This window comes from Nicotiana sylvestris, chromosome 8, assembly GCF_000393655.2.
Source record: "Nicotiana sylvestris chromosome 8, ASM39365v2, whole genome shotgun sequence".
Lineage (NCBI taxonomy): Eukaryota > Viridiplantae > Streptophyta > Magnoliopsida > Solanales > Solanaceae > Nicotiana > Nicotiana sylvestris.
In genome coordinates this window covers 51,731,060-52,019,417 of record NC_091064.1, presented here as the reverse complement: position 1 = coordinate 52,019,417, position 288,358 = coordinate 51,731,060, and the positions used below count along the sequence as shown (strand labels likewise).

At 38.7% G+C, this 288,358-nt stretch overlaps 2 protein-coding genes across 2 annotated transcripts; both read right to left on the bottom strand.

Moving 5' to 3' along the window:
• Window positions 1-2,123: 2,123 nt before the first annotated feature.
• LOC104228527 (uncharacterized) lies at window positions 2,124-2,492 on the bottom strand. The gene has a single exon (XM_009781009.2). The coding sequence runs from the start codon at window positions 2,490-2,492 to the stop codon at window positions 2,124-2,126; it is 369 nt and encodes a 122-aa protein (XP_009779311.2).
• Window positions 2,493-67,770: 65,278 nt separating this feature from the next.
• LOC138875022 (uncharacterized) lies at window positions 67,771-68,604 on the bottom strand. Its single transcript, XM_070153828.1, has 2 exons — window positions 68,313-68,604; window positions 67,771-68,249 (listed from the first exon to the last, which is right to left on the bottom strand). Exons 1-2 carry the CDS (start codon window positions 68,602-68,604, stop codon window positions 67,771-67,773), a joined length of 771 nt encoding a protein of 256 aa, XP_070009929.1.
• Between the last annotated feature and the right edge of the window lie 219,754 nt (window positions 68,605-288,358).

Here is a 288,358-nt window from a genome sequence, read left to right as displayed (position 1 = left end):
GGGAGAGCTTGATATTGCAGAGTGCGTCTCCACTTGTTGGGAGATCCTTGCACTGAAATGTAAAGTAATCTCAGCTTGGGAGTGATTCACTAAATCATAATCATATTTGAAGGTGCGTGAGCAAAACATTAAAACATTGAATATAATAGCAAATGAAATGAAAGCAATCCCAGGAGCTACTCTTGACCGCGAAGCTAAATTATGATGACTATCAATTAGTAGAACATCAGTGAAGAGGTTTGCAATTATCTATTCTAGCATTTGTTACGACGGAGCAACGATCATAATTGCTTTGTTGGCAAAGTTTGCAATTTTCTATATACAAGGCTCCGGTTAGCGAAGCCAGCCTTTAAGTTGTACAGGGTGCACCGGTCAATTGAGCTGACTGTTTGCTATATACATGACTTCAATCGGTGAAGCCGACAAATTATTTGTACAAGTGCTCCGATTAGTTGAGGAGACGTTTTGCTATGTGCAGGACTTCAATTGGTGAAGCCGACCATTCGTTTTTTAGAAAACATTATGAAAATACTTTGTTTTTAAGGCAAATGTCGTTGTTTCAGATTATGATATGTTACAAAAGGTTCTTTACATGTGAGTGTATCCTCTTGAAAGCTTTATCCCATTGATGTTAATCTTCCGTGATGTTTCTGACAAACATGGCTGCTTGCTGTCTCGATTGTGTCCTAATTTGAACTAATGCATTACAAGGCTTTTCCTAAGGTTATGTTTGAACCCTTTTAGGTTTCCTACGTATCCAAAATAGAGTTAGGTTTGAACATAGTTCATGGATTGTGATAAAATGGGATGAAGATGACCGAGCCTGACTCAGACATCCTACATATCCAAATGGAGTCGGGTCAAAGCATAGTTCGATTACAAAAGATGAAATATAATGAGATTAAGAATAAAAATGGCCGCGTCTACCTCAGACAACCTAGGTATCCAAATAGAATCAAGCCGGAACGTAGTTCAATTACAAAAGATGAATGAACCTGGTGAGGATCGCCCACATATTCTTTTATGTGGAAATCAATTCGGTGTAGTTCCTGAGCAATATAAAAAGTGATATTTGGTATTTCTATTACAAGAGAAAAGGGGGAGAAACTGAACCCTACATGGGGTGCCTACGTATCTCTCCATGGAAAGTCAGATTGAACATAGTTTTGGTACATCAAAACCTAACTCTATCTGTGTTCAGACATAATATCTCTTGATTGCGTCTGAGTTGATAGGCTTCATGTGGCTCTTCCATCAATTTTTTCCAAGTTTAGAGCTCCACCCGATAGTGCTCAGTGAACCTCATAAGGACCTTACTAGTTTGGTGCAAACATTCCCTTGGCTTCTTTTTGGTGGGAAGAGAGTTTCTTTAAAACCAATACCCCGATGCGAACTAGCGAGGCTTGAATCTCTTTTTAAATGCACTGGCCATCTTGTTTTGATATAGCTGACCATGAGTTGTTCCTGTCTGACCCGTATCCATTTAGTGTCATCTAATTTTGCTTCATGAATGACCTTTAAAGATGGTATTTCAACCTCTGCGGGTATCACAACTTTAGTACCATATACCAACATGTATGGTGTTGCCCCAATGGATGTTCGCATGGTGGTCCTACAACCCAGTAAGGCGAAGGTAGTTTCTCATGCCATTGCAAGTGACTGTCTACTTTCTTTCGTAGAATTTTCTTGATATTCTTGTTGGCTGCCTTAACTGCCCCATTCATTTGTGGTCTGTAGGCTGTGGAATTGCGGTGGATAATTCTGAATTTGTCATAGATTTCTCTCATGAGGTCTTTGTTGAGCTTAACGTTATTATTAATGATGATGGACTCCAGTATCATGTGAATCTAGCACTGGTGACACTTCTGCATGTAGTGGATACCGTCACTTTCCATAGCCATCCAAAAATATCTGGCTCTCAAGATCTTTTTGGCTAATATGAACCCATTCATGTGGAGTCCGCACGTTCTACCATGTATCTCCTCTAATAGTCTGGTTGGATTAGTGGCGTCTACACATGTCAACAAACCTAAGACTAGGTTCGTCTTGTACAAGACTTCCCTATTGAGGAAAAAGTGGCTTGCCAGTCTCTTGAGGGCTCTCTTTTGAGCATTAGTAGCATTCTATGTGTATTCTCTGGTTGCAAGGAATTTCTCGATGTCGTGATACCATGGTTTACCATCTGGTTCTTCATATACATGGAAGGAATAGGCATGTTGATCCCTGATCTCTACCTTAATAGGGTCGATGTAGTTCTTGTCTAGATGTTGGATCATAGATGATAGGGTTGCAAGGTCATCAGAGAACTCGTTATGAATCCTGGAGACGTTCTTAAACTCTATTTTTGTGAACTTCTTGCATAGATCCTTCATGCAGTGCAGGAACATAAGTATCTTGACATTCTTGGTGGACCATTCCCCTTGGAATTGGTGTATCAATAGATCAGAATCTCTCATGACCAGAAGTTCTTTGACATTCATGTCGACTGCCATTCTGATTCCAAGGATGTTCCTTTCGTATTTAGCCATATTATTGGTACAAGGGAACCTTATCGTTTCCGATGCTGGATAGTGCTATCCAGATTCCGAAATTAGGACTGCCCCAATTTTGACTCCTTTGAAGTTTGTTGCTCCATCGAAAAACATTCTCCTTCCCGGGTACGATTCTGCAATATCTTCTCTAGAAAAAAATAGTTCTTCATTGGGAAAATATGTAGTAAGTGGCTCGTAATCCCCATCCACCATATTGTTTGCGAGGTGGTTGGCTAAAGCTTGTCTTTTGATAGCCTTCTAAGTTATGTACACAATGTCAAATTCGCTGAGGAGAATTTGTCATTTAGCTAGCTTTCCGGTAGGCATTGTCTTCTAGAAGATGTACTTGAGCGGGTCGGGCAAAGATATCATACGTGTAGTGTATGCTGGCATGTAATGCCTTAGTTTCTGGGCAATCCAAGTCAGAGCACAATAGGTGCATTCTATTAAAGTATACTTGGCCTTGCATGGTGTGAACTTCTTACTTAAGTGGCAGATGACCTTCTCCTTTTCTCCCAGTTTTGTCATGCTGTCCCAACACATAGCCGAAGGCGTTATCCAAGACTAACAAATATATTAACAATGGCTTCCAAATTTTGGGGGGAACAACTAACATTGGTGGGTTTGAGAGATATTCCTTGATTCTGTTGAAGGCTTTCTATCACTCTTCTGCCCTTTTTGTGGCATCATCTTTCTTCAAAATTTGAAAATGGGTTAACAGATTACTGTGGACTAGGCTACGAAACGACTGAAACTCATGACATCTTTCTTGCTCTTCGGTGGTGATAATTCTTGAATGACCTTGATTTTTGATGGGTCAAGTTCTATTCCCTTCTTGTTTACGATGAAGCCCAAGCTTTCTAGAGGGGACTCCGAACACACACTTTGCTAGGTTCAACTTCAAACCGTACCTTCCCAAGCATTCTAATAATTTCCTCAAATCATCCAAGTGCTCAGAACTCTTTCGATACTTTATGATGATATCATTCACATACACTTCAATATCCTTATGAATCATGTCGTAGAAGTGGGTCATCATGGCCTTCATGTAGGTGACGCCGACAGTTTTGAGACCGAACGTCATGACTCTATAACAATAAACACCCAAGGTATGGTGAATGATGTCTTCTCTACATCTTTATCGTGCATCATGATTTGGTGGTCCCCAGTGAAACAATCCAACAAATGACTGCAGTTTGTGCTGTGCGTAGTTGTCGATGAGGATATGAATTTTTCGCAGAGGGAAATCATCCTTTGGGCTGGCTTCGTTGAGATCTCAGTAGTCCACACATATTTTGATCTTTGCCTATTTCTTGGGTACTGGGACGATGTTTGGCAACCATATTGGGTAATTGTTGACCCTTACCACATTCTCTTATATCTATTTAGTCACTTCTTTCTTTATCCTTAGACTTAAATCAGGTTTGAATTTCTTGGGTTTCTGCTTAACCGGCGGTCTGGTAGGATCGGTGCGCAGTCGATGCGAGACAATGTCAGTACTTAAGCATGGAATGTCATCATAGGACCATGCGAACACATCGATGTACTGTTAGAGGAGCTCAATCATCTTTTCCTTTTGCTCGGCTTCTAGAAGAATGGTGATTGTGGTTTCTTTTACATCTTCTTCACTTCCAAGATTGACCAATTCCGTCTATTTGAGATTGGGCTTTTTCTAACTTTCCAACTACTCAATCTCCAGTGAGAGACGGTCGGGCATCACACTCTTCATAATTTGGGTCATTGCGATCAACGATTTCGTTACATGTCATAATTGTAGAATGTGGGTTTTCAATAGTTTGATCACTGAAAAGAAAAGCTAAGTATGAATAAAGCGATAAATAAGGTTACAATATTTTAGGAACGTCTTAAGATTTCAAAAGAGGCAAATGACAAAAAGGTACAGACTTGGTGCAGACCTCAATTGACCGTGCACTTTTCAAAAGAAAACCTTTACAGTTCCATACTACCAAGACTCCTGGCGAACCAAAGATGGACTGGCGGTCCAATTCCGCAGCTTTCCCCTGGTTCGACATCCCTGCTAGTCCGTATCTTTATGTTAGTCCCTTCATAACATTCTTTAATTATATTGATGAACAACTCTTCCATCCTGTTGATGATATCATCTTTGGGTACTGAACTCCGTCCCAGACATGCAACATTCTCTGGTACAAAAACCTTTTTCTCAAAGCTAACGGTACGAGCTTTCACTTTCGGAGGCTAGTATCCTATGCGGACCTTTCCTTTCTTCCCATTATGTTACATTGGCTCTATGATTCTGGCCGACCTAGCTCCCAACATTGTTCCTATCCTGTATCCATATTTTATCATCTCCATATTGGATCTATACGGTGATTGCATTCCAAAGTTTTCTTCAGTCTCTTCTATCTCGGTAGTGTTCATGATTTCCACTGCATGGAAAGCAACTATGTCTAGCCCCTCACTGAACAAAACTACATATTCTGAATAAGTAGAGTTACCCTACTCGCTATGAACCACGATCTTCTGACATCCCCACTCAAATTTCATACATTGGTGCAAAGTGGATGGCACGACCCCTGCCATATGTATGCAGGGCCTGCCCAACAGCAAGTTGTAGAAAGAGGAGATGTCCATCACTAGAAACAATATCAGAAATTTGACCGGCCCGATCAACAAGGCCAAAAAAATTTCTCCAATAACATCCTTTTATGAACCTTGAAAGGCCTTCACCCTCACCTAACTTTTCTTGACTTCCCTCAAATGAATTTATAACTCCTGTAGAGTAAACAACAAACAAATGTTGACTCCTGACTCTCCATCGACCAACACTCGGGACACCACTTTGTTCCTACATTTGACAGTGATATGAAGATCTTTGTTGTGACTTGAGCCTTCAACAGAAAGTTCGTCTCTTCTGAAAGTTATCATGTTTGCTTCGATCATTTTTCCAATTGTAGCAGCTAGCGCTTTACTAGTGGTGTTACTTGGTACACTTAACCCACTTAGTACTTTCAACAGGGAGTCCCTATGATGATCGAAACACATTAATAGATCCATGATTGATATATGTGCTGGACGTTTTCTTCAGCTGCTCCTCCATAGAATACTCTTTGCTTGACATTCTCTTCAAAAACTGAACGGCTTCTAGGTCTATCATGTTCATCCTTTTAAATTGTTATCTTCCAAATTTTCACTCGATTGAAATCTTCAAGAGCGTAGCATCTCCCAGACCTAGTCATACCATGGGTTGCGGCAGAGTCTGTCATTTTGGCCTTTCCTTTTTGCTGGTATGTCCATGGGACAATTTTGTACTCCCGACCTTTCTCGTCTTTTGTAGCAATGACAAGTTGTGGCTGATAGGTTTGAGCAGTCAATGTAGGTCTCACTTGTAGTGTAATCATTGGAGCCCTTTAAGGAGGGACCCTGGTAGTTTTGCATTTTATATAGTAACAATCGTTCCCCTTAGGTCATACTCTTCGTCTAATGTGATCATGTTAACTCCATGGTTTCGATGATTTGGGTGAATTACGATTCACATTGGGCGGCGCCGGAGTGCACTAAATGGCTTCTCTTTTGATCACCATTTCAATCTCATTTTTCATATTAAAACAGTCTTCAGTATCATGTCCAGGTACATTAGAATTGTACATGCACCTTTTAGTGGCATCAAAATACATGAAGGGGTATTCAAGAACCCTTCCTTCAACTGGATGTATCAATACTGCTCTTCTCAATCTCTCGAACAATTGGGCTAGAGGCTTAGCAATTAGGGTATAATTTCTAGGACCCTTCTCTTCAAAGTTGGCACGAGGTAATGGTGCATAGCAGGTCAGTTTTGGTGAGTAGTGGTTTGAACATGAGCATATGGTCATTATAGGTTTTGCTTGTTGTTGGCTCAAGGAGGTTGTATTGTGGTTCAGGGTGGTAATATGGCTGGGTGTTATTGACTAGAGCGTATGTGGGTGGTGAATGATTATTTGGCGAATAAGAAGTGCTTCCGTGCTGTGAGTTGGATTGGTAGTAAGGGATGACTGGTGATACCTCCTTTTTTTTTTGTACCGATTGACCATGATTGGATGGTCTTGCTGGACACTTGCAATGCTGCCATGAATTGTACTTTACTTGATTTTATTCCCTCTTCTAAGAAATCTCCCTCATCTTACGTGCATATTCTTGGAATGACCCGGATGGTTTTTTCTACAGGTTTACTAATGAGAATAGATCGGGAGTGATCTCTATGTTGAATCGAAAATGATTCATGAAGTCCTCCGTCATCTCTTGCCAAGTTCTCCAATTTCGCAGATCTTCTCGAGTGTACCGGGTGAGTGATTCTCCCATCGAACTTCTTAGAAATAACTTCATTCCTAGCTTCTCGTTCCTCTTCACTCTGACTAACTTCTCACAATATGCCATCAAATGGGCGTGAGGATCACCCGTCCCATCTAAGATATCGAACTTTGGGTGTTTATACCTTGTTGGCATATCCACATCTGGTTGAATACACAGATCCTAGTAGTTTAAACTTTCACCTCCTCGGGCAACTTAGAGGCCCTACATTTGCCTTCCATTTCGGTGTATTTATCAATCTCATAAGGCACCCTGAGCGTGAAAGACATTGTAAAGGTAGGTTTAGAAATGGCATCTACAGGGGGAACATACTGCTCATGGGGGGCGACATGTGCCATAGGTATATGCTAGTTAGTGGTAAAAGTGACTCCATCACAATGAGGGGTATGAGTTGCATTGGTAGTAATAGGCGGGATTTGTGGTGTTTGAACGTATTGTGGTACACAGGGAGTGTGGATAAGGGGATTTGATGGGTTAGCTGGGATCACCAGAGATATGACTTCAGTGGTAGGAGCTAAAGTTGGGGTGTTCATGGTTTGGCATGATGTGGATGGAAAACGGCTAGGGAGTAAATCCAAAGAAGGGAATCGAGGTGGTTGAGGGAGTGTTGTCACGACCAGCTGTGCCAGTTCCCTGATATGTTGTACCTCCTCCTTTAGAGACTCCATTTCTTGGGCCATTCTGTCCACGTGTTCATCATTCCTGGTGTCGTCTTTTTCCCTCTGAACACCTGGACTGTCGGCTATGACAAGAGGATGTTCAGTTGGGTTTTTCGCGGCTGACATCTTTCCCATTGACCATAATTTTTATGGTGGTTTCACCTATTTTTGTCGACACTAACCAACTTTCTTTTCATGGGTAATAATAAAGTAAAAGAAATAAGAAGAAAGAAAAGAAAAAGGAGCAAGAGTTAGTTTCTTCATTTATACAAGCAAGAAATCACACAGAGAAATCAATTCATCCATTAAGGAGGTAGGCCTAAATCGCAGATATTTGACAATAATTTAGACTTGTCACTTTTAGATCCGAAGCAATTTGTTTTTATTGATAATTTGGACTGATGCAAGTGGGAGCAATGATTCCATTACTATTTTATAGAATTGCATGGGCTTGGACAATTAGCCCTTTTGGAAAGTAAAGAAAAAAACTAGGGAAAAAGATATAAAGCAGGAAATAAAGGGAAATCAACCAACTTTAATAACCATCCCCTGAGTCGTTTCCCATATCCTCCTATTCTTCTGGATCCTCTTCCGGATCCTCCTTCGGGTCTTCCATAAATTCCTCCTCGTCATTATTGAACTCAGACTCCTCCTATGGATCTTCTTTTGGCTCATTGCTAGACTCTATTTGGATGCACTCTACTAACCGGTCATCATTTTCAGTAGGTGGCAACATATGATCAATGGATCCTAAAACCACCTGACGGTGCATTGAAGTGGTTACAAGATAATGTGGCAGAATCTCACGGTATATCTGCAAAGTAGACACCACGTCCTCTAACTAGGCTATACCCTCTCTACTTGGTTGGGCCAATTCTTCTTCCTCGTTGATCCAGACATTTTACTCAGGAGTACACCACGAGTTTTGACCCACATGCATTGTGAACAGGTCGTTCCACTTTTCTTGGAGCCTTCTTATACTGGGGATTGGAATATGCCCATTGTACTCATCCTCGTATAGCACTATCCTTGTCCATAGAGGCACATCTTGGATCATCCCGAACTGTCTAAAGACCCGCAAGGATGAGTATGGTTGAATACCTTCAAGTCCGATCAGCTTAATGAAGTATTTCTAAGGAGTTTTTAAGATTTCCATTCCACCTAACTAGGATAGCTTCCAGTTTATCCATTCCCTACTCAGGTTTGTCAACATTTCCCTCCACTTTTCTTGCCCATGTGGGGAGACCCAATGTCTCATTCGCTGCAGATCATGTTGTTTAAAGAAATCATACCCTCGTCCACATGTGGACAAAGTCCTTAACATCTTAGCTAACACTATTCGCTCCAAAGTAGCTTGAAGATTGCCACAAAAGGTCGCTAGAACCATAGGTAATATGTTGATGTTGATCAGACCCTTTCGCTGGGGGAAGACCAATAGCCCCATTAGTGCCATTGAGAAAGTGATAGGCCTGAGACTCTCCCACGTCGCTTGGTCACATTGAATTTCTCCTGAACACCAATCATAGATTTCATGTGCCCAAATCTGTTGAACAACTAGTTGAGGATCACCCATCCATCCACAATACTACATGCCTAAAGAATCCAAGAACCGGTAACCAGGCATAGTAACTAGCAATATTGACTTCCTTTTATTGAACGACAACTCCGTGAAACTTGTGACTACTTCCAATGTCCGTACTAATGGCAAATTTGAACACCGCCTTAGCCAGATTCCAAAATTCTATCAACAAGCGAGTGAGCACCTGTTTGCTTGGATGTTCACCAATGTAGTTAATGCCCCCAGGTGCGTCCGAAGCTCATCTCCGTGTTCCCGACGAATATTCTTCTACCCCTATTTCAATTTATCTGGTGCTCCCATTACCATGCTAATCTCAGGGATGTTTCGATTGATTTCCATTCTTCTGAGGTGGGTAAAAGACAGATATTTGGTAAGTGTTTGCTTCGGATATTTAAGTGTCCTATCAAGTTTGTTTGTCTTTCCACATAAGTCATGTCGTTGGGTGCATGATCCGTTAACATTAAGGTGGCTTTCCTAATTATGCCTCGGTGCCAAGAACCAACTCACCTAAGGTTTATACAGTACGACCTATTTTACTAGAGTAGAGTGTTTTCTAGTTTTGAATTGAACAGCAGGCTGCAAGAAGTTATGTCAGTTGACCTGACAAAGCCATTCTCGAAAACTAGAGAGTTTTGAAAATAAGGTCCTAAGGGGTGTAAAAGACAACCCTCGTGTGCCATTGTGTATGATAGTGTACGGCCAAAACGTAAGATCCCATACAAGTTTACCTAAATACTCGGAATTATGGACGAATCTGCGGTCCATTATGTGGGCGCACATTAATTTCGTAGGCCGCACACCGATCATAGGTTCAGAAAATCATTGGAGGGAGGTTATGCTGTGCATTATGCGGCTGCAGAACATGTCTATAGACCGCTTAATGGCCGCAGAGTGGGGCAGACCAGCCTAGTTCCGGAGGTCCATTTAGAGGACCGCAGAATATATGTGACCGCAGATCCCGTTTTGGACCTTTATTTTTGGGTTTTTATAACCTGACCCCTTCTCATAAAACACTACTAGGGGTCATTCTAGTAAGATAAAACTACGTTTTAGATAGAGAGAGGAAGGTGCTCTAGTGTGAGAAGAGGACTTTAAGCCATTGTCATCAATCTTTTGGCCAAATCTTGGAAGATAAACAAGGAAAACTTTGTAAGTCTTCATCCTAGAGGTAAGAGTCTACACGCTAACTTTTAATTTTGAAATTTAACTAGAAATGGGCAATTAGTAAGTCGATTCTTGGGTGTGGGAGTTGTTTATTTTGGATGCATGTGTTAAAAAATGGTGTAGGAAGGCTGTGAACTAAAAATAGTAAAGAATGGGTTGTGGGATGATGGAATCCTCTTTAAAGAGTATTGAAACCTTAATGCACACTTAGTGATTGATAAAATGCTCACATGATCTAGAATCATGATCATCTTCCTAATTTTGGTTCAATTTGTTATATGTCTAAAATAGATTGAAATTGCTAAGAATTTCGGAATATTTTAGAGTTTAAGGAAGCTCAATTGAGGTATGTTGGCTAAACCCCTTTTCTTAGAATTGAATTCCGTGATGCTCATGTAAGTTATGTAAGTACCGAACTAATCATTAAAAAATTGTCCATTCCGAATATGCTTATGCTGAAATATATATATTCAATATGTATTCCAATGCTTTTACTTTATTATCTTATCATTTGAGGATGTGTTCGAAGTATGCGATGTGTGTTAAATATATTAAGACTTCAAGTTCAGTTCGAATGAAAGTTGTTATGCTAAATTGTGTGAAAAGTCTCTATGTGCCTAAGATTCTAAATTGCTTACATGTGTTTTTCAAGTCTTGAATAGAAAGCATTGTTGTTGTTGATGGTGATAATGATGTTTGAATGTGTAAAAAGAACTCGAATTATGAGATACGACCAAGTGTCAAGAATGATATTATAATTGTGGCCACTAGTGCCAATGAATTGAAGAAATGTGAAAGAAGTACAAAGTGAGATGATTGATAGAAAAGGGTAATGTCTCGAGCGAGACGGCCTAGACGATTGGACCGTGATCAGACGCCATGCCGCACATATGGTGATGATTGTGTTGGAAAATGTAAATAAAAATGTGATTGTGGTTGATGTCGCAAATGAGGTGGCCTAGCCAATCGGGCCATGATCGGATTCTGTGTGAAAGTATGGTGGTATTATGAATGATGGTATGACGGTACTAAAGATCACACAACCTAAAAACATGAAAATTTACTTGACAACTTATGTGGTTATTAACTTGATGTTTAAGTATTTTTTGAGGCTTCTATTGATTTCATGATTTTTCCTCCTTGTATTATTATATTGAGATGGTGTTTAGTTATACATACTAGTACTATTCGACGGTACAAACTTCTTTTTTGCCAGGGACGCTGCATCTTTAATAAATGTAGGTGATTCCATAGCAGGCAACATTGATCAGTGATAACAATACATCCTCCTCCCAGTAGACTTGGTGGGCCCCACTTCATTCTGAGGTCATGTATCTTTTGTTTCTTATATTGTCACGTTTTGAGGTATAGCCAGAGCCTTGTCACCGGCACTATCATTGCACTCTTCTGTATCTATTAGAGTCTCCGTAGAAATAATGTAGGTTATATATGGGCGCTGGGAAAGTCAAACGAGTTATGTTGTGTTTGAATCATTTATTCCACTTCAAACTATGAAAAATATGTGTATTTTGAGACTTTAAAATTATGTACTAATGGAAATGATTTGGTATTGTATACATGATCTCCATATTTCTTAATTAATGAGAATATGTATTCTCTTCGTTCGTGAGTGCGTTTGGGTAGAAAGTATCTAACAGGCTTGATCGATCGGGTTTACTCGATTGAGCTCTAGTTGCACTCCCGGAGTTTGGGGCGTTACAAAAGACTTGATAGGAAGAAATATGACTATTGTGCATATAAAACAATAACAGATAAAAGTGTAGCAGCAGTAAGCATGATAGTAAGCACAAAGAGCAACTAAAGCAGGTAAGCATGTAATTGCAATTTTATCTACAATCAAAGCAATGTACAAATAAATCTAGATTCCAAATTAGTTGAAGTCTGCTAAGGCCAGAACCTAAGTGTGAAATCCCCAGTATAGTCGCCATGTTGTTGCCCCCTATTTTGCACTGGTCTAAACAAGATTCAATTTATAGTTTCTCTATTGTTGATAAAAGATATTCGCCACCTTATATTTTAAGGTATACTAGGGTACCTATTTACTTACTAAGTCATACTCTTTATTGATCTACTAACCGGTGAGATTATGTGTAAGTGTTCTTGTTCTTCTAAGAGGAAGGTATTAGGCACCCCTTAAAATATATCTGAGGTAGCTCTATAGGACATAGAATAATTTTAAGGGGTCAGTTATTTATACTATTTCTTAATTATTATTAAAGATTACGACTTACTGTATATCTAAGGGAGAGTATAAAAAGGGATGTGAGATTTAAGAGGGTGTGGATTTATAAAGGAGTTTAAAGATATGTTGGTGGATTAAAATAGTTTTGAAATATGTATATAGATGGTCTATTTGTAAAGCATGTGAAAAGGGTTATAAAACACTTGGCATTAGAAGATGGATGTATGCATAATTATATGAGATGTTTGTAAAAGTGAGCATAAGATATACCTCGATTTTAAAGATTTGAAGAAAAGATCACTTTCATTGACATTTGAGGCGATAGTACTTCACATGTTATGAAAATTCTGATTTGCCTCTGATAGTAAAGCTTGCGATTCAGATCTGATTTATTTTTTAAAATTGGGCTGCTATTTTTTTGCTAAGTTCTGGGTTTTAAAATCTTTTAACAAAAAGGGAAGGTTAATGAAAACATAATATGGTATAAACAAATATAATTAGCGAAATGTTAATTAGTTAAAAACTAATTATTTTTAAATCCTATAGTATTTGAGGCTTGCCTATGTTTCATATGACATTAAAGCATAAAGAAAAATATGTGATCTAATATATGAGTGTTATATACATGATAACAAAGATGCGAAAAAGCAATAAGGCAGTAGATAAAAGGTAATGAAGTAGTAAACTAGATTAACAGAGCAATAGACTATAACAAAGGGAACTGAGGGAAAGAGGACTAGACTCTAGCAATTGGGCCTTAAGAAGGCAAGCCCAACAATAAAGAGATGCGAACTCAGCAGGACCAAATGGATGTACATGCCCAGAAGAAAAAGAAAGTCCATACACACATGCTATATATATTTAACATATTCAGCCATGTACAAAATATATAAACAAACGACTGGAACAAATCATGTTAAAATATCAATACTCTAACACTATGAGAAAATATACTAATATGATGGTTATACATGACAAATAATGTCACGACCTAAACTGATGGGCCGCAACGAGCACCCGATGCCATACTCGGCCCCAACGTACCACTCTGTAACTGTGAACTCTGGAGGGATAACCCTTAACTTAGGCTGATGAGGCCATACTCTAAATTAAGTTAAAATATCACCTCATTCATCTTAGAGGTAAACATACCCAAAAGCTCATATTTATATATATAATTGTGTAGGTTGATGAGGCCTCCATGAAAGTCTACTAATAGACCAAAATATACAGGACTCATCTGCAAGCCTCTAAAGATAACTGAACTGTATCATGATCGGGCCAGGGCCTCGATCTACCTATCAAACCTGTATATATAAAATAGCCTCCAAGGAATATACCTGTAAGCACGTGATTTTTGCCCTATATGAGAATTACTCCCAAAAAATTCAAAAATAAAATAATTTTCCTTGGTGTGCAATTTTGTGATATTTTGAATAATTATTTGTATTTGTTTGTGCATGTTTATTTGCTAAATTAATAAAAAATACAAAAGTATATCGCATTTCGCATGTAGGATTTAATTATATAATTGTTAGTAACTAAGTTTGTTTTACAAAGAAAAAAAATTACAAAAATAGGCATCGTTTGCATTTTTTGCATTTAATGTCCAAATATACAATTTTATGCTTAATTATTACTTAATTGTGCGTTAATTGTTATTTGGAGTTAATTTGCGCTTTTATAACTTAATTTAGTTCTTAATAATGGTTTAAGTATTTTTATAATTTAGTTTTAAAAAAATAAAAGAAGAAAAGAGAGCGAAAATATAAAGAAAGTCGGAATTGGGCCTCTTCTTCGATTTCAAGCCACAGGCCCAAAAAATGGCCCAATCTTCCCAAACGACCCAGTCCATAACCCAACTCCCCCTCTTCATTTTCATTTTTTCATTTTTACAAAAAACAAAAAAAAAACAAAGCAAAAAAAGAAGAAAACCCTACACTTCCCATCCGCCCCCCCTCTTCTTCTTCCTCTCTTTCTTCTCCTACCCCAAGCTCCTCCCATGGCAGCCCTTCCCCTCATACCCCTGCCCCCCTCACGTCAACACACACACAACACAGCCACCCTCACCCCCACGACATCCCATCGCCGTCATGGCTGCGTTTTTCAAGTTCGTCGAGCAACTTCTCCTCCACCATTGCTGCCCGTAGTTGCTTCTCCTGCTGCTGTTGCATTTTCTTCTTCTACTGTTGTTGCCCGCTGCTGCATCGTCTGCTTCTTCTACTGCTGCTGCTCGTCGAGCAGCTGATTCGAAACCACTACTGCGTTTTGCTGCTGCCCGCTGCTGCTACTGGAACTGCTACTGTAGCTGCTGCGTCATCTTCAAACGACGCCAAACGACCATCTTCTTCGATCGTCGTTTCGATCCGGTTAGTGGGTTTAAGATTTGGGTTTAACATTCTTGTTTTGTTTATCGTTGAATTAATTTTTTTAGTTTGTTCATGTGTTTTGTTGGTTTAATTTTCAGATTCAAATGAAAATTTAATTAATTGTTTTTCAGTTTATTTCATGTTAATTTTATTTATTTTTGTAAAAAGGAATTGTTAGTTTAGTTTTAATATAGAAAGGTATTAGTTTAAATCGTTCAAATCCGTTGTTTGTTGTTAATATAGATTTAGTTCGTGTTCATCTTGTTTGAAGTTCGTTTTTAACTTAGTAATTTAATGTGAAGTTATGTTTTGGTTTTAATTTTTGGATCAAGCATCTTTGTTATAAGTTTGTTGGATTTAATTTAAGAAAGATTAGTTGATTATTTGAAGATTAGTGATTTGAATATGTTTATTTGTTTTGTTTAAGTTTAATTCGAAGTTTGAACAAAGTTTGTTTGTTATTGTTATTGAATATTTTCATTCATGTTCATACTTTGTTTGGTTGATCTTGAATCCGAAATTTGTATAGTTTGATTTCTTGTTTATCATTTATGATTATTTCTTGAATTTGTCTCATAATCTTGTTTAAGTTTAGTATAGGAATTGTTGGTTGTAATGTTGTTAGGGTTGATTTTAAGTTCAATATTATTGAATTTAGAAATCTGAATATACTTGTTTGTTGTTGTTGTTGTTGAATCGGAAAATAGGTTTGTTTGTTGCTAAAATATTGTTCAATTAAATTTTAGTTGTTCTTTGTTGTTCAATTTGTGTTCATGTGATTTGTTGTTGAAATATTGAAGAAATCATGTTCATGTGATTCGTTGTTTGAACATTGTTAGAAATTGATCATATTGTCTATATTTTGGTTAAGTTTGATTAATTGATTTGTTATAGCTGATGGGGTAATTTGGTAAATCGCAGTACGTTTGGGGGTAAAATAGTAATTGCAATAAGGTCGGAGGGGTAGTTTAGGAATTGTACATTTTTGTAATTTTTTATGTGAAGCATGGGTGACAAAATGAAATGGGGTGGGTTGTGATATAGTTATTTAATATAAAGGGGGGACAAGACAAATTTTAGTGTGAGGGAATCTTGTATTTGTTTATGTTAGGCATGGGGGACAAAGTATAATGGGGTGGTGTGATATATTTATTTAATGTAATGGGGATGAGTGGGAAGATAATGAGTTTGGTAGAGAAAGGGATTGATTTTAATTGATTAAAGGGTTGGGATTATATATAGGAAGTCTTGAAAGACACATGAAAAGATGGAGGGGAAGAAGAGAAAAAACGAAATCTGAAAAAAAGAACAGATAGACAGAACAGAAAAACACATACAGATAGAGAAAAAAGAGAGGAAAAAATCTGACAGAAAGAGAATAAGTGAGCAAAAAAAAGGTTGAACATTTAAGAGAGAGAAAATTCCGAAAAAATATTTAAACTTTCAAATAAAAAAAAACCAAAAAAATATTCTGCTTTCTTGCATTGTTTGAAATTAACATTAATTGTTGTTGTGTCATCAAAGCTTGAAGTTTTTGTTTTGGGATTAATACTCCACCGGTATGCAAAATCTGTTCATGGGTTGTTACTGTTGCTGGATTGTTGCTGCTGTGCTGTATTGTTATTATTGTTGTTGATTCTCATCTTCATTTTCTTTTGCTTCCAATATCAGGTACACAACTGACACGCTGGTTATTGTAATCCGAAATATGAAGCATGAATACGAAAAAATGAAGAGTTGAAATTCTGAATTATATTTAATTATATTCTGAATTTTATTTGTATGTATAAATTATTTAGCTTGCAAAAATCAGAATCATGTAGATATTTAATACATATAGTGGAACATTCGACGATAGCTTAACAAATGAACTATCTACATCTATTGCCTAAAAATAAATAAATGGTGTAGTAATTCCGTCGAGTCAAAAATCAAACGAATAGGCCATCTAGTAGGAAGTTGGTAGAAATATTGTTTAGTTAAATAATATTAGTTAATTTCAGCATGTAAATGGTCTAGGATTAAAATTAGAATTGCTATGTTTTTTTTTAATTTGACAAACTGAGAACATGCCTAGTATAATGTAACTAGGTAATAACATGTAAATAAATTAAGATATTTCTCCTTTATTTTGTAGAGACAAATTTCAATAAAAAATGTAGGCATTTTAGGACTGTCCTTTTAAAAATAAAAATGAGATGAGCCTCGCCCAATAAAATGCACTAACTGCGGGGCCCTCAATAAATGTTTAATTGAGTATTTAGAATTCGGGATGGATTGTTTAGTGAATTCCACAGTCTTACCCATAAATAATAACACGCTAATCGCTTTAGGCATGATTTTAATAATAATACATTCTTAAACACGGGTCCGCATTTATGCGACCCAAATCCAAATCCCAAAACATTGAATAAAAACGTGTTCCGGATTGTGGGTGCATTTCATGTAACGCAGTCCAAAGACGTGTTTTAAGCGATGTTCATATTTCTTTTAAAAACAATAATAATAAAGCGGTTAAAAGATAAAATTTGCACATAAGTTCATATTTGTATAAAATCAGACAATCAAGCCGAATATAACAGTTGAGCGACCGTGCTAGAACCACGGAACTCGGGAATGCCTAACACCTTCTCCCGGGTTAACAGAATTCCTTATCCGGATTTCTGGTACGCAGACTGTAATATGGAGTCATTCTTTTCCTCGATTCGGGATTAAAATTGGTGACTTGGGACACCCTAAATCTCCCAAGTGGCGACTCTGAAATAAATAAACAAATCCCGTTTCGATTGTCCTTTAATTGTAAAAAACTTCCTACGTACCCTCGCGGGGGCGGAAAAAGGAGGTGTGACAGCTCTGGCGACTCTGCTGGGGATGATAATGGCTTTTTATTGGTAACCCAGAACCACTGGTTCGGGGTTAGAGATTCGAGCTTAGATAAATTGTTATATTTGGCTTTATCTGATTTTTACATGTTTGAGCCTAATGTGCTAAATGCTGCTTTTACCGCTTTGATATTATTTGACTGTATATATAAACTGTGCCGAACCCTTCTCTCTTCACCTCCGGGGATGTGCTTACTGGTTGAGACTCCCTATTCTGTTAGTGTTATACCCTGAAATAAGAAAGAGGTCGGACAAGTTACGAAGCCGGATGGCCTTTTGGTTCCCGGTAAGTTGCCCCCTCCTCGACTCGAGTTGTCCGCTCGGGTACACAGTCTAGTACACTGACCCAGGTTTTGAATATAGAATAACGTGACTTCATGCCGGATCCCTAGTAGGAACGCTTATTTGCATCACGTTGCATTTGACTTAGGGGACTCAACACAGGGGTTGGGTCCGTCTAGGACTAGCAACCTGAAATTAAAAGACCATTCTGATGCATCCTACTTGCTCTGTACATATATTTGTTTCGAACTTGCATGTTGACCGGTTTCTGTATCTCGGGAAGGTTGGAAAATTGAAGAAAAAAAAGCAAAGGGAAAAAGAATATATCAGTTAGGGAGTTAATTGATTATTTTAGAAAAAATCAATGACTAATTACTGGCGAAACTCTGCCGAAATTTTGAAAAAAAAAGGAAAAATATTTTATTTTGTTTTACTAAAAAATATAAAATAAAATAAAAGAGTCTTTTATTTTTTTGGAAAAATAAATTGTTTTATTGTTTGTTGAAAATGGAAAAAAAAATCGTTATTTTGTCTTTTTCAAAAATAGAAAAGGAAAATAGATTGTATTGCTAGGAAAAAATAAAAATGGAAAAGAGTCATGTTTTAAAATAGTTCGGTTAATTTGCCCGAACTACGCGGGTTTGATTCTCACCGGATGTGAGATACGTAGGCAACCCTCATCGGATCCAACCCCCCCTTTTGCTAAAAAAGCCAAAAACAAATAAAAAAAAACAAAAAAAACATGTCAAGATTTTTAATTTTGTCATAAATAAGTCGGGTGATGTCAATTTCCCCTTTTACAAAAAAAAAAATAATAGAAAAATATATAGGTCAAATTTCTAAGAAGTCGGGTGACGCTGTTTTATCAAGACATAGCCGAATGTTCCCGAAGGAGACGCCGGAAGGCTGACTTGCATAAACAGCCACTTTTGGGTCATATTTAAGATTTGGTCCAGTTGACCCACACAGCCTTAAAAATCTTCGTCCCCGAGACGTTGAAAGACCGTGTTTGCAACACCAGGTTTTTATTGTAATTTGAAAAGAAAAAAAAAGAGTCAGCGGTCAGGTGAATACTGTTTGGATTTTTAGTCAAAATAAGCCGAGCCAGCTTCGGTAGTGTCTTAAACCGTTCTTGCCGAAATAGCCTTAGAGTATTTTTCAGTTGTCGAAAGGCTATTTTCATAAAAGAATGGAAAAGTTTGTAAAGTATCATAAAATAATCCTCCCGGCCTCAAAATTCATGTGAAAGTTGGAAGGGGCGACGTTTGCAAAAACAACCATTTTGTTAAAATTAGCAAACGGAGGAAGGAAGCTGGCCTTTTTGTTTTGAGGTTATAAATCTTTTGACTAGAATATGTGGGTTGTTTGATTTTTGAGTTTGTTGGTCATCTTTCAAACCCTTAAACCCAGTTTGTTTTAACATGAAAATTGAAAAAAAAATGTTTAGTATTGTTTATCTTTTATTGGTCCGAACTACGCAAGGTCTGATTCATGCGGGGTCATGATACGTAGGCAATCTCCATAAGATTCTACCACAACAAAAAAAAATGAGAAAAAAATCGAAAAAATGAAAAATGGAAAAATAAAATCAAAAAAAAAGAAAAAAAAGGAAAAAGAAAATGAAAAAAAAGGAAAAGATGTTGTTAATAATGGGGACCGACTGAGTCCATTCTAACCTGTTTTTTTTTGAATCGCAAAGAAAGAAGGTGGTTGGTTTGTGGTAAGCCGGAAATACAAGACCCATAAGCATACTTTGCGGGGATCAGGCCTGATAACAGAAGCACTCGAATCCTATTGGGAATTGTTGACTAAGGATGATGATATCGAAGTTGAAAATGGTTTGGACAATACTGATGCAAAGCTCAGTGGCTAAAGATGCCAATTTTGATAAAATGGGAGGACGTTCCGTTCCTTGGTTAGCAAGAGAGAAGCTTGTGGTGGCTTATTTTGTTGTCATTTCTGTTGTCCGGATTATTCTTAGGGTTGTAATCCGAATATTGTCTTGTGTCAAACCTTCTTATCTTTCCATTTTGTCATATCAGTTTGTTTAAGTTTTGTCAAGGCTGTGTTAGGATTTTATTCTGCTTGTTTTGTTTGTTTTATTATTCAAACCATTTCGCCAGTAGTCTAATACAAAAGCCGGTCTTTTATTATTTCCAGTTTTCTTTTGATTAGTCCTTTTATCATTTTTATTCAAACGCCGATTCTAGTGACATGACATGCGCACACAGTTTGGGCCTAATCTTAAAAGTTAATCATTAAACCCTGGGAAGGGGATCAAAGCATTTAAAGGAAATAAAACGGTTTGAGATTATTTGAAGCCCGAGTCATGTGGAACTGGGGCAAGTAAAACATAAAGAAAACCGTTAAATGCAAGATTCGCCAAATTGGCATGAGGGTCGTGCATGAGAGTGAGAGTGTCGCCCAGCAGTGCTTTAGAAATGACAAATGAAAAAGCAAGTGTTTAACATAATTGTCAAGTCCAGCACCATCGGAAGAGACTATAAATCTATGTTCAATTGTGTTGTTTGCACTTGGCATGTTTTGAAGACTGGAATGACGAAGGCATTTTGTTCTGCTACCTAAACACTTTATCCTTCGTTACCCCTTTTGAGCCTTATTTATTTTCTTTCATACCCCTCGTTCGGAATCAATAGCAACGACTAGGAAATATGAGCCTGGAAGGTAAAAAAAATCAACAAAAAACGAAAAAAAGAAAAAAGAAAAATGATAAAAAAAAAGTCAGATGAAAAAAGAGGAATTGGGAACTACGATTGACCTGATTCCTCAAAGAGGATACGTAGGCGCTTCACGGCTCGGTCATAGTTTTGAAAAAATATAAATCAATCAAGTAAAATATCCCCAAGCAAGAAACTGGGGCAAAAGTTGCGTTTGTGGTAAATAAATCTAGTTCCGAAAGTTGTAACTAATAACCCAGAATTAATGCATTTTTGAGCCTTTAATACCCTTTTTTTTCTAGCCCTATCCAAAACCCACATTACGGTCCAAAGAAAGACCTTCTGACCAGTCTTCAAAAGATGCCAAGTCAGACAAATGAGAGTCTTACCGGCGAACATAACATTCTGTTCCACAGCAGAAAGGACTCTAATCTCCAGCAGAGAGAGTCATACCGGCAACACTCCAAATCCCCAGCTGGAAAGTGATACAAATGAGAGAGTCTTATCGGTGAAAATCTTCACGGACACCATAAGGCGATGAAAGCTGAGAGAAAAACCAAAATGAGAGAGACTTGATAGTGAAAACCCTTCGGGCACTACAAGTCGAATAAGATTGAGAATCAGATGGGGAATTGCCAATTGAAGATCTTGAAAGATGATTGACAGCGGAGGATAGGCCATATGTGCATGTCATGACCATTAGAGTCGGTATCTGCGTTTGATAGGTTTTTATTTATAGTTTCTTTTGTTAAAGAGTCATCTTTTTCCTTTGTCTTTTTATTCTGTTCCCTTTTATCTTTTCCTTTCATAGAAAAAATCCCCAGTAGAGTCTGTTTGGTCAGAACAAGTGAGAAATGACTTCAAAATAGGCCATCAGCTTTCCAAGATGAGATCTGACTAATACATCCAAGTGGTATAGTCAGCAAGGAACAAGCGCGAGGCCAGTGACAAGAAAGATATCTCCAGCAAAAGGAGATTGACAAAAGGACTGACGAGTGTCAAGAGGGATATCCTTGCCAAAAACCAAAGGTCATAAACCTCAAGGTCGAGACCCGTGGACAAAGCAAGGAGAGCAGTGAACATGATTTGGGAAATTCATGCGAGACTAAAAGGTCGGGAAAATGCAAGTTTCTGAGCCATGCCACGAAAGAAGAGGGATATCCCCAGCAGAAAGGGATTGTCCCCAACAAATAATATCATCCCCAACAAGTTGTGGAACACACAGCAAGGAAGGAGAAAGGGAAAACCATCCCAGTAGGAGTATCACAACCAACCACCACGTTTTAAACTAACAAATTTTGTTTGATTTAAAACAGGTAAAGAAAATGGCATTGATGCCAGAAATGCATGTCACAAGGGATATCATCAAAACTGGGGCAGAAAATTTTCCTTCCATTTAGAAAATTTTCTGGAAGTCAGGTACCCATTTGGGGAAGAATAAATATAACACCAGTTTCAAGGGAAGTGGTCTCTGAACTAGTATTGCCCCCAACATAATAAGTTTCAATGGAGGAAGTTGTTCCCCAGCAGACAGAACAAAGGGATGAATCTTGTGCTCAGAAAAGCAAAAGGCCAGTATTATTCCCAACAGCCTTTCGAAGAGTGAAGCACTAGTTCTGAAAGAATCAGAATCCCCCAGCAGTGTTATCCTCGACAGTGTTATCCACAACTGATAACATTTTATCCCCCAACAGGTAAGTAAATAATTCCCCAACAGTGTTATCCCCAACAGTCTCGAGGAGTCCAACACAAGTTTAGTGAAAATTGGTATCCTCGACGGTTCCTTTCGGGGAAAGGCAAAACGAGTCGTAAGGGAGGTAGTCTTCGAAGGAAGAAGCTATGTAAAAAAAAAAAAAAAAAAGAAAGAAAAAAAAGAACGAGAAAAAAGAAAAAGGGGGAAGTAGCTTGCAGAGGAATGAAACATCCTACTCAAAAGGAAGTAATTTTGGAAGGAGTAAGATAACATATTTACTCAGTAGAGTTATCCACAGCAGTGTTATCCCCAGTGGATCATCGAGATGTAGAAGCATCCTCGACAGAGTTTCGGGAAACCCAGAGTGGGTAAGGAAGAAAAGGAAAAGTCATCCCCATCAAAATAATCCCCAGCAGTTTTGAGGGAAGACAACACAAGTAAGTAAATAATTCAGGAAGAAGGAAATGGTTCACGCATAGGAGAGACATTTCCTCCTAAGTTGTTGTTGAATCAATATGAGAGGCATTTCCTCCTAAGTTTGTTTTTACCCTTAGGAGATGCATTTCCTCCTAAGTTTGCTTTAGTTTCACTCATAGGAGATGCATTTCCTCCTAAGTTTGTTTTTACCCATAGGAGAGGCATTTCCTCCTCAGTTTAGTTTTTACCCATAGGAGATGCATTTCCTCCTAAGTTTAGTTTGACCCATAGGAGATGCATTTCCTCCTAAGTTTGTTTTAGTTTCACCCATAGGAGATGCATTTCCTCCTAAGTTTGTTTCACCCATAGGAGAGGCATTTCCTCCTAAGTTTAGCTTCATTCATAGGAGATGCATTTCCTCCTAAGTTTAGTTTTTACCCATAGGAGACGCATTTCCTCCTAAGTTTAGTTTCACCCATAGGAGATGCATTTCCTCCTAAGTTTGTTTCACCCATAGGAGAAACTTTTCCTCCTAAGTTTAGCTTCATTCATAGGAGATGCATTTCCTCCTAAATTTAGTTTCACCCATAAGTTTGTTTTAGTTTCACCCATAGGAGAGGCATTTCCTCCTAAGTTGTTGTTAAAATCAGGAGTCCGCCTGGAGAATAGAGACATTCAATTTCAAATTTAGCAGTCAGGAGTCCGCCTGGAGAATAGAGACATTCAATTTCAAATTTAGCAATCAGGAGTCCGCCTGGAGAACGGAGACATACTTTTCAAGTTTGACGTCAGGAGTCCGCCTGAAGAACAGAGACATACATTTTAAATTTTAAAAGTCAGGAGTCCGCCTGGAGAATAGAGACATTCAATTTTAAATTTAGCAATCAGGTGTCCGCCTGGAGAACAGAGACATACTTTTCAAGTGTTGAAGTTGGGAGCCCGCCCAGATAACAGAGGCATACATTTCAGTCTTTTCATTTCAAGTGTTGAAGTTGGGAGCCCCCCATAGAACAGAGGCATACATTTCAATCTTTACATTTCAAGCATTTAAGTTGGGAGCCCGCCCAGATAACAGAGGCATACATTTCAGTCTTTTCATTTCAAGTGTTGAAGTTGGGAGCCCGCCCATAGAACAGAGGCATACATTTCAATCTTTACATTTCAAGAATTGAAGTTGGGAGCCCGCCCAGATAACAGAGGCATATATTTCAGTCTTTACATTTGAAGCATTGAAGTTGGGAGCCCGCCCAGATAACAGAGGCATACATTTCAGTCTTTACATTTCAAGCGTTGAAGTTGGGAGCCCGCCCAGATAACAGAGGAATACATTTCAGTCTTTACATTTCAAGTGTTGAAGTTGGGAGCCCGCCCATAGAACAGAGGCATACATTTCAGTTTTTTTATTCCAAGTGTTGAAGTTGGGAGCCCGCCCATAGAACAGAGGCATACATTTCAGTCTTTATATTTCAAGCGTTGAAGTTGGGAGCCCGCCCAGATAACAGAGGCATACATTTCAGTCTTTATATTTTCAATGGTTGAAGTTGGGAGCCCGCCCAGATAACAGAGGCATACATTTCAGTCTTTATATTTCGAGCATTGAAGTTGGGAGCCCGCCCAGATAACAGAGGCATACATTTCAGTCTTTATATTTCAAGCATTGAAGTTGGGATCCCGCCCATATAACAGAGGAATACATTTCAGTCTTTAATTTTCAAGTATTGAAGTTGGGAGCCCGCCCATACAACAGAGGCATACATTTCAAGATCAAGGCAGAGGACAATAAAACAAAGGGTTACAATAGGAATCCCCAGCAGGAAACAATAAAAATCCCCAGCACCGGAAAGCAGAAGGTTGCCAGAAGAGGTCTCAACACAAACTCAAGTGCATGTGTCAAAAGGAAGAAAAACACAGGAAAAAATGCAAGCAGACAAGAAAGCAAGGCAACAAGAACAAATTGCAGTCTAGCCTAGCTTCTTGTTTTCTTTTAAGCACGGTGTAACAAGGAGATCGGTAAGCAGTAGTAATAGCATGCAACAACAGTAACATTGCAGTCCCACGGTAGTCCCAGCTACCAAAACTTCCCGAACTACATTGACCTGATTCCTGTTTAGCCCAGGATATGTAGGAAACCTTTGAAGCAAAGGTTCGGTCAAATCTTTTTCAAAAAATGCTTCACACGGAGTACTCGGATGGGCAAAAATCGCTCGCTTTATCTTTGCACGAAAACCCTTCGTGTCTTCGGGCAAAGAGGGGCAGCTGTAAGCACGTGATTTTTGCCCTATATGAGAATTACTCCCAAAAAATTCAAAAATAAAATGATTTTTCTTTGGTGTGCAATTTTGTGATATTTTGAATAATTATTTGTATTTGTCTGTGCGTGTTTATTTGCTAAATTAATAAAAAATACAAAAATATGTCGCATTTTGCATGTAGGATTTAATTCTACAATTGTTAGTAATTAAATTTGTTTTACAAAAATTAAAAATTACAAAAATAGGCATCGTTTGCATTTTTAGCATTTAATGTCCAAATATACAATTTTATGCTTAATTATTACTTAATTGTGCGTTAATTGTTATTTGGAGTTAATTTGCGCTTTTATAACTTAATTTAGTTCTTAATAATAGTTTATGTATTTTTATAATTTAGTTTTAAAAAAATAAAAGAAGAAAAGAGAGCGAAAATATAAAGAAAGTCGGAATTGGGCCTCTTCTTCGATTTCAAGCCACAGGCCCAAAAAATGGCCCAATCTTCCCAAACGACCCAGTCCATTTCGAACTGGGTCGACCCAGTCCATAACACAACTCCCCCTCTTCATTTTCATTTTTTCATTTTTACAAAAAACAAAAAAAAAAAAACAAAGCAAAAAAAGAAGAAAACCCTACACTTCCCATCCGCCCCCCTCTTCTTCTTCCTCTCTTTCTTCTCCTACCCCAAGCTCCTCCCATGGAAGCCCTTCCCCTCATACCCCTGCCCCCCTCACGTCAACACACACACAACACAGCCACCCTCACCCCCACGACATCCCATCGCCGCCATGGCTGCGTTTTTCAAGTTCGTCGAGCAACTTCTCCTCCACCATTGCTGCCCGTAGTTGCTTCTCCTGCTGCTGTTGCATTTTCTTCTTCTATTGTTGCTGCCCACTGCTGCATCATCTGCTTCTTCTACTGCTGCTGCTCGTCGAGCAGCTGATTCGAAACCACCTCGCCGCCGCTGGACAGAAAACCAACGAGCAACATGAGGTGAAGAAGAAGAAGCAACAGTCTTGGAGACGTTGCTGTCCGCCACTGTTGCGTTTTGCTGCTGCCCACTACTGCGTTTTGCTGCTGCCCGCTGCTGCTCCTGGAACTTCTACTGTAGCTGCTGCGTCGTCTTCAAACGACGCCAAACGACCATCTTCTTCGATCGTCGTTTCGATCCGGTTAGTGGGTTTAAGATTTGGGTTTAACATTCTTGTTTTGTTCATCGTTGAATTAATTTTTTTAGTTTGTTCATGTGTTTTGTTGGTTTAATTTTCAGATTCAAATGAAAATTTAATTAATTGTTTTTCAGTTTATTTCATGTTAATTTTATTTATTTTTGTAAAAAGGAATTGTTAGTTTAGTTTTAATATAGAAAGGTATTAGTTTAAATCGTTCAAATCCGTTGTTTGTTGTTAATATAGATTTAGTTCGTGTTCATCTTGTTTGAAGTTCGTTTTTAATTTAGTAATTTAATGTGAAGTTATGTTTTGGTTTTAATTTTTGGATCAAGCATCTTTGTTATAAGTTTTGTTGGATTTAATTTAAGAAAGATTAGTTGATTATTTGAAGATTAGTGATTTGAATATGTTTATTTGTTTTGTTTAAGTTTAATTCGAAGTTTGAACAAAGTTTGTTTGTTATTGTTATTGAATATTTTCATTCATGTTCATACTTTGTTTGGTTGATCTTGAATCCGAAATTTGTATAGTTTGATTTCTTGTTTATCATTTATGATTATTTCTTGAATTTGTCTCATAATCTTGTTTAAGTTTAGTATAGGAATTGTTGGTTGTAATGTTGTTAGGGTTGATTTTAAGTTCAATATTATTGAATTTAGAAATCTGAATATACTTGTTTGTTGTTGTTGTTGTTGAATCGGAAAATAGGTTTGTTTGTTGCTAAAATATTGTTCAATTAAATTTTAGTTGTTCTTTGTTGTTCAATTTGTGTTCATGTGATTTGTTGTTGAAATATTGAAGAAATCATGTCCATGTGATTCGTTGTTTGAACATTGTTAGAAATTGATCATATTGTCTATATTTTGGTTAAGTTTGATTAATTAATTTGTTATAGCTGATGGGGTAATTTGGTAAATCGCAGTACGTTTGGGGGTAAAATAGTAATTGCAATAAGGTCGGAGGGGTAGTTTAGGAATTGTACATTTTTGTAATTTTTTATGTGAAGCATGGGTGACAAAATGAATTGGGGTGGGTTGTGATATAGTTATTTAATATAAAGGGGGGACAAGCCAAATTTTAGTGTGGGGGAATCTTGTATTTGTTTATGTTAGGAATGGGGGACAAAATATAATGGGGTGGTGTGATATATTTATTTAATATAATGGGGATGAGTGGGAAGATAATGGGTTTGGTAGAGAAAGGGATTGATTTTAATTGATTAAAGGGTTGGGATTATATATAGGAAGTCTTGAAAGACACATGAAAAGACGGAGGGGAAGAAGAGAAAAAACGAAATCTGAAAAAAAGAACAGATAGATAGAATAGAAAAACACATACAGATAGAGAAAAAAGAGAGGAAAAAATCTGACAGAAAGAGAATAAGAGAGAAAAAAAAGGCTGAACATTTAAGAGAGAGAAAATTCCGAAAAAATATTTAAACTTTCAAATAAAAAAAAACCAAAAAAATATTCTGCTTTCTTTCATTGTTTGAAATTAACATTAATTGTTGTTGTGTCATCAAAGCTTGAAGTTTTTGTTTTGGGATTAATACTCCACCGGTTTGCAAACTCTGTTCCTGGGTTGTTACTGTTGCTGGATTGTTGCTGCTGTGCTGTATTGTTATTACTGCTGTTGATTCTCATCTTCATTTTCTTTTGCTTCCAATATCAGGTACACAACTGACACGCTGGTTATTGTAATCCGAAATATGAAGCATGAATACGAAAAAATGAAGAGTTGAAATTCTGAATTATATTTAATTATATTCTGAATTTTATTTGTATGTATAAATTATTTAGCTTGCAAAAATCAGAATCATGTAGATATTTAATACATATAGTGGAACATTCGACGATAGCTTAACAAATGAACTATCTACATCTATTGCCTAAAAATAAATAAATGGTGTAGTAATTCCGTCAAGTCAAAAATCAAACGAATAGGCCATCTAGTAGGAAGTTGGTAGAAATATTGTTTAGTTAAATAATATTGGTTAATTTCAGCATGTAAATGGTCTAGGATTAAAATTAGAATTGCTATGTTTTTTTTTAATTTGACAAACTGAGAACATGCCTAGTATAATGTAACTAGGTAATAACATGTAAATAAATTAAGATATTTCTCCTTTATTTTGTAGAGACAAATTTCAATAAAAAATGTAGGCATTTTAGGACTGTCCTTTTAAAAATAAAAATGAGATGAGCCTCGCCCAATAAAATGCACTAATTGCGGGGCCCTCAATAAATGTTTAATTGAGTATTTAGAATTCGGGATGGATTGTTTAGTGAATTTCACAGTCTTACCCATAAATAATAACACGCTAATCACTTTAGGCATGATTTTAATAATAATACATTCTTAAACACGGGTGCGCATTTATGCGACCCAAATCCAAATCCCTAAAACATTGAATAAAAATACGTTCCGGATCGCGGGTGCATTTTATGTGACGCAATCCAAAGACATGTTTTTAAACGATGTTCACATTCTTGTAAAAATAATAATAACAATTATGAAAGCGGTAAAAAGATAAAATTTGCACATAAGTTCATATTTGTATAAAATCAGATAATCAAGCCGAATATAACAGTTGAGCGACCGTGCTAGAACCACGGAACTCGGGAATGCCTAACACCTTCTCCCGGGTTAACAGAATTCCTTATCCGGATTTCTGGTACGCAGACTGTAATATGGAGTCATTCTTTTCCTCGATTCGGGATTAAAATTGGTGACTTGGGACACCCTAAATCTCCCAAGTGGCGACTCTGAAATAAATAAACAAATCCCGTTTCGATTGTCCTTTAATTGGAAAAAACTCCCTACGTACCCTCGCGAGAGCAGAAAAAGGAGGTGTGACAATACCTGGTAACTCCGAGAAAGTGGAGCGTACCAACCAAGCTGATGTTTGACTCTGTCTACTAGGAAGATCTATCCAGTTGTCTATCAGGACCTGCAGGCATGAAATACAGTGCCCCCAACAAATGGGACGTCAGTACGAAATAATGTACCGAGTATGTAAGGCAACATAATAACTAAAAGCTGGAATTGAACTAATAATATAATAACTGAATGTAACTAAGAGTCAAAGATAATCTGAAGATATGCTTACCTGCTGATACTGACTCAACTCTCTCAATATAGTAAGTAAAATAGTCGTTCGACCCTATAAGGCTCGGTATATATATATCTGCTCTGTCGTAGTAGGCTCGCTTATAGGCGCTCGACCATACTAGGCTCTGTATCTCGACCATGTTGTGCTCACTCATAGGCGCTCAGCCACAGTAGGCTTGGCATATAACTTACCATCTGATCAGAGGTTGCCCAATAGGGGCCTGCCCATCGATTATAGCTTAATGGTAATAAAAATATTATAATACTGTATATATAGGCTCTCTACTCTCTTGAATGGACCAATATAATAAATACTCAATTGAATACGAAGTCCCGATTAGGGAGAATACTGTAACTTATTAGACTATGAAACGTACATAAATTCAGGAATATGAATTTCTTTTTATGCCTCGTTATCAAACTCGTGTAATTGCGAGATCATGCCAAAATGAAAGAAGGGCTTAGCCTTAACATACCTGTATGATCTCTTCCTTATTGCTCAACCAAGCTCAACACAAATTCTTACATCTACAATAAGTGAAATGATATTGCCATTAACACATAATGTGATACCATTATATTTGGCTAGTCGCATGGCTTAAGGAAATCGGGCAGCAATTCCCCTATTTTAATACATCCCAAAGACCAATAAGGGTCATCAATAGCCCAACAATAATAAATAGAACCAGCACTAGCAACAAGAACCATATAATCTAATGTGAGTTTCTCCGATTATCTTAACAATCATATTGAGCGGCAAGCTCATTTCTTTACTCATAACAAGATATAAACTGAATCCAACTCTTATTCCATAAATTAGTTTACAACCTTTAGAATGTCATACTTATATGTACCATATTATTTCTAGTTTAAAACCTCCACAAAATGCCTTCCAAAACAACCACATACGTCTAACACCTTAATTTTTATTGTCAATCACTTGTTTTTCATCTTTTCTTCTTCAATGAACTTAAGTAACACCTAGGAAAGCTCAAAAACAGTAGCCAAAATATTTTCAAATTATTTGTCACAATTTTGAGCCACCACAAACCATATTTTTAACCAAAAAATAGTTCATCCAAAAAGACAACCGTATTCCATGTTTCTTCAAGTGCATCTTATGGTTTTTCACTCAAACAACACAACCAACACAAGATTAACCATAGGAACAATCAAGAAGATATTATGCATACCTTGGAATGCAGTTAAAATTCGAAACCACATCCCAACTTAGCTCACAATAGCCCTCAATCACACCACATCATCATAGAAGTATATTCTTGTAGTCTTTAACACCTTTGATGAGGATTTGTGTTGATTTCTCTCGAGTTTAGTTCTTGGAACCTTGGACAAGTTATTGGAGAGTTTGAGAGTGTTTTTCAGTAGTTGATATCTGGATATTGATGAAATATAATGGATAAAGACAACTTATAAGCCCACCGCCTCAATTCTCCAAGGAGGTGGGTAAGCTGCCTTCTTGGCAGCTTGAGCAGTGCCACTTCAGACACTTGTATCTCTCTACTCCGATATCATATTGACAAACGGTTTATAGTTTTGGAATATAGATACACAAGGCTTTAATTTAATATAAAGATCTCCATCTAACTCTCAATACATTGGGAGAAAAGGGCATCACAACTTGGCCTATAAACCTGTCAGTTTCTCCGAAGTGCGGCAACATGACTTGGTGACCCTTACTTTAAAAATTCATACTTCTCTACCCCGAGATCGTATGAATAAATGGGTTTGACCATTGGAAACTAGGCCCCAAGACCTTCAGTTTTCTATGATATATGTTCCAAAATGACATCATATAGCTTACAAATTTAATTTCTCCAAATGACTCGTTACAAGGCAAATCTTAACCCGATTTTTCTGTAAGTTGAATCCAATTTTTCCAAAACATTATATTTTATGACCAAAGATAATATATAGTCATATTATGACTTTATACTCATTAAATCATGATTAACAGGTCTCGTATTCACTATACGTCACCTTAGAACGCACAATGTGTCACACCAAACTTGACGACTTTCGACAAAACTTATCTTCTTCAATTCCTTTAGCTTATAAGCCTTTCAACCATCTTGGTACTTGTTATTCATGATCTTAAATATTATTAACTTTCATGGTAATATGATTAACTTACTTTATAATTTTTTCAAAGATGATTTCATTTCTGAGCTTATATCAATTGATTTACGACATACTCTTATGTACGAAAACATGGGGTGTAACATCATTTCCGCCTTTGGAACATTCGTCCTTGAATGTTGACTGATGCGCTTATCATTTTCATACCCCACAACTGTTAGGAATATTTATATGTTGTCCTTGCCATCTAGCCAACTACTTTGTGAACAAATCCAAAGGCCAGGGAATTCCCTTCCATTTAGGCCTCTTTCTGACACCATGACTTTTAGTCGGAAACCTTACAATCTCGTAACTATTGCTATATTCTATCTTGTAACTATTGATACCACTTTTTCCTTATATGTGCGCCTATACGACTCTTCCCCCCACCCCCTAGCTTTTTCCTCCAGTTATTAGCCAATCTCTAGGCCTTACCTTGTAAACATATACATAGCTTGACAAAATGTCCCTCTGGGCATATATAGGTATACTGAAGTTTTTCGCTCGGTACTTTGATGAACTTACGAATATTGCTATACCTTACTTCATGGACCCGGTTATCCATCCATATGACTTTACCGCATCTAGGTAGGTCATATTGTAATTACTGAGGACTACCATAAAACTCCAGGTTATTCTCGTTGCTTATCCCATATGTATAAATATAAATCCTTTAATGTTTCCTCATTACTGTTCATCTTAAGAACGACGACCTAATCTCATCTTATACTTAGTGACTTTTGTCCATTCATTGTTGATTCACCTCAATATTGATATACAATTTACCACATATAACTTGAAACTTCTTACGTCACTATGGCCCATGTTGCATCGACAAAAATCTGGAGTAATTTCCATAACCGTATTTCATAGCATCCCAATGTGATTCACCTTATGTGGCTGTGTCAATCCCTGTACAATTCATGAAATCTCCCCTTTTTTTTCAAAATAATTACTCAACTAAAGGCCCAAATGTTATCCCTTATTTATCACAACTACATCCTCATTCTATTACTAGGGCAACATTCCATCTTTTCTAAATGCTACTAGTCTTAGACTCCTCTGAGTTCTTTTAGGCTATACCGAGCTTTCTATAGCTTACAGAAACCATCAGCTCTTTTGTTTTCCTAGGCTTAATTTCGAGGAAACACCCATTTCTCGTCACCTTCTTACTCGTTATTTCTTATCCTTACTCATGTCTTCCTAAAACCTGTCGCTTCACCATTCTTTAACTTGTGACCTATACATGTCTATCTGTACTACTCACAACCTTCCTTCAACTTGCTTGCAACATAGACTTCCTTGGTTTCTACTGTTCATGAGAGGGTTCGCAGGTTTATTAAGAGCCTTATTCCCAGCATCAGGTGGTGAGAATTGTTAGGAGGATTGAGGGTATGAATGCTAGGGAGAGAGAGGAGAGGGAGGCCAAGATGTCTCGAGAGTCGGGCCATTATTCTGGTGTCCGTGCCCCAATTGCAGGTCATCATGGTAGGGGTTATATGAGTCCCCTATTCATTCAACTCTTCTAGCAACCAGTGGTATTCTAGCTCCTCCTAAGCCTCAGGAGCCTTATTTTGCACCTCCGGTATCTAGCGCGCCTCCTGCGCGGGGTGCTTTTAGAGGTTAATCCAGCAGACCTGGCCCGAGCCAGTCACAACTACCACGTCCTCCCAGAGGTTGTTTTGAGTGTAGTGACACATGCCATCTCGTGAGAGATTGCCCTATACTTGGGAGGAGCGCGCCTCCATAAACTTCTCAGCCACAGCCCACCCCGCAGAGCTCTCAGGCTATGGTTACAACTCCAGTTGCTACCCCACATGCTCAGTCAGCTAGAGTTGGAGGTCGGGGAGGTAGAGGTTGTCCTAGAGGGGGAGGACAATCCCGATACTATGCCCTTCCTACCCGTACCGAGGCTATTGCCTCCGATTCTGTCATCACAGGTATTATACTGGTTTGTCATAGAGACGCATCGGTTATATTTGATCCAGGCTCTACTTACTCTTATGTGTCTTCTTATTTTGCTCCACATTTGGGTGTACCTTAGGATTCTTTGAGTTCCCCTATTTATGTTTCTACTTCTTTGGGAGGTTCTCTTGATGTGGACCGCATTTATTTGTCATGTTTGGTTGCTCTTAGTGGTTTTGAGACCAGAGCCGATTTATTCTTTCTTCGCATGGTAGACTTTGATATTATCTTGGGCATGGACTGGTTGTCACCCCATTATGCTATTCTTGATTGTCACACCAAACCCGTGATGCTGGCTATGCTAGGTGTACCGCGTATTGAGTGGAGGGGTACTTTAGATCACACTCCCAGTAGAGTTATTTCTTTTCTTAAGGCTCATGGTATGGTTGAGAAGTGGTGTGATGCGTGTTTAGCTTATGTGAGAGATGTCAGTATTGATACCCCTTCAGTTGATTCATTCCTAGTAGTACGGGATTTTCCCGATGTGTTTCCAGCTGATCTTCCAGGCATGACGCCTGATAGAGATATTGATTATGGCATTGATATATTGCCGGGCACTCAGCCCATTTCTATTCCTCACTATCGTATGGAACCTCCTGAGTTGAAGGATCAGTTACAGGAATTGTTTGATAAGGGTTTTATTCGGCCTAGTATATCACCTTGGGGTGCTCCTGTCTTGTTTGTGAAGAAAAAGGATGGTTCTATGTATATGTGTATTGATTATCGCTAGTTGAACAAGGTTACAATGAAGAACCATTATCCTTTGCCTCGTATTGATGATCTATTTGACTAACTTCAGGCACACAGGTGTTTTCTAAGATTGAATTGCGCTCAGGTTACCATCAGTTGAAGATTCAGAAGCTAGAAATCCCGAAGACTACTTTTAGGACTCGGTATGGTCTTTACGAGTTCCTTGTTATGTCATTTTGGATGATTATGCATTTGATGCACGGTGTTTTCCGGGCACATTTTGACTCATTCATCATTGTCTTTATTGATGATATTCTGGTGTATTCCCAGAGTCGTGAAGATCATGAGCAGCACCTGAGGACAGTGCTTCAGACCTTGAGAGAAAAGAAGTTATATGCTAAGTTCTCGAAATGTGAGTTTTGGTTGGATTTTGTGGCATTCTTCGGCCACATGGTGTCGAGTAAGGGCATTCAGGTTGATCCGAAGAAAATAGAGGCAGTGTAGAGTTGGCCTAGACCATCCTCAGCTATAAAGATCCACAGTTTTCTTGGCTTGACGGGTTATTACCGTCATTTTGTGGAGGGGTTTTCATCGATTGCAGCCACTATGACCAGATTGACCTAGAAGGGTGCTCCATTTCAGTGGACGGAAGAGTATGAGGTGAGCTTTCAGAAGCTCAAGACAGTTTTGACTACAACCCCAGTGTTGATATTGCCTAAAGGTTCGGGATCTTATACGGTCTATTGTGATGCCTCGAGGATTAGCTTTGGAGTAGTTTTGATGTACGACAGTAGGGTGATTGCCTACGCATCCAGACAGTTGAAGGTACATGAGAAGAACTACCGTGTTTATGATCTCAAGCTAGTTGCCATTGTTCACGCCCTGAAGATCTGGCGTCATTATTTGTACGGGGTACCTTATGAGATTTATACTGATTATTGGAGCTTGCAGCACCTGTTCAAGCAAAATGATCTAAATTTGCACCATAGGAGATGGTCAGAGTTGCTGAAGGACTGTGATATCACTATTTCATATCACCCGAACGAGGCCAATGTGGTGGTTGATGCCTTGAGTTGCCTTGCAGAGAGTTTGGGGAGTTTGGATTATTTACCAGTATCGGAGAGGCCTATGGCGATGGATGTTCAGGCCTTAGCCAGCTAGTTTGTGAGATTGGATCTTTCGGAGCCCAATCAGGTTCTAACTTGCGTGGTTTCTCGGTCTTCCTTATTTGATCGTACCAGGGAGCGTCAGCATGATGACCCTCATTTTCTTGTCCTCAAGGACAAGGTTCAACATGGTGATGCCAGAGATGTGACCATTGCTGATGATGGGGTATTAAGGATGCAGGGTCGGCTTTGTGTACCCAATGTCGATGGACTTCAGGAGTTGATTCTAGAGGAGGCCCATAGTTCACGGTATTCCATTCATCCGGGTGCTACGAAGATGTATCAGGATTTGAGACAACACTATTGGTAGAGGCGAATGAAGAAAGATATAGTTGGATTTGTAGCTCGGTGCCTCAACTGTCAGCAAGTGAAGTACGAGTGCCAGAGACCGTGTAGGTTGCTTCAGCAGATAGAGATTCTGGAGTGGAAGTGGGAGCGGATCCCCATGGACTTTGTAGTTGGTCTCCCACGGACATTGAGAAAGTTTGATGCTATTTGGGTGACTGTGGATCGGCTGACTAAGTCCACGCACTTCATTCATGTGTATACTACCTATTATTTAGAGCGTCCAGAGGAGCCTTATATCCGGGGGATTTTTTTTCTGCATGGTATTCCAGTTTCTATCATTTCAGATAGAGGAACTCAGTTTCCATCACGGTTCTAGAGGGTCGTTCGGCATGAGTTGGGTACTTAGATGGAATTGAGGACAATATTTCACCCTCAGACGAACGGATAGTCCGAGCGCACTATTCAGATCCTCGAGGATATGCTCCGTGCATCTGTAATTGAGTTTGGAGTGTCTTGGGATTAGTTCATGCCTTTGGCGGAGTTTGCCTACAACAATAGCTATCATTCCAGCATTCAGATGGCACCGTATGAGACATTATATGGTAGTCAATGTAGATCCCCGGTGGGTTGGTTTGAGCCGGGTGAGGCTAGATTATTGGGCACAGAGTTGGTTCAGGATGATTTAGAGAAGGTTACGGTGAGTCAGGATAGACTCTGTACAGCCCAGTCCAGACAGAAGAGCTATGCGGAACGGAAGGTTCATGATCTTTCTTATATGGTTGGAGAGCGAGTTCTACTTCGGGTATCACCTATGAAGGGCGTTATGAGATTTGGTAGGAAAGGGAAGTTGAGTCCGAGGATTATTGGCCCTTTTGAGATATTGAGGCGTGTTGGGGAGGTTGCTTATGAGCTTGCCTTACCTCCCAACTTGGTAGGATATCATCAGGTACTTCATGTTTCAATGCTTCGGAGGTATCACGATGATCTGTCGCACGTGTTGGATTTTAGTTCAGTCCAATTGGACAAGGATCTATCCTATGTTGAGGAGCCAGTGCCAATACTGGACAAGCAGGTTAAAAAGCTGAGGTCAAAGAACATTGCATCAGTGAAGGTTCAGTAGCGGGGTCAGGTGGTCGAGGAGGCAACTTGGGAGACCGAGCAGGACATGTGCAATCGTTACCCTCATCTTTTCACTACTTCAGGTATGTCTCTATGCTCGTTCGAGTACGAACAAATGTTTAACTGTGGGAGGATGTGATGACCCGGCCGGTCGTCTTAAGAATTAATTCCTTTATCCCCTATTAACTACTTTCCCCGTGTTTATTTCTGCTATTTTGATTTGTCGGGATGTTTGGTTTTGAGTTTTGGAGAGTTTTGGGACACTTAGTCCCTAAATGAGAGATTAAGTATTGGAAATTTGACTGTAGTTGGAACAGTGTAAAGACGGCCTCGAAATGGAATTCTGATGGTTCCGTTAGCTCCGATGGGTAATTTTGGGCTTAGGGGCGTGTTCAGATTGTGTTTTGGAGGTCCATAGCTAATTTAGGCTTGAAATGTCGAAAGTCAAATTTTTAAGTTTCTGGTTAGATAGTGAGATTTTGATCCGAGGGTCAAAATGGTATTCTGGAAGTTGGAGTAGCTCCGTAGTGTTAAATGTGACGTGTGTGCAAAATTTTAGGTCATTTGGACGAGGGTAGATAAACTTTTTGATCGAAAGCGTATCTTTAAAGTTTTGGAGTTCTTAGGCTTGAATTCGTGGTTGATTCGTCATTTTGATGTTGATTTAGGTGTTTTAAGGATTGGTATAAGTTTGGACAAGGGTATTAGACTTGTTCGTGCTTTTGGTTAAGGTCCTGTTGGCCTCGGGATAATTTCAGATAGTTGATGGAAGGATTTGGAGTTTGGAGTTGCAGCTGAATCTTTGATTGCTGTCATAACTGCATCTGCGGTTGAGAGGTCGCAGGTGCGACCCCCGCAGATGTGGAATGCAGCCATAGAAGTGGCAGATGAGGAAGGGGCCAAGAACCGCAGAAGCGGTATATGTACCACACCTGCGAGACCGCAGATGCGGATTCTGGGTCGTAGGTGCGGCAGAGAGGTTTTAAGTAAGGACCACAGAAGCGGTATCGCAGATGCAATGGATAGACCGCACATGCGGGATTGCTGGGAAGAACATATAAATAGATGCCTTCGCGAATTTGAGCTTTTCTTTCACCATTTTCATCCAAGAAGTGAGCTTTGGGGGCGGTTTTTGAGAGGAAATTCAAGGGAACTTCGAGAAGGTAGGATTCTTGGAACTTAAACTCGTTATTGAGGTGATTTTTATCATTATAAACATGAAAACTTAAGGAAAATTAGTGGTAATTTGGGCGTTAGGGCTTGACTAATTAGAGACCTTTGAGTGGTGATTTGAGGGATCATTTGAGGTCCGATTTTGGTACTTTTTGGATGACTGAACTCATGAGAGTGTGAGGATTCTGAAAATGTAACTTTTACCTTATTCCGAGACGTGGGCCGCGGGGTATATCTGGGTCATTTGGAGTTGAGTACCTGTGACAACAACGTGGTTTCGGATTGATTTAAGCTGGTTCGAGGTAATTGGCTTGCCTAACCTTATGTGGGGGACCTTCCCCTTAGAATTTGGTATATTTGGTAATTGGAAACCCTTGTACGTGAGGTGACGAGTGCGTACTTGAGCTAACTATTGAAAATTCGGTTTTCTTTAAGTAATTTCATGTGTTCCTTTTTCCTGTTTTATACTATTTGCAATTTAAGCATGTTGTTAGCTTAGAAAAAGAATGTTTAATTGACTTAATTGCTTATTTGCTTAAACTGCCTTAATTGCATTTTGTGAAGCATGTTAGGTTAGAATTACATGTTTACATGGTACGAAATTGAGCTTACTTGAGTATTCTTTGTGTTTTTGTTGTGTGTTATTATTATGGGACTACGGGACGACATCCTGAGGAGATTCCCTGTACGTATTTATGATTTAGCTGAGGTGCAGGATACCGAGAGATCCCTAGCACGTATATTAAGGATACCAAGAGATCCCTAGCACATATATTGAGGATACCAAGAGATCCTCGGGATACCAAGAGATCCCAAGCATATATTGAGAATACAAAGAGATCCTCAGGATATCAAGAGATCCCTGGCCTACATTGAGGGCACTAAGATATCCTCGGGATGCTAAGAGATCCCCAGTTATTATCCTTGTGATGAATGGTATCTCCTTGTGATTTTTTTTTGCCTCTGTTTCCGTTATTGAGTTCCTTATATTCATGTATGAAATTCTTATTCTTAGCTTTCAACTGTATTGCTTATCTTATTATGTCATACTGATTATTTTTATTTTATCTCTGTAGGGCCCTGACCTTCCTCGTCACTACCTGACCGAGGTAAGGCTTGGCACTTACTGAGTACTGTTGTGGTGTACTCATGCCCTTTCTGCGCATGTTTTTCATGTGCAGATCTAGGTACTTCGACTCAGTCCCATCACTCTTGAGACGAGGTGACTTCTCCAGAGACTTCGAGATATATCTGCCGCGTCCCCAGATCGAGTAGTTCCTTTCCATTCTCTCTTGTAGTGATAGCCCTTCTATCTTTTCTGTTGATGTAAACATTCCGGAGTTAGAGCATTTTTATTATATTCGTAGCTTGTGATTCATGGGTTTCCGGGTTTTGGGAAAATGTATTAGTTTTTGAGAGTTAATATTTTGTATGCCGAGCAGCACTCTTAAATGCTGTTTTATTACATTATTTCTATTTTAATTGTTTTCTTTCGCAAATTTGTTTATCTTCCGCATTTTAGGCTTACCTAGTCGTAGAGACTAGGTACCATCACGATGGTTCATGGAGGGCGAACTGGGGTCATGACAGGCGTCTTCTTACATAATCGATGACCCTTCAAGGCTTCCAGTGCCTATCTTTGTAGTACTCATATCTAGCGGTACTATTTTATAGTGCACCATCTGGGTGTCTCACAAGGAGATCTATTAGTGCATTTGCAATATCCTTTGAAAATTTCAACTAATGCAAACAATTCATACATCATTTTGGGTTACTCTAACCCCCAACTGGGTCCTGATATCCCGTCCTTCTCTTAAACCATATATGTTTGCTCCCATAGGGCATAACTAAGATCAATGTGGCCAATTGTACATACCTCTGTTACTGTTGAAGGTAACTCAAAATGCTTATATCTCTCTTCTTGAATTGTAGATAATGTTCATCTTTACTAACTGGGTACCTTGTACCCTTATTCACCTTGCTTCTTTTACTTTTTGAAACTTCTACCTTCTGAGTCTCTCGTTAATTTTCACCATATAGGTGGATAAATATTCATGCCTTAGGGCTCCTCAAAAAGAAGCTTACATGTCGTAGTACATACATTGATCTGCTGAAGACCTTACATTTAGTCATTATAAGCATCATGCAGAATCAAGTTCCTCTTACTCAACTCTTCAATAACTACATGCAATCCCTTACCAATCGTCCTTCTAAATGTAGGCATCGTTGTATTATGAATAAGATAGGGTTTAGGAAATTGAGTTCTTACAACTGAGCTCTACCACACGATCTAGAGTAAGAAGAAAGAGTGACAGTCCTAATTGCCCTGTAGCCTCCTACTTATAATTGTGGTGCACAACACACCCATAAATAAGGCTCTACTAGACACGACTTGTAGACTCCCTAGGACAGACTACTATGATACCACTTTTGTCACGATCTAAACTAATGGGCCGCGATGAGCACCCGATGCCATACTCGGCCCTGCTCATCGCGGCTCGAGCGTACCACTCTATAACTGTGAACTCTAGAGGGGTAACCCTTCACTTAGGCCGATGAGGCCATACTCTTAATCAACTTAAAATAACATTTATTTCATTTGAGGGTAAACCTACCCAAAAGCTCATATTTATATATATAATTGTTCAGGCTGATGAGGCCGCCATGAACGTCTACTGATAGACCAAAATATACAGGACTCATCTACAAACATCTAGAGATGACTGAACTGTATTATGATCGGGATAGGGCCTCGACTTGCCCATCAAACCTATATATATAAAATAGTCTCCACGGTATAGACTTGGTAACTCCAAGAAAGTGGAGCGTACCAACTAAGCTGATGTTTGACTCTGTCTACTAGGAAGATCTATCTAGCTGTCTATCAGGACCTGCAGGCATGAAATGCAGCGTCGCCCAGCAAAAGGGATGTTAGTATGAAATAATGTATCGAGTATCTAAGGCAACAAAATAACTGAAAGCTGGAACTGAAATGATAATATAATAACTAAATATAACTGAGAGTCAAAGATAATCTGAAGATATGTTTACCTGCAGATACTGACTCAACTCTCTTAATATAGTAAGTAAAATAGTTGTTCAACCCTATAAGGCTCGGTATATATATAACTGGTCTGCCGTAGTAGGCTCGCTCATAGGCACTCGACCATACTAGGCTCTGTATCTCCGCTATGTTGGGCTTGCTCATAGGCACTCGACCACAGTAGGCTCGGCATGTAACTTACCATCTGATCAAAGGTTGCCCAATAGGGGCCTGCCAATCGATGATAGCTCGATGGTAATAAAAATACTATAATACTGTATATAGGCTCTCTGCTCTCTTGACTGGAACAAGATAATACTCAATTGAATAAGAAGTCCCGATAAGGGAGAATATTGTAACTTATGAGACTAGGAAACATACATAAATTCAGGAATATGAATTTCTTTTTATGCCTCATTATCAAACTTGTGTAATTGCGAGATCATGCCAAAATAAAAGAAGGTCTTAGCGTTAACATACCTGTATGATCTCTTCCTTATTACTCAACAAAGCTAAACACAACTTCTTGCATTTACAACAAGTGAAATGATATTGCCGTTAACATATAATGTCGTACCATCGTATTTGGCAGTTGCATGACTTAAGAAAAATCCGGCAGCAACTCCCCTATTTTAATACATCCCAAATACCACTAAGGGTTATAAATATCCCAACAACAACAAATATAACCAACACTAGCAACAAGAACAATATAATCCAATGTGACTTTCTCCGATTATCTTAACAATCATATTGAGCGAAAAACTCATTTTTTTAGTCATAATAAGGTATAAACGGAATCCAACTCTTATTCCATAAATTAGTTTACAACCTTCAGAACATCATACTTATATGTACCATATTATTTCTAGTTTAAACCTCCACAAAATGCCTTCCAAATCAGCCCCATACGTCTAGCACCTTAATTTTTATCGTCAATCACTTGTTTTTAATCTTTTCTTCTTCAATCAACTTAATTAACACCTAGGAAAGCTTAAAACAGCAGCCACAATATTTTTGAATTATCTCTCACAATTTTAAGCCGCCACAAACCATATGTTTAACCACAAAATAGTCCACCCAAAAGGACAACCATATCCCATGTTCCTTCAAGTGCATCTTATGGTTTTTCACTCAAACAATACAACCAACACAAGATTAACCTTAGGCACAATCAAGAAGATCTTATACATACCTTGGACAGTATCTACAACTCTAAAACACATCCCATCTTAGCTCACAATAGCCCTCAATCATACTACAACATCATAGAAGTATATTCTTGTAGTCTTTAACACCTTTGATGAGGATTTGTGTTGATTTCTGTGGAGTTTAGTTCTTGGAACCTTGGACAAGTTATTGGAGAGTTTGAGAGTATTTTGTAATAGTTGATCTCTGGATATTGATGAAATATAATAGATAAAGACAACTTATAATCCCACCACCTCAATTCTCCAAGCAGGTGGGTAAGCTGCCTGCTTGACAACTTGAGCAGTGGCACTTCAGACACTTGTATCTCTCTACTCCGATATCATATTGACAAACGGTTTGCAGCGTTGGAAACTAGACACATAGGGATTTAATTCAATATAAAGATCTACATGTACCTCTAAATACATTAGGAGAAAACTGCATTGCAACTTGGCCTATAAACCCGCCAGTTTCTCCGAAGTGCGGCAACATGACTTGGTGACCCTTATTTTAAAATCCATATTTCTCTACCCCGATGTCGTATGAATAAATGGTTTTAAACATTGGAACTAGGTTAAAATAACTTCATATTTCTATGATATATGTCCCAAAATGACAACATAAAGCTTACAAATTTAATTTCTCAAAACGGCTTGTTACAAGCAAATCTTAAGTCGATTTTTCCGTAAGTTAAATTCATTTTTTCCAAAACATTATATTTTTTGTCCAAACATCATATATAGTCATATTATGACATTAAACTCATTCAATCATGATTAACGGGTCTCATATTCACTATACGTCACCTTAGAACGCACAGGGTGTAGCACCAAACTTGTCGACTTTCGACAAAACTAATCTTCTTTAATTCCTTTAGCTTCTAAGCCTTCCAACCATTTTGGTAATTGTTATTCATGATCTTAAATATTATTAAATTCTAAGGTAACATGATTAACTTACTTTATAAATTTTTTAAAGATGATTTCATTTCTGAGCTTATATCAATTGATTTACGAAGTATTCTTAAGTGCGAAAACATGGGGTGTAACAAATAATTTACATTAAAAACCTTTCATTGTCATTAAACACTAAACCCCTGATGAACCAAAAGTGTCAATGAATTAGAGGCTAAGGAGGGAGTTTTGCTCAAGGTCAATGCCCCCTTTTGAATCCCCGGATACTTCAAAGTTCCCAAGGGACTCAAGGCCCAAGGCAATGCTTGTGTCGGGGATAACAACCCAACCTAGAGTTAAACTCCACTCCCAAATACCCCTAAACACTAACGAATTATTTTTACCTATGGGTTTAAGTGCCAATGAGGCCTTTTGAATGTAAACTAACTACCATAATACCCATACCACTGAAGTATAGTTTCCCTTCTAACATAATAGTACACAAAGAATTCTACATTTTCTTATACCACATGAACAATCTACATGTTAGTTAAATTTAGAGGTTAGATCTTCGAGCACACATAAGAGAGAAACAAAAACATTATAGCATAATGTTAATGGTCTATAAATGGGGAAAACACATTCAAAGGGAAGGTAAAGAACTTCCGATTTCAGATGTGCAGCAACACAAGAAATACAGACACTCATGCCTTGGTAGATTTGTTATGAATTGATTAGGTTGCTACTAGTACATGCATGAATTAGACCAATACTTGGAACTTTTTAAGGGAATCAATAAAGGTTCATACCAAAAAAGTTACAACAAACGATATTTACCGAAACATGATCAACACTCTCATTATGACTACAGGTTCATTGATTTGAACATGGAATTCCTAAGGGGCTCAACAGGATCACATTCATAGAGTATTAACCTTTATTAAACTATTATGTTCAATCGGTAGCAATAGAAAATTTCTCATAGGATTGAAAATTAGATTCAATTTCAGAATAGCAAAAAAGAGAGGGCTAAGAATATCTTCGAAACTAAAGCATGTAATCAAACAAGGATACATGTAATATTCAGTTAGTTATACATAGACGGTTCAAGTGAGGTTGTATTCATATATAGACATCGGAGCTCTATATGTTATATAATCAAGTTATTCATGTCATGAAGGGAGGGAGTTATAGACAAAGGAAGAATTATACTAAAACAAGTTTAACTTAGGTGTATAACTTAAATTGTATATAGATATGACGTTATGAAACTCCGCATAAAATAATCATTTTGGATACAACAAGAATGAATGGGCCCTACTTTATGGAAAATATCTTAATGATAACTTGAAATAAGCTTCATAGAGTCGGCAGCGTCATAAAAGAGATTAAAAACAAGAAAGCACTACACCTTAATAGGTTTTTACCTAAACATGCAGCTGATGATTACATCCTAATATGAGACAACTAAATTCATTTTAACAACAACTGCCATTCACCTATAACAAACATGATTATGACTTGCCCTTTTTTTGTAAAAAAAGAGGACAACCTAATCTTAACAATTCTTATATAGTAGATCTATTGGTATTCATGAAAAGAAGAAAGTTAAACTCAAATAAGACCGTTTCAACAGATGCAACCTACAACTAGATAAAATCATGAGGATGACATAGTCATAACCCAGAAGTTACTTTCAAAGTTAGAAGATATAAGTATAGAGAAGGAAAGCATCTAAACACTTTGATTTTTCAAGCTGTAGTTAAATGGTGGATGATATGAACTTTTGAACTTTTCAGATTATCTCACTTAGGATTATCAACTAATAAACTCGACCACAAGACAAACAAAATGCAAGAAAACATTATGTAGAGGTAGAAATCATAGTAGAGCCATCAATGAAAGATTATGAAGATTAGTTAAGCATTAGCAGTCATTCAAGGCACATTGAGAGAAATTAACCATGCATGCTATCTAGACTAAGAAACGAAAGTCATTTGAGGTCACATAATTGCCCGATCAACATTGATTTAAGACTCAAAAGCATGACAAGAGATCACAAGTAGACAATATATTATCATAAACAAAAATAAACATTTCTATACTAGTTATAAGCATCATAAATGACTATAATTCACAGAAGACAACAAGCATATTCATAATATTCAGATAAGATGAGAAGAAGAGAAAGGTTAGAGGTATACTGACCTTTTAGAGGGAAACTGACCAAACGAGGGATTCTCTTAGATGCTTAAGACCCCGAAGCTTCAAGCTCGAAGCAGTGAAAGTATTCAGAAACGATAAAAATGAAATCAGTAAGAAAACCTAGGGTTTGAAATCTCAGAATTGCTCTTAGATGACTGTTCTTTTTGTCTAGTTAGTGATTATAGGTTGTGGTAGATGATTGTGTATATGTTGTTAGGTGAGAACATTAAAAGACCCTTTTATATTGCCATTAAGGCTCTAGGGTCTAAAACGGATTCAAAATGAGTGAAAAGTGCCGCATGGTAGATGATGATAGCCGGATTAAGTGAAATCAGAAAAAAAAACATAGTGGAAAATAGAGTCTAGTTTTCCTGAGCACGACGATCGACCATTTAAGGCTTTGACTAGCGGTTAAACCCTAATGTCCAGAGGTCAATGGTTTGACATCTGGACATCGAATCCTCATGATGAACTCTAAGGTGACTCCATGCTTGTCCCAATTTGACAAAACATGAAAGAAAATCAGAGATTTGATGTTGCATTTTTTAGTTTAGGGTTCAGAATTTGGCATTTTGAATTTTGAATGCTGAGATATGTGTTACATCCCATGTTTCCGTACGTGAGAGTACATCGTAAGCCAATTGATGTAAGCTCAGAAACGAGATTATTTTTGAAAGTATATAACGTAAGTTCATCATGTTATCTTGGAAGTTACAAATCTTTAAGATAATGAAAAACAAGTACCAAAAGGGTTGGAAAGCTTAGACACTAAACGAATTGAAGAAAATAAGTTTCGTCGAAAGTCGACAAGTTTGAAATGTTATAACATATACATTTTGGGGTAAGACTAGGGTTATTAACATGATAAGGAGGTTAAGTTATGAGTTATTTTAGTCATATGATAGTCGTGTGTTATGTTTTTATGTCAAGCGAGTTGTGGAACAAAAATTGGCAAAGGTCATCACAAGTTGCATTCTTAATGTGCTGAAATTTAAGTCAAATGTAGCTACACTTTTCTCCCAATATACTTGGATGAAAGGGATGATCTTCATATAAAACTTAAGATCTATGAGTCTAGTTTCTAACTCATTAAACCATTTGTCTATACGACATCGGACTAGAGAGATATTTGCATTTTTTTGTGAGACTGGGCAAGCAACTCCCATGGGACCTACAAAGTCGGTTTAAACTTCAGCTTGTATTTAAGTCATTTATATATCGTTTTAACTCATTTTTTCTCATCCACAACAGTTGATAAACCCTCCTAAATGCTCTCCAAGGGTTCCTTCATGATTATAGGGTGAAAACCTAAGATAAAAACATGAATCCAACGCTAGAAATCCCGTGGTGCTTGCTAGATCGTAGTTCTTCATCTTGTGGCTATTTTGGAGGGTTCATCAAAGGTAATTAACCTCACATTTCGTGTTGTTATTTATTATTAAACTAAGAATCAGTACCTCCTTCATGTATATTAGAGTTTCAAAGCGAAATACAAGTGTTTACACACCAACATGAACATAAAAGTCGATTCAAAAAGAGAATACAACTCCTATAGGGTTGTGGTGTGATTGAGGGTTGTTGTGAGCTACACCGGCTGGGGATTTCAAGTTGTATCTATTGACTAAGGTAATTAAATCATGTTATTGGTTGTTCTTAAGGTCAATCATGTGTTGGTTGAGTTGTTTGAGTGAAAATCTACAAGATAGTAATTGACATGGCATAAGGAATCATTATCTTTTTTCTGGGATATATTGAGGCTATATGTATGATTGTTGTGGCTTGAAATTGTTATAAATAGTTTTACTATGTTGTGGCTGCTGATTTTTAGCTTATCTATGTGCTAATTCAGTGGATTGAAGAAGATAACATGAAAAATAAGATGTTGACGATAAAGGTTAAGGTGCTAGGTGTGTGGACTATATTTGAAGATTATACTTATGACGTTTTGCGTTGAAAATGATAGGGTAAGCATAAGTATGATGTTATATATGTTGTAGGAAGATTCATTTAAAAGGAACTGGATTCAAACCATATTTTTTTAATCATAAATCGAGCTTGCCGCTCAAAATGGTTGTTGAACAAATGAAGAACTTATTGTGAATTATATGTTTGGGCTGTTTGGTGACTTTTGGTAACATATGGGATGTAGTACAAATAGGGTAGGTGTTGTCCGTTTTCTTTTAGAATATTTGTTTGCAAATATGAGAGTTACAATGCTTATATGATGACGACGAAGTCGGTTTACTCATTGTAGATGTAAGAAGATCATATTGAGCTTGCTTGAAGATTGGATAGAAGATTTCAAAGGTATGTTTAGGAACTTCCTTCTTTGATTTCAAAGGTATGTTTAGGAACTTCCTTCTTTCTTTTGGCATGATCTAAAATGAAATGAACATAAACGATACGCTACTTCATAAAGGATCTACTCCTAGCAACTAAGGTTTCCCATATTGTTCTTCTCTAATAAAGTTATTCTAAGCAAGTATGTATGATCCTTAAATCCTACTGAGATTTATATTGATGGTATGGATGTACATAATGTTAATCGAAGGGGCAACGACCTTACGTCACTCTAAAAGGTTTAGAACATGATTCCATGAGTCCAACATGCATTATATATAGTATCTATTTTACTCGACCGAGACGCGCTATAGTCGGCCGAGTACGACACCTATTGTGCAACCACTGATCATGTGGGTTTACTGAGCTCCACGTGGCCGGGTACAATTCTACCAGCCTTATGATAGCCGGGTATGCTTTTACCGAGTCCTCTTTGAGGCCAGGTACGATATGATGATGATAATTCCCACATAGGCATATGTTTTTGATAGTTCATGTATATATTTGTATCATGCATTTAATGTTAGTAGCCCTCATAGTCACTAAGATGCTACATGTTGTATCTCCTCTAACTCTCTTTACATTACTGTTCTTGTTAATGCTTTCCTGCCTTACAAACTTGGTACTTTATTCGTACTAACGTCCTTTTTGCCTAGGGACACTGTGTTTCATGCCCGCAGGTCCCGATTGATAGGTTGCCAGTCCTCCTAGTAGGCTATCAGCTCTGTGTGCGGCAAAAGAAGAGGATCCAATTTCGTGCTATTGATTCATTTAAGAAGAATACCTCGAGGCCTCGAGGACGCGAAGCTGTGACCGAGTTCCCTCCCTCGAAGATCGTCGAGGCTCGACCTAAAGGGAATATCACTTGAGGCCAAAGTAAAAATGGGGAGTTCCTAGGGCATGCGGCTAAGCCTGACAATGCCGGCCTGCCCAGAACCTGTATCAGGGTGTCGCATCTAGCCGTCCCATCTCCATATCTGTTTAATTAATGCTTTTTGTACTATGTTGGGACTCCCCTCGTATATAAAGGGGATTCTTACCATATTGTTAGGGGCTGCTGTTGCTCCAATTATTCTACATAATATAAATAACAAGTCTCTCTCTCTTTTATCTCTAACATATTCCTTCGATATTATTGTTGTTATTTGTGGAATTCATACGTTTTCTTCATTTATTGCTTGTCGTTGGTCATACAAAGCCTCTCTTAATCATATCCTAACTGTTAGCCCCTTCCGGATTATCCCCGATAGCTCGAGCCCGAGCCCAGACATAGACCTCGAGGAACCTCATCAATCAGTCTGAGGCCCGAATAGCAACCCCCCCGGTTCAATTATAATTCCATTTTAGCTCGCATTTCCTCTTTTGTCTTCACATGTCTAGAATCAACTGCTTAACAACTAGCATAAAAATAGATCATGTATTTGTAGAGTGCCATCAACAAATTTAATTGTTATTACCATTTTCACGGTAAATAGTTTGGCGCTCACCGTGGGGCTAAAAATAATAGTGATTATTTTCTTGCTGGTTTCGTCATGCAACGCAAGTTATCTTTCACACTTTTTCTTGTCCAAGATCTTCAATTTCAGGTCAAAATGTCTGGCTCAGTAAACAGAGTTAAGAATGACAACCTTGAAAACCATGGAGAAAATGGTGTGGATGTTCCAATCGTTGGCGCGCCACCACAAAACCCCGATAACACAGCTGGATCGATTCCAGTGGACACGGGTTCGCGAGATGCACAATATATCGACAAAACCTCACACACTGACAGTAGCATACAACATGGCGACCAACACGAAGCCCAAAAACCCCAGCTCGGGAAGAACGGGAAATTAGTCTTGATGTTATTTTTTGAAATGTCGCAGGCACAACAGCTGGCTATCGCTCATCTACAAAGCCACCCGAAGACTCCCAGCACAATAGATCGGAAGCTACTCCCCGGCCGAACAGGTAGCCGATCCTGCCATCGTAAGCCGATCCTGCCATCGGTAGTCGATCCTGCCATCGTAAAAATGCTCAAGGACCTCACCTAAAGGATCAAGTCGGGCAAGAAAATGGTAGCAGTCAATGACTAGAAGGTCAAAACCTATAATTTCAGGGTCGACCAAATCCTGGTCGCACCCCCGGTCCTGAAAGGTGTAGATTCGAAGAAGTTCTTGAAATGACCGTTCCTAGAGGGAGCGGCTTTGAAACCCATTCCAAAGAAGCTCAGAATGCTAGAACTCCCAAAATACAATGGGACCTCTGATCCCAACAAACACGTCACTGCCTATATGTACGCGGTAAAGGGCAATGACATAAAAGATGACGAAATCGAGTTCTTCTTACAGAAGAAGCTCGGAGAAACACTCTCGAAGGGGGACATGATGTGGTATCACAACCTAGCTCCCAACTCCATAGACTCATTTCCCATGCTATCAGACCCTTTCATAAAAGCACACACTGGTTCCATCAAGGTAGCAACAAGGAAATTCGATGTATTCAAGATCAAGCAAAGGGAGAATGAAATGCTGTAGGAATTCATATCTTGCTCCCAAACGGAACGAATGGATTTACCCCTGGTCTCTGGCGATTGGGCGGTGCAGGCCTCCACTCAAGGTATGAATGAATGAAGCTCAACGACTTCAAAACAACTGAAACAGAATTTGATCGAGTATCCAGCTGTGACCTGGTTGGACATCCACAACTGTGACCTGGTTGTGACCAGTTGGGAGCCCCCTCGTGCTCAGTATGCCCAAGTAGGTTCCTGGCAAAAGAACCAAAATCAAACAAAGACAGATATCAGTTGTACATCGAAGATAGGAGGAACTCCCCGAGGCACAACCTACCTTGCAACGATCGAAGAATAGATCAAGGGCCTGATTCTCGAAGAACGTAGGGAAAACGGGTGCACCTCACTTGTCGGAATACAACTTCAACATCGATGTATCAGACATCATGTTCGCTATCAGTAAAATCAGAGACACCAAGTGGCCCAGGTTTATACAATTGAATCCTTCCTAGAGGAATCACAACTTAGCATGTGAACATCATAATACGCTCGGCCAAGAAGAACAAAGAAAATGAGCCACAACATATTATCCACATGATATTGGGGGGCGTCGACACTCCCCAGGAACCCGTGATGAGAAGGACAAAAATATCCATCACTAGAGAAAAGCAGACCCACAGCGAAGAGGACACCAAGACCTTGTCTCAACCTCACAATGACGCACTGGTAATCTCTTTCTTTGTAAATTCTTTTTAAATAAAATGTGCACTCGTGGATCTAGGTGGCTCGACAAACATTATCAGGTCAAGAGTGATAGAGCAGCTTGGACTGCTCGACCAAATCTTGCCCGCCACTCGAGTCCTTAACGGATTCAGCACGACAATCGAAACAATGAAAGGAGAGATCACTCTCCTAGTCAGCGTGGCCGGCACAACCCAAAATGTAAAAATTCCATGAAGGAGACATGAGATACAACGCCTTATTTGAGGTGACCTTGGATACACTACGTGAGAGCACTACCATTCCACTCTTCACCAAATGATGAAATTCCCAACAAACGACGGAATTAGAACCGTCTATGGGGAACAATATGTAGCAAGGGAAATATTCACGGTGCACGATGTGGCACCGGCGCTCGCACCTCTGCCAGGAAAAGAGCCAAAGGGTAATCGAGCCACACCCTCGATCAAGCCCGATAAACAAAATAAAGGATCGTACCGGGTCCTCATCTCGAGTGATTGGAACATATCAATCCCCAAAAGATTGACGATGCGTCTCGTATTAAGGTACGACCATCTCCCTTTTCATTTTGTATTTCAGACTAACCCTTATGTAGGCGCTCGATCGAAGCGGTCAGAATGCTAACCCAGCTCGAAGACCTTGAGGGGGATCCAACAAGTATTCAAGGCTTCTTTTGCAATCAACCCCGAACACTAGAAGGCATCCCCTCGAAAGGTCATCCAGTCGTAAAAACTAAGGAACGCCGAGCAAGGTTTTAGTAGGAAATGATGTACCGGGCCACACAATCAAATAAATCGTGTTCGTATAAACTGGACCCACGACAACAAAACGACATGTACTCGTGCCATGCCATCAAAGATTGTCTTTTACCAAAGCATCTCGTACTCCAAAAAAAACTCAACATTGTCACAGCAAATGCCCCTCCATCGAGGACACCTCGAAATACTCGGAGACTAGCATCATCAACTCAGCACTCGCATGACCTCAGGGTCGGAACCCTAAACTCATAAGCCCTCATTAAAGTAGCTCAAAATCATAAAACATCTCCAGGAAAGAAAAACATCTCAAAAACTCGGTGACTGGCATCATGACCTCAGGGTCGGAAGCTCCATAATCGTAAGCCATCAACGAGGCAATTTCTAGCTTACGAGTAATGGCCCCCGAGCCTAAACAAACTAGATGACTCAGAGACTGTAGCCAATCACCATTAATTAAAAAACTCGAGGCCATAAGACTCCGAGCGGGCATACTCGGTCTTGTAAGATTTCAATGGCATGGAAAAATTGTAAGACCTCAACAACATGAAAAACTTGTAAGACCTCAACGACATGAAAAAACTATAAGACCTCAAGCAAGGCGTGAATCAAACTTGTACGAAGTATCAACATAACTGTAAGACCTCAAAAGGCAAGAAAATTTTGTAAGACCTTAATATAGGAATAAACTCAATCCCAAAGTTTGGGCTATATATCGCATTGTAAGACTCCCGAAAAGGCATACCCTCGATATAGACGCCTAAACTACTACGCTCGAGACCAAAAAATGATTCCAGCCTAACACAAATTACTATGGTCATACGACTGTACCAACCGAATTAACGTGACTCGGGGACGCCTGACTATCGCTACAAAATCATAGGCCATTACTTCGAATCTACTTCAAAAAGAACCGATTAAATAGGCTACCCTCGACAGGCAAAAGAGCTTCGACTATGTCAGCTCCAAATCACAAGGCTTCGAGCTACTCAGCCTATGAGCTAAACCTTCTGAGGTGCTCGAACATCGCCGTAAATGACTTGAAATCGAGGTTCTTCCCGAACCGACGACGAGTCAGACAAACTCATTTCAAAAAGTCCTTAACGAGAGGAAAACAAAGCTTACATATGCCTAAGGGCAAAGCGTAAGAGCCATTGTCGCCAGCCTAATGAGCCTCATAGCCATACACACTAAAAGGTTGCATCGACCAAAAGCGTAAGACCCACTATTGCCAGCTGAAAATTTGAAATCTTGAGAGTTAAAATGTGCTCCAGTCATAACCCAATTTGGAGACCGGACCCAAAATAGTTAACTATACATGCCTATGGGCAAAAGCGTGAGAGCCATTGTCGCCATCTTACATTAAAAGGTAGCTTCGACCCAAAGCGTAAGAGCCATTGTTGCTAGCCCACACCAATGCAAATCTTGAGGGTCGATTTAGCTCGAGTCGAATCCCGACTCGGAGACTAAACCCAAAATAGTTAAAATACAAACACCTCAAGGAAAAGTGTGAGAGCCATTGTCGCCAACCCACACAAATGCAAAACTTGAGGGTCGATTGAGCTCGAGACGAAACCCGACTCGGAGACTGAACCTAATTAGGTAAAATACAAATGCCTCAGGGCAAAGCATAAGAGCTCTAAGGCCAGATTACACTAAAGGTCGCATCGATCGAGCACCTAATGAGCCCCAGGGCCATATCACGAATCTAAAGATTCTCACTAACTCCGAAACCAGTCCACCTGGTCAGAAGCGAAGCAGAAAGGAGTACAGAAGAAATAAAGCCTCAAATTTTCTTGTATTTTACATACTTGAAAAACTGTATTCTCCATCTACAATGATGCTCTAAAGATATCGCATACAAAATGGCAAAGTCTATGCCCCACCCTTGAGAGTTACGTCCTATCAGCCTTACCTTCACTCTCCTCAGCATCGGACAGGATTGACCGAGCATCATGCTCGTCCGCCCTCACTCGCGCCAACTCTTCCAAGAGAACAAAACCCCTGGCACCAATCTTATCGAGAAACCTTATTCGGGATCCGCAATGAGCATATTCTTTGATCCCCTCTTCATGATCAAGGACCTCTCTTCAGCTCAGTTTGGGCATCGGTAGCATCCTTCAAATAAATCGCCATCTACTGATCTGCCTTAGTCCGGCTCAGTGCTACTTTGTACCGAGCATCAACGATCTCAGCCCTGACTTTCAAAAGTTCGGATTAAAGCTTCGTGATCATATCCGCTTGAACTGAAGTGTTATCATGATCTAAGCGGAGTTGGACCTTGAAGGAAGGAACTTTAGCCAACACACCTTTCTCCTTTGAAGATTGAGCCTGCGCCCGTGCTCTTAGCTCACCACAGTCATTCCTGATTCAGTCGGCTTCACCCCTAAGGTGTTACAAGGCCTCCATCTTTTTCTGCAATTAGGATAGGCGACGAGTTAACCTTAGAAGTTAAAAAGCGAAACGCGTACTCGCCCGGGACGAGAAGTTACCTGCTCCATCAAATAGCTCTCATAATTCGAGATTCAGTATGCCTCATATTGCAAGTGTGCCAACTCAACTTCCTTTTCCTCAAAAAGGAGCCCAAGGGACCTACCCTCATCCAGATCTTTCCGGAGCCTAGCCCCATGATGGAGTAGCTTAGACCTAAGCCTGCCAAAGTCCTGCAAAAGAAAAACTAGATAAGGAAGGCAATACATAATATTCGGAAGGCCTGTGACAAAGCTTACCGCAAAGTGAAGTTGGCGAAATTCCTCGAAGGCCGAGCACACCTCTGTTAGTCTAATCACCTCGGCCCTGGAAGGGTCAACCCCAGTCGACACACGATCGCTCGGAGGAACCACCTCTCAAGAACAAGAAACATTGGGTGCAACAGGCTCAAATGATGTTTCATTCTCAGAGACTCGGCCCCGTTTTGCCTTGTTGTGAGCGCCACCACACTGCAAATGCATATCCCGTTTATTATTGTCATCATTTAGCTCGGAAGCTGGAAACCTCTCCCCTCTCCGGAGGAGCATAACCTCGCCCTTGGAGACCCTTCGATACCTACAACGGCAAGATTAATACATGAAAAAAGGAAAAATGTCTTCCCAAATGTACGAGGGATGAGAAAAAGGCAGTATACACACATACCATGATATTTTGCTTCCCATCTGCCCTAGGACAAAGCTCGCCACCTATGCTCGTCACAAGTCGAATGGGTCACCAGCTTCGGAACCCAACCAGGCAGATCAGGAACTTCACCGGGCGCCCATGAAATTGCTGCAGAAAAGGAAGAAAACATAATTACTAAACTAACATCCACCATGAGCAAATCTGGGAAAGCGCGAGACATTCCACTCAAGCGTATAATTTCATTCCTCGGGGAATGGCATAAGTTCCATGGGAATAACGTCAGCCGTTCGGACCCGGACAAACCGACTAATCAACTCTCCATCTCCATCTTCCTCATCGTCAACAACAAAGGGCATGGACAAATGGCACTGTAAGGTTAGCAGACCTCGATGATGAAAGGGCCGGTACAACCTGACTAGATGACTAAGCGTGAATTCAAGCCCTGCCTTCTTGCAAAAAACCTCTTCATTAGAACTATTCGCCAAAATGACGAATGTATTTGTGACAAACTAACCTGATACTTTAAACAAAAATCGAGCACGACCCTATCATGGGGGCCCAGTGTGAAAGGTTACAAGTACACATTCAGGAATCCATTAGCAAGGTCTATGATAGCCTCATCCGGGGGAAGCACCTGTAATGCTACCTCCTCGCCCCATCCGCAGTCTCTCCTCACCAACTTAAGGTGCTCATCTCTTATCAAAGACATAGTCTTCAAGGTAAATTCCCGTGGATCCTGAGAACTGGGAGTGGAACTCTCCCCTCTCTGCTAAGCAGACCCTGATGTAGCAGTCGTGGCTATAGCGGGACTAGCGAACTGAAGTAGGAACCTACACAAACACTTTGGTTCTAAGGTAACGAAGGACTCGACGTCAAAATAGAAAGATAGCTATCTAAAATGGTGGGATCTCCCAAGAAGCGGGAGCAACCCCATATATATGTAGGGAAACAACAATAGTCCGCCTACCCAAGTTGCACCCCGGGAAGCCAATGACTTCAATACAAGTGTCGAGGTGGTACCCGACCTTGAGGACCTCCATCAAAAGGAAGTTAGGTTTCAAAAAGCCAGCCATATCATCTCTAGTCCCGAGGTGATACCCGGCCTCCAGGACCTCTCTCAAAAGGAAGTTAGGCTTCAAAAAGCCATCCACATTATCTCCAGTCCCGAGGTGGTATCCGACCTCAAGGACCTCCATCGAAGAAAAGTTTAGCCTTCAAAAGGCCAACAACATCATCTCTAGTTCCAAGGTGGTATCCAACCTCGAAGATTCCTATCAAGAAGAAAAGTAAGCACTTCGAGCTCCGTCCATGAGCGCTCGACCTCAGGACATCACCCAAATATGAGTAACCCCTCCTTAGGAACCTATCTACAATGCCTTAAAAGGTTATCTACATCAAGTTCAAAGTAAACCTCCAGGTGCCTGAAGCTGACCTTCACTCAAAGACCACTCTCAAAAATTTAAAGGTTTGATGCGCTATCTTCATATTACCCAAGGGTCTCGATGACCCGAGTCTATCGGACCGTTTCAGGCTTGGTCCGAGGAATAACTGTGGGCTTGGAAAGGAGCCATTTCTATCAACCAAAGACCGGAAGGAATACTCGCATCTGAGTTAGATATTGACAATCATCAACAGAGGCATACATTCAAAATTCCCACAAATACAAAAGAATATGGCAAGTATCAAAGGCAGAAGTCAAGAAAATATCTTTATATTCATAAACATTCGCTTACAACGGCCCTCAAGAGGTCCTTACATATGATTGCAAAAACCTACAAAGGGTCTCTACAAAGAAACAAAGAAGCAAAGAGATACACGTAGTGATAGCCTAGAGCCTGGTCTAATATCGAAGGTCCACCTCCTGCAACAACGCCTTCGGACATCCTCTCTTCATGCATGCATCCTCAAAGACAAAATCTTCCGAAGTGCTGTTTCCTTGGAAGCCTCATCCCAATCTTCCACACTGATATCCCTAAGGGATGAGTCAAAGAGAAGGAGAGGGGAGAAGAAGGAAGGGATGAGAAAATGACATAGCCCACCAAAGTTCAAGGACCCTCACTGGCCAAGAGAACCTCGGAGAGGCAACAGACATGGCAAGCGTCGTCCTCACTTGCATGGCTATATCACATTCACTTTTGTGGACATTGAGCCGTACAAGCTGCTAGCCCAGGGCAAAGCACCACGCCGAGCTTGGGTATGAAGGTGAGCAGAGGTTTATAATCCGAGCCCCCCCCCTGTGAGCAGTGGTGTACCGTCTGAATAACTTTCTAAATGGGGAAAGTCGATCCCCCATATATCATCATCTCGAGCTAATAACAACATCACCAGTAGGCGTAACAACAACAACGACGACGATGACGTCGACAAGACGGTATGATCTTGCTTGACAAGGGGAAACTCAGGCAGAAGGCTACCACACAGCTGATGGGAATGCTGTCAAACAACCTTAAAGCCGTGAACTCCGAACATGGTGAATAACAATAAAGAAAGATGGCGAGAGAAAAGTGATGAGTGAATGGGGGAAGGCACTTGGATAGAGGGATAACACCAGAATACCTCCATTTATAAGAGATAATGACACGACCATCAATGCCTTTGGATGACTGACTAGTAGGAACAATTAATGCGTTCTTGAAGAATTGAATCGACGATGGTACTATCACTTTGAAGGACAAGAATCGACAACACATTGAATGGCGTCGAAAAGACAAGTCCATAGGATGTTCCGATTATCATAAAAACTTGCGCCATAGGTTGCGTCATCGGCATGACATCATTACGGGAAGCCCGAGGATGTCGGGCATCAGAATTGTTTCCCATTGTTTTGTTCTAGGAAACACGAAGACTATCTTTATGCTTTCCTGCCTTACAAACTCGGTACTTTATTCGTACTGACGTCCCTTTTGCCTGGGGACGCTGTGTTTCATGCTCGCAGGTCCCGATTGATAGGTTGCCAATCCTCATAGTAGGCTATCAGCTCTGTATGCGGCAAAATAAGAGGATCCAATTTCGTGTTATTGATTCGTTTCAGAATAATACCCCGAGGCCTCGAGGATGCGAAGCTGTGACCGAGTTCCCTCCCTCGAAGCTCGTAGAGTCTTGACCTAAAGGTAATATTGCTTGAGGCGAGAAACAAATGGGGAGTTCCCAGGGGACACGACTAAGCCTGACAACACCAGCCTGCCCAGAACCTGTATTAGTGTGTTGCGTCTAGCCATCCGATCTCCATATATTTGTAATTAATGCTTTTCCTACAATGTTGGGACTCCCCTGCTATATAAAGGTGATCCTTACCATTTTGTAAGGGGCTGCTGTTGCTCCAATTATTCTACACAAGATAAATAACAACTCTTTCATCCTTTTCTCTCTAACATATCCCTTCGATATTATTGCTCTTATTCGTGGACTTCATACTTATTCTTTATTTATTACTTGTCGTTGGGCATAAAGAACCTTTCTTAATCATATCCTAACTATTATCCCCTTCCCTATTATCCCCGATAGCTCGAGCCCGAGCCCAGGCTTCGAGCTGGAGGCCCCTTATCGGTCAGTCTGAGGCCCGAATAGCAAACCCCCCGGTTCAATTAACTGCTTAACAACCATCATAAAAATAGATCACATATTTTTAGAGTCCCGTCAACAAATTTAATTGTTATTACCATTTTCATGGTAAACAACCTCAGTGTAAGGTGTTGGTGTACTCTACTTGCTCCGGAGTTGCCTATTTGGTCAGTACGCTTTGAATATGTATTCATTGGTATGGCGGGGCCCTGTCCGAACCATTATGATTTTATGTACTCTTAGAGGCTTATAGGCAGATATCAGGTGTATGGATACTTGTATGGCCTTGTTGGCCTATGTTTTGAGTTTACAAATGGTCATGTCGGCCTTATAGGCCCATATGTCACATGTATAAGTTTGTATATCGTGTTGGGTTATCATATGTTGACTATTCTCTTATGTTTTATTCTTGTTATCTTATGACGGTTTTCTGGCTCATTTACCCATGATAGTTTGATAAGAAAGATATGTTACATTGGGACTCGGTTGAGTAAGGCACTGGGTGCCCGTCGCGGCCTTTAGGTTTGGGTCGTGACAAAAGTGGTATCAAAGAAGTTCTATCCTAGGGAGTCTACAAGCCGTGTCTCATAGAGTCTTTTTTACAGGTGTGTTGTGCACCACGCTTATAAGCAGGAGGCTACATGGTATTTAGGACTGTCACTCTTTCTTCTTATTCTAGATCGTGTGGTAGAAATTAGTTTTACGAATTCAAACTCCTAAATTTGACTTTAGTTGTAATACAATGATACCTACATCCACAAAGACAGTTGGTAAGAGATTGAATGTGGCTCTGGAAGAGCTGAGTTACAGGAGCTCGATTTTGCATCACGCTTATGATGATTAAATGTAAGGTCTTCAATAGATTATGTGTGTACTAAAACGTGTAAGCTTCTTGATAAGGAGCCCTAAAGCATGAATATCTATCCATCCATATGGTAAAATGCAATAAGCTAATCAGAAGGTAGATAGAAGTTTCAACAAGTAAAAGAAGCAAGGTAAAGAAGGGTACGAGGTATCCAGTTAGTGAAGATTGTCAGTGTTTTCAATTCACGCAGAGAAACATAAGTATTATGAGTTACTCTCAACAATAACAAAGATATATACAATTAGCCGCACCCATCTCAGTTATGCCCAATAGGATCTAATAGATATTATTTAAGAGAAATATGGGATTTCAGGATCCGGTTGGAGTTAGATTAACCCAAAATAGTGGATGGATTGTTAGCATTAGCTAACATTTCTGAAGGATATTACAAATGCGGTAATAGGTCTCCTAGTGAGACTGCTTGATGGTGTTGATGTTCTAAACGTCAATATCACACAAGAGGGGGGTGATTTGTGTGGTACTCAATTTTCACTCTAGAAGAACCTGGTTCTACTAGGTGTTCTAACTACTACTGTTTGCGGAATAAAAAGTACATAAAAAAAAGAGCACAGAGATTTTAACGTGGAAAGAACCTGGCTCAAAAGGTGAAAAAACCACGACCTACCACTCAATAGGATTTTCCAAACTTCCACTAAAATCACTGAGCCAAAACAGCATTTACAAAAACACTTTGTAAACCTAAGGATTAACTCTAATCCCGTTGTGGCACACAACCTCAACTGTTGCGACAACTTCAAGTTAGCTTATAAATTGAACACTCAGAGTACCTAATACAATTGCTTCTATGAAAGTTATAAGGTACAAATTTAAACCACCTACTACAATTGAACTAGAACAAGAAAAAACACAATTGAACTGGTTCTTCTATCTCATTCAAGTAGCTTCAGGAGTGCACACTCAAATCTCACATAAATTGCTTGCAAAATCGCCTTGCTCTTTTACTTTCCATTTAGTTTAACTTATGTGTTTGTGCAATGCCTATAAAAGAGAACAATCACTGTCATTTAATAGGTTAGAAATTAGAGTTTGATTGGGACTCAATTTCTAATCTTTTCTCGTAGTTGAGTCCTTGAAGATATCAAACTCTAACACTCTCTTTATCCGGATTGTGGTCTCTTCATATAAGGAGACTTTCTCCCCTTATCCAATATGCAACCTTTTTCGATCATATAAGGAGATATTGCTGCTTGATCAGTAGGACTTAACTCCTTCACGTGCATCTCACATGTGTAGGTTGATCATGACAGTGCTTCACAAGATAGACCTGGTCCATGACTGAGTTCATTTGTCATTCTTTAAAACTTCACCTATTCTTCGGCCAACAAATTCCCCCTTTTTTATGAAGACAAACTCTGTTCTTTCCTATAAAAATTTAGCTTAACCATCAACACTAAACTTAGAAAATTTTATTTTCATCAAGGACCAGGTTTATTAGGTCATAAATATCACTTATTTCAGAATATGTGTAAAGCACAATATCTCTTCCCCGTTTTGGTATCATTGAAAAGTTACATACACAGTGTGAATTCCAGATTTTAATAAGTACTCATGGACACTGGGGCAACTGCAAGTGCAATCATGGTGTAATCATCAGTAATCAATCAAACATATTTAAACTATCAAGGATAGAATAATCATTGAACAAGTGAAAACAGCAGTTGTCATTGAGAGAGATATGTTGCCACTAACAATCCACAAAAAGAAAGAAAAACATCCAAACCAAACTAGGATTCTAGAACTAGTTCAGGAGACAGAAACTAAGAGTCTTAAGGCTTGGAGGAACTAGAGGGTTGAGTTTGGAGAAGATTCAGCATGTTCTGAAGAAATCCATCATTCTTCTCTTTTTCTTTTTGCAAGCTCAATTCTGAGACCATCCCTCTCAGCTTCCACTTCAACCACACGATCCTTGAGCATAGCAATTTCAGCATCCTTAGCTACACATTCCTGAACCAAAGTCCTAACCTCGCTGTTGATGGGTGTCCTCAAGGATGAACCAGGTCCAATTGTTATGGCATTGACTGGATAGTCACAAGCAAGAAGAGTTTTGATGCCAAAGTGTTCTTTTCTCGAGGCCATTTCCCGTTTCTTCAGAGGCACATTGAGCCTGTCTAGAACTGTGGTTAGTATGAAGCCATATGGGATAGCATGAGCCTTGGAAACATTTATCACCCTATCTAGGAGTTTGACTATGAGGGCAGGCCAGTTGACTTGCTTTCCTCTCTACAAGTATTCCATAAGAACAAGATCCATGTAGTTGCCAGTGTGCCTTCTCTCCTGTCTTGGCAATAAGCACTTGGTGACAAACTCAAACACCACCTTGTACTGAGGCCTCATCTCACTTTTCTGCACAACTCTAGCTTTATTCACATTCTCTGAATCACAAAACCTTTTGGTGATTTCAAGTGCAGTGGAGAGGGAGTCCAGGCATGGCAACCTTTGCCTAGTATAGTCATCAAACCCTTTAGAGGGTATGTCTAGAATCTCCCCCAGTTTTACAACATCAAACTGCACTTGAACTCCCTTCACCTGGCTACTGACAACTCAATCCTTAACAGCAGCATTTGCCATAAATTTAATCAACTCATTTCTAGCTAGCCTACCTTCCATCTGAAGGACCATGTCCTTCCATCCATGAGCAGCCAAAGAGTCTACCAATCTCATCATCCCTGGTTCCACCTGGTCCTTCAACAATCTACCTTTTAGGATTTTTCTTCTGCCAAAAATAGCAAACTTATCATATTCCTTCTCAGATTCATCATCTTCTTCTTCTTCTTCTTATCCACTCCAATCCTCATCATCAGAAACTTTGGTTTGTTTAGTTTTCACTGCAGATCTTATCCTCTTGGTGAGTGTGGGTTCAACAGCTACAGGCATATAGGAGGACTTCTTGGAGAAAGTCTTGGGTTACTTAGGCTTGGGTGTATGAACCTCCACTGTTGTACCCCTCTCTTGATGGACCAGTTCCATTTCTTCTTCCTCAACAGTCTTTAAGTATTCTACAACCTTTCCCTTTCCCTTATCCTTTTTCTTTTTCTTGCTTTCTTCTAAAGCCTTTTGTAGATCAACTTCACTCTGTTTTACGCTGCTTCTTGTGGCTCTACCCCTAGGCACTGAAGAGGCAGTAGGTGTTGGGGATGAAGCTTTTCTTTTCTTGGATGGCTTGGGAACATTTGGGACTTTTGGTGTTGTAGCTTTGCATTTCTTTGGGTCATAACTTGCCCCAACCTTTTTCAATAGGTCAGCCAAGGATTCTTCAGTCTATGAAAAATGTTCATCTCTTTGTTTGATTAGATGAACCAACCCCTCAGCTGCTTCCCCAGAACCATTTCCCCCTGATTTCATGCCACTTACATCCAACTTATCTTGTAATACCCCACATATAGCAAGAACTGCTCCCTTCCCTTTTCCCCTATCTTTACCACATGCACTCTCTCTGTTTTTTTCTTTTTCATACTTCTTTTTACCTCCACTCCTACTTATCTCAGGTAGCTCAACATCCCTAATGGGTTCAACTAGAACAAACCTAGTTTCTATATTTTCAACCACAGAAGAACTTACCTCACAAGGAGATTCTTGAGTCTTTTCAGAGCCAGAAGACCCATGTCCATCTCCTTCAGTCGTGGATTAAAAGGATTCAGATTTAGAGCTAGAATCGGACTTTGGAGTTGGGCTTTCTTTCACATGTCTAGCTTTCAACCTTTCATTTGAAACCTTCCTTAGATCCCAGATGCTACAGGTTTTCGAGCAAGCATTTTCTTCCTTCGAAACCTAGGTTTTGGAGATGCGCTGGGTTGATTAGATGAGTATAAATTTGAGGGAGATGGTGGTGGAGGAGTGCCGGGATGATCTTGTGGGTTAGACATGATTCTTCGTTTCTTGAGAGAATTTGGGAATTTTGGAGAAGAGGGCAATTAGAATTGAAGAGGAGTTTTTGACAGTTTTAAAATGATGAAGAAGACCGGAGACGTGTGTGTATTTAAAGTGAATTAGACATTAAGTAAGTATCAGCAGCTTTTTCAGGGATCAAATAGAAGTATTATAAAATTGAAATTCCAGAATTTTAATGATAGATTTGGCTTCTCTAGATATTAGGCAAAAATCATAGTTTAGAGTTCTAGATGTACGGAACTGGTTCAATGCTCAACAGATAGAATTTTCTAGGAATTTGACAAATATTGGACTTCTACTCATGATTGAATTATTAATCTTTCTAATTGTGTAGAGTTTAGAAAACATGCCTAAGCTTTCATATGAACCCATACTGATGAACCAGGTTCTTCATATAGAACTCTCTTGAACATGCTTTAAATGCCATAATAGAGAAAATGTTGTAAGAGATCAATGAGTCATATATATACATGTTACAAGAGTATACTAATTAAAGTGTGAAGCTGAGTAACAATTAATCTATATATTTACACAGGTTCATATATATATATATATTTACACAGGTTTAGAATATATATATATATATATATATTCATTGTGCATTCTGAGCTGGACCTATTAGGTGATCTTAATCATCCCTAATTCCAACTTGTTCCTTTCAAAGTTTTCTCTAATCAGTGCTTTGGTGAAGATGTCAGCAATTTGCTTATCAGTAGCACGGAATTCTATGGAGATCAATCCTTTTTCATAGTTGTCTCTTAAGAAGTGGTGTCTAACATCTATGTTCTTAGTCCTCTTATGATGAACAGGGTTCTTTGTCATACTTATAGCACTAGTGTTATCACAATATAGGAATGCAACCAACTTCAATGCCAAAATCTACCAGCTGCTGTTTGATCCATAACAATTGAGCACAACAAGATGCAGCAACAACATATTCAGCCTCAGCAGTGGATAAGGCCATTGAATTTTTCTTTTTAGTGGCCTAGGATACAAGACATGAACTAAGAAAGTGAGCCATACCTGAGATGCTCTTCCTATTCACTAGGAAACTTGCATAATCAACATCAGCATATCCTACTAGATTGAAATTACTAAATTTGGGGTACCAAAGACACAAATCAGTGGTGCCTTTCAGATATCTTAGTATCCTCTTGACAACTGTCAAGTGAGACTCTTTTGGATTTGCCTGAAACTGAGCACAAAGCCCTACACTGAAAACAATGTCAGGTCTACTGGCAGTAAGATAAAGAGTGAACCAATCATACCCCTATACAATTTTTGATCAACTGATGAACTAGGTTCATCAATGTCTAATTTAGTGGCAGTTGCAATGGGTGCATCTATTTCTTTTGATTCTTGCATTTTAAACTTTTTGGTAAGCTCTTTTGCATACTTCTGCTGATAGATCATGGTTCCATTATGACATTATTTGATCTGCAAGCCTAAGAAGAAGTTAAGCTCACCCATCATACTCTTTTCAAACTCACACCCCATTAAGTTTGCAAAGTCCTTACATAGCTTATCAGTGGTGGCCCCAAAGATTATGTCATCAACGTATATTTGTACCACAAGGAGATCATTACCTTTTTTCCCTTAAGAATAAGGTACTGTCAATTTTACCTCTTTTGTAACCATGCTCCAGTAGTAATTTGGACAGTCGTTCAAACCATACTCTTGGGGCCTGCTTGAGTCCATATAGAGCCTTGTCTAACTTGTACACATGCTCAGGACATTCTTTTCTCTCAAACCCTGGAGGTTGTTTTAAAAACATGTTTTCTTTCAAGTAGCCATTCAGGAAGGCACTTTTGATATCCATCTAATGAAGAGTGAATTCCATGTGTACTACAAAGGCTATGAGGAGTCTGATTGCCCCTAGTTTTGCAACTGGAGCAAAAGTCTCATCATAATCTATGCCCTCCTCTTGGTTGTAACATTGGACCACCAGTCTTTCCTTGTTTCTTGTAACTATTACATCTTCATCAAGTTTGTTTCTGAAGACCCATTTTGTACCAATAACTGATCTGTCCTTGGGTCTTGGAACTAGATGCCAAACTTGATTTCTCTCGGACTGATTGAGTTCATCTTGCATTGCTTTCACCCAATCTACGTACTGCAAAGCCTCAACAACATTTTTAGGTTCAATAAGAGATAAAAAGGCATCAAAATCACACATATTCTTTAATTGTGATCTAGTTTTGACTCCAGATGTTGGATCAGTGATAATGTTCTCAATAGGATAAGATCTTTGATAGTTGTGAGGTTTCACGACCAACTGGTTTTTGCTAGATGTTTCTCCCATGTTCTGTTTCTGAGGAACAGGGTCATGAACAGGTTCTTTTATGGGATTTATTTCAATTCCTCTTTGATCAGTTCCCCCTGTCAGGTTGCCTTGGATAGAAGAACCTGTTCCATCACCTGTTCCTTCTTTTGGTGTCACTTTGACTTGTGCTGAGGCTTCATTCAAATCCTTTACCAATCAAATGGCTTCATCTTCATATTCCTGTCTCTCAGAAAGAATGTTATTTTCATCAAATAATATATGTACACTCTCTTCTACACACAAAGTTCTTTTATTGAATACTTTATATGCTTTGCTATGTGAGGAATACGCCCTCATCACTTCTAGGATCAAACTTACCTAGGGAGTCTTTTCCATTATTGTGCACAAAGCACTTGCATCCAAATGCCCTAAAATGGGATATATTTGGTTTCTCCCTTTAAGTAACTCATAGGGAGTCTTCTCTACAATAGGTCTAGTCATGAATCTATTGATAATGTAACATGCAGTGTTTATAGCCTCTGCCCAGAAGCTATGGGACAGTTTACTAGAAAGAAGCATAGTCTTAGCTATGTCTTCAAGAGTCCTGTTCTTTCTATCAACTACTCCACTTTGTTGAGGGGTCCTAGGGCAGAGAAGTTATTAACTATACCATTTTCATCACAAAATTCAGCAAACTTAGCATTTTCAAATTCAGTTCCATGATCAGACCTAATTGATGCAAGTTGATTTCCTAATTGTTTCTGAGTTTTTCTAACAAAGGCAGTGAACATGTCAAATTCTTCATCTTTAGATGTTAGAAATAGTACCTAGGTAAATCTAGAATAATCATCAACAAGTACTATTACGTATTTCTTTCATCCTCTGCTCATGGTTCTCATTGGACCACAAATATCCATATGGACCAATTCCAACGACTTGTTTGTACTTACCATTTTCTTGCTTTGGAAAGATGATCTTACCTGCTTCCCCCTTGCACAGGCCTCACAAACTTTGTCTTCTTTGAACTTGATGTTGGGTAACCCTATCATCAAGTCCTTAGAAACTAATTTGTTTAGTTGATTCAGGCTGGCATGACCAATTCTTTTGTGCCACATGAGGGGATTATTATCCAGCACACTTAGGTAGGTTAGTTCATTTTCTGAGAGAGTGGAAAAATCTACAGTGTAAATATTGTTAACTCTTTTTCCCTGCAAAACAATCTTGTTAGTGGTAAGGTTAATCACAAAGCATTTAGTAGAGGTGAATGCTACAAGGTTACCTCTGTCACATAGTTGTGACACACTGATCAGGCTGTATTTCAAGCCATCTATCAAGTAAACATTCTCAATGGAGTGAGAGTCTGTCTTACCTACCTTTCCAACCCCAATGATCTCGCCTTCCTTCCCATTTTGAAAGGAGACATTGCCTCCCATTAGGTGCTCAAGTGAAAGGAATTGGTTCTTGCTTCCAGTCATATGTTTTGAGCATCCACTATCCATGTACCATATTTGGCTGCTTCCCTTCACTTGGACCTGCAAAAAGAAATCAGGTGTTAGTCTTAGGAATCCAAACTAGTTTGGGTCCCTTTCTATGGGCAAAGGGATAAATCAGATTCCTTCTATCCTACCCAGGTAGCCTATTTTTTTCTTGAACAAAACTTTTATTCTTTTGACTGGCCTTTTCTTTTGCATTACGTTCGTTTTTGTAATGGCCAGTCTTGCCACAGTGTGTGTAAATTTTGTTCTCAGGAAGAGTGATGTACTTGCTTTTAGGGTCCCACTTAGGTGCTTGAGTCCCATGACCAAGTCCTCTTTTGTTGCTACTGTGATGTTCTTATAGCCAGAAGAGTGCATCAGAAGCCTTGTTCCATTTGCAAGTTCTGTCTAGTTCATGTTTTACCTTCCCTAGATCTTCTTTTAATACTCTTATCTACTCATCTTTCCTGTATAGGTCATCCTTCATTTTTCATAAGTTTTCTTCTAGGTTGAGATGTGTGTGATCGGCTTTCTTCTTTCCTATTCCTAGTTTCAGTTTTAAGTTCTCAAACCTAAGTTCTAGGACACTAGTGTCAAGTTCAAGAACCTGGTTCTTCAACTCAGTATTTTCATTTTCACTCTCATTGGCCCGAGACTCTAGATTTTTGCACTTCTCTTTTAAGATCATACATTCCCTATATAGCTCTTTCTTCTCATTGTTAATTATCTCAGACATATCAATGAAATCTAGTAGTAGCTTAGACAACCTTTCTTTAGAGAGGAATTTAATCTTGTCTTTAAGATGAAGAATACTTACCTCTTGTTCATCTTCTGATTCCCCAATGGCCATAAGTGCTTGTTCATCTCTAGCTTCATCTTCTGAGTCCTCATCTGATGTTTCTCCCCAGGCACCAACCATAGCCTTTGTTGATCCTTTGTTCCTTTTTGGTTGAACATGTTCCTTCTTCATATTCCTTCGTTCAGCCATTTCCTCCTTCCACTCAATTTCCCAATGAGGGCAATTCTTTATCATCTGATCAGTCTTACCACACTTGTAGCAACCCTCATTGGTCTATCTCTCAAGAGCCCTTGGTTCGTTGAAGGTTGTACCTCTTAAAGAACTCTTTCCTCTCATCAGGTACTTTTTGAAATCTCTTGTGATCATAGCCATTTTATCATTTTCCAGATCTGAACCTTCAGCAATTCTAAGAGCCAGATTTCTTTCCTTCTTTGGTGCATCTGTTTTCATGGTTTTCCTTCTCAGTATATAGTCAGCAAGGTTTCCAATTAGTTCATCCAGCTTGAGGGTAGCCATATACTTTGATTCCTGAATAGCAGTGATTTTGCTTTCCCAAGAGACTGGCAGAACCCTTGTCAAAATCTTCTCAACTTTGTCTTCTTCAAGAATAATCCTTCCAAGAGACTTAAGTTCATTTGTCAGTGTGGTGAACCTTGTATACATCTTTTGGATCGTTTCTCCTTCCTTTATGGTGAAATTCTCATACTGAGAATACAACAGTGTTCCTCTTGACCTCTTCACTTGAGGTGTTCCTTCATGAGCCACTTGCAAAGTGTCCCAGATTTCCTTAGCAGTGGTACAATTTTAAATTCTACTGTACTCATCTGGACCTAGTCCACACACAAGCCATTTCTTAGCCTTAGCATTCTTCTCCCACTTCTTCAGGTCTTCAGTAGTGTAGTCAGCTCTTGTCTTTGGCACATCCACTCCTTCACCATTTTTCTTAGTAGTTGCTAGAGGACCATCAATGACTATGTCCCAGAGTTCATAGTCTTCTCCTATGATATGATCCCTCATCATGTTCTCCCACCAAGAATAGTGTCGACCATTGAAAAGTGGAGGCCTAGCAGTGGATTGCCCTTCCCAATTCCCAGGTGGTGCACTCATGTTGATCTAGGATAACCTGCTCTGATATCAATTGATGTTCTAAACGTCAATACCACACAAGATGGGGGGGGGTGATTTGTGTGGTACCCAACTTTTGCTCTAGAAGAACCTAGTTCTTCTAGGTGTTCTAACAACTACTGTTTGCGGAATAAAAAGTACATAAAATAAAAAATACAGAGATTTTTACGTGGAAAACACCTGGCTCAAAAGGTGAAAAAACCACGACCTACTACTCAGTAGGATTTTCCCAAACATCCACTAAAATCACTGAGCCAAAACAGCATTTACAAAAACACTTTTTAAACCTACGGATTAACTCTAATCCCGTTGTGCCACACAGCCTCAACTGTTGCGACAACTTCAAGTTAGCTTATAACTTGAACACTCAAAGTACCTAATATAATTGCTTCTATGAAAGCTGAAAGGTACAACTTTAAACCACATACTACAATTGAACTAGAATAATAAAAAACACAATGGAACTGGTTCTTCTATCTCATTCAAGTAGCTTCAGGAGTGTACACTCAAATCTCACATAAATTGCTTGCAAAATCGCCTTGATCTTATGCTTTCCATTTAGTTTAACTTATGTGTTTGTGCAATGCCTGTAAAAGAGAACAATCACTGTCATTTAATAGGTTAGAAATCAGAGTTTGATCGGGACTCAATTTCTTATCTTTTATCGTAGTTGAGTCCTTGAAGATATCAAACTCTAACACTCTCTTTATCCGGATTGTGGTCTCTTCATATAAGGAGACTTTCTCCCCTTATCCAATATGCAACCTTTTCGATTAGATGAGGAGATATTGCTGCTTGATCAGTAGGACTTATCTCTTTCACGTGCATCTCACATGTGTACGTTGATCATGATAGTGCTTCACAAGATGGACCTGGTCCAAGACTGAGTTCATTTGTCATTCTTCAAAACTTTACCTGTTCTTGGGCCAACAGGTGCACTCTAGAATAGTACATTCAGATATGAAATACTAGAATGTCTAGAAAATTTAGATGATCGGCACAATCCTAGAAGAGATAAATATTTACCTTTGTATGGCTCCCATACCTAGTAAAGAGAGAATGTTAGGCGACCCGAAGAGCTAGTGGATGGAGCAAAGGGAGCTAAAAGTGAAAGAATGTTTAATTGAAGTTTTCAGAATAAGGTGATAAACAGAAATGTTAACAGGAGAATAAGAAGAGAGTAAATAAAGTATTATGACTAAGATATGATAAATGGGTGATAACAGTAAATCAAAATATGACACCATGATAGAGTCTATAGTCAAGTGAAGAAAAAAACAAGAGGTGACAGGCCTTGAGACAATAATAGAGTATAGGCCAAAGGTCATATCCTCATTTCGAGAAGTGAGATTGTATGTCCAACGCGATTACCAGAAGGCTAAGTTAGACCCCCCTATAGTACAGAAATTAGTATGGTCTAGTAGACAAGATAAAACTGAACATGAATTAGGGACCGGAGGATTTGACAATGGTCGACATTGTGAGAATTTTGGAAGGCGTTTACCTAAAGCAAGCACTCTGAGCAGAGTTAATCTTAAGGGACTAAGTGTGCCAGTTAGACTAGGTATCACCTTCGTGCGTAAGAAATTTAGTTATCCCTGGTACAAAAGGTTACCATAAGCCGATTAAGGTTCATTGATGAAGTGAAAAGACGCCAAAGATGAAGAGGTAAAACATCTATAGGTAGATCGTCGTAGTACTAAATCTTAATACTCCTCTAAAGGGGGGAATATGGTGTGATATGGTATTAAGTTGGAGTTAAGCGGTTCAGGTAACTATGGAATGGTAAAGGAAGAATGTGGTAAAAAGGAGAAAGGGATGATGGTGCATTTATTCAGTTCCTAAAGATATATTGCGACTCCGGAACATTATACAAGCACGACACCGGGGAGAGGCAGTAAAAGTTTTCGGCTAGGATGTTATTGATAAATAAGTGTGAATGGACACTTGATACATCAGGAGCTAGCGGTGAGAGGTAAGTTAGGACAAAGCATATATCCCAAGAGAGAATATGCAGAATATATATATATATATGAGAATGGACCAACGAGTAATTAGTAGTTGATTCAGGAAGAGCATGGTTAAGGCTAGACAAAATGTCATAGGTAAATCAGTAGATCATGCAAGATAAATTAGTGAACTGCAACATAGGGAATTCGGTCTCTCAGATACGAGATCGCAATCTTCAAAATTTTTTAGATAAGAGTTGAGGCAATTAAAGGTACCGTTTAAGTTTTATGAAAATAAGAGGGAGTGATAGTAACGAGACAATTAAAATTTGAGCCTAGAAGTAACCCTATGAGCACAAGGACACGAAGTTATGTAACTAAGGATTATTATAAGCGAGTAAAAACAACGAATATTTCCTTTGGGTGTACGATATAACAAGCTCGCAACTTTACAAGGGCCAGAACGTCTCCCTAAGTACTACAACGAAAGACTAAGGTTTCCACCTAATCATAGTGAGCTAAAGAGTAAATGATCTTGTAACAAATGTCTCACTACAATATTGTATACACTCCATAAGAAAGTGACACCTATCGTGGTATACACTCCATAAGAAAGTGACACATATCGTGGCTAATGAATGTGAAAAAAAATCAAAGGTGATGTTTGAGATGATATGAGGTACAAGAAATTACAGTATTCATGAGCAATAAGACAAGCCAAGTATTTATGCAACAAGTGATAGAACGACCAGGAAAAGGTAATTTCTTACATTTAAGGACAACTGAAAAAGCACAAAATGAAATTTGTGGTGCTAGCAAGTTAAAGGAAGGTTGCGAATAGTATAAATAGATTTATGTAGGTCGCAAGCTAAAGTATCATAAAATGACAAGGTTTTAGGTAGATAGGAGTAAGGATAAAAAAGGCGAGTGAGAAGGTGATAAGAATAGGTGAGTCTTCGGGATTAAACCCATCAAAACAAGGGAGTTGATGATTTTCATATGTAATAAAAAGCTTGGTACAGGCTGAATGAACACAAAGGAGTCTAAGACTAGGAGCAATTGGAAGAGATGAAATGCTGCCCCGTTAGTAGAATAAGAGTGTAATTGTGATAGATAAGAGGATGACATTTAGGCCTTTTATTGAGGAATAATTTAAAGAAAGGGGATTTTATGAACTGCACGGGATTGGAATACCCTCATGAGATTAATCATGTTAGGATGCTATGAAATACGGTTATTGAGGTCATCCCTAGGTGGATCGGGCAAATCACTTCAGATGTTCCCCGATGAGACTCAAGCCCTAATGACAATGTATTACGTAAGAGGTTTCAAGTTATCAATGGTAGATTATGGATCAACATTAAGGTGAATCACCAATGTATGGATAAAAGTTGTAAAATTTTAGATGAGATTAGACTGTCATTATTAAAATGAATAGTAATGAGAAAGCATTAAAAGACTTAGATTTATACATATAAGACAAGCAGCGAAAGAGTAACCCGGAGCTGGGTGGCCGACCTCGATAATAATAAACCGAAGTAAGAGTAAGGATATAGTATGACCTACCTAGATGTAGTAAAACCATAAGCATAGATAACCGAGGCTATGAAGCATGAAATAGAAATAGTCGTAAGTTCGACAAAGTACCAAGAGAAGAACTTTAGTACCCCTATAGGTGCCTAGAGGGACATCTTGTCATAGTTTTGTATATGTTCACAAAGTGAGGCCTAAAGATTGGATAAAAGATGGAGGAAAAGGAGAGAAGAGTCGCATTGGCACATACAAGTACACGGTTGTATATGATGCATGATAGATGGTAACAACAGTTACGAGATTGGAAGAATTCCGACCACAGGTCGTGGTATGAGAAAGAGGCCTAAAGGGGGGAATACCCTGACCTTTGGATTTATTTAAAGAACACTTTCCTATATGTCAAGGAAAATATTAAAGTACTCGTAAGATCTATAGGTTATTAGAATAATAAATGTATTAGTCAACATTCGAGGACGAATGTTCCAAAGGGGGGGAATGATGTTACATCCCATGTTTTTGTACGTGAGAGTAAGCCATAAGCCAATTGAAGTAAGCTCGGAAATGAGATCATTTTTCAAAGTACATAACGTAAGTTCATCATGTTATGTTGGAGGTTACAAATCTGTAAAATCATGAATAACAAGTACCGAAAGGGTTGGAAAGCTTACACGCTAAACGAATTGAAGAAAATAAGTTTCGTCGAAAGTCGACAAGTTTGGAATCTTATAGCATATACATTTGGGGTGAGACTAGGGTTATTAAAATGATCAGTATGTTAATTTATGAGTTATTTTAGTCATATGATAGTCGTATGTTATGTTTTTAAGTCAAGCGAGTTGTGGAACAAATGTTGGCAAAGGTCATCAGAAGTTGCATTCATAATGTGCTGAAATTTAGGTCAAATATAGCTACACTTTTCACTCAATATTCATGGAATCAAGGGATTATCTACATATAAAATAATATATATACTAGTGTAGTTTCTAATGCGCTAAACCGTTCATCGATACGACATCGGACTAGAGAGATATTTGCATTTTTGTGAGACCGCGCAAGGAGCTCCCATAGGACCCACAAAGTCGGTTTAACCATCAGCTTGTATTTAAGTCATTTATATGTCGTTTTAACTAATTTTTTCTCATCCACAACAGTTCCTAAATTCTCTCCAAAGGTTCCTCCATGATTCTAGGGAGAAATCCTAAGATAAAAAACATGAATCCGACGCTAGAAATCCCGTGGTGCTTGCTAGATCGTAGTTCTCATCTTGTGGCTGTTTTGGAGGGTTATTTAAAGGTAAGTAACCACAGATTTAGTGTTGTTATTTATGATTAAGCTAAGAATCAGTATCTCCTTCATGTATATTAGAGTTACAAGGCTAAATACAAGTGTTTACACACCAATATGAACACAAAAGTTGATACAAGAAGAGAATACAACTCCTATAGTGTTGTGGTGTGATTGAGGGTTGTTGTGAGCTACACCAACTGGGTATTTCAAGTTGTATCTACTTCCTAAGGTAATTAAATCATGTTATTGGTTGTGCTTAAGGTCAATCATGTGTTGGTTGAGTTGTTTGAGTGAAAATCTACAAGATAGTAATTGACATGGCATAAGGAATCGTTATCTTTTTTGTGGGTTGTATTGATACTATATATTTGGTTTGTTGTGGCTTGAAATTGTTATAAATGGTTTTATTATGGTGTGGATACTGTTTCTAAGCTTATCTATGTGCTAATTCAGTTGTTTGAAGAAGATAACATGAAAAATAAGATAAAGGTTAATGTGTTGGGTGTGTGGACTACATTTGAAGAGTATGCTTATGGTATTTTGGGTTGAAAATGATATGGTAAGAAAAAGTATGATGTTATATATGTTGTAGGCATATTCATGGAAAAGTAATGGTATTCAAACCATATTTTATTAATCGTAAATCGAGCTTGCCGCTCAAAATGGTTGTTAAATAAATCGCAGAGCTTATTGTGAATCATATTGTTGTTGTTTGGGCTATTTGGTGACTTTTGGTAACATATGGGGTGTAGTACAAATAGGGTAGGTACTGTCTGTTTACTTGTAGAATATTGGATTACAAATATGGGAGTTACAACGCTTATATGATGACGGCAAAGTCAGTTTACTCATTGTAGACATAAGAAGATCATATTGAGCTTGCTTGAAGATTGGATAGAAGATTTCAATGGTATGTTAATGCACTTCCTTCTTTCTTTTGGCATGATCTAAAATGAAATGAACATAAACGATATGCTACTTCATCACAGATCTACTCCTAGCAACTAAGATTGCCCATGTTGTTCTCCCCTTATAAAGTTATTCTAAGCAAGTATGTATGATTCTTAAATCCTATTAAGATTCATATTGATGGTATCGATGTACATAATGTTAATCGAATGTGGAACGACCTTACATCACTCTGAAAGGTTTAGAACATTATTCCATGAGTCCAACATGCATTATATATAGTATCTATTTAACTCTACCGAGTTGCGTTATAGTCGACCGGGTACGACACCTATTGTGCAACCACTGATCAGTTGGGTTTATCGAGCTCCACATGGCCGAGTATAATTCTATCGAGCCTTATGATGGCCGGGTACATTTTTACCGAGTCCTCTTTGAGGCCGGGTACAATATAATGATGATAATGATGATGATGCCCATAGAGGCGTATGTTTTTTAAAGTTTATGTATAAATATGTATCATGCATTTCATGTCAGTAGCCCTTAGAGTCACTTAGATGCTACATGTTGTATCTCCTCTATCTCTCTTTACATTACTGTTCTTGATTATGCTTTCCTGCCTTACATACTCGGTACTTTATTCGTACTAACGTTCCTTTTTCCTAGGGACTTTGCATTTCATGCCCGCAAGTCCCGATTAATAGGTTGACAGTCATCCTAGTAGGCTATCAGCTCAGCAGAAGGTGTTGATGCACTCTAATTGCTCTGGAGTTACCTATTTGGTCACTACACTCTGGATATGTATTCATTGGTATGGCAGGGCCCTGTCCCAACCTTTATGATTTTATGTGCTCTTAGAGGCTTGTAGATAGATGTCAGGTGTATGGATACCTGTATGGCCTTGTCGGCCTATGTTTTGAGTTTACAAATGGTCATTTCGGCCTTATAGGCCCGTATGTCACATGTATAAGTTTGTATATCATGTTGGGTCATCATATGTTGAGTATTCCCTTATGTTTTATTCTTGTTATCTCATGACGTGTTTTATGGCTCATTTACCCATGATAGTATGATTAGAAAGATATGTTACGTTTGTATTCGGTTGAGTAAGGCACGGGGTGTCGTCGCGGCCCTTCAGTTTGGGTCGTGACAATATGGAATAGCAGGCTGGATCCGCAGATTTCAAAAGGCAGAAGGTGGTTTCAAACTTCGATCCTTGACTCATGAGAGAAAATCAAATGGTTTCCCTTTAAAGCTTAAGGTTTCAGATTAGTGGTCTTGAACTTGTGTGATGAAAGAGGAAATTATAAGCTGGATTCCATTTGTAGCAGGGACATAAGAGATGATTTATAGTGGTTTCAAGTGACCTTGCACGGATTTGTGCAAGGTTTTGAGAGATTGATGGTTGATGGAGATGAGAGAAAAGAGAGAGAAAAAGGAAATGAGGGTGGCAGTGTCAAAGAGGAAATGATTCGGGTTTGAGGGAAATAGGGTCCTTCTCTAGGTTAAAGACGAGAGATAGAACATGGGCCGCTGGATCTGATGATCAACGACAGTGATAATTTGGATTATTTAGGAAATTTAGGGGGAATTTTTGTATCTGTTTGATCATGAGATTTTGGACGGTGGGGATAAGATCTCTCCGGCGGTTGTTTAAATTAAGAGAATATTGGAGATTAAATATGAACCATTTATTAGATGGTCTAACAACTCAGATGCGAGTGTGTTTGTTCTGTGAGTGGTAAGGGAGGGTGATGTGGCACGCGGTAATTGGTGCAAAAGAGACGACATGTATCGCCACAATGGAGAGAGAGGAGTGTTTGGACTGGGTATCTTTTGGACTGGGTCTGCACGTTTGGGCTAGAAATAATTTAAAAGATGGCCATTTTACATTTTATTGAGAATTGCAATTGTAGTCCTTTTGTCTTTTAATCCCCTTTTGAAATTAATTTAAATAAACTTTACAATTTTCAATAAATGTGGTAAAATTATAATTATTATATATACTATTAATTATTTTAATTAATTATTTACAAAATACTTTGTTCTTCCAAATTGCAACACTTATTTTGAATTTTTAACATAGTAGTCTAATTAACTAGAAATTAAAGTGTAATTCATTAAATTAATTATAGAACCTATGTAATGTATATATAAAAGTAATAGAAAATATATTTTTAATTAGATAATTTTAATCCTAGGCGATTAATTTAAAAAATAATACTCAATCAACTTGTAAAACTAGATATTTATTATTAGAAAATAGTCTTAAAATATTTATTGTTAATTATTAAGTATAAATAAATTAATTTAAAAAGGGAGGGTCAAAATTGGCCATCAACAATAGCTGCCCTCTTTGACCGGAGAGAATGAAAGAATTTTCGGGCAAAAAATTTGAACCAAAACCAATTTTGTCTTGACTTTAGGCATATATTGCAGGAATGACACAAGGATTATGAGCTGTAGAATCCGAAGAAAAGGAAGATTATGGGAGGATTTTTGGAAAGTTGGGGGCGAATTTTGGCTTTGAATTGCTTGCATTCCTCGGGCTTAACGAGGATCACGCCTAATGTAGTTCTAGAGTGGGGACTTAGAAGAAGCGATGCTCGTATGAATTGCCCAATATCATATTCTGATTATACGGTGAGACCAAGGATTGGGCACTCATTATTGCTTGAAGTTTGCGGATTGACTTGAAGGATTTTAAAAATTGGAGTTCCATTGATCGTTTCGTACTTCATCTTGGATCCTTGGCCCGCCAATGATTTTGTTGTCCCTCGTAGCATTGTAGTTTAGTCTGCCACTTTGAAAGAGTTCCATATTGTGATGTTCGCTGCTGCAATAAATTAAACACACAAATACCCATATATATGGGATCGGGATGACGGGATACTTGAACTTGAATCGATATATTAGTCGGGCTGTGTACAATTCCACAATTGTCTTCGCATTGAAAAGTGTCTCTACTTGTTAGAGATTTTGACTTGTAGAGTTGATCTCCGCTTGTTGGGAGAGCTTTGCACTGAAAAATATCTCAACTTATTGGGATAGCTTGATTTGTGGAATGCGTCTCTGCATGTTGGGAGAGCATTGTACTAAAAGGCTTAGGAGCAATTGACTTGCAACTTAATCATGCCTGAAACTGCATGAGCAAAATGTCACAACATTCAATATAATAGCTAAGGAAGAGAAAAGCATGCTCAAGAGATACTCTTTGTTGTGAAGCTAAGTTGCGTCCATCGATTGGCAGAACGTCGGTGACGAGGTTTGCGACTATCTATTCTGGTCTCCATTACGACGGAGCAGCAATGCGGGTTGTTCCGTTGATGGAGCAAACAATTTGCAATATACAAGTCTTCGATTGTGAAATTGATGTTTGATTTGTGCATGGCGCTCCAATCAATCGAGCTGGCAATTTGCTATATACAGGACTTCAATTGGTGAAGCCGGCGGCCCATTTTGTACAAGGTGCTCCGATGGTCGAGTAGGAAGTTTGCTATATAGAGGGCTTCAATCGATAAAGCCAAAGGTTTGTTTTGTACAAGGTGCTCCGATTGTTTGAGCATGCGGTTTGCTATATACGGTGTACTTTTTTCATATTAGTAGTCTAACTCCGAGATACCTGCAAAGGATTGAAGGATTAGTTTCAGTTGTACCAAAAAAAATTAAATAAAGGAGAAAAGGTGATAAACCTGGGAAAGTGGCAAATCCGTCATTTTCCCTAGTGTGGTCCCAACATTTCCTTCATTCATGTTGACCGCAGTCATTCCAGATTATGACATGTTATGAAAGGTTTTTCAAATGCATTTGTCACTTCTTGAAAACTCTATCCCGTTGATGTCAATCCTTCGTGATGCTTTTGACAAAGCGACTACTTCCCGTCATTCAAACTAATTCATTACAAAGGTTTTCCTAAGATTATGGCCGAACCCTTTTAGGTTGCCTACATATCCATAGCGAAATCAGGTCTGGACATATTTCAAGGATGATGATAAAAATATGATGAAGATCACCGAGCCTGACTCACGCAGCGTACATTTCCAAATTGAATCAGGTCAGGTCGTAGTTCGATTACAATAAATGCAAAAATGATGAGATTAAGAATGAAATGGCCGATTCTGACTAAGACTACCTATATATCAAAATGGAATCAGACCAAAATGTTGTTTAATTTGCAAAAGACAACTGAACTCGATGAAGATTGCCTACGTATTCCTTCCTAAGGAAATCAAGTCGGCGTAGTTCCAGAGCAACATACAAAAATGATATTTGAATTTTTTATTACAAAATAAAGGAGGAAGAGAAACCAAACCCTACATGGGTTGCCTAAATATCCCTTCACAGGAGTCAGGTTCAACATAGTTCTGTTATAGCAAAAGCTAACTCTATTTGTCTTCAAACATAGTATATCTTGATTGCGTTTGAGTTGATGGGATTCGTGTTGATTCTTCTATCCATTTCTTCCAAGATTAGAGCTCTGCCCAACAACAATCAATGAACCACATAAGGGCCTTGTCAATTTGGCGCAAGTTTTCCTTTGTTTTCTTCATGGCGGGGAAAGATTTTCTTTAGAACCAATTGCCTTTTTCCTGGCGAACATGCGAGGCATAACCCTTTTGTTAAATGCACTGGCCATCCTATTCTTGTATAGATGACCATGGCATACTGCATCCATTCTCTTCTCGTCGATGAGCATGAGTCACTCCTATCTGGCCCGCATACACTCTGCATCGTCCAACTTGGACTCTTGAATGACTTTTAAAGACGGTATGTCGACCTCGTTGGGTATCTCAGCTTCAGTGCCGTATACTAACATGTACTGCATTGACCCAATGGATTTTATCATGGTGGTCGTACAACCCAATAAGGCGAAGGATAGTTTCTCGTGCCATTGTCTATGATTTTCCACTATCTTTTGCAGGATTCTCTTGGTATTCTTTTTGGTTGCCTCGACTGTCCCATTCATTTATGGTCTGTAGGCTGTGGAGTTGCGATGGATAATTCTAAACTTCTCATAGATTTCGCTCATGAGGTTGCTATTGAGGTTAATAGCATTGTCAGTGATGAATGAATCCGGTATCCCGAATTTGCAGACGATGTTGTTTCGGACGAAATCTAACACTACCTTCTTTGCGACGACCTTATAGGTAGATACTTCGATCCATTTAGTGTAGTAGTCATTGGATAACAAGATGAAGCTAGCCCATTTGATGCAGCAGGCTCATAGGTCCAATCACGTTCATGCCCCAAGCAGCGAATGGCCAGGGTGAACCCATCACATTCAACTCATGGCGGAACCTGGATGAAATCCACGTGAATCTTGCACTAATGACACTGTTGTTTGTAGTGGATACTATAAATTTCCATATTCATCCAAATGTATCCAGTACTTAATATATTCTTGGCTAATGTGAACCTGATCATGTGGGGTCCGCACGTTCCTGCATGTATTTTTTGCAATAACCTGGTCACCTCAGTGCCATCTACACATCTCAACAAACTCATGTTGGGGGTCCTTCCGTACAGGACTTCCCCATTAAGGAAAAAGTGATTCGCTAGTCTCATGAGAGCTCGTTTCTGACAATCAGTAGCATTCTCTAGGTACTCTCTGGTTTTGAGGAATCACTTGATTTTGTGGTACCACGGTTTACCATCTAGATCTTCATCTACGTGGAAGCAATAGGAATGTTGATCCCTAATCTCTACCTCCATAGGCTGGATATAGTTGTTGTTTGCATGTTGAATCATGGACGATAGAGTTGCAAGGGTGTCGTTGAACCCGTTATCAATCCTAGGAACATGTTTGAACTCAATCTTTGTCAACTTCTTACATAACTCTTTTATACAATTCATTTATGGAAAGATCTTGACATTTTTGGTAGACCACTCCCCTTGGACATGGTGTATCAATAGATCAAAATCCCCTATGACCAAAAGTTCTTTACCGTTCATGTCAACTGCAATTCAGATCCCAAGGATGCATGCTTCATATTCAAACCTATTATTGGAGCACGGAAACTTATCTTTTCTGATACTGGATAGTGCTATCCCGAACACAAAATTAGGACTGCCCCAATTTTTACTCCTTTGAAGTTCGTTGCTTCATCGAAAAAAATTCTCTATCCAGCGTATGATTCTGCAATATCTTCTCCCGTAAATAATCTCGGGAAGATACGTGGTTAGCGACTCGTAATCCCCTCCCACTGGATTCTCTACGAGGTGGAGGGCTAAAGCTTGCCCCTATATAGCCTTTCGAGTTATGTACACAATGTCAAATTCGCTTGGGAGAATTTGCCATTTTACTAGCTTTCCAGTTGTCGTCGGCTTTTGAAAGATATACTTGAGCGGGTCAAGCCTAGATATCAAATGCGTGGTATATGTTGACATATGATGCCTCAGTTTCTAGGAGATCCAATTAAGAGCACAAAACGTGTGTTTTATCAAAGTGTATTTGGCTTCACATGGTTTGAACTTCTTACTTAAGTAGTAGATGGCCTGCTCCTTTCTCCCAATTTTATCATGTTGTCCTAACACACATTCGAAGGCGTTATCCAATACTAACAGGTATAATGGCAATGGCTTCTCCGTCTCAGCGGGGGGGGGGGACCATCACTGGTGGATTTGACAAATACTCCTTAATTATGTCAAAGGCTTTTTGACATGCTCCTGTCCATTCTCTAGTAGTGTCCTTTTTCAGGAGTGGGATATGAAACAACTTATGTAATTCATTCTACCTAGAAAATTGATCACATATTTCTTACTCTTGGGCGTTGGCAAGTCCTGAATGGCCTTGATTTTTTATGGGTACAATTCTATCCCTTTTCTACTTAGAATGAAGCCTAACATTTTTCAGCACGGACTCCAAACGCACACTTTTTCGTGTTCAATTTCAAGTTATACCTCCGCAGGCGCTCGAATTATTTTTTCAAATTGTCCAAGTGTTCTGAACTCTTTGGAGACTCGATGATGATGTCATCCACATAAACTTCAATCTCCTTGTGAATCATGTCATGAGAAAGGGTTGACATGGCCCTCATGTAAGTCGCACCGGCGTTCATGAGACCGAACGACATAACTCAATAGTATTAAACAACCCAAGGTGTGGTGATGACTGTCTTTTTTGTAGCTTCCTCGTGCATCAAGATATGGTGGTATCTAGAAAAACAATCCATGAACGCTTGTAGTTCATGCTTTGCGCAAATGTCGATGAGGATGTGGATATTATGTAAAGGAAAGTCATCCTTTCGATTAGCTTTGTTAAGATCTCGGCAATCCACACATATCCTTATCTTCTCGTATTTTTTGGGTACTGGGATGATATTCTCCCACCAGCTAGGATAATTGGTGACCGTTACCACATACGCCTCTATTTTCTTGGTCACTTCCTCCTTTATCCCAAACTCAATTCTGGCTTGAATTTTCTGGATTTTTGCTTGACCGACAGTCTTACGGGATCGGTAGGCAATTGATGCGAGGCAATGTCAGTACTTAATTGTCACGACCCAAACTGGAGGGCCATGACTAGCACCCGACCATACTTGCCGAGCACCAATGTACATTTCATCTAACATTCATTATTATCTTTTAGGGCTGACGAGATCAATATAAATGGTAGACCTGGATCATGGACAACCAGAAATAAAATATGACGGCATGAACATACATAGCAGGGGATGACCAGACAATAAAGAAACTACATATAAGGTATGAGCTACCACGCTACAATGAAAGACTATATAACAAAAACCAGCCGACAAGGCATACCAAACTATACATGAGTCGACACTTGTCTATGAGCCTCTAAATGAACATATGTGCTGCAACAAAGGTGGAACAGGGCCCCGACATACCCATAATGTCTATAACAAAAATGCATACCAAGACCAAGGCAAGTCCGGAGAAGGTATCTCGCCAATCACCGCTGAACTGGACAGCCTACTGTGGAGGGGAGCTGCACCTGCCTGTCTATCAGGACCTGCAGCACGACATGCAGCGTCCACAAATAAAAGGACGTTAGTACGAATAAAGTACTGAGTATGTAAGGCAGGGAACCATAAATACGATCAGTAATGTAAGCAAGGATAGAGAATATACAACCTGTAACATCTTAGTACCTCTGAGGGCTACTGACATGAAATGCATGATACATATGTATAAATACATAAACCTTTAAAACATTCGCCTCTGTGGGCATCATCATCATCATATCGTACCCGGCCATAATAGGCTCGGTAGAATCGTACCCGGCCACGTGGAGCTCGGTAAAACCCAACTGATCAGTGGTTGCACAATAGGTGTCGTACCCGGCCAACTATAGCGTGGCTCGGTAGAGTAAAATAGATACATATATATAATGCATGCTCGACTCATGGAATCACATTCTAAACCTTTCGGAGTGACGTAAGGTCGGTATCCTCTGTACACGTTATTAGGACTAACTCTTCACTATGAACCTTATAAGAATCAGGAAGTACCAACAACATTGATAACATAAGAATAAGAGAAGCAACATTAACATCAATCGTTCCATAAGAGGGAAAACAATGTAAGTACTGCTAGCTTCTAAGAGTAGAGTATCTTGGAAGCTCGTTCATTACATTATGTACAATCAGAGTCGTGCAAAAGAAGGAAAGGGATAGCCTCACATACCTTGTATATACTGCCCCAATCTCAAGCTATGCAATTGTCAAAACTCCTTAGTCTACAATAAGAGAAACGATACTATCGTTATCATTTAAGCGTCATAACTATTATGTATCGACCACAACCTATTTTACGATGAAACGGACAGCACCTCCCCTATATATATGACCTCACACCATTCAAAACAGTCACCAAACAGCCCAAACAACATCAATAATAAACATATTGAGCCTCCCAAAATAGTCCACACACAGCCTAATCACTCCATACATACGACGACTACCGTAGTCGTGTCAAACGATCCTAAAATGTTACGAATAAATATCATCCCACAACCCTACATATATATGGTGTTTCTCCGCACCCTTACTCCTATAAAACTCCACAAAACAGTAGTAAAATACGCAGCCCATCAGCAACGCAAAACAGTCCACAAAACAATAACATTACTACCAAGCCTTTCGATATATATTTCACAAGTTCTAGCTTCAATGGCTTAGCCGCAACTTGGATAATCTTAAATACATATAGAGTAAGAGGTTCCTTACCTTTATACAGAAATAACAACTCCAATTTGACCTTAAATTTCCATGAAATATCCCTCCAATGCTGCCACAACAACAAAAAAGCGAAACTAGCGATCAATTAGTGTTTTTCGGCACTAGAATCACTTTAGAAGGCTTGAAATCACCTAGGATTGATATTAAGAACATGAGGGAGTATTTACATAACATAAACCCTTTAAAACAACCTCCCACACGGGCTGTAACGACACAAAAATGAGCAACAACAAGAAGAACAAGAGACTTACTAGCGCCACGGAATTCCCGACACTTGATTTGTGTTGTTTGCCCTTTTTGGGTCTTGAATCTTGAGAGAACCTTGAGAGGATGTTCCTAGGGTTCCAATGTCTGAAAATAGTGAGAAGAAATGACTTAAAACGGGTTGGAGGCATCCTATATAGGTCCAAATATCTTAAACCGCCTTAGTGGGCCCCATAGAGAGGTGTTTGGCGCAGTCTCGCGAAAATGCGAATATCTCTCTACTCCGAGATCGTATCGATGAATGGTATAATGCGTTGGAAACTAGACTCATAGATATTTAATTTTGTTGGTAGATCACCCCGTAATTCCTTGTAAATTTGGAGAAAAGATTAGAAACATTTGACCTAATGTTTAAGTAAAATTATGAACCTAAGTTGAGACAACTTTTGTCGACTTTTGTTTCATAACTCGTTTGACTTCAAGACTTATGATACGGATATTATATGATTAAATACCTTAATATATGAACTCTTGAGTGTTAATCACCCTTATACACTCTTGTATCGCTTAAGACCAATAGGATTGACTTCTTATCATCTCAAAGATAATTCCTTCTTGGATTTAATATATGGCATTAACTAACACATGTGGATATGGGTTGTAACATTAATCAAGGCATGTCATCATATGACCATGCAAACACATCGATGTATTGTCGGAGGAGCTCAACCAGTTTTCCTTTTCCTCGACTGCTAGATGTATGTTGATTCTGGATTTTTTCACGTCTTCTTCACTTTCGAGATTGACCACTTCCATTTTTTTGAGGTTGGGCTTTTTCTGACTCTCCAGCTGTTCGATCTTTGTTGGAGATTGTCTGGCATCATACTCTCGTCATATTCCTTGTAATATGGATCATTTTGCGTGACTGTAATGTTAAATGTCACAATCACCGAACGCGAGGTTTATCATTTTAAATATTGAAAAGAAAAACTAAGTATAAATGAAGTGGTAAATAAAGTTTTAATATTTTATGAAAATAATGGACCAAATCCCTATTGCACACTTTATGCAGACAAAAATTATCTTACACACTCAACCTTTCCAGAGTGTATCTAATACACACCATTTTGCCTACGTGACTGGTGCATGTTTTTTTCTTACAAGTGAAGCGCGTGAACTGAAGAACTTTTGTGTATATGTAAATTTTTATTTGTTTTTTACAAAAATTAAATAGGGTCATCATCTTCCTTGTTTAACAAATTCAAAAATTTGCCATGGATTGTCCTAAACACTTAGACCCACCACTTTAGTTGACTTCAATCCTGGTAATGGGTTAAACCATCCTCCATTGACGCCTCATTTTTAAGATATATCGAATCTTAATTGAGCTTTCTGGGATGTTTCTTCTGCGGATTTTATTTGGGAATCAAAATTTCACCCAAATTACTAGTATATTTTTCCATAACCCAAATGGAAAAACAGTAATTTGTTGAAGAAAGTTTCTCATAATAACATTCTTTAATCATTTTGACTTCTGGGTTCTCTTGTTGATTTGATCTTCTTGTAATTCTTAGTGATTTTGTATACTTTTTCTGGTGAAAAGGATTATTGGGTTATGGAAATGGTTTTGACGGTGGGTTAATTATTGAGAATGGTGATTGTGGATGTGGAGGCTATGGTGGTGTCATGGAAGAGTTAATGAAGCTTGGTGGTTAAGGAAGAAAATGAAAGCAGTTGAATGTGTCACAATAGAGTTATTGATACAGTGAAGAAGATGAAAATTATTGGTGGGTGCATGTTGTTGTTTGGGGGTGTTACACCCTAAACCTAAAGAGGCGTGACCGGCAGTCGGTGCCATACTCGGCCCGAGTGTACCACTCTGTAACTGTGAACTCTAGAAGGGTAACCCTCAACTTAGGCCTATGAGGCCATATTCTGAATCATATGAAATTAACGTCTACAACCAGCAATATCATACTAAACATCTATATAAGTTAGTAAAACAACAACACTGATATTGAAAAATGTACATGACTCGTCTACAAGCCTCAAGAGATAACTAAACTATAACATGGTGGGGACAGGGCCTCTACCTACCCATCAAACCTGTATGCATAAAATTGACTCCAAGGTTTGACTTTGTTTGCTGGTAGGGTTTGTCCAACTGTCAGTCAGGACCTGCAGGCATGAAATGCAACATCTCTGACAAAAGGGATATTAGTATGAAATAGTGTACCAAGTATGTAAGGCAACAAAATAACTGAAAGCTAAACCTAAACTAATAATATAATAACTGAAAGTAACTGGGAGTCAAAGATAATCTAAAGATATGCTTACCTGGTGATACTAACTCAGCTATCTCAATATAGTAAGTAAAATATTTGTTCGACCTTATAAGGCTCGGTATTTGTAATTGTTCTGCCGTAGTAGGCTCGCTCATAGGCGCTCGGCCATACTAGGCTTTATATATCAGCCATTCTAGGCTTGCTCATAGGCACTCGGCCACAGTAGGCTCGGTATATAACTTACCATTTGATTAGAGGTTACCCAATAAGGGCATGCCCACCGATTATAGCTCGATGGTGGTGAAAATACTGTAATATCGTGTGTGTGTATATATATAGACACTCTGCTCTCTTGTCTCGAAGAAGACAGTACTTAACTGAATATAAAGTCTCTACAAGGAAGAATACTGTAACTTATGAGAGTAGGATAATGTACGTAAGATCTAGAATGAAGGAAAGGTTCAGCCTTAACATACCTTAACGTTGTTGATTCCTTAATAGCATCTAAGCAACTCTTCAAACAACTCAACCTATTCTACCATAACATAAGGAGATTCAAAATCAGTGATGAGTAAAGGCTAAGTCTGTAACTTAAGATAGTAGCTCGTTTTATGTAAATTTGGGCAGCATCTCCCTTGTAACAAGGGCCTCCTCCAATACCATATACCAAAAACAATAAACAGAGCAATATAATAGGAACAAACAACAATGCGGTATAAAATATTTCATTAACAAGACGTTAACAAATCACAACGAGCGGCAAGCTCGGATTGAACCAAACACGACCCAAACTGAAGAGCCACGACAGGAACACGATATCTTACTCAACCGAGTACTAGTGTAACATATCTTTCTTATAGTACTATCATGGGTAGATGGTCCAAAAGGGCCGTCATGAGATAACCAGAATAAAATATAACAGAATACTAGACATAGGACGACATAACATAATATAAAATCTTATACATGTGACATACGGTCCTATAAGGATGACATGACCATTTGTAAACTCAAAATATAGGCCGAAAAGGCCGTACAAGTATCCATTTACCTGAAATCTTTCTGCAAACCTCTAAGAGTACATAAATATCATAAATGTTGGTACAGGGCCCCGCAATACCAATCGATACATGTCGAAATCATACTGACCAAATAGGCAACTCCGGAGCAAGTGGAGTGCACCATTACCTTCCACTGAGCTGATAACCTACTAGGAGGACTGTCAACCTATCTATCGGGACCTGCGGGCATAAAACACAGCATCCCCTAGCAAAAGGGACATCAGTACAAATAAAGTACTGAGTATATAAGGCATGAAAGCAGTATATAAAAGACATGAAAGAAACATGGAGTAAAGAACTCAACGTGTAATTCTAAAAAGCTCTATGAATCATGAAAAAATTATAATGTCATGCATGTGCATATAAATGTCATACCATGGTATATGCGTATATAACATCATCAAGCCTCTTAGGGCATCCCATCATATTATGTCAGCCACTACAGGCTAAATCATCAACGTATACCGGCTGATCAGGCGGTGGTGCGTATATAACACCATAACCTTTCCCCATACCCCATATACATAAAATATACACGTATATAATTCGATCTGGTCATGAGTCAACGTACATGTATAAATGAATGCAATGAATGATGAAGTAAGTCAGTAAGATTTCTCGAAATGTCAAAGATCAATATGCCTTCGGATAAACTTTAGCAACTTATGTATTTTTTGAGACCCATGAGCAGATGATATAATAATAGGACACATGGGGAATCAAGAATACATGCACCCCTAGTACTTCTATGAACAGAGTCATTTATGAAAGTTCCGCATTTGCACATTTCATTTGTATCATATGGATCATGCCAAAAGGGAATAATGGATAGCCTTAACATAACTTAACTCCATTGAGTCCTTCATACATTCCAAGCAATTCTTCAAACAACTCAACTCAACTCAATCTACCATAGCATAAGGAGATTCAAAATTAGTGTTAAGTAAAGGCTAAGACCGCAACTTAAACTAGTAGCTCATTTATGTAAATTTGGGCAGCATCTCCCCTGTAACAAGAGCCTCATCCAATACCATATACCAAAAAAAATGACTAGAGAAATTCAGCAATACATACTAATCAATAACAAGATACCATAAAAAAACAAGTCCCAACTACTTTGCGACGAGCGACAAGCTCCAATTTGAATTCGTATACCCCATACTGCCCCTTATAGACCTCTTAATTTAGCATGATAATGAAGCCATTAATAAATGATTTCATCCTTATACCATATATTTATAACAAGGAAAATAATTCACAACTCCAATTATCCTCAATTAGCAACTTCATTCACTAGTTCACGTCTAGTCAATCCATTTAACTTAATTAACATCAAGATAACCTTAAGAACATGCATGAACACAATATATTGACCTCTTAAAGTATATTCAAGTCGAAATCCATCTTATATTTAGCTTATAATAGCACAACACATCTCAATCACTTCATACCCAAATAAACAACTATAGTAATGTTAAACACCCCGAAAATGTTACAAAGAACGACTAATCAATTATTTCGCCATTATGTGGTGATTCTCCACACCATTTTTCCTCCAAAAATACATTAAACAACAGCAAAATAGACAGCAAAAAAGTAGCATGGAACAACCCACAAAACAGTCCACTACAAGTCGAATAATCTGAAATCACGGCTTCCGATCACCGACCCGTGAGTTCTAACTGTTAGGAAACAAATTTATCAAGATTTATTAAACTTTAAAAGCTTAAATACAGAAAGTATGTGTTTTCTTAACTATGAATTACTTTCCAAAACTCAAACTACAAAGGAAAAGAGAGGTGGTATAGCGATACTTACATCGTAAGGATTGTTCTAATGTTATCGCTTCTTGATTTCATACCCAGAATATTAATATTCTTTGAAACCCTAGAAGAGAACTTAAGGGAGAACTTATGGGGGCTCTCTGTTCGTTTGCGATAAAAATAAAGAGAAAGATGAGTTAAAAGCAATGTATATATATCAACTTTTGAAAAGTCAAAGAGGTGCTAGCTTGGCACCCTAGCATTGGCCTATATTCAAATGTTTATATCTTTTTATCCGGATAGTGTATGAATGAATAGATAAGAGCATTGGAAACTACATTCCACGACCTTCAATTTGGTATATAATATATACCCAAAGACCTCATATAACACACGAAATATATTGCTCAAAAAACTTTAGTGACACACCTACTTGTCACATATGCAGTATGTGCAGTCTCGCAAAACTGCAAATATCTCTCTACTCCGATGTCGTATCGACAAACGGTTTAATGCGTTAGAAACTAGACTCGTACATATTAAATTTGATATGTGGATCCTCTCGTAATTCCATGTATATTGGGAGAAAAGCGCCACTACATTTGACCTAATTTTCAGCACATTTATGAATGTAACTTGTGATGACCTTTGCCAACTTTTTTTGACAACTTGCTTGAATTTAAAATGCAGCACACGAATATCATACGACTAATATAACTCATATCATAAACTCCTTAGTATATGAAGAATCCTAGTCTCGCCCCAAAGTACATGTTATAAAATTCCAAACTTGTCGACCTTCGACCAAACTTATTTTCTTTAATTGGTTTAGTTGCTAAGCTTTCCGACCCTCTTGGTACTCGTTATTCATGATCTTAAATATTTGTAACCTCCAAGGTAACATGATTAAATTACTTTTTATACTTTTGAAGACGATCTCATTTCTGAGCTTATATCAATTGACATACAAATACTCTCACGTACAAAAATATGGAGTGTACCATCTTTCCCCCCTTGGAACATTCGTCCTCGAATGTTGATAGATGCACCTATTAGTGTCATAACCTATAGCTTTTATAAATACTTTAATATTGTCCTTGCTATCTGGGCAACTGTTCTGTAAATAAATACAGAGGCCAAAGCATTACCCCCCTTTAGGCTCTTTCTCACACCACGACTTGTGGTCGGAGTTCTTCAAATCTCGTGCTACCTTCTATCATGCAGCATGCACGACTCTGACCTTGTAAGTTCGCCTATGCAATTTTTATCTCCATTTTTCTTCATATTTTAGCCAATCTATAGGCCTTACTTATTGATCATATACAGTACTATGACAAGCTATCACTCTAGGCATCTATAGGTGTACTAAAGTTCTTCATTAGGTACTTTTTTGAACTTATGACTATTGATATATCTTTTTTCATAGAGTCAATTATTTATGCTTATGGATTTACTACAACTAGGTATGTCATACTACACCATAACTCTTATATTGCTTTATTATTATCGAGGTATAATAGACAACTCCAGGTTACTCTCTCGCTGCTTATCTTATATGTATAAATCTAAGTCCTTTAGTGATTCCTTATTACTATTCATCTAAAGAATGTCATATTTATCTCCTCTCATACTTTGAAACTTTTATCCATCTATTTTTGATTCACCTTGATGCTGACCTATAATTTACCACTAATAACTTTAAACCTCTTACGTAATACATCTTCACTAAGGCTCACGTCGCAATGGGGAACATTTGCAGTTATTTTCCCGATCCACCTAGGGACAATAATATATCTCAATAATCGTATTTCATAGCATCTAACGTGATGCATCTTATGGGGGGGTATTTTAATCCCGTGCAATTCATGAAATATATTCTCTTTGAATCATTACTCAATCAAAGTCCTAAACATCATCCACTTATCATTTATCATAATTACACCCTTACTTTACTACCAGGGCAACATTCCATCTCTTCTAAATGCTCCTAGTTTTAAACTTCTTTGAATTCGTTCAAGCTATATTGAGCTTTCTATAACTTACGGAAACCATCAGCTCTCTTATTTTGATGGGTTTAATTCCAAGGCCTTACTTATTCTTGTCACCTTCTCACTCACCTTTTTTTATCCTTACTCCTATATGAATATTTTTCAAGGATTAAGACGTCATATCTGCGAAACTAAATTCATTATGTTGGGTTTCACTATATTTATCTTGCACAATCTGCATGATTTGTCTGTATCCTCCTGTCTAGCCATAACTAGGCTCTTCCTGAATCAACTATAAACAACTCGTTGGTCCATTCTCATATCTATATTCTACGTAACACCTCTTGGGTTATGTCTTTTGTCTTATCTTACCTCTCGTATAGGCTCCTTGTGTATCAAGTGTTCATTCCCACTTATTTATTAATATCATCGGGTGCAGAACCCTTACTGCTTCTCCCCGACGTTGTGGTTGCTTACTGTTCTGGAATCATAGCATATCTGTATGATTTGAATAAGTGCAATCTCGTTCCTTTTGCCTTTTTACTACATTCTTCCTTTACTATTCTATAATAACCTTTTTATCTTTGGTGTCTTTTCACTTCTTTATTGACATCTTACTTGACTTGCGGTAAATCTTCTGTACCAAGGATAATTGATGTTCTTACGCATGAGGGTGAAACCTAGTGTAACTAGCACATTTACTCACTTAATCTTAACTTTCCTCGCAACGTTCACTTTATAGAAGCATCTTTCTGCTGATCATTAAAGGTTATTCTTTTGTTGTTCTATTATTGGCAGAATGCGATCTTTATAATTCTTATGATGTTGACTATTATCAAATCTTCTGATCCCCAATTCATGTTCAGTGTATCTTGTTCACTAGCCCATACTGATTTTTATTACTTCGGGTGTCTAACTTTTCCTTCTGGTAATCACATTAGAGTCACCAACTCATTTCTCGAAATGAGGATATGACATTTAGCCTATACTCTTTTATTGTCTCAAGGCCTGTCACCTCTTGTCTTTTCCTTCACCTGACTATAGACTCTGTCATCGTGTCATATTTTTGATTTACTGTTATCACCCATTTATCACATCTTACTTATCATGCTTCATTTACTATCTTCTTATTCTGCAGCTAATATTTTTGTCTATCACTTTATTTTGAAAACTTCAACAAAACGTAATTTCACTTTAAGCTCCCCTTGCTTCATCTAACTAGCTCTTTGGGATGCCTAACATTCTCTCTCCTTTTTTTACTAGGGACGGGAGTCATACTAAGGTAAATATTTATCCTTTCTAGGATTCCAGTGCCTATCTTCTGAATTTTATGAACATGCTAGTGTTCATGCCTAACTGTACTATTCTAGAGTACATCATTTGAGAGTCTCACAAGGAGAACTATTACTATATTTGTAATATCTTTCGAAAATGCCAGCTAACGCTAAAAATCCATCAACCATTTTGGTTACTCTAACCCTAGGTGGATACTAATCTCCCATCATTATGTTAAACTATATCTATTAGCTCCCATACGGCATAACTGATATGGGCGTGGCCAATTGTAATATTTCTATTACTATTGAAAGTAGCTTAAAATGCTTATATTTCTCTGCTTGAATTATAAATACCGATAATCTTCACTAACCAGATACCTCGTACCCTTCTTCACCTTGCTTCTTTTACTTGTTGAAACTTGTGTCTACCTTCCGATTCTCTTATTCCTTTTACCATGTGAGTGGATAGATATTCTTGCCTTAGGGCTCCTTATCAAGAAGCTTATACATCTTAGTACACATATGATCTGCTGATGATCTCACATTTATTCATTATAAACATGATGCAAAATCGAGTTCCCTGACTAAGCTCTTCTACAACCACATTCAATTTCCTACCAATTCTCTTTATGCATGTAGGTATCATTGTATTACTAATAAAGTAGAATTTAGGAGTTTGAATTCTTACAATTGAGCTCTACGACACAATCTAGAGTAAGAAGAAAGAGTGACAACCCTAAATGCCTTGTAGCCTCCTACTTATAAGTGTGGTACATAACACACCCATAACCAAGACTCTACTAGACATGGCTTATAGACTCCCTAGGAATGAACTTCTCTGATACCACTTTTGTTACGACCCAAAATGAAGGGCCATGACGGGCACCCGGTACCTAACTCAATCGAGTACCAGTGTAACATATCTTTCTTATCGTACTATCATGGGTAGATGGTCCAGAAGGGCCATCATGAGATAACAAGAATGAAATATAAGGGAATACTAGATATAGGACGACACAACATAATATAAAAACTTATACATGTGACATGCGAGCAAATAAAGATGACATGATCATTTGTAAACTCAAAATATACGCCGACAAGTCTGTAGAGGTATCCATATACATGACATCTGTTTAGAAGCATCTAAGAGTACATAAACATCATAAAGGTCGGGACATGACCCCATAATACCAGTCAATACATGTCGAAATCATACTGACCAAATAGGCAACTTCGAAGCAAGTGGAGTGCACCAACACCTTCTATTGAGCTGATCGCCTACTAGGAGGACTCTCAACCTCTCTATAGGGACCTGTGGGAATGAAACACATCATCCCCAGGCAAAAGGGACGTCAGTAAAAATAAAGTATTGAGTATGTAAGGGATGAAAGTAGTATATAAAAGACATGGAAGAAACATGGAGTAAAGAACTCAACCTGTAATTCTGAATTGCTCTGTGAATCATGAAAAAATTATAATGTTATTCATGTGCGTATAAATGTCATACCATACATAGGTATATGAATATATAACATCATTTAGCCTCCGAGGGCATTCCATCATATCATCTCGGCAACTATGGGCTAAATCATCAACGTATACTAGCTGATCAAGTGGTGGTGCATATATAACTCCATAGCCTTTCCCCATACACCATATACATATAATCTACGCGTATATAATGCCATCTGGTCATGGGTCAACGTACATGTATAAATGAATGCAATGAATGATGAAGTAATTCAGTAAGATTTATCGGAATGTCATAATATCAATATGCCTTCGGATAAACTTTAGAAACTTATGTATTATTTGATACCCATGAGCAGATGATATAATAATAGGGCACATAGGGAATAAAGAATATATGCACCCCTAGTAGTTCTATGAATAGAGTCATTTATGAAAGTTCTGCATTTGCGCGTTTAATTTGTATCATATGGATCATGCCAAAAGGGAAGAATGGATAGACTTAATATAACTTAACTCCATTGAGTCCTTAATACATTCCAAGCAATTCTTCAAACAACTCAACTCAATCTACCATAGCATAAGGAGATTCAAAATCAGTGTTGAGTAAAGGCTAAGTTCACAACTTAAATTAGTAGCTCACTTATATAAATTTGGGCAGCAACTCCCCTGTAACAAGAGCCTCCTCCAATACCATATACCAACAACAATAACCCGAAAAATCCACCAATACATAATTATCAATAATAAGATGCCATAAAAGAAAAAGTCACAACTACTTAACAACGAGCGGCAAGCTCCAATTGGAATTCGTATATCCCATATTGCCCCTTATAGACTTATTACTTTAACTTAATATTATAATTAACATGATAATAAAGCCATTCATCAATGATTCCAGCCTTATACCATATATTTATAATAAGTAAAACAATCCACAACTCCAATTATCCTCAATTAGCAACTTTATTCACTAGTTCAAGTCTAGTCAATCCATTTAACTTAATTAATGTCAAGATAAAATTAAGAACATGAAAGAACACAATATAATGATCTCCTACAGTGTATTCAAATCGAAATCCATATTGTATTTAGCTTACAACAGCCCAACACACCTCAATCACTCCATACCAAAAAAAACAACTATAGTAGAGTCAAACACCCCGAAAATATTACGAAAAACGACTAATATACCATTTCTCCATTATGTGGTTTTTCTCCACACCATTTCTCCTCCAAAACTATATTAAACAACAACAAAATTGACAGCCCAAAAGTAGCACGAAACAGTCCACTGCAAGTCGAATAATTCGAACTCACGGTTTCCGATCACCGTCTCGTGATTTCTAACTATTAGGAAACTAATTTATGAACATTTCTTGAAATTTAAAAGCTTAAATATAGAAAGTATGTGTTTTCTTAACTATGAAGTACTTTCCAAAACTCAAATTATAAAGGTAAAGAGAGATGGTATAGCGATACTTATGTCGTAGGGATTGTTCTAATGTTATCGCTTCTTGATTTTATACCCGGGATGTTAATCTTCTTTAAAACCCTAGAAGAGAGATTAAGGGAGAACTTATGGGGGCTCTCTGGTAGTTTGCTATAAAAAATGAAGAGAAAGACGACTTAAAACCAATATATATATATATATCAACCTTTGAAAAGTCAAAGAGGTGCTAGCGTGGCACCCTAGCATTGGCCTATATTCCGACGCATATAGCTTTTTGTCCGGATTTTGTATGAATGAATGGTTAAGAGAAGTGGAAAATAAATCCAACACCTTAAATTTGTTATATAATATGTCCAATAAATACCTCATATAACACACAAAATGTATTGCTCGAAAAGCTTTAGTGACACACCTATTTGTCACCTATGCAGTATGTGCAGTCTCGCAAAACTGCAAATATCTCTCTACCACGATGTTGTATCTACAAACGGTTTAATGTATTAGAAACTAGACCCGTACATATTCAATTTGATATTTGTATCATCAAGCAATTCCCTGTATATTGGGAGAAAAGCTCCACTACATTTGACCTAATTTTCAGCACATTTATGAATGTAACTTGTGATGACCTTTGCCAACTTTTGTTCCACAACTTGCTTGACTTCAAAACGTACCACACAAATATAATATAACTAAAATAACTCATAGCATAAAATCCTTGTCATATTATGAACCCTATTCTCACCCTAAAGTACATGTTATAACATTCTAAACTTCTCGACATTTGACTAAACTTATTTTCTTCAATTGGTTTAGCTGCTAAGCTTTTCAACCCTCTTGGTACTCGTTTATCATGATCTTAAATATTTGTAACCCCCAAGGTAACATGATTATATTAATTTATGTACTTTCAAAGACGATCTCTTTTCTGAGCTTTATCAATTGACTTACAAATACTCTCACATACAAAAATATGGGGTGTAACATCCCTTCAGCACCCTTCAACCCCATTATCACCCCTTATAGTCTTCTTACATTAACTTGAAAGAATAATTAACATGATAATGAAGTTATTACTTAGTTATTCCATCCTTATACCACATATTTACAACAAAGGAAACAATCCACAACTCCAACTATCTTCAATTAGGAACTTTATTCACTAGTTCACGTCTAGTACATCCATTTAATTTAATCAACATCAAGATAACCCTATGAATATGCAAGAATAAAATACAAATACCTCCTACAGTAGCTACAAATCGAAATCCAAGTTATATTTATCTTACAGCAGACCTCAATGGCAATACAACACCATAGAAGTGACTTAAGCTAATCAAGTATTATCTTGTAGTTTATCATCCTAACAACTTAACCAACGTGCAAGCAAGCTTAAGAAAAATTAGTAGTCTATTAAACTCACCTTATCCAGTAGTAAAAACCTAAAATTTCGGCCAAAAACATCCCTCAACTATCCTCGATGACAACACAACCTCAAAGAGGTGCTGTTCTTCACTAGAACTATCTTTTGATGTTGAAATATGGTGTAATATATTTGTAAGACTTGAAATAACCTAGGGTTGATATGAAAACACTGGGAGAGTATTATATATAACTTAAACCACTTAAAACAACCTCCCACACTAGCTGGAACCACCCAAAAATTAGCAACATCAAGAAGAACAAGAAACTTACTAGTGCGATGGGATACCCGACACTTGATTTGTGTTGTTTGCCCTTTGGTTTGGTCTTGGATCATGCGAGAACCTTGAGAAAATGTTTTGAGGTGTCTTGGGTCTGAAGATACTGAAATATAATGAGTTAAAATGGGGTTGAGGCGTCTTATATATATCAATATATCTCAACAGCCATTGTGGGTCCAATAGATAGCTACTTGGTGCGGTTTCACAAAAATGCGAATTTATCTCTACTATGATGTCGTATCAATAAAATATTTAATGAGTTTAGAAACTCGATTCATATATATTCAATTTGGTAGGTATATCACCCCATAATTCAAAGTAAATTTGGAGAAAAGGGCATCTACATTTGACCCAAGTTTCAGAACATTTATGAATACAACTTGTGATGACCTTTGCCAACTTTTGTTCCACAACTTACTTGGCTTAAAAACATAACATACGACAATAATGCGACTAAAATAACTCATAACATAACCTTCATATCTTGTCAAGCACCCTAGTCTCTTCACAAAAATACACGTTATAATTCCCAACTTGTCGACTTTCGACAAAACTTATTTTCCTAAATTTGTTTAGTTTCTTAGCCTTTAAAACCTCTTGGAACTTGTTATCCCTGATCTTAATGATTTTTAATATCCAAGGTAATATGATTAACTTACTTTATGTACTGTCAAAGATGATATCATTTCTGAGCTTACATTAATTGACTTACGAATACTCTTTCGTACGAAGATATGGGGTGTAACAGATGGCAACCATTGTTTTGGTGGTTTGCAAAAGAGAAAGAGATGAGGGGAGATGCTAATGGTATAATTGTAAATTAGGTTTTTTATTTTTAAAATTTTTTTTTTACCTGTGTCATGAACTTATTGGTGCGTGACATTACATATATTTTGAAGAACTGGTTATGAAAAAAATAGTGTGTGTTAGTTACACTTTGAAAATATTGGGTGTGTAATAATATTTTTATTTTTAGAAAGTGTGTAACAGGGATTTGGTGTATAGTTGAGGTGGCTAATTATTTATTTTGCTTTCATTTTATTTCATCAAAAGAGGAACGTCTAAGCATTATAAAGAGGTAAATGACAAAAGGGTACAAACATGGTGCATGCCTCAATTGACCATGTGCTTTTCAAAAGAAAACTTTTACAATTCCACACTACCAAGATTCCTGGCAAATCAAAGATGGACTGGCGGTTCAATCCTGCAGCTCTTCTTCTCATTCGGCATTCCTGTTGGTCGGTGCCTTGATGTTTGTTCCTTCACAGTATTCTTTAATCATAGCCACGAACAGCCTTCCCATTACATCGATGATATTATCATCTGGTGCTGAACTCAGACCCGTACTTGAAACATGCTCTGGCACAAAAGCCTTTTACTTGGAGCTAGCAATATGAGTTTTCCCCATCATAGCTGGAACCACCCAAAAATTAGCAACATCAAGAAGAACAAGAAACTTACTAGTGCGATGGGATACCCGACACTTGATTTGTGTTGTTTGCCCTTTGGTTTGGTCTTGGATCATGCGAGAACCTTGAGAAAATGTTTTGAGGTGTCTTGGGTCTGAAGATACTGAAATATAATGAGTTAAAATGGGGTTGAGGCGTCTTATATATATCAATATATCTCAACAGCCATTGTGGGTCCAATAGATAGCTACTTGGTGCGGTTTCACAAAAATGCGAATTTATCTCTACTATGATGTCGTATCAATAAAATATTTAATGAGTTTAGAAACTCGATTCATATATATTCAATTTGGTAGGTATATCACCCCATAATTCAAAGTAAATTTGGAGAAAAGGGCATCTACATTTGACCCAAGTTTCAGAACATTTATGAATACAACTTGTGATGACCTTTGCCAACTTTTGTTCCACAACTTACTTGGCTTAAAAACATAACATACGACAATAATGCGACTAAAATAACTCATAACATAACCTTCATATCTTGTCAAGCACCCTAGTCTCTTCACAAAAATACACGTTATAATTCCCAACTTGTCGACTTTCGACAAAACTTATTTTCCTAAATTTGTTTAGTTTCTTAGCCTTTAAAACCTCTTGGAACTTGTTATCCCTGATCTTAATGATTTTTAATATCCAAGGTAATATGATTAACTTACTTTATGTACTGTCAAAGATGATATCATTTCTGAGCTTACATTAATTGACTTACGAATACTCTTTCGTACGAAGATATGGGGTGTAACAGATGGCAACCATTGTTTTGGTGGTTTGCAAAAGAGAAAGAGATGAGGGGAGATGCTAATGGTATAATTGTAAATTAGGTTTTTTATTTTTAAAATTTTTTTTTTACCTGTGTCATGAACTTATTGGTGCGTGACATTACATATATTTTGAAGAACTGGTTATGAAAAAAATAGTGTGTGTTAGTTACACTTTGAAAATATTGGGTGTGTAATAATATTTTTATTTTTAGAAAGTGTGTAACAGGGATTTGGTGTATAGTTGAGGTGGCTAATTATTTATTTTGCTTTCATTTTATTTCATCAAAAGAGGAACGTCTAAGCATTATAAAGAGGTAAATGACAAAAGGGTACAAACATGGTGCATGCCTCAATTGACCATGTGCTTTTCAAAAGAAAACTTTTACAATTCCACACTACCAAGATTCCTGGCAAATCAAAGATGGACTGGCGGTTCAATCCTGCAGCTCTTCTTCTCATTCGGCATTCCTGTTGGTCGGTGCCTTGATGTTTGTTCCTTCACAGTATTCTTTAATCATAGCCACGAACAGCCTTCCCATTACATCGATGATATTATCATCTGGTGCTGAACTCAGACCCGTACTTGAAACATGCTCTGGCACAAAAGCCTTTTACTTGGAGCTAGCAATATGAGTTTTCCCCATCATAGCTGGAACCACCCAAAAATTAGCAACATCAAGAAGAACAAGAAACTTACTAGTGCGATGGGATACCCGACACTTGATTTGTGTTGTTTGCCCTTTGGTTTGGTCTTGGATCATGCGAGAACCTTGAGAAAATGTTTTGAGGTGTCTTGGGTCTGAAGATACTGAAATATAATGAGTTAAAATGGGGTTGAGGCGTCTTATATATATCAATATATCTCAACAGCCATTGTGGGTCCAATAGATAGCTACTTGGTGCGGTTTCACAAAAATGCGAATTTATCTCTACTATGATGTCGTATCAATAAAATATTTAATGAGTTTAGAAACTCGATTCATATATATTCAATTTGGTAGGTATATCACCCCATAATTCAAAGTAAATTTGGAGAAAAGGGCATCTACATTTGACCCAAGTTTCAGAACATTTATGAATACAACTTGTGATGACCTTTGCCAACTTTTGTTCCACAACTTACTTGGCTTAAAAACATAACATACGACAATAATGCGACTAAAATAACTCATAACATAACCTTCATATCTTGTCAAGCACCCTAGTCTCTTCACAAAAATACACGTTATAATTCCCAACTTGTCGACTTTCGACAAAACTTATTTTCCTAAATTTGTTTAGTTTCTTAGCCTTTAAAACCTCTTGGAACTTGTTATCCCTGATCTTAATGATTTTTAATATCCAAGGTAATATGATTAACTTACTTTATGTACTGTCAAAGATGATATCATTTCTGAGCTTACATTAATTGACTTACGAATACTCTTTCGTACGAAGATATGGGGTGTAACAGATGGCAACCATTGTTTTGGTGGTTTGCAAAAGAGAAAGAGATGAGGGGAGATGCTAATGGTATAATTGTAAATTAGGTTTTTTATTTTTAAAATTTTTTTTTTACCTGTGTCATGAACTTATTGGTGCGTGACATTACATATATTTTGAAGAACTGGTTATGAAAAAAATAGTGTGTGTTAGTTACACTTTGAAAATATTGGGTGTGTAATAATATTTTTATTTTTAGAAAGTGTGTAACAGGGATTTGGTGTATAGTTGAGGTGGCTAATTATTTATTTTGCTTTCATTTTATTTCATCAAAAGAGGAACGTCTAAGCATTATAAAGAGGTAAATGACAAAAGGGTACAAACATGGTGCATGCCTCAATTGACCATGTGCTTTTCAAAAGAAAACTTTTACAATTCCACACTACCAAGATTCCTGGCAAATCAAAGATGGACTGGCGGTTCAATCCTGCAGCTCTTCTTCTCATTCGGCATTCATGTTGGTCGGTGCCTTGATGTTTGTTCCTTCACAGTATTCTTTAATCATAGCCACGAACAGCCTTCCCATTACATCGATGATATTATCATCTGGTGCTGAACTCAGACCCGTACTTGAAACATGCTCTGGCACAAAAGCCTTTTACTTGGAGCTAGCAATATGAGTTTTCCCCATCATAGGCTAATATCATATGCCGACCCTTCCTTTCTACCCATTTGATTCAATTGGCTCTTTGATCCTGTGTGATTTGGCTATCAGCTTGTTCCTGGTCTGTATTCATATTTCATCATTTCCCTCAAGGCAATCTTGTTTGATCTCTTCTATTTTGGTGGTCTTCATAATTTCCACTACATGGGAAGCAACTTCGTCTATCCCTTAAATGAACGGGACAGCGTGCTCCAAATAAGTTGATTGGCCCTATTCGCCATGCATCACGATCTCTTGACATCCCCATACAAATTTTATTCATTTGTGTAGGGTGGATGAGATGGCCCTTGCCATGTATATCCAGGATCTTCCCAGCATCAAGTTGATATGGGAAATTCCACGGGTCCGATCTACCAAGCCAAATAAATTTCAACCAGTACTCGGGACACTACCATGTCCCCACATTTGACAGTGATATGAAGAGCATTGTTGTGACTCACGCCTTCGACATGAATCTCATTTGTTTTGAAAGTGATCATATTTGCTTCGACCATTTTGTCAATTATGCATCCAGCGCCTTACTGGTGGTGTTGCTTGGCACACTTGCCCCACTTGCTACTTTAATCAGGGTATCTTTATGACTGTCGGAGCTCATCGGCATGTCCATGTTGATATTTACGCTGAAGTTTTGTTAAGCTGCTCCTCCATAGAGTATTCTTTAGCTGACATTCTCTTCCAGAATTCTGCGGCTTCAGGGTCTGTTATGTTCCTTCTTTGAATCTACCCTCTTTCCAAATTTCCTTGATTTTCATCTTTAGGAGTGTAATATCTCCATGACCTTGTCATACCATGGGCTGCTGCAGAGTCTTTCATTTTGGCCTTCCTCTTTTGCTGGTATGTCCATAGGACAGTTTTGTATCCCCGACACTTTTCATCCCCTATAGCAATGGCAAATTGTCGCTGAAAAGTTTGAACCGTCACCGTGTGTCTTACTTGTACTGTGAACATTGGAGTCCTTTGAGGTGGGATCCTTGCGGCCTCTGCATTCCCTATCGTGACAATAGTTCCTTTCGAATTATATTCTTCACCCAAGGTAATCATGTCAACCCCCTAATTTTGGTGATTCAGCAGCAGATTAAGATTCCAATTGGGTAAAGCCGTAGTGCACTGAATGGCTCTGTTCTTGATCAGTATTTTAATTTCATTTTTAAGCATAAAAAATCTTCAATATCATGCTCAAGTACGTTTGAATGGTAAATACACCTTTTGGTTGCATCTAAATACCTTGAGGGATACTCAGGAACCCTTCCTTCCATTGGATGTATCAATCATGCTCTCCTCAATCTTTTGAACATTTGGGCTAGAGGATCAACAACCAGGGTATAATATGTGGGACCCCTCACTTCAAAATTTGGACGAGGGCGTGGTGCATATATGGGTTGAATTTGATGAGTAGTGGCTTAGACATGAGCATATTGTCATTATGGGTTCGGGTTGTTATGGGCTTGAGGATGGTTATATTGAGGTTAGGGTGGTAGTATGGCTTTGTGTTGTAGACTTGAGCGTAGGAGAGTGGAGGTGAATAGCTGTTTGGAGAATAAGAACTGTTTCCATGATGTGGATTGGGTTGATAGTAAGGGACGATTGCTGAGACTTCTTCTTTTTTCTTCTTTCCACTACCGATTGACCCTAATTGGATTGCCTTGCTGGCAACTTGCATTGTAGCCATGAATTGTACTTTACTAGATTTTATACCTTCTTCTAAGAAATCTACAAGCTTGACCAGTTCGGGGAAATTTTGTCCCATTATTTCCATCATTTTTTAAAAGTATATCCTTCCTGGGTCCTGATGAAGTACTTGGTTAATTCACTATCGTCCAACAAGGGTTGTTTCCTGGCAGCCTCTGACCTCCACCAATGTGCATATTCGTGGAATGACTCGGATGACTTCTTTTGTAGGTTTACTAGTGAGAACCTTTTGGAAGTGATCTCTATGTTGAATCAAAAGCGATTCATGAAATCTTCCGCCATATCCTGCCATGCTCTCCAGTTTCATGGATCTTGTCGAGTATACCAGGAAAGTACTTCTCATATCGAGCTTATTATGAACAAATTCATTCTCAGTTTCTTGTTCATTTCCACTTCAACTAACTTGTCACAATATGCCCTCAAATGTGCATGGGGATCACCCTTCCCGTCAAAGATACCGAACATTGGAGGCTTATACCTAACTGGCATATCCAAATTCGAATGGATAAAAAGATCCTCGTAGTCCAAACTTTAACTTCCCCGAGTGACATGGAGGTTCTTCATTTGTTTTCTTAAGATTTGTAACTACTCAAACACTGACTCCTCTTCCTTATGCCTAACTTCCCTTTCCATATCAGTGTATTGGTAAATCTCATAAGGCACCATGACCATGACAGGCGCGGTGAAGGTATGTTATAGAACAGCATATGCATGAGGAACATATCGCTCATGGGTGGCGGTATGCACCACGAGAATGTGCTGGTTTTGGTGAGTGGTAAAAATGACTCCTTCATAAGGAGGGATGTGAGTTGTGTTGGAGGTAATAGGTGGGTTTTGTGGCATTTGAACATACTATGGTACATAGGGAATGTGGACAAGAGGGTTTGGTGGGTTTGCAGGCGTTACTGGAGGTATGATTTGGGTAGTAGTGATTGAAATCGGGGTGTTTTTAGTTTGGCGTGATGTGGAAGGAAAGTGGCTAGGGATTGAATGCAAAGAAGGAAAGCGAGGTGGTTGAGGGAGCGTTGTCACAGCCAGATGTGCTAGTTCCCTGATATGTTGCTCTTCATCCTCTAAAAACTCCATCTTCTAGGCCATCCTGGCCACGTGTTCATCATTCCTTGTATCGTCCTTCTCTTCTGATCGCCCCGGGCTATCGGCTATGATAAAAGTATGTTTGGTTAGGTTTTCTGTAGAAGACATCTTCTACCTTGATAGTAAGTTCTACGGTGGTTTCGCAAGTTTTAGGTAGACACAAACCAACTTTCTTTCTGTGGATTAATTATAAAATATGAAATGAAAAAAAGAACAAAAAAGAATTAGAAGTTAGTTTCTTAATTTATAAAATCAGAAGATCACATAGAGCAATTACTTCACATATTCAGGCAGGCACGTCTTCTGATAATTTGTGGGACCTCTCATTGCCTGAGGTGGGCCTAAATCGTGAATGTTTGAAAAATAATTAGACTCGACTCATTTAGATTCAAAGTACGCTTTGTTTTATTGATAATGTTTCGATTGAGATAAGTGGGAACACAGGTCACTATGTCTAATGTTCATATAAATGAATGGGCTTGTACAACTTTCAATTAGGGAAAACTAAGAAATACGGGGATAAAGATAAATAGTGGGTAAGAAGGGGAAATCAACAAACTTCTAGTAACCATCCCCAGAAACATTCCCCATTCCCTATTCTTCTTTTGGTTCTTCCTCTGGATCTTCCTCCGGATCTTCTTTAAGCTCTTCTTCATCATCGTTGAACTCAGACTCTTCTCGTGGACCTCCCTCCGGTTCTGTCTAAGATTCTATCTGGATGTACTCCACTACCCGGTCATCATCCTCAATATGTGGAAGCATGTGATCGATCGATCCTGCTACCACTTGATGGTGCATTGAGGTTGTCAGAATCTCATGGTAGATTTGCAAAGAAGCCATTGCATCCTTTAGCCAAGCTATACCCTCTCTGCTTGGTCGCACAAGCTCTTCTTCCTTATTGATCCAAACATAATACGCTAGAGTTGAAAACTATTTTTGACCCATTGACATTGTGACCAAATCATTGCACTCTTCTTGGAACCTTATTATCCTTGGTATTGGAATCTTTCCATTTCAATCATGCTCATAGAGCACTATCCTCGTCCACAGAGGCACATCTTGGATCATCCTGAACTGTCTGAGAACCCGCAGGGGTAAGTATGGTTGGATGTCGTCAAGTCCCATTAGCTCAATACCAATAGTGCCAATGAGAACGTGATAGGTCCAAGACTCTTCGACATTGCTTGATTACACTTAAATTCTCCTGAGTAACCCTCATAGCTTTTGTGATGTCCGAACATATCGAACCATTGATCTAGGTTAACCCATCCGTCCTTGATATTTCTCAAACTTTGACTGTAATCCAAACCAGAATATATAGGAACTTGTAATCGAGCATAGTGTAGTCTCCTCCCTATAAATGGTAGCTCCATAAAAGTAGTAACTTCTTCCAATATTTGTACTAACTCACAATCAGCAAACTTGAACACCACCTTAGTCGGATCCTAGAACTCTATCAACAGGCGAATGAGCACCCTGTCTTTGATGTTTAGCAAAGTAGTGAACACCCCCAGGCGTGTCCGAATATCATCTCTATGTTCTCGACGTGTAATCTTCCACCACTACATCAACTTGTGTGGCGCTCCCATCACCATATTGATCTCGGGGATGTTTTGGTTGATTTCAATTTCTGAAAGGGGGTAAAGAAAGGTTTCGGTAAGTGTTTTCTTTGGATCTTTAGGTGTCTCGTTAGGTTTGTTCGTCTTTCCACAGAAGTCATGTCATTGGGTGCATGACCTATTGACATTAGGGTAGCTTTCCTAACTATTTGTCGATGCCAAGGACCGACTCACCTAAGGTTTATGCAATATGGCTTATTTTTTCTAGAGTAGAGTGTTTCCTACTTGCGAATTGGACTAAAGACTGTGAGAAGTTATGTCAGTTTACCTGACAAAGTCATTCTCTTAAACAATGTGTTTTGAAAAGAAGGCTCAGAGGGCGTAAAAGACAACCCTCACGTGTCATCATGTATGATAGTGTACGGCCAAGACTCGATAGGAAGAATTGTGATGACATTATATATAAAGCGGTAACAAATAATGGTATAACAATAACATACATGATAATAAGTAAGCATAAAGAGAAAATAAAGTAGGTAAGCATGTAATTGCAGATTTAAATACGGTTAAAGTAATGTACAAAAAACTATAAGTGCCAATTTAAGTCTAAGTCTGCTAAGGTCAAAACCTAAGTGTGCGTCACGACCGAAATCGATGGGCCGCGACGGGCACACGGTGCCTTACCTAATCGACTGCAAACGTAACATATCTTTCTTATCATACCATCATGGGTAAATGGGATAGTAGGGCCGTCATGAGATAACCATAATAAAACATAAGAGAATACTAGACATAGGATGACCCAACATGATATAGAAACTTATACATGTGACATACAGGCCTATAAAGCCGACATGATCATTTGTACACTCAAAACATAGGCCGATAAGGCCATACAATTATCCATATACATTACATCTGTCTGCAAGTATCTAAGAGCACATAAACGTCATAAAGGTTAGGACACGGCCTCATCATACCAATGAATACATGTCTAAATCATACTGACCAAATAGGCAACTCCGGAGCAAGTGGAGTGTACCAACACTTTCCACTGAGCTGATAGACCACTAGGAGGACTCCCAACCTATCTATCGGGACCTGCGAGCATGAAATGCAGAGTCCCCAGGCAAATGGGATGCCACTACAAATAAAGTACCGAGTCTGTAAGGCATGAACGTAGTATATATAAGGACATGAAAGAAAAATGGATTAATGAACTCAACCTGTAAGTCTGAATAGCTCTGTGAATCATGAAACATTTATAATGTCATGCATATGAGTATAAATGCCATATCATGCATAGATACCTGCATACATAATATCATCAAGCCTTTGAGGGAATCCCATCATATTATCTCGTCCACTACGGGGAAATCATCATCGTATACCAGCTGATCAGGTGGTGGTATGTATATAACGTCATAACCTTTCCTCATACCCTATATACATATACTATACGCATATATAATCTCATATGGTCATAGGTCAATATACTTGTATAAATGAATGCAATGCACAGTGAAGTAAGTCAATAAGATCTCTCGGAATGTCATAAGACCCATGAACAGATGATATGATAGAAGGGTACATGGGGAATCAAGAACATATGCATCCCTAGTACCTCTATGGATAGAGTCATTTGTGAAAGTTGCATGTTTGCACGTTTCATTATATCATATGGATCATGACAATAGGAAAGATGGGATAGCCTTAACATCCCTTAACTCTGTTGAGTACTTAATACCTTCCAAGCAATTCTTCAAACAACTCAACCAAGTCTACCATATCATAAGGAGATTCAAAATCAGTGCTAAGTAAAGGCTAGCTAAGTCTACAACTTAAACTAGTAGCTCGTTTATGTAGATTTGGCCAACATCTACCCTATAACAAGGGCCTCCTCCAATAACATATACCAACAACAACAACCAGAGAATAAACATATCAATATCAGTAAAAAGACACCATATAGAAACAACAAGTCACAACTACTTCACGACGAGGGGCAAGCTCTGATTGGAATCCGTATACCCCTATCACCGCTTATAGACTCCTTAATTTAACTTAAAAGTATCATTAATATGATCATGAAGTCATTCATCAATGATTCTAGCCTTATACCATATATTTATAACAACAAAAACAATCCACAATTCCAACTATCTTCAACTAGTAACTCTATTCACTAGTTCTTGTCTAGTCCATCCATTTAACTTAATCAATATCAAGTTAACATTAAGATTATGCAAGAAAAAAATATGCATACCTTCTACAGCTGCTTCAAGTTAAAATACAGGTTATATTTAGCTTACAGCAGCCCTCAATGGCAATACAACACCATAGAAGTGACTTAAGCTAATCCAAGTATTATCTTGTTGTTTATCATCCTAACAACTTAAAAAACATACAAGAAAGCTTAAGCACAATTTGTAGGATGTTATATTCACCTTATCCAGTAGCACAAACTTGAAATTTCAGCCAAACACAGCCCATAACTATCCTCAATGACAACACAACCTCAAAGAGGTATTATTCTTCACTAGAACTAACATTTGATGTTGAAATATGGTTTAATGACTTTGGAATCACTTCAAAACCTTATGGTATATGTTTAGGAGGGTTAGGAGAAGTTTGGAGATGAAGTTGACTTGAAAGTGAGCAGAAAGTAGGCGTCCAAATTGTTTTAAAACTGAAGTAGGTCGAGCACCGCCCAAGCGGATCCCATGGGAGCAACTTGCGCAGTCTTGCAAAAACGTGAATATCTGTCTACTCCAATTTTGTATCAACAAACAGTTTAATGTGATGGAAACTGGACTCATAGATCTTCAATTCTGTGGATACATCATCCAATAATTCCTAGTATATTGGGAGAAAAACTCAGCTACATTTGACCTAATTTTCAGCACATTATAAATATAACCTGTGATGACCTTTGCCAACTTTTGCTCCACAACTTGATTGACTTAAAAACATAGCACATTACTATCATAAGACTAAAATAAATCATATAATAACCTCCTTATCATGTTAAGAACCATAGTATCACCCCAAAGTGCATCGTATAATATTCCAAACGTATCGACTTTCGACGAAACTTATTTTTTGTTTAGATTCTAAGAAGTCCAACCCTTTTGGTACTTGTTATTCATGACCTTATAGATTTGTAACTCCAAGGTAACATGTACTTTATGTACATCCAAATATAAAATTTTTTCTAGGCTTACATCAATTGACTTACGACGTACTCTCACGTATAAAAACATGGGGTGTAACATCATTCTTCTCATTGGACCATTCATCCTCGAATGTTGACTGATGCACTTATCCGTCTCTTAAGCAATAGCTCTTACGAATACTTTAATATTATATTTTCCATCAAGGGAGCCGTTCTATGAATAAATCCAAAGACTAAGGCATTCTCCCCCTTTAGGCCTCTTTCTCACACCACGACGTGTGGTCAAAATTCTTCCAATCTCGTAACTATTTCTACCTTCTTACATATAGCCTATACTATTCTGACCTTGTATGTGCTCCTATGTGACTCTTATCTCCTTTTTCCTTTTGCATTTATCCAATATCTAGGCCTTACATTGTGAATATAAACAGTACTATGATAAGCTGTCCCTCTAGGCATCTATAGGTGTACTAAAGTTCTTCGCTCGGTACTTTGTCGAACTTACCACTATTGATATATCTTGTTTCATAGAATCTGTTATATATGCTTATAGATTTACTCATGCTATACAATAACTCTTACTTCGGTTTATTATTACCGAGGTCTACTACCTAGCTCCAGGTTACACTCTCACTGCTTATTCTATATGTATAAATCTAAGCCATTTAATGCTTCCTTATTACTGTTCATCTAAAAATGGCATCATAATCTCCTCTCATATTTTGGAATTTTTATCCATCTATTGTTGATTCACCTAAGTGTTGATCTATAATCCACCATTTATAACATGAAACCTCTTATGTAATATATTGTCACTAGATCTCACGTTTTATCGGGGAACATATGGAGTTATTTGCTTGATCCACCTAGGGACGATAATATTGTATTTCATAGTATCCCAATTTGATTAATCTTATGGGGCACTTTAAACCGTGAATATCATAAAATCTCTTCTCTTTGAATAATTACTCAATCGAAGGGCTAAACATCATCCTCTTATCATTTATCATAATTACACCCTTAATTTACTACCAGGGCATCATTCCATCTCTTTTAAATGCTCCTAGTTTTATACTCCTTTGAGTTCATTTAGGCTATACTGAGCTTTCTATACCTTAAGGAATATCAGCTATCTTGTTTTGATGCGTTTAATCCCAAGGCCTTACCTATTCTTGTCACCTTTTCTTATCCTTACTCATATCTACCTATAACCTTTCCACTCTACCATATTTTAGCTTGTGACCTACGCATATCTATTTATACTAGTCGCAACCTTGATTTTAACAAACTAGCACCGTAAATTTCCTTTTTAGGCTTCTCGATTGCCTTTAAACATAAACAATTACTTTTCTTGGTCATTTTGCCACTTGCTGCATGGATACTTGGCTTATATTAGTGCCTACGAATATCGAAATTCCCTGTAACTCATATGATCTCAAATATCACTTTTGACTTCCCATTCATTAATCACGATAGGTGTCACTTTCTTATGGAGGGCATACAATATTGTAGTGAGACTGTTACAAAATTATTTCTTCTTCAAGTTACTATGCTTAGGCTTAAGCCTTCTTCCTTCTTTCCTCAACTAGTCTTTCGTTGTAGTACTTAGGGAAGATCCTCTGACTCATGTAAAGATGCGAGCTTATTACATTGTACACCCGAAGGAAATTTTCGATGTTATTACTCGTTTATAATTATCCTTAGTTATTTAGCTCTACGCCCTTGTGCTCGTAAGGTTAATTCTGAATTGAAATTTTGATTGTCTCCCTAGTGGAACTCTCTTTTGTTTCGGTAACAGTTATATGGTACCTTTAGCTACCCAACTCCTATCTAAATATTTCTAAAGGATCATGATGACCTCTCATATCTGCAAAACTGAATTCCCTATGTTGGGTTTCACTACATTTATCTTGCATAATATACTGATTTTTCTGTATCCTCTTGTCTTGCTATAACTAGGCTCTTCCTAAATCAACTACTAACTACATGCTGGTCCATTCTCATATCTATGTTTTGGGTAATCTCTCTTAGGCTATGTACTTTGTCTTAACTTACCCCTCGCACTGGCTCCTTATGTATAAAGTGTTCATTTGCACTTATTTATCAATACCATCAAGTGCTGGAACCTTTACTGCCTCTCCCCAACATCGTGCTTGCATAATATTCTTGAGTCGTATCATATGTGTAGGATATAAATAAATGCAATCTCATTCTTTTCGCCCTTCTACCACGTTTTTCCTTTACTACTCCATAGTTACCTGAACCACATAACACCGAATTAATACCATACAACACCGTAGTCCCCCCTTTAGGGGAGTACCAAGATTTAGTGCTATGACAATCTACCTATAGATGTTTTACCTCTTCATCTCTGGCATCTTTTCACATCATCAATGACCCTTACTCGCCTTACGATAACTCTTCTGCACCAGGGATAACTGAAATCCTTACTCAGAAGGGTGACACCTAGTGTAACTGGCACACTTACTCCCTTAAGATTAACCTTACTCATAGTGCTTGCTTTAGGAAAGCGTCTTCCTTAATGAACTTTAAATTTATTCTTTTGTTGTCCATTATATTATTGGTGAAACACTATCTCTGAAATTCTTACGATGACGACTATTATTAAATCTTCTGATCCCTAATTCATGTTCAGTTTATCTTGTTCACTAGCCCATACTGATTTTTATTACTCTGGGGTCTAACTTAGCCTTCTAATAATCACGTTCGAGTCAAAAACTCATTTATCGAAATGAGGGTATCACATTATGGCTTATATAGTTTTATTGTCTCAAGGCCAGTCACGGTTCCAGCCCAAGGAAAATATTATTTAGAGATTATAAGAATTATGCTATTTCAAACAAATGATGAGTAGGTTCATGAAGGAGAGAGGGGAAGCAAGTTAAAGAACATGAATTTTCGTCCAAGTTTGGCATGTTGGGATAAAATACGAGCCGAGTGTTAATACCCCGTATTTATGGACTAGTACCATACAAGGTACCATATGACCATAATAGTATTATGTATAAGGGCATATTAAAAATGAGTAGTATTTAAAGTAATTTGGGATAATTCTTAATTACGTGGGTAATTGGTTAATTATTTGCTAGTGGGAGATTAATAAATTATTAATTAATTAAAAATGTGGATAAGCATAAGAAACCTTACATTTAAACGTGGCAGCACGACAAAAGTTAACTAAGTGACTAAGAGTCTATATAACTAAGAGTCATATAACTAAGCATTACAGTATTACTCTTAAAATTCATATAACTAAGAGTCTATCTCTTAAGAGTACGGTGCAAGACTTCAGAGACATATGCATCTGTATATATCCATCACTTAAAGACACAAATTCACGTTATCATCTATCAGTTAAGAGTATTGTGACTCTTAAGGAACTTCATCATGTTGTTTTGGGTCATCTCATATGCATCTGTATATATCCAAGCAACACAAGACTTCAACAATTCAAATCAAATTGAGGTTTTGCAATTATAGCAGAGTACAGTGCAATCTTTCTCAAGAATATCATATAGATTATATCCTACTCCGATCTTATCGTTACGTGTTTTTGCAATTAACGTGCGTTAAAGGTATTGCTAAGAGAATCGATTCAGGTATGTTAAGGCTATCCCTTCATTCTTTTTGTCATGATCTATACGTCACAAACGAAACGAGCAAATGCACAATTCTCATAAATGATTATATTTATAGAAATACTAGAAATGCCTATATTCTTGAATTCCCAGGTGTCATACTATTCTATCATCTGTTCATGGGTCTCAAAAATACGTAAGTTGGTAAAGTTTATTTCATGATATAAATCAAAGGCATAATGGTCTAATGACGTACTGAGAGATTTTATTAACGTATTTCATATGCATCTCGTGCATTTATACATGGACATTGATCCATGACCAGATGGCGTTATATAGGTGTATATATATATATATATGTACATGGTGTATGAGAATGGTTATGGCGTTATATATGCACCACCACCTGATCAGTTGGTATACGTTGATGATTTTGCCCACAGTGGCCGAGATGATATGATGAGATGTCCTCGGAGGCTTAATGATGTTATGAACATATGTACATATGCACGACTTAAAATTCATACGCATATGGATGACACTATGAGTGTTTCATGATTTACATATTTATTTAGACTTACATGTCGAGTTTTTTACTCCATGTTCCTCTCATGTTGATTATTTATTAATTTTCATTCCTTACATACTCGGTAAATTATTTGTACTGAAGTCCCTTTTGCTTAGGGAGGTTGCGTTTCATGACTGCAGGTCCTGATAGACAGGTCGAGAGTCTTCCAAATAGGCTATCAGCTCAGTGGAAGATGTTGGTCTGCTCCATTTACTCCGGAGTTGCTTGTTTGGTCGGGATGATTTAGACGTGTATTGTTTGGTATGGCGGGGCCCTGTTTCGACCTTTATGTTAAGTATGTACTTTTAGAGGCTTGTAGATAGATGTCATGTATGCGAATGCTTGTATGGCCTTGCCGGCCTATATTTTGAGTTTACAAATGATCGTGTTGGCTTTATAGGACCGTATATCACAAGTATAAGTTGTTATATCAGGTTGGTTTGTCCTATATTGAGTATTCCTCTATGTTTATTCTGGTTATCCCATGATGGCCCGTTTGGCCCATTTGCCAATGAATGTCCAATAAGAAATATACGTTATGTTGGTACTCAGTTGAATAAGGTACTGGGTGCCCATCGTGGCCCATCGGTTTGGGTCGTGACAAAAGTGGTATCAGAGTAGTTCGGTCCTTGGGAGTCTACAAGTCGTGTCTAGTAGAGTCCTTTTTATGGGTGTGTCGTGCACCACACTTATAAGAAGGAGGCTACAAGGCATTTAGGAGTGTCACTCTTTCTTCTTACTCTAGATCATGTGGTAGAGCTCAGTTGTAAGAACTCAATTTTCTAAACTATATCTCATTCGTAATATAACGACGCTTGAATTCAGAAAAGTGGTCGGTAGGAGATATAGCTGTGGAAGTGTTGAGTTATAGGAACTCAATTTTGCATTATGCTTATGATGCGTAAATGTGAGATCTTCAGCAGACCATGCATGTACTAAAAGATATAAGGTTCTTGACAAGGATTTTTAAGGCAAGAATACTTATTCACTCTTACGGTAAAAAGGAATAACAGAATCAAAAGGTAGACACAAATTTCAGTAAGTAAAAGAAGCAAGGTGAAGAAGAGTACGAGGTACCAAGTTAATAAAGATTATCATTAGTTACCATTCAGGAAGGGAGATATAAGCATTTTGAGTTACAATCAACAGTGACAGATGTACGTACAATCGGCCACACTGATCTCAGTTATGCCCTATAGAAGTTAACAAAAGTAGTATAACAAAAGGACGGATATCAGGATCTGGCTGGGGTTAGAGTGACCCAAAAGGGGGGGTGGAATGTTTGCATTAGTTGACATTTCCGAAGGATAGTGCAAATATGCTAGTAGATCTCCTAGTGAGGAACCCAGATGTTGCACTCTAAAATAGTACGGCTAGCTATGGGTACTACAAATATAGGCCTTGGATGCCTTGAAAGGGATAAATATTATCTTAGTATGGCTCTTTTCCCTATTAGAGCGAGGACGTTGAGCAACTCGAAGAGCCGATGAATGAAGCAATGAGAGCTAAAAGCGAAAGAAAGTCATGTTGAAGTTTTTACTAGAAAATGATAGGCAGAAATATTAGCAAAAATTCTGAGAAGAGAGGTAAGGTTGAATTATGAGTGAGATGTGATATATGGATGACAACAGTAGATCAAAACGATGACGGTATTATCGGGTCCATAGTCAGTGATGGAAGATACAAAAGATGGTAGTACTTAAGACAACAAAAGAGTATAAGCTATAAAGTCACATCCTCATTTCGAGAAATAAGTCTGTGACTCTAACGTGATTTCCAGAAGGAGAAGTTAGACCCAGAGTAATAGAAATCAGTGTGGACTAGTGAACAAGATAAACTAAACATGAATTAGGAATTTAGTGATTTGATAATAGTCAGCATCATGAGAATTTCAAATTGCATTCCAGAAATAATAGAATGGATAACAAAAGATGATCCCTGATGAATTCAGAGAATGGTCATTTAGGCAGACGCTTCCCTAAAGCAAGCAATATGAGCAAAGTTAAGCATAAGGGACTGTATGTGCAAGTTACACTAAGTGTCACCATCACAAGTGAGGAATTTTGTTGTCCTTGGTATAGAAGGATTACCGCAAGGCGAGTAAGGGTCATTGATGTTGTGAAATGACCCCAAAGATGAAGAGGAAAAACATCTATAGGCAGGTCTTCATACCTCCAAGTCTTAGTACTCTCCTAAAGGGGGGAATATGGAATGTTAAAGGAAGAGTGCAATAAAAATGAGAAAGGGATGAGATTTCACTTATCAAACTGTTAAAGATAAGCTATGATTCCAGAACATTATGTAAGCACGACATTAGGGAAAAGGGAATAACCCAAGAAAGATTACTCAAAATATTGATATGAGAATGGGACAATGAGTAGTTAATAGTTGATTCAAGAAAAGCCCAGTTATGGCTAGACAAGAGGATAAAAGACAAATTAACAGATCAATGCAAGATAAACATAGGGAATACCAACATGGGGAATTCAATCTCATAGTTATGACATTGTAATACTTGAGATATATTCATATAAGAGTTGGGGAAGTTAAAGAGGTATCTTATGAGTATTACAGAAATAAAAGAAAATGCCACTAGGAAGATAGTTGAAATATCAGTTCAGGAGCAACCCTACAAGTACAAGGGCATGGAGGTAGGTAACCGCGGATAATTATAGGCAAGGAAGGACATCAAAAATTCCGTCGAGTATACGACGTAATAAGCTCGCAGCTTAACAAGAGTCAGAGGATATTCCCTAAGTAATACGACGAAAGACTAGCTGAGGAAACAAGGAAGAAGGCTTCAACATAAGCACAACGACCTAAAGAGGAAATGGTCGTGTGACAACAGTCTCAAAACAACATTTTATGTGTTCCCTAAGAAAGTGGCACCCACCATGGCTAATAAGTGGGTAGTAAAACCAAAAGTAATATTCGAGACCATATGAGTTGCACAAAAGTTTTGGCACGCGTGAGAACTTGGATAAGCTAAGTATGCATGCGAAAAGGGGACAAAAAGACTAGGAAAAGCAATTGCTTATGTTTGAATAAATCCGAGATGGAACAAAAGGAATTATTCGATTAATTATCAGCCGTAGAAGACTCCAGTATAAGTTAAAGAAGGATTTGGGTCCAAATCATAGACAAAGGATTGAATCATTAGAATATTGTATCATGGTTTTCCATAGTGTCCATGAAAGGTTAAAGTAATAACTAAATGACATGAGTTGTAGATCAAAATATAGATTAAGCCTACGTAAAGGTTGATCAGAAGGAAGAGGAAACTAAAGAGTTACATCAACTAAGTAAATCAGAAATTTTATTATTGGACCAAGAAAAATTATGGACATCGTGATTGAAACTATTGCACAATCACTCTTTATATCAAAGATATAAAGAGACAATCCACTAGCCATATTCTACAACGACTCTACGATAAAGCCAGTCAGTAAAGTACTAGCCTTATAAGAAGTCAGTATGAAGCTCTCACCGGATTGTGTATACACTAGAGGTGCAAGTATTATAGTAGAGCTTCAAGTTTTTAATATGAACTATACTTATGTGGAAGGGAGTTCATGAAAAATATAGAGGATGCAATATAATATATGAAATACTCAAATGCAGAAGGTTGTGAATAGTCCATACTTCGAACAAAATGATAGAAGCACTGGGATTCAGTATCCGGGAATGATAACAGGGTCATCAGTGGCTTATCTTCCAGCCTATGGTTTATAGGTATCGATAAGAGTTAGAGACGATTCGATGTCTCACTTGATGTTCTAGAATAACATAAGGAAATCTATGGTATAAGGAAGTTGAAGGAAGGCTGCGAGTAATATAAATGGATATGTATGGGTCGCAATCTAAAGTATGGTAGAGTGACAAGGTTGTAGGAAGATAGGAGTAGGGATAAGAAAAGGCGAGTCAGAATGTTACAAGAATGGATAAGCCCTCGGGATTAAGCCCACGAAAATGAGAGAGAGTTGATGGGTTCTATAAATTATATAAAGCTCAGTATATCCTGAATGAGCTCAAAAGAGTTTAAGACTAGTAGCATTTAGAAGAAATAGAATGTTGACCTAGTAATAAAATGAGGGTGTAATTGTGGCAGATAAAGGATGACATTTGGGACTTCGTTTGAATAGTGATTTGAAGGAAAAAAAAAGAGAAAGAGAAACGATTTCGCGGACGGCATGAGATTAGAATACCCCTCCCAACCCATAAGGTGAATCACATTCAGATACTATGAAATACGATTATGGAAATCACTTCAAATATTCCTCAATGCAATGTAAACCCTAATGGCAAGGTATTACGTAAGATGTTTCAAGTTATCGGTAGTATATTATAAATCAATATTAAGGTAAATCAATAATGGATGGAAAAAAGTTACAAGGTATGACATGAGATTAGGCCGTCATTCTTAAGACGAACGGTAATGAAGGAGCATTAAAGGACTAAGATTTATTCCTAAAGGATAAGCAACAAAAGTAACCCAGAGTTTGGTAGCATACCTCAGTAACGATAAATTGAAGTAAGAATTATGGAATAGTATGACCTACGTAGTACAAAAGGATAACCAGGTCTATGAAATAAGATAAAGCAATATTCGTAAATTCGACAAAGTATCGAGCAAAGAAGTTTAGTGTACCTACAAATGCCCATAGGTACACTTCATCAAGCTCTGTATATGTTTGCGAAGTGAGGCCTAGAGATTGGCTAAAATCTAGAGGAGAAATGGGAGAAGAGTCGCATAGGTGCACTTACAAGGTCAAAGTCGTACAGGCTCCATGATTAAAGGTACTAACAGTTACAAGATTGGAATGATCCCGACCACAAGTTGTGGTATGAGAAAGAGGCCTAAAGGGGGGAATTCCCTAGCCTTTGGATTTATTCATAGAACAATTGCCTAAATGGCAAGAAGAGTATTAAAGTATTCACAAGAGCTATAAGTTATGAAAATTATAAGAGCATCAGCCAACATTCGAGGACGAATGTTCCAAAGGGCGGAATGATGTTACGCCTCGCAATATTACGTCGATATTACGTCATGCAGTATTATATTATGATGATGTTATGTCCTACAATATTAAATTACGATGATGTTGCGCCCTATAGTATTGTACATTGAATTTGTTGTAAGGTAATTGACGTCAGTCCAAGGAAAAGATTATTTGGAGATTATAAGGATAATGCTATTTCAAAAAAGTGATGAGTAGATTCATGAAGGTGAGAGGGAAGCAAGTTAAAGAAAATAAATTTTCATCCAAGTTTGGCATATTGGGATAAAATACGGGCCGAGCGTTAATATCCCGTATTTATGGACTAGTGTCATACAAGGTACCATATGACCATAATAGTGTGATGTATAAGGGCATATTAAAAATGAGTAGTATTTTAAGTAATTTGGAATAATTCTTAATTACGCGGGTAATTGATTGATTATTGGTTAGTGGGAGATTAATAAATTATTAATTAATTAGAAAATTGGATAAGCATAAGAAACCTTACCTTTAAACGTGGTGGCACTACAAGATTTAACTAAGTGACTAAGAGTCTATATAACTAAGAGTCATATAACTAAGCATTACAGTATTACTCTTAAAAGTCATATAACTAAGAGTCTATCTCTTAAGAGTACGGTGCAAGACTACAGAGACATATGCACCTGTATATATCCATCACTTAAGGCACAAATTCACGTTATCGTCTATCAATTAAGAGTCTTGTGACTCTTAAGGAACTTCATCATGTTATTTTGGGTCATCTCATGTGCATATATATATATCCAACCAATTCAAGACTTCACTAATTCAAATCAAAGTGAGGTTTTGCAATTATAGCGGTGTACGATGCAATCTTTCTCAAGAATATCATACAGATTTTTTCCTACTCCGATCTTGTTGTTACATGTTGTTACAATTAATGTGCGTTAAAAGGATTTCCAAGAGAATCGACTCAGGTATGTTAAGGCTATCCCTTCTTTCTTTTTGGCATGATCTATAATTGACAAACGAAACAAGCAAATGCACAATTCCCATAAATGACTCTATTTATAGAAATACTAGAGATGCCTATGTTCTTGAATTCCCAGGTGTCATACCATTCTATCATCTGTTCATGGGTCTCAAAAATAAGTAAGTTGGTAAAGTTTATTTCATGATATAAATCAGAGGCATAATGATCTTATGACGTATTGAGAGATTTTATTAACATATTTCATATGTATCTCATGCATTTATGCATGCACATTGATCAATGACCAGATGGCATTATATACACGTATATATTTGTATATATGTATATGGGATATGAGAATGGTTATGGCATTATATACGCACCACCACCTGATCAGTTAGTATACGTAGATGATATGATAGGATTCCCTCAGAGGCTTAATGATTTTAAGAACATATGTACCTATACACGATATGAAATTCATATGCATATGCATGACACTATGAGTATTTCATGATTTACAGAGTTATTTAGACTTACATGTCAAGTTTTTTACTTCATGTTACTCTCATGTCTATTATTTACTGATTTCATTCCTTATATACTCGGTACATTATTTGTACTGACCTCTCTTTTGCTTGGGGATGTTGCGTTTCATGCCTCCAGGTCACGATAGACAGGTCGAGAGTCCTCCAAATAGGCTATCATCTCAGCGGAAGATGTTGGCCCGCTCCATTTGCTCCGGAGTTGCTTGTTTGGTCAGTATGATTTAGATGTTTATTTCATGGTATGGTGGGGCCCTGTCCTAACCTTTATGTTAAGTATGTACTCTTAGAGGCTTGTAAATCGATGTCATGTATATGAATTCTTGTACGACCTTGCCGGCCTATATGTTGAGTTTAAAAACGATCATGATGACCTTATAAGCCCGTATATCGCATGTATAACTTTTTATATCAGGTTGGTTGTCCTATATTGAGTATTCCTCTATGTTTATTCTGGTTATCCCATGACAGCCCGTTTGGCCCATTTGCCAATGAAAGTCCAATAAGAAATATATATTATGTTGTTACTCGGTTGAATAAGGTACCGGGTGCCCGTCACAGCCCATCGGTTTGGGTCATGACTAAAGTGGTATCAGAGCAGTTATGTCCTAGGGATTTTACAAACCGTATCTAGTAGAGTCTTGCTTATGGGTGTGTCGTGCACCACACTTATAAGCATAAGGCTACAGGGAATTTAGGGGTGTCACTCTTTCTTCATACTCTAGATCGTATGGTAAAGCTCAGTTGTAAGCACTCAATTTCCTAAACTCTATCTTATTTGTAATACAACGATGCCTTCATTCAGAAAGGTGGTCGGTAGGAGATATAGCTGTAGAAGTATTAAGTCAGAGGAACTCAATTTTGCATTATGCTTATGATGAGTAAATGTGATATCTTCAGCAGACCATGCGTGTACTAAAAGGTGTAATGTTCTTGACAAGGAGTTTTAAGGCAAGAATACTTATCCACTCTTACGGTAAAAGGAAATAACAGAATTGGAAGGTAGACACAAATTTTAGTAAGTAAAAGAAGAAAGGTGAAGAAGGGTACGAGGTACCTAGTTTATAAAGATTATCATTAGTTACCATTGAGGAAGGGATATACAAGCATTTTGAGTAACTTTCGACAGTGATAGATAAATGTACAATTGGCCACACCGATCTTAGTTATGCCCTATGGAAGTTAACAAAAGTAGTATAACAGAAGGATGGATATCAGGATCTTGCTGGGGTTCGAGTGATCCAAAATGGGGGATGGAATGTTTGCGTTAGTTCACATTTCCGAAGGATAGTGCAAATATGCTAATAGATCTTCTTGTGAGGCACCCAGATGGTGCACTCTAAAATAGTACTGCTATATATGGGTACTACAAAGATAGGCACTGGATTCCTTGAAAGGGATAAATATTATCTTAGTATAGTTCCCGTCCCTAGTAGAGCAAGGACGTTTCCCGAAGAGCCGATGAATGAAGCAATGAGAGCTAAACGCAAAAGAATGCCATGTTGAAGTTTTCACAAGAAAAGGATAGGCAAAAATATTAGCAGAGTAATGAGAAGAGAGATAAGAAAGAATTATGAGTGAGATGTGATATATGGATGACAACGTTAGATCAAAAAGATGACGGTACTATCGGGTCCATAGTCAGGTGATGGAAGAGACGAGAGGTTGTAGGCCTTAAGACAACAAAAAAGTATAAGTTATAAAGTCATATCCTCATTTCGAGAAATAAGTCTGTGACTCTAACATGATTGCCAGAAGCAGAAGTTAGACCCCAGAGTAATAGAAATCAGTATGGTATGGTGAACAAGATAAACTAAACATGAATTAGGAATTGAATGATTTGATAATAGTCAACATCATGAGAATTTTATATTGCATTCCATAAATAATAGAATGGATAACAGAAAAAGATCCATGATGAATTCAGAGAATGGCCATTCAGGGAGACGCTTCCCTAAAGCAAACAATATGAGCAAAGTTAAGTTAAGGGACTATATATGCCGGTTACACTAAGTGTCATCATCGCAAGTGAGAAATTTTGTTATCCTTGTTACAGAAAGATTTCCGCAAGGCGAGTAAGGGTCATTGATGATGTGAAAGGACGCCAAATATGGAGAAGAAAAACATATATAGGCAGGTCGTTATATCTCCAAGTCTTAGTACTCCCCTAAAGGGGGGGATATAGAATGATAAAGGAAGAATGCGATAAAAATGAGAAAGGGATGAGATTTCACTTATCCAATTGTTATAGATATTCTATGATTCTAGAACATTATGTAAGCACGACATCAGGGAAAAGAAGTAAGGCTTCCAACCCGTGAAGTTTTTGATAAATAAGGAGCCAGTGTGAGAGGTAAGTGAAGACAAAGGGAATAACCCAAGAAAGATTACTCGGAATATTGATATGAGAATGGGCCAATGAGTAGGTAATAGTTGATTCAGGAATAGCCCAGTTATGGCTAGAAAAGAGGATAAAAGACAAATCAACAGATCAATGCAAGGTAAACATAGGGAATCCCAGCATGGGGAATTAAGTCTCATAGTTATGACATTGTAATACTTGAGATATACTCATATAAGAGTTGGGGAAGATAAAAAGGTACCGTATAAGAAATATATGTCATGTTGGTACTCGATTGAATAAGGTACCGGGTGTCTGTTGTGGCCCATCAGTTTGGGTCATGACAATTACCTATTGTCTTTTTCTTCACTTGACTATAGACTCTATTATTCTGTCATATTTTTATTTACCGTTATCACCCATTTATCATCTTACTCATAATGCTTCATTTGCTCTCTTCTTATTCTCTGAATAATATTTATGTCTATTACTTTATTCTAAAGACTTCAACAAAATGTTCTTTCACATTTATCTCCCCTTGCTTCATCTCACTGGCTCTTTAAGACGCCAAACATTCTCTATGTTTTTACTAGGGACGGGAGACAAACCAAGGTAAACATTCATCCATTCTTTGATTCCAGTGCCTATCTTCTAAAAATTTTGAACATTCTAGTATTCATATCTCATTGCACTATTCTAGAGTGCACCATATGGGTGTCTCACAAGGGGATCTATTACCACGTTTGCACTATACTTCGAAAATATTAGCTAATTGTCGCGCCCCCTTTTTCCCTCGCGGAGTCCGAGTTTCGACATTCATTGGGAACAACTCATTTCCTTTAGGGTAAGGGCACCTAAATAAAGTAACTCATAAATCAGTTTGCATTACCAGAGATTGGGTAAGGGCTCAAAATAACCTTGAGCGGAAGGTGTTAGGCACTCCTCGTGGTACACAACGGTGGGTCACGGCTAAACTCAAATTATGTGAATTAGTCTTATAAACAGATAAGCAATTTACAAAAATAAGTATTACATTTAAAATAAGGGGTAAAAGGGGTCCTAGGTTTTTTAGCCTACAGGATCACATCCGTACAATAGCCGGTAAACCTTCCTCAGCTAGAGGGGTTACACATGGCATTACCGCACATGTCATCATATCCTTTTACCACCCAATTACCCTCCCCTTAGTGGTTATATAAGCGTTTTTAATTGAACGAACTCTATGCGTGCATTACCCATCCCTTCCTTGTGGCCCCGGAGGAATTTAGGACCTCTAATTTAGGCGGTTCTAGACTTTTCTAATGTACTTAAAGGAGAAAAATATAGGGGACAATCATAACATTTAGGACTATCAAGTAAAGAACAATTAAGGGGCACACATTTACCTCCACAAATAAGCAAACAACAGCACGTCTCAAACAACAAGATTTCAGACATTTCCAAAGATCCTAGAGCAGGATATCTAGGTTAGCAAATACAATGTATGCAGTATCGTGTTAAAGCGAGGTGATAGAGACCTAATCAGTTGGCCTAATGATTTTAAGGCATGTTGAATCTGGGCAGTTCACAAACAATAAAAGTGTAGTTTTACAGTTTGTAAGATTTTAGTCGCCTTACAGTCTTGCCTAGGCATGTAACAGTGATGTCCTATAATCATGTCAATTAATCATTAATCAAGAGTGCAGTAAACCAGTAAACAATTTTAAGTAGGCAGTTTCGATCCTATAGGCATGCTGGTCTAGGTGTTGAATATTACATTACATAACTGGTTTATACACACTTACGTCTATGACATCTAAATGTTGGGATTGTTTTTAAACATTTTTTATAGACAAGATAGTTATTGATTTAGGCGATGTTGACATAGTTTAAAGTGAATACAAATACAGTCCTAATGCGGGATCTCTAATGCACAGAAAGAATGAACGTTTTTATTAGGCAGAATCATAGCAGTAACTTAATAACAGGATTCCTGGATGATCATGATTATGCAGAAATAACATTTTGTAACAAATAAGGTAGTGAGCCTATAACATGTTGTCTAGTATGCCAACTGATCTTAAAAGCATGGTTTCTAAGGCAGGTAAACATAGTATAAGCCTAAAGCATGATTTCCAATGCAGGTAAACATAGTATAAATCTAAAGCATGATTTCTGGTGCAAGTAAACATAATATAGACCTAAAGGAATGATTTCTCCTCGGTTTCCCCACAAAACTCATATAAGAATCCCCCCCTTTTACTAATTTCCACAATACCTGTTTACAAAGATTATCATTACAGACCATAAATAAATAAATTACATAATAAATATAAGTTATGATATAGGCAGCCTGAAATAGGCTCAAAGTGAACCTGGAAATACCATGATTTCAAAACAGTCCAAGATATCATAGTCCATAGTTTTCAATGAGGTATCCTGGTGCGTTAAAGTTCCCAAGGGCCTCAAGGACCCTGGGCAATGCTCATACCAAGATCCTTATAAATAGAGAAATAGTTATGTGCAGTGTGGAAGGGCCAACCCCAGTGTGCCAGATTTCAGAGGAATCTCACTGATTCCTAGGCAGTACACACACTGGAGGGGCAGAAATTTAATAATATAAGAGTAGAAGTGAGAGTGCTTGAGATAGTTGGAAGAACATAGTAAAAACAGTTTAAAGGTAAAAAAAATTGGAGTGAAAAGGTATTTCAGGAATGGAAAAAGTTTTATGAAAATATTAAGAGTGAAAAGAGTTTTGGAAGCAATTCTGAGAAGAACAAAGATTCAACAAACAACCACACAATCACAAAACTTAGAGTGTCCAGATTCAAAGCCATTTATTACTTGATTCTAAATGAAGGCAAACAAGTTTACAAACAGGGATCGGGGGGGGGGGGGTTTGGGAACATAGGGAGTTTAAATTAGAAACACATGGACATGGATAAGAGTGGAAGCATATTGATCAACTAGTACACAGAACAAGCAGAGATTGATTAACAACCAGTGACCAAATTCATAGCATTAGAATACAAACTACTGATTCAGAGTTTTCACAAGGAAATTATACTTAAAGGTAAAGTGATAATAGACATTAGAGCATAGAGACAGAATGTATGAATATCCATATTGAGGAAACGGTCTACCACATAGAATTAGTCATACCAATTGCGGTTAATCAGATAAATTAGGAGCCTGCACTACTTAAAATGAGCATGCTAGTTGAAGGAAACAGACAAGAGCTCAAGTAAACATGCTGGCTAAAATAACAAACAAGAAGATTGAAACCTAGACATGCTGATTAAAACACCGAACAAGAGGGGTAAAACATAATCATAGTGATCAAAGCAGTAAATAGGAAGAACAACTAAGTACATAATCAGTTAAACTAGTGCGGAAATATGCATGGATTTAGCAACTTTGGAGCACATAGATTTGAATTTCAGAATGATATTGAAATAAGAACATACCAGTTAAGGAAGCAAAGTGCAGAAAGTAAAGTAGGTAGTGTTCCATAGTCGAGCCATGGCTTTCAACTGGCTAGACGAGCAATGAGCACAAGTAGCAGAAAGAGAGATGAGAGAAAGTTTGAGTGTGTGTGTGTATTTTTGAACTACTGTTCATGTTTAAAAAAGTCAGAACGAGAGTTTATATAGCACTTAGGGAGTAGAGCAAATAAGGTAAAAAAAATCAAAAGTCAGTCAATTAGGAGGCAATCAAATAATCACAAAATCAATTCATGTAAGGGAGCCTAGAATAGACACCTTAATTAGGGGTAATCACATAACGGTCACAACAATAAGGGGTTAATTAGGGTAAGGAATCCAAATCATACCAAATAGGGAATCAGTAAGAATTCAAAAACGATACGGATAACTTATTAAGGCAAGTGTTCGATTGAAGTCACAAATAAGATCTGTGTACACAGATTTTAATAAGAAAAAATAATAGGAAATAATCAGTAAAACCTTCAAAAGAATACTGATTTTAGGGAAAGAATTACTCAGATTCCATAAATAGAAATTAAATAAGTAAAGCTTCACATAAATATAGAATTCAGCAAGAAAAATAGGTTTGAACCATAAATAGAGATTAATTAAGGAAAAATCCCAAACAAATGCTGGATTTTAACAAGGAAAACATTTAAGCCCAAAAACGGAGTAAACTAATACGACTAGTATCACAAAAATAACAAAGTATCGAAACCAGTATATCGCACAGAATCAACTAGGGTTTGAACATTCATGCGAAAAATAGTTAAGATGATGAAGAAACAATTAACTAAACACTAAGAACTTAGAAAAATCGTTGAAGAAAAGTTTGAGACGAACCCTAGTTTAGAAAGAGTGATTAAAAATCGAAATAATCAATTAAAACAAGAGATTTTTTGAAGCAAAACACTTAATAACATTCGAATCACCTCATATCTTTAAACATCTGAAAAGAATCGACAATATCAAACTAGGGATTTCAGAAAAATAGCGGAGGTGAAGAGAATATGTCAAGAACCCATAGATTCGTAATAAAACAAGGAGAGGTCCTTACTTACGAACGAAAAATGACCTGAGACAGGCCGGTAAACAAAGTTTTAAACCAGAACCAGTTAGAGTTCCTTGATATCTTCTCAAGGACTCATGAAATCGAAGAGCCATGGAGTGTAGGAGGCCAGGGGTGGTCGGAGAAGACATAGAAGCACCATATGAGGGAGGTTTACGCCGGTGACGGTGACTAGGGTTAGGGTTAGGTTGAGAGAGAGTTGAGAGATGAGGGGAGACAATGACGACATGTTTTGAGAGAATGAAAAAGGGTTAAGGGTAGGTTAGGGCTTAATTAAGGTAAGGGTAAACGTGGACCGTTGATCTAAAAGGTCAACGACCACGATTGAAGAGGGGTTATTGGGTCGGGTAGGAAGATTGAGCCTAAGGGGTTTGGGATAGCTTTTGGGTTAATATTAAAGGGGTTTTGGGCTGGTAAAAATGGTTAGATCTTAAAATAAAAAGGGTTATTTGTTAAATACCCAAATAATTGATAAAATATATTTTATAAAATAATTAACTAATTATAAAAAATAATTTTCATGCATGGAAATTCTTTAAAATATTTACTCAATAAATTTAAAAATACAATAAGCTATTTTCTGGTAAAATAATGAAATAATGCATGCATGGGCTATAATTGCAAAGTTATTGCAAATGTAACCCAAATATGTAGATGTGGCTATTTGTGAAATACTTCGAGCTCAATATGAATATATATAGAAAAATTAAATCGTGAAATTGTTATAAAGTCCTTTGCGATGCAATTTGTAATTATTTATATAAATAAAATATTGGGATAAATTAATTTAAAAATGTAGAAATTATGAAAAAATATTAATTATTGTTAATGCATAGTTTTGAAGGTATATATGCATTTCAAAAATATTATAGGGAAAAATTGGGTATCAACATAATCGATGGCCACTAAAATGAATTGGTGTCCGTTTGAAGCGGTGGGCTCGATCGGAGCGATGACATCCGTTCCCCAGGTAGCAAAAGGCCAAGGTGCACTTGTTGCATTGAGTTCATTAGATGGTACCTTTATCATGTCTATATATATCTGGCATTGGTGGCATTTTTGGACGTACAAGATGCAATCTGTTTCCATGGTCATGCAAAAATATCCAGCTCTGAGTATCTTTTTGGCTAGAAAAAAACCGTTCACGTGTGGACCACAGGTTCCGGCATGTATTTCCTCGAGCAATTTGGAAACATTTTTGGCGTCAACACACCTAAACAATCCCAGATCAGGAGTTATTCTATACAGGGTTCCTCCGCTTTGGATGAAGTGATTGGACAGCCTCCGCAATGTGCGTTTCTGAGTATGGTTCGCCTGTTATGGGTATTCTCCCTCTGCCAAATATTCTTTGATGTCATGGAACTAAGGTTTTCCATCTGTTTCTTCTTCAACACGAGCATAGTAAGCCGGTTGATTATGGATTCTCACCATGATGGGATCGATGAAATTCTTGTCTGGATGTTGTATCATTGATGACAAGGTGGCCAGTGCGTCTACAAATTCATTTTGAATTATTGGCACATGTTTGAATTATATCTTTGTGAACCTCTTCATAAATTCTTGCACATGATACAAGTATGATAGTATCTTGGTGTTTTTCGTAGCCCATTCTCCTTTAACATGATGTACCAGAAGATCCGAATCACCAATTGCCAACGACTCTTGTATATTTATATTGATGGCCAAATTGAGCCCCATGATGCAAGCCTCATATTTTGCCATATTGTTGGTGCATGAAAACTAAGCTTTGTTGATACTGGATAAAGTTGACCTGTTTCTTATACCAAAACCGCTCCAACACCTACTCTTTTGAAATTGACCGCTCTGTCGAAGAACATTCTCTAACCGTCGCAGGTTTCAGCAATGTCCTCTCCTACGAATGACACTTCTTCATTAGGAAAATACATTTTTAGTGGTTCATATTCTCCTCCCATAGGATTTTCAGCAAGATGGTCTGCCAATACTTGTCCTTTGACTGCCTTCTGAAAGATGTACTTCAGAGGGTCCATTCTGGATATGAGGTATGTGGTATAGGCACAGAACAAATGCCTCAATTTTTGAGCTGTCCATATCAAAGCACAGGAAGTGCGTTCTACAAGAGAATACCATGTTTCATAAGGTGTGAACTTCTTACTCAAGTAATATATGGCTTGCTCTTTTCTTCTTGTCTCGTCATATTGTCCCAAAACATAGCGGAAAGCCACATCTAGTACGGACTAATAGAGTAGCAAAGTTTTTCCAGGTTCCGGAGGGACTAGGACTAGTTGTGTGGATAGGTATTCCTTATTTTGTGAAAGTCCCTTTGACAATCTTCAGTCCAACTAGTTTCAGTATCTTTCCTCAACATTTTGAAGAATGGTTCACATATTACCGTGGATTGTGCTATGAAGCAGCTGATGTAGTTGAGGTGCCCAAGGAAGCTCATCACGTCCTTCTTGCTCTTTGGTGGCGGTAACTCTTGGATAACATTAACTTTGGATGGGTCCAACTCGATTCGTCGACGGCTGATGATGAATCCCAATAATTTTCGTGTAGGAACCCCGAATGCACATTTTGCGGGGTTCAGTTTTAAATTATACCTCTTTAGTCTGTCAAAGAACTTCCTCAATTTTGCTATGTGATCTGTTGCCCTCTTGGATTTGATGATGACATATCATGGAAGATGGTCGTCATGGATCTAATATAGGTGGCCCTAATGTTCTTTAGACCAAATGGCATTATTTTGTAGCAGTACACTCCCCACGGTGTAATGAAGGCTATTTTCTCTGCGTCTTCTTCGTCTATCCAAATCTGATGATAACCAACACAATCTATAAAGGATTGGAGTTCATGCTTGACACAATTATCGATCAGGATGTGTATATTGGCAGTGGGAAATTGTCCTTGGGACTTGCTCTATTTAAATCACGATAGTCAACACACACCCTTACTTTCCCATCTTTATTCGGAACCGGCACGATGTTGGCTAACCAGGTTTGGTACTCAACTACCCTGAGTACTTTGGCTTTGATCTTCTTAGTGACTTCTTCCTTAATTTTTAGGCTCATGTCTGGTTTAAACTTTCTGTGTTTTTGCTTCCCTGGCGGACACATTGGATTGGTAGGCACTTATGAGCCACTATGGATGTGCTCATGCCGGTCATGTAATCATATGACCATGCACAAATATCCTTATATTCTTTCAGGAAACAAGTCTATTCTTCTTTTTCTGATGGTGATAGGTGAATGCTTATGCGAGTCTCTTTGATAGTTTCAGAATCTCCCAAATTTATTGCCTTGGTTTTGTCCAGATTGGACTAATGTTTGTTCTCAAAATTCTAAGCTTCTTTGACAACTTCCTTAGGTATTCCATCCTCTTCTTTTGAGTCACTATCCTTATATTGTGTTGTCTCATTACATGTCATCGTCATCAGTTTATTAGGAAAAGTACTAATAATGATGTAGAAGAAAAATGTAAAAGATAATAATAAATACAAATTAACAATGCATTAATTAAATTTTGAAAATATCCAAAATAGGTACGGCTCGATGACTCGAGCAATTATTTCGAAACAAATGCGTCTTTAAAACAAAATACTGAAAATATCTTAAATGCCTAGAATGGCTATTAAAACAAGTCAGGCTAATTGCCAAGCTACCCAGGAACTCGATGGGCCGGGGATGGTGCAGTAGTATAATTCTTGAGAACATCTCCCTTCTCCACAATCTGAATGGTGAGGCCTTCTTCCTTCTACTCCTCAACTATCACATTGCAATCCATATTCTCATCTTCTGGAAACAAGTTCCTCAACTCAGCCAAAGCTTCTTTCTCTCCTGATCCCCAGATTGTGTCAGCCAATTGAAAAGTCTGACTCAGATGTGGCACTGGCTGCTCAAGAGGGTAATAAGGACCATGCCATGGTGGTGACCAATCATTATATTCTTGCTAGTTGTATGGATATCCCAGCCTAAAAGATGTGCTCTGACATTTCAACTATATCGATTTGGTAATGCCCTGGAGTTTCTTCCCAAGCCCTTTGCCGAGTTCATACCCAGACAATGCCAGTATGCTTTCTATTTTGTTACTCTACCACTTATATTTCTCAATTGTATTTGCATGCTCAATGCGGTGATAAGTTTCTCCACCCAGCCTTCTTCTATTCTCGACAACCGAGACAGTTTGACTAGTGTAAATGGGGTTACTTCCATCTTCATGAATGATTACCTCATGATGGTTCCATTCGAACATCACATCCTGGTGTAGCATGGAAGCCAAAGCCCCAGCAACATGTATCCAAGGTTGACCCAATAGAAGATTGTATGTAGCAGATATGTCTAATACTTGGAACTTAACATCGAACCAAGTCGGGCCCATCTGCAGACAAAGGTTAATCTCCCCAATTATGACCCTTTGAGACCCATCAAATTCCTTCACGTTCATACTCCCTACGCGTATCTCATGGAAATCATTGCCCAACATTTTCAGAGTAGTCAATGTCTATTAAGACTCTGGCGATGAATTTTTCCTCAAACTGTACTGTGATAGGAAGTGCCCTATTGTGACTTAATCCTTCAGGTGGTTGTTCATCTTCGCGGAAGGTGATCTTGTGACTTTATAGTACTTTCCCTACCATGTTGGCCATTTCTCCACTGGTGATGTTGTTGGGTACATAAGCTTCATTCAACACTTTCATCAGAGCATTCCTATGCGCCTCAGAATTTTGCAATAGCGACAAGATGGATATCTGGGCAGGAGTATTGTTCAAAGATCAACGACAAAGTATTCTCTTGCTTGTACTTTCCTTCAAAGATCGTCTAGACCATTTTCAATGACGGGTTGTTTGGTAGAAGCTTCTTTGCTTGTTCCTCCAAAATTTTCGGGTATATAGTGTGAGCACTTGATTTTTGCTCTATATGAATTACTCCCATAAATTCAAAACAAAATAATTTCTTTTAGTGTTTGCAAGTTTGTGGATTTTCGTGACATTTTCGGTTAATTGTTTGCATTTTAGTTTGTGCATTTTAATTAGTGAAAAATACAAAAAAAATAAAAAAAATAAAATATATGCTGCATTTGCGTTTAGGATTTAATTCTACGTTTTCAGATTAATTAATAAATTAGTTGTTTTATAATAATGGGGAAAAATCACAAATATAGTTTTATTTTGCACTTTTTAGTTTAATTTCGAATTTTGGTTGTTTTTCCTTGGATTTGGTTTTTAATTATTTGTGGTAAATGTTATTTAGAGTTAATTAATGTAATAGGATAATTTGATTAGTGATTAATTTAGGTTTATTTTTAATATTAATTTAAAAGAAACTAGAAGGAAAAATGAAAAAAAAAAGAAAAGGAATTAGATGAAGGAATAAATTTCTGGGCCAAATTTAGTGATTTTCCTCTCAGCCCAAATGAATCCCAGCCCAAATTACCCCAATTCGGCCCAAAATCTGCCTCAGCCCTAAGCCATAAACCGGTCCAGCCCCATTCTCTACCAAGCGACCTTGTTTTGGGTTCAGCAAATCTGAGCCATCGAAATCACCCCCCCCCCCCCCCCCCGCTCAGTGTCTCTTTCAAAATCCCCTCTCTGAAATCACCGCCCCTTTCCACCATGGCTTCGCCGTCCGGAAATCTCCTCACGGCGACGGAGCACTTCCAAATCCATCCAAATTTCGACTAGACAACCCCCATCGTCCCTTCTTTCATGTCCTGCCACCATTTTTTCCAAAAGACAACTGGATTTTTCCTAATTTCAGATCAAAGATTAAAAATCCAAGTTTTCTTCTTTTTGCCCAAAATTTCCGGATTACATCATCAGTTCGTGCTATAACCAGCATGAATTCCTCAGTTTTCGTCAAAAATGGGGCCATTTCATGTCAAGAGTGCCCTTTCCCTTGTTTCTGACCCGATTTCAGACACTCAGCCTCAAACGACCCAATTTCTTCAAGATTCCGCCTCGTTCCTTTCCTGGCTCATGATGAGAATTGCAGCACGAATTATTAGCTATGAACAAAAGTTCGACTAATATTCGTGTTACAATTCTCGCCATTGGGACAAGCTTTTGAATTCGCTGGAGTTTCGATGTCGGGTCAGCCTCGTCTTTGATGATTCTGAAGTTTAAAATGGAGTGCATAGGTATTTTCTGTTCCCTTGGTATTTTTTCTGCCTTGTTATGTTATTTAGTACAATCTTTAGTCATCGGTTTCTTCTCCTTTTCTATAGGATTAAGTTAGATATGCTAGTCAATAACTTAGTGTCAATTTCAGGCCAAAGCATTTTTAAAAGAAAAAGAAGAAAAGGAATTGGATTAATTGTATGTGTTGTCGCTGTTCTGAATTGAACTTTTAATTCCCTTAAGTTTGTTTGTTTGGGCTGGGCTTGGGGTCTTTTCTTTACTAGCCCGTTTCTTGAAGGAAACATGCCCGTTAGCCCAAGTTTAAAATTGGTTTTGGGTTAATCTGACCCTGCTTTGTCTTAAGAGTAAATAACAAGGTTTGGGGGGATAATTTGGGTAATCTAGGCTGGGGAATCTTTTATAACTGACTGAGGGAAGCTACCTGGAAGCTGGGGTGGGGACTAATGTGAAAAATCTGATTTTTGGCTAGGGTTTTTTAAGCTAAAATGAAAATTAGCAAAGGGGCAAAGTGCAAGCTGAGGCTGCCCTGCTTTCTTGCCTATAAAGGCATCATTTCTTGTCTTTCAAGGGGGGATTTTTTTTGGGGAGTTAAACCAATATAGAAATATAGACGGCTAAAAAACAATGAAAATTTTATTGTTCCATTAAATTTTCTATGATTCTAGAGGTAACAAAATGATCTGAACTTGCTGGTTTTCAAGTATTTGGTTCAAGTTTGGCTGCATTTTGATTATTGGGTATCCTTGATCCCTCTGTTGGCCTGAATTTGGTTCAAAGTTGGTTGTTTGTGGTTATCTCTGGTTTGATTTTGTTGCTGTGGCTAATCCTGCTGCTGAACTATCCACCTCTGCTTTTGTTTTTGTAATCCAGGTATGCTTTGGATCTATTGTATGTGAAGTGTAAATGTGAGCTCCTGTAGCCCAAGATGATGATTGTTGATCAATAATAAGTTTCTACTGTCTGCTCATCATCAGATTTGATTTAGTTCTTGCTAGTAGAATTTTGTTTTACATGAAAGTCTGTTTGGTTAAGCTCGTATTCGAGCTTATGAAGGTACAACTGATTTGGAGGCATTTAGGTCTTTAGTATATGTTCAAAATGGACTGTAGCCTACAGGTTAATCAATTTGAACTCTTGATTTTTAGCTCATAATCATGGATGTGGATACATGTTATACACTTGATGTATAAAGTTACAGTGGCTCTTTTAAAATTATTTTTTGATATTACCTTTGTGAATTTAGTCTGAAGTTGTATAAAGTTGTCTGGTAAAACTAGTCCTCGCTCAGGTTTTCATTCTTATTTTCTACGTTTTGATTTCTTCTTTTTCTCCCTATTTTAAAGCGCTTACTGTTTTAGCCACAAAGTTCACGCCATTGATATGTACTTCAATTTTTTCTTTTCTTGCTCTAGTGTGTGAAGTACGTTAGGCATAATTTTGGCTGCTAATTTTGTTGCATGTTTGGCTTATTCTCATGTCTCATGTGGTATTACTGATAGGCACTTATGTGAGTTGGAGCAATCGTCGATTTGGGAAGTCAGACCATAGTGCTTGGTCCGGATAGTGAGAGCTTAATACCGGGTCTGAGAGACTGACACTATGTCTTTGGGTATCCTCTCTTATGTTATACTCGGGCTCATTTTGGGCCCAAGTCTGAGGGTGTTCACAGCGAATATTTGGACTTGTTCATCCTCACCGACCCGTTTTTCTGTTATTTATTGCGTTGGCCCAAGCCATTTTTTAAATAATTGATTTTCTTTATGTAAGCCTTTTAGTTAGTTTGGGCGAAACTCTCAGTTGCATTTAGAGTTCAAGAAATTAGGCTCATTAATTAGTGGAAGCGAGCCATATTAGATAACATAACTAGCTTATGCCCTCATCACTTAGTTTAGAAACCCTTTGATTAGAATAAACTGAGGTGTGCCCTGCCGAACAAAATGGCAATTGCATCGCCCTCGTATTAATTTAGATACAAAAATTGACAAATGTACGGAGTTTGCTTATGTACGTTTAATATACTATCCTAATTATGGACACATTCGCGTGACATGATTACGATTTCTAAAAAACCAAACCTGAGTATGTGTTCGCGCAACTTTGGCCAAACTTTTCTTCATAATAATAAAGGGTCAATAATTGTGGACACGTCCGCGTGACATGATTTTTGACGCGCCAAACAAATGGGTACACGTACGCGTGACCCGTTTTCAAGATATTTTTCTTAATTTAAAAGTGGTTAAGAGGTGAAACCACATAGGTTACAAAATGAGTAAGTATACAATTTAGTAAGCCAAGTATGATCAAAGCGACCGTGCTAGAACCACGAAACTCGGGAATGCCTAACACCTTCTCCTGGGTTAACAGAATTCCTTACCCAGATTTCTGTGTTCGCAGACCGTAAATAGAGTCAACTTTCCTCGATTTGGGATTTTAAACCGGTGACTTGGGACACCCTAAATATCCCAAGTGGTGACTCTGATTTTTAAATAAATAATCCCATTTTGATTGTCACGTAAAATGGAAAAATTCCCTAATACCCTTCCGGGGTGTAGTAAAAAAGAAGGTGTGACAGCTCTGGCGACTCTGCTAGGGATCGAACCCAGAATCTCTGGTTCAGGGTTCAAGAATTCGAGCTTGTTAATATTTTTTACTTGGCTTCATTTATTGTTAATATTAGTGTATTTTGTGATTTTTTTTGTGCTAAATGTTATTTGTTTACTGCTTTATTATTGTTTGAATTGTATATAAATGTTTTCTTACGCCACCTCTTTGAGTCTTCTGAAAATGGTGCACACGTTCACGTGGCCCGTTTTTTCTGTAGAAATTATACCAAATAGAATGAGATTGGGCAGGAGACAAGGCCAGGCAGACTTCAGTGCCACCGGTACGTCGCCCCCTCTTCGCCCCCAATTGTCCGCTCGGATACCCAAGTCTAGACCAAAACCCCAGGAGTTAAACCTAGAAAAACACAGCTTCATGCCGGATCCCTAATAGATGCATTTGTTTGCATCATGTGCATTTGACTTAGGGGAATCAACACAGGGGTTGGGCCCGTCTAGGAAAGGTGTTCCCGAAACAACGGACCATCCTGATGCATTCTATGTGCTATGTGTACATTTATTTGTTTTAGCTTGCATGCTGACCGACTGGGGAAAATAAAGCAAAAAGAAAAACCAAGAGTGATGTAGGGAAGGAAATAAAGCCCGATTCTAAAGAAAACCCTGGTATTTGAAAAACGCCAAGAAGCTCTGCCAAAATTCTTCAGAAAAGAAAGTTAGAGTCAAACATTATGTTCTTCCAAAGGTGTCAAAACTGACCGAACTACGCAGGTCTGATTCTCACCGGATGTGGGATACGTAGGCAACCTACATAAGTTTCGGCCTTATTTTTGAAAAAAACAAGAAAAACAATAAAAGAAAGTCAGTGGTCGAGTGAATGCAGTCTGGATTCTTGATCAAAATAAGCCGATCCAGCTTCGGCAATGTCTTAAACCGTTCTTGCCGAGATAGCCTCAGAGTATTTTTCAGTTGTTGAAAAGCTATTTTCGTAAAAGAATGGAAAAGTTTGTGAAGGGTCATAAAATAATCCTCCCCGGCCTCAAAATTCATTGGGAAGGGGCCGTATTTGCAAAAACAGTCTCTTGGCTAAAATTGGCATATTTGGGGAAGAAATCATGGTCCTTTGATTTGGTTTTTTTCTTTTCTTCTTTTCTTTTCTCTCTCTTTTTTCTTTTCTTCTTCAAAAACCTGTTTACAAAAGGGTCCACTTGAGTCAACCCTAACCTTAACCTTCCACAGGAACAGAATGAATACCATCCAGGATCCGCTAGAAGTGGTCAGGGAACATGCTCAGTTGCACTTGCGTATATGGTGGAATGATCTAGATGAAGATGGTCAGAAATGGGTGAAAAAGCAATTGGGTGCTCTTATAAACATTTTTGAGATCAAACCATGGGAAGATCTGATCAAGGCTTTTGTAACTTTCTGGGATCCTGTCCACAATGTCTTTGATTTCTCGGATTTTAAGATCACCCCTACTTTGGAGGAGATAGCCGGGTACATTAAATTCAGACGGGATTTGAGGAAGCAACAACTTATAGGCTTCATTGGTGCACAAGTTCTTTGACCTCCTGAATACCAGTAAACAGACGAATAAATAATGTGTGAGCAATGGGTGTTGTGCTTTCCATTTCTTATACTTCATGTTCGGGCACTCTCTGGTTTTGAATCACATGAAAAGGGTCTGAGCAACAAACAAGACAAGGGCCTTTGACAAATTCATCGTCGGTTCGCATTTATTGTGGCATTCTTGGGGATCATGGTTTTTTCAAAAGAGAAAGGGATGGTGGATATTTGTATGGCTAGAATTGCACAAATCCTCACTACCAAGGAAGATCATACACTTGCCCCGTTAGTGCTAGCGGATATTTATCGAGCATTGACTTTATGCAAAGCAGGGGCTCAATTTTTTGAAGGTTGCAGCATTCTTCTGCAAATGTAGTTTATCGAGCACCTTCGCCATCATCCCAGATTTATGAGTTATGGTTCGAGCCCAAATAACTTTATCACTAGTTACGAGGAGAGGGTAAAAGATTACAAAGCACCAGAAGGGTTTGAAGCATGGGTCTCTCACTTTAAAGTTCTTAATGCATGTCAGGTCGAGTGGACTATAGGATGGCTCCCGAGGGCAGAAGCTATCTATATGACTACTACTAAAGGCTACCTGAGGTTAATGGGCGTAAGGAGTATTCAGCCATATGCACCGAGGGTCTTATGGCAATTGGGAATGTATCAGATTGTGCCCGAAGATGAAGATCTAAGCACCCAGGTCATAGAGTTACATCCAGAAGCTGCATTGCCCGAGGCTGTAGTTCAGTAGGATTGGAATAGTTGTCGGTATCTAAAAAATGGCACCCAGGTACAAGACATCGCCAAGGGGGAAGTAGATCCAAATTATGCCGCTTGGTTTGAGGAAATGTCTTATGTAAATAACGAGCCAGAGCCCGAGAGGCCAGCCAAAAGGCCTCATGTTCAAGCCTTTGATGATAAAATTCAGGAGAGGTTAGCCTGGGGGGAGAAGGAAAACGAATATAAAGCCGCCATCCATGATCTACGAGAAGAGTTGAGAAATGTCGTTTTCAACAATGATTTACAGGCACAAGAGGCCTAAAGTGAGAGGAGAAGATTGGTGCGAGAAAATGAAGCTCTCAGAGCTCAGGTTCGACAGTTGAAAATTGAAGTCGAGAACCCAGACCGAAGCAGGAAAGATGAAAGGCTCATTTATAACCTTACTCAAATGGTGTGTGACTATGAAGATGACCTGCAGAAAGCTGAGTCTGAACTAGCAAAAGCATAAGCAAGGTTGGCTAAAAGCGCCTAAAGGCATGTAGTTTTCGTTCAACAGATGAAAGAAAGATATAAAAAGGGGTCACAGGTTGGGAAAAGGCAATTGGCAACCTCGAGGGTGAAATGGCTAAACAAGCCAAAAATTTTAAGGCTGAAAGAGAATATTGTTACGCCTTAATGGCACGGCTAGAAACAAACTTTCACCAACTCCAAGAGCAGAACCAGGTAGCTGAACAAACTTTGGAAGCCAAAACCGAACAGATTGGGCGTTTGTTGCAAGAGAAGGGCGTCATAAGAGAGTGAATTAAAAGGGTCGCCAACTACATCACGATGAAGTGCAGTAGCTATAAGGATATGACTAAATCTATGTTCTTCGCTGCTGTGATGATTTTTGTTCGCCGGGTAATGGAAGATCTCTACCACCTCTAAGGGGATTTAGCGAGTCGGCCTGCGGCTAGGCCGAATGACGCCCCACAGGTCCCGGGGACAATTGAGGCACTGATGTATTCATGACTTCTTGAGTCTGTATTTTCTTTCTGTCAAAGTCTGTCAGTTTGTCTTGGAGTCTGTATTTCTTTTATTAGAGTATGTGGGTTGTTTGTTTTTCGAGTCTGTATTTCGTCAGAGTCTGTTAGTTTTTGTTTATGTCTATGTCCGAGTCTTATTATGAAAATTTTTGAAAAATTCCAAAAATGTTTTATTATTTTTATCTCCAAGAACTATGCTTGGTCTGATTCATGCAGGGTCATGATACGTAGGCAATCTCCATAGGATTAGACCGTAACCAAATGAAAAAAGAGAAAGAAAATAAGAGGAAAAACAAGAGAGTAAAGAAAAGAAAAAGAGCGGAAAAACAAGAAAGAAAAGAGAGAAAATAAGAAATCAAGAGAGAATAAAAACAAAGAGAGAATAGAGGCAAGAGTGAAGGAAACTAAAATAAAGGAAAAGGGGGGAGTTTGCAATTGAAAGTAAGAAAAGTCCAGGATGACGCATGCAACCGATCAAATACATAATAGATATGGTTAACTGCTTAGGTGTATTCATGCCCAATGTGCGGTTACCAATCTGTTAAAGCATAATCGCTAACAAGGTTGTTGTTTGATGTGTTAAGTTCAGGCAGGTGGTTAGTTGATTGGCATTCCGGGAACTCATTCATACAACACCCGATCAAAAGACAGGCTGAATATGGCCAACCAAGAACCGGAGACAAGTATTGTTGACCCGTCAAAAGAGGTGGAAGAACTAGATGTTAATGCAATAAAGGAAGATATGTATAAGTTAAAGAAGCAGATGGCTAAAATGTACCAAGCCTGGGCAAAGGGGATCCACCACCGGTTTATCCCGCCAACCCTGCTTATATCCCACCATCGGCCCAACCTTCGAAGCCTCCCACTGTGAACTCATCTACATCCTTTCCCCTCTACCAACAATGTTATGGCACCACCTCCCATACTTCTCAAGCCCCACCACCCAAACAAGTCTCATACCCTCCCCCACCAATTACCCCTGTTTTTGTGGCACCTTCAGCTGCTACATTACACCGATCTTCTAGTGAACCTCTGTTCCAAACTCACGACAACCAGTACTATCCCCCCTGAACCCACCTTCAAAGTTCCAGAACCATATTCTTACACCCCTCATCTTGATCTCCCAGCAAAGACCGAGAAGCCACCCAAAAACCCCAAGCATGAAGAGATGATCAGAAAGGTCAAAAGCTTAGAACAATCATTCAGAGATATGAGGAAGTTGGGAGGTCTAGTAAGTGTAGCCTATAAAGATTTATGTTTGTTCCCAGATGTTCAGTTACCAGCAGGCTTCAAAATTCCCAAGTTTGATCTGTACGACGGGCATGGTGACCTAGTAGCACACTTAAAAGGATTTTGTAGCAAGATGAGAGGAACAGGTGGAAGAGATGAATTGCTGATGGCATATTTTAGCCAAAGATTGAGTGGCTCGACATTATAATGGTATACCAAACAAGATCACAGCAGATGGTACACATGGGACGATTTGGCCCAAGCTTTTGCCTGCCAATTTCAGTACAACCTCGAAATTATCCCAGACCGTCTGTCATTGACGAAGATTGAGAAGAAGCCCGGTGAAAGATTTAGGGAATATGGATTCCGTTGGAGAGAGCAAGCAGCGAGGGTTGACCCTCTGATGAAACAAAGTGAGATGGTTGATTATTTCTTGCAGGCTTTGGAACCCACTTATTTTGGTCACTTGGTGTCAGCAGTGGGCAAGTCCTTTAATGAAGTTGTAAAAATGGGAGGCATGGTTGAGGAGGGACTCAAGTCCAACAAGATCATGAGTTATTCAGCAATCAAAGCGACCACCCAGGCCATTCAAAACGGTACTAGAGGTGTACTCGGGAAGAAGAAGAAAGAGGATGTTGCTAAAATTGAGTCGGCAGCTTGGATTGGATCCAGGAACATTCCACGTTACTACAACCCGCCTCGACCCTACCACCAAACTTACCCCCACACTCCATATAGTCCACCACAACACTACTACCCACTGCTCGATCCCCATTTTTCCGTTCATCATGCACAAACCTATACCCAACCTCCCGCTCACGCACAATGGCGTGCGCCGGCTCCACAAAGCCTATACTTATCTACACAAATTGCCCATCCACCTCCAATAGCCTACAGAAATCCCCCTAGAACAAGTTTCCGGCCAAATCAAGCCTTTAATAATGAAAGGTTGCAGAAACAGAAGACTTTCACTCCATTGGGAGAATCATATGCTAGTCTATTCCACCGACTGAGACAGTTGAGTATGTTGAATCCGATCGAGGTTAAACTACCGAATCCCCCTCCCAGAAATCTTGACCGCTCGGTGAGTTGTGAGTATTGTTCAGGGACCCCGGGTCACGACACAAAGAAATGCTTGAAATTGAAAATAGCTACCAAAGAGCTCATTGATACTAATCTGATTGAGGTCCAAGCCCCGGAGGCACCCAACATCAACCAGAACCCGTTATCGGCCCATCATGAGACCAATATGATTGAGATAGTGCATAAAGGAGGGGAGCCTAAGAAGCCTTCACAAACCGTCATGATGATTCGGGTTAGTGAAGCCAAGCCATTTGAAAAGTCAACAAGTGAGAAGTCTGTGATCAAGTTGAATGGGGTAAATAACGAACCATCCGTGAAGGTCAAGAAAGGGTCCTCAAGTGACGTTGCAGGAAAACATGAAAGACCAAAAGTGGTTGTGCCATGAGTTATGAACAAGCCTTTGGTAATTGTGAAGGGCGCCTGCACCGATCCTGTCATTATCAAACCTGTAACTCAATTACCCATAGTCAACAGCAAGGCAGTCCCATGGAATTATGAACGAGTGACAGTAACTTAGAAGGGGAAAGAGGTTAAAGAAGAAATGTGTGAGACCCATGGTTTGACTCGATCGGGGAGATGCTTTTCTGCCGAAGAGTTGAGAAAAGCTAAAACCTCAAAAGATAACCCAGTGTTGTTGAAGAAAGCAGTGATCGAGGAAGAAGCAGAAGAATTTCTGAGAAAGATGAAAGTACAAGATTATTCCATTGTGGAGCAGTTAAGGAAGACATCGGCTCAGATCTCGCTCTTGTCATTATTGATCCATTCGGAAGATCACCGTCAGGCTTTGATGAAGATCTTGAACGAAGCCTACGTTCATGACAAAATCTCAGTAAACCACTTGGAAAAGATAGCTATAAAGATATTTTAGGTAAACAGAGTCACTTTATCTGATGATGAGTTGCCCATGGAGGGTACCGAGCACAATAGAGCCCTCTATCTAATGGTGAAATGTGAAGATTCCGTGGTTTTTCAGGTACTTGTTGACAATGGTTCCAGTGCAAATAATTGCCCTCTTTCCACTCTGAACAAGTTCAAGGTGGATGGTGAGAGAATTCATAAGAATAGTATCTGCATTGGGGGATTCGACGGTGGAGGGAAAGATTCGGTCGGGGATATAGTGCTCGAGCTTACAATAGGGCCAGTTGAATTTACTATGGAATTCCAGGTGCTCGATGTGGTTTTTTCTTACAATCTGTTGTTAGGACGACCCTGGATTCGTCCTGCCAAAGTGGTCCCGTCCACTCTGCATCAAATGGTTAAGTTTGAATGAGATAGACAGGAAACTGTTGTGCATGGCAAAGACAATTTGTGTGTTCCCAATGATGCTATTGTTCCATTCATAGAGTTTGAAGACAACAAGGGGCCGTGGGTTTATCATGTTTTTGACACAGTAGTGGTAGAGAAAATTCCTGAAGGGAAGTGCGTGCCGACTCCAAGTGTAGTTGCTGCCTCAGTCATGGTAGCCGTTGAAATGTTCAAAAATTGTTTTGTACCGGGCAAAGGTTTGGGTGCATCTCTGCAGGATATCGTACAGCCGGTTTCTCTTCCTAAAAACTTGGATACGTTTGGTCTGGGGTTCAAGCCCACAGTCGCAGACGTGAGAAGAGCCAGAAAAATGAAACAGAGAGCATGGGCCCTTCCAAATCCAGTCCCGCGTCTTTCCCGATCATTTGTTAGGCATGGTACCATAAAGCGCCCAGTGACGGTGGTTCCCATTTTGGTAGTTGATGTGGATGAAGATTTGATGGAAAGGTTCAAGAGGATATTCACCGATGTGAACGTATTGGAAGCTGGAGAGGGTTCTAGCAAGGCGGATTTACAATTTGTTGGGCCTGGTGCAAAGATTAACAATTGGGAAGCTACTCATCTCCCCATCAGGAGGGAGTTTTGGTAGTTTGTTTGATTTTCTTTCAATTTATCTGTATTATTCCAGGGTTGTAATTCAGATTCTATTTTCCGTCCATTTGGATGTATAAACCCCGTTATCTTTAATTTTAATGAAATGCAATTTCTCTTTTCCTCTCTTCCTGATAGTTTTATTTTTGTTTTCCTTTTTTCCTTGTACAGTTCTTTTTATGTTGTCTTCAATGATATGACATGCATGCGGAATCTCCAGCCCAGTCTTAAAAGCCAATCTAATCCTGAAATAGTAATTCAAGAAATAGATTGTGATGTTGAATCGGAATATGACGAGGATGAAGCCTTTGAAAAGATTAGTAAAGAATTAAGCCATTTTGAAGAAAAACCCAAGCCTAACCTGAGTGATACAGAAGCAATCAATTTAGGGGACCAAGATAATGTCCAGGGAACTAAAATAAGTGTCGATCTTGAACCACGACTCAGAGAGGAGATAATTAAAACACTATTCGAGTATAAAGATGTTTTTGCATGGTCCTATGACGACAGGCCAGGTCTAAGCACTGGTTTGGTGGTTCACAAATTGCCCACTGATCCGGCATTCCCTCCTGTCAAGCAGAAGCTGAGGAAATTTAAAACTGATATGAGTTCAAAGATTAAGGAAGAGGTCACCAAACAGTTTGAGGCCAGGGTTATTCGGGTCACTCGATATCCCACTTGGTTAGCCAATATAGTGCCTGTGCCGAAGAAGGATGACAAGACCAGGGTGTGTGTTGATTATCAAGACCTCAACAACGCAAGTCCCAAGGATAACTTCCCAATGCCGAACATCCATATATTGATCGATAATTGTGCCAAACATGAGATTGGTTCTTTTATGGATTGTTATGCGGGCTATCACCAGATCTTAATGGATGAAGAAGACGCAGAAAAGACAGCATTCATCACGCTATGGGGAACATATTACTATCGGGTCATGCCATTTGGTTTGAAAAATGCTAGGGCAACCTACATGAGGGTAATGACGACCTTATTCCACAACATGATACACAGGGAGATCAAGGATTATGTGGATGATGTGATTGTAAAGTCTAGAAAGCAGTCTGACCATGTTAGATATCTGAGAAAGTTCTTCCAAAGGCTTCGCATGTACAATTTCAAGCTCAATCCTGCAAAATGCGCGTTCGGTGTTCCGTCTAGAAAGTTGATGGGATTCATAGTCAGCCGATGAGGTATTGAATTAGACCCGTCAAAGATCAAAGTTATCCAGGAGTTGCCGCCCCCAAAGAACTAGACTGAGGTGATGAGTCTATTGAGAAGATTGAATTACATCAGCAGGTTTATTGCTCAGCTCATGACAACTTGTGATCCCATCTTCAAACTGTTATAGAAAGATGCTACGGTTAAGTGTACAAATGAATGTCAGGAAGCATTTGATAGGATAAAGAGGTACTTGTCAAACCCACCTGTGTTGGTCTCGCCAGAACCAGGGAGACCTTTGATTCTGTATTTGACAGTCTTGGACAATTCATTTGGATGTGTGTTGGGACAGCATGACATCACTGGCAGGAAGGAGCAGGCCATATATTATCTCAGCAAGAAGTTTACATCATACGAGGTTAAGTACACTCAGCTTGAGAGGACGTGTTGCGCCCTAACTTGGGTATCCCAGAAGTTGAAACATTATTTGTCCTCTTATACTACTTACCTCATCTCTCGCTTGGATCCGTTGAAGTATATCTTCCAGAAGCCCATGCCCACGGGAAGGCTCGCAAAGTGGCAGATCTTGCTCACAGAATTTGACATTATCTATCTGACTAGGACCGCAATGAAAGCACAAGCATTGGCCGACCATTTGGCTGAGAATCTTGTGAAGAGGTAATGCACATTGATGAGTTGGAACAGATTGAAAGGTCAGTATGGAAACTTTTCTTCGAAGGGGCTGCTAACATGAGAGACGTTGAAATAGGAGCGGTACTTGTCTATGAAATAGGGCATCGTTACCCTGTTACGGCTCAACTTCGGTTCTATTGTACTAACAACATGGCGGAATACGAGGCATGCATTTTGGGTTTGAGGATGGTTGTGGATATGGGTGTCCAAGAAGTCTTGGTCTTGGGTGACTTAGACCTTCTGGTACATCAGATTTAGGGAGAATTGGAAACACGAGATTTAAAACTCATACCGTACCGTCAATGTTTGCATGATCTTTGTCAACGGTTTCAATCAATAGAGTTCAGGCATATTCCAAGAATTCACAATGAGGTCGCCAATGCTTTGTCTACTCTGGCATCAATGTTACATCATCCAGATAATGCTTATGTAGACCCATTGCATATTCAGGTATGTGATTAGCATGCTTATTGTAACATGGTGGAGGAAGAGACCGATGGGGAGCCTTGGTTTCACGACATCAAGGAATACATTCGAAGGGGAGTATATCCGGTACAAGCCACAAGTGATCAAAAGAGAACAATTTGTCGCTTGGCAAGTGGATTTTTCTTCAGTAGAGGAGTTTTGTACAAAAGAACTCCAGATCTTGGGTTATTAAGATATGTAGATGCCAAACAGGCCGCGCCTATCATGACCTAAGTACATTCTGGAGTCTGTGAACCGCACATGAGTGGGTATGTTCTGGCAAAGAAGATTCTCCAGACAGGTTATTATTGGCTCACTATGGAGCGAGATTGTATTAGTTTAGTGCGTAAATGTCATCAGTGACAAGTGCATGGAGATTTGATTCATTCTCCCCCATCTGAATTACACACAATGTCTGCACCATGGCCTTTTGTTGCTTGATTAATGGATGTCATTAGACCAATCGAGCCAGCAGCGTTCAACGGGCACAGGTTTATTCTAGTGGCCATCGATGATTTCACCAAGTGGGTAGAGGCTAAAACATTAAAGTCTATAACCAAGAAGGCGGTGGTTGATTTTGTGCATTCAAACATCATTTGCCGGTTTGGGATACCGAAGGTGATCATTACAGACAATGGGGCTAATCTCAATAGTCATCTAATGAAAGGGGTATGTTAGCAGTTCAAGATTACACATCGCAATTCTACCCCATACTGCCCCAAGGAAAACGGAGCAGTTGAGGCGGCCAACAAGAATATAAAGAAGATACTTTGAAAAATGGTAGAAGGTTCTAGGCAGTTGCATCAAAAGTTGTCGTTTGCATTACTAGGTTATCGCACTACTGTCCGTACTCTAGTAGGGGTGACTCCTTATTTATTGGTGTATGGCACTGAAGCAGTGATAACCACAAAAGTGGAAATTCCATCCCTTCGAATTGTTGCGGAGGCTGAGATCGATGATGAGGAGTGGGTCAAAACCCGCTTGGAACAATTGAGTTTGATCGATGAGAAGAGACTGGCAGGGGTGTGTCATGGCCAGTTGTATCAACAGAGAATGGAAAGAGCATACAACAAGAAGGGGCGTCCACGAAAGTTTGAAGTGCGGCAGTTAGTATTGAAACGCATTCTTCCTCATCAAGTTGAAGCAAAAGGAAAATTCTCCCCAAATTGGCAGGGGCCGTTTGTTGTGACTAGAGTGTTGTCCAATGGTGCATTGTATTTGACAGATGTAGAAGGCAAATGTGTAGAAATGGCTATCAGTTCTAATTCAGTCAAGAGATATTATGTATAATTTCTTTCTTTGATTGTACTTGTTTGTATTTGGCATGTCTCGAATACTGAAATGACGAAGGCATTTTGTTCCGCTATCTAAACACTTTATCCGTTGTTACCCCTTTGAGCCTCATTTATTTTCATTCATACCCCTCTTTCGGAATCAATAGAAAATATCGGAAACACAAGCGTAAAGATAAGTGAAGGAATGAGAGAAAAAGAGAAAGGAAAAAGAAAAGAGAAAGAAAAAGAAAAGAGAAAGAAAAGAATGAAAAGAAAAAGAAAAAAAACAACAACAACAAAAGGGAAAACAAAAGAAGAAAAGATGAGAAAGAAAAAGAGAAGAAAAATCATAATGGACAAAGTAATTTCTATGTCATGAACTACGTTCGACCTGATTCCTTTTAAGGATACGTAGGCAGCCTCACGGTTCGGTTCCATCAAAACAAAAATCCAAAAGCCCCAAAGCAAGAAACTGGGGCAGAAGTTGTGGTTGTTGTGAGAAATCTAATTCCGAAAGTTGTAATTTTAACCTATTTGAATTGTGTTGAGCCTTTTATACCCTTTCTTTCTAACCCCATCCAAAAGCCACATTACGGTCCAAAGAAAGACCTTCCGATCAGTCCTCGAGAAATGCCAAGTCGAGCAGGGAGAAGTGATTCATATCATGGGGCAACACTTTGGTCTAAACAGGGAAAAGAACTCAAAAATGAGAGAGTCTTACTGGTGAAAACTCTCACGGGCACCGTAAGGCGACGAGAGCTGAGAGAAATCAAAATGAGAGAGTCTTATTGGGGAAAAACCTCACGGGCACCGTATGGCTACGGGAGCTGAGAGAAATCATAATGAGAGAGTCTTATTGGTAAAAACCCTCACGGGCACCTTAAGGCGATAGTGAGTTGAGAGATGAACAAATGAAAAAGGCTTGTTCAAGAAAACCCTTCAGGGCACCGCAGGTCGAACAAGGTCAAGGTTTTGGCAAAGAAATCAGGTTATCGAAACTCCAGGGCAGCAAAGTATGGAAACTGAAAGATGATTGATCAGACAGATTGTGCCGACTAATCTGAAATGCATGTCATGATCATTGGTCCCAGTTGCTCCACTCAAATAAGTATCCTTTCTTTTTCCTCTTCAGATAGTCTTCCAGATTTGGATTTTCTTATCCTTAACTCTGAAAGTCATTGCATTTTATTTCTTTTGGGTTTATTTCTCTAAGATGTCCCCAATGTCAGTTCTGTTTAAGCAAATAAAAAGGAATTTCAAAGCTCACTACCAGCTTCAAAATTGTAAAGCACAGTGCGGCCAGAGCCTACCAAATATAGCATGATGTAAAGTGGGATAAAGTTCCAGCAAATGTTCCGTCGACAAAATGATTTAGTAATTTCATGGGAAATGCAGAGGTTCAGTTAAAGGGGTCAAAGGTGTGAAACAACGGTTCGGGTCTAGAACACTCGGGTCATCCAAAGTCATAGGGGTTTGAAAGTCAGCGGGGAAGTCAAGCTGTTCTTAGCCAGTGCAGAGGAAGCCAATCAAAACAAAGAATGGCAGCGGAGAGGTCTTCAACAAAGAATGCTGTCAACTAACCACCACATTTTAAAACTGACAAGATTTTTCTTTGATTGAAACAGGGGCTGAAAGTTTCGGTTGTTTCGGGAAAATCCTCCACAAAGAAAGGCGAGCACCAAACAGGTTTGACGGTAAACTCTCAGGTCCCGCCTAAATAATGGGATTTAATTGGAAATTCTCAGGACCCACCTGAAAAATGGTACCTAGCTTAAAAATTAAAATAATCGTGAGTAGTAAAATCTAGCATAAATGTACCCCAAGGAGTGTAAGATGGTTTCAAGTTCGCATGCTTGAGATAGGATTTAATTTTTAAATTTTCAGGACCCTTCTGGATAATGGGATATAATTTTAAAATTTCAGGACCCTCCTGGATAATGAGATTTAAATTTTAAATTCTCAAGACCCTCCTGGATAATGGGATTTAATTTTAAAATTTCATGACACTCCTAGATAATGGGATTTAATTTTAAAATTTCAGGACCCTCCTGGATAATGGGATTTAATTTTTAAAATTTTCAAGACCCACCTGGATAATTGGATTTAATTTTTAAATTTTCAGGACCCTCCTGGATAATGAGATTTAATTTTAAAATTCTCAGGACCCACCTGAATAATAGGATTTAATTTTTAAATTCTCAGGACCCTCCTGAATAATGGGATTTAATTTTAAATTTTCAGGACCCTCCTGGATAATGGGATTTACTTTGAAATTTTTAGGACCCTCCTGGATAATGGGATCTAATTTTAAAAATTTCAGGGCTCTCTTGGATAATGGGGTTTAATCTTAAAAATTTTCAGGACTCTCCTGGATAATGGGATTTAATTTTAAAATTCCAGGACCCTGCTTAATAATGGGACATAGCTTTAAGATTACGATTAGATAACAACATTTAGCGTAAATTCTGCTGTAGCTTTGTATAATTAAAGTTGTCATGCATAATATAAAATTTGACCTTTGATTTTCAGGACCCTCCTGGATAATGGGGAGTAGTTTAAAGATCCTCTTAGATAGCAAGATTTAGCAGAAGGCACACCTGTATAAGATATAACTTAGATTTAAAATTGTCGTTTAGGTAAGAGTTATCAGGAACCCCTGAATAATGGGACCTAGCCTTCAAATTCTTAGTAATACTTGGTAATATGATTTAGTTTTACACTCACATTTGCGCCCGGCCACCAAACTGGGGCAGAAAAATTTTCTTTGTTTTTGTCTATTTTGCTGAAATCAGAAACCCACCTAGAGAACAAGGGAATACATTTTAAGTTCAGCAATCAGGCATCCACCTGGAGAACAAGGGAATACATTTTCAAGTTCAGCAATCAGGCTCCCACCTGGAGAATAAGGGAATACATTTCATATTCAGCAATCAGGCACCCACCTGGAGAACCAGGGAATACATTTTAAGTTCAGCAATCAGGCGCCCACCTGGAGAATAAGGGAATACATTCAAGTTTCAGCAATCAGGCATTCACCCGGAGAAAGGGAAAAACATCTCAAATTATAATTCAAGTCGACAACAAAGGAATTCCACCGGGAAAATACAAGTCAACATGGCAACAAGAGCTGCAAGATCAAGTTTGAGGATATAAATAGGATTCCTTGTAATTCATAGATCATAGTTTAGTCTAGCTTCTTTTATTTTATCATGGTGATTGTCACACCTCCTTTTTGTGCACCTACCCCGAAGGATAAATGCGTGAGGCATTTTTTCCAATTTAAGTGACAATATTCGAAATGAGATTATTTATTTAATTCAGAGTCGCCACTTGGGAAAGGTTTGGCTTTTGGTGTCCCAAGTCACCGGTTTATCTTGAATCCCAATTCGAGGAAAATATTCGACTTTCCAAATGAAGTCTGCGAACCAGAAATTCTAAGTAAGGAATTCTGTTGACCCGAGGGAAGGTGTTAGGCACCCCCGAATCCCGTGGTTCTAGCACGGTCGCTTAAATTGTTATAATGGCTAAATATCTGATTTAAATACATGTTGTGACTTATGTGCTTTTATTAAGTTTAAACCGCTTTTATTATTATCATTTATTTTTTATAGAATTGCAACGTCGTGAAAATGCATCTCGAACCACGTCACAATCAATGCACCCGTAGTTGTTAACACATTTCGACTCCGTTGAGATTTGAATTTGGGTCACATAAATGCGCACCCGAATTTAAGAATGTAATTTAATTAAGTCGCGCCTAAAAAGTCTAACGCGTTATTATCTTTGGGGAAGGCAGTGGAATTCACTAAACAGTCCATCCCAAATTCTAAGTATTTATTATGACCAATTATTGAGGGCCCCGCAATTTGCCTTTTTATTCGGCGAGGCTCGTCTCATTATTTTTTGAAAGGATAACCTACAGTGACTACATTTTTCTATTATGTTTGTCTCTAAAAATGAAAGAAAGAAAATATACGCTAATTAAATTACATGCTTGGCCAGCTCCGGCCTCTTGTTAATTATCAGATTAATTATTTGTGAGACGGGGGAATTATTTCATGCCTTATTCCATGAGCGAACATACTTTTAATTTAAATAAAAAATTGCATACAAGATTGATAAAATGCTAAACTCATGCTAAATGTTCTTCAAGTTGAATTTAAACTAACTTATTTTTATGAGATTAACGGAATTAACTACTAGAGGATACTGCTAATGGGGTTCAAGCATTGTCCTATAAACTGCCTAATGGAATCCGATCAGTATAGGAAACACTCTTCTGCCTGCTTAAACCTTGCATATTTTTCAAGCTCTGCTCGAGGCACCTCATTATTTTTGCCATTTCATCTTGTTCAAAAGCTTTGGGATTTAGGACTTGCCCAGGCGTAAACTCGTATTGAGGCTGTTGAGGGTGAGTGCTGGTGGCAAACCGAGTTGGTTCCAGTGAAAAAGATGGTGCTTGAAATGTGAATGAGGAAGAGTCAAAATTAGGCCTGTGTGTAGTGGGTTGTGCCGTGATTGGACAGGGCAGTGCGGTGAATGTGTTTGTAGCCACATCTGTCGTTGACATCCAGGGATAAGAATCAGAGGGTGACCCAGTGGAGTGGGCTGAAATGGATGGGTACCCGAATGGGGTAGTTGGATAACTTATGGGGACATTGGAAGTCCCACTTGTCCTAGAGAACAACTCGGGGAATCTAGGGATTACACTCGGCGGCTCTTTTCCGTTGTTCTGGTCATCCAACATTTCCAACATGCGAAGCCGCAAGATTCTATTTTCTTCAGCAGTTGCTGACTCGGAAGTTGGGATGGCCGAGATTGAACTCTCCTCGGAGACAGGAATTGTCGGCAAAGGAATTTCTGAAAACATCTCTACACTTCCCTTCGATCTCGTGAAGTAAGTGTGAACACTTCCTCTTGACTTAGTGACAGGCAACTGAACACTTCCTTTCGACCTCGTAAAGTATGAATGTGAGGCCAGACCTCCACCAAACCAAACCACCTTTTCTAAAAACCTGGATCTTAGCAACAAGCAAACGGTTAGTTTGAAACAAATAACATACAGGTAATCTCACGTTGGGGTGTGATGCACCTATACAGTTAAGTGAATTTCTACATGTTTGAATCGATGACATGCGTCATTCCGGCTTCTCTTTATGCTCCCCTTTTATTTATTATTTTTTATTATTTTCATTATTTGCAGTTAAAATGTGACCGGATCCGATGAGGATTCCCTACGTGTCACGATGCCGCGTGAATCAGATCATTACGTAGTTCAAAAATCGAAAATGGAGTAAATAAACTAACCCTTTTTTTGGAATTTTTGAAAGAAATGCTTTAAAAGAAGAAAGAAAGTATTTTTTTTATTTTGATTTTTGTTTTATTTTTTAAAGAAAGACTTCGAAAAATTTATTTGCTTTTGACTTGAACTTTGGGAATTTTAAAAAAAAAGAAAAGAAAATGTGTTTGGTTGATTTTTCATTTGTTTCACCTTTTTATAAGGAAGAAAGAATATATTTTTTTGATTTAGGATGTTGCCTCTTAAATTTTTGAAAGAGGGACTTTTAAGAAAATGATTTGGAATTCTGAGTTTTTATTTATTTACAAAAGCACTTCTAAAGAAAAGCGAAAATATTTTTGGAATTCAATTTTTCAAATTTTTTTATGGACATTTACAAAAGAAAGACTTCTAAAAAAGAAAAGAGTATTTTTGGATTTTTGTTGCTGATTTTTATTTCTTATTTCATTTTTTCGTATTAAAGACTTTAGAATGAAGGAAACTATTTTTTTGAGTTTAAAGAAAACTTCTATATTATTTTTATTTTTTTTTGAATTTTCTAAGGAAAGATTTATAAAGAAGGAACTAAAGGAAAATATTTTTGGATTTTTTAAAAATTGGGGTCGGAACCGATGAGGTTTGCCTACGTATCTCACATCCGGTGAGAATCAGACCCGCGTAGTTCGGCCCGATCAGGAATAGGAGAAATAAACTAAACCCCCCCCCCCCTTTTTGAATAAAATCTTTTAAAGAAAAGGAGAAAATATTTTTTTGGATTTTTTAATATTTTTTTCATTTATTTATTATTTTTTTTTGAAAAGAGACGAAGACTAAAGAAATATTTTTTTCTTTGAATTTTAAACTTCTTTTCACTTCTCTTTTTTTGATATTTCGAAAAATCTTTTAAGGAAGTATTTGGACTATTAGTCTGAATTTATGAAAGAGATACTACAAAAGTAAAATATTTTTTTTTTGAATTTTGAATTTTCCCCTTTTTTATTTTTAAACAAATACTTTTTTTTTATTTTGAAAGTGATTAAAAGGAATTTTTTTTATTATATATGTTTTTTTTAATAAATCAAACTATAAGACAAATTTGTTTTTCATTTTTTTTTAAGAAAATTTCGGCGAGGCTTTGACACTGCTTGGATATTGGTTTTATTTTTCTAAAAAAAGTAATTATCTCCCTACGCTGCTATTTTCTTTTCCTTTTTGATTTTTTTTCCAGAAACCGGTCAGCATGCAGATCTGAAGCAAATAAATGCACAAAACAAATGGGATGCAGCAGGATGGTCTTTTCATTTCGGGTTGCGTGTCCTAGACGGACCCAACCCCTGTGTTGAGTCCCCTATGTCAAATGCAACGTGATGCAAATAAGCGTTCCTACTAGGGATTCGACATGAGTTTTTGTTATACTAGGTTTATAACCTGGGTATTTGTTCTAGACTGTGTACCCGAGCGGACAACTCGAGTCGAGGAGGGGGCTACGTACTGGGGACCCGCGAGATCGTCCGGATTTGTAATTTGTCCGGCCTCTTTCTTATTTCAGGGTATGACACTAACAGAATAGGGAGTCTTGACCAGCAAGCTCCTCCCTGGAGGTAAGAAGAGAAGGGTTTCGGCACAGTTTATATACAGTCCAAAAAATATCAAAGCAGTAAAAGACAATATTTAGCACGTTATGCCAAAACATGTAATAAAGATCAGATAATAAAGTCAAATATAACAATTATTCTAAGCTCGAATTCTGAACCCTGAACCAGAGATTCTGGGTTCGTTCCCCAGCAGAGTCGCCAGAGCTGTCACACCTCCTTTTTGCGCACCTACCCCGAAGGATAAATGCGTGAGGGAGTTTTTCCAATTTAAGTGAAAATATTCAAAATGGGATTATTTATTTAATTCAGAGTCGCCACTTGGGAAAGGTTTGGCTTTTGGTGTCCCAAGTCACCGGTTTATCTTGAATCCCAATTCGAGGAAAATATTCGACTTTCCAAATGAAGTCTGCGAACCAGAAATTCTAAGTAAGGAATTCTGTTGACCCGAGGGAAGGTGTTAGGCACCCCCGAATCCCGTGGTTCTAGCACGGTCGCTTAAATTGTTATAATGGCTAAATATCTGATTTTAATACATGTTATAACTTGTGTGCTTTTATTAGGTTTAAACTGCTTTTATTATTATTTATTTTTTATGGAATTGCAACGTCGTGAAAATGCATTTTTTGAACCACGTCACAATCAATGCGCCTGTGGTCGTTAATACATTCCGACTCCGTTGAGATTTGTATTTGGGTCACATAAATGCGCACCCAAATTTTAAAAATATAATTTAATTAAATCGCGCCTAAAGAGTCTAACGCGTAATTATCTTTAGGGAGGGCAGTGAAGTTCACTAGACAGTCCATCCCAAGAAATCTAAATATTTATTACGACCAATTAATGAGGGCCCAGCAATTTGCATTTTTCCTTTGTATTTGGCGAGGCTCGTCTCATTTTTTTTGAAAGTATAACCTACAGTGACTACATTTTTCTATTATGTTTGTCTCTAAAAATGAAAGAAATAAAATATACGCTAATTAAATTACATGCTTGGCCAGCTCCGGCCTCTTGTTAATTATCAGATTAATTATTTGTGAGACGGGGGAATTATTTCATGCCTTATTGCATGAGCGAACATACTTTTAATTTAAATAAAAAATTGTATACAAGATTGATAAAATGCTAAACTCATGCTAAACGTTCTTCAAGTTGAATTTAAACTAACTTATTTTTGTGAGATTAACGGAATTAACTACTAGAGGATGCTACTATTGGGGTTCAAGCATTGTCCTATAAACTGCCTAATGGAATCCGATTTTTTACAGAGTTAACTCAAATGATTAAAAGCTATATTGTGTTTGGGCAAGGTTAGAAGCAGTCTGCCCTATACGTACAAAATATAACTAAAGATGAAGTCTAGTTATCGATATACTAACTACTCGTGCATTCCACAAATTACATAATTATGTCATACATACAACTAAACAACTATAAATCACAGTACTTAAACAAACTAAGTTTCAATTAAGTACAAAACTACCTAATGTATTTTCCTATTGAGTTACAACCTAAAGAATTACACAAATATACTAACACTTTATAAGACTATAGGTACATCACCAAATGATTGAAAAATTTTCGCGTCTTTCATTTCATACTCATTTTTACTATTACATTAGTGTGAAATTTAAGTGTGTACCTGGATATTGGACACAAGAAGAGAAAAGGGGTCAGCAGGAGCAGTAGTAGCATACACACAACAACAGTACGTTCGACAACACATCAGAACTAGTAAAACCAATAGTGACAGCAACAGAAATCTCAAGGACAGATTAAAACCAAAAGAAGAAAACAGTAGCTTGAAGAGTAGTGCTTGAAAATCAACAGACAAACAGGCTGCTAGATCAATCCCAGCAGTACAAGATTGCAGGTAGAAGCAATAAAACAATAGTTTCTGATTTTGAACTTCTGAGCAGAAAACAAGATGAAGTTCTTTTTTGTGAAACCTATCTTTAAAACACTAAGGTCCTGGAAAATTCTCTATTTTTCTGGTTTTAAACTCTTGGTGTCCTCCAGTTCCTCCTCTGAAAAACTCTTGGTCCGACCCCCTTTATATTCAACACACAGACTCCTCTTCCAGCTCTTAGGGCACTTAGTCAATTAAAAACTGATTCTCTCCCATGTTATTCCCTCTGTTTTTCCACTCAAGACTAAAAAAAATTAGTGTGAGTGTCACTACTGACCTTTTCTTTCTATACTAAATCACAGGGGGAATGGGCGGCCTATTTTCCTATTCAATTAAGTATGGGCAGCCTGTTTTTTTCTATTCAATTCCCTCAAACTTTGTAAAATGGTGCCCATGTGATCTCCTTTTCTTTCTGACCTTAAGAGTGCTTTAAACAGTCATCGACCTCACTATTGATTAAACAATTTAATTGGTTTAATTAGTACTTTAATACCCTACTGTCAGCCCACTAACACTAACCATTTGTTAAACTTTGACACCCCAAATTACCCCTGAATCCACTGATTATTACTGTATTACCTTAAGTTTAGAAGTCTGAAGTTACAACCTATATAAACTTACACTAAACACTGATTTCAGGTTGAACTATTAGATTACTACAGCTATATCCAATTCTCAGCTTATGCTCAAACAAATCATAACACAGAAGGGGTGTTAATCAAATGGCATGAGTTGGTCATATTGGGAACCAATCCTGACCAACTCAAAACCAACTTGATCAACAGGGAGTTGATAATGCAAGCTAAGGAATGAGGCAGTATCAATCAGGTCTTAGCATAGATAAGAGAAACTTGCAAGTAATTACACTGACATGAGCAAACTCATGCTTCTCTAGTTTTTCAGATGATTTTAGTTAACGACATTTATATAATCGACTATACAAGCTATAACAGATAGCAAACAATCGATAAACAAGTTAGACAAAATAGGTTACCAAATGGCTTCAGTGACTTTAGACATAACAGGGAAACTATATGAACTAACTATTCGACGACTCTGAACAGGTTGAACACATAACTCACAATAGGTACAATTAACAAACAAACAGAAGAATCGACCAAATAAAGGGTCTTATGAAGACAGACAAAATTAATTAATTTAAAAAAATAGAAAAATCACATAAACTAAACTAAACATGTAAAGCGGTACAAATAGAATCACTAACAGAAACAGAAGGAAAGGAAAAATTACCTCGGAAGCTTAAGAACAAAGATGACCCAGACTCGAACTGGACTTGACTTGTTTGAGGTCGAACGGACTTCAATCGAAATGTTCTCAACTGAGAACACCTCGATTAAGGTCTGTTAGACCCCAACTCCTCTTTTAATTGGACAGACCCCCATGGTTTTGAGTTCTATGGTTCATACAGGCCGATTTGGGGCTCGAAGGGTTCTACCTAGATTCTAATGGAACCACCGTTGATTAGGGTATGAGAGAGGTCAGGGGAGCAACTGGTGTGAATTTTGGGTCGGTTGGTGTAGATTGAGGTTTGGTTCGAATCTTCAAATGAAGATTCGAGAATCTAGGGATTGATTCCAGCCAAACGGTTTGTGGATTCGGATTCAGGGTGGTTGAGTGGTCCTAGGATGTTAAGATGGTGGCCGGCGGTGTTGATGCCGCCGGGTTTCAAACGGAAGGGAACTAAGGCGGCTAGGGTTTAAACCTAGGTTCGTCTCTGAATGAGAGAGACGGAGGAACAGTGAGAGAAGGGGGGGGGGGGCTTGGTTTGGGGGGCTAGGGTAGGCTTTAGACTTATATATTGGGTGGGTGGTTTGATCCTGGCCGTTGGATGAAGTGTGGTCGATGGACAGGATCTTTCGTTTAGGGGGAATGATGACGTTTGGCTTAGCTGTGAGACTGGGTCGGTCTCAGACGAGAATGGGTCGGTCCATGAGGTGTGTTGGAGACCATAGGATTGAACAAGATGGACGGCTCCGATTGAATATCCTTATACGGCATCGTTTGGTTTAAAATGGGAGTTGAATTGGACTGTTAGATATGTTTGATCAACGGTCCAGATCTGATAGGCATTAAACGACGTCGTTTGGTGAGGCCATAGAGATCAGGGAACCGGACTGGGTCATGAAATGAGTTGGTCCTGATTCTTGGTCTCAAATTTAAGCCCAAATCCGGATTTCTTCAATTTTGAACTCCTTTCTTTTTCCTTCTTTTAATTTCTAATTTAAACGCAATTCCTAATTAAATTATAAAATCAAAATAAAACTACACAAATATTAATTAACACTTAACAACAATTATCACACACATTAAATATTTAATTAAAATAAAATCACACAATGACAACAAATAGAATAAAAAATGCATATTTTTGTGATTTTTCCTTTTAAAACCAAATTATGGTTTGATTAATTCCTAATAGTAGAACGATATCTTAAACTTACACGGGACATATATTTTTGTATTTTTATTTGATAAAACTAAACAATCACAGACAAAACTACAAATAACTACCAAAAATGCCACGTAAATTCCAAAAATTGTACAACAAGACCATTTGTTTTATTTTTCGATTTCTTTTGGAGTAATTGTCGTGTAAACAAAAATCACGTGCTCACAGTGATAAGTGGTTCAGTAAGCAGTAGCAGCAACAGTGAAGTCACAACTTCATGGTAGTCCCAGCTACCAAACATTCCCGAACTACACTGACCTGATTCCTTTTTAGCCAAGGATATGTAGACAACCTCGGAAGCAGGGTGCGGTCAAATATTTCAAAAATGCTTCCCACAGAGTATTCAAATGGGCAAAAATCGCTCGTATCCGCTCACTTTATCTTTACACGAAAACTCTTCGTGTTTCCGGGCAAAGAGGGGCAGCTGTGAGCACGTGATTTTTGCCCTATATGAATTACTTCCATAAATTCAAAACAAAATATTCTTTCAGTGTTTTCATGTTTGTGGATTTTCGTGGCATTTTCGGTTAATTGTTTGCATTTTCGTTTGTGCATTTTAATTAGTGAAAAATACAAAAAAAAATATACGTTGCATTTGTGTTTAGGATTTAATTCTATATTTTTGGATTAATTAGCAAATTAGTTGTTTTATAAAAATGGAAAAAAATCACAAAAATAGTTTTATTTTGCACTTTTTAATTTTAATTTCGAATTTTGGTAGTTTTTCCTTGGATTTGGTTTTTAATTATTTGTGGTAAATGTTATTTAGAGTTAATTAATGTAATAGGATAATTTGATTAGTGATTAATTTAGATTTATTTTTAATCTTAATTTAAAAGAAACTAGAAGGAAAAATGAAAAAAAGAAGAAGAAGAAGAAAAGGAATTAGATGAAGGAATAAATTTCTGGGCCAAAATTAGTGACTTTCCTCTCAGCCCAAATGAATCCCCGCCCAAATTACCCCAATTCGGCCCAAAATCCGCCCAAGCCCTAAGCCATAACCCGGTCCATCCCCATTCTCTACCAAACGACCTCGTTTTGGGTTCAGCAAATCTGAGCCATCGAGGATTTGTGATCCAATGGACCAAAACTGGCCCTTCCCCCGTATAAAAGTGTCCGAACCCTCAGACCCCCCCTCTCAGCATCTCTTTCAAAATCCCCTCTCTGAAATCACCGTCCCGTTACACCATGGCTCCGTCGTCCGAAAATCGGCTCACAGCGGCGAAACACTTCCAAATCCATCCAAATTTCGACTAGACAACCCCCATCGTCCCCTCTTTCATGTCCTGCCACCATTTTTTCTAAAAGACCACTGGATTTTTAGGAATTTCAGATCAAAGATTAAAAATCCAAGTTTTCTTCTTTTTGCCCAAAATTTTCGGATTACATCCTCAAGTCGTGTTATAACCAGCATGAATTCCTCAGTTTTCATCAAAAATAGGGCCATTTCATGTCAAGAGCGCCTTTTCCCTTATTTCTGACCCGATTTCAAACACTCAGCCTCAAACGACCCAATTTCTTCAAGATTCCGCCTCGTTCCTTTCCTGGCTCATGATGAGAATTGCAGCACGAATTATTAGCTATGAACAAAAGTTCGACTAATATTTGTGTTACAATTCTCGCCATTTGGTCAAGCTTTTGAATTCGCTAGAGTTTCGATGTCAGGTCAACCTCGTCTTTGAGGATTCTGAAGTTTAAAATGGAGTGCATAGGTATTTTCTGTTCCCTTGGTATTTTTTCTGCCTAGTTCTATTTTTTTTAGTTCAATCTTTACTCATCAGTTTCTTCTCCTTTTCTGTAGGATTAAGTTAGATATGCTAGTTAATGACTTAGTGTCGATTTCAGGCCAAAGCGTTTTTAAAAGAAAAAGAAGAAAAGGAATTGGATTAATTGTGTGTGTTGTCGCTGTTCTGAATTGGACTTTTAATTCCCTTAAGTTTGTTTGTTTGGGCTGGGCTTGGGGTCTGTTGTTTACTAGCCCGTTGCTTTAAGGAAACATGCCCGTTAGCCCAAGTTTAAAATTGGTTTTGGGTTAATCTGACCCTGCTTTGTCTTAAGAGTAAATAACAAGGTTTGTGGGATAATTTGGGTAATCTAGGCTGGAAAATCTTTTATAACTGACTGAGGGAAGCTTCCGGGAAGCTGGGGTGGGGACTAATGTGAAAAATCTGATTTTTGGCTAGGGTTTTTTAAGCCAAAACGAAAATTAGCAAAGGGGTAAAGTGCAAGCTGAGGCTGCCCTGCTTTCTTGCCTGTAAAGGCATCATTTCTTGCCTTTCAAGGGGGGATTTTTTTTGGGGAGTTAAACCAATAAAGAAATATAGGCTAAAAAGAATGAAAATTTTACTGCTCCATTAAATTTTCTGAGATTCTAGAGGTTAAGAAATGATCTGAACTTGCTGGTTTTCAAGTATTTGGTTCAAGTTTGGCTGCATTTTGATTATTGGGTATCCTTGATCCCTCTGTTGTCCTGACTTTGGTGCAAAGTTGGTTGTCTGTGGTTATCTCTGGTTTGATTTTGTTGTTGTGGTTAATCCTGCTGCTGAACTATCTACCTCTGCTTTTGTTTTTGTAATCCAGGTATGCTTTGGATCTATTATATGTGAAGTGTAAATGTGAGCTCCTGTAGTCCAAGATGATGAATGTTGATCAATAATAAGTTTCTATTGTCTACTCATCATTAGATTTGATTTAGTTCTTGCTAGTAGAATTTTGTTTTACATGACAGTCTGTTTGGTTAAGCTCATATTCGAGCTTATGAAGGTACAACTGATTTGGAGGCATTTAGGTCTTTAGTATATGTTCAAAATGGACTGTAGCCTGCAGGTTAATCAATTGGAACACTTGATTTTTATCTCATAATCATGGATGTGGATACATGTTATACACTTGATGTATAAAGTTACAGTGGCTCTTTTAAAATTGTTTTTGGATATTACCTTTGTGAATTTAGTCTGAAGTTGTATAAAGTTGTCTGTTAAAACCAGTCCTCGCTCAGGTTTTCATTCTTATTTTCTGCATTTTGATTTCTTCTTTTTCTCCCTGTTTTAATGCGCTTACTGTTTTAGCCACGAAGTTCACGTGATTGATACGTACTTCAATTTTTTTTCTTTTCTTGCTCTAGTGTGTGAAGTACGTTAGGCATAATTTTGGCTGCTAATTTTGTCGCATGTTAGGCTTATTCTCATGTCTCATGTGGTATCACTGATAGGCACTTATGTGAGTTGGAGCAATCGTCGATTTGGGAAGTCGGACCATAGTGCTTGGTCCGGATAGTGAGAGCTTAATACCGGGTCTGAGAGAATGACACTATGTCTTTGGGTGTCCTCTCTTGTGTTATACTCGAGCTCATTTTGGGCCCAAGTCTGAGGGTGTTCACAGAGAAGATTTGGACTTGTTCATCATCGCCGACCCATTTTTCTGTTATTTATTGCGTTGGCCCAAGCCATTTGTTTAAATAATTGATTTTCTTTATGTAAGCCTTTTAGTTAGTTTGGGCGAAACTCTCAATTGCATTTAGCGTTCAGTAAATTAGGCTCGTTAATTAGTGGAAGCGAGCCATATTAGATAACATAACAAGCTTATGGCCCTCATCAGTTAGTTTAGAAACCCTTTGATTAGAATAAACCGAGGTGTGCCCTGCCGGACAAAATGGCAATTGCATGGCCCTTGTATTAATTTAGATATAAAAATTGACAAATGTACGGAGTTTGCTTCTGTACATTTAATATACTATCCTAATTATGGACACATTCGCATGACATGATTACGATTTCTAAAAAACCAAACCGGAGTATGCGTTCGCGCAACTTTGGCCAAACTTTTCTTCATAATAATAAAGGGTCAATAATTGTGGACACGTCCGCGTGACATGATTGTTGACGCGCCAAACAAATGGGTTCACGTACGCGTGACCCGTTTTCAAGATATTTTTCTTAATTTAAAAGTTGTTAAGAGGTGAAAGCACATAAGTTCCAAAATGAGTAAGTAAAAAATTTAGTAAGCCAAGTATGATCAAAGCGACCGTGATAGAACCACGGAACTCGGGAATGCCTAACACCTTCTCCCGGGTTAACAGAATTCCTTACCCGGATTTCTGTGTTCGTAGACCATAAAAAGAGTCAACTTTCCTCGATTCAGGATTTTAAACCGGTGACTTGAGACACCCTAAATATCCTAAGTGGCGACTCTGATTTTTAAATAAATAATCTCATTTCGATTGTCACATAATATGGAAAAACTCCCTCATACCCTTCCGGGTTGTAGTAAAAAAGGAGGTGTGACATATAGATCCTTCCAGTTCTGGTCATCCCCTATGCTGCACCAAATTCTTCCATCTTCGATTTTTCCTTTTCTCCTAGCTTAGGCAATGTAATCCCAGGGTATGACGTTGGACTTGAAAGGAGGTGTGGGTGCTACTATCATAGAGAAGCGTGTGGATACTTCTACTTCAAATGGAGTTGGTGTAGCCATATGTGTTGTTACTTCAATTTCGAACGGGACTGCTGCGACAACTTAAACTTCGACTGGCGGCTGTATTTGTGCCATAATAGGAGTGAAGGTGACTACAGGTTTAGGGTCATCACCTTCCCGAATAAGCCCAATTGACCCCTCATGATTCTATTCTTCATCAGTTTCTATCACATTTACTCCTTCACACCTATGATCCGGGAGGGGATTGTTGTAGATATTTGGCACGGCTTCCTTCACTTGTATGACTTTTGCATCAATTAGGGTTTGAATCTTATCTTTCAGAGTGTGGCATTCATCGATAGTATACCCTTTCCTGCCAGAATGGTGTGCATAGGTTTTGTTTGGGTTGACCCACTGGGAGGAGTCTTCCATTGCAATAGCAGGAATGGGGATGACATATCCGGCAGACTTCAATCTTTAATATAGTTGGTCAATGGGTTCATCAATAGGGGTATATTGTCTGGGCAGCCTGCGATCAAAATTGGGTTTAGGTTTTTGATAGTTTTGACGGGTTGGAGGTGAATGGTAATAGACTGGCTAGGTTTTATAAGTGTGATAGGAGGTAGCGGGTTGAGAATATATGGGAGGAGAGGGGTGGTATATGGGTGGAGGTGTTTGGCATGTGAATGGAGATTTTGGGCCTTGGGCCACCATCACTGCCCCTACTTCTTTCTTCTTCGATACACCACCTGACTGTAATGCTTTGTTCGTAGCCTGCAATGACTAAAAATTAGTCACCATCCCACTCTTTATCACTTCTTCAATCCTTTCTCCGAGTTTGATGATGTCGGAAAACTTGTGATTTTCAATGACCATTAACCTTTCATAGTTGTGGGAATCCTGGGCCCTGACGAAGAATTTGTTCATTTGCTCTTCTTCTAGTGCCGACCTGACTTTTGCAGCTTTTGACCTCCATCGAGTAGCATACTCGCGAAAAGTCTATGTTGGTTTCTTCTTTAGATTTTGTATGTAGAAGACATCTGGTGCATTCTCTGTGTTAAACCTGAATCGATCCATGAAGTTTGACGTTATGCTTAGCTAATTAACCCACTTCTTGGGATTTTGACTGATATACCAAGATAGGACATCTCCAATAAGACTCCTCATGAACAGCTTCATGTGAATCCTTTCATCTTTGCCAATACCCACGAGCTTATCACAGTATGTTCTCAAATGTACCTTTGGGTCACTCGTTCCATCAAACATTTCGAACTTAGGAGGTTTGTAACCCTCCGGCATTTCCACGTCTGGCTGAATGCACAGATCCTCATAATTTAGACATTCAATTCTTTTGCCTCCTTCAATACCTTGGACTCGGATCATGAGCTTCTTGAGCTCGTCGGCCATGTTTTTAATAAGAAGGTCCTTCTCGGCAAATTCTAGAGCGTATGAGGTTGGTTGAGTAGACTTAGGTAAGGTTTCCACGTATATAGGATTGTTTTGGTGGGTGCTAGGGGTTGGAGTGTAGTGATGATCGTTAGTGGAGTTTTGCGGATCAGGGATAGGCTGCGTGATATTTTGAGGAGTATGATAAGTGGTTTGTGGCTATTGAGTAGGAAGATGTTGATGCCGAGAGGGAGTGGGTATTGGTGGCGGATTAGGATTTTGGGGAGGTGTTGCGTATAGATGGGGTGCGGGAGGATTTTGCGGACATTGGTTTGGTGTGTTTTGAGGAGGTGCAGGGTTTTGAGCATTTTGTTGTGTTAACATCTTAGATGTTTAGGGTGAGGGAGAGGTTTCCCAAGTTGCGGACCTGCTCAAGTTCTACTTGCAACTCCAGTATTTTCTGATCCAATCGTAGAACCAATTCATTCTGAGTCAGAGTACTCCGACCATCTAAAGTTTCAACATTCTTAGCATGTACATCATTTCCTATCCGGATACCACTCATATAATCCATCTTAACATTTCCTTTGCTTTTCGGATTACTTGAAGGAGGAGGAGGAGGACCTATTGATCTAGTGTGATATGCTAATGATGCCAGTATATGCGAACCAACTTTATGGGATGGGATAATCAAAATAAAGAAAAACAAAAGGTAGGTAAGTTAGTAGGGATTCTGAAAAGCATTTGTAGGATTTAAACACGTATTGCAAAAACATAAATTCATGTCCTAATTTTGGGAACCTTGTTGTGCCCGAGGTAGGCCTAGTGACAAATAGATTTGGAGAGATTTAATGTTGATAAATGACTCATTTCATTAATATAATAAATAGGGCAAACCTAAAAACGATGATAAATAAATGAGTTACTAATGGAAAATGCCTAATTACATTCGAATTCCAAAATGACTCAAAATAGATAAACCTAATCTACTTGGTCCCGTAGGGAAATTCTCCATATTTGGCCCTCTTGGCTCCATCAATTAGATTCCCCAGGTCATGCATGTCCAACAGTAGGTATGCCCTTTCTAGATGTCCTCCTTCGTTACCCTCTGCATTCTCACAATCTTTGACCTTTTTCCTCATCTTCCCTTCTAGTTCCATTAGACCCTGCTCCAAGTACTCCAACCTTTCTGCCGACCTTGTAGTCATTTCTCTCCACTCATTGATTGATTCAATGTCGAACTTGTGTTGCTCCAGATTCTTGGCTTCAGATTCAAGGACCCTATTGCGTAGCCTCTTATACTTCACTTGTGCTTCAGCGACCTCATCTGTGACCATATTTCCTTGACCAACCATTGGCTCGAATATTCCTGCTATGTTATCTTCTAACCATGAGGGGTAGAAGTACACATGACCGGCGTGATATCGATCTGGCTCGATTGTATCCTTTTCCACGATAATCTTCAAGTGCCACATGTGTTGGGCCTCACATTTGTATGGAATGGCGTCACCCTGAAAATCAGCTCTGTAATGACACGTTTTGGAGACTCGTGGTATGACTTGTTTTCTACCAACTTGCCTCATGACCCTGATAGTAACATAGAGATGTATTCCCCTTAACCCAATCAACACCAAGTGCGGAACATCCCTGGATCTGATGATGAATTCATCGGTAGGGAACCACTCGAACATCCAGTGAACCTGGTCATCGGTCAAATTGTTGAAAAATTGTGCCCATTCTGTAGTATTCTCTGGCTGTGCAAATTTGTTTGGGATAAAGGTCATTCTTTTACGATGGTGGAAAGCGATGTGATTGTTCCATGGTCTACGTAGAAACTCTTAGCGGTATTGACCCCTATGAAGATGCTCTGACAACCAAATCTATAGTAGTAAGTTACAACCCTAAAAGTGTTTGAACCCTTTCTTGCAATGATCCACAGCTCGATATATGTCTGCTACAATCATCGGGAGAACAATATAGGTTTGTCCCTCAATTCCCTCCATTAAATCTTTGGTTACCATGGCCAACCTGGTATGAATTCTCTCCCCTTAAAAAACCATGCGATGAGTCCAACCCAAAGAAGTGATGGAGAATTCGTCATGAAAGATACGGTAGGATTTGTTGTGTCTGTATCGTTCATAGAAGAAGTCAAAGGGTATGTAAGACTTCTTCAAGCACTCCAAGTCCCCATTCTTTCTCAGGCCCATCATTTTCAGAAACCCCAAAGTATTGCGGTTTTCTGGTACTAGTAAACCGGGACTATCCCATGGTAATCCAATGAACCTTCTGATTTCCTCCAGGAGAGGAGTCAATTATATGTCACCAAAATAGAATACAACTCTTTCTCCGTCCCAGAACATAGTATCAGCTTTGATCAGTATGTTGTTTGGTTGGATGTCTAATAAAGAAGGTAAATTTCTAAGAACCCTTTTCACATGATTTTTATCACTTGGCAAAAGATTTTCCCACCAGTCCAACAACAGCGGTGGTATACTTCAGACCATGCCGAACCTGAGGATTTCATGCCTCATTTTCTTCAAAATAAATAGAGTTAGACCCTTGCCCCCTCTGGATTCGACTACTTACTCATTAATGATTAGCATGTCATCATTTATCTCTCCAAATAATGCACATATCGTGATTGCGTCCATTGGGAATATGGAAATCCCTGTGGACTTTGGACAAGGCTTTTTTTAGGGGTTTATTATGTAGACAGCATATTAACACCGACTAGGTTTGACCATGATGCATGTACAGTTATTTATCAAATCAAGGTTTCTATAGAAGTCTAGACTAGTACCATCAAGCGAACAACTTTAGGGAAAAAGGCACGGAACTATTGGCTGCACCACTGATCGACAAGTATTACCGCAAATAAGCCTTTCTGGATTTAAAGGGTGATTTTAGGAAGAGCGTGGAAACTCATCAAGTGCCGCTATGGTATCAGTACGCACGAGTGGAATATGATGTTGAGCATGAAGTTATGCAAAAAGAAAACAACATGTTATCATTTATTTGCATGATGAATAATGATAAAATTCGGTATTTAATAATTGTAAAGACATATAAGAAGAGAAAAACAAATAGAAAAGTTAGTTTCCATCGTAAAAATGATAAAGCAGGAGAAGGAAATCATAAATAAATTCACATAGAATGGTCCGGGATGTGCAAGTATTAACTAAATAATAAAGACATACTTAAAGACTAATTCATAGACAAGTTCGTTATGGTAAGAGCCTAAAGATATCCCCAGCAGAGTCGCATTGCTATCGCGCCCACTTTTTCTCGAGAAATCTGGTTTCAACATTTTCTGGGACAACACCTTTCCATGAGGGTAGGGAATTGGATATGAAAGAGTCGCCACCTAACAGATTAAGGTGCGTTAGCGCACCTAGAGCAATTAACTCATATAATCAGTTTACATCACCAGAGATCGGGTAAGGGCTTGAAATTCCCTTGAGGGGAAGGTGTTAGGCACCCTTCGAGGTCTACAATGGTGGATCCCAACAGAACATAAATTAAGCGAATTTGTCTTAATAGAGAAGAAAACAATTTGGACAGACACAATATTCAACTTATTTTTTACACAGGAGTATAGGGGATGGTCCTAAGTTTTTTAGCCTATAGGATCATTCTATACAATGCTTTGCAACTCCCTCAAGTCGGGAATTTACAAATAGCATTAGAGCATGGGCTATCATTTCTTTTACTACCCATTTACTATCTTCAAGTTGTTACTTAAGCGCACTAATTGATTTTAAACGTACCCTATGCGTGTACTATCCGTCCCTTACTTATGGTCCTGGAGGTATTTAGGACTTCTATTTATGGTGGTTTTAGACTGACCTATGCTGCTTAAAATGAGAAAAGCTAGGCGACAAACAAAAATTCAAATAGGACTTCATGTAAAGAACAAATAGGGGCTCACATTGACCTCCTCAAGTAGATAGCAAATGCACGCAATTAAATCAACAAACTTTGTTAATTTAGGATCCTATAGGCAAGATATTTAGATGAGCAAAACAGAATATGAATAAGTAGTTTATTAAGGCGGGCATCAAGACCTACCGATTTGCCTACTGATTTTATGAAGCTTTGAATCTGGGCATTTTTAGGCAATAAGATATCACAGTTTTTAGGCCCAGAATCATTAGCAATCCATATAGATTTTACCTAAGTGATAACCCAAAATTGGTCAAACTCAGAACTAGTTAACAGAGTCCTATGGTTTCTGCAAATTATTTAATCATATACCTATAACATTTATTTATGTGAGTTACTGCTTTTAACCCATAAAGGCATGTTTTATCCATTTTAGATCATATAGCCATGCTTTCTAATTTGTAGAATTAATGTGACTCATTTAGACATGATCTCTAAGTGTTAACTTGATTTAAACCTCTATAATCATGGTTTCTAAGTTCACAATCATATTTTACCCTGTAGGCATGACATCCATTAGTTTAAATCCTATAGACATGATTTCTAGGTTTTGAAACTGATTCCTTTTATTCCTATAGGCATAGTATCTGAGTTGAAACTGATTTTTATCTCCTATAGGCATGATGTTTAAGTTGAAACTGATTTTTTATTTCATATAGGCATGATATCTATTAATCGTATGTGGAAAGAATTTTAAGCAACTTGCGAGAAAGGTTATTATTCAAGCAGATAGAATCCTACAGACATGGTCACTAATGCATGTAAGTTATAAAATGTGCATGGAGCCTATGGACATGATTTCTAATACAAGGGGTCTATAAACATGATTTCTAGTATGCGAGTAAAATAAGAACAAAACAATTAGAAAATCCTATAGGCAGGACCCCTAAACAAGTAGTAGCATTCACATGATTCAATCAACATAATAAACCTATAGGCAGGATTTCTACCGAAGTTTAAAGATATAAGAAAAAAGACCCCCTGATTTTACTAATAAGCCCCAAATCTGTTCATTACAGAGATTATTATAGCCCAGAATGAATAAATTACATAACAGTATTCATTACACTATAGGGAGTCTTAGCAGGGAACCATGCCTTCAAACATAGCAACTTTGAAGCATAAAGGAGGATCCATCCATGGTACATAGGGTTAGGTTTCGAGTGTATCAAAGTTCCCAAGGTCCTCAAGGACCCCGGGTAATGCTTACATCAGGACCACTCTTAAAGAAACAGTTCATAAAAGATTGGAAGACCAGACCCAATGGGTCAGAGTTTGGAGAAGTCTCAAGGACCCTAGGCGGTGCTCACATTGGGGGTGGTAAAAACCTAAATAACTAAGAGTAGAAGTTTGAATACCAGTACATAGAGGGTAAGGGGGACAAGTTTAGAAACCACTATATACAGAATAGCATCAGAACTACACCAAGGAACAAACAAAATTCATATTCAACATATAGTTCAAACAATTTTGCATTTTTGATCAGGCTAGATGCTAATATTAAACAACCATGGCTCAAGCACAGAAATAATTAGTAAATAAACAGGACACATGAATTAGCCACACATTGATCACATGTTTCTAGCAAGATCAGAAAATGAACTGAATTAGGAAGAGTTTCATATTATTGAAGATAGCTTAGCTTAACAGAATCACTAAGTGTAATCAGGCAGTCACATAGCAAACATAATCATGATGCAATTTGAAACAAACTAATTGAATAAAGCATATAGAACAGAATGGAATACTAGGAGTTGAGACATACCAGTTGAGAAGAAAGCAAATCGGGATGCAACAATAGCCAAATTCTAGAGAGTTAAGCCTTGGCTTTCAGCCGACCAAATAGTGCAGAAACTAGAACAGTAGAACAAAGAGAGAACTTAAGTTTTTAAGAAACAGAAAGTTTTAAAGTTGTGAAGTTCTTCAGTGAAGAAGTTATTTCTCAATGGGTTCTAAAGCGTGTCCGTGTCTCAGTCAGGGCAAGGGAAGGGTTTTTATAGCATACAATAGAGTAAAACAAATAAGGTATGAAAATTAATTACACACAAATAAGGTATAAAAATCAATTAATCAATCAATTAAGGTCATCATGAATCAATAAAGAGGATAGAATCAAATAAGCACCATTTAATTTAAGGAAAATCTCACACGGAATCAATCAGTAGCTAAGAATGAGGTTAAATAAAGTAATAACTAATTCCGAAATCAATTAGGAGTAAGTAACACAAAATCAGTCATTAGTACTAGTACACAAATAAGGTAAGAACAAGTAAGAATTTAATAAGGAAATATGGGTACTAAATTCAAACCCTATTTTAGGCAAGTAAATCAATTAACACTTTAATTGACAGAGCTAAGGTAAACGGGCAAGAACAGTAGAATAAATGGACAACTAATCGAAACCCTAGGAACTACAAAGATAGATATATGGAGCTTAATTAAATTAAGTATAAAAAAATCATTCGAAGAAGTAAATAAAAATTAGAGATGAAACACTTAAATGTTAAAAACATTTTTTGTCGAATTGCACTAGAACCAAAACCCTAGCTTTTTATGGTAAATGAAATCGGTCAACAATAATAATAAAAGCAGAAAATTTTAAGGGAAAAATACCAAACAAACACAACATCACTCCAGATCAAAAGAGATCTAAACAGATTCAACCAGAAATAGCTAGGTTCATGAAAATAGACAGAAGCGAATCAAATCTGGTTTGAACCATATATTTGGACCCATAAAAATATCAAAATATTTGTGCTTACAGAGTTTAGAGTGAACATAGATGGAATAGTCGAGAAAAGAAAGACTTTGAACCAGATTTGGTTCGAGTATTTGGGATTCATATCAAGCACCATGAAAATCATACAACCAGTAGAGAGATGAGGCCGGATAAGGCATGAAACCTTAGGAAAACCCCATGAATCAAGAGGGATTTGTGATGGCGGGCTAGGGTTAGAGGGGGTCAGAGAGAACAGATGAGAGAAGTGATCCAGAGGCCACGAGTTGGGGGAAATGAGTGTAGGGTTTAGGATTAGTATAATTAAAAAAGGAAGGTCGGTCATGGATCGTTGATCTTCTGAAATCAACGGCCATGATTAATTTTAGGCAGGGGCAGGTTATTGGACGAGTAGGGTAGTTGGGTTTGGGTATTGGGTTATGGGTTAGGATAATTCGGCTGACTAGTTATTAGGCTGGGATCCAAAAATTTAATTGAAGAGGGGCTATGTTTTAAATACTCATTTAATTTAATAAAATAATTTATAAATTATAAACAAATGTCATTTATACATGAAAATAATTTAAAATAATTACTTAACATTATAAAAATATAAAAAGTCATTTTCTATATAGATCATATAATTATGCATATATATATGGGCTATTATTGCAAAATGTGCAATTCTAGCCTTAAAAATGCAAATATAATTATAAAAAATACAATAAAAATATTTAAGCACTATATGGGCTTGAATGATAAATTTAGATGATTAAATCATCATAAAAATGATATGAGGGATAATTATTGGATATTTTTATAATAAAAATGCAGAAATAATTTGATATAAAGCTTTAAAAATTATAGAAAAATAATAGAAATACTTGTGCATGTTTGTAAATGCCTGTGCACTATATATATATATATATATATATATATATATATATAAATATGTATATTTTAAATATATGAGGGAAAATTAGGGTATCAACAACATTACGTGTTTCGTCGCAATTAACGTGTGCTAGAGGGATTGTCAAGAGGATCGACTAAGGTATGTTAAGGCTATCCCTTCTTTCTGTTTGGCATGATTTATACGACACGAATGAAAAAAGAAAATGCACAACTTCCATAAATGACTCTATTCATAGAAATACTAGAGATGCTTATAGTCTTGACTCCCCATGTGTCATATTATTCTATCATCTATTCATGGGTCTCAAAAATACGTAAGTTGGTAAAGTTTATTTCATGATATTGATCAAAGACATAATGGTCTTATGATGTACCAAGAGATTTTATTAACATATTTCATATGCATTTCATGCATTTATACATGCACATTGACCCATTACCAAATAGCATTATATATGCGTATATATATGTATATGAGATATGGGAAAGGTTATGGCGTTATATACGCACCACTACCTGATCAGCTGGTATACATTGATGATTTTGCCCACACTGGCCGAGTTGATATGATGGGATGCCCTTAGAGGCCTGATGATGTTATGAAACATGTACCTATCCACGACATGACATTCATATGCATATGCATGACACTATAATTATTTCATGAATTACAGAGTTATCCAGACTTACAGACTGAGTCATTACTCTATATTTCTTCCATGTCTGTTATGTACTTATTTATGTGCCTTACATACTCGGTACATTATTCATACTAATGTACCTTTTGCCTGCGGACGTTACGTTTCATGCTCGCAAGTCTCGATAGACAGGTCGAGACCCTCCAAGTAGGCTATCAGCTCTACAGAAGATGTTGGTGCGCTCCATTTGCTTCGGAGTTACTTGTTTGGTTAGTATGATTTAGACGTGCATTGTTTGGTATGGCGGGACTCGATACCGACCTTTATGAAAATTATGGCCTTGTAGACAGATATCATGTACGTAGAAGATTGTATGGCCTTGTTGGCCTATATTCAGTGTTTAAGTGGTTATTTTGGTCTTAGAGACCCATATGTCTTATGTATAAGTTGGCATTACCTGTTGTATTCTACCTATTTCACGGAAGCCTTTCTGGCTCAGTTATTTATGATAGTATGACATGAAAAGATACGTTATGTTGGTACTCAGTGGAGTAAGGTACCGATTTCCCATTTGTTTAGGTCGTGACAAAAGTAGTATGAGAGCGGTTCTGTCCTAGACAGTCCACTAGCCGTGACTAGTAGAGTCTTGTTTATGGGTGTGTCGTGCACCACACTTATAAGCAGGAGCCTACAGGGCATTTAGGATTGTCACTCTTTCTTCTTACTCTATATCATCTGGTAGAGCTCAGTTGAAAGAACTCAATTCCTAAACTCTACCTTATTCGTAATACAACGATACCTACATTCAGAAAGACGGTCGGTAAAAGATATAGTTGTGGAAATGTTGAGTCAGAGTAACTCGATTTTGCATCATGGTTATGATGAGTAAATGTGAGGTCTTCAGCAGACCATGTATGTACTAAAAGGTGTAAGGTTCTTGATAAGGAGTGTTAAGGAAAGAATACTTATCCACTATTACGGTAAAATGGAATAACATAATCAGAACGTAGACAATATTTACAATTCAGGTAGAGGAATATAAGCCTTTTGGGTTACCTTCAACAGTAATAGGGGTATGTACAGTTTGCCAGACCAATCTCAGTTATGACCTATAAGAGCTAATATATATGGTTTAAGAGAAGGACGGGATATTAGGATCCGGCTGGGGTTAGAGTAACCCAATGTCACGACCTAAACCGATGGGCCGCGACGGGTGCCTGAGTCTTACCTGTCAAACACCCCTAAGCATACGTCTAGGATATGAACCTATATAACATCTGCTGAATTATGAAGATAACATACATGAAAGAAACCTGCCAACAAGACATATGTACGTATATATGCAGAATACAGGGGCGAGCCGGCAAGGCTACTGTAGACAACTATACATCCAATAACTGAAGGCCGACAAGGCCACATACAACCTAACTAGACATACTGTCTACAAACCTCTAATAGAAATATAACTGTACAAAGACGGGACTGAGCCACATCATACCTATATATATATATATATATATATAACATATCGTACCAAAATCAAAAGCAACTCCAGATCAAGTGAAGCACGCCAATTCTCGCTGATCAATGATCCTAAGAAGGGAGACTGTTAGCTTGCCTACATGCACCTGTGGGCATGAAATGCAGGCCCCGTGAAATAGGGCGTCATTACAAAAAATGTACTGAGTGTAAGGCATGAAAATTAGTACGTAAAAGACATAGACGAAACATGGAATAAAGAAACACATCTTTAAATCTGAATAACTTTGTAAATTCTGAAACGTTTAAAATGTCATGCATGTGCGTATAAATGTCGTGTCATGCATAGGTATGAGTGTACATAATATCATGAAGCCACTGAGGGCATCCCATCATATCGTCTCGGCCTCTATGGGAAACATCATCAACATATACAAGCTGATCAGGTGGTGGTGCGTATATAATGTTGTAACCTTTTCCAATATCCCATATACATATATTTACATATATATGCGTATATAATGCCATTTGGTCATGGGTCAATGCACATGAGTGAAATGCATGAAAAATACGTAATAATCTCAATATTTCTTCCGGATAAACTTTTCCAACTGCCTATTATTCTAAGACCCGTGAACTGAAAATAATAATAATTTTCATGGAGAATCTAGAATATAGACACCCCTAATAATTCTATGAATAGAGTAATTTATAGAAATTGTGTGTTTGCTTGTTTCTTCAGTATAATTTGGACTATGCCGAAAAAAAGAAGGGAGGGCATTAACATATCTATTTCATGAATTATTTGAACGAATCTGCTTCTGCGAAATTCTTGAACGAAATTTAAATTTGGATTTGAAATTGGAACGACATTGTCTTCTGCTTCTAGCGTTTTTGGCTTTAAAAACAAAAACAAAATGAGATGTAATCTAAATGTTTTGTTCCAGCGTTTGAAGTCTTTTTTGAAGTTGTTTCCATTTGTAACTTTTGAATGGATAAATTGTTATATCACATTTGAAGGTTTGGTCAGATTCTTTAAGTCTTATCTTGATAATTAAACTTTATTTTTCTTAGGTGTAGACACTTATTTACAATTGTTATGAGTCATCTTTTAAATTGATGGATTTGTGCCACGTGGAGAGTGGGTGAAGATTAGTAATCTTTATATACTTATTAGTTAACTAGGTAATGTCCCGTTATCCGGTAATTAACTAATTACTCGCATAATTTAAATATTGCTCCAAATTACTTAAAATTCTATTTATTTTTAATATACTTTATATATTATACTACCGTGGTCATATGGTACCTTACATGGTACTAGTTCATAATTATCGGGTATTATCGCTCGATCCGTATTTTATTTCAAATTGGCCACTTTCAACGAAACTCATTTTCTTTAATCTGTGTACCCCTTTATCCTTCATAATACTTATTTATCGCTTGTTATAGATACAGTAAATACGTTAACGTCAAGATGATCTCATCCCCGAGTCTATGTCAATTAACAGAAGACGAAATTTTTTAGCGTACGAAAACGCGAGATGTAACACCCAAAATGGTAGAGGATTGTTTGCATTAGTTGACGTTTCCGAAGGATATTGCAAAAGTGCTAATAAATATCCATGTGAGACATCCAAATGGTGCACTCTAATAGTACATCTAGATATGAGTACAACAATGATAGGCACTGGAAGCCTTGAAGAGACAAATATTACCTTAGTGTGGCTCCCATCCCTAGTAAAGAAAGAATGTTAGGCAACCCGAAGAGCCAATAGATGGAGGAGCAATGTCACAACCCAAACCTATGGGCCGCGACGGGCACCCAGTACCTTACTCCACTGAGTACCAACATAACGTATCTTTTCATGTCATACTATCATAAATAACTGAGCTAGAGAGGCTTCCGTGAAATAGGTAGAATACAACAGGTAATGCCAACTTATACATAAGACATATGGGTCTCTAAGACCAAAATAACCACTTAAACACTAAATATAGGCCAACAAGGCCATACAATCTTCTACGTACATGATATCTGTCTACAAGCCTCTAAGAATACATAATTTTCATAAAGGTCGGGATAAAGTCCTGCCATACCAAACAATACGCATCTAATTCATACTAACCAAACAAGCAATTCCGAAGCAAATGAAGCACACCAACATCTTCCGCTGAGCTGATAGCCTACTTGGAGGGCTTTCGACCTATATATCTAGACCTGTAGGCATGAAATGCAGCATCCCCAGACAAAAAGGACGTTAGTACGAATAATGTACTGAGTATATAAGGTACATAAGTAAGCACATAACAGACATGGGGGGATATAGAGTAAATGACTCTACTTGTAAGTTTGAAAACTTTGTGAATCATGAAATAATTATAGTATCATGCATATGCGTATGAATGTCATGTCGTGCATAGGTACATGTTTCTTAATATCATTAGCCTCTAAGGGCATCCCTTCATATCATCTTGGCCACTATGGGCAAAATCATCAACGTATACCAACTATTCAGGTGGTGGTGCTTATATAACGCCATAACCTTTCCCATATTCCATATACATATATATATACCTACATATATATATATATGTATATAATGCCATATGGTTATGGGTCAATGTACATGAATGCAATACATGAAAAGTACGTTAATAAAATCTTTCGGAATGTCATAATGCCATTTTGCCTTTGAGTAATATCATAAAGTAAACTCTTTTCAACTTTCATATTTTTCTGAGACCCATGAATAGATGATAAAATATTATGACACATGGAAATTCAAGAACATAGTTATCTCTAATACTTCTATGAATAGAATCATTTATGGAATTTGTGCATTTGCATGTTTCGTTTGTGTCGTATAGATCATGCCAAAAGAAAGAAGGAATAGCGTTAACATACCTGAACATCCTAGGTACCTCATATTATCTAAAAGCGTATATGCACCCATAACCTTTAGTATTACCTAATGCTAAAAGTGAAAAAAGAGCCACTATAATTTGTTGCCTTGTTGGAGCCCAAATAGTGCTCAATCTTCAAGGCTTAAAGGCGCCTCTGCTGAGCTATGATAACATCCATGGTTGATATTGAGTCTGAAGTGTTTTAATATTTTGTCTTTAGGTATTTGTATGCATAAGTATGTAGATGCATATTGACGGATCCTTTAGCAATTGGCTAGGTGTTCATACACGGTCGAGTGAAGAATATGTTGGACACAGCCATATGCTCAGGCATTGACTTGTTGAATTTGGGAATTATCATTTCAGAAAAGAGTATTGTTCCATCTTAAACGTGGAGCTTAAGTTTTCTTGGTCTCTTTGCACTTCAGGAAACATACCCTACTTAAAGAATGATTTTTCCCACCCAAAATCCTTATGTGACACATGTAATGAATGACTAATGAGTCATTGTCCAAGAAATGGGCTTACTACCACGTGGGAGTGGGGTGGCTAATTTTAATCTTTATCCACTTATTAGGTAATTAGGTAGCATCTCGTTACCCGGTAATTAACCAATTACCCTCATAATTAGAAATTATCTCCAACTACTTAAAATACTACTCACTTTTAACATTCCTTAAACACCTTACTATCACGGCCATGTGGTACATTGTATGACACTAGTCCATAAATATCGGGTATTATAGCTTGGACCGTATTTTATCCCAAAATGCCAAATTTCGACAAAATTCTTTTTCTTCAATTTGCTTACCCTCTCAGTTTCACGAATTTACTCATCATCTGTTTAAAATAGCGTAATACTTATAATCTTACAATAATCTCATTCCCGAACTTACGTCGATTAACTTACAATGAAACTTTATCATACGAAAATGCGGGACGTAACATCTCATTTCCGAGGTTCCATTAATTTATTTATAGTATACTTTCATGTAGGAAAATATGGGGTGTAACATCATTCTCCCCTTTGGAACATTCATCCTCAAATGTTGACTGATGCACTTGTCATTTTCATAACTTATATCTTTCAAATACTTTAGTACTTTCCTTTCCATCTAGGCAACCGTTCTATGAATAATTCCAAAGTCTAGGGTATTCCCCCTTTTAGTTTTCTTTCTCATATCACGACTTGTGATCGAAATATTTTCAATCTCGTAATTGTTGCTACATTCAGTCATGCAGCCTGTATGACTCTGACTTTGTAAGTGCGCCTATGCGACTCTTCTATCCTTTATCCTCCAGCGTTTAGTCGATCATTAGGCCTCACTTTGTAATCATATACTGAGCTTGACAAGATGCCCCTCCTGTACTTTTTTGAACTTAAGAATATTGGCATATCTTAAGAATGATGGTCTAATCTTATCTCGTACTTTGTATCTTTTATCCATCCATTATTGATTCACCTCATGCCATTAGTGAAATCTTTTCTCTTTCTCTTCTTCAAATCATTACTCAAATGAAGGCCCAATGTCATCCTTTATCTGTTACTATTACACCCTCATTTTATTACTTGGTAACATTTCATTCTTTCTAATTGCTATTAATCTTAGACTCCTTTGAGTTCATTCAGGATATAATTAACTTTCTATAACATAGAGATATCATTATCTCTCTTTTTTTCATGGACTTAATCCCGAGGATTTATCCATTCTCGTCACCTTTTCACTTGCCTTTCCTCACCCTTACTCATGTTTTCTTAAACTTTGTCGTTTTACCATACTTTAGCTTGCGACCTATACATATCCATCTATGCTACTCGCAACTTTCGTCCAACTTGCTTGCACCATAGATTTTCTTATATTATTCTAGAATGTCAAGCGAGACATCACGTCGTCTCTAACTCTTCTCTCTCTTTTAACTAGATCTCTCAGTACCTAGAAACCATAGGCTGGAAGACATGTCGCTGATGATGTCGCTATCATTCCCATTTATTGGATCCCCGTTCTTATAGCCTTCTATCCGAAATGGACTATTCATAACTTTCTGCATATAAGTATCTCGTACATTGTTCACCTATACCTTACTTACTTAAAATCTCGTATCATATCTTCTATCTTTTTCATAACCGCCCTTCCATGTAGGTATGATTCACACCACAACTTGAAGCTCTATTATGATACTACAATCCAGTGGGAGCTTCATACTGACTTCTTATTACTGGCATTAACATAGAGCCGTTATAGACTATGGTTGTTGTACTATCTCTCGCGTACCTCTGATTTTAAGGGAGATCCTGCAATGATCTCGATCACGATATTTCTAATTGTTCGTGTCCAATAATTAGACTCATAATTACTTAGATTATGTCACTCATTAGTTTCCTCTTTCCTCTAATCAACCTTTATGTAGGCTTAAGCTAGCTTCCAATCTGTGGTTCATGGTATTAGTTATCCTGTTTATCCTTTCATGGGCACTAAGGACTATGCATGATATAATCCTTTAACAATTTAATCCTTCATTTATGACCTGGGCTCAATTCTTTCTTTTATTGTATACCAGAATCTTCTATGGCTATATATGTTGCATGTATAAAACTCTTAACCCTTAAGTGCGATCATAACGTAACCAACTCTGGATCATTGATCGACTAATTTCTTTCGTTTCATCTTAGCTTTCTTTCAAAGTAATCTATTACTTTTCCTGGTCTTTTTGCCCCCTTGTTGCATCCATACTTAGCATATCTTAGTGCCTACACATGCTAGAGTTTTCATACAGCTCATATGATCTAGAATATTACTTTTAACTTTACTTCCCGTTCATTAGTCACGGTAGGTGCCACTTTCCTTTGGAGTGCTTACAAAGTTGTTGCGAGATTGTTGTTACACGACCATTTCCTCTTTAGGTCGTTGTGCTTAAGTTGAAGCCGTCTTCCTTATTTCCTCAACTAGTCTTTCGTTGTAGCACTTAGGGAGAACCCTTGAACCTCGTAAAGCTACGGGCTTATTATGGACCTTTTGATGTCATTCGTTGCCTATAATTATCCGTAGTTGCTTACCTCCGTGCCCCTATACTTGTAGGGTTGCTTCTGTACTAACATTTTGATTGCCTTCCCGCTGACACTTTCTTTTAACCCCATAACACTCATACGGTACCTTTAACTACCCCGACTCCTGTTTGAATATATCTCAAGTATTATACTGATATTACTGAATTCTCTATGTTGGGGTTTACTACATTCATCTTGCATGATCTGTTGATTTGTCTGTAACTTCTTGTCTAGTAATGACTAGGCTCTTCTTGAATCAACTACTAATTACTTGTCAGCCTATTCTGATATCCATATTATACGTAATCTTTCTTGGGTTATTTCATTGTATTAACTTACCTTACGTATTGGCTCCTTATCTATCAATAACATCCCGTGTAGGAACCCTTACTTCCCTTTTCTTGGCCTTATGCTTACATAATGTTCTAGAATCATAGTATATTTGTAACATTTGGACAAGTGCAAACTCATTCTTCCTTTATCATTCCATATTCCCCCCTTTAGGGGAGTACTAAGACTTGAAGCTATGACGAACTGGCTATAGATGTTTTTCCTCTTCATCTTTGGCATCCTTTCACATCATCAATGACTCTTACTCACCTTGCAGTAATCCTTCTCTACCAAGGATAACAAAATACCTCTCTCGCGATGGTGACACTTAGTATAACTGGCACATGCAGTCTCTTAAGCTTAACTTTGCTCACATTGCTTGCTTTAGGGGAGTGGCTCCCTAAATGACCATTCTCTGAATTCGTCATGGATCTTCTTCTGTTGTCCATTCTATTATTGTTGGAATAAAATCTGAAATTCTCATGATGCTGACTATTATCAAATCACTCAGTTCCTTATTCATGTTTAGTTTATCTTGTTCTTTGTATGAGGATATAACTTTATGGCCTATACACTTTTGTTGTCTCAAGGCCTGGCTCCTCTCATCTTTTTTTTCCTTTACTTGACTATAGATTCTATAATACTTTAATCTTTTTGATCGACCATTGTCATCAATGTATCTCATCTTACTCATAATGCTTCATTAACTCTCTTCTTATTTCCCACTAACATTTATATCCATTACTTTATTTCGAAAACTTGAACAAGACATTCTTTTGTTTTTAGCTCCCCTTGCTCCACTTACTGGCTATTCGGGTTGCCTAACATTCTTTCTCTACTAGGGATAGGAGCCATACCAAGGTAATATCTATCCCTTCGAGGCTTCCAATGCCTATCTTTGCAGTACTCGTATCTAGCTATATTATTTTAGAAAGCACCATCTATTAGAACGTTTGCAATTTCCTTCAAAAATGACAACTAACGCAAATAATCCATTCACTATTTTGGCTCATTTTAACCCGAGCCGGATCCTGATATTTGTAATTCTCTTATACTGCTTTTGTTAGCTTTCACAGGGCATAACTCAGATTGGTGTGGCCAATTATACATACCTCTATTATTACTGAGGGTAACTCATAATGCTTATATTTTTCTGTCGGAACTATAATACTGATAATCTTTATTAACTGGACTCATCGTACCCTTCTTTACCTTGCTTCATTTACTTGTTGAAACTTGTGTCTATCTTCCGATTCTCTTATTCCTCTTTACTGTAAGAGTGGATAGATATTCTTGCCTTAGGGATCCTTATTAAGAAACTTACGCATCTTAGTATACACATGATTTGCTGAATACCTCATATTCATCCATTATAAGCATGATGCAAAAATTGAGTTCCTCTGACTAAACTCTTCCACAACTACATCTCTTACCAATCGTGTTTCTAGATGTAGGCACCATCATATTATGAATAAGATAGAGTTAGGAAATTGAGTTCTTACAATTGAGCTCTAGGACACGATCTAGAGTAAGAAGAAAGATTGACAGTCCTAAATGTCCTATAGCCTCCTTCTTATAAGTGTGGTGCACGACATACACATAAACAAGACTCTACAAGACACGGCCTGTAGACTCCCTAGGACGTAACTGCTCTGATACCACTTTTGTCACGACCCAAACCGATCGACCGCGATGGGCACCCGGTACCATACTCAACCAAGTACCAACATAACATATCTTTAAATGTCATACTATCATAAATAATTGAGCCAGAGAGGCTACCATGAAATAGGTAGAATACAACAGGTAATGCCAACTTATACATAAGACATATGGGCCTCTATGACCAAAATAACAACTTGAACACTTAATATAGGCCGACAAGGCTGTACAAGACTCTAAGAATACATAATTTAAATAAAGGTCGGGACAGAGTCCCGCCATACAAAACAATACGCATCTAACTCATACTAATCAAACAAGTAACTCCAAAGCAAATGGAGCGCACCGACATCTTCCACTGAACTGATATCCTACTTGGAGGGCTTTCGACCTGTCTATCTAGACCTGCGGGCATGAAACGCAGCGTCCCTAGTCAAAAAGAGACGTTAGTACGAATACTGTACTGAGTATGTAAGGTACATAAGTAAGCACATAACATACATGGTGCAAAAAAGAATAAATGACTCCATCATTAGGAATTATCTCCAACGAATAAGTCATTGTCCAAGAGATGGCTTGCTGCCACGTGGTAGTAGGGTGGGTAATTTTAATATTTATCCACTTATTAGGTAATTAGGTAGTGTCCCATTACCCGATATCTAACCAATTACCCGCATAATTAGGAAATATCTCAAACTACTTAAAATACTACTCACTTTTAACATACCTTATACACCTTACTATCATGGCCATGTGGTACATTATATGACACTAGTCTATAAATATCGGGTATTATAGCTCGGACCGTATTTTATCCCAAAATGCCAAATTTCGACGAAATTATTTTTCTTCGATTTGCTTACCCTCTCACTTTCATGAATTTACTCATCATTTGTTTAATATAGCATAATACTTATAATCTCACAATAATCTCATTCCCGAACTTACGTTGATTAACTTACGACGAAACTTTATCGTACGAAAATACGGGACGTAACCTCTCATTTCCGAGCTTCCGTTAATTTATTTATAATATACTTTCATGTAGGAAAGGATGGGGTGTAACAAGCAAGGGGAGCTAAAAGCAAAAGAACGTCTTGTTCAAACTTTCAGAATAAAGTGATAGACATAAATAAAGAGAGTTAATAAAGCATTATGAGTAAGATGTAATACATGGATGACAACGGTAGGTTAAAAAGATGATGGTATTACAGAGTCTATAATCAAGTGAAGGAAAAGACAAGAGGTGACAAGTCTTGATACTGCAAAAGAGTATAGGCCATAAAGCCATATCCACATTTCAAGAAATAAGTTCGTGACGCTAACGTGATTACCAGAAGAAAAAGTTAGACCTAGGGTAATAGAAATCAGTATAGACTGGTAAAAAAGATAAACTAAATATAACTTAGGGACAGAGTGATTTGATGATGAGAAAAGACGCCAAAGATGAAGAGGAAAAACATCTATAGGTAGGCCGTTATAGCTCCAACACTTAGTACTCCCCTAAAGGGTGAATATGGAGTAGTGTAGCATTAAGTTAGAATTAAGTGGATCTAGTAACTATGGAATGATAAAGGAAGAATGCGATAAAAATGAGAAAGGGATGAGGTTGCACTTATTCAAATGTTACAGATATGTTATGATTCCAGAACATTATGTAAGCACGACGCCAAGAAAAGGAAGTAAGGGTTCCTGCCCGGGATATTTTTGATAAATAAGGAGCTAGTGCGAGAGGTAAGTTAAGATAAAGGAAATGAGCCAACGAGTAGTTAGTAGTTGATTCAGCAAGAGCCTAATTATGGCTAAACAAGAGGATAAAGACAAATCAACAGATCGTGCAGGACAAACATAGTGAACCTCTAACATGGGGAATTCAGCCTCGCAATTATGACATTATATTACTTGAAAAATATTCAGATAGGATTTGGGGTAGTTAAAGGTACAGAAATAAAAGATAGTCCTACTGGGAAGGAAATCAAACTTCAGTTCATAAGCAATTGTACGAGCACATGAGTGTAGAGGTAAGTAACTAAGGATAATTATAGGTGAATACAAACATCAAAAACTTGCAGCTTTACAAAAGTCAGAGGGTCCTCCCTAAGTACTACTATTAAAGAGTAGCAGAGGAAATAATGAAGACGGATGGTAACTGGATGGAGAAATGGTCATGTAAAAACAGTCTAACTACAAAATTGTATGCACTCTAAAAAGAAATTGGTACCTATAGTGGGCTAATGAACGGGAAGAAAAAAAATGAGATCATATGAGTTGCAGGAAAAATTTTGACATGCGTGGGAACTAAGATAAGCTAGGTATGCACGTAACAAGGGGGCATAAAGACCAGGAAAGGTAATAGCTTACGTATAAAGAAAGTTGAGAAGGAACGAAAGGAATTATTCGATCAATGGTCCAAAGTTAGTTACATTATGAATGCACTTAAGAGTTAGGAGTTTTATCCATGCAGCATATATGTTGTCAATTATACTGCCGTAAAAGACTTCGGTATAAGTTAAAAGAAATAATTGAGTCTAGGTTATAGACAAATGATTGAATTATTAGATGATGGTATCACAGATAGTCCATAGCATCCATGAAAGGCTAAAGTAATAACAAATGCCATGAACCGCAGATCAGAAGATAGCTTAAACCAACATAAAGGTTGATCAGAGGATAGATGAAACTAAAGAGTTACATCAACTAAGTAAATCAGGAGTCTGATTATTGGACCCAAAAAATTATAGAAATTGTGATTGGGAACCGAACATGATGACCCTTAATATAAGAGGTACAAGAGAGATAGTATAGTATCCATATACTATAAGGGCGTTAGAAGAATACCAGCCTCATAAGAAGTTAGTATAAAGCTCCCACAGGATTGTGTATGCAGTTGAGATGTAGGTATTATAATAGAGCTTCGAGTAGTGGATGTGAATGAAGGGGGGTCATGAAAGAGATAGGAGATGTGATGCAAGATTTTAAGGTAAGTAAGATAAAGGTAGGCAACGTATGAGATACTCAAAAAGCAGAAGGTTATGAATAGTCTATATTGCGGATAAGGGGTAGAAGCGTGGGGATTCAGTATCCAGGAATGATAGCAGCGCCGTCAGTAACATACCTTCCAGCCTATGGTTTCTAAGCACCAAATGGTGTAATTTGAGAGTGAAAGAATAGTTAGAGACGATGTGATGACTCAATGTTCCAGAAAAGCATAAGGAAATCGGCCGCAAGCTAAAGTATGATAGAACGACAAGGTTTTAGAAAGATAGAAGTAAGGATAAGAAAGGGGCAAATGATAAGATGACGAAAATGGATAAGTCATCAGGATTAAGTCGTGAAAACAAGGGAGCTGATAGTTCCTCTAAGTTATAGAAAGCTTAGTATAGCCTGAATGAACTCAAAGGAGCCTAAGACTAGTAGCATTTAGAAGACATGAAATGTTGCCCGAGTAGTAGAATGTGGGTGCGATTGTCACAGATAAAAGATGACGCTTGGGCCTTCAATTGAGTAATGACTTGAAGAGGATTTCATGAATTGTAAGGGACTAAAATACCCATATAAGGTGAGTTATATTGGCATACTATAAAGTACGGTTATGGAAGTATAGTATCACCCTTAGGTGGATCAATCTAATTACTTCAGATGCCCACGATGAGACACGAAACCTAGCGGCGATGTTACATAAGAGATGAAGTTATCAATTGTAAATGATGGATCAACTTTAAGGTGAATCAATAAGAGATGGATAAAAGTTCAACAGTATGAGATGAGATTAGACCATCAGTCTTAAGGGTAAGAAATGAGAGTAACTTAAAGTTGGTTGCAGACCTCAGTAACGACAAATCAAAGTAAGAGTTATGGTATAGTATGACCTACGTAGATGCAGTAAAGTCATAAGAATGGATAACCAGATCTATAAAATAAGATATAGAAATATTAGCAAGTTCTACAAAGTACCGAGCGAAGAACTTCTGTATACCTATAGATGCCTAGAGAGACATCTTATTAAGCTCTATTTATGTTTACAAAGTAAAGCCTATAGATTGGCTAAAAGCTAAAGTAAAAGGGAGAAAAGAGTCACATATGCACACTTGCAAGGTCAGTATCGTAAAGGCTTCATGATAGAAGGTAGAAACATTTACGAGATTGTAAGGATTTCGATCCTAAGTCATGGTGTGGGAAAGAGGCGTAAAGGGGGAAATGCCCTGGCCTTTAGATTTCTTCACAGGACAGTTGCCTAAATGGCAAGGAGAGTACTAAAGTATTCACAAGAACCATAGGTTAATAAAATGATAAGTGCGTCACTCAACATTTGGGGACGAATGTTCCAAAGGGGGGAATAATGTTACACACCGCATTTTCGTACGTTAAAGTTTTGTCATAAGTTAATTGACATAGATTCGGGATGGGATTATCTTGAGGTTAGAATATTTATGTTATTTATAACAAGCAACAAGCAAGTGCCATGAAAGATAAAGGGTACACGAATTAAAGAAAATGAATTTCGTTGAAGGGTGCCAATTTGGGATAAAATACGGGCTGAGCTATAATACCCGATACTTATGGACTAGTACCATACAAGATACCATATGACCGTGATAATATGATGTATAAAGTATATTAAAAATGAGTAAAATTTTAGTAATTTGAGATAATTCTTATTTATGTGGGTAATTGGTTAATTACCGGGTAACGGAATATTACCCAAATAATTAAGTGAATTATAGGAAAGATTAGAAATCCCCACCCCCACCCCCACGTGGCAGCAAGCCCATAACAAAACAAATGACTCTTGGTCATTTGTGGTTTGGTGGAAACCTAAGACCTTAAGTTCAAGACACATTTCATTATATTACTTTCAACTTAATACATTTCATTCTAGGATTTTGAATAACAACATTTTCATTCTCAAGGCACTACAATCAGAGGCTGAGAATGTTGGCCATTCTTATAAGTTTTCAACTTTTCGTTTTCAAACACTTGAATCAGATTCTAAATATTACATTAAGCAACGTGATTCTTTAACCTATCCAACAAAAATTATTAGAACTTTAGCAACGTAAAATTTTATGATCCTAAAGGAGTACGGTGCAACCTTTTTCAAGAACATCATACGGATTATTCCCAATCTCTATCTCGCTGTTACTTATTTCTCTGCAATTAATGTGTGCTAGAGGGATTGTCAAAAGGATCGACTAAAGTATGTTAAGGCTATTCCTTCTTTCATTTTGGCATGATCTATACGACAATAACGAAACAAGCAAATGCACAACTTCCATAAATGACTCTATTCATAGAAATACTAGAGATGCTTATAATCTTAACTCCCCATGTGTTTTATTATTCTATCATTTGTTCATGGGTCTCAAACATATGTAAGTTGGTAAAGTTTATTTCATGATATTAATCAGATGCATAATGGTCTTATGACGTATCGAGAGATTTTATTAACGTATTTCATATACAATTCATGCATTTATGCATGCACATTGACCCATGACCAGATGGTGTTATATACGTATATATATATATATATATATATATATATATATATATATATATATATATATATGGGATATGGGAAAGGTTATGGCATCTGATCAGTTGGTATACGTTGATGATTTTGCCCATAGTAGCCGGGATAATATGATGGGATGCCCTCAGAGGCCTGATGATGTTATGAAACATGTACCTATGCACGACATGACATTCATATGCATATGAATGACACTATGATTATTTCATGAATTACAGAGTTATCCAGTCTTATAGATTGAGTTACTCTATATTTCTTCCATGTCTATTATGTACTTATTTATGTGCCTTACATACTCGGTATATTATTCTTACTGACGTCCCTTTTTCCTGGGGACCTTGCGTTTCATGCCCGCAGGTCCCGATAGACAAATCAAGAGTCCTTCAAATAGGCTATCAGCTCAGCGGAAGATGTTGGTGCACTCCATTTGTTTCGAAATTGCTTGTTTAGTTGGTATGATTTAGACGTGTATTGTTTGGTATGGCAGGACTCTGTCCCGACCTTTATAAAAAAATTATGTATTCTTAAAGGCTTATAGACAGATGTCATGTACGTATAAGATTGTATGGCCTTGTCAGCCTATGTTTAGTATACGAGTGGTTATTTTTGTCTTATAGGCCCATATATCTTATGTAAAAGTTGGTATCACATGTTGTATTCTAATTATCTCACGATAGCCTTTTGGCATAGTTATCTATGATAGTATGACATGAAAAGATAAGTTATGTTGGTACTTGGTTGCGTAAGGTACCAGGTGCCCATCGCGGCCCATCGGTTTGGGTTGTGACACTAACCTAGCAGGTTGGGTTAGGTGCCATCGTGACTAGTGGATTTTGGGTTGTGACAGATTGGTATCAGCGCTCTAGGTTCATAGGTTCTACAAGTCATGAGCAAGTGTCTAGTAGAGTCTTGTGGATCGGTATGATAAGGTCCATACCTATCTTCGAGAGGCCACATGACATTTAGGATATACTCCCTATCTTTCTTTCCTTATCGTGAGACATTGATTCAGCTTGAAGCGTAATCCTTTGAATTCCTTCCACGCATTCATATGCGCAGATGAGCACTCGGTATCAGTTGTGCATCGACGACTTGTGATTCCATGGAAGAGGTGCGAGATGTGATTTTGGTATGCTCTTGATGGGTAAGTCTGGAGGACTTGAGACTGGGTTTTGACTGTAGTTTGAGCACAGAGGTGTTGATTGTGTGAGCACGTGCTTTTAGACTTATATTTTTGTTCGAATCCCTATTAGTGGAATTTGTGGCTGGATGGCTACGTGATGAGTATGATGTGACTGTGAGATGTGTTCATATGATTTGAATGTGACGAAAAGGGTCTTCTTGAAGTATAGAAGGAATTGTTTGGTGCTTGATTTCCATCTTGATTTGATGTGGATCCAGTGGCCATTTTGGACCGCTAGGTTCGAAAGTTGAGGTCAAAGAATATAACTTTGATAAAGTTCTAATTGAGAGGTCAACCAATCAAGGAGGATACTCAGGAGGCCGAGCGAGAGATGCAGAGCAATTATCCATACCTATTTGAGACTCCAGGTATGATTCTAGACCCGTTAGAGGGTGAATGTTTGTTTAAGAGAGGGAGAATGTAACGACTAAGCCGGTCGTTTTTTTGTACTGTAGCCCCATTCCCCTATTTATCACTTATTCTATGTTCATTTGTTGTTATCTGACTTGCCGGAGTGGTTGGTTTGGTTTTGGGGATGCTTCAAAGTGTATTAGGACACTTAGTCTTAAGGTTGAAAGCTTAAGTCGAAAGAGTTGACTAGAGTTCGACTTTTATTTAGATGACCCTGAAATAGAGTTTTGATGGTTCCAATAGCTTTATATGGTCATTTTGGACGTAGGCATGTGTCCGAATATTGATTTGGAGGTCCGTAAGGAGATTTGAGGATTTTTGGCAAAAGTTGGAAAGTTTAAGGTTTGGAAGTTTAAAAGCTTTGACAGAGAGTTTTGGAACTAGTGTGCAAAATTTAAGGCCATTCGGAGTTGATTTGATATGTTTTGGATTGGTTTAAGAAGTTCTAAGTTCATTAGTTTGGTTGGGCATGAATTCGGGTGCGATTCGTGATTTTGATGTCGTTTGATGTGATTTTATGCTACGGCTAAGTTTATATCTTGTTTTAGGAGTTATTGGTATGTTTGGATGGGATCCTAGGGGACTCGAGTGTGATTCTGATTGAAATCATATCGATATTTGGACTCGTGGAAATGCTGAAGCTTCAGCTTTGGTATAACCACAGCTGCGAAGTCTGGGCTGGGGAAGCGACCATTGGTGCGCTGGTACGAGGATTGGGGAAACTGTCTGGGAGAGCAGGTGCGCTAGGTCTCCACATATGCGAGTCCACATAAGCAGAAAATGGAGTGCGACTGCAGGTGCATCATTGTGTTTGCAGGAGCGGGTTCAGTGTTAACCAGGAAGTTCTACAAAAGCAGAAGAATTAGCATGTACGTTTCCCTAGGTGCAAAGTCTTTTCCGCAGATACGGAAGGTCGGAGGCCATAGAGGAATTGCAAAAGCATGATTTTGGTTGTACCTACGGGACTGCAGATGCGGTTAAGTGAGCAGCAGGTGCGAAATCGCTGTGGCAATGTGATAAAACAAGGGTTTTAATTATTTCTCTCACTTTTTTGACTTGTGCAGCTCGGCTAAGGCAACATTTGTGAGGGATTTTGTTACAAATGAAGAGGTAAGCGAAGATTCATCACTTTTATTGATAAATATTGATTACCCATTGATTATTACACCTAGTTTATGTGATTTTGAAGTAAAATTTGGGAATTTTAGACTATGTTGTTGAAGAATTAAAATTAAGGGTTTGAAGATCGATTTGGATTCGGAGATAGATGATTTTGATATGGTTGGACTCGTATTGGAATGGGTGTTCGAAATTTTTGAGTTTGACCAGGTTTCGGGATGCGGGCCTGAGGTTTGCTTTTTGGGTTGTCTTTCTGATTTGGGTTAAAGATATTAGATTTTCATATGGAATTGGTTCATATAGCTTGTATTGATTATATTAAGATTTTGGCTAGATTCAGGTTGTTCGAAGGACGAGTAGCGAGGCAAAAAGCTTGTTGGTCTATTGATTTGCACATTTCTGAGGTAAGTAATATTTCTAAACTTAAAATTAAGGATATTTTTCCATGGAAAATGTGTTTTTTGTGTTGTTTTGAGGTGATGCACATGCTAGGTGATGAGCGTGTGGGCGTGAACTGTGGAAATCAAGATTCAAGTTGATTTTTGTACTATGTTGCTATCACGTTTTGTTTTATCCGTGTAATTCCTACTTGTTAGATTAATTGAGTTGTGATTCGCGTTAGAAATCATGTTTAGGCTATATGTTTATTCGGTTGAGACCTAATGGGGCTATTTCTCTTGTTTTGAGTTATGTGCTTTAAGTGTAATTTTACACTCAGTCATGGTTCTTCATTTGCATATCATATCTCGGTCTTTGCTCATCAATCATTGTTACATCGCATGTTGTCATTGTTTAGGCGGAGTGGTATGAAATTCTAAGCCCTTGAGCTTGAGAGATTGATGACTTAGGTGTGCCTTAGAGCCGTGTTGAGAGTGTTATTGTGGATCAGGTTGCACGTCGCAGCAGGCCATATTAGCTTTACTACTACTACTACTACTACTACTATTACTACTACAATTATTATTATTGTTGTTGTTATTATTATTATTATTATTGTTAGTATTATTGTTGTTGTTATTATTGTTATTAATATTATTATTATTATTATTATTATTATTATTATTATTATTATTATTATGTGGATCGGGCTACATGCTGCAGCAGGCCTTGTAGGCTTTCTTTAGTGCTTGGGCAGGATCCGCCCCTCCGGAGTTTGACATACTAGCAGTGAGCACATGTATAGCGATATATACAGGTTCTTTAGCGAGTGGCATTGATGTCAGGCATCCATACTATGCCAAGTGATTGTGTGTGTATGTATGAGTGGGCATTGAGATAGACGGTTTGATTATACTGAGAGTGACACTACTTGGGATATCACCGCGAAATAATTCATTGGCATGCATACTTGACATGTAGGCATAGAGATGTACCATTCATCATGCTAGTTGTAATTGACATGTTCTTATTAGTGTTGCACTTTAATTGTTAAAATTGAAAGCATGTCAATATTTTTATAATATGAGCAAAGCCAATTATGATAATTCCTCTGAGTTACTTAATTTTATTGTCATCATTATATATGTGTTGTCATTATATTGGATTTTGATTGTCTTCTTCTAAGCTCGTCACTGCTTTCAGCCCAAGGTTAGTTTTGTTACTTATTGAATACATAGGATCAGTTGTATTCATAAACACTCTGCACTTCGTGTACTGATCCAAGTGCATCTAGACGTGGTGATTTCTAGATCTGTGCTAGTACATGTGCTTGGATATTTCAAGGTAGCTGCTATGACGTCTGGAGACCTTGACTCTCTTTCTCTTTATTTTCTTCAGTACTATTCTATTACTCAGACAATTGTACTATGAATTATGTTTGTTTGATACTTTGTAATGCTCTTGTACTCGTTGACACAGATTTTAGGATGGTTGTAGCAGTATTTCAGTTATTTTATCAGATATTTATGGTACTTTTCCGATATTGAGTTATTCAATCATGTTTACTTCAAATTTCATTGTTGTGGGTGACTGTTGGCTAGCCTAGCAAGTATTGTTAGAAGTCGTTGCGGCTTCTATGGAAGTTGGGTTATGACAACAATAAAGTCGCACAATGTATGACAAAACAACATGGCTTTATTCACGTTGGGCCCGGCGAAGCCCGGGCAACCCCCACTACTACCCTTTAGTATTCGAAATACATACTCACTATATATTGGATATAGCGTTTGGATATTGTTCAACATGATGATAACAACTTTTGATAATCTTATTTAATTTAGGCAAATTGAACATTACTCGTAAACTATATGATACTTTTAATAAATAGGTAATAGAATATTACTTGATAACTATCACAACCCAAAAATATGTCTTAGGCATCGTGATGGCACCTATTCTTTAATACTAGGTAAGCCGGTTGCTTGCAATAGCTAAACCACTCAAGCATGATATCACAACAATCCTCCCAAGACTAGGTAGTACTGAGTCACGAGCTCTAGATAAATACATAGAAATATCACAAAACAAAATACGATATTGTTCGGATAACGAATTAAAAGTACAATCAAAAGAAAAAGTGCTCCAAGAGACTGTGACGACAAAGCAGCTCTACCTTGAATTCTTGCAATCAAAAGCTAACTCTGCCTGAGTCTGTTATCTCCAATACCTAGATCAGCACAAAAATATGCAGAAGTGTAGTATGAATACACCACGGTTGGTATTCCAGTAAGTAGCAAGTAATAAACATGTAATAAAATAGTAAAGTAGTCATAACACCAATAAAGTATCAGTGAAACAAAATAAGGTAAACAAAATGACAACTGAATAATCAAGTCGTTCTAGCATAAGTTTCAAAACAAAATTACTACGAGATACCTCATCTCAAAATCACAAGTCACGAGTCCCAAATAACAAATCATATACTCATGGCACCCCGGGCCCACATTATTAATCACAATTGCACGGACAACTCACATACCAATATCTCAATCCTCAGAGGCATAGTCATAGGCTCACTATCACAATCTGTACGGCGTGGTCACAAGATCAATATCATAATCAACCCGGCATGGTCACAAGCTCAATATCACAATGAAAGTAGATAATACAAGAATACATGTGCATGATCAAGACATCGAGTAGCTCATTGGAAATAACACAACAAGTCACATAAGGTGCATGGCATACACAAGAAAACTCACACCATCACTCGAATATCATCAACATTTTGCCTCCAAGCCGTCACATATCATCCTTGACATAGCCACACTTATCCCTCCATATTAACAATATCATAATAGCCACTCGTATTGCCCCGCCTAGACATTTAACACAATGGCCACCCGTTTCATTCTGCCCAGTCAATAACATAATAGCCACCCATATCACTCCTGCCAAATAATATATCAATAGTCACCCGTATTACTCCGCTCAGACAATATATCAATAGCCACCCGTATCACTCCGCACAATCAACAACAGTGAGATTCCACCCTTATGCTCCACATAGAAACAATCAATGCACACAACAAATCCACATGTGCTAACATCACAACAACACGACATATCAACTCGTACCACAAGTGCCCATAGGCCACAACCTTTCCAAAACAGCAATACCAATATAACCACTACATATAGCCCACGACTCAACCACAATGTGTATAAGAATCTATATAGCAACAAAATGAAACAGGAAAATAACTCAAGAATGAAAGATACTCCATTAAACAACAACTTCAACTAAAACATGTTAATAGCTATTAATAACTTCAACTTCAACTTGCTTAAGAATAAACTCAAGAATTAAGGTATTTCCATGAAATAGTAACTTCACATTCTAGTGTATAACCTAAGCTAACAATGAAAGATATGGCATGAAATAACAATTATGCCTAAATGTATGAGAATAACTCAACAACGAAGGGATATCATGTAATTACAACTTCGGATAAGAATCATTCAACAATAAAAGAGGTAACAACTTTAAATAAGCATATAAGAGTAAACATGACATATAAAAGATAGAACATATGCTAAGAACATCAAATGAAGCATGTGAGAGTAAACTTAACATTGAGGATGTAACATGCTATGAGAACTGTGATTAATGCATGAAAGAAGTCTAGGAGTCTAACTAGTCAAATACCACATATATGCCCGAGTACGCACTCGTCACCTCACGTACACATCTTTCACATAATAAAAAAAATACAATCAACCCAAATCCTTAGAGGTATTTCCCCCACAAAAAGTTAGGCAAGATACTCACCTCAAAGAAGCTAAATCAATACCCTAAAAAGCGCTTCATGTGTGAAACAACCTCCGGACGTCTCGAATCTATCCAAAAATAACGTAATATCATAAATAAAAGCCATAGAAAATAATTCTGGATAATAAACCTTCGATCTTTAATGAGAACCAAAAACTCAACACCGGGACCACTCTTTAGAACCCGACAAAATCAAAAAAAAACACCAATTCCGATACGAGTACAACCATACAAAAATCATCTGATTCCAACCTCAAATCGGCCCTCAAATCATCATTTCATGTTTTAGAAACGTTTTCACAAAAATCCCCAATTTCTCCAATTTAAATCACTAATTAAATGATAAAAACAAAGCAGAAATCATGAAATATAACCAAATATGGGTCAAGAATACTACCCCAATCCAAATCGTAAAACTCCCCTCCAAAATCCCCATAACCGGGCTCTCAAACTCAAAAGTAATAAAATAACAAAAGCCCTCGGAATAGAGTACTTGCAAGTCTGCCCAGGGGTTCCTCTTCGCAATCGCGAAGCACAAATTCACTGCTAGAGAAAATAAGCTACATGTTCGCAGCACATATCTCGCTAACGCGATGAAAAATGAGACCAACCTTCACGAATGCGTCCAACACAATGCAAACGCGATGAGCAGTTCAACCAACCCCTGGCTTCCTTACACGAATGCAAAATAGAAGACGCGAACGCGGACAACAACCAGTTAAACCTTCATGAACGCGTATCCATTTTTTCTTCCGCAATAAATAAAATCACTCAGCCCCAATAGTTACTATGTGATCACCGATATATAGTTGTGATCACGAAGAAAAACTGAAACACCAGAAAACCAACAACTCCAAACTTGGGTGAAATGGCCCGAAACTCATCTGAAACACACCTGGGGCTACCGGGAACCCATCCAAGCATACCAACAATCCAAAAACATAACGCATACCTACTCGAGGCCTCAAATCATGCCAACCAATATCAAAACTATGAATCGTACCTCAATTCAGGCCTAATGAACTAATGAATTTTCAACTTCTACATTTCATGCTGAAACACTTCAAACCAACCCGGACCGATCTCAAATTTTGCATGCAAGTACCAAATGACACAACGAACCTATACCAACTTCCAGAACCACAATCAGAGCCTGATATCAACAAAGTCAATTCACGGTCAAACCTATCGACCTTCCAAACCTTTAAATATCCAACTTTCGCCAAAAATTACTGAATCAACCTACGGACCTCCAAATCTAAATACAGACATACTCTTAAGTCCAAAATAATCATACGAAGTTATTGGAATCATCAAAACACCATTTCGGAGTCGGCTGCATAAAAGTAAAACTCTTGTCAACTCTTACCACTTAAACTTCTAAAACAAGGATCATTCTTCTAAATCAATCCTGAATTGCCCCAAAACTAAAACAAACCACACACACAAGTCAAAATACATAATATGAAGCTACTCAAGACCTTAAACCACAAAACGGAACACTAAAGATCAAAATGGCTGGTTAGGTCGTCACATTCCCCCCTTCCCCCCAAACAAATGTTCGTCCTCGAACATGCCAAGAACCATTTTGAAGTCATCAAATCACTGAATGAACTCACCATACACATACTCACGGGTTATCTCACACCACTCCAATCCACATACACTTTACTACACCATCTCAACTGAGAATTATTCCTTCCACCTATACGGATAAGTTTTAGAACAAAATTTTAACATCCAATCATCCCCCAAATACCTTATTCCCACACATACACCCAGTATTAACCACATCCAGCTGCAATAAACCATAAGTATGCTCACATGCCACAGGATGTAGTACATCACCCATATGCCTATAGCAATAACTCCAACTATAATAGTTGCCCATAATCAAACCTAGCACCATTAATAAACATCATATCAACTAGAACCATGTTTCAAACCTTCCTAACCGTTCCAATCAACACACAACACCCAACACCACTTGGGCACATATCTCGCAATCTAAACCAACAAGCACAATTCGAATATAACTTAATATAGAAAGAAAAGAAACACATGAGAGAACTATCGAACAACTACAGTAGGTACAACTCCCCTTAGGTATCATACTACGAATCCATTCCACAAGGGAGAAACAAAGCATATAAACTAATCACAAGGATCTCATCCTAATATAACTCCACCGCAACACGTATCTCGGTCAAACACATCAATCCACATGAAAAAACAAGGATTCATCCTCATCTCTAAATCACAAGTAGAATACACATCACACCAACCAAAAACCTTTCACTCACTCAATTCCACAAAACAAAACCACAACACGTAACGGATTTTCCATACCAGTAGAGCACCAAGATCACAAGTCGTAGCCAAACCATCCAGAAATCACATCAAAACCTACCGTATTAAGTAATAAAAAATTCATCCTAGTCTAATAGCTTTCAATAGTGAACAATCCAAAACGATAGACACGGGCTAAAACTATAGAATCTCTGAATAGGTGCAAACACATAAATGGAGTAAAAGAATCATGAAACACACCCATATAGGAAGAAATAAAGGAGGACTCACTCCGATAAATAGGACCAAATCAAAATAAGATTGATGCTCCTCTATGACAAACCGAAACCATACCTGTGACGACACCATTTGGTGCATTGGCCTTATCCCCACTAAGGAAAGCATATCAACGGGCTGGGCCTCCCCCTATAGGGTGACCTTTACTCGTATGTCCTCCGCCTCTAGCTAGTTGTGCTGGTTGAGTAGAAACTGGAGTGGAGCCCATAGCTTGGTGCTCTAATGAAGTCCACCTCTGCAGAGTCTAGTACAATCTCTCATGATGTTCCTAGTATCACCACAATCATAACAATCCCTCGGCGGGCGTGGTTGTGGTGTTGAGTTTATGCTGGATAACTGGAATAACCACTGTAGGAACCCCGTTCAGGGGGTTCACTAAAAGATTACTACCCCATATGAGTACCTTGGGGTCCCTGACTGGTTGGATCCCCATGAGTAGTCTGAAGTGTGGATTGGAATGGCCATCTAACAGAACCTCCGTCATGATTGGTCAGAGCCGAAGAGTAGAACCCACTAAATCCTCCCTCTCTTGACCCCAAACACGCTCTAACCTCCTTGAAATCACCACAACCTAATGGAATGGAGTATGAGTCTTCAACTCCCGAGCCATGTTGAACCTAAGACCATAAATGAGCCCCTCGATAAATTTGCGGACTCACTGACTGACTATAGAAATCAAAATAGGTAAATTATGGGATAACTCACTAAACCTGATAGCATACTCCAACACCATGATAGTGCCTTGACATAGCTGCTCAAACTCTATGCACCACATATCTCAGAGGGTAAGGGAACAAACTCCCTAAAAACATCTCTAAAAATAGAGCCCAAGTGAGTGAGGTTGCATTGGCTGGTCTATCCTCCTCGTAAGCCTACCACGACCTATACGGTGCTCCCGATAGTTGAAATATAACAAAAGCAACTCCGCTCACCTCCTCAATATCCATGGTGTAGAGAATGTAGTGGTACTTATCTAGAAAACACTGCACATCCTCGATACCTACGCCACTGAAGGTTTTCTTGAACCTCTAGAGCTTCTTCTGCTCCTCCTCTGATGCCTCTAGCCTGACCTCAAGCTAAACCGTGATAATGGGTTGTACGGGAGTATGACCAGCATGAGTTTGCCGATCTAGAGTACAGGCAGCAGGAGTCTGAGCTCCTCCCCTAGTCTGTGAATTAGCTAGTGCAACTGGGATCAATTCAGCCTGAGCCAATGTACCAAATATGCTCAGGAAGTGCGCTAAAGTCTCTTGAATCCCAGCAGTAGCAACAGATGCTTCAGGTGCCTGTTCCCCCAACCAATACTATGGGTGGCTCCTCAGATGCTGCTCTGGCATGTTCTTTGGCTACAACACGTAACTCTCCTCTGACTCTACCTCCTCCCTAGCCTCTCACGATTCTAGTAGGGGGCGAGAATGTCTGCTCTACCGATCCGGTAGTGCGTGTCCTCGCCATCAGTGAGAGAATAGAAATACAAAGACTCAAACTCCAAAATCATAAATCCGCACGACAGGAATGAACAAGTGGAATATTTTCCTAATAGTTTCATACCGCTCAAAGATAAGTACAGGTGTCTCTGTACCGATCCACAAGACTCTACTAAACTTTCTCGTGATTCATAGAACCTATGAACCTAGATCTCGGATACCAACTTGTCACTACCCAAAATCTTGCTTTAGGCGTCACTATGGCACCTAGTCTCTAAGACTAGGTAAGTCAGTTGCTTGCAACAATTAATTAAACCAGTAGAGCATGATATTTTTAAAGCAGTGTTTAATATAAATACCGAACTAAAGGTGATACAAGCCTACGTGGAACTAATCACAACAATCCTCCCAAGACTAGCCAGTACAGAGTCACGAACTCTAGATGAATACATAGAAATATCACAAAACAAAATACGATACTACTCGGATAACAAATTAACAATACAATCAAAAGAAAAAGGGCTCCAAGGGAATGCGATGAACAAGCAACTCTTCCTTGAATCCTCGCGATCAAAATTAACTCTACATGAATCCATTATCTCCAATACCTAGATCTGTACAACATTATGCAGAAGTGTAGTATGAATAAACTACGGTCGGTACCCAGTAAGTATCAAGACTAACCTCGGCGGAGTAGTGATGAGGTACAAGTTAAGACACCTACTAGTCATAATAGGATGACTAACCTATGTAGTATATAAGTATAAAAGCTAATAATGGAAGTAAGAATCAGTAAATGGCAACAATGAATAAACATGTAATAAAATAGTAAAGTAGGCAGAACACTATTAAAGTACTAGTGAAACTAAATAAGGTAAACAAATAATAACCAAATAATCAAGTCATCCTAGCACATGTTTTCCAAAACAATTACTCCTAGATACCTCATCTCAAAATCACAAGTCACGATTCCCAAATCACAAATCATATACTCATGTCACCTCATTCCCACATTATTAATCATAATCGTACGGACAACGTATGTGCTAATATCTCACTCCGGCCATTATAGTCACAAGCTCACTAGCACAATTCCTTTGACGTGGTCACAGACTCAATATCACAATATGCCTGGTATGGTCAGAGGTACAATATCACAATGGAAGTAGATAATACAAGAATACATGTGCATGATCAGTGAATGCCAAGTTTCATACTCCTGAACTAGTGTAAACGGAATGCTACAGTGTCTGCTTATGCAAAGGTGTTATTACAGTACAAGTCAATAAGTAATATCAGAGACATCGAGTAGCTCATTGGACACAACACAACAAGTCACATAAGGTGCATGACATACACAAGAAAACTCACGCCATCACTTGAATATCATTAACATTATGCCCCTAGGCCGTCACATATCATCCCTGACATAGCCACCTTTATCTATCCATATTGACAATATCATAATAGCCATTTGTATTGCTCTGCCAAGACATTTAACACAATAGCCACCCGTATCACTCCGCCCAAACAATAACACAATAGCCACCCATATCACTCTGCCCAGACAATATATCAAAAGGCACATGTATCACTCCATCTAGACAATATATCTATAGTCACTCGTATCACTCCGCACAATCAACAATAGTGAGATGCCACCATTATCCACCGCATAGATATTATCAATCCACACAACAAATCCACATTTGGCTTTTGATAGCAACACGACATATCAACTCCTACTACAAGTGCCCATAGGCTACAACCTTTCCAAAACAAATATACCAATATCACCACAACACATAGCCCACGGCTCAATCATGATGTATACAAAAATCTCAATAGCAACAAAATTAAATGGAAAAATAACTCAACAATGAAAGATACCCCATTAAACAACAACTTCAACAAAAATTTGTTAATGGCTCTCAATAACTTCAACTTCAATTAATTGCTTAAGAATAAACTCAAGAATGAAGGTATTTCCATCAAATAGAAACTGAACATTCTAGTGCATTACCTAAGCTAACAATGAAAGATATGGCGTGAAATAGTCACTACGTCTAAATGTATGAGAATAACTCAACAACAAAGGGATATAATTTAATAGCAACTTCAAATAAGAATCACACAATAATAAAAAAGGTAACAACTTCAAATAAGCATAGAGGAGTAAACTTGAAAAATAATAGATAGAACATAACAACTTCAAATGAAGCATGTAAGAGTACACTTAACATGCAGGATGTAACATGCTATGAAAAATGCGATTAATGCATGAAAGCAACCTAGGAGTCTAACCGGCCAAATACCACATATAATCCCGAGTATGCACTCGTCACCTCGCATACATGTCTTTCACATAATTCAGATAATACAATCAACCCAAATCTTAAGGGGTAGTTCCTCCACAAAAAGTTAGGCAAGATACTTACTTCCAAGAAGCTAAATAAATACTCTAAACAATATTTTCTTCAAAATAAATACTCTAAACTGGTATATATAAAATAAATAAGGCAGAAAATATTATTGTGCAATAAGAGACTGGAATTAATAAAGAGGAAGCCACAGCAAATAACAGTACAACACACATGGAATAAAGAGTAGGGGATCTTCCGCAATACTGTCTCGTAGTCCCAAAAGGTAATATGCAAGCTCGTAGACTCAAAGTAAATGTGGAGGGGGATCTACCGAGGTACTGCCTCGTAGTCCCAAAAGTACATATGCAGGGGGATCTCCCAGGGTACCACTTCGTAGTCCCAAAAGTAAACGCACAGCCCAATCGATAAATACAACAATTAACAACAAGAATTCTACAGTTAAGACTAATACATATCAAGGAAAAATAGGAAATCATCTAGGCGTGTTGCATAAAGATTAAATAAGCAATTAAAGCGCGTAGACATGTGATATTGGACTAACAGGATAATTACACATGTCGTTATAACTTAATTAAGATGAAAACATGTTACTACTCAGTAAAATCGGATTTTACAACAACTAGCTCATGTACGCACTCGTCACCTCACGTACACGGCGCCCACAAAACACAACAGTACCAAATCCTAAGGGGATTTCCCCCACACAAGGTTAGGCAAGCCACTTACCTTGAACCAAGCTCAATCAATCAGTAAGAATGCCTTTTCCACGATTTTCTGACACCGAGTGGCCCAAATCTAGCCAAAAGAAATTATATACCTTAAATATAACTATAAGAAACTAATCTAATTAATAAAATCAAATCTTAAGCAAGAAATTAGAAAATCGCCATAAAAAGTTGACTCGAGCCCACGTCTCGGAATCGGGTAAAAGTTACAAAATATGAACACCCATTCACTCACGAGTTCACTCGTACCAAAATTACTCAAATCGGATATCAAAACCCCAATCAAAACTCAAAAACTTGGTTGATGAACTTTCCAACCTCTTCCCCAATTTTCTCAACCAAAATCCTTAGTTAAATGATGAAATCAACTATACATTAGTGGAATATAACCATAAATGAGTTAAGAATCGTTAGCCAATATATTTCTCTTAAAAACCCTCGAATTATCGCCACAATCCAATCCCTCTAAATTGTAGAATTGAAAATGGGACAAAACCCTCGAACTTAGCCTTTACTGCCCAGCAATTTTGCACATGCGGGCTCTTAGTCGCATCTGCGACGCCCCACCTGCGGAAAAACCATCCCAAGGTGCAGATTCCACTAATGGCCAGGGTTTCCACTTCTGCGGACTAGGTAACGCACTTGCGATCCCGCTTTTGCAATCCCAAGCCTCCCAGGACTCTCCGCTTCTGCGCTCAAGCTTTTGCAGAAGCGACTCCGCTTCTATGCTCAAGTTTCTGCAGAAGAGACTCCGCTTCTGGGCCTTCATGTTGCACATGCTACCACATGCCAAACTCCTCTAGACCGCACCTGTGATCCTCCTCTCACATGTGTGAGTCTGCACCTGCGGCCAACCTCACTTCAAGTGCAATGACACCAGAAATTGAAAACTTTAGAAGTCTTTCCAAGTACAAAATGAATCCGAAAATGATCCGAAACACACCCGAGGCCCCTCGAACCTCAACCAATTGTATACACAAGTACTAAAACATCATACAAAGTTAGTCGAGCCCTCAAATCGCAACAATGCTAAAAACATGAATCACCCTCCAATTCAAACTTAATGAACTTTGAAACTTCAAATTGTTACAACAGATGCCAGAACATATCAAATGACGTCCGATTGATGCCAAATTTTCACAAAAGTCATAATTGGTATTACAGACCTACTCCAACTTCCAGAATCAGAATCCAACCCTGATATCAAAAAGTCCACTTCCTGTTGAACTTTCCATAAAATCAACTTTCTCCATTTCAAGCCTAATTCATCTACAGACCTCCAATTCACAATCCCAACACGCTCCTTAATCAAAATCACCCAATTGAGCTAATGTAGCTGACGAAACTCCATTCCAGATTCGTCTTCACACAATTCCAACTACGGTTAAAATCCTAGAACTTAAGCTTCCGTTTTAGGGACTAAGTGTCCCAAATCACTTTGAAACCACAAACAGAACCTCCCGGCAAGTCACATAAGTAGAAAGAGGTATGGGGGAAGTAGTATAGGGGATCGAGGCTAATACTCTCAAAATGACCGGCCGGCTCGTTACATCCTCCCTCTCTTAAAATAATCGTTCATCCTCGAACGAGTATAAAGACATACTTGAAGTGGTGAAAAGATGAGGATAATGGCTGCGCATATCATGCTCGGTCTCCCAAGTCGCCTCCTAGAGCAGCTGACCCCTCCACTGAACCTTCACAAAAGTAATGTTCTTTGATCTCAAATTTTGAACATGCATGTCCAAAATATCCAACGGCTCCTCAACATAAGATAGATCCTTGTCCAACTTGACTGAGCTGAAATCCAACAAATGTGACGAATCACTATGATACTTCTGGAGCATATAAACATGGAATACCAGATGAACTCCTGCTAGACTAGGAGGTAAGGCAAGCTCATAAGCAACCTCCCCAACTCGCCGCAACACCTCGAATAGGCCAATAAACCTTGGGGTCAGTTGCCCTTCTTTCTGAACCTCATAAAGCCCTTCATGGGCGATACTCGGAGCAAGACCTGCTCCGCAACCATGAATGTAACATCGCAAACCTTCTGATCCGCATAACTCTTCTGTCTAGACTGAGTTGTGCGAAGTCTATCCTGAATCACCTTAACCTTCTCCAAGGCATACCAAGTCTATACCCAATAATCTAGCCTCGCCTGGCTCGAACCAACCCACTAGAGACCGACACTGCCTACCATACAAACCCTCATATGGTTCCATTTGAATGCTCGACTGATAACTATTGTTGTAGGCAAACTCTGCAAGTGGCAAGGACTAATACCAACTCGACCACACACGGACGGAGCATATCCTCCAGTATATAAATAGTGCGCTCGGACTGTCCGTCCATCTGAGGGTGAAATGTTGTGATCAACTCGACCCGCGTACCTAACTCATGTTGTACGGCCCTCCAGAATCACGATGTAAAATGCATACCCGGGTCAAAGATAATAGATACCGGCATGCCATGAAGTTTTACAATCCCGCAGATATACACTCAAGCCAACTGCTCGGAAGAATAAATAGTCATCACAAGAAAGAAATGAGTTGACTTGGTCAGCTTATCCACAATCACCCAAAATGCATCAAGCTTTTGCTGACTCCGTGGGAGTCCAACAACGAAATCTATAGTGATTCGCTCCCATTTCCACCCCAGAAGCTCTAACTTCTAAAGCAACGCACCTAGCCACTGATGCTCATACTTCACATGCTGGCAACTTAGGCACCAAGCTACATATTTCAATATTTCCTTCTTCATTTTCCTCCACAAATAATGCTACCTCAAGTCCTGATACATCTTTATGGCACTCGAATGAATGAAGTACCGTGAACTGTGAGCCTCCTAGAGAATCAACTCACGTAATCCGTCTACATTGGGCACACATAGCATGCCCTGCATCCTCAATGTACCCCTCATCTCCAATAGTGACCTCCTTAGCATCACTGTGCTAAATTGTGTCCTTAAGGACAAGTAGATGGGGGTCATCATACTTACGCTCCCTGATATGATCATAAAGAGAAGATAAGGAGACCACACAAGCCAAAACTCAACTCGGCTCAGAAATATCCAACCTAAAAAACTGGTTGGCCAAGGCCTGAACATCAAATGTTAATGGCCTCTCTATTGCTGGTAAGTATGCTAAGCTCCCCAAACTCTTCACCCTACGACTTAAGGCATCAGCCACTACATTGGCCTTCCTGGGATGGTATAGAATAGTGATATCATAATCCTTAAGCAGCTCTAACCACCTCCGTTGGCACAAGTTAATATCCTTCTACTTGAATAGATACTTCAATCTTTGGTGATCAGTGTAGATCTCACAAGGGACATTATACAAATAATGCCGCCAAATCCCTAAGGCATGACTAATAGCTTCTAGCTCAAGGGTATGGATAGGGTAGTTCTTTTTATGCACCTTCAGCTTTCTAGATGCGTAGGCAATCACCCTACGGTCCTGCATCAACACCGCACTGAGACCAACCAGCGACACATCACAATAAACAGCATAAGACCCCGAACATGTAGGCAACACCAATACTGGGGCTATGGTCAAAGTTGTCTTGAGCTTTTGAAAGCTTTCCTAACACTCTTCTATCCACCTGAACGTAGCACCCTTCTAGTCAACCTGGTCATAGGTGCTGCAATAGATGAGAAACCCTCTATAAATTGACGGTAATACCCGCCCAAACCAAGAAAACTCCGGATTTCTATAGCTGAGGACGGTCTGGGCCAACTCTGCATTGCTTCCACCTTCTTTGGATCCACCTTGGTCCCCTCACTTAACACCACGTGACCCAAAAATGCCACTGAATCTAACCAGAACTCACTTTGAGAAATTCTCATATAACGTCTTTTCTCTCAAGGTCTGAAGCACATTCCTAAGGTGCTACTCATGATCCTCCCAGCTCCAAGAGTACACCAGAATATCGTCAATGAACACAATGACAAATGAGTCAAGATAGGGCTGGAATACGTTGTATATAAAATGCATAAATGTTGTTGGGGCATTGGCAAGCCCAAATAACATCACAAGGAACTTGCAGTGACCATACCGAGTCCTAAAAGTGGTCTTCGGGGATATTCAGCCCCTGAATCTTCAACTGATGATAGCCCGTGTCACGAACCAAACCGATGGGCCGCGACGGGCACATGGTACCTCACTCAACCGAGTACCGACGTAACGTATCTTTCTTATTACATCATTATATACACATGACATACGGGCCTAATAGGTCAACATGATTATTTACAAACTCAAAACATAGGCCGACAAGGCCGTAATATCTTTCACGTACACGACACATGTCTACAGGCCTTTAAGAGTACATAAATGTCATAAAGGTTGGGATAGAGTCCCGTCATACAAAACAATACACGTCTAAATCATACTAACCAAATGAGCAACTCTGAAGGAAATGGAGCACACCAACATCTTCCGTTGAGCTGATACCCTATTTGGAGGGCTCTCGACCTGTCTATTGGGACCTGCGGGCATGAAACACATCATCCCCAGGCATAAAGGACGTCCGTACGAATAATTTACTGAGTATGTAAGACACATAAATAAATACATAAGAGTCATGGAAGAAATATAGAGTACGTGACTCAACCTGTAAGTCTGAATAACTTTGTAAATCATGAAATAATTACAGTATCATGCATATGCATATGAATGTCATGTCGTGCATAGGTACATGTTTCATAACATCATCATCCTCTGAGGGCCTCCCATCATATCATCTTGGCCACTGTGGGCAAAATCATCAACGTATACCAGCTAATTAGGTGGTGTTGCGTATATAACGCCATAACTTTTCCCATATCCCATATACATATATATATATACACATATATATATATATATATATATATATATATATGCGTATATAACGCCATCAGGTCACGGGTCAATGTACATGAATGCAATACATGAAAAGTATGTTAATAAATTCTTTCGGAATGTCATAAGACCATTTTGCCTTTGAGTAATATCATAAAGTAACTCCTTTGAACTTTCGTATTTTCCTGAGACTCATGAACAGATGATAAAATATTATGAACATGGAAATTCAAGAACATAGATATCTTAAATACTTCTATGAATAGAGTCATTCATGAAATTTGTGCATTTTAACGTTTCGTTCGTATCGTATGGATCATGTCAAAAGAAAGAAGTGATAGCCTTAACATACCTGGTGTAGGAAAAACTCCGTATAATATTCCATTGAAAACCTTCGTGGATTGAACATATAACCTAAAAATCGGATTAAGCTTCTGCGCTTTGAAACTGAGGAACGAAATCATGCTTTGATTTGCTGAAATTTGGACGAAATTGCTTCTAATGAAGCATTCGTTTGAAATGAAAAGCTTCTGCTTAAAATTCTTGGCTTTTTCAGCCAAACGCGGATTGGTTTGGCCTTTTTCAAGGATTTCCTATTAAATTAATGGATAAGATTTTCATTTCTTAACAAGACCTTAACTTACGTCATCATTTGGTTACTACATAGTAGCCATCTCGCAAGGTGACCAAGAGTCATCTTTTGCCATTGTGGCTTTATGCCATGTGGAAGGGTGGGTGAATATTATCAATCTTTACCCACTTATTAGTTAACTGGGTACTGTCTCGTTACTTGGTAATTAATTAATTACCAGCATAATTTAAAAATTATCTCGGATTACTTAAAATACTAGTCTTTTTTAACACACCTTATACACCTTACTATCATGGCTATGGGGTTGCTTGTATGGTACTAGTTTATAAATACCGGATATTTTAGCTCGGACCGTATTTTATCTCAAAATGCCAAACTTTGACAAAAATATTTTTTGTTCAATATTACTTACCCTCTTACCTTCACGAATTCGCTCATCACTTATAATCCTTATAATCCCCAAATAAACTTTACATTGGACTAATGCCAATTACCTTACGACAAATTCAACGTACAATACTACAGGGTGTAACATCATCGTAACTTATTACTGCGAAACGTGACATCACCTTAATGTAATATTGTTGGGTATAACATCATCGTATTGTATTACTACAGAGGGTAACATCATCGTAATATATTACTACAGAGCATAACATCGTCGTAATACTGCAGGGCGTAACATTATTCCCCCCTTTGGAACATTCGTCCTCGAATGTTTACTGATGCACTTATCATTTTCATAACTTGTATCCTCCGAATACTTTAGAACTTCCCTTTCTATCTAGGCAACTATTTTGTGAATGAGTCCAAAGTCCATGGCATTCCCCCCTTAGGCCTCCTTCTCACACCACAACTTGTAGTTGGAATCCTTCCAATCTCGTAATTGTTGCTACCTTACATCACGCAGCCTGCATAATTTTGACCTTCTAAGTGTGCCCAATCTCTAGGCTTCATATGTAGAGATTGATAAGATGTCCCTTTGGACATCTATGAGTATACTGAAGTTCTTTGCTCGGTACTTTGTTGAATTCACGAATATTTATCTCATCGCATAGGTCCGTTTAGCCATCCGTATGAATTTACTTCCATAACTCTTACTTTAATTTATCGTTGCTAAGGTCTGCTACCAAATCCCAACTTACTCTCGTTGCTTATTCCATATGTATAAATTTAAGTCCTTTAATGCTTCCTCATTACTGCTCATCTTTAGAATGATGGCCTAATCTCATCTCATACTTTGTGACCTTTGTCCATCCATTGTTGATTCATCTCAATATTGATCTACAATATACCACTGATAACTTAAAACTTCTTACGTAATACTTTGCCCCTAGGGCTTACGTTACATCAAGGAATATTCGAAGTAATTTTTCTGATCCACTTAGCAGTGATATTGTACTTCAATAATCGTATTCTATAGCATCCCAAGGTGATTCTCTTACATGAGTATTTTAATCCCGTACAATTCATGAATCACTTTTCTTTTTTTTTCAAATTATTACTCAATGGAAGGCCCAAATGTCATCCTTTATCTATCACAATTACACTTTTATTCTACTATTAGGGCCACATTCCATCTCTTCTAAATGCTACTTATGAAGAGTAACTCCTTTGAGTCCATTTAGGCTATATTGAGCTTACTATAACATAGAAAAGCCATTAGCTCCCTTGTTTTTATGGGCCTAATCCTGAGGACTAATCCATTCTTGCCACCTTATCACTTGCCTTTTCTCGTTCTTACATCCTGTCAAAAAACTTTGTCGCTTTACTATACTTTAGTTTGCGACCTATACACATCTATTTATACTACTCGTAATCTTCCTTCAACTTGCTTGAATTTTCTTGTGTTATTTTAGAACATCAAGCGAGACATCACATCGTCTCTAACTTTTCTTTACTTTCTTAACTAGACCTCTTGATACCTAGAAATCATTGACTAGAAGATATGCCACTGATGATGCCGCTATCATTCTTGGATATTGAATCACCGTGCTTATAGCCTTCTATCCAAAGTATGGACTATTCACGATCTTCTGTCTTTGAGTATATCGTACGTTGTTTACCTTTACCTTACTTACCTTAAAATTTCGCATCGTATCTTCTATCTCTCCCGTGACCTCCCTTCTACCTAGGTGTAATCCACGTCCATAACTTGAAGTTCTATTATAATACTTGCACCTCTGGTACATACACAATCTCGTGGGAGTTTCATACTAACTTCTTATGAGACTGGTACCCTTCTAACTGGCTTTATTGTAGAGCCGTTATAGAACATAATTGTTGTGCTATCTCTCTTGCACCTCTAATATTAAGAGTGATTCTGCTATGTTCTCAATCATGATTCCTATAACTTCTGGGTCCAATAATTAGATTCCTGATTTACTTTATTGATGTAACTCTTTAGTTTCCCTCTTCTTCTGATCGACCTTTATGCTGGCTTAAGTTATTTTCCAATTTGCAGCTCATGGTATTAGTTATTACTTTAGCCCTCCATGGATGCTATGAAATATCCATGATACAATCTTTTAACAATTCATTCCTTTGTCTATGACCTGGGCTCAATTCTTTCTTTTAACTTATACCGGAATCTTTTACGACTGTATGATTGTCAACATATATATTGCATGTATAAAAATCCAAACTCTTAAGTGCGTTCATAACGTCACCAACTCAGGATCATTGATCAAATAATTTCTTTCGTTCTTTCTCAGCTTTCTTTTAACGTAAGCTATTACCCTTCCTAGTCTTTCTTCCCTCTTGTTGCATGGATACTTATCTTATCTTAGCTCTCATGCATGCCACAATTTTCGTACAACTCATATGATCTTTGAATATTTCTTTTGATTTTTACGTCACGTTCACTAGCCACGGTAGATTCCTCTTTCTTATGGAGGACGTACAATGTTGTTGTGAAACTGTTGTTACAAGACCATTTACTCTTTAGGTCACTGTGCTTAGGTTGAAGCCTTCTTCCTCATTTCCTCAGCTAGTCCTTCACTATAATACTTAGGGAGGATCCTGTGACTCTTGTAAAGATGCGAGCTTATTATATCGCATTCCCGATAGAATTTTTGATGTTCGTGCTCACTTATAATTATCCTTAGTTACTTACCTCCACACTCATTTGCTCATACAACGACTTCTGAACTGAAGTTTTGATTGTCTTCCCAGTGGGACTATCTTTTATTTCCGTAACACTCATACGGTACCTTTAACTACCCCAACTCCTATTTGAATATTTCTGAAGTATTACAATGTCATAATTACGGGGCTAAATTCACTATATTGGGTTTTACTATCTTTATCTTGCACGACCTGTTGTCTTGTCTGTATCTTCTTGACTAGCCATAACTAGGCTCTCCCTAAATCAACTACTAACTACTCGTTGGCCCATTCTCATGTCAATATTCCATGAAATCTTTCTTGGGTTATTTCCTTGGTCTTAACTTACGTCTCGCACTGGCTCCTTAATTATCAATAACATCTCGGGCAGGAACCCTTACTTCTTCTCCTTGATATCGCGTTTGCATAATGTTCTGGAATCGTAGCATATCTGTACCATTTGGATAAGTGCAATCTCATCAATTTCTCATTTTTATTGCATTCTTCCTTTATCATTCCATATTCCCCCCTTTAGGAGAGTACTAATAGTTGGAGCTACGACGACCTTCCTATAGATGTTTTACCTTTTTATCTTCGGCGTCCTTTTTACCTCATTGATGGAACTTAGTCGCCTTGCGGTAATCCTTATGTACCAAGGATAACAAAATTCCTTACTCACAATGGTGACACTTAGTGTAACTGGCACATATATTCCCTTAAGCTTAACTTTGCTCCCCTTGCTTGCTTTAGGGAAATGTCTTCCTGAATGACCATTCTCTGAATTTCCCATGAATCTTCTTTTGTTGTCCATTCTATTATTGCCGGAACGCGATCTGAAATTCTCATGATGTCGATTGTTATAGAATCACTTAGTCCATAATTTATGTTTAGTTTATCTTGTTCACCTGCCCATACTGATTTGTATTATTATGGGGTTTAATTCTCCCTTCCTGGTAATCATGTTAGAGTCACGAACTTATTCCCCGAAATGAGGATATGACTCTATGGCCTAAACTATTTTATTTTCTTAAGGCACATCACCTTTTGTCTCTTTCTTGATTTGACTATATTTTCTGTAACACTCTACCATTGTCATCCATGTATCACACCCTATTCATAATGCTTCCTTATCTTTTTTCTCGTTGCTCTGCTAATATTTATGCATATCCTTTTTTTTGTGAAAACTTTAACACGACATTCTTTCGCTTTAGCTCCCCTTTGCTCCATTCACTGGTTCTTCGGGTTGCCTAGCATTATATATCTACTAGGGACAGGAGTCATACTAAGATAATATTTATCCTTTCCAGGCTTTCAGTACCTATCTTTGTAGCACTCATATCTAGTGGTACTATTTTAAAATGCACCATCTAGATGTTTCACAAGGAGATCTATTAGTACTTTTTGCAATGTCCCTCGAAATTGTCAACTAATGCAAACCATCCATTTACCATGTTGGGTTACCCTAAACTCATCCGGATCTTGATATCCCGTCATTCTCTAAACTATACATGTTATCCCCCACAGGGCATAACTGGAATGGGTGTGACCAATTGTACATACCTCTGTTACTATTGAGTAAAACTCTAAAAGCGTATGTTCCCCTGCCTGAATTATAAACATTGTTAATCTTTATTAACTGGGCACCTCGTACCCTTCTTCATCTTGCTTCTCTTTCTTGCTGAAACTTTTTTTTATCTTCTTAATCTCTCATTGTCTTTCACCATTAGGATGGATAGACATTCTTGCCTTAAGGCTTCTTATCAGGAAGCTTAGACCTTTGAGTACACCCATGATCTGCTAGAGACCTCACATTTACTTATCGTAGGCATCATACAAATATCCAATTCCTCTGACTTAGCTCTTCCATAACCATCTCTCTTTCCAACCTTCTTTTCGGATGTAGGTATCGTCTTATTACGAATAAAATATAATTTCAAAATTTGAATTCTTATAAATGAGCTCTACCACACGATTTAGAGTAAGAAGAAAGAGTGGCAATCCTAAATGCCCTATAGCCTATTGCTTACAAGTGTGGTGCACGACACACCCATAAACAAGACTCTACTAGACACAGGTTGTAGACTCCCTAGGACAGAACTGCTCTGATACCACTTTTGTCATGACCCAAACCGATGGGCCGTGACGGGAACCCGGTACCTCACTCAACCGAGTACCAACGTAATGTATATTTCTTATTACATCATCATATACACCTGACATACGGGCCTAATAGGCCAACATGATCATTTACAAACTCAAAACATAGGCCGACAAGGCCGTACAATCTTTCACGTACACGACATATGTCTACAAGTGTCTAAGAGTACATAAATGTCATAAAGGTCGGGACAGAGTCCTGCCATACCAAACAATACACGTCTAAATCATACTAACCAAACGAGCAACTCCGAAGCAAATGGAGCGCACCAACATCTTCCGCTGAGCTGATAGCCTACTTGGAGGGCTCTCGATCTGTCTATTGGGACCTGCGGGCATGAAACAAAGCGTCCCCAGGAAAAAGGGATGTTAGTACGAATAATATACCGAGGATGTAAGGCACATAAATAAATACATAAGAGATATGGAAGAAATATAGAATACATGACTCAACCTGTAAGTCTGAATAACTTTGTAAATCACGAAATAATTATAGTATAAGGCATATGCATATAAATGTCATGTCGTGCATAGGTACATGTTTCATAATATCATCAGCCTCTGAGGGCATCCCATCATATCATCTTGGACACTGTGGGCAAAATCATCAGCGTATACCAACTGATCAGGTGGTGGTGCGTATATAACGCCATAACCTTTCCCATATCCCATATACATACATATACATACATATATATGTGTATATAACGCCATCTGGTCATGGGTCAATGTACATGAATGCGATACATGAAAAGTATGCTAATAAATTCTTTCAGAATGTCATAAGACCATTTTGCCTTTGAGTAATATCATAAAGTAAACTCTTTTCAACTTTCGTATTTTTCTGAGACCCATGAACATATGATAAAATATTATGACATATGGGAATTCAAGAACATGGATATCTCTAATACTTCTATGAATTGAGTCATTCATGGAATTTGTGCATTTGCAGGTTTCATTTGTATCGTATAGTTCATGCCAAAAAAAAGAAGGGATAGCCTTATCATACCTGGAGTAGGAAAAACTCCGTATAATATTCTATTGGAAAAATACGATTTGAATCGGATTGCTTCTAATTTGGACGTAGTTAATGCTGGTCTAGGCTAGTTCTTGACTGCCTCAATCTTCCTCGGATCAACCTGAATACCCTCTACGGATACAACATGACCCAGGAATGCAACTGAACTCAACAAGAACTCGCATTTCAAAAACTTGGCATACAACTGCCTATCCCTCAAAGTCTAAAGAACCACTCTAAGATGTTGCTCGTGCTCCTCCCAGCTACGGGAATAGATCAAAATATCATCAATGAAGACTATCACGAATAAATCCAAGTAAGGCCTAAACTCTCGGTTCATCAAATCCATAAAAGCTGCTGGGGCATTTGTGAACCCGAATGACATCACTAGGAATTCATAATGCATGTACCGAGTGCGGAAAGTTGTCTTAGGGACATCGGATGCCCTAATCCTCAACTGATGGTAGCCAGATCTCAAGTCAATCTTCGAAAATATCTTAGGACCCAAAAGCTGATCAAACAAATCATCAATCCTCGGCAATGGATACTTATTCTTGATTGTAACCTTGTTCAACTGCCGGTAATCAATACACATTCTCATCGATCCGTCCTTCTTCTTAACAAATAACACCGGCGCACCCCAAGGTGAAACACTAGGTCTAATGAAACCTTTCTCAAGCAAGTCTTGCAACTACTTCTTCAAGTCTTTCAACTCAGGCGGGGCTATACGATACGGCGAAATAGAAATGGGCTGGGTGCCCGGAGCCAAATCAATACAAAAGTCAATATCCCTGTCGGTGGCATGCCCAGCAGGTCTGAAGGGAATACCTCAGGAAACTCACGAACAACGAGCACAGAATCAATAGAAGGGACCTCAGCACCAGAATCACGAACATATGCCAAATAGGTCAAACACCCCTTCTCAACCATACGTCGAGCCTTCATATAAGAGATAACATTACGAGTAGAATGACCAGGAGTCCCTTTCCACTCTAAACGAGGAAAATATGGCAAGGCTAAGGTGGTCTTGGCATGATAGTTCAAGATAGTGTGATAAGGTGATAACTAGTCCATCCCTAACATGACATCAAAATCAACCATGTCTAGAAGAAGCAAATCTATACGAGTCTCAAGACCCCTAATCACAACTATACAAGAACAATGGACTCGATCTACCGCAATAGAATCACCCACCGGTGTAGACACATAAACAGGAACACTCAAAGAATCACTAGGCATGACCAGATACAGTGCAAAATAAGATGACACATAGGAGTACATAGATCCTAGATTAAATAAAACTAAAGCATTTCTGCTACAAACCAGAATAGTACCTGTGATAACTGCATCGGAAGTCTTAGCCTCGGGCCTAGCTAGAAGAGCATAACATCGGGGTTTGGCCCTACCACCCTGAACTACATCTCTAGGATGGCCTACTGTTGGCTAGACTCCACCTCTAGCGGCCTGAGCTCTACCTCTAATACCTCTATCTCCACCTCTAGCACCTCTACCCCCACCTCTAGCTGGCTGGGTGGGTAGTGGAACACTCGGTGCCTGAATCATGGCACGGGAACCCTGCTGCTGAGAACTGATCAGTGCTCGAGGGCAATATCTAGCAATGTGCCTCGTGTCAGCACAAGTAAAACAAGCCCTCGGTTGCTAGGGCTGACGACCCTGGAAACTCCAAAGCGGCGGTGCACTGATAGGAGCTGGTGGTGCACTGTAGGTTTGCTGATCAGAATACTGCATATGAGAACCACGACCACCTGAAGCACCATGAGAAACCTGAAGTGCTAACTGAAAAGGCCTAGGAGAATGGCCTCTACCATACGAATCTCTACCTCTAGACGAGGTACAACTGAATCGGCCTGAATCATGAGGCCTCTTGTCATACCCCTGACCACCTCTCTAAGATAGAACCATCTCAACTCTCATGGCCACATTGGCTGCCTCCTAGAAAGAAATCTCACTCCTAGTCTCCTTGGCCATCTGAAGTCGAATCGGCTGAATATTCCCTCAATGAACCTCCTCACCCTCTCTCTCTCTCTCTCGGTGGGAAGTATGATAAGAGCATGACGGGCCAAGTCGATGAATCTAGTCTCATACTGAGTAATAGTCATAGAACCCTGCTGAAGGCACTCAAACTGCCTCCGGTAGATCTCTCTCTGAGTGATGGGGAGAAACTTCTCCAGAAATAACTGAGTAAACTGCTTCCAAGTCAAGGCTGGTGATCTGATTGGTCTAGCCAAGCAATAATCTCTCCACCAAATCTTGGCGGATCTAGACAAGAGAAAAGTAGCAAAATCGGCCCTATTGGTCTCCATGATCCCCATGTTCTTGAGAACCTCATGACAGCTGTCTAGAAAATCCTGGGGATCCTCAGAAGATGCACTACTGAAAGTAGTAGTGAAGAGCTTGGTGAACCTGTCCAACCTCCACAAAGCATCAGCAGACATAGCTGCTCCATCACCAATCTGAGCTATCAAACCTGGGTGAACTTTTCCAACTGGCTGAACTGTTGGAGTCTGGAACTGGGGAGCTACCTGCTCCGGAGTGTGAGTAGTAGGAGTCTGGGCTCCTCCTCTAGCTTGAGAGACGACTGGTGCTACAGGAAGCAAGCCTGACCGGGTGACACTCTCCATAAGGCCACTAGGCAGACCAGAGCATCCTGGAGTACAGGGGTAGCAATAAACCCCTCTAGGACCTGAGCTGGGCCTACCGGAACTATCTGAGCTAGAACCTCATCATCAATGTCAACCTGAGGCTCCGCCGCTTGTTTTGCTGCTCTAGGCTGAGCTCTACCCCTACCTCGGCCTCTAGCACGGCCTCAGCCTCGCCCTCTACCCCTCGTGGGAGCTGTTGTTGGGGGCTCGGGCTGCTGGTCAGTGGATGAAGAAGCGCGTGTTCTCGCCATCTGCGAAAGAACAAATTAGAAATTCAATCAGCAATGAGAAACCAAACTGCACGACAGGAAGGAATAAATGTGAAGTTTTTCCTAACTCTGTAGCCTCTAGGGGATAAATACAGATATCTCCATACCGATCCCTCAGACTCTACTAAGCTTGTCTGTGAACTGTGAGACCCATGTAACCTAGATTCTAATACCAACTTGTCATGACCCGAATTTTCCACCCTCGAGAGTCGTGATAGCGCTTACTAGTGAAAGCTAGGCAAGCCAAATTATTCTAATTACTTAACATTCTCCAGTTTTAAACCATTATCAATGATGAATAGATATCATGCAAATAGCGAAAATAATTAAGCAGAAGACAAAATCTGATAATTAATTGTAACACAACTACGGAAGTCTAAATACAACTCTACACAGAATTTGGTGTCACAGCTTCACAAACTGTCAAAGAACACTACATACAAAGTCTGAAAAGTAAAATATACATTGTTTCTGAAATGAGTAGGAAACAGGATAAAGGAAATTTAGGAGGTGACGCCAAGGCATGCGGACGTCTGCAGGACTACCTCGAGTCGCCTGTCAGACTGAAGGCAACAACCTCACTGCGGTCCGAAGTCTACAACACTGGGATCTGCACAAAAGAGTGCAGAGTGTAGTATCAGCACAACCGAGCCCGTGTGCTGGTAAGTGTCTAGCCTAACCTCGGCGAAGTAGTGACGAGGCTAGGACCAGACTGCCAAATAAACCTATGCAATTATATCATAAACAACGGAACTAGAAGCAGATATAATTAAAATTGGGCAGGGAAAACATGCTTTGAGGAATAACAGATAACAACAGAATATCAAGAAAATATAAAGAAACCAAAATCCAATTACTAAAACGAAGAGGGAAAACAAATGTAGAGTTCACTTTCATTTCACATCTCCTTACAGGGGTGCAACCCAATCCCGTTTCATATATCTCGTTGTAGGCTTGCAACCCGATCCCATTTCATATATCTCGTTGCAAGCGTGCAACCCGCTCCCATTTCACATGTCTCGGTGCAGGCGTATGACCTGCTCCCATTTCACATATCTCGTTGCAGGAGTGCAACCCGCTTCTATTTCACATATCTCGTTGCAAGCGTGCAACCTGCTCCCATTTCACATATCTTATTGCAGGCGTGCAACCCGCTCCCATTTCTTTTATTATCACCAATCACAAAAGGGTCTCAGCAAGGGAATAATAATATCAAAACAAACATCCCGGTAAGGGAACAATAATATGACAATAACATCCCAGCAAGGGAACAATAATAATAATAATATCCTAGCAAGGTAACAGTAATGATAATAACATTCTGACAAGGGAACAATAATGATAATAACATCCCGGCAAGGAAACAATAATGATAATAAGATGTGAAGCGCAATAAATGATAACGGAGTCATAATAAATACAATACAAGACTCACGGGCATGCTTGACACCAACGTATAGATACTCATCACCATGCCTATACGTCGTACTCCACAATTAACACGTAGCAATTAAGACACGACTCATTATCCCTCAAGCTAAGGTTAGACCAACCACTTACCTCGATGTCATGAACATAATTCAAGCCTCTACTATCACTTTACCTAGTGATTCCACCACCAATTCGCTCGTATCTAGCCACAAGTTACTTAATTACATCAATAAATGCTAAATGAATCAATTCTAATGCATGAAAATGAGTTTTCTAAAGTTTTACCCAAAAGTCAAAATTCGCCCCCGGGCCCACATGGTCAAAACCCGAGGTTCGAACCAAAATCCGATTACCCATTCCCCTACGAACCCAAATATATAATTTGTTTTGAAATCAGACCTCAAATCGAGGTCCAAATCCCCAATTTTTAAAAAACCTAGGTTCTACCCAAAACACCCTATTTCCCCCATGAAATGGATTGATTTTAAGTTGAAATCATATGAAAAGATGTTAATGATTGAAGGAAACGAGTTAAAATTGACTTACAATCGATTTGGAAGAAGAGTTGTCTTTGAAAAATCGCCTAAGAGTGCTTTGGTTTTAAAAGAGTGAAAAATTGGAGATTTTCGACTAAGTATAAAAGTTGCATGTGTCAGATATGGGAATTGTGATCAGGGTTCGCAATTACGAACCCCGACCTCTGCTATGTTCGCATTTGCGAACAAAATGTCAGATTTGCGAACAAAATGTCAGATTTGCGACCAAGTAGATTTTCCGATCTTCTTCGCATTTGCGATAGACCTCTCGCAAATGCGAAATCGCATTTGCGATACAAGAGTCGCATTTGCGACTAAGGCAGTAGTTGGGGGGATCGCATTTGCGATAAGAACCTTGCACTTGCGAGATAGTGTTGGTTTGGGCTAGTTCGCATTTGCGATATAGCTTTCGCAAATGCGAAGCCTGCAAGCCTGCAATACATCAGTTCAAAATCTGCAACATCCTAAGTCAAAATTCCACTCCGTGGCCTATCCAAAACTCACCCGAGCCCTCGGGGCTTCAAACCAACCATGCACACCAACCTAAAAATATCATACGGACTTTCTCGTGCATTACAATTGCTAAAATAACATCAACAACTATGAATTTAGCATCAAAATCATGAAATTTCTTAAGAACTTCAAACTTGCCAAATTTCTCAAATAAGGTCCGATTCACATCTTTTCAAATATGTTTCTTACCAATTGTCACCGGCTCGACTCAAATCATGTATAAGACATGTACCGGGCTCCGGAACAAAAATACGAGCCCGATACTAATGGTTTCAAGCACATTTCTCTTTCAAAAACTCATAATTAATTCAGCAAAATAATTTCTTTCAAAAATTCATTCTCGGACTCGGGACCACGAAATTCGATTTCGGGCATACGCCCAAATCTCATATTTTCTACGGACCCTCTGAGACCATCAAATCACGGGTCCGGATCTGTTTACCCAAAGTGTTGATCGAAGTCAAATTAATTCATTTTAAAGTCAAAAATTCATCATTTTTCACAGATTTTCACATAATGGCTTTCCGGCTATGCGTCCGGATTGTGCACGCAAATCGAGGTGAGACAGAAAGAGGTTTTTACGGCCTCAGAACACAGAATTCATTTCTAAAACAAGTGATGACCCCACACTCTAAATGTGATAATAGCCAAAAACCATTTAAGGAGTATGATTTCCCTTACAATAGCCGATGTGGGACTCAACAACTAGTCGTTATTTTATAATATTCGGATCGGATATGTGTCCACTCTTGTTTATATCAAAAAAATAAGATGTTATGTGGAAAATAACAAAATAAACTTTAGCGATGATAAATCAGACAATATAAGAATATACGAAAATAGGCTTAATATTCCAATATAATTTGGTCAACTGACCTAAGAATATAAAATTATTGAAACAATAATCTCCCCCGTAAAAGACTCTTGCAAGGAGTTCATTGTAGATGCTATTAATATATTTTAGAAAGAATTATATCCCCAATGTCACTTGGCCCAACAGCCTAACTGAAAATGGCCCGGGTTTGAAGTCCTTGCGTTGTTTGGCCGGGGTTGTGCATAACCTGAAAGAATCTTTTCATCATTTAGCCCATTATTAGATACTCAGTTCCTCCACAGTACATAACACACCTAAGCTTCTTAATATCTCTCTTTTATGCGTATTCTACCTTATCATATAAGCGCACTTCAACTCCAAGAGCGAAGCTGATCTTTGAACAAGATTTGAAGTTGTTCAGTTACGAATTTGCCTCATCCTTGCTACTAGGTTTAGTATTCTCTTCGTTCAAGTGTATATAATCATAAAACCTCCATTATTGGAGCTCATGTTTCTCAAATCTAAAATTTGATTGACTAAAACAAACCTCCATTGAAGGCTGAAGCTTTAAGTTTGAACCATATTTGAGATTTTGGGTTTGAAAGCCCACTCGGATCTAAGATTTGAGATTAATTTTGAAATGGGTGTTATTGAATTTGCTTGAAAACATGATTGAGTGTTGTTCTAATTGATTGAAAACATCAAGAGGAGTTCAAAGCTTAAATTTGAAGTGATTTAGAGCAGATTTGAGCTAGATTTAAGTCAAATTTTAGTAAAGGCTCAAAAAAGAAGAAGAAAACCCGTTAAGCTCCATTGATCTTCTTCTTCTTCTTCTTCTTCTTCTTCTTCTTCTTCTTCTTCTTCTTCTTCTTCTTCTTCTTCTTCTTCTTCTTCTTCTTCTATTTTAGTGTTAAAATTGAGGTGTAATGGTGGCTAAAAGATATTTTCTCTATAAACGTATTATAATTGTTGTTTATGCACAATTATACAATGTAAATACATTGTTTAAACATTATAAATATAAGTATATATATATTGTATAAATATGTATAAGTGTGTATAATTATGTATATACCAGTGTATAAGAATGTAGAAAGGCGAAATTCAATTTTTGTATGTTTTCTTACCTTTTCTCGAGCTGGAGAACCTCCTTTATTTATTTTTAACTTATTCTCTGTTTTGGGTTAAACTCTATTAATGGCACCATTAAAGAAAAAAATTAACAAAATTAACAAAATTAAAATCTAGCAATGATGTGTGTATGAGAAGGAATTACCATCTGTTATACCGTTGACAAGGCAAAAAGCTGCCAAATTTATTTTATTTGTTTGTTTATATTTGAATGTATATTTTGCTAATTATTTAATCAAATTCTTCTACTTTTATATTCATATACTATATATTTAATATCTATTTAATTGAAACCCAGCAAATTCTCCGCCTCTGACTAAGGTAAAAAAGCTACCAATTCTTTTTTTTTTCTTTCTCTTTTGTATTTAAATATATTTTTAGTAATTGTCTCATAAAGTTAATAGTAAAACACTGATTTTGGTAGAAGATAAATACAGAAGCTCTCCTCAACAATAGGAATGTTGAATAGCACTGACCACAGGAACTGCTGGTTGCGTCAAAAAATGCTGAGTTTTTCGGATTTGAGCCTATTGTCTTTGGGCTATAGATTTGCAAAGTTATAACAGGGCTACTCATTTGCAATGTGTGTGTATGAGTTGTATTTATGTGCAATTCTCCCTATATTTTATTGCGTGAAAGAGGAATCCTCAATTTATAAAAGTGCAACTTCTCCCCCAAGAAAAAGATCTATACTTTTCTGTTAGAAAAACTAAAAATCAATTATGGTAGACTATTTTTTCTACCTCCCAGAAAAAGTAAAATATAAATTATATGAAAAATAAATAAAATTAAGGAAAACCCTAATAACTCTAATTAATGTTAAAAGCAGTAATAGATTGATGCTTGAAGGGGCTAAGCAATATTTATGGTTTTTTCTGAGTTCCTTATTATCTCTCTATCTTCGGACTGATCCATGTCATCTAGTCGATCTATCAGGCTCCACACATTCAATAACTAGGGCTAGCAAACGGGCTGTACTTGGCGGGGACGGGGCTGATTTCGATTTACGTGGGGCGGGACAAAGCTGATTTAAGTTTATGCGGTGTGGATTCATCTTTATGCTTTTATTATTATTTTGGATTTTGTTAATTCATTAATCCACCTCTCTTCTTGCTCTTTTAAGCTTAAATTAGTGGCTCATATTCTAGCTATAAATCTGAATATAATAAGAAACAGCCAATAATTCAAGCTATCTTTCTTCTTTTTTGATTCCCGGAAGTTCCTGTAACTGTTCTATAAAGACCCACATCTTCACCAGCACTCTTGGCAAGTTTATTTTCGTTCATAGTTCCCATAAAGAAAAAATACATATGAGATTTGGTGTCATGTTATTAATCATTAGAATGGTGCTTCGGTTTGGTAGGAATGTAGTGTACTAGTTTTAAGAAGATATATTTTAAATTGATTAATATAATTAACTCTGATCAAATTACTACTTTTGTGGAGTAATATGCTAAAAAATATTTTCTAACAATATTAGTGGTAGACATCCAGTACCACATGGAATAAATTATTGACATAGCTGGAACGACCAAGAAAAAGAGAAAAGAAGGCCATAGGCAATCAGTAATTTCAATTAAGAGAAAAAATTACTCATTAAAAAGGAAAAAGGAAAATTTTGCTTTGCAAGACGATGCGAGGGGACGGAGCGTCGGAGCGGGTTGAAAACATAATGTTTTGTGCAGTGCGGGTTGAACTCTTTATGGGCTAAGGATAAAATCACACTGCAATCGGCTTGCTCCGCCCCATTGCCATCTCTATCAATAACTATTCACAACAATTTCTCTCCCTTTTCTATCTCACGTTGCATTATTTTTTCTTTTTAATATAAGATACCACTCAAGTTGCAACTGATAATGCATGAAAACACAGAGAATTCTCCACTGGTATAAAAATACAATATATGGAGTTAACTAGTTATACAATTTGTTATGTTCCGTTTTCTGAAGTCAAAATGATTTCTATTCATGAAACCGCACTTAATTTTCCATAATATATTTCATTAAACTACATAACAAATCAATCAATGTCATTTCAGTCAGAAATATCTAACCGAAAAGACGATGTGCTATAAACTGTTAACGAGCATTAGTCAACATCTCTTAAGGCCTCACTCCCTGATCCTATCAATTTTTGGAAAATAAAGCATATTATTGAAGAAGAAAATGAGAAATGGTTTATTTTGTGTTATTCGTTCTTCTCCCTTTTTTCTCAATAAGGTAAGTATCTATTACAATTTGGTCCCATAATTACATGCCCCCGTGGCCCTCAACATGGGTATAGTCATTTGAGTATGTTTGTTTCTTTCGATAATGGACATTTATTTTTGGACATTTTATCATCTTTTCTTCCTTAGCTCGATGATGGATCAAACTTTAGACGTTACAAGTGTCACGTCGCAAAATCCACTAGTCGTGATGACTCCTAACTTAACCCGCTAGGTAAGCCAACCAATAACTATCCAATTCCAATAATTTTAATAAGACAATTAAACAAAAGAAAATTTTCTGATTCTTATACATTTCCCAAGGACTGGTAGTACAAATCATGCGCTTCTAAGAATAGAGTTTACAAAACTGATATAAAGTAAATACATCTTCTGTTTGAAAAGTACATAAACAGGGTTTTATAAATCTAAGACTACAATGAACAAGAGGCAGCTACAACCGAAATGCAGATACATCTTCAATCCTAGCTCCCGTCGATCTCAGCAACATCATCAGTCAATATCTGCACGCAAGGTGCACAAGTTTTGTATGAGTACAACCGATCTCATGTACTCAATAAGTAACAAATCTAACCTTAGGTTGAAAGTAGTAACGAGCTGGAACTTAGGTTAGGTCCACACTTATAACTAACAATATTTCATAACAATGTAAAGCAAGTAATAAAAGAAGTAACTCGGAATTTAAAATGCACAGCTTTTTCATAATTCCTGAAATAGTTTCGTTTTTCAAGTATATCAGTGAAAACTCAATCCTTTACTCAAATCGTCGAAAAAATATGAGATAGTTTGAAAACTGTAGTTTTTCCAAAATTCTTTCCACAATAAATAATATGTTTCATTTTCTTTACATAGCAAGTGTGAAATACCTCTCTATGCCCACATATTAATTTGTGTGAAAAGTCATGAATGGCGTGATACCGTACTGCATGAGAAAAATGCATCTCTATGTCTGTATGTCATATGTATATGTCAATGCCATGTATCTTAGGGATGAATCAAGTACTCACACTCTTAGAGTACTCAATCTCACTGTCTCACATTTTCTACTCAGCATGCCCAATCACTCAGTACTGTATATAGCCAATCTGGCCCAGGAAAGATCCATCCTGGAATATATACATCAAGGAACCAATAGTCACTCACTACTGAGTAGGGACAATCCATCCCGTGGAGAAGATCCATCTCCATGTATGTAATGCTTCAAACAATATCCATGTTCAGGGAAGATCCATCCTCAATATAATCAACCGCACTTACTGGGGGTGTACAGACTCTAGAGGGGCCCCTTTAGCCCAAGCGTTATAATCGGCACGGACAACTCAGAATCCGCACGTATAACTCATGTGATGCACGGACAACTCACGTGTTATAGTATCAATATCCTTACAGTCTGGCCCTTGGCCTCACTCAGTCATCAATCTCTCCAGTATCTCTCTCTCGGGCTCACAATGTCATGAAACTAGCCTAACAACAATGATATGAGGTATCAATAAATAACAGCTAAAACCAAGATATGATATGAATGCATGAATATGACTGAGTACAAAATACCAATAGAATCAGTGAGACGACAGCAAGAAATGACCATTATGGGTCCCAACAAAATCGATATAAAGCTTAAACATGATATGTAGCATGATTGACAACTCAATTACTTTATCACATGGTGGAAAAACTAATATCAACAAATAGGACCACTATACAGTACCATGGAAACAACAGAGTCAGAATTCACATGGTGCACGCCCATACGCCCGTCTCCTAGCATGTGCGTCACCTCATCATCAATAACATAGCACGTAATTCGGGGTTTCATACCCTCAACACTATGTTTAGAAGAGTTATTTATCTCGAACAAGCCAATTAAAACACTAAGCAAGCCAAGCAATGCTCCAAAATGCCATCACGCGCGTAGCGACCTCTGTACGACTAAAAAATAGCCAAAAGTAACTCAAATACATCAAATAAAGCCCAAGGAAACAATTCCAAATGATAAAGATCGAATCGTTAATCAAAACCAAAAACTAGCCAAAAATACACCCCCGCTCGCACCTTAGAACCCGACAAAACTCACAAAATCCGATAACCCATTCCTTTTCGAGTCCATCCATACTAGTTTCACTCAAATCTGACTCCAAATCAGTGTTCAAAACTCAAAAATTCATATTATGAAACTTTAGGCCAAAACCCCCAATTTTCCTCTTTAAATTCATCAACCCATTGCTAAAAATGGAGATGGATTCATGAAATATAATCAAAACTGAGTAGAGAACACTTACCCCAATCCTTGTGATGAAATTTGCTCCAAAAATCGCTCCATTTTGAAGTCTATAGCTTAATATGTGATAAAAATGACCAACCCTCAAACTTATAACATTTTGCCCAGCGATTCCGCATTTGTGGACAAATCTTCACATCTGCGACCACCGCTTTTGCGGTAAAAACATTGGTTCTGCGAAAAATGGCCTTGCCCAGCAACCCCTGCACCTGCGAATACCAAATTCTGCTTCTGCAAAGATTTTCGCACCTGCGCTTCCAATCTCGTATTTGCGCGCATGCAGGTACCGCTACAAAAATCCGCTTTTGCGGTCTTCCTCGCCTAGCCTCTTCTTGCTTCTGCGACTCCACTAACACTTTTGCGACCATTGCACATGCGCAAACCAGTCGCAGGTGCGGTCATACCATAACGAGCAGCAACCAGCAATAGCAACATGAAGAAAAATTATCTGAAATCAACCCGAAACACACCCGAGCCCCTCGGGACTCCGTCCAAGTATACCAACAAGTCCCATAACATAACACAGACCTACTCGAGGCCTCAGAACACACATAACAACATAAAATGACGAATCACGCCTCAATTCGAAATCAATGAACTTTGAAACTTCAAACTTCTACAATCGATGCCGAAACCTATCAAATCACGTCCGATTGACCTCAAATTTGCACACAAGTCACATTTGACATTACAGACCTGCTCCAACTTTTAGAATCGGAATCCGACCCCGATATCAAAAATTCCACTCCCGATCAAACTTTTCAAAATTCCAACTTTCGTTATTTCAAGCCAAATTTTACTGTGGACCTCCAAATCACAATCCGAACGCACTCCTAAGTCAACAGGACTAACGGAACCATCAGAAATCCAATCTGATGTCAAATATTAAAAAGTCAAACTTGGTCAAACAATTGCAAATTTAAAGCTTCTAGATGAGAATCATTCTTCCAAATCAATTCTGAATAATCTGAAAACCAAAACCGACGATTCACATAAGTCATAATACATCATACGGAGCTACTCATGCCCTCAAACAACCGAGTGAAGTGCAAATTCTCAAAATGACCGATCGGGTCGTTATATCCTCCCCCATTTAAACCTATGTTCGTCCTCGAATGTGCCAAGAGTTATTTAAAAAGTCATCAAATCGCCATGTAACCTTACCATGCACATACCCGGGGGTGATCCCACGTCACCTTATTCCATATAGGTCTGACAACACAACATAATTGAAGATCGTTACTTCAACCTTAGCCCGTAAGCCTTAGAATCCAATTTCCTACATCCAGAATTTCTATAAGATCAGAATCTCGCATCTACACACTATATAAGTCTGAAAAAGTTGTATCAAGCCTTCACTATAACCCAAGATGTAATCACATGATATACCGCATAACTCAAATACCCATAGCGATAATTTCTAATCATAGTACCTGCTCAAAACAACCCAATACCGGTAATAAACCTCATATCCAACAAAGCCTCATTCTAAGACCTTCGTACACTGTAGATGATGAATGAAACACACAGAAACTCATAACCATTCCTTATATCAACAAGTCATGGAGCTCCCTCTCCTCCAACAAGAACTATAGTAAATTTCTAAGCCGACTTTTCTTATTATCCTTCCAAATATACCACAATCAAATATGATAGCACCCATCTTATATCCAACGACCTCGTCTTATCAAATACCATTTATTCTATATACATGCCACATCAATACAATCTAAAGCCACAACTTGCACAATTCGTGCACCAATAAGAACATTCCAAATATGCTCAATCATGGACAAAATGACTCAAACAAGAGAACTATCCCACAAGTTTAACAAGTACCGCCACTGCATAAAATCCATCACACATCGTAGGACCATAACACACGAATCCATCTTAAAGGATCATACCTCAACATGACTCTGCTACAATGTGTAACCCCATCCAAACGCTGGTCCATATTATATACCTCAAGCCACCCTGATCAAAATCAATAACCACGCAAAATTCGACATCAAGTACCCAAAGTACATTACAATAACCAAAGAGAAGCAAATGACACAATGTCATACCAAAACCGAAATAATATAACTAATTCGCACTCAATCATGCAATACCCAAATACTCATCTCGCTCAAATTTTGCTATAAGGCCCCAATAGAACTACGCCATGTGTGCATATAACCAACGAATCACAACTCCTCGTAGCCTAGAAGAGTAACTCACAGATCATTTCAGAACACGAATAAGCTCGACAACAACCGAATGGCACATCCCTCAACAATAGTTGTATGGAGCCAACCAATCCGACTAGGTGTAGAATACACATCCTACTTAGGCCTGCCAATGGACCCACAAATCAACTCTGGTTATCCACAAATAGATAAATAACCCTCCTAAGATCCACAATGACCCAACCATAATACATACCATCCTCTGACTAGCTTTGGCCACATTTTTCATGGTCCACAACCATAAAACAATTTACTCATGAGAACTCCTAATCTCCAAATCTATAGCACACATGAATCACCGTATCTGATCCCAACTCCACCGCCTGAATATCTAATACATCTCTAATACACGATCATCCCACGAGGAATACTTTTATAATTCTTCTGTGCCACAAAGCAAAATTTGAATATCAGTGGTCGATCAAGTAGGAGAGTGCCGCAATACCAATGAAGTATCCATAAATCAAAAACAATGTCCCTTCTGAAATGTATACTCTAATCAAGCCATACCAAATAGTAATATCATTTACCTAGTTATCTAAAACTGTCCATGCTGCATAATAATTCATGATCTTCCCTTTAAAATTGAACCATGACTTTACACATGCAAATCTCAATCTACACAGCACACTGCATATACCATGCCATCATATGAAAATTACGAGAACTTCACAATCCACTCCGAGTAACAAGCAACTACATTCTCAATTAGACAAGGACTTTCCATTTGATTTCATTTGGAGAAAATCACTATACATCACATGCTCCTCACGCTAGTGGAAAAATATACTCCTCGAACCGTGGTAGAAACAATTAAAAACTCTCCGAAACCCATTTCCCCATAATCAAGCCATCAGAACTAAATCTCTCTAACTCAATCAAGCCACACAAGCCACCAAAAACCAAAGAGCATTATCACGAGACACTTGTAGAGACTAGCCACATCATAAGTACCCAAGGAATCGATTTTTATTCATTATTGTGCTGATTCAACCTACTACCAAGTTGTCCTAATTCTCCAAATTCCTCCCGAATTACCTTCAAATTGATACTTCTCCTTACCATAATACCACGATCCTCAACCAAAACTCCCACACAAGACCCTAGCAAAAAACCACACCGCCCTAAGGCTCATAAGACGCTAAGTGCTCTCTTAAGCACCAAAAAAATACCACAAGCGATATACTCACTCTGAAGAGACCTCCTGCGAGCTGTTCTTTCACCTTCCTCATACTGAAATGTAGAACCCGTAAGGATATAGAAATACCGAGAGTCCTGACACTTTCTAATGAAGATCTTAGTTTCTAACCATATACAAATCCTGAAAGTTCCCAATTTCTACATTTAAATCTTGCATCTATTAGAATCATTCTTGAGAGTCTTCCGCTCTACTCAGGTCTCAATTAAACCGACCAAGCAGACCAAACAACTTGTGCCCCATTAGCACAACAACACCCAAGGAAGTAATCCATGCTCCCAAGCAACCGAGTGAATCCCTACTTCATGCACACTACATCCTTTACGAATAATAACTCAATCATTCAACATTTCCCATATACCCACAAAACATAATACAACCGGTATCTAGAAATTCCTTTACTTGAGTCATCCTCGATCTCCACCTATGCAAAGCATAATTTATTCACAAGTATACCTCAAACCTGAAACCAATAGATCACATAACCGTACAATTATCCCATCGATAGCAACACTCCCCCACTTATCTCAATGCCAATAAACAAAGCATCTGATAACTTACAATAGCTACCCCCATACTGTCATAGTACCGCAATAGGATTCAACTAAATCCTTCCTATGTTCATGTAACACAAACCATATAATACGTCGAATCATTTGCAAATCTCGCATTCATCCTCGTAATAGTCAAGCCAACTTCCACAAGCGATCCAAACTCAAACTGTGCTACATATAATTCATTGGTAAAAGAGAACTCTCAATAAAACAACATAGGAATCACACAACCTCAGGACACTCCACGGGAGATAAGCCACCTGCTTAGCCTCAAACTGACATCTTTCTATACCCTTTCACGGTCATAACTACTACGCAATTACTTAATCTTCCTAAGTATGAACCCACAGTTAAACAGCATGAAAGATCTACCAATATGCTCATAAGTCGATACTATATGTCACATCAAGATAGAAATCAAGAACCCAATAGTCCTTTTTACATTACAAGAAAACTTTTCTCGTCAAATTCAACCCATATGAACACATCTTGTAGTCTCATCATACTCATCACGTAGCCACCTAGCCGTAAATTTTGCTAATAGGGACACTATCGGACATATAAATTCAAAAACACATGCTCACACAATCAACATCTCGGTGCTTAAGCTACAGTCAGAACCTGGCCTCAAGTTCTCCAGACTGGCCTGTCATCAGCATACTAAAATGAAATCTCGCACCTCATCCATGGAATCACAAGCTATCGATGCACACCTGATACCGAGTGCTCATATGCGCATACGAATGCATGGAAGGAATTCGAAGAGTTACGTTTCAAGCTGAATCAATGTTGCACGATAAGGAAAAAAAAGATAGGAAGTATATCCTAAATGTCGTGTAGCTTCTCAAAGATAGGTATGGACATCATCATACTGATCCGCAAGAATCTACTAGACACTTGCTCATGACATCTAGAACCTATGAACCTAGAGCTCCGATACAAATCTATCATGACCCAAAATCCACTAGTCGTGATGGCACATAACCCAATCTGCTAGGTAAGCCAACTAATAACTATCCAATTCCAATAATATTAATAAGACAATTAAACAAAAGGATTTTTCTGAATCTTATACATTTCCAAAGGACTGGTAGTACAAATCATGCGCTTCTAAGAATAAAGTGTACAAAGTTGATATAAAGTAAATACATCTTTTGTTTGAAAAGTACATAGACATAGTTTTATAAATTTAAGGTTACGATGAACAAGAGGTAGCTACAATTGAAACGCAGGTACATCTTCAATCCCATCTCCCATCGATCATAGTAACATCATAGTCAACATCTGCACGCAAGTTGCAAAAGTGTATTATGAGTACAACCGACTCCATGTACTCAATAAGTAACATACCCAACCTTAGGTTGAAAGTAGTGACGAGCTAGAACATAGGTCGGGTCCAACACCAATAACCAATAGCAGTTCATAACAATGTAAATCAAGTAATAAAAGAAGTAACTAGAAATATAAAATGCTCAGCTTTTTCAAAATTCCTGAAAATAGTTCCATTTTTCAAGTATATCAGTGAAAACCCAAATCTTTTACCGAAATCGTCGAAAAAATATGAGATAGTTTGAACACTGTAATTTTTCCAAAAATTTTGTCCACAATAAATAAGAAGTTTCATTTTCTTTCCGTAGCAAGTGTGAAATACCTCTCTATACCCACATATCAATGTGTGTTCAAAGTCATGGATAACGTGATACCATACATCATGAGGAAAATGCATCTCTATAACTATATGTCATGTGTACATGTCAATGCCATGTATCTCAGAGATGAATCATGTACTCACACTCTCAGAGTAGTCAATTTCACTGTCTCACACTTTCTACTCATCATGCCCAATCACTCTGTACCGTGTATGGCCAATCCGGCCCAGGAAAGATCCATCCCGAAATATATACATCGACGGACCGATAGTCACTCATTACTGAGTAGGGCCGATCTAGCCCGTAGAGAAGATCCATCTCCAGGTATGTAATGCTTCGGACAAGATCCATGTCCAGGGAGGATCCATCCCTCCATATAATCAACCGCACTCACTAGGGGTGCGTACATACTCTGGAGGGGCTTCTTCAGCCCGAGTGCTATAATTGGCACGGACAACTCACGTACTATATGGAAAACTCACGTGCTATAGTAACAATATAATCACAGTGAGGCCCTCGGCCTCATTCAATCATCAATCTCTCCGGCATCTCCCTCTCTCTCTCTGACTCACAATGTCATTTAATTAGCCCGACAATAATGATATGATGTATCAATAAATAACAGCTGAGTTCGAGATATGATATTAATGCATGAACATGACTCACTACAAAATATCAATGAAATCAGTGAGACGACAGAAAGAAATAACCACTATGGCCCACGCCTCGGAACCCGACAAAACTGAAGAAATCTGACAACCCATTCATTTACTAGTCCATCCATACTAGTTTCACTAAAATTCAACTCTAAATTGGTGTTCAAAACTAAAAATTTCACATTATAAAACTTTAGGCCAAAACTCCCAATTTTCCTCTTTAAATTTATCAACCAATTGCTAAAACTGAAGATGGATTCGTGAAATGTAATCAAAACTGAGTAAAGAACACTTACCCCAATCCTTGTGATGAAATTTGCTCCAAAAACTGCTTTATTCTGAAGTCAATATCTCAATATGTGATAAACATGAACAACCCTCGAACTTATAACATTCTGCCCAGCGATTTCGCATTTGCGGACAAATCATCGCATTTGTGACCACCGCTTCTACGGTAAAAAAATCGCGTCTGCAAAAATAGCCTTGCCCAGCAACCCCCGCACCTGTGAATACCAAATTCCGCTTCTGCGAAGATTTTTGCACCTGCGCTTCCAATCTCGCATCTGCACGCACGCAAGTGCGCTACAAAAATCCACTTCTACGGTCTTCTTCACCTAGCATCTTCTCGCTTCTACGACTCCACTAATGCTTTTGCAACTATTGCACCTGTGCAAACTAGCCGCAGGTGCAGTCTTACCAGAACCAGCAGCAACCAGCAATAGCAACACGAAGAAAAATGATCTGAAATCAACCCGAAACACACCCGAGCCCCTCAGGACCCCGTCCAAGCATACCAACAAGTCCCATAACATGACACAGACCTACTCGAGGCCTTAAAACATACATAACAACATCGAAACGATCAATCACAACTCAATTCAAAATCAATGAACTTTGAAACTTCAAACATCGACAACCAATGCCGAAACCTATCAAATCATGTCCCTAAATAAATCTAGGAAAGATATGAGGGAGAAGAACAGGGCTGCGAACGCGATGCAGCTGCCTTGTCGACTCTAAAATCCTGTTGAATGGACGATCAATGCTCACCATCACGGCCTGCAACTCTTGGATCTGCACACAAGGTGCAGAGAGTTATATGAGTATGCCAACTCAGTAAGTAATAAAAGTAAATAAAAGCTGAACAGTAAGAAAATAGATAATTTCACATCATAACACCACGACAAATACAGTACATCTCCCAAAAATAGTACAGAAATCATTTACTTCGTAAAACAAGCTCAGTTTTAGTAAAACCTTTCTTTTTAAAACATCTTTCAATAGTTTCAATCGAGTGATGAAAATAGTAAGTAAAATGATAGAAACACAAGCAACCCCTCGGGCAAAACATGTACCATAAACCTCCCTCGGGCAAAATATTAACAGAACAGGCCCATTGGGCTACCTCACAATCACTCGTAATCAGCCCATCAGGGAACAATATGAATCAACAATAGCCTCTCGGGCTACATCGCATCACTCACACTGGGTACCTGCGCTCACTGGGGGTATTCAAAATCTGGAGGGGCTCCTACAGCCCAAGCTCTATCACAAGCCATCTCGTGGCATAGTAAATCAGGCCATCAGCCTCTCATATATCATAAATTAGTACAACATGATGCATCGCGTAGCTCAATCCCATGATATCCTCACAACACAGGCCCCCGGCCTCACTCAGTCAAAAACCTCTCAAGCCACCCGGTCAACAGTAAAATAGGATACTTAGCCCAAAATATCATTTAAAGTATCAAAATAGATTAAATATGGCTGAGTTGTGAAACTAGTAAAACACAGTATGACTGAGTACAGATATTAAGTCAAAACAGTGAGGAATAGTAGTAAAAAAGCCCCTAAGGGTCCAAACAGTTGACACGAGGCCCAAATATGGCATTTAGCCCAACACATAGTAATACCTTCCAAAACACAATAGTATCAAATAGTTTTCAATCAATTATGCGACTTAATAGTTGTACGGGACGAGTCACAATCCCCAATAGTGCACACCTCCACACTCGTAATCTAGCATGTGCGTCACCTCAAAGTAGTGAAATGACGTGAAATTCGGGGTTTCATAGCCTCAAGACAACATTTACAATCATTACTTACCTCAAACCGGTCAAAATTCTAGCCCACGATGCCTTTGCCTCTCGATCTGGCTTCCAAATGCTCCAAATATAACTAAAATAAGTATATTATCATTAATATACGCTAAAGGAACAAAGCCCAAGCGAAAATAATCAAATTAACTCAATAATCCCGAAATTGGCCAAACCCTACCACCGGCCCATGTCTCGGAATTAGATAAAAATCACATCACAAGAATCCTTATCCTCCCACGAGTCTATACATACCAAGAACATCAAGATCGGACCTCCAATGGCCCCTCAAATCACCAATTTAAACTCTCCAATATCAAGCCCTAATTTCTCAAATTTTCACCCTTAAATCCCACAAATTTCATGCTTAATCAACTGACAATCACCATAGAATCGAGTTTTAGGTTCAAGAAACTTACCTCAATGAAAACCCCCTTGATTCCCTCTTCAAAACCCTCCAAAAGCTCCAAGGATGAACTCAAATGGTGGAAAAATGATCAAATTTCGCGAAGGCAAGAATATATATGTTATGCCCAGGGGTTTCGCATCTGCAATCCAATACCGCACCTCCGACCCCCTCACCTGCGACAAAAGGTCCGCATCTGCGGAGTTTCTCTTAAATCCCATATTCGCACTTGGGAACAAACTACCACACCTGCGGGCTCACGGGTGCGACTCGCATTCCGCTTCTGCGATGCCAATAACCACATCTGCGGTCTCTTCCCGCTTCTGCAATCATCGCACCTATGGTCCCCAATCTGCAGGTGCGGAAACAATAGAAGCAGAAAAATTTCTACAACGCTAAATCCACTCCAACCTTCCGTCAACCACCCAAATCCATTCCGAGTCCCTCGGGACCTCAGCCAAACACGCCAACAAGTCACATAACACCATTCAAACTTGTTCTAACCTTCAGAACACTCAAAACAACATCAAAACACCCTCGGATTCAAGCCTAAAGATTCTAAAACTTCCGAATTCCGCAATCGATCAAAAACCTATCAAACCTCATCCGAATGAACTGAAATTTTTCACACGTCACAAATGACACAACGAGTCTAATCCAACTTCCGGAACTCTAATACGACCCCGATATCAAAATTTCCACTGTCGATCGAAAAACGCCAAAATTCTAATTTCGCCAATTCAAGCCTAAATCTACCACAGACTTCCAAAATACATTTCGATCACACTCCTAAGTCCCAAATCACATAAAAAGCTATTCAAAGCATAAAAATTCACATATGAGACCTTCTTCACATAAGTTAACGTTCGGTTGACTTTTCCAATTTAAGCTTACTCAAAAGAGACTAAGTGTCTCATTCCTCTACAAAACCACTCCGAACCCAAACCTACCAACAAGATACGATGAAATACAGCTAAAACAACACATAAAGAAGCAGAAATTGGGGGGGGGACGAAGCGGTAACTCATGAAACGACCGGTCAAGTCGTTCCAAGTCGACACCTGTCTATGAGCCTCTAAAGGAACATAAGTTCTACAACATTGCTGAAATAGGGCCCCATCATACCCATGATATCTATAACTAAAATGCATACCAAGACCACGACAAGTCCAGTGAAGGGATCTCGCCAATAACCGTTGAACTGGTAGCCTACTGTGGTGGAGGAGCTACGTCTACCTGTCTATCAGGACATGCAGCATGACATGCAGCGTCCACAAATAAAAAGGATGTCAGTACGAATAAAGTATAGAGTATGTAAGGCAGGGAACCATAAGTACGAACAATAATGTAAGCAGGGATAGAGAATATAAAACCTGTAATATCTGGGTACCTCTGAGGGATACTGACGTGAAATGCATGATATATATATATATATATATATATATATATATATATATATATATATAAGCATCATCATATCGTACCTGGCCGTAATATGCTTGGTAAAAAACATACCCAGCCATCATAAAGCCCGATAGAATTGTACTCGTCCATGTGGAGCTTGGTTAAACCCAACTAATCGGTGGTTTCACAATAGGTGCCGTACCTAGCCGTTTATAGCGTGGCTCGGTAGAGTAAAATAGATACATATATATAATGCATGTTGGACTCATTGAAATAATATTCTAAACCTTTCGGAATGATGTAAGGTCGGTATCCTCTATACACGTTATTAGGACTAACTCTTCATCAAGAATCTTATAAGAATAAGGAAGTACCAACAATGTTGATAACATAAGTGTTTACCGCGAAAATGGTAATAACAATTAAATTTGCTGATGGGACTCTAAAATACGTGATCAATTTTTATACTAGTTATTAAGGCAGTTGATGCTAGATATGTGAAGCTTAAAAATGAAATATGAACTAAAATGGGGTTGTAATCAAACCGATGAGCTAGCCGTCTGGGCCTCAAGCTAACCGATAAAAGTCCTCGAGATCGAAGCCTGGGCTCGAGTTCGAGCTATTAGGTGTAACTGGGAAGAGAATAACAGTTAGGATATAATTAAAGAAGGCTTTTTATGGCCAATATCCAGCAATAAATGAAGAACAAGTATAAAAGTAATAAATGAAAGAGGTAGCCTTGAGCGAGTAAGTTAGAGAGAAAAGAGAGAGAGAGAGTTGTTATTAATCTTTTGTAGAATAGGTGGAGCAATAGCGACTTCTTACAAAGAGATGAGGATCCCCTTTATATAGGAGGGGAATTCCATTATAGTACAAAATATATTTATTGTAAAAGCATGGAGATGGGATGCCAAGATGTGACACCTTGGTATAGGCTCTGGGTAGGTCGATTTTGTCAGACATTGTCGTGTGCCTTGGGTGTTCCCCATTTAACTCCAACCTCGATCTATATCTTCTTTAAGTCAGACCTCGACGAGCTCCGAGAGAGGGAACCTGGTCACAGCCTTGCGTACTCGGGGTCTCGAGGTGTTCTTCTGAAGTGACTCGATAGCAAGAAATTAGGCCCTCTGATTTTTCCGCATACAAATAGTCTCCGCGTTTCTCAGAACAAAACGATGGGAAATTATTCTAATAACCGACCCCTCGGGCTTCCCATGACGACGTCATACCGATGACGCGACCTGTGGCGCAAGTTCTTATGATAGTCGGGACATCCCATGGACTTGCCTTTTCGACATCATTCAATGCACTGTCGATTCTCGTTCTTCAAGGTGAAAGTACCGCCGTCGATTCGGTTTTTCAAGAATGCAGTAATTGCATCCGCTGATCAGTCTTCCAAAGGCCTCTATGACTGTGTCATTATCTCCTATAAATGGGGACGTTCTGGCATTATTTTTCTATCTAAGTGTCTTCATCTACTCATTCATCCCCATCTCCTCGCCATCTTCCTCTATTATTGATCACCATGTTTGGAGTTCATGACCTTAGAGTGGTTTAGCAGCATTCTGATAGGTCGTGTCGTGGCCCTTTGCCTGAGCTCCCCTTTGTTGAGCATGATTGTACCGTTATGTCACTGTTGTTGTTGTCCCTATTAGCTCGAGACGATGATATATGGGGGTCGACATTCTTTACTTATAAAATGTTCTTCGGACAATATACCGCTGCTCACAAGGGGGCTCGAATTATACACCACTTCTCACCTTCATACCCCGGCTCGACATGGTGCTTTGCCCCGGGCTGGCAGCTTGCACGGCTCAATATTCCAAGAAGTGGATTCAAAGTAGCTATTCAAGTTAGGCCGATGCTCGCCAGGTCTGCTGTTTCTCCAAGGTTCTCTTGGCCAGTGAGGGTCCTCTACCTTTGGCGGGCTATGGCATTTTTTTCATCCCTTCCTGCTTCTCGACCTATCCTTTAAGGATATCAGTGCAGAAGGCCAGGATAGGACCTCCGAGGATGCATGCCCGGAGGCGTTTGTTGCTGGAGGTGGACCTTCGAGAGTAGACTAGGCTCTAGGCTTTTACCACGCGTGTGCATCCCTTTGCTTTTTTGCTTCCGTGTAAAGACCCCTTGCGGGCTTTTGTAATTGTATGTAAGGACCCCTTGGGGGCCATTGTAAGCCAATATTTATGAAATAAAAGGACATCTTCTTCACTTCTACTTTTGATATTTGCCATATTCTTGCATATTCTCGTACGTTTGCGGGGATTTTGAATGTATGCCTCTGTTGGCGATCATCGATATTCTTTCCGGTCTTTGGCCGAAAGAAATGGCAACTTTCTGAACTCATCGTTGTTCCCCGGGTCGAGCCTGAAGCAGTCCGGTAAACTTGGATCATTGGGACCCTAGAGCCTCGTGGAGATAGAGCGCCAAAGTGAAAGTCCACTTCGAGCACTTGGAGTTTTTACTTTGAGCTTGATGTAGATAACATTTTAAGGTGTCATAGGTGGGCCTTTGAGGAAGGGTTCATTCGTACTCAGGCGACTTCCTGAGGTCGAGCCCCCATAGACGGAGCTCGAAATGCTTATTTTTCTCTATGAGAGGATACCTCGAGGTCGGGTACCACCTTGGAACTCGGGCCGAAGCTGCTGGTTCCCCGGGGCCTAACTTGGGTGGGCGAATCGTTGTTGTTTTCCCATATATATATGGGGTTGTTCCTGCTTCTTGGAAGATCCCATTACTTTAGGTAGCTACCCTTCCATTTCGGCATCGAGTCCTTCATTACCTTAGAGCCAAGGCGTTCGTGTAGGTTCCCGCTTTAGTTTGCTAGTTCCACTATAGCCATGACTGCTACTTTAGGGCTTTCCCGACAGGGAGGGGAGATTTCTACTCCCAGTGCTCAGGATCTACAGGAATTTACTCTGAAGACTATGTCTTCGATAAGAGAGGAGCATCTGGAGATAGTGAGGAGATACTGCAAATGGGGCGAAGGGGTAACATTGCAGGCGCTTTCACTGGATGAGGGTATCACGGACCCCACCGATGGATTCCTGAACGTGTACTTGTACCCTTTCCCACTAGGCCCCCTTGATAGGGTCGTGCTAGATTTCTGTTTAAAGTATCGGGTTACTTTGGCTCAAATATATCCATCATTTTGGTGAGTGGTGCTGATGATGAGGTTCTTTGCGGAGAAGGCAAGGCTTGAATTCTTGCTTAGTCGGCTCGTTAGGCTATACCAGCCCTTTCATAATCGAGGCATGCTAACCTTGCGGTGCCATTCGTCCATGCCCTTTGTTGTTGATGCTGAGGAAGATGGAGACCGGGAGTGGATTAGTCAATTTTTCTGGGTCCAGACGGTCGACATTATCCCCGTGGAGTTCATGCCATTCCCAGAGGAATGGAATTCTACTCATGAGTGGAGCGTCTCGTGCTTTCTCAGATTCGCTCATGGCGAAAGCCAGTTTAGTAATTATGTTTCCTTCTTTTCTGCAGTAGTTTCATGGGCGCCGGGCGAAGTTCCTGATCAGCTCGTCTAGGTCCGGAGGTTGGCGACCCATTCGACTTGTGACGAGCGTAGGTGGTGAGATATGTCCCAAGGCATATGGGAAGCAAAATACCAAGGTATGTGCGTACGCTGCTTTTACCTTGCCCTTCATATATTTGAGGTGACATTTTCCTCTTTTTATGTATTGACCTTGTCGTCGTAGGTATCGGAAGGTCCCCAGGGGCGAGGTTGTGCTCCTCCGAAGAGGGGCAGGAGTTGTCAGCTTCCGAGCCAAGGGACGACGGTGATAAACAGGATGTGCACTCGCAGTGCGATGGAGCTTTTAGTAGGGCTAAACGGGTCCGAATCTCCGAGGAGAAAACATCGCCCGAGCCTGATGTGCCTGAAGTCTCCAGTTCTGGAGCAGTGGTTCCTCCGAGTGATCATGCTTCGATCGAGTTTGGTTCTTCCAGGGCCGAGGGTGCTGGATCAACATAAGTGTGCTCAGCTTCGAGGAAGTCCGCTAGCTTCAATTCGTAGTGAGTTTTGGCATATGCCTTCCGTATCTCGTTTCTTCCCTTCCTTATCGAGTTTTTCTTCTGCAGGCCTTTGACAGGCTTAGGTCTAAGCTGCTCCATCATGGGGCTAGGCTCCAAAAAGCTCTAGATGAGGGTAGGTCCCTTAGGCTCCTCTGCGAGGAGAAAGAAGTTGAATTGATGCACTGGCGATATGAGGCGTATCGAAGCTCGAATTACGAGAGCTATTTGATGGAGCAGGTAACTTCTCATGGTATGCGTTTCGCTTTTTAACCTTTTAGTTTAACTTCTTGCCTATTTTAGTTACATAAAAAGACGGAGGCTCTGGAGCACCTTAGGGGTGAAGCCGGCCGAGTTAGAATGACTGTGGCGAGCTAAGAGCTCAGGTGCAAGCTCAAGCTTCAGAGGAGAAGGGTCCCTTGGCTAAAGTTCCTGCCTTCGAGACCCAACTCTACTTGGCTCGTGACAACGCTTCAGTTCAAGCAGATATGATCATGAAGCTCGAGTCTGAACTTTCGAAGGTCAGGGCTGAGATCGTTGATGCTCGGACCGAAGCATCTTTGAGCTGGACTAAGGCTGATTAGGAGATGGTGATTCATTTGAAGGATGTTGCTGATGCCCAAGCTGAGTTGAAGAGGGCCCTCAATCGTGAAGAGAGGATCGAGGAATATGTTCGTTGTAGGTCCTGAAGAAGGGTACTTTAAGATATCGGCGCCAGGGGTTTTGTTCTTCCAGAAGAGCTGGCTCGAGTGAGGGCGGACGAGCGTGATGCTCAATTACTTCTGCCCGATATTGAGGAGAGTGAAGACAAGGCTGATAGGTCGTATCCCTCGGGGGCGGGGCGTAGACTTTGCCACTTTGTATGCGATACCTTCGAGTTTGTAAATGGGGAATGTACCTTTTCACATTTTGTGAATAACAAAGAACTCGCGGTTTTGTTTCTTTTGTACCCCTTTCTACTTTTTCTCCCGACCAGTTGAACCGGTTTCAGAGTTGGTAAGAATCCTTAGATTTGTGATATGGCTCTGGGGCTCATAAGGCAGGCCCGGAGGCTCTTACGCGCTCGGTTGATGCATCCTTTAGTGGAAGCTGGCGTTAGAGCTCTTATGCTTTTCTCAACTGTTTTAGGTTTAGCCTCCAAGTTGGGTTTTGACTCGAGAATAATCTACCCTCTAGCTTTTTTGTCTGCATGGGAGGGCGACAATGATTCTTGTATTTTGCCCTTGGGCATTTGTGTTTTAAATATTTTGGGTTCAGTCTTCGAGTCGGGTTTCGACTCGAGCACAATCGACCCTCAAGTTGGTATTTGAGTGGGCTGGCGATGATGACTTTTACGCCTTGGGTCAAAGCGACCTTTTACGTATGTGGCCCCAAGGCTCGTGAAGCTGGCGACGATGGCTCTTACGCTATGCCCTTAGGCATGTATAGTTAACTATTTTTGATCCAGTCTCCGAATCGGGTTACGACTCGAGCTCACTTTGATCCTCAAGCTTTCAAATTTTTATGCTGGCGACAGTGGCTCTTACGCTTTTAGTCATTGCGACCTTTTAGTGTGTGGCCCTGAGTCTCGTTAGGCTGGCGATAATTGCTCTTACGCTTTTGCCCTTAGGAATATGTAGGCTTTGTTTTCCTCTCGTTAAGGACTTTTTGAAAAAATTTTGCCTGACCCGTCGTCGGTTCGTGAAGAACCTCGATTTCAAGTCATTTGCGGCGATGTTCGAGCACCTTAGCAGGTTTAGCTCGTAAGCAGAGTAGCTCGAAGCCTTGTGATTTGGAGCTGGCATGGTCGAAGCTCATTTGCCTGTTGAGGGTAGCCTGTTTAACCAGTTCTTTCCAAAGTAGATTCGAAGTAATGGCCTATGATTTTATAGCGATAGTCGGGCATCACTGAGTCGCGTTAATTTGGCTGGTGCAGCCGTATTGACCATAGTCATTTGCGTTTGGCTGGATCCATTTATGATCCTGAGTATGGTAATTAAGGCATCTACATCGAGGGTATGCCCTTTCGGGAATCTTATATGACCTTACTACATATGCCTGTAGTAAGGTCTTACAAAATTTTCATTCCTGTTGAGGTCTTACAGTTTTTTCATGCTTGTTGAGGTCTTACAGTATTTTTATGCCTGTTGAGGTCTTACAGTATTTTTATGTCGGTTGAGGTCTTACAGATTTTTCATGCATGTTTAGGTCTTACAGTATTTTCATGCCTATTGAGGTCTTACAGTATTTTCATGCATGTTGAGGTCTTACAGCTTTTTCATACCTGTTGAGGTCTTACAAGTGTAGTTGTTGATACTCGATGTGATTTTTCATTTGACACCGAGTCTGCCCGCTTGGGGTCTTATGGCCCCGGGTTTTTTAACTAATGGCTATTGGTGACAGTCTCCGAGTCATCGAGTTTGCTTAGGCTGAGGGGTCGACACTCGTGAGCTCGGAGTTGCCTCATTGAGGGCTTATATTTTTGGAGATTCTGACCCTGGTGTCGTGTGGGTGCCGAGTTGTTGATTCTAGTCTCCGAGTATTTCGAGGCGTTCTTGGCGGGGGAACATTGTAGTGAAAATGCTGAACTTTCTTTGGAGTACGAGACACTTTGGCGAAGGGTATTCTTTGATCGTTTGGCATAATTATATGTTGTTTTGCTGCCGTGAGCCCAGCTTGTGCGGACACGGCTCTTTTGACCGTTTGGCCTGGTACATTGTTTCCTCTCGGAACTTAGTCTATCGTTCCTCGGCTCTCCCGAACGGATGGCCTCTCAAAAGGGGTACCTGTAGTGTTCAGGGTCGATTGCAAAAGAAGCCTTGCAAGCTTGTCGGATCCTCCTTAGGCGGCACGTCATCCCGTTAAGGACCTTGCCAGCGAAACCTTTTTCGGGACGAAAGCTCGGCCGGAGGGAAAGGATGCAACGGGTGCCATTAAGGCCTTGGAATATTCGGGTTGCGTTAACACTTCCGGGTGCCCTGACCGGGTGCCTGCATATGGGTTAGTGTAAAATAACAAAGGAGGGAGGTGGTCTTACCTTATCGCGGGGTGTGCAGGCAATGTTCCGAGGCCCGATATGTCCCTGCTATTTTAGAGCAAGGAATCTGTATGGACCTCCGCTGTATTTAATCGGGCTTATCCTAAGACATTGTTTGATTACCCTTTGACTTTTTTCGAGAGGGGAGATATTGGTGTCGGCGCTACTTTACGTAACGCGAACACTTCCCTTGCCATGTGTTGCTCCCCGTTGACGATTTTAATTCTGTCCTTTGCAGGGGATTTCATCATTTGGCAAAGAAGGGACGGTATCGCCTTTACATGGTGCGTCCTTAGTCGTCTGAATAAGGCGTTTATACCTTGTGTCTCCTTTGACGATATGGAACTTGGCGTTCCGATCTACATCGGCCAAGCTGACTGAGAAAATGGTCACTCCTCTTGTCATTTCAATCGCCGTGTTGAATCCACCAAAGATTTGAGAGGCAGGCGTGATTTGGTTCGGCAGTACGAGCTGCTCTATCACCCTCGACCCGATAATGTTGGTCGAGCCACCCAAATTCATGAGCACATGTTTTATTTGAAATGGATCGAATGAGGAAGAAGGCTACCAGTGCGTTGTTATGAGGTTGGGGCGAGGTTTCAGAGCCTTCCTCGCCGAATGCGAGGGCATCTTCAGGTATGTATCCCTAGGTCCATTTTTCTCTGGTGATGGACATTTTTATCCTTCTCCTTACAAGTTCTTGGAGAGTGTCATCGCTCCTCCACTATCATAGTAATATGTCGCGGCCCATTTGCTTCGTTCTTCTTGGCCGCCTTTCTTGCTCGGAATTGAACTCGAGCACGATCGCTCAAAAGTTCTCGGTGGTGATTTTTATTGAGTAGCTTGGCTATTTTCTTTCGGAGCTGCTAGCAATCTTCGGTCCTGTGGCCCTGCGTATTATGTAGTTCACATACCAAGCCGTGATTCATCTGGAAAGGATCCGACTGAATAGGCCTGGGCCATTTGGTGTCCCTAGCTTTGCTGACGGTGAACATGATGTCCGATACAGCAAAGTTGAAGTTGTATTCTAATGGGTGAGGCGCCCCTGCTAACCCCGTGTCTCCTTTGAATCTGGCTCCGTTGACGAGTCCTTGAGGATATTGTCCTTGATCCATTATCTGACCGTTGCGAGGTAGGTTGCGCCTCGGGGCATTCTTCCTATCTTCGGCGTACGGCCAGTATCTTTATTTGTTTGGTTTTGGTTTCTTTGCCAGGAGCATGCTTGGGTATACTGAGCCCGAAGGGGCTCCCAGCTAGTTATCCTCAATCCTGATTTGCAACTGGTACCGGTTGTGGGTGTCCGACGAGGTCTTAGCTGGATACTCGATCGATTTCTGTTTCAATTGTCATGAAGCCACCAATCTTCGTTCCTTCAGGCCTTGAGAGAAAGCATGCACTGCCTAGTCGTCGGAGACCCGGGGTAGTTCCATTTGTTCCGACTGGAAACGAGATATGAATTCTCGCAGCATTTCGTTCTCCCTTTGCTTAATCTCGGATGCATTGGACTTTCTTGTCGCTACTTCGATGGCACCGGCGTGTGTCTTTGTGAAAGAATCTGCTAGCATGGAAAATGAATCTATGGGGTTGGGAGCTAGGTTTTGATGCCACATCATTGCCCGCTACGGGAGCATTTCTCCGAATTTCTTCAGTAAGACAGACTTGATCTCGTTGTTTTTTTATATCGTTGCCCTTAACTGCGTAGGTGTAGGTAGTAACATATTCATTGGGGTCTGTGGTCTTGCTGTACTTAGGGAGTTCCAGCATTCTGAAATTCTTTGAAATGGGTTTCAGGGCCGCTTCTTCGGGGAATGGCCTTTGCATGAACTTCTTCGAATCCATACCCTTGAGGACCGGGGGTGCGTCTGGGATTTGGTCGACTTTGAAGTTATAGGTTTCGACCTTTTTTATCGTTGGCTACTATCATTTTCTCGCCTGATTCGATCCTTTGGGTGAGGTCTTCCAGCATTTTCATGATGGCGAGATCAGCTACTGATCCGTTGTTGCTTGATCTCTCTGGTATCGGTTCGACCGGGGGAGTAGTTTCCGATGCTACTATGCTGGGAGTTTTGGGTGGCTTTACAATTGAGCGATAGGCAACTGTTATGCCTGCAACATTTCAAAATAACATGAAGACTAACTTCCTATTCTTCCCGGGCAGGGTTTTTAGGGCTTCATGTTGGTCGCCATGTCGTAAGCTCCTGTCGGTGTGTAAGGTTTCATCAACCTGCTGCGCATCCTGCGAATCCGCGTCCGCTAGAATCGGTCCGGGCACGTTATCGAGGTTTTGCGGTGGCGTGCCAATAATTGGAACAGCCATACCATTTTCCCCTTGGTTTTCAAGGTTGTCATTCTCGACTCTTTTTACTGAGCCAGACATTTTGACCTGAAATCAAAAGAGGTTGGACAAGAAAAAGTGTGAAAGATAACTTGCGTTTGTATAATGAAACCAGCAGTAAAATTATTACTATTATTTTTAGCCCCACGGTGGGCACCAAACTATTTACCGTGAAAAGGGTAATAACAATTAAATTTGTTGATGGGACTCTAAAAATACGTGATCTATTTTATGCTAGTTGTTAAGGTAGTTGATGGTAGATATGTGAAGCTTAACGACAAAATACTAACTAAAATGGGGTTGTAATCAAACCGAGGAGATAGCTATTCGGGCCTCCGGCTAACCGATGAAAGGCCTCGAGATTAAAGCCTGGGCTCGAGTTCGAGTTGTTAGGGGTAATCGGGAAGGGAATAACAGTTAGGATATTATTAAAGAAGGCTCTTTATGGCCAATATCCAGCAATAAATTAAGAACAATTATGAAAGTAATAAATGAAAGAGGTAGCCTCGAGCGAGTAAGTTAGAGAGAAAAGAGAAAGAGAGAGACAGAGAGTTGTTATCGATCTTGTGTAGAATAGTTGGAGCAACAGCTACCCTTACAAAGAGATGAGGATCCCCTTTATATAGGAGGGGAAATCGTTATAGTACAAAATATATTAATTGTAAAAGCATGGAGATGGGACGCCAAGACGTGACGCCTTGGTATAGGCTCTGGGTAGGCCGACTTTGTCAGACATTGTCGTGTGCCTTGGGAGTTCCCAATTTGACTCCAGCCTCGATCTTTATCTTCTTTAAGTTGGACCTCGACGAGCTCCGAGAGAGGGAACCCGATCATAGCCTCGCGTCCTCTAGGTCTCGAGGTGTTTTTCTGAAGTGACTCGATAGCAAGAAATTAGGCCCTCTGATTTCGCCGCATACAATAAGAGAAGCAACATCAACATCAATCGCTCCATAAGAAGGGAAACAATGTAAGTACTGCTAGCTTCTAAGAGTAGAGTATCTTTGGAAGCTCATTCATTAAATTACGTACAATCGGAGTCGTGCAAAAGAAGGAAAGGAATAGCCTCACATATCTTGTATATAATGCCCAACCTCAAGCTATGCAAATTTCATGACTCCTTAGTCTACAATAAGAGAAATGACACTATCGTTATCATTTTGGCGTCGTAACTATTATGTATCGAACACAACATATTTTACGAGGAAACGGACATCACCTCCCCTATTTATATGACTTCCCACAAGTCAAACAATCACCAAACAGCCCAAACAACATCAATAATAATCATATTGTGCCTCTAAAAATAATACACCAAACAATAACATGTTACGTCCCGCGTTTTCGTACGTTAAAGTTTCGTATTTAGTTAATAGACGTAGACTCAGGGATGAGATTATTTTAAGATTAAAATATTTATGCTATTTATAATAAGTGATAAGTAAGTACCGTGAAGGATAAAGGGTGAATGAATCAAGAAAAATGAGTTTCGTTGAAGGTTGTCGGTTCCGAAGAAAATATGATCCGAGCCATAATACCCGATATTTATGGACTAGTACCGTCAAGGTACCATATGACCACGATAGTATAATGTATAAAGCGTATTAAAAATGAGTAGAAGTTTAAATAATGTGAGATAATTCTTAATTATGCGGTAATTGATTAATTATCGGGTAACGGGATATTACCTAATTACCTAATAAGTGGATAAAGATTATCTTTCCCCACCTCCACCCCCATCCCCACGTGACAGTAAGCCACCACTAATACATATGACTAAGTAGTCATATGATCTTAGGTGGCAAACTAATGTAAAACATTACATATTCATTCCCAAGTCTTTAGTTGGCAAAACTAATGTTCGCCATTTCACAAAAGCTTTCAACAAAATTTCATTTCCCATGTTTTGAATACAAAGACACCTCACTTTATTTATACTTTATAAACAATCAAGACAATTAGCAATTCCTACAATCTGCCATTCTTACAATTAGAAACATTAGCCATAAGTTGATAGTTAAGAAGAAGTACAGAACGTTAGCCATTCTTATGATTTTCAACAAAAACGTGAATTATTGCAACTAAAGGAAATCCAACGAGAATTGTTAGCAACGTGAAATTTTGCGGTTCTAAAGGAGTACGGTGCAACCTTTTCCAAGAACATCATACAGATTTTTCCCTACTCCAGGTATGTTAAGGACATCACTTATTTCTTTTTGGCATGATCTATACGACACAAACAAAACGGGCAAATGCACAACTTCCATAAATTACTCTATTCGTAGAAATTCTAGAGATATGTATATTATTATTTTCCCATAAGTCTTATTATTCTATCGTGTGTTCATGGGTCTCAAAAAAATATGTATTTGATAAAGTTTATCCGAAAGGCATATTGAGTTTTATGGCATTCCGAGAAAATCTTATTAACATATTTTCATGCATTTCATTCATTTATACATGTGCATTTACACATGACTAGATGGAATTATATATGCATATTTATATGTATATATATATGGGATATGGGAAAAGGTTACGGCATTATATATGTACTACCACGTGATCAGTTGGTCAATGTTGATGATGTTGCCCACAGTAGTCGAGATCATATGATGGGATGCCCTCAAAGGCTTGATGATGTTATGTACACCTATACCTATGCATGACATAATATTTATATGCACGTGCATGACATTATAAATGTTTTAGAATTTACAAATTTATTCAGATTTACAGATGGATCTCTTTATTTCATGTTTCATCTATCTCTTTAATGTGCTGATTTTCATACCTTACATACTCAGTACATTATTCTTACTGACGCCCTATTCCCCGAGGCTTGTGTTTCATGCCCGCAGCTGCAGGTAGGCAAGCTGATGGTCCCCCTTATTAGGATCCTTGATCGGCGAGAGTTGGCGTGCTCCACTTGATCCGGAGCTGCTTTTGATTTTGATATGACATGCTTGTATATATATATACCACATATATGGTTATGACGTGGCTCAGTCCCGTCTTTGTAAATTTGTATTTGTATTAGAGGTTTGTAGACAGTTATGTATAGTTGGATAGCATGCGGCCTTGTTAGCTTTCAGTTTGGGTATGTAGTTGTCTATAGCAGCCTTGACGGCTCACCCACTATATTCCGCATGTATATGTATATATGCCTTTTTGGCAATTCTTTCAAGAATGTTATTCTTGTAATTCAGCAAACTCCATTCAGGTTTATATCTTAGACGCATGCTTAAGGATATTCTACATGTAGGATTCGGGCACCTATCGCGACACATCGGTCTGGGTCATGAAAAAAGTGGTAGCAGAGTAGTTCTGTCCTAGGATTGTCTGTAGACTGTGTCTAGTAGAGTCTTGTTTATGGGTGTGTTGTACACCACACTTATAAATAGGAGGCTGCAGGATATATAAGATGTTATCCTCTCTTCTTATCTTAGATAGTGCAATATAAGAATTCATGTTCCTGACCATATGTTATATTTTCTGTGATGCCTCCAAAGACTACAGCCGCCCAGAAGGGAAAGTCCGTGGCTGGTGAGACTACTAGTCGACCGCCAAGAGTTACCAAGACTCGGGGAGAGTCTCATAGTGAGATTCCATCTCAGACTTCATATACCCTGCCATTTCCAAAAGAGCTCCGAGGGGCACCAGCTCCAGCGCCCGCCCCTGTATGTTCAACCCCTCAGCCAGATACACAGGTCAGGAGATGAGAGATGTTATTCATCTATTAACTCGATTAGTAGCTGTGCAAGCTCGGCGTCAGGAAATAGGTATTGGTCATGTAGATAGGCCCGTCAGTGCGAGAGTTCATGATTTCATTAATTTGGACCCTCTGGTATTCACTAGGCCAGATCCAAACGAAGACCCTCAGGTATTTATTAATAGAATGCAGAGGACGTTAAGGGTAATGAAGGCTACTGCGACTGAGTCAGTTGAGCTAGCTTCCTATAGACTCCGAGATATTGCAGTTGATTGGTACGCGTCATAGGAATTGTCCAGAGGTGAGGATGCCCCTCCAGCAGTATGGCAGGAGTTTACGGAAGCTTTCTTTTGTCATTATTTACCACCAAAACTTAGACGAGCTAGAGTTGAAGGTTCTTGACCCTTCGGTAGGGTAACATGAGTGTTCGGGAGTACAGTCTTCAGTTTGATTCGTTGGCTAGGTATGCTCCCACTATTGTATATAAGATGGAGGATCGGGTTCACCGATTTGTGATAGGATTAGAGTCGCACTTGCTTAACAATTGCATGTCGGTCTCACTTCAGTCGGACATGGATATTTATCATATTCAGGCATATGCTTAGGGTGTAGAGGAGCGTAACCAGAAAAAGGGAGCCGATCGTGAGCACGATAGGGCCCAGAATAAGAGAGCGAGGTCTTCGGGTCCTTTTGGTGAGTTTCGAGGTGGTAAGAGGCAATAGTACCCGAGGTATCCAGCCCAGCCATCGGCTAGAACACCCCCTCAGTTAGGTGGTAAGAGATTTGATCGTTCCACATATTAAGGGCCTGGTCAGAATTCTAGGGCCTCAGGATCTCAGTATAAGGGAGAGTCAAGTCAGATGAGGCCGCCCTTGCCACGATGTGCTCAGTGTGGTAAGCAGCATGTCGGGTAGTGCCGTATGGGATTGGGTGTTTGTTATACTTGTGGTTATCCAGGCCAAGTTATGAGGTATTGTCCGACGAGAGGTGAGGCAAGCATAGCTCAGCCAGTGAGGTCTGTAGTTGGTTTGTCATCATTAGTACACCCCATAGGTAAGGTTCAAAAGCACCAATGAGTCGTGCTAGAGTCAGAGGCGGAGCATCTAGCTCGAGAGGTCCTCATAACCGTATTTATGTGTTGGCGACGATAGGATCAAGACTTATCACCTGATGTTGTTACAGGTATATTATCAGTCTTCTCATACGATGTATATGCACTGATTGACCCAGGTTCCACCTTATCATATGTTACTCTATTGGTCGCTAGTAAATTTGAAATAAAACCTGAACTGGTTCAACCTTTTGAGGTGTCTACACCTATTGGGGCCTCAGTGATTGCTAAGCGAGTATATAGAGATTTTATAATAGTAGTTCATGGTCGATTTACCACAGCGGACCTAATCAAGTTAGATATGGTAGAATTTGATGTTATAAGAGGTATGGATTAGTTGGCTTCTTATCATGCCAATGTTGATTGTAGATCAAAGATAATTCGAATTCAATTTCCAAGGTAGCCTGTTTTGGAGTGGAAGGGTAATACGGCGTCGCCGAAAGGAAGATTTATTTCCTATCTCAAGGCAAGGAAGATGATCAGAAAGGGTTGTATTTATCACTTAGTTCGGGTTCAGGATGTGGAAGTAGAGTCACCAACCATTCAGTCCATCCCTCTGGTTAATGAGTTTTTCGATGTTTTTCCCTATGAGCTTCCGGGTCTTCTGCCAGAGCGAAAACTTGAGTTTGCTTTTGACCTACTACTAGATACTCATCCAATATCTATTCCTCCCTATAGAATGGCCCCTGTAGAGATGAAAGAGTTAAAGTAACAACTAAATGACTTGCTTGAAAAAGGCATTATCAGACCTAGTACATCACCGTAAGGAGCACCTATATTATTTGTGAGGAAGAAAGATGGTTCCTTATGGATGTGTATTGATTATAGACAGTTGAATAAGGTGATGATCCAGAATAAGTACCCCCTCCCGAGGATTGATGATTTATTTGATCAGTTGCAAGGTGCCAAGTGTTTTTCAAAAATAGACTTGAGGTTTGGGTACTATCAGGTAAGGGTTAAGGAGGAAGATATTCCGAAGACAACATTTAGCACCAGATATAGGCACTTTGAGTTTCGTGTTATGTCGTTAGGTTTGACCAATGCCCCAGCAGTATTCATGGATTTGATGAACCGTGTGTTTAGGCCCTTTTTAGATATTTTCGTAATTATATTTATCGATGATATATTGGTATATTCTAGTTCAGAGGTTGAGCATGCAGATCATTTGCGTACTATGCTCAGAGTTCTATAGAAAGGGAAGTTTTATGCAAAATTCTCTAAATGTGAGTTCTGGTTGAACTCTATAGCTTTCCTTGGGCATATCATTTCGGGTGAAGGCATCCGGGTGGATACACAAAAGATTGAGGCAGTGAAGACTTGGCCTAGACCCACAACACCGACGGAGGTTCGTAGCTTTCTCGGTTTGGCAGTTATTACAGGAGATTTGTAGAGGGATTTTCTTCCCTTTTAGCACCTTTGACAAAGTTGACTCAGAAGGGAGCAAAGTTTCAATGGACTGACGCTTGCGAATGGAGTTTCCAGGCATTAAAGGACATATTAACTTCAGCACTGGTTCTAATACTCCCAGAAGGGACCGATGGTTATGTGATCTATTGTGACACTTCAGGTGTTGGATTGGGTTGTGTGCCGATACAGCATGGTAAGGTTGTAGCTTATGCTTCTAGACAACTAAGAAAGCACGAGAAGAACTACCCGACCCACGATTTAGAGTTAGCCGCAGTGATTCATGCACTAAAGATGTGGAGGCACTACTTGTATGGCATTCATGTTGATATCTATACGGATCATAAGAGCCTCCAGTATATCTTCAAGCAAAAGGAATTGAATTTACATCAGAGGAGAATGGTTGGAGCTACTTAAAGACTATGACATTGATATTTTATACCATCCAAGGAAGGCAAACGTAGTAACCGATTCCCTCAGCCGTAGATCTATAGGTAGCTTGTCATATTTACAGCCAGAAAAGAGGAGAATAGCCCATGAGATTCATTAGCTAGCTAGTCTTAGAGTTCAGTTACTAGAACTAGGTGATATTAGAATTACTATTCAGGATTCGACAATATCCTCGTTAGTAAATGACATAAAGTAATGCCAGTACGAGGATCCTGTGTTAGTTCATTGTAGGGATACCACACCTCAGAAGGAGAAGACACTGTTTGAAATTACAGGAGATGGGGTCCTCAGATATCGAGGACGATTATGTGTCCCTAATGTTGCATGGCTGCTTCGGCAGGTTATGGGAGAATCTCACTATTCTCATTATTCTATCCATCTAGGAGCGATAAAGATATATCATGATATCAAGGAAGTATATTGGTGGGACGGAATGAAAAAGGATATAATGGAGTTTGTTGCTCAGTGTCCTAACTATTAGCAGGTTAAGATTGAGCATCAAAAACCCGGTGGATTATTGCAGGCTATGGAGATTCCGACTTGAAAATGGGAAGTAATCAATATGGATTTCATTATAGGCTTACCTCATACCGAGCGTAAGTTCGATTCAATATGGGTGATTGTTGATAGGCTTACAAAGTCGGCCCATTTTCTGCCCGTTAGAACAACATATTCCGTAGAGGATTATGGAAGGCTTTATATTAAGGAGATAGTACGACTGCATAGTGTCCCTATATCTATTATCTCGGATAGAGGAGCTCAATTTACAGCTAATTCTGGAGGTCCTTCCAAAAAGGATTGGGGACTCAAGTAAGTCTTAGTACAATTGGGGACTCAGGTAAGTCTTAGTATAACATTTCATCCCCAGATAGATGGACAGGCTGAGTGTACTATTCAGACACTTGAAGATATGTTAAGGGCTTGTGTGATAGACTTCAAGGGTAGCTGGGATGATCATCTGCCTCTTATTGAGTTTGCATATAATAATATCTATCATTCAAGTATTCATATAGCTCCATATGAAGCTTTTTACGGACGGAAGTGTAGGTCGCCTATAGGGTCGTTTGATGTTGGGGAAGCAAGGTTAGTAGGACCAGAATTGGTACAGCAGGCAATCGAGAAAATTAAGCTTATACAGGGAAGGCTATTAGCAGCTCAAAGGCGTCAGAAGTCTTATGCGGATAATCGACGGTGAGACTTGGAGTTTTAGGTTGACGACTTGGTATTCCAAGGTATCACCAATGAAAGTTGTTATGAGATTTGGTAAGAAAGAAAAACTTAGCCCTCGGTACATTGGACCATATAGGATCATACGCAAGGTAGGCCAGGTAGCATATGAATTAGACTTGCCTTCGGACTTGGAGTCTGTACATCAAGTCATTCATGTGTCTATCCTCTGTAAATGTATTGGAGATCCTTCCAGAATCGTGTCAGTTGATGACGTTCAGGTCACAGAGCAGCTATCATATGAAGAAACTCCTATTGCTATATTAGACAGACAAGTTCAGATATTGAGAACTAAATATGTAACTTCGGTGAAAGTACTTTAGAGAAATAACAATGTGGAAGAAATGACTTGGGAGGCCGAGGAAGACATAGAGTCTAGATATCCCTACTTATTTCCTCCTCCAGTGGAGGGTCCGACTGAGACACCGCAACCTTAAGGTATGTGTATGGATTCTTGTATTATTTATTATCATTGGTTGTGTGAGGCCATCGTCATTATTGATGATTGTGGTCCTATGTGGAATTGAATTATTGAGTTTCTAGTAGTAGTGTTGTTACAAAGGCGACTTTGCCAAAGTTATAGATCCTGGGGAGTTAAACATTCGAGGACGAATGTTTCTAAGGGGGGAAAGATGTTACGTCCCATATTTTCGTACGTTAAAGTTTTGTCATCAGTTAATCGACGTAGACTCAGGGATGAGATAATCTTAAGTTTAATGTATTTATGCTATTCATAACAAGCAATAAGTAAGTGCCGTGAAGGATAAAGGGTAAACGAATCAAGGAAAATGAGTTTCGTTGAAGGTTGTCGATTTGGGAGAAAATACGGTCTGAGCCATAATACCCGATATTTATGGAATAGTATCGTACAAGGTACCATATGACCACGATAGTATGATGTATAAAGCTTATTAAAAATGAGTAGAATTTTAAATAATGTAAGACAATTCTTAATTAAGCAGGTAATTGGTTAATTCCCGGGTAACGGGACATTACTAAATTACCTAATTAGTGGATAAAGATTAACTTTCCCCAACCCCAACCCCATGTGCCAGTAAGCCACCACTAATACATATGACTAAGTAGTCATATGATCTTAGGTGGCAAACTAATGTAAAACATTACATATTCATTACCAAGACTTTAGTTGGCAAAACTAACGTTAGCCATTTCACAAAAGCTTTCAACAAAATTTCATTTCCCATGTCTTGAATACAAAGACACCTAAATTTCTTTATACTTTGTAAACAATCAAGACAATTAGCGATTCCTACAATCTGCCATTCTTACAATTAGAAACATTAGTCATAAGTTGATAGTTAAGAAGAAGTACCGAACGTTAGCCATTCTTATGATTTTCAACAAAAACGTGAATTATTGCAACTAAAGGAAATCCAACGAGAATTGTTAGCAACGTGAAATTTTCCGGTTCTAAAGGATACGGTGAAACCTTTTCCAAGAACATCATACGGATTTTTTCCTACTCCAGGTATGTTAAGGTCATTCCTTCTTTCTTTTTGGCATGATCTATACGACACAAACGAAACGAGCAAATGCACAACTTCCATAAATTACTCTATTCGTAGAAATGCTAGAGATGTATATATTCTTTTTCTGACATAAGTCTAATTATTCTATCGTCTATTCATCGGTCTCAGAAAAATACATATTTGATAAAGTTTATCTGAAAGGCATATTGAGTTTTATGGCATTCCGAGAAAATCTTATTAACACATTTTCATGCATTTCATTCATTTATAGATGTACATTGACCCATGACCAGATGGCCATTATATATATATATATATATATATATATATATATATATATATATATATATATATATATGTATATATATATAGGAAAAGGTTACGGCATTATATACGCACCACCACCTGATCAGTTGGTATATGTTGATGATGTTGCCCACAGTGACCGAGATGATATGATGGGATGCCATGAGAGGCTTGATGATGTTATGTACACCTAAGCCTATGCATGACACGACATTTATATGCACGTGCATGACATTATAAATGTTTCAGAATTTACAAAGTTATTCAGATTTACAGATGGATCTCTTTATTTCATGTTTCATCTATATCTTTAATGTACTGATTTTCATAACTTACATAGTCAGTACATTATTCATACTGACACCCTATTCCTCAAGGCCTGCGTTTCATGCCCACAGGTGTATGTAGGCAAGCTTACGGTCCCCCTTCTTACGATCCTTGACTAGTGAGAGTTAGCGTGCTCCACTTGATCCGGAGCTGCTTTTGATTTTGATACGACATGCTTGTATATATATAACCACATATATTGGTATGACGCAGCTCAATCCCGTCTTTGTACAGTTGTATTTCTATAATAGGTCAGTTGACAGTTATGTATAGTTGGATAGCATGTGGCCTTGTCGGCTTTCAGTTTTGGGTATATAGTTGCCTATAACAGCCTTGCCGGCTCGCCCACTATATTCCGCATATATATGTACATATGCTTTTTTGGTAGGTTTCCTTTATGTATGCTATTCTCGTAATTCAGCAGATGTCATTCAGGTTTATATCTTAGACGCATGCTTAAGGATGTTCGACATGTAGGATTCGGGCACCCATCGCGGCCCATCGGTCTGGGTCATGACACAACACTACTACCAAGCCTTTCAATATATATATTTCACAAGTTCTAGCTTCAACGACTTAGCCGCAACTTGGATAATCTTAAATACATGTAGAGTAAGAGGTTCTTTAGCTTTAAACAGAAAAAACAGCTACAATTTGACCTTAATTTTTTACGAAATATCCCTCCAATTCTGCCACAAGAACAAGGAAGCAAAACTTGCAATCAATTAAGGTTTTTCGGCACTAGAATCACTTTAGAAGACTTGAAATCACCTAAGGTTGATATTAAAAACTTGAGGGAGTATTTATAGAATATAAACCATTTAAAACAACCTCCTAGACGAGCTAGAACAACACAAAAATGAGCAACAACAAGAAGAACAAGAAACTTACTAGTGCCACGGGATTTCCGACGCTTGATTTGTGTTGTTTGCCTTTTGTTTTGTCTTGGATCATGAGAGAAACTTGAGAGAGTGTTTTAGGGTTCTATGGTCTGAATATAAAAAGAATGACTAAAAACGGGGTTGAGTCATCTAATTTATATCCATATGTCTTAAACTACATATGTGGGCCCCATAGAGAGCTCCTTGGCGCAGTCTTGCGAAAACGCGAATATCTCTCTACTCCGAGATCGTATCGACGAACGGTTTAATGCGTTGAAAATTAGACTCATAGATATTCAATTTGGTAGGTTGATAACCCCATAATTCCAAGTAAATTTGGAGAAAAGCTTAGTAATATTTGACCTAAATTTTAAGTAAAATTATTAACCTAAGCTGCAACAACTTTTGTCGACTTTTGTTTCATAAGTCGTTTGACTTCAAGACTTATGATATGGATATTATATGATTCAAATACCTTAAAATACGACCTTTTGAGTATATTAATCACCTCTAAGTTTACCCGAAAATACGAGTTACAACATCCTTGATTCGTTTAACTTCTAATACTTGTTAACTACCCTTATACACCCTTGTATAATGTAAGACCAATAGGATTAACTTCATAACATCTTAAAGATAATCTCTTCATGGATTTACGTCGACTACCTTACGGCATGAACTAATGTACGTGAATATGGGTTGTAACAATTCAATTCACTGATATTCATTATTCACTTTTATACATTGTATTCAATTCAAGATATTCAAATGGACTGTACTCAAACAATAAAAAATCACAAAAAATAGTGATGTTCGGTTGTATTCAAAAAAGTTTGACTTTCGAAATACACAAGTACAAGCAAAAATATAATGTATTGATACAAAAATACAATATATTTGAGTGTATTTGTACATAATACAATATATTTGTATCATTATATGTTCCTCACTAGCAAAGAAGAGAAGAAAGTTCGCTGGAGATGGCGTTTTTCGGCCAAGCAAAACACTGTATACATTGTATTAAAATTAAAAGTGAACACGAACAAAAACCCGGCCCTCAAATATGCTTCAGATTTCCAAAAGCTCAATCTGTATCCATGTCCAGATTTGTTCGCATACTCCCTCTTTGCTTCAGATCTATTCTCTTCGCTTCAGAAAGTCCACCATCGCCACAAAAATGGCTGCTACGACGACTGCCTTGATGAAAAAGGGAGAGAGATTTGAAGGAGAAGAGAGAGGGTTGAGAATCTTATTGATACCTATAGAAGGAAGAGAGAGAGAGAGAGAGAGAAATAAGATAACTGGCATATTTCACGCCTTAAGGGTAGGTAAAAAATAAGTGCCTAGTTATTTTGCTATAAATAGAAAAAGTAAGTATAAATAATAATATTTTAAAATTATTTTGATTTATAATAAATAGGGTGTAATAATTTATTGTATGAGGTGAAATTTCTTACCTTGACTCCTTTTGCAACTGAAAAATGAAAACATTACACGGGGCGCCCTATTTGGTCGCCCTATTTAACCTATACCCATTTTTAAAAAAAGTTTTAACTTGTACCCAATTTTTAAACAACTTCAGTCCCTTTCTCCTTCTCTTTTTCCTCCTTCGTTTTCTTCTTCTTCATCTTCTATTAACAACTGAAAGACACTTGCCTTTGTACTTGTCTGGATGGTAAAGTTCTTAATGTGCTGCAGTGTCGAATGGCGCTACAGCAAAAGAAATTTTTAAGACCAATGATGTCAAGTTTGCTGCTAGGCCAGAATTTGGCTCTTCAGAGTACCAAATTTACAAAGACACATTGTTTTCCACTTTGGACTATAGCAAGTACTGCATTTTTATGAAGAAAATTTGTATGACACAAATTCTATCCCCTCAACTGATCACTAAATTTGGTGATGTTAGGAAAGAGGAAATGATAAAATTGTTGGAATTTTTGGCCAAGTGACTTGAAATTTGTGAAATGTTTCAGTGATGATTCGATTTTTACATATAGAACTTAAGCTTTGCCATTTATATTTCACTCTTCCTGCAAAATGTTGCCTCAACTTATACAGTGCTGAAGTTTTTACAAATGAACTAAATAACTTTATCATCTTCTGCTGAAGTTTTTGAAAAAGTTTATCCAGGACAAAAAAACTTTAGCTTATTTAGTGCTGAAGTTTTTATAAATGAACTAAATAACTTCAGTATCTTATGCTGAAGTATTTGAAAAAGCTTTATGACAAAACTAATGAATCAAAAAAAGTTTAGTTATTTTAGTGCTTAAGTTTTTACAAATGAACTTGTCACGACCCTAAACCCAGACCCGGTCATGATAGCACCTCTCGTGAAGACAAGGCCATCCAATTAAACCCAATTCTATTTTCAAAAAGTTAAATAATAAGAAACAGTCTAAGCATGAATAAATAAACCAAAGTAGCGGATGATATTATAAATATGCGGAAGAACAACCCAACACAGCCCGATATCGGGGTGTCACTATCATGAGCATCTATAAAACCTAATACAAGTCTGAAAAGTTTACAAACTATTACAAATGTCTGATAATAGATAGAAATGGTAAAGAGGGAGAAACACGGCACTGCGGACGTCAACAGCTACCTCGTGGACTCCGACATCTGCCGGGAGCTCTCGCACTGGCAGGATCCACAACGCCTGAATCTGCACATGGGGTGCAAGGAGTAAAGTAAGTACTCCAACTCAGTGAGTAACAAATGTAAATAAAGACTGAAAGCAAGAAATCACGTAAAGCACAAAGCATTTTATGATGAAATACTAAAACCATTTAAAAATCACTGAATAAGTGAAAGATGGGCAAAAATCCTTTATAGCAAATGTAATTTCATGAAAAGCCTTTTTCAACAATTAAGCAGGTAATGAACCGTTAATTAAGAAAATAAACACATAAAGGTTCGCCCCTCGGGCACAGTATCCACAGTTCCGCCTCTCGGGCAACATCTCAGAACTATACCAGCCCCTCGGGCTCAACCTCACATCACAATGGGTACCCGCACTCACTGGGGGTATACAGACTCCTGGACGGGCCCCTTACAGCCCAAACGCAATATCAAGCCACCTCGTGGCATCATCACTAAGCCCTCGGCCTCATATCAATCAAGATACCTCGTGGCGCACATATCTCAAGTCCTCGGCCTCATAATCAGTATCAAATGTTTCCTCACAACATAGTCCCTCAGCCTTACTCAGTCAAAATCTCTAACAAGCCCCTCGGGCAGTAGTAAAACATGTTTCTCAACCCAAAATATCATTTAAAGGATAATTTAAGTGTTAAAACAGAGTAAACATGGTTGAGTACGAAAAACAGTGAAATATAACATGATTGGGTTCAATAAAAAGTCAAAACAGTGAGGAAATACCAGTAAAAATCCCCGAATCGTTCAAATAATTGGCACAAGGCCCAAATATGGCATTAAGCCCAAATCATGATGATAGCAAATAGATTTCAGTAAAATACGCGGTAAAATAGTCATTCGAGACGGACTAAGTCACAATCCCTAATAGTGTGCACGCCTCACGTTCGTCAAACAGCGTGTGCGTCACCTCAATATAGCACCACGATGTGCAAGTCCGGGGTTTCATACCCTCAGAACATCATTTACAATTATCACTCACCTCGAACCGGTCAAATCTCTAGCTCGTGACACCTTTGCCCCTCGAATTAGCCTCCACTCGCATCGAATCTATCCAAAATCAGAACGAGGACGTCAAAATATGCTAAGAGAACGAAGCCCAAGCAAAAATATCAAAATACGACACAAATCCCGAAATTACCAAAATCTGACCCCTGGGCCCATGTCTCGGAATTTGATAATTTTTACATCAATGGATTCCTCATCTCACCACGAGTTCATACATACCAAAAGTTCTGAAATCCAACCCCAAATGGTCCTTAAAATCCTGAATCAAATGTCTAAATTTCCAAGCCCTAGTTCTTCAATTTTTGGCTAAATTTCCATGACTATTTAGGTGGAATTCGCATTAGAATCGAGTTTTAAGTCCAAGAATCTTACCTCCAAGTGATTCCCCTTGAATCCCTCTTCAATCCCCTTCAAAAAGCTCCAAAAAACGACCAACAATGGGAGAAATAAATCTCACATTCGCGGACAAGACGACCTTTTAAACCTTCTGCACAGGCCTAATTTCCTTCATCGCGGCCGCGGGACATCCTTCGCGATCGCGAAGCACAAATCGTCAGCACCCAAAATTTACCCTATGCGAACGCATACAAACCTAGGAGAACGCGATGATCATGCTCCTAACACTATGCGATCGTGGACTGGCTAACGTGTTCGCAATGAATGACGTCCATCCAAAACCCCCGGTCCACTCAACTCTATGCGAACGTGACCAACTCCCCGCGTTCGCGATCAACAACTTCTCCACCTTATGCTATCGTAACTCCTCATTCACGATCGCGAATACCAAATTGGACTGCCCCTCAAAAGCTTCTACGTGATCGCAAAGAGAAAATCTCTGCAACAGCTGAACTTGCAAATCTGCAACTCCAAACTTCATGAAATGGTCCGATTGACCATCCGAAACTCACCCGAGGCCCTTGGGACCTCAACCAAAGGCACCAATATATCCCAAAACCTTATTCAAACTTGTACCAATCTTCAAAACACCTCAAACAACATCAAATCAATCAAAACACACCGGATTCAAGCCTAAGTTTCTAAAATCTTTTGAATTCCACTTTTGATCAAAAACCCAACCAAACCACGTCCGAATGACCTGAAATTTTGCACACACATCCCAAATGACACTATGGAACTACTGAAACTCTCAGAATTCCATTCCGACCCCTATATCAAAATCTCGCCTACCAACCGGAAATCGCCAAAATATCAACCTCGCCAATTGAAGCCTAAATATACTCCGAACCTCTAAAACTCATTCCGATCATGCTCCTAAGTCCCAAATCACCTCCCGAAGCTATCCGAACTATCGGAACTCACATCCGAGCCCTCTAACACATAAGTCAACATTCGGTTGACTTTTCCAACTTAAGCTTCCTCAAAAGAGACTAAGTGTCTCAAACCTTACCAAAATCATTCCGGATTCGATCCGAACAACCCGATACCATATAACACGGATAAACAAGGCATAAAGCAGCAAAAATGGGGAAAACGGAGTGGTAACTCATGAGACGATTGGTCGGGTCGTCATATCCTCCCCAACTAAAACAAACGTTCGTCCTCGAACGAGTCAAGAAACATATATGAAGCCTCAAACATGTGAGGATATCTGCTCTGCATCTCCCGCTTGGTCTCCCAGGTAGCCTCCTCCATGGGCCGACCTCTCCACTGCACTTTCCCTGAAGCTATATCCTTTGACCTTAACTTTCGAACCTGACGACCCAAAATAGCTACTGGCTCCACATCATAGGTTAAATCATCATCCAACTGAACTGTGCTAAAATCCAGAGCATGAGACGGATCCCCAATATACTTCCGGAGCATAGAAACATGAAATACCGGATGCACACTCGACAAGCTGGGCAGCAATGCAAGCTCACAAGCCACCTCCCCAACCCCCCCAAGCACCTCAAAAGGCCCAATGAACCGAGGACTCAATTTACCTTTCTTCCCAAATCTCATAACACCCTTCATGGGAGAAACCTTCAACAGAACCTTCTCACCAACCATGTAGGACATGTCTCGAACCTTCCTTTCAGCATAACTCTTTTGCCTCGACTGCGCTGTATGAAGCCTCTCCTGAATTACCTTCACCTTTTCCAAAGCGTCCTGCACCAAGTCTGTCCCCAATAGCCTAGCCTCACCGGGCTCAAACCAACCAACTGGAGATCTACACCTCCTGCCATACAAAGCCTCATGGAGCCATCTGAATACTTTACTGGTAGTTGTTGTTATAAGCAAACTCTGCAAGCAGTAGAAACTGATTCCATGACCCTCCGAAATCAATGACACAAGCACACAACATGTCCTCCAATATCTGAATAGTGCGCTCGGATTGCCCGACTGTCTAAGGGTGGAAAGCTGTGCTCAACCCGACCTGAGTACCCAACTCTCGCTGCATTGACCTCCAAAACTGCGATGTAAACTGAGTGTCCTTATCTGAAATAATGGAAACTGGAACACCATGCAAACAAACAATCTCCCGGATATAGATTTCCGCCAACTGCTCTAAGAATAAGTAGTACACACAGGAATGAAGTGCACGGACTTGGTCAGCCGATCCACAATCACCCAAATAGCATCAAACTTTCTCAAAGCCCGTGGAAGTCCAACAACAAAGACCATAGTGATCCTCTCCTACTTCCACTCGGGAATATCCATCTGCTATAGCAAGCCACCCGGTCTCTAATGCTCATATTTCACCTGCTGACAATTGAGACACCGAGCTACAAATACCACAATGTCTTTCTCCATTCTTCTCCACCAATAATGCTGTGTCAGATCCTGATACATCTTTGCGGCACCCGGATAAATGGGATACCGCGAGCTATGGGCCTCCTCAAGAATTAACTCCTGAAGCCCCTCCATATTAGGCACACAAATCCGGCCATGCATCCTCAACACCCCATCGTCACCAATGATCACATATCTTGCATCATCATGCTAAACTCTGTCCTTAAGGACAAGCAAATGCGGATCATCATACTGGCGCTCTCTGATGCGGTCATATAAGGAAGACCCAGAAACCACACAAGCTAATACCTGACTGGGCTCTGAAATATCTAACCTCACGAACCGATTGGCCAAGGCCTGAACATCAACTATAAGAGGTCTCTCCCCAACTGGAATATATGCCAAACTCCCCATACTCACCGCCTTTTGGCTCAAGGCATCGGCCACCACATTGGACTTTCTCGGATGGTACAATATGGTAATATCATAATCCTTAAGTAACTCCAACCACCTTCGCTGCCTCAAATTGAGATCCTTCTGTTTGAACAAGTGCTAGAGGCTACGATGATCAGTAAACACCTTACAAGACACACCATACAAGTAATGTCTCCAAATCTTCAACGCGTGAACTATGGCAGCCAACTCCAAATCATGAACGGGGTAGTTCTTCTCATGGGGCTTTAACTAACGAGAAGCATAAGTAATAACTCTACCCCCCTGCATCAATACACAACCAATGCCAACTCTCGAAGCATCACAATACACAGTTTATGAACCTGAAGCCGATGACAAAACTAACACTAGAACTGTGGTCAAAGCTGTCTTGAGCTTCTGAAAGCTCTCCTCACACTCGTCTGACCATACAAATGAAGCACCCTTCTAAGTCAACTTAGTCAAGGGCAATGCGATAGATGAGAATCCTTGAAAAAACCGATGATAATAACCCGCAAAACCAAGAAAGTTGTGAATCTCTATGGCTGAGGATGGTCTAGGCTAACTCTAAACTGCTTCTATCTTCTTCGGATCAACTTGAATACCCTCGCTGGACACCATGTGCCCCAAGAAAGCCACTGAACCGAGCCAAAACTCGCACTTGGAGAATTTTGGCTAAAGTTTCTCCTCCCTCAATCTCTGCATCACAACTCCCAAATGCTCCGCGTGATCCTCCTGACTATGCGAATATACAAGAATATCATCAATGAAGACTATGACAAATGAGTCAAGATAAGGCCGAAACACACTGTTCATCAAATGTATGAACGTTGCTGGGGCATTGGTCGGCCCAAAAGACATCACCAAGAACTCATAACGACCATATCGGGTCCTGAAAGATGTCTTAAGAATATCTGAGTCCCTGATCTTCAACTGGTGATAGCCTGAACGGAGATCAATCTTGGAGAACACTCTCGCTCCCTGAAGTTGGTTGAATAAATCATCAATGCGGGGCAAAGGATACTTGTTCTTAATTGTTACCTTGTTCAATTGCCTATAATCAATGCACATCCCCATAGTGCCATCCTTCTTTTTCACGAATAGAACCGGCGCACCCCAAGACGACACACTATGCCGAATGAACCTTTTATCAAGGAGTTCCTGAAGCTGCTCCTTTAATTCCTTCAACTCCGTTGGTGCCACACGATATGGCGGAATAGAAATGGGCTGAGTTCCCGGCACCAGGTCAATACCAAAATCAATATCCTTGTCCGGTGGCATGCTCGGCAGGTCTGCAAGAAAGACATCGAGAAAATCCCTCACAACTGGAACAAAATTAATACTGGGAGTCTCAACACCGACATCCCTCAAAGGCTAGATACAAAAGACAACCCTTCCTAACCATATGCTGGACTTTCAAAAATGAGATCACTCTACTAGGAACATAATCAGTCACACCTCGTCACTCAATCCATGGCACACCCAGTATAGCTAATGTGATTGTCTTAGCATGACAGTACAAAATAGCACGACACGGAGATAGCCAATCCATGCCCAAAATGACATCGAAATCCACCATACACAATAATAAAAGATCCACACGAGTCTCCAGACCCCCAATAGTTACCACACACGACTGGTACACACGGTCTATATCAATAGTATCGCCCACTGGGGTAGATACATGAACAGGTGAAGCAAGAAACTCATGGGCCATACCCAAATAACGAGCAAAGTATGATGACACATAAGAAAAGGTAGAACCAAGATCAAATAATACAGATGCATCTCTGTGGCAGACTGAAACAATACCTGTAATAATAGCATCTGAAGCAATAGCATCGGGTCTGCCTGAAAGTGTATAGAAATGGGTTTGACCGCTACTTGATCGACCTCCCCCTTTGGGGCGACCCCTAGCTGACTGACCTCCACCCCTAGCTGGCTGGGCGGTGGTGGTGAAGTAACTGGCGCTGAAGCTGATGATTGACCCCTTTGCTGAGATGATCTCGCAAGACGATGAGGGCACTGCCTCCACATATAACCCATCTCACCACACTCATAACAACTCTCAGGTGCTGAGAAGGGGACTGAAGGGAACTCCTCGCACCAGAGTGACTAGCAGATGCACTCGGCATAGAAGAGCCCTGAACTGATGGAGCACAGGACAAACTTTGAGCTGGAAGGGAAGTAAGTGATGACTGGCCCTAATGAGAACTGTGAGAACCATGACCCGATGATGCCCCACGATAACCTGGGCAAGCTGGCTGAGCATGCCTGAATGGACGGCCTCTGTCGTGCTAAAACTGACCCCTCGAAAGAGTACCACTATAACTACCAGATCCTCGAGGCCTCTTGGCCTCCTTCTCCTCTCGCTACTGGCGACGAACAGACTCAATCTCACGAGCAATATCCACAACCTCCTCGAAAGTAGCACCAATCACCCTCTCCCTGGCCATGAGAATACGAAGCTAATAAGTGAGGCCATCAACAAACCTCCTAATCCTCTCTCTATCTCTTGGAACCATCCAAATAGCATGATGAGCTAACTCGGAGAATCTCATCTTGTACTACATCACAATCGTCTCTCCATGACGCAACCACTCAAACTCTCTATATAATTCCTCTCTGCGAGACTGCGGCACATACTTCTCTAGAAAGAGAATAGAGAACTGCTTCAAGGTAAGGGGGTGTTGCACCAATAGGCCTACGCCTCTCAAAAGCCTCCCACCAAGTGAAGGCAGCTCCAAAAAATTGATAAGTAGTGAAAGCAACCCTGTTGGTCTCCAAAATACCTGTTGTACGAAGCATCCTCTAGCACTTATCTAAGAAACCCTAGGCATCCTCGCCCTCTGCACCACTGAAGGTCGGAGGCTGCAGTTTACCAAACCTCTCCAACCTACGTTGCTCATCCTTTGACATAGCAGCAACTACATAGTCCGGAGTAGCTGCAATCGACTAGGCTGGATGTGCCCTCAGTGTCTGAAGTCCCTGCACGACCTGCTCAGGTGTGCGAGCGGCGGGAGTCTGATTGCCTCCCCCGGCCTGATAAGTAGCTGCGGCCGTAGTGGCTGAAACTGCCTGAGCTAGGCTAGTGCAAACTGATAAGATTTGAGCCAAGGCCTCCTAAAGACTCGGAATCACAATGGGCACAACTGGTGCCTGAGTTGGTGTTGTTGGAGCACCCATAACTAGGACTGATCCTGAACTAGGGCAGCTGGTGGATCTACAGGTGCTGCCCTAGCTGCTCTGCCCTTACCACGACCACGACCGCGTCCTCAGCCTCTAGTGGCCACGGATGGTGGTACTGGTGGTCGTCCATCCTGACAGGTAGCGCATATCCTCACCATCTATGAGAGAATAGAATAACAGAAGTTTAGTACTCAGATCAACAAATTCGCACGACAAGAATTTCAAGAATATGAAGTTTTTCTCTAAAGGTTCTGCAGCCTCTCGAGGATAAATATAGACGTCTCCGTACCGATCCGCGAGACTCTACTAAACCTGCTCATGACTCGTGAGACCTATGTAATCTAGGCTTTGATACCAACTTGTCACGACCCTAAACCCGGGCCTGGTCGTGATGGTGCCTCTTGCGAAGACAAGGCCAGCCAGTTAAACCCAATTCCATTTTTAAACAGTTAAACAATAAGAAATAGTCTAAGCATGAATAAATAAACCAAAGTAGCAGATGATATTATAAATATGCGGAAGAACAACCCAACACAACCCGATATCGGGGTGTCACTAGTAATGAGCATCTATAAAACCTAATACAAGTTTGAAAAGTCTACAAACTGTTACAAATGTCTGATAAGAGATAGAAATGGTAAAGAGAGAGAAACATGGGACTGTAGACGTCAACAGCTACCTCGTGGACTCCGATATCTGCTGGGGCTCTCAACTCGCACTGGCAGGATCCACAATGCCTGAATCTGCACGCGGGGTGCAAGGAGTAAAGTGAATACTCCAACTCAGTGAGTAACAAATGTAAATAAAGTCTGAAAGCAAGAAATCACGTAAATCACAAAGCATTCTATGATGAAGCAGTAAAACCATTTAAAAATCAGTAAATCAGTGAAAGATAGGCAAAAACCCTTTATAGCAAATGTAATTTCATGAAAAGCCTTTTTCAACAATTAAGTAGGTAATGGACAGTTAATTAAGAAAATAAACACATAAAGGTTTGCCCCTCGGGCACAGTATCCACAATTCCGCCCCTCGAGCAACATCTCAGAACCATACCAGCCCCTCAGGCTCAACCTCACATCACAATGGGTACCCCCGCTCACTGGGGGTGTACCGACTCCTAGAGGGGCCCCTTACAGCCTAAGCGCAATATCAAGCCACCTTGTGGCATCATCACTAGGCCCTCGACCTCATATCAATCAAGCCACCTCGTGGCGTACATATCTCAGGCCCTCGGCCTCATAATCAGTATCAAATATTTCCTTACAACATAGGTCATCGGTCTTACTCAGTCAAAATCTCTAACAAGCCACTCGGGAAGTAGTAAAACATGTTTCTCAGCCCAAAATATCATTTAAGTGTTAAAACAGAGTAAACATGGATAAGTACGAAAAACAGTGAAATATAACATGATTAAGTTTAGTAAAAAGTCAAAATAGTGAGGAAATACCAATAAAAATCTCCGAAGGGTTCAAATAGTTGGTACAAGGCCCAATTATGGCATTCAGCCCAAATTATGATGATAGAAAATAGATTTCAGTCAAATACGCGGTAAAATAGTCATTCAGGACGGACTAAGTCCCAATCCCCAATAGTGCACGACCCCACGCTCACATCCAGCGTGTGCATCACCTCAATATAGCACCACGATGTGCAAGTTCGGGGTTTCATACCCTCAGAACATCATATACAATCATTACTCACCTAGAACCGGTCAAATCTCTAGCTCGCGATGCCTTTGCCCCTCAAATAGGCCTCCACTCGCATCGAATCTATCCAAAATCAGAACGTGGACGTCAAAATATGCTAAGGGAGCGAAGCACAAGCGAAAATAATCAAAATACGACACAAATCCCGAAATTACAAAAATCCGACCCCAGACCTACATCTTGGAATTCGATAATTTTTACATCAATCGATTCCTTATCTCTCCATGAGTTCATACATATCAAAAGTTCTGAAATCCGACCTTAAATGGTCCTTCAAATCCTCAATCAAAAGTCTAAATTTCCATGCCCTAGTTCTTCAATTTTTGGCTAAATTTCCATGATTATTTATGTGGAATTCACATTAGAATGGAGTTTTAAGTCCAAGAATCTTACCTCCAAGTGATTCCACTTGAATCCCTCTTCAATCCCCTTCAAAAAGCTCCAAAAAACGACCAACAATTGGAGAAATAAACCTCACATTCGCGGACAAGACGACCTTTTAAACCTTCTGCCCCGGCCTAATATCCTTCATTGCGATCGCGGGACATCCTTCGTGATCGCAAAGCACAAATCCTCAGCTCTCAAAATTTACCCTATGCGAATACGTACAAGCCTATGTGAACGCGATGATCAAGCTCCCAACACTATGCGATCGCGGACTGGCTAACGCGTTCGCAATGAACAACTTCAATCCGAGATCCCTGGTCCACTCAACACTATGCAAACGCAACCAACTCCCCGTGTTCGCGATCAACAACTTCTCCACCTTATGCGATCATAAATCCTCCTTCACGATCGCGAATACCAAACTGGACTGCCCCTCAAAAGCTTCTACGCGATCGCGAAGAGAAAATCTCTGCAACAGCTGAACCTGCAAATCTGCAACTCCGAACTTCATGAAATGGTCCGATTGACAATCTGAAACTCACCCGAGGCCCCCAGGACCTCAACCAAAGGCTCCAGTATATCCCAAAACATTATTCAAACTTGTACCAATCTTCAAAACACCTCAAATAATATCAAATCAATCAAAACACATCGGATTCAAGCCTAAGTTTCTAAAATCTTCCGAATTCCGCTTTTGATCAAAAGTCCAACCAAACCACGTCCGAATGACCTGAAATTTTGCACACACATCCCAAATTACACAACGGAACTACTGAAACTCCCGGAATTCCATTCCGACCCCTATATCAAAATCTCGCCTACCAACCGAAAATCGCCAAAATATCAACCTTGCCAATTCAAGCCTAAATCTACTCCGAATATCCAAAACTCATTCCGATCGCGCTCCTAATTCCCAAATCACCTCCCGAAGCTATCCGAACCATCGGAACTCACATCCAAGCCCTCTAACACATAAGTCAACATCCTGTTGATTTTTCCAACTTAAGCTTTCTCAAAAAAGACTAAGTGTCTCAAACCTTACCAAAATCATTCCGGATTCGATCAGAACAACCCGATACCACATAACATGGATAAACAAGGCATAAAGAAACAGAAATGGGAAAAACGGAGCGGTAACTTATGAGACGACTGGCCGAGTCGTCACAGAACTAAATAACTTCAGCATCTTATCCATGACAAAAAAACTTCAGCACTGCCTTTGCTACTTTAGGCCCGTCTACTAGAATGCTGAAGTTTTGCGTGATTGTCTTTGCTACTTCAGTCCTGCATGCTGAAGTTATGCGAAAAAGTAGGTACACTTGCAAATTTTTTTACAAAGCGGACACAAATTAAAACCTGACCCAAAAAGCGGGTATAGATGCAAATCCCCTTGAAAATTTGAGCTCTTTCTTGGATCCAAAGGCCAATCATTGAGACAAAAAGGAAACCAGTCATGGGTACACCAAATTTTTAAAGCTGAAATGACAGATCTTGTGACCCATCCAATGGGAACGATGCATTTCATTACCCTTACCATTGGATATAAAGTGTCTCTGTCCAAATATGATTCGATGATATTGGCAAAAATGACTCTGAATTGAATGCACCTTTCACCCTTTTGGTATATCACTTCTTGAAGTAGAACATATACTCCCTCTGTTTCCATTTATGTATATCTGCCTAACTAGGCACGACGTTTAAGAAAAATAAATACTTTTAGAATTTGTAGTCCTGAATAAGTTAAAAAGGGGGTTCAGAGTATTTGAGTGGTTATAAAAGTTTCTCATTAAAGGTAAAATTAGAAATTTGAGCTAAATTATTTTCAAATTTTGAAAGAGTCATTCTTTTTTGAACGGATTAAAAAAAAAAAAGCTCATATAAACTGGAATGGAGGGAGTATATACCTTAATATAGCTTTCCTTTTCCGGAGCTATCACTTGCACACCAAAACTTCAATCTCAATATCCTCTGAGACACCACCATGTATCTAAGCTGTCAGAAACTTATAATGCATCATTTTCTACTTCTTTCCCACCATCTCTACATAATTTTCTCTTAATGCCCTTGAACAACTTGATTTAGAATACCATGACGGAAAACAAGTGGACGTGGATGAGTCATGGTGACATGCAGTAGCATAGGCAGAATATTTTTTAACGGTATCGATATGAACAAATAAACATATCTACATAACAATATCATGTTAAAAAAATACCATTCCAATCATCTTAAGAAAAACAACATTCAAACTATTACTACAACTCTGCTATATGAGTTTTTATTTTTTAAGTTGAATTTGTTATTTTTTATTTTTATTTAGTATCCCCATTAAATATAATTTCCAAATACCTCTTTTTCTTATAAAGGCATCAAATAATTACTTAAATGCTCATCATTTACTTGATTTTGCAAATTGGTCTTAAGCAACTTCGACACCAAAAAAAAATATATATATATGACAACTAACAATTGGACTAGCATCCTAGAAGTTAATATAAGAGTAATGTTTTTGTGGATAGGGCACAAAATTTAAAAACAAAAACAAAGGCTGGGGGTTTGTACCCACGACCTAAGAGAAGCAAAGGAGGCACTTGACCAAGCGACCTGAGGAACTACTTGTTTTAGGTAATGTCATTATTTTTAATATACCTTATGTTATTTTTGCATATTAATTATATATACATATTTAGTAAAGTTTTTCGATGAAACGGTGCCGGCACCACTTAAGCCAAGGTGCATCTGCCCCTGGTGACATGGATGAGTCACGGAGATGGATTTACAAGTTTTTAAGGTGGCAAACTCACAGTAGGTTAGCCTTGAATCAACCAATCAAAAGATTAAATTAGAGTGAGTTACCAAATGGATTATAAAAATAACCCAATCAATCATATATGTGTATGATGATTTTTCAAATCGTTTTATTCCTTTTTTCTTTTTATATAAAGAACAATGTCACTTGTTGGAAAATAAAATTTTAAAATGGAAAAGGGCCAACAGTGACCTTTACGACGACTCGGTGACCTTTGACACGTTACTCTTGGTTGCACGTAATCTTTACTTTCGCCTTTCACTCTTGCAGTTGGACTGGCTAGTATATACCTTGAGACCGAGCCCTACCTCTTACCTATTGGGTTTTGTACAAACATGTCCTTCATTCACATATTAAGCCTAAACTGTCCCAGTCGTTTTCTCCTGGCCCAACAGGCCCAAAAAATAAAGGAATTTTTACTTCTTATAACAAACATTTACACCTTATTTATTATAAATAAATATCATTTTATAAAATTATATTCTATAACTACCTTTTAGGTTTTATAGCAAATTAACTATTTATGGTCACCTCCTACTATTAAGCCATTAAACACGATGTGAAATATTTTTCTCTCTCATACTTTTTATTCTCTCTCTCCCAATAACACCGGTATTCTATAAAATTTTATTAAACTCACGTTCTCTCTCCACTATCTCTCTCCCAACCGAGTATCTTTCCCACGAATACAACCTCCATTATCAATTGATTCATCTCCATTCTCTCTCTCAATTTTCAAAAATGTTTGCCCAAAAAAGTTGTGGTAAGTGTTAAACATGTTAGTTTTTCGCTGGCACATTATGTATATTTGTATTTTTTTGTAGAAACAATCACCATTGTTATCCTTTTACAGAAAACTCGAATTTTCTTCTTCAATGGTTGATTCAACTCCTTACAAGAGGGTTATCCGAGGTATACCGACCAAAGTACTCAATTTCGAAGGGCCATCTTTCGATTTGCAAACCAATCAAGCGAAACATATATTTGCAGGTTCAACAGCAAATACAGTTGCGAAAAAGAGAACAAAAATACGCAATGACACATCGAAACAAACCCAATATGAGAAATTTCCGAAAGAATCAACACTTTCACTGTTTGTTTTTAGATGTATTGACATATATTTGGATTTATTTAGATGACTTTCAGTGTTATACTTATGAATGTGTTATGTATTTCAAATACATGTATTCATCTGTATTTTACTAATAAATACTTAGTTATTACAGTGACTTTCACTGTTTGTTTTTAGATGTATTTAGTTGTATTTAGATGTATTTTGTTGTATTTACAAGATATTCACTATTGTACTTATGAATATGTTATGTATTTCAAATACATCCATTCATCTAAAATGAGTACATGTTTTGAAAATCTACAGAATGATAGCAAAAGAAAAAGGAGGGATTGAAAATCTGGAGATTGCTCTTTTTATGGTTTTTTCGGCTGGAAAATCTTTTCTTTAACGTGAAATGTAAATTCTGCGTGTTATGATTGAGTTAGTTGAGTTATATTAGGAGTTTATCGCGTTAATTGATTCACTTACCGTTTTAAACAGCTGAAAAGAACATTTTGTATGCAGTTTACGCTACTGTATTTACAAATACAACTCGCGAATACAGTCGAATACAATCGAATACAACCATTGCTTAGCTGGACTCTCCCGTTTCACGTTGAATTTTGCTACTGTATTCATGAATACAGTAGCTTAAATGCATCGAATACACTCTATAACAACTGAAAACATAGCTATAGGAAGTAATTTAGTAAATGGTAGCTATAGCTAGTTAATAACCATTAAATAATAGTGGTTTGTGAAAATTTCTCAAAAATAAACTGGCTATTAAAAATAAAATAAAAAAGATCAAAATTGTCCCTGATCTATTGAATTTGGTTAAAAATACAATATGTTATCACAATATCAAATTATATGACCCACCTATCGCTAAAGATTCAACCTACCATAAGATCCAAACTCAAATTAAATAATAGAACTCCATACCTGATCTTTTTCTGTCTTTCCAATGTGTTTTATCTTCTTCTTGGAAAATTATAATTTCAAAAAAGTTATTATTTGATTATTTAATGTTTGACACCCACTAATTGAGATTCCTCTTCTCTAGTTCTTGAATTGCCAAATGAATTGTTTAGCTACTAAGCTTTTCTATTTAAAAAAATATGTTATTTTCTTGTGAAATTCTTTCATTTACTTTTTAAAAGCTTATTTATTATTTAAAGTGTTTATTTTACTCTTTGTAGATAACTGGGACATGTATTGTATGAACCCTGCCTAGTTTGGCTTCTTGGGAAGTCCGTTTTCACGGCGCTCATGGCCCGGCTAGCCTGCTAGCGGTAGTGGAGATTCTCTTATTCCTTGATCAAAGACTTAGTTGAATGCATGATCTACTCCATGAGGAGCCGTAGAAACCTATATGATATATTCTCAATCCCGCTTTTCGCACCGCTACCAATACTTAAGGCCTAATCCATCAATAGGTATTCCCAAGTTATCGGCCACACACTCTAGCTAGCCTTCTGGCAAGAACATCCATATTAGTTTCGGTGCGCTTGACCAGATCTCCTTTTCTATAGTTATTATTATTTGTATTAGTTTTAAATTCGGTATAACACACGTTCTAGTAGTAGGATACTGTTTCCTTGACCTTTTTTTTTCCGTGTAGAGTACATATTAGCTTTTTACATTGACTATCTACGCAATTGAGGTAAAGTTTAAAATTTATGCCTTAAGCTTTAGTGAATTTGGAAGTTCTTAGTACCAAATTTGGCTTCTGCAGTACAATTGAGTTTGAGCTCTCTCATTTTAAATTATAATTATTGAATAAGTTTGCAATTTCTGAATTATAGGTGAGTAAGTCTGGTAAATTTTATGTAACGACCCGACCGGTCATTTTGAGCTCTAGCTCGTCGTTTGACTGTTTGAGGCCATGAACAGCTCCACTTCAGATAATATGACTTGTATGCGTTGTCGGAATTGAATTTCGGGAAAGTTCAGAATTGATTTTGTGAGAAAACTCTCATTTCGGAAGCTTTAAAATGGAAGAATTGACAAAGGTTGGATTTTTGAGTAAATGACCTCGAAATCGGGTTTGAAGGTCCCATCAGGTTCGTATGATAATTTCGGACTTAGGCGTATGTTCGAATCGGGTTTTGGGTGACCATGGAGCATTTCGCGACTATTGTGGAAGTTGGCATTTTGGAAGAATTTCATAAAGTTGGTTTGAAGTGCATTTCAATGTTATCGATGTTCGTTTGGGATTTCGAGTCTGGGAATAGCTCTGTATGGTGATTCTTGTATTGGGAGCGCATCCGAATGGATTCGGAGGTCGTAGGTCATTTTGGGGTCATTTGGCAAAAGTTAAAAATTTGAAGGTTTTTGGGAAGTTTGACCGGAAGTGGACTTTTTGATATCGAGGTCGGATTCCGATTCTGGAAATTGGAATAAGTGTGTACTGTCAAATATGATTTGTTTACAAAATTTAGGTCAATCGGACATGATTTGATAGGTTTCGGCATCGAACGAAGAAGTTCGAAGTTATAAAGTTCATAAAGCTAGAATTCGGGAGTGATTCTGATTTTGGCATTGTTTGATGTAATATAAATCCTCGAGCAGGTCCGCGTTATATTTTGGAAATGGTTGGTATAATTGGATGGAGTCTGGGGCCTGGGATAGTTAACGGATCGAATTTGAAATTTGAAGAAGAATTGAAGCAGCTGATATCTGGTGTAACCATACCTACAAGGTTTTGGCTGCAAGTGCGGCGCCGCAGATACTGCCTAGGAGTCGCAGAAGCGGAGCTGGGCAGTCAGAGGAAGGACCGTAGGTGCGGAGTGTTGGCCGCATTTGCACAAGCACAGAAGCGGAAGAAGGCGCAAAAGCGGAAGGGGTCTCGCACCTACGAAGCCACACGTGTAGCTATTGTTGCGTAGGTGCATAAATAGCCTAGGTAGTGTGGTTTCTTTAAAACAAGGATTTGGCTCATTTTTCTCCCATTTTCATTTCGTTTGGGTGATTTTGGGGAGCTTCAAGGGGAAATTTTCATTAAGCAACTCAAGGTAAGTGATCCCCACTTATTATATGTTGAATACATTGTTTGTATACGGATTTAAACAAGGAAATTAGTAGAAATCGTGGGGTTTCTGGTAGAAAACCTAGAATTTGGTATTTCAGATTTTGATCACGAATTTGGGCATGGAATTGAGAATATATTATATATTTGAGTTCGTGAGGTTATGGGTAAAGTTTATCTCCAAAAAATTTCGGAATCCAGGCACGTGGGCCCGAGTGTGATTTTATCAACTTTTCGAGCGGAGTTAGAAAATTGTTTAAATCGAATTGTTGTAAGTATTAGAGTATATTTTTATGGATTTGTACATTTATTGACTAGTTTTGGAGCATTAGGCATTGGTTTGAATTGTTGGAAAGTCATGGGAGCCGGCTATGGAACTTCGGAGCGAGGTAAGTCTCCTTTCTAGCCTTGTAAGAGGGAATTAACTCTATAGGTGAACTAAATCAATACATGCTTCTATTTTTGGGGGCTACGTAAGCACGAGGTGACGAGAGTTCGTATGTAACTACTAATTATGCCTATGTCCGGGTAGTTCTAGGCTTACACCATGATTTGTTGATACCGTTATTTGATCATGTTATTTACTTGCCTTGAAGGAATTTAGATCTAGTATGCTTATTAAATGCCTTGAAAAAAAAGTTGAAATAAAGGATTTCGGGACTTGAAAGTTTCATTTGGATTACATATGTCGAAAAGAATTAAAGAATATTATAAAAATAATTATTTGAGAAATTCAATGTGTAACCGTGTCGTAATTATATTATGCAAGCGGGATAAATTTTTACTACGCTTATGGAATTGGTCCGTTTGCCTCGGCAGGATCTATGTACCACACTCTCATGGGAGCGGGTTGTTCACCTCGACAGGTTAATAGATGCATATATGGTTTGTGTCGTTCGACCCTCGGCAGTCACAGTTTAATTATTATGTTGGATCGGGCTGTACGCCTTAGCATTTCCTATATTGTATCCTCATAGAAATCATGCGTAATATTCGGCAAGCAGCCAATGTATTCGTGAGTTATCCGGATATGAATTTATGATAATCTGGTGTCACGACCCTGGTTCGCCCTCCATGAAACATCGTGATGGCACCTAGTCTCTAAGACTAGGTAAGCCTAAAATGCGGAAAATAATCCAATTTGCGGAAGAAATAATTAAAATCAAAATAGTAAAATAAAACAATGTTTAAAAGTACCGCTCGACATACAGAATATCAACTCTGGAAAACTAAATACATTTTCCAAAACCCGTAATCTCATGATCACAAGCCTTTGAATGTCTAAAAGATCTAACTCCAGAGTATCTAACAAAGAAACGAAAGTACATAAGGGCTAATACAATAAGGAAGAGTAGAGAGGGACTCTTTGATCTGCGGACGTGGCAGATATACCTCGGAGTCTCTATGAACGCCTCGTCTCAAGCGTGATAAGTATAAGTGGAGGTACCTGGATCTGCACATGAAAAACATGCACGGAAAGGACATGAGTACACCACAGCGGTACTCAGTAAGTGTCAAGCCTAACCTCGGTCGGGTAGTGACGAGGAAGGTCAGGGCCCTACTGAGATTAAATGAAGTAAAAGGTGCGACAATATAAGATAAAGTGGTACAGTTGAAAGATAACAACAAGAATTAATACATGATAATAAGGATTACTGCAACTAAAACAGAGGCAAAAACAATCACCAGGAATACCACTCTTCACAAAGAAAAATAACCGGGGATCTCTCAGTATCCCGAGGATCTCTTGGTATCCTCAATATATGTTAGGGATCTATTGGTTTCCCGAGAATCTCTTGGTATCCTCAATATACGTGTCGGGGATCTCTCGGTATCCCGCACCTCATCTCAAATCATAAAATACTTATAGGGGATCTACCGAGATGCCGTCCCGTAGTCCCAAAGTAAAACACACAACAATAACACAAAGAATACTCAATTAAACTCAATTTCATACTAAGTAAAATAAGTAATTCTAACCTAACATGCTTCACGTAATACAATTAAGACAATTCCAGCAATAAGGCAATTAAGTCAATTAAACATGCTTCCCTAAGCTAACAGCAGGCTTAAATTTCGAGAAGAATAAGCAGGAAAGAAAGACACAATTAAAGCTACTTTAGTGAAAACAGGATTTTCAATAATTAGCACAAATACACACTAGTCACCTCACGTACAAGGCATTTCAATTACAACAAATACCAAATCCTAAGGGGAATGTCCCCCACACAAGGTTATGCAAGCCACTTACCTCGAACCAGCTCAAAATAAACCTGAAACCACGCTTTTACCAAATGGCCCAAATCTATTCAATTCAATTGCATAATGTAAATAACACTTCAAGTAACTGATTCTAGAAATAAATTCTAAGATAATACGCGAAATTAGGTAAAATGACCAAAACAGCCCTCGGGCCTACGTCTCGGAATTGGGTAAAATTTATATTTTCAGAATCTTCATACTCTCACGAGTTCATGTATACCAAAATTATCCAAATCCAAGGTCAAATTCCCAATCAAAATTCGAATTCTAGGTCTAAGAACTTTCTTCCAACTTTTATCCAATTTTCATCTCCAATCTGAAATTAAATGATGAAACTAACAATAGATTAGTGAAATATAACTAGAAAGGGTTAAGGAAGTGTTACCCACTGATTTCCTCTTCAAATTCCTCCCAAAATTTCCCTCTCCCGAGCACCAAATCGAATTTTCAACTTTTGAAACTAAACCCTCGAAATTCCTATTTTCTGCCCAGAAATCCTGCATCTGCGGTCCACCCATCGCATCTACGATACCGCTTCTATGGTTGGGGAACCGCTTCTGCAGTTCTCACTTAAAAGTTCCATCTCCGCACCTGCGACCCAGATGTGGCATCTGCGGTCCCGCAGGTGCGTTAATCCATCCGCTTCTACGGTTCCTGCTCTACTTGTCCTTTAGCCGCTTCTGCAGCTTTACTCCGTATCTGCGGGAGTCGCATCTGCGACCATTCAACCGCATATGTCGTTATGACAGCAGCCCAAAGACTTCAGCTGCACACTCCAACTTTCCAACTTTCCGTTAACCTCCCGAAACTATTCTGAGGCCCCGGGACCTCACCAAAAGCACAAACAAGTCATATACCACTATCCCAACTTATATCAATCTTCCAAACACCTCAAACAACATCGAATCAACCAATTAGCATTGGATTCAAGCCTATAAACTTCAAAATCTCAAAGTACGCTTTCGATCAAAAAGTCTATCAACCCTCGTCCGAATGACCTGAAATTTTGCACACACTCCACATTAACCCTATGGAGCTACTCCAACTTCCGGATTCCATTCTGACACTCGGATCAAAATTTCACTATCGAACCGAAAACTTCAAAAATTTGACTTTCGACATTTCAAGCCTAAAATAGCTACGGACCTCCAACGCACAATCCGAACACGCTCCTAAACCCAAAATCACCCAACGGAGCTAACAGAACCATCGAAATTCCATTCCAAGGTCGTCTTCACACTGTTCCAACTACGGTCAAATTTCCAAAACTTAAGCTCTCATTTAGGGACTAAGTATCCCAAAACTCTCCGAAATTCCAAATAATTTCCCCTGGCAACTCACAACATCAGAAACAAACATCGAAAAAGCAGTTAATAGGGAATCGAGGCGTCAATTCTTAAGACGACTGGCCCGGTCGTCACATCTGGATAAGGGGGTATTTCTAATGATAAGCTTGAGTTCATTGTAAAGAGGAAAAATTTGTATCACCTACCTTTATGTTTATTTAATTCATTTATTTACTCTGCCCACATTTATTTACCTCTTTACTGTACTTGATATTATTGAACTATTAGTAAGTGTCGGAGTTGACCTCTCGTCACTACTTCTTCGAGGTTAGACTGGATACTTACTGGGTACGTGTTATTTTTATACTCACACTACACTTGTTGTACATTTTATTATACATGCACATACATATATAGTGGCCTCGTCGGCGCAGCAGCGTGGTTGATGCGGGGACTTAGGTGAGTTGCATCTTATGTTATGATCCACAACCAGTAGAGTCTCCTTCAGGGTATTTATATTTTTCTTTCCCGTCCAAATTTGTATCCCGGACGAATGAAGTATTTTTGTTTTATTTTTCATAGTTGATGCTCATGCACTTGTGACATCGGGTTCTGGAATGATTATGGGATATTCAGTATTAAAATTGTGAAACATTATTATTGATTATGTAAAGTTCATATTTTACTAGTTAAATTGAAGGAAATTTATGATTTCAAAAATATTAAAATGAAAATTTAATTAACTATTTTGTGTTGGCACTCTTTATAGTGGTGTCCGGGGCTATCACCACCTTTAACGGATTTTGAGTTGTGACATTTTAGTAGTTATATAATTCACTAGACATATGTGGTTAATGGATGATTCTTTTAACGGGTAAAAGTCATTTTGATCCCCTAACTTCGTCTTAAAAATCAAACTCCTCCTCCAGCATTAAACAGTAGACATTCTACTCCTCCTAGATCAATTATATTTTTAAAATACCTATGTTACCCTCAATCTTATCACCCTAAATCTTTTTATTAAATCTATTTAATATCACGATATTTTTCTTCATCTCTGTTACTCCCTCCGTTTCAGTTTATATGACCCTATTTCCTTTTTGGTTTGTTCCAAAAAGAATGACCCCTTTCTAAATTTGGAAATAATATAGCTTAAACAACCAAATCTAGCCGAGAAACTTTTATAACCACACAAATACTCTCACCATTTTTTGACTTATTTAGGACCACAAATTTCAAAAGTCTTCATTTTTTTAAACTGCGTGCCCAGTCAAACAGGTTCACATAAATTGGCACGGAGGGAGTATGAATTTATTGAATTCTTTTTAATTTTAAAAAAGCAAAAATGATAATCAATCATATATAATTTATTAAGATTGAATAATGAAAGAAATGGGAGAAATTGAAATATTTAGAATGAAATATCTTTCTAATATCAATTAAAATAATAATTAAAAATAGAGGTAAATTTTATAAAATTCCTAAAAGATTACGTATTTATATCTTAGATGTTCTACAATTCATAAAATATTTCATTAATGAAAATAAAAATTCATATATATATATATATATATATATATATATATATATATATATATATATCACACACGCACACACGTATGTAGACACACACATAAAAAATACATAATAAAGAATAAATGAATAAGTAAAACTTAATTGTATACATATTATTAAAGCAACAATAGAAAAGAGTAACAATAAATTTTGTTACAAATCCATAAAAGTACTATTCTAGTTCATTTTTATTGATATAGAAGATATATGGTCATTTATGAGTTGTGTGCAAAATTTGACGTCAATCGGACTTGATTTGATAGGTTTCAGCATCGAATATAGAAGTTGGAAGTTCTTAGTTTCATTAAGTTTGAATTGGGGTGTGATTTACGGTTTTAGCATTGTTTGATGTAATTTGAGCCATTGACTAAGTTTGTGCCCTATTATGGGACTTGTTAGTATACTTGGTTGGGGTCCCATGAAGTTCGAATAAATTTTGGAAGAGTTTTTGGAAGATTTTGGCGTTTTGAGCATAAACATGTAATGATCCAAAGGTCCATTTTCAGTTATAGAGGTTGAAATTTGATTTCGAAACTTTCGGGATTTTGATAATGAATTATAGGAGTGATCTGAAAAATTTGGTCTAATTTCATCTAGTCGCGACTTGGTTTTTAACGTAAAACATGAGTTAATTGTTTAACGAGTGAAATGGAAATCTCACTAAGCAAATGAGCTCCGAATTGAGTTTCAATTGAAGGACTATGTTCGTATTATTATTTGTGACTCATAGGAATAAGAATCATCGAATTCCGAGTTCGTATGTTGGAGTTAGAGTCTTTTTAGTGAAATTAAAGACTGCTGGTGCAACAGATCGGGTGTGCACCTTTAGCGACCAGATTTGACCACTTTTAGCGACGGGAATTGACTTTTAGCGACCAGAATCGGGGTTTTAATGTTGTTTCTGCTTTTTGAGCTCATTTTGATGTTTTTTGGGGAAAGAACACGGCTTGGGGCGATTTTTGAGCAAGAAATCATAGGGAATCTTGAGGTATGTCACTTGTGATCATTTCTACTCCATAATATTGAATTATTATCGAATAATCCGACTAGATTACATGTTTTTGAGGTGTAAATTGGGGATTTAGACCTAGGGATTTGAAAATAAGATTTGAAGATTTGGAGGTGAATTGTTATCGGAATTTAGTAATTTTGGTATGGTTGAACTCGTGGCTGAATGGGTTGCCGGATTTTGTGAGTTTTGTCGGATTTCGAGACGTGGGCCCTACGAGCGATTTTGAGTTGAATTTTGGATTTTTTTGGAAAATTAGTATTTTCATACGGAATTAATTCCTATAATTAGTATTGACTGAATTGAATTAACTGTGGCTAGATTCGGGTCGATTAGAGGCCGATTCGAGGGGCATAGGCATTTTAGAGTAGGAGTTTTGCTCGGATTGAGGTAAGTAACGGTTATAAATCTGGTCCAGAGGGTATGAAACCCCGGAAATTGTGTCGTGTGACTATTTTGGAGGTGACACACATGCTAGGTGACGGGCGTGTGGGCGTGCACCGTAGGGATTATGACTTGGCCCGTCCCGTGAGACTATTGAATCAATTGGCCTACTGTTTAATACATGTTCCCTCTGTTTTCATAGAAATTGATTGTACTTCATGTTAGAAATCATGTTTAGGCCCTATGTGATCACAGTTGAGACCTCAGAGGTCGTGTACTTACTAAATTAGCTGCTAAATTACTGTTTATACTCAATCATAGCTTTTCTTGCTTATTATGCCTTTGTCTCTTACTATTTATTGTGATACATGATATTACTTCTGCTTGGGCTGTTTAAATGATTTCTGAGAGTCTGAGAGACTAGAGAGATTGATGACTAAGTAAGGTCGATGGCCTAGTTGTGAGATATTGATACTATAACACGTGAGTTGTCCGTGCAACACGTTAAATGCCGTGCGGATCCAGATATTGATACTATAGCACATGAGTTGTCCGTGTATCACGTGAGTTGTCCGTGCGGATCCAGATATTGATACTATAGCACGTGAGTTGTCCGTGCATCACGTGACTTATCCGTGCGGATCCAGATATTGATACTATAGCACGTGAGTTGTCCATGCAGCACGTGAGTTGTCCGTGTGGATCCATATATTATATTATAGCACGTGAGTTTTCCGTGCAGATTATAGCGCTTGGGCCGAAGGAGACCCTCCAGGAGTCTGCACACCGCTAATGAGCACAGATATATGATAGAATGTGAGTTGTCCGTGCAGCATGTGAGTTTTCCGTGCGATTTATAGCGCTTGGGCTGAAGGAGCCCCTCCAGAGTCTGTACACCCCCAGTGCGCGCAGGTACCTATTGAGTATGATTATTGAGGGTTGAGAGCCGAGTGATTGAGCTGTTGAGATAAGCTGAGTGACTGTTGCCTTGAGAGGCCATATTTATTTTCAGTTAATTGCTACATTTAGTTGCTATTTGTCCCTGTTGTACATATTTCTGGAACATTTGATATCTTGTTTATTTGAGTACGCACTGATGAGACTTAAACTGCTAAATCGAAAGTTTGACTACTATTATATGAAAGTTATTGAGATAACTGTATTTGCATAGCTCGTCACTACTTCTCAGTTCCTTATTTATTTCTGTTACTTACTGAGTTAGTGTACTCACGTTAGCCTCTGTACCTTGTGTACAGATCTAGACACTTCTGGTCACGGCGGTTGCTGATTGAGGAGTCGGACTCATGAGACTATTGAGGTAGCTGCATGGCATTTGCTGACCTTGACTCTCCTTTCCTTTCATGTTGTACTGTTCTATATTTCCAGATAGTGTTTTATCAGTCGGATGTTGTTATCATTTAGATGCTCATGCACTCAGTGATACCGGGTTTTGCGGGTGGATTGTTTAGTACTTTTGGAGTTATATTCTATTATTAAAGGTTGTATTTAATATTAACTACTTCTGCCTTTATTTAAAAGTTTTACTGTGTTGCGATGTTGAGTTGAGGCTTGCCTAGTACCACGATAGGCGCCATCACGACAGGTGAGATTTTGGGATCGTGACAAGTTGGTATCAGAGCACTAACATAGGTCTCACGAGTCATGAGTAGGTTTAGTAGAGTCTTGAGGATCGGTACGGAGACGTCTGTACTTATCTTTGAGAGGCTGCAGAACCCTTTAGGAAATTCCACATTCTTGAATTCTTATCGTGCGACATTGATTAAACTTGAAGCATAATTCTTTGATTTCCTTCCACTCATTCGCGTGCGCACATGAGCGCTCGGTATTTGCTGTGCATCGATAGCATGTGATTCCCTGGATGAGGTGCGGGATGTGATTTCTGTGTATGATGTTGGGCCAGTCAGGAGGACTTGAGGCCAGGTTTTGTCTGTGGCTTGAGTACTAAGATTTTGATTGTGTGAGCACGTGCATTTGGAACTTATATGTCTGTTTGTGTCCTTACTGGAGGGATTTGTGACTGGATGACTAGGGGTGAGTATGATTTGATTGCGAGATGTGTTCAAATTGTTCGAATGTGATCGAAAGAGTTTGCTAAGTATGTAGCAAGGATTATTAGGTGTTTGACTTCTGTCTTGAGTTGGCATATGGCCTCGAGCTATGGGTGTATTAAAGGACCTCTCGTGTAGTTTAGTTGTGGAGCGAAGTAAATCTTCATGTTGTGTTATGAGTTCAGATTCAGAGGGGGATTAAGTGATTGCGTAGTAGTATGATTATGGAAGACTGTAGAGAGATACTAGTTTGAGGCTAAACAAGTGGGTTATCTCCTGCGGGGTGTGTCGAGGTTTGTGTGAACCCTATGTTGTTTTATAGCGAGTCCTCTTTTACCATTGAATCATGTAGGGGTACAATGGACCTTGGCGTTTGGTTGATTTATATGAGTTACAAAGGTCAACATTGTAGATTATCGGACATTGTGACCCATGACTTCGCGCCAAATGAGGATGTCTACTATCAATTAATGTATCGAATGGTCATGTGTTATGTCATCTTTAACCTGAAATGTGTATATATATATTGTACTGAAAGGGTCCCCAATAATTTACACATATTTAAGGCCTGAGACATGTAGGGGATAAGGTTGGGACTTGCGATATGTCTGCCTCTTTAATTATCCAATACTTCAGTATCAAAGGAGTTATAAAACAACTTTAAATTTATAGAAGGTATTCTCAGTGTGGAAGTCAAGGTTACAGATTTTGGGGTGCTTCAGAGAAAGTACAGTGGTTGACGATCTTCTGGACTATGTAGTTCGTGCCAAAATTTATCTTGATGGAGCTATACTTTTGGGATTATTGTGCATAATTAGGGGAAAGAGTTACCCCAAAGAAGAATCAAAAAGTATATGAATAAATAGGTTAGCTCAACAGTGTTGAGTCAACATAGCAAAAGAAGAAATTAGTCGTCGGTGTTTGTGGCAAGCCTATGAAGAGGGCAGACTAGCCAATGCAACACCACCTACTCAGCTCAGTTCTCAGAAATGTTTTTGAAGGAGTTTGTCTCCCAGATTCTCTGTAATATATGGTATATGTGGTCTGAACAGTTGTGTCAGGTCACCATGATAGTGTCAGAATATGTCATCAAGTTCAATATGTTAGCCGTCATACTCCTACCCCAAAGAAGAATCGAAAAGTATATGAATAAATAGGTTAGCTCAGCAGTGTTGAGTCAACATAGCAAAAGAAGAAATTAGTCGCCGGTATTTGTGGCAAGCCTATGAAGAGGGCAGACTAGCCAATGCAACACCACCTACTCAGCTCAGTTCTCAGAAATGTTTTTGAAGGAGTTTGTCTCCCGGATTCTCTGTAATATGTGGTATATGTGGTCTGAACAGTTGTGTCAGGTCACCATGATAGTGTCGAAATATGTCATCAGGATCAATAAGTTAGCCATCATACTCCTACTTTGGTTCCTAAGCCAAAGAGCGAGTCTATAGACTCATTAAAGGACTCAATTATTATCTTGAAAATTAGTAAAACCCGGGAAGCTACAGGTTGATGCTTCATTTCAGCTTATGGTAGAAATTGCCAAAATTTTAGAATGTGTTCTGGATGAGGAAAAGAGGAAGCTAAGAAGACCAAGAGGTCTCGCGGTTTCAAAGGATTCAGCGGATTCTACTATATAACTTCAAATCATTATGACAGGGGCTCGGGCAGCCGGCCAGCCCAATCAATATATCTGATTACTCGGGGTGCTCCAATAAGTTTTTTTACTGCACTACCGACACGAGGTTCATATAATGGTTATTCTAGTTATCTAGCATAGACTCAGTATGAGCAGCTGAACCCTCAAAGGGATTGTTATGAATGTGGTAGTACTACGCACATCATGGGAAAATTGTCCTAGACTTGAGAGAAACATATTTTATCAAAGCACTCAAGCTACGTGCCCCATTGCAGTTACTACTCCACTTAAATGACCAGCCAGAGGTAGGGGTCAGGATGTTAGAGGTGGAGGTGAGACTCCTAGAGGTGGGGACCCAACCCATTGATATATTTTCTATGGTATGACTGAGGTCGCAACACCAGATGGTGTTGTTACTATTATGATCTCGAATTCTTATAAAGTAACAATTTTTTTAACTTGATTCAGTTCTGAGTATCGAGACAAGTCCTCCTATTGTGCTCCACTTATGAGTGAACTTCGTAATTCTGAAATCTACTTATGTGAATACTCCTGTTGGGAGATTCAATGGAGATATCTATGTCAATCATTATGTGTTGTGATTTTTTAAACGGAAAATTATTCAAAAGAAGAAAATGGAATGTCCAATTGGCACGATGTGCATATTACTTTTGGTACAGAGTTACGGATGAGATCCTTATGTTTTATATAATATGAAATATTTAAACCGGGCTACAAGCTGCGGTAGATCTTATATAAGGACTAGGTCCTTGTGGTGAAAGAAAAAAATTTAAAAAAAATTATGTGAAAGAAAAAAAAATTATGTGTTTAAATGCCCCCTTTGTGAAATTAAAAATTTGTACTATAGTACTTATAGGGAGTCATGCCTATTAGACTCATTTGAAAATTCTTGTATGAATATATTTGTGCATAATTTGCCAGATTTGTATTGTAATTATTGAGTTTTAGACTACGAGGTGAGCGCCCGGGGGATGTAAATTGTTACTCGTTAATTCGGGTAAGTAATTATGAGATCTTCATGCCTCGTTTTTAGTAAACTGGAGGTTTGAAATGAGATTTTATTAACATGAGGTTAATTAGTGATGTTGGAATCTATTATGAACAACTATTAAGACCATAGATGTGGTTATGTTCATACATATGATGTGTTTCATGTTAAGATATCATTGTGATAATGTCGTGCTTGTAATGCCTAGATTAGTGTTATTAATATATACTTTGTGGTGCTTTGTTGGGTTGTGGACATGTTGTTAGGAGTTATTTTGGTGTTACTCTGGCAGGTGGATATGCCCAGTTACACGGGAGACTCTGCCGAAATTTCTGAAAAATTTGGGATATTGAGATGTGCAAGGAAAGAGATAAGATACATTATTTGTTTGAAGGCAGACTCTACTTCTCATTTAAGGATGAATGACCCTGATTGGGGGAGAATGTAACACCCCATATTTGATGGGTGCATAGGCACGAGTTGCTATAGCCAGTCAGCACTAATATCGTGTGTTAACTGAAAATCGGGCCTTCCTGGAAATGATTGGAGTGCAATAAATTTGGTCTTAAAGTTTACAAATATGGATAAAGGAAATGATCTCAATTGAAATGGTGTTGTCGGACTTATATCGAATGCGGTAATATGGGATCAACCGCGAGTATATGTGTAAAAGTAAAATTATCAATTTGGTAACCTGAGAATAATTCTTAGTACGTTCGAGGACGAACGTTTGTTTTACAGGTGGGGAATGTAATGACCCAAAATGTCATCTTTAAATTAAATAATCATATCGGTATAGCAGTATCAATAATTCCTCTACTTACGTGCGCAGTCCTTATAATTTTACGGAAGGTTTTTATGTGAAAAATAGATTGAATTGTGAATTAGAGCTTTAAAACTCAACTGAGTTGACTTTGGTCAACATTTTGAGCAAAACGAACCCGAATCCAAGTTTTGATCATTCTGGTAGTTCCGTATCCTGAGTGGGGACTTGGTCATATGCCTGAAATCGAATTTGGAGGTCCCTAGATCAAATTATCGTCATTTAACGGAATCTAGAAATCTAAGGCTAAAGATTTCTTAAGTTTGACCGGAGATTTGACTTTTAAGCAAACGACCCCGGATTAGATTTTTGATGATTCCAATAGCTTCGTATGGTGATTTTGGACTAGGTTCATGTTTGGATTTGGATTTGGAAGTCTGTAGGATAATTTGGCGCATTTTAGCAAAAGTTGGAAAATAGAAGATTTTTGGAAAGTTTGACCGAGGTTTGACTTTTTGATATCGGGATCAGAATCTAGTTCTGAAAATTTTCATAGCTTTGTTATGTCATTTATGAGTTGTGTGCAAAATTTAAAGTCAATCGGACTTGATTTGATAGGTTTCGGCATCGAATATAGAAGTTGGAAGTTCTTAGTTTCATTAAGCTTGAATTGGGGTGTGATCCACGGTTTTAGCATTGTTTGATGTAATTTGAGGCATCGACTAAGTTTGTATCATATTATGGGACTTGTTAGTATACTTGGTTGGGGTCCCACGAGACTCGGATAAATTTTGGAAGATTTTGGCGTTTTGAGCATAAGCATGTAATGATCCAAAGGTTCATTTTCAGTTATAGAGGTCGAAATTTGATTTCGAGACTTCTGGGATTTTGATAATGAATTATAGGAGTGATCTGGAAAGTTTGGTCTAATTTCATCAAGTCGCGATTGGGTTTTTAACGTGAAACACGAGTTAATTGTTTAACAAGCGAAATGAGAATCTCACTAAGCAAATGAGCTCCGAATTGAGTTTCGATTGAAGGACTATGTTCGTATTATTATTTATGACTCATAGAAACAAGAATCATCGAATTCTGAGTTCGTATGATGGAGTTAGAGCCTTTTTAGTGAAATTAAAGACTGCTGGTGCAAGAGATCTCGTGTGCATCTTTAGCGACCAGATTTGACCACTTTTAGCAACGGGAATTGACTTTTAGCGACCAGAATTGGGGTTTTAATGCTATTTCTTAATCTCATTTTGACATTTTTTGGTGAAAGAACACGGATTGGGGCGATTTTTGAGCAAGAAATCATGGGGAATCTTGAGGTTAGTCACTTGTGATCATTTCTACTCCATAAATATTAAATTATCATCGAATAATCCGACTAGATTACTTATTTTTGAGGTGTAAATTAGGGATTTAGACCTAGGGATTTGAAAATAAGATTTGAAGATTTGGAGGCCGAATTGTTATCGGAATTTAGTAATTTTGGTATGGTTGGACTCGTGGCTGAATGGTTTGTCAGATTTTGTGAGTTTCATCGGATTCCGAGACGTGGTCCCCACGGGCGATTTTGAGTTATATTTCGGATTTTTTTGGAAAATTTATATTTTCATATTGAATTAATTCCTATAATTAGTATAGACTGAATTGAATTAATTGTGGCTACTTTCGGGTCGATTGGAGGCCGATTCAAGGGGCAAAGGCATTTCAGAGTAGGATTTTTGCTTGGATTGAGGTAAGTAACAATTATAAATCTGGTTCTGAGGGTATGAAACCCCGGACATTGTGTCGTATGAATATTTGGAGGTGACGCACATGCTATGTGACGGGCGTGTGGGCGTGCACCGTAGGGATTATGACTTGGTCCGTCCCATGAGATTGTGGAATCAATTGGCCTATTGTTTAATACATATTCCCTCTGTTTTCATAGAAATTAATTGTACTTCATGTTAGAAATCATGTTTAGGCCTTATGTTATTAATGTTGAAACCTGAGAGGTTGTGTACTTGCTGAATTTGCTGCTAAATTACTGTTTGTACTCAGTCATAGCTTTTCTTGCTTATTATGCCTTTGTCTCTTACTGTTTATTGTTGATACATGATATTACTTTTGTTTGGGCTGTTTATATGATTTCTGAGAGTACGAGAGACTGGAGATATTGATGACTGAGTAAGGCCGAGGGCCTAGTTCTGAGATAGTGATACTATAGCACGTGAGTTGTCCGTGCAGACGTGAGTTGTCCGTGCAGACGTGAGTTGCCCGTGCAGATCCAAATATTGATACTATAGCACGTGAGTTGTCCGTGTAACACGTGAGTTGTCCCTACGGATCCAGATATTGATACTATAACACGTGTGTTGTCCGTGCAGATCCAGATATTGATACTATAGCACATGAGTTGTCCGTGCAGCACGTGAGTTTTCCGCGCGGATCTAGATATTATATTATAGCACGTGAGTTGTCTGTGCAGATTATAGTGCTTGGGCTGAACGAGCCCCTCCAGGAGTCTGCACATCCCTAGTGAGCGCATGTATATGATAGCATGTGAGTTGTTCGTGCAACACGTGAGTTGTCCGTGCAGTTTATAGCGCTTGGGCTGAAGGAGCCCCTCCGGAGTCTGCACAGCTCCACTTAGTGCATGTACCTAGTGAGTATGATTATTGAGGGTTGAGAGCCGAGTGATTGAGCTGTTGTGATGAGCTGAGTGACTGTTGCCTTGAGAGGCCATATTTATTTTCAGTTAATTGCTACACTTAGTTGCTATTTGTCCCTGTCGTACATATTTCTGGAACATTTGATATCTGGTTTATTTGAGTACGCACTGATGAGACTTAAACTATTAAATCGAAAGTCTAACTACTCTTATTTGAAAGTTATTGAGATAACTGTATTTGCATAGCTCGTCACTATTTCTCAGTTTCTTATTTATTTCTGTTACTTACTGAGTTGGTGTACTCACGTTACCCCCTGTACCTCGTGTACATATCTAGACACTTCTGGTAACGGCGATTGCTGATTGAGGAGTCAGACTCATAAGACTATTGAGGTAGCGCATTCGCTGACCTTGACTCTCCTTTCCTTTCATGTTGTACTGTTCTATATTTTCAGACAGTGTTTTA

Excerpts from the sequence above, each read along its gene's own strand:
- LOC104228527 (XM_009781009.2), bottom strand. The coding sequence starts at position 2,492 with ATGGCAGTCGACATGAATGTCAAAGAACTTCTGGTCATGAGAGATTCT.
- LOC138875022 (XM_070153828.1), bottom strand. The coding sequence starts at position 68,604 with ATGAGTGCACCACCTGGGAATTGGGAAGGGCAATCCACTGCTAGGCCT. Across the intron at positions 68,250-68,312 it reads ACTAGGTCCAGATGAGTACA|GAACACCTCAAGTGAAGAGG; the intron begins GTAGAATTTAAA and ends TGGCTCATGAAG.